This window comes from Cetorhinus maximus, chromosome 30, assembly GCF_964194155.1.
Source record: "Cetorhinus maximus chromosome 30, sCetMax3.hap1.1, whole genome shotgun sequence".
NCBI lineage: Eukaryota > Metazoa > Chordata > Chondrichthyes > Lamniformes > Cetorhinidae > Cetorhinus > Cetorhinus maximus.
In genome coordinates, this window is record NC_135908.1 from 20,642,242 (window position 1) to 20,856,027 (window position 213,786).

The 213,786-nt window shown below is 43.7% G+C and overlaps 2 protein-coding genes across 5 annotated transcripts; one reads left to right on the plus strand and one right to left on the minus strand.

Annotated features, from left to right (window-relative positions):
• Positions 1-2,035: 2,035 nt before the first annotated feature.
• Positions 2,036-194,382, minus strand: LOC144670130 (casein kinase I-like). Of its 4 annotated transcripts, XM_078532585.1 has the most exons (14): positions 194,271-194,382; positions 176,291-176,714; positions 133,094-133,134; positions 128,497-128,566; positions 92,783-92,934; positions 77,893-78,127; positions 75,896-75,981; positions 67,854-67,938; positions 63,502-63,650; positions 52,163-52,261; positions 46,821-46,931; positions 43,460-43,566; positions 16,867-16,937; positions 2,036-2,148 (listed from the first exon to the last, which is right to left on the minus strand). In XM_078532585.1, the coding sequence occupies exons 2-13, from the start codon at positions 176,484-176,486 to the stop codon at positions 16,883-16,885; spliced, it is 1,386 nt and encodes a 461-aa protein (XP_078388711.1). In that variant the 5' UTR covers positions 176,487-176,714; positions 194,271-194,382; the 3' UTR covers positions 2,036-2,148; positions 16,867-16,882. The 4 variants fall into 4 exon arrangements, with proteins under 4 accessions (XP_078388711.1, XP_078388713.1, XP_078388710.1 ...); XM_078532584.1 differs by lacking the exon at positions 2,036-2,148 and having other exon boundaries at positions 16,091-16,937; XM_078532586.1 differs by lacking the exons at positions 2,036-2,148; positions 16,867-16,937 and adding an exon at positions 40,472-40,499.
• Positions 84,045-84,434, plus strand: LOC144670133 (histone H2A-like). The gene has a single exon (XM_078532590.1). The coding sequence runs from the start codon at positions 84,045-84,047 to the stop codon at positions 84,432-84,434; it is 390 nt and encodes a 129-aa protein (XP_078388716.1).
• Positions 194,383-213,786: the final 19,404 nt, after the last annotated feature.

Below are 213,786 nucleotides of genomic sequence, written 5' to 3' on the forward strand. Positions count from 1 at the left end.
CACACCGAAGAGGTGTCAGCTGTGGCTCAGTTCATAGCACCCTCGCCTTTGAATCAGAGGGTTGTGGGTACATGTCCCACTCCCGGAAACCAAGAACTGTGAGTGTACTCGAAAGAGTTACATGTGATCTGTTGATAACTCGAAAGAGTTACACCACACACCCATGGTGTTGTCTCCAGCCTTCCCGGTTCTTCTGGCTTTCTGGGGCTATCTTGTCTCCCCATCACACTCATGGACCTTGTCGGAGAGAGCCTGATGTTCTTCTACAAATGTAAGATTCAAAAGAGTCGACCCAGTGTCTGGATAATGGGCCAGTGTCCCTAGCAGGCAGTCTTCAGCCACCTGGTCTATGTCCTTCCAGTGGTTACCGTCAGTTGGTTATGGAGCTCCCCAACCCCTCTACTGTCTAGGGCACCGAGATTTGCCCAGATCCTCCCTGGTGTGGTTAGCTGTCTGCTGGGGTTTGATTTCCAGTATTACTGCTGGCTCTACAAGATGGTTCAAGCCATCCACTATGGTTCTGTGGCTCCTTTCTCTTGGGCCACCCAGTATCTTGAGGGTTGGAAGCTCCTGACTGTTGGGATTTGGAGCAGCACCGAGCCGCTCTTGTTAAAGTGTCACCCGCTAAGCAACTGGGCCTTCATGCTGCTCCGTGTCCGGGTGTGTGTGGGGAAAACCACATCGGATGTGACCTGCCCTGCAGCCTCCATAATGTCACCTCTCGGGGACTGTGTGGAGGGGGTCCCGGCCTGTGACCTACACCATTGGAAGCCAACTTTGCCCCTTTCTTTACTCACCTGGATATCCAATGGAGTGATATCCTATTCCGTTAGGACGTTTGGTACTGCCAGCATCCTGGAGGGGAACCAGACGGGGACGGGATCCTCCTAAGAGCAAATAGAGGCCCGGGCAGATTGAAGAGGGTAAAACAGCAGCAATGGAAAGGCAAAGCTGTTATAGTGTCTGAACACTGAGCTCACGTCTGTTCAATGCCACCTGTAGATCGCAATCCCTAACAGGCCTTTTAGTCTCATCATGTGTCCAGTCCATGGGGCCGCTGGAATTTACAACTGAAAGACCAGGATCCAGTTCCATATCATTTTCCCACCAGTTTCTCCAGCTTACAGGAAAGGAGCTGTCTCCCACAAGGGGACATGCAAGGTGGGGCTGTGAGAGGCGCCAATCCTTGTCTCCAATCCTTCTGTGAAATCAACACTCAGACGTTCAGAGTCCAGTAGCCAGTAGAAAATAGAAGCTGGGATATTTTATTTCATTGCAATTGGTATTCTGCCAGTGTGGGAATGCTTTTAGTTTTTTTTTGGCAGTTACTAAATATAGAAGAACATAATCCCATTGCCTGAGGGATAGAGAGGGGCGGAGGGGGGAGGGGGATGGGGGTTGAATCCCACTCTCCAGACTAGAAACAATCCTTTCTCCCCACTTCTTGGGAGGTGCTTGTCTGTCCACACTAGGACCTTCCAAAGCAGGTCACAGCCAATGAAATATTTTAGTGCAATCACTGTTGTAATGCAGGGAAAGGCAGAAGTAGATTTACACACAGCAAGATCCCACAAGCAGCAATGCGACATACAACCGGGTAATCTATTTTAGTGATGCCAGCTGAAGCTTCGCCAGGACGCCAAGGGGCATACCCTTGCCATTGTTGCAGTGGGATCCTCTACGTACACCCAAGTGGGCAGAAGGGATGAGGTTTTAATGTCTCTCATCTATATGACGACACTGCCGACAGTGCAGCACTCCCTCAGTGGGGTGTCAGCTTAGGCTGTGAGATCACGCCTCTGCAGTAGGATTTGAAGCCAAGACTCAAGGTGAGGTGGCTACTCCGGAAGAAACCTAAAGATGGACAAAGAGGAGCCAAAGGAAGTTTTATCTAACGCATTGAATTGGAGCATTGACACAAGTACCAGTGTTTAGTTCCAAAAGGAATTTTATTTACATACTTACTGCATTTGGGACACAGATGGGGGGCTGACAATTACTGAAGAGTCCAGACTTCAGCAGAATAGTGCAAAGAGGGCACCGGACTGGGAGATCACTGCGAGGTCAAGGAGTAGGTAAAGATTGTAGAGGGTGTGCCCTGTGTTTGTTGCACAAGGAACTGCAGCACAATCGAAAGCAAAAACAACAGTGAAACCTGACGATCAAATACAAAACAAGGAAGGTTAGAATAGAGAGAAAATAGAAAATGTAGTGCAGATTGAAACAGGTTCAATTAAAGAGAGGAGGTTAAAATGGGAAGGATGTAAAAACATAAACAGTGAAACAGCCAAGAGAGGGTGAAAAGTAAACTAGAGGAAGGATTCAGTCCTCAAACAAAGGAGGAAAATAGAACAAGAGAGCAAAGTGTGAAAAGGGAACAGAAATTAAAATGGTAAAGATGTTGTTTGTCTAACTGGTTGTAAATACAGTCATATCAGAGGAAGCATTATCTGTATTTAACAGTGGGGAGTTTTAGCGATGAGGAGACTGGACAGACTGAGGTTGCTGTCTTTGGAGAAGAGTAGGCTGAGGGGAGATTTAATTGAGGTGTATCAAATTGAGGGGTCTGGTTGGAGGGGATAGGAAGGACCTATTTCCCTTAGCAGATAGTCAATAGCCAGTAGATTTAAAGTATTTGTTGGAAGAATTAGAGTGGAGTTTTTTCACCCAGAGGATGGTGGGAGTCTGGAACTCTCAAGCTGAAAGAGTGAGAGGTAGAAACCCTCACTGCATTTAAAAAAAACACAAATATTCACTTGAGGTTTAGGGATAGGGACAAAGAATTGGAAGGTGGGATTAGGGAGATAGCTCTTTTTCACCCAGCACAGCTGATGGGCTGAATGGCCTCCTTTGGGTCAAAGCCACATGGACTGCAGTGGTTCAAGAAGGTGGCTCACCACCCAAGGACAATTCGGGATGGCCAATAAAAACACCGGACCAGCCAGCGACACCCACGTCCCGTGAAATAATAAAAAAAATCATTTCTATATTGCTACGGAAGTGAAGTTGAGTTAAATTCATTATAAAGTGAACAGATAACGCGGGAAAGGAAAGGGAAGTAAGAGACAAAATTAATTCTTGTTAGAGAGACGGAATCCAAAAAATAATTGCACTACACCCTGGATGGATAGTAAAACATACTGTACGATGAAATAAAATGCAAGCAAAGAGATCACAGTCTGACAGATACAAAAGGCAGTGACAAGTCTGGAGTTATAATTCCACAATTATAATCAGGTCTGAAGGGGACAGCAGGCATCAGAGAGACTAAACTGTACCAGGATTTCCAGTTCTACTGCTGTAACCCAATGAAATGATTTCATCCCAAAGCTTTGCGTTTAAAAAACTCAATTTTGTAAAATTTAAACCCAATTTTCCTCGAAGCCATTGATTAGTTTAAGAATTCTATCCACACATTCAAACAATACAGGGAAATAATCAGGTAAAATCATTTCAATAATGTGTCTTAAGCAAGCCTTTGGCTCGATAGCATTCCTGTCTCTATATCAAAACGTGTTGGTCTATCTTCCACCCCCGATCGTCCCGTGGAGATGAGTGGTCAGCCTCTAAACCCTGGGTTGACTATCCAGTCAGATACTCACACCTCAGAAAATCCTCCCATCATATAAACATCCTTTCAGCAGGTAATCAGCTTAAAAATCCATCCGCCAGTTCATCATGTTCTCCACCCGAGAGGGCAGGCAGAGCCTTGGTTTAACTCATTTGGACTTACCCCCTCCCTAACTGCACTGTGGGTGTACCTACACCATATGGGCTGCAGCGGTTCAAGAAGGCAGCTCACCACCACCTTCTCAAGGGCAATTAGGGATGGGCAATAAATGCTGGCCCAGCCAGCGACGCCCACACCCCATGGATGAATAAAAAGAAATGTAGCCCCACTGACAGTGCAGCATGTGTTACAGCTCACTCAGGGAGTCAAAGTTGCCGTGGCAACAAGCACTTTCCCATGTCTCAGAAGGTGGTGGAGGGGTTGGGGGGTGGTCATTGAATATTTTTAAGTCAGAGGTAGATAGATTCTTGTTAGGCAAGGGAATCAAAGGTTATTGGGGTTCGTTGGGAATGTGGAAATCGAAACACAGGATCATCAGCCAAGATCTCATTGAATGGCAGAGCAGGCTCGAGGGGCCGAATGGTCTACTCCTGCTCCTATTTCTTGGGCACATTGTAATCTGGAGCTATGGATAGTGATGGTAGAGGCTCCAATTTCTTTCCATTACATGCCTGACCAGGAATCTCTCCCGCTCTTACTACCTGCCATTGGCGTGTGTTGGAAGGATTCGCAGGTTGGTAACCAACCAGTTTGGCCACATTACAAATGCACCTTCGTTAGTCATCAAGTCGTGGGGTGGGACTTGAACCTGGAACTTCTGGCTCAGAGGCAAGAGTGCTGCTCACTGGAACATAAACAGTTCAGCACAGACAATAAATCATAGATTATGTTTAGGTTACAAACTCAATACAGAGATTCAAGAGCTGCTGACTTAGAGGCTATCACCATTAACAAAAAACAGGGTGATGGTGGAGGAGCTGCTTAATGCCTTTGACAACGTATACCTTGGAAACATCAGTTCAATAAAATCCATTTTAAGGAATGGGATAGCTGGATCAGCTTTGGCACCTTAGCTCTCCCTATGGCACAGCAAGTTTCGCCAGTGAATTGCTAACCCCCCCACTAAAGACCATAATAAACTCACACTCCAATCTGTGCTGAGTTAGTTCATGTTACCCATGGCTATGTTCAGTCTGCTACAATAGAACCCAGTGTCTCTGGTGTCATGAAGGAGAAATTGATCATTGGTTCTGATGCTGATCTTTACCCGAGGAGTCCGGCTGAAAATACACATGTATTTTCAAGTGACACAATCTGCTTCAGCTTTGATGTCTCTCTAGATGAACAATGAGAAGATGCTCAGCTGAGCAAGGTTCCCAAGACCATCCATGGAATTGGCCTGGGGACAACGTCTAAAAGAGGAGATAAAGCTAGAAAGAATATTTATTGCAAGTCTTGGCACTCTAATCCTCCAGGGTGAAGGAGCTCCAATAATTTTAGTTAAATTTTGCAGAAGATCTAATAGCCTGACTGGAGTCCTACAAACTGTGGTAAAGCCATTACAAGAACTTAGATGATGACAGTCAGCAGACACAATTCTGACCAGATTGTCAACGTGCATAGATGGAAATAAAGGCACGGTCAATCGTCTGTACAAAGGGTAGCTAAAGGAGCTTGATTTTAAGATAATAATTTTCAGGTTCCTTCCTCTTGCTGAGGGTTTGGTGCAATGTTGTGCCGTGCCAGTCCCGTCTACTTTAAACTGCAGCGTTTTTGTGACTAGCTTTCATTGCTAACTTTGGGATGATACTTGGGAAGGTCCCATTTTTCCCCCACCCCGAGATGACTGACCACAAGTCCATTTTCTCAGGGCAGTGCCCTGGATGTGTCACACATCTTGCCGGTGTCTGTCTTCAGAGCCCTATCCAGATGTTTACCATTCTTCAAGTAAAAACAAGTTTAAAATTCGTTTTAAATGCACTTTGTGGCTACTTAAATTTAGATGACATGGTCTTGACTTACTTTGAAATAATCTTCTGGGTTCACTTCATTTACATCATTGAGTAGTTCTCTTTCACAATAACCATTTCATTTGTGTGTTAAATTTTATTTCCCAGTTGTTATCCTCAATGCATAATTGATTTAATTCTTTCTCTAGACTAACTGCATCATCTATTCCTACTGCTCACCCTCTTTCAGTAACATTTCCAAATTGAAGGCATTTACAATCATGTATCATCCACCATACTGGGCCTTACCCAAGACCCATTAGCCTTGTTGGAACCGCAGGTCTTCTACAGGGACTACCAAAGCCCTGAGTCAGATGAGAGGGTGTCTTCTAACCAAGGAACAACCTCTGAAACCAAAGGAACAGTTGAGGTTTCGGTACGATGGGGAGATGGTGGTGTAGTGGTAATGCTGCTGAACTGGTAATCCAGGAGACATGAGTTCAAATCTCACTATGGCAGCTGGTGGATTTAAACTCAATTAATCAAATCTGGAAAATAAAGATGTTAATGACCATGAAGCAATTGTTGTTAAAAAAACCCATCTGATTCACTAATGCCCTTTAGGGCAGGAAATCTACCATCCTTACCTGGTCTGAGCCTACATGAGACTCCAGACCCACAGCAATGTGGTTAACCCAAGCAAGCCACTCAGTTCAAGGGCAATTAGGGATGGGCAACAAATTCTGGCCTTGCCAGTGACCCCCACATCCCAAGAAACAATTTTAAAAAATCTTCAGTGCCAAAGTAGTGTTAATGGTCGCTCATATTATTGTCTTAAAGAAAGAGTTGAGAAATGGCTGACAAGCAGAAAAAACAAATCCTCCTAATTTATCCCTAACCATTGACTAGTATTCTTCCAATAATCACAAGGCCCATTGGAATATGCTGTGCTAGCCAATTCCCTCTCTGAACTGTACCTCCTTTGTGATTATATTGGGACTGCAGGTCCAATGACCTTTGCCTCAGTCAGAAGGTTGAGAGTTCATGACCCACCTGAGCACAAAATCCCGTATAAAACTTCAGTGTAACACTGAGGGAGTGTGGAGCCTTTCGGATGAGACATCAAACCGAGACCCTTGTCTGCCTCACAGGTAGATGTGAAAGATCCCGTGACTCTATTGGAAGCAGAGCCAGGGAGTCCTGGTCAACCTGGATCCTGCAACCAACATCACTGAAACAGATTAAGTGGTCATTATCTTATTGCTGTTTGTGGGATCTTGCTGTACACAAATTTCTTAGCTCTTGCAAGTTATTTTCCAGTTGGAGCAACACAAAATCAGTGGACGATCAGTGCCAGGAACAGCCCATAACAGACCATAAAGAGCTTTAAACACAAGAGAATACTCCAGTGTTGAAGAAATCGCACCACAGAAATTCTGAATAAAGTTGTGAAAAATCATGCAGAAGCAAAGGCTGTGACAATTGTCATTTCTGATGCCTAGGTCATTAGACATCAGTGAACCAGGTGGGTTTTTATGACAATTGTTTCAGGTTCATTATTAGACTATTAATTCCAGATTTTTACCAAATCCAAATTTCACCATCTACTGTGATGGGATTTGAACCCAAGACCCCAGAGCATTAACCCTGGGTCTACTGGATTACTAGTCCAGTGACAATACCGCTATGCCATCACCTCCCCCAAGAAGGAACTACTGCCGGGATTTTATGGATTAAAGGCGATCACAGATTTTTTTTTGGGTCAACAGGAGATAAAATTCTTAAAAAGGATGTTGTTCCTGTGAATTCCACCAAATGATTGATGATGAAAAACACCCAAGAGTCGTTGTGCGGCAGAAGGAACACGAAGTGCTAAAGGTGAAGATTACAGTGCTTTCCGCACGCTGTACAGACTGCAGTCTGAATTCAACAGGAACACAGACTTTGGATTTATAAAGTATATGAAAGCTACTCAAGAACCAAAAAGGCCAAGCATGCCCTTTACTTCTCATACTTTGGCACTGATTGCCTGGGGGGTTTGCAAAGGGAATTGAAAACAGCAGAGAGAAAATGCAAAAATGTCATCTACTTTGGCAACACAGGAAGTGGGGGAGGCCGTTCAGTCCCTTGATTCTGTTCCACGGGTTGCATCGCAGATCCTGGCAACTGTCCAGAGAAGGCATTAACATAGTGTTGGGGAAAAGGCAGCTTTTGATTAATAGAGTGTAGCCTTCCAGGAATGTAGAACAATTTAATGAAAAATAACGATTAAAAGCTCAGCTGAGCACAAAACGCTACCAGTGATTTTTTTGCTGATCAGGTTAAGTGCAAATCCTGTACACCACCACAAAATAAAAGGTGTGCTGTAGAAATAATGTCAGTTTTAATTGGAATTTTACAATGCAACATTTCTACAGTACAATGATAAGACTGTGCAATCCTGCAGTTTCTACTTCTGAACACACAGAAGGCCCTATCCAAACTGATTAAAAAGGGGAAAAGGAAACAAGAGTAAGGATATTGGGCTGGCAAAGCTGGGCCTGGTTGAGTACCAGCCTTTGCTTTACAATCACTTTACCAGACAAAGTCAGTGTCAATTGACTGTTATAAATTAAGATCAGAGTAAATGGTTTTCTATCCACTATGGAGCAAGTACAAACTTCTGCATGTGAATCCCAGCGAAACAAACATCTCCATCAAAAATACAAGTAGTCCTTCACCGCTCCTTTGCTGAAATCTAGAACTGGACGCAAAGGAGATTTACCAATGAAGGTGTTCTTCTGAAAAGCTGAATCCCAAAATCCAGGGACACGTGCCAAACACAAGACTGTGGATCCACGGAAGGCGGGTCATGGAGGTGGGGTGGCGATGGGTGCTGGCAATATCGAACAAGAAGTCACATGCAGGATGCACTGCAGTCTCATATGTCACCAGACAGAATGATCACAAAAGCAAAATACTCTGGATGCTGGAAATCTGACATTAAAACAGGAAGTGCTAGAAACTCTCAGCAGGCCAGGCAACTTCTTGTGAGGAAAGAAGCAGAGTTCATGTTTGATCTTGTCACCAGAAAGGTTTTAACTCTGTTTCTCCCTCCACAGATGCTTCCTGAACTGCTTGAGTGTTTCTACCATTTTCTGTTCCTTTAGGCAGAATTATCAATTTTCAACTACAGCTCATTAATATTAATAAAACTTTCTAAATAGGTGCACCCTTCAACTTTTAGTAAGTATTGCAGATGCAAAAAAAATAAATATTGATTTGAAGATGTCTTTAGCTGTCACACTTCATTCAGCATCCAGATTTTCTTATTTTGGTGGGAAGTCCTATCAGACCAATTTAGGTTGGGGGGGTGGATTGAAGAGAGAGTGGGGGGGTAGGGAGGGATTTTAAAAGGCTGCACTCTTCCCCCCACAAAAAGGAAAAGTGCTAATCTGCGAAGCTGCCTCTGCTGAGTTTGTATGGAGTATCACCTGCCCACGTCTCTAATTCTGCTCTGGGATAGAGGGGACTTGGGGGTAGCACTGGAAGTATGCGATTCTATCGGAAAGATCCTGATTCTTCTGGGAATGTCACTACGTCCCCTCCCAACCCCACGGAGGCCAGGACAGGGGCTCCAAGTCAGGTGAGCAAAGTGCATCCCCCCACAACCAGCTGTACAAATGAATCCTGTATTTGATGCGAGTGACTTCGTTTTTGCCATAGAATTGGAGAAGGTAAGAGTTTTACTGAACAGTCATATCATCCCTGAACGCTGTGAAGAGAAATACATATCACACACAGGATTCATTCGATTACCATGGCGTTCACAGGCAACAGGAGAGGCACAAAGTCCTCTCACAAACCATCACCAGGCTCTGGAAGTTGCTGGGTGGGAACACTAGCAGATGGAGTGCTCCTCAAATGTTTGTTCTAAGGGGGCCATTTGAAGACATAAAGCATTGCAATTAAAAAGTGGCAAGAGTCCAGTACAGCCGCCTACCCACATAACCATAAAAACGATTAGAATGATGATGCACTTCCATCGATTGGGGTTACTGGAGGTGGGGGAAAAGGTCACAAGGGCTCTTCAACATTTCTTTGCAGGAGCAAGCTTTGGAGGGTGAGTGAATGGCCTGGCTTCACTTCATCAGTTACCCCTTCTCCTGTCCACCAAACAAAGCTTGCACATGATGGACGTTTCTGGCTGGTGTGGTTAGTGGAACCACATCGCTGGTTGGTGGCAATTGGCATTTCATTGAAATCGGTTTGTTTGTTGGGGAATTCTCACTTAATTGCAAGTAGGATGAGCGTGCTGTATAACCAGCAGACTGGAGACTGGTCCGAACCCACAGGGATTAGATACTTCTAACCTGTGACCCGTTCCAGACCTCCGCCACTCGTCCCTCTAAAGGCCACTTGAACACAATCAGTTACACACAAACCAAGAGGGTCAAAACAGAATCAACATTTACACATATATGTTCATCGATCTCACTGTGAGACCTCCAGGACTCCTAACCTGGTCTCTGGCTGCAACATTAATCAGCCATCAACCCATCTGGAAACAGTGAACACTCACTCCATCCTGTAAGGCCTCAAGTCAAAATATATATTGCATCCCCACAGGCAGTTCAGCAAGCACTGAGTGAATCATCAGAACTTCAAGTGCCCCTGCCCCCACAGAATAAAGTGACCCAGTAACCAGAAAGCTGACTGAATATTTTGGCCCCCAGCTATGTTTTTAAACCCCTCCCGTTAAAAACTGCCTACCGGCTGAACAGGTAGAGTATTCTATATGGCGCCTCGGCAGCAGTGTAGGACCAGCTATAAGCCAGGCTGTGGTGACAAGGCTCATTGTAAAGACGCAACCTCAGTAGATTTATGGTTCCAAGTCCTAATAAATAAATTCTTCGCCTTCCCCTTTGTACAACAGGGACCAGCTGGGCCGAGATAGTTCTACCTGATACGTGAACATTTTGGTGGAAATTGCACCTGAATTAAGGCTGTGGTTACTTCCCAGATAGCAATAGGCATTAGAACTTTGCCTCCATAAAAATTCACTTGCAGTTTAAGATCGATTGTTGGATCAACTGTATTTTGTCAGGGGCAGGTACAATGTGCCTGATACTCAACACTGGAGCAGCTAGTGACCACCTGAAGTGTATCTCTTTTGATCAGCAACTTCAGGTGGCCGACTTAATAAGCTTTTGCTATAGTCCGGTGGGTCCGTAATAATTTACGATGAGGCTTTTGATTGGATTGATTGCTAATATGTCTCACTACCTTCTGGCGATTTGGAGAAATTTATTGCAGTTAAATTTTGAGTGAATCCTAAGCGGAGGGGCATGTGTTGAGTACAGGTGGCCTCAGTGAACTGCAGTTGGAGGATGTTGCTCAGACAGTCAACCCACCCCCCCTTCCCGGGGCAGTTGGGGTTGGGGATGCACCGGATCAGCTATTTTTGTACTGAAGATCAGTATCCCTGCTCTCTCAACTGTCGAAGTTGAGTTTGAATCCAATCGAGACCGATGGCCTGAAAGACTTTAGGCCAGTTTGAAGGGTCAATACAGTTGCTGGCGGGAACCCACTCCTGTTTAGCACAAACTGCCATTCCTATTGAGAATAGTCACTGGGGTGGGGGATAAGGAATTCATTCTATAGCGAGCAAGAGTTCTCTGAGGTTAGGGTTAAGGCACATAAGTGGGGCGGGAGAGGCAGCATTATTCAATTGGTCCCATGTGGTAGCCAACTGAGACGACTCGGGGGAGGTGAATGTTCCATTGTTCCCCAGTGGTGACATCCAGCACCTTAATGACCACAAAATATATTTAAAGAGACACTGCCCTCAAAAGGGATCGGGGTAAATAAATCACACTCATGTTAAAATATTAAAGCAGAGCAATTTTACACCTCCCCCCAGTAGCATGTTGGATTTCAGTTAACCCACTAAATAAGACAGTCTGTAGAGATAGATTCCTCAGGGGGTGGGACATTTTAAACACATGGTACTGGGATTGACTGGAATACTAATACATTTGGACAGAAAAGCTTTGAGGAGCACAGACTTCCGCCCAGTTGGTTAAAATAGCCCAACACTGGGTAAACCCATGCGGCTGGGCCTTGGCAGGAGGCAACGTTATATATCTCTCATCAGAGGCAAGTTTACACCAGTGATTCCCTCTGTATTGGAGTGCCCCGAATATAAAGTTAATTAAAAAGGGGAGTCATTGCAGAATTCAGGGCTGAATTATCAAATCGCCTTTGTGAAACTTTTCAGAAGGAAATGTGAGAATGATAAACTGGTGGCAATTTCTAACAAAACTTCCCAGAGTTTGGTATATTGGCACTGACGCCAGAAAGGAACAACCAGGTCCCTCTCGACTGTCACCTGTTCTTAACTCAGGAAGAGACACTTTCCCAGCTCTTACTGTAATGCTCCAATTTTCACAGCATGTTTTTTTTTCAGGCCAGCCAGCTAGCTAGCTAGCGCACAAACTATTGTCAATTCTCAAATTTTAAAAGAAAATACTAAAATAGGAACAAAAGGTTACTTGAGCCAAGAAAAGGAGACACACATTGAACCGTTCATTTAAAAAAAAATCCTCAGTTGCATTTTATAGTTTACAAAACAAAACTGTGGCCCAACTCCTGATATCTCTTCCCCACGGATACAGAACGAGCAGCACAAGGGCAACACATTATAAAACAAGAAAACAAAAAGTAGAGTTATGGTTTTTTTTTGTTGTAATTATTAGAGTCTGGAATTTTGCGAATTTTATTTAGAAACTCGTGCTCAGTAAGCGAACGTGTGCTTATATTTACAAGACCACAGAGTAAAAACACAGCTTTTACTCACACGCTCAAGGACAGAGCAAAAGGAATAAAAGGAAGTCCCACCGATAGTGAAACCTGACCCTCCAAGTCACTTTGATTAAATAAACGCCTTCCCCCGTCTTAAGCAACCAGGTAATACCCACTGGTTTGGGTTGCTTCCGGATAAGTTAGGACAATACTTAATGGAGCCTGTTCCTGACAAAGCGGCCCATTGAGAGAGAGACAGACAAACTTGTCATGTTGTCTAATTTAAATATTATTACATCTGAAAGCTGCATTGTAAGGACATTCAGGGCAGGCTTCCTCCTGATGTGACCGGGTATTATAGGCTTCACTGTATATAGAAACGATCATGTTCAAGTATGAGTTCTTACAGCAGTGATCACAGTTCCAAACAACCAGAGTTTAAGGAATCTATGACCGGTTTTGTACTGCACCAGAAAACAGCTACCTCTACTTAAAAAAAAACAATTTTATACATTACCTCAGGTAGTTCCAAGCCACTCTCAACAGTGCAACTCAGGAACTTTTAACCGAAAAGAAAACAGTTAAGATGGAGGGAGCACCAGAGTTGAGCTGACCTGCCCCATTAAGGCATAATTGCCAGTGTTGTTTTGTTGTGTGCAGGTTTTCAATTTTATAACATTCTCCACGACTGGTATGTGACAAAAGTATTTTTTTTTAAAAAGCAAACATTCGCACTAATCTGTCTTTTTGGAAAGGTGGGTTATGAGTTGACAGGATTTTTTTTTTTAAAGCATTATTTACTTTTATCATTTCATCAGGAGACATTACAACTCCCTCCCAAATCTATTTTCCAATTACTTGTAGGCGCTTATCTCCCTTGTACCTGGGGACAACACAGAAGCGCCTTCTGAGATTTTGGGAAGAACACAATCATTCTCAAGGAACTTGTTTTAAAACTTATTTTAAAAGGAAGTTTGGAATTGACGAGACTGGAAGGAGGAGTGTTATTAAATAACAAAAGGAAGTGTAAGATTAAGTTGCAGCTTATGTTATTCTATCCTTCTCGATTCTTAGAGCTGTTTCCCGGAGAGCGTTATTCCCTGTTTGAGTTGGGGCGAGGGGGCGGACAAAGGCAGCTCATGTTCTGAATTACCAACACTCTTAACTCCAGCTCATCAAGGCTCTCAAAGCCCCGGGGTTTGAGGGGGTTAGAGACACACCCCGGGTACTGTGAACCGTTTCAAGTTCAAGCACTCGGGAGTACCTCCTTCCATTGCACACAGAAGCCCTGTGAATGCAGTGTGTGTGTGTCTGTGATATTGCACTTGTACCTGCACAGTCCCAGTGCTGTGGGGTTTGTGTTTTTTGGGTGCTGGGTGGCATCTTTCTCAGCTCCCCTCCCCATACTGTTTCACCAGTTACTTTCACGGAAAACCTTAGGTCCTTTTCAAAGTTACAGCCGCGTGGTTAAAAAGGCAGGACAGAATCAATAAGAGTGTGAGGTGCCAAAGCTCTCTCCAGTACACACTCAACTCCTGTCAACTCAAGGTGGCATTTTGCTTGCAAAGAAAGTTTCAATTTAACCGGTGGTTTGAATTAAAGCAAGTGAAATAAACTTTGCACAGCAGGCAGGCCATTTCACCCCAGTACAATTCGGGTTAACATAATTCAACTTCTGCAACTTTATAACCAGAGTGTAGGTTGCAGTTTGAGTGAACAGGTTCGCTGCAGCTTAACCACACCAACTAGTTAACCCGCCAGAGGTAACTAACTAGGTAAAAGGACTGGATAAATCAGATTGGAACTGGGTGGACCGAGAAAGCTGAGATTATGGGTCTCCACGCCTCACTTATACCGGTTTATATATAGTGCAAACTGCTACCTGCCAACAGCTCAACACCTCCTCAGCTCAAGGTGCCCCCTTTTTTTTTAAGGGACAGCAACTCTCAATGTGTTTGTTCCAGACCCGGGAAAACTGAGCGTACCCAGGAATAGTTCAGGACATTGTGACCACGGGCCTTTTCACAAGCTGTTATTTTACGTCCGCAGAAAATGTGTCAGTTTAAAATAATAATATTTTTTTTTCGACAATCAATTAAAAACAGTGTCGCTGCACAATCTGGCAATTAAAACCAGCGTCTTGTTTCATTGTTAAAAAGAGCAGAATATTGAACAGATAACAGTGTTAACATTTTTGCATGATGAGACCAAAAAAAAAAGGACATTCAGATCAGCTCTTAAAAAGATAAGGCTGCTGCAGATTGCTACCACCCAGCCCCCTGTGCTTCCATGTACCACATCTAAGCCTCGGGACAGATCGAGGGAGTGCGTGTGGTAACTCCAAATGGCCAAAGTCAAGTCTTTTTTCTTCCTCATGCAGTGGAATGTTTGGCATCTTGTATTCCAACAACAGCAGGCTGCTGGATACACGGAGCTGCAGCTGGCACCCAGGATCTACTGGGTCAGGAGTGCTCTCTTTGTCACTCCAGTTACTGACTGTTCTCAGTGAAGATTTTCTAGTACCTGGTGCCCAGGTCAACACAGACAATTAGTCTTAATGTGGAATTGCAATAAAGGACTTGGAGGGGGGGGAGGGAGGGAGGGTGCCCTCCCACCTACAGGTGTCTCTTTAGGATCAGTCCGGGCCTTGCTGCACTCGGTTTGGGATTTGTTAAGTCAGCAGGCAAGTTGAAGTCCTTGGATCGGAGTGATGCAGAGGGAGAAACCGAAGTTATAGCCAATGGTACGGTCCAATGAATCATAGAGGACAATCCAAACTCAATGAGATCACTGCACTTTGGAAGTACTTTGGTTGATTTCACATCGCTAATGGAAACGTTACTGAGTTGTACTCGGCTTGGGCCACCAGTTGACACGATGAATCATGCCAAGGCCCACTGATGTCATGTCCAGACGTTTGGCTTGGATGTGCTGGTATCATCACAACGGTCAGTTTGCCTCAGCCCAGCTTTCCAACCCTTGTAGTAAAATTAAGGGGGCCACTTCTGGCAAAATAGTCCGTTCCCATGAGCTCGCCTTCAGTGTGTACTGCTTGACCAGCCTTCAGAGCACAGTAGCACAAGGATGGTGAGGAGAGCCACAGGCACTTTGCAGCTTCCTGAGGATACAGCTGCCTTAAGCAGGAATCTCCGCAGTCACTGGCCAGCAGGTACGGAGTTGCCTAAGGGTCTAATTTCTGAATACGTCACAGAGGACAAATCCTCTGCGCTCCCACCCACCCGCCACCGCCCCCCCCCCACCCCCACACACTCTTCCTGTCAAAACACTAGAAACATCCCAAAGAATTTAATCCTTTCACGTTGGTGCTTGCATGTTCTGAACAGAACACCAATTGTTGGGACCCTAGAAAGATGAACAGTCCTACAGTAACCGCAAAGAGGGAGATAGATTATAGAAAAGCTTAGAGCCCAGCAGGCCGGAGTCAGAAGAGTGTATCCTTCGGGAAGATACCACCACATGCAGTGTTAATACCTACTTTCTATTGTGTCCAGTGAAACAACCTAAAACGTAAGTAATAAGCTGTCCATTAGTTTTGGCAACCGATTTGCAGTTGTTCTTAAACCAGAAGCTGGTGACATTTGTAGGCACCCACTTGTCATTGGGAGCAAGGGCAGGAGGGGAGGAATTAATGCTGTTTTCACTTTGTAATGTTTCATTAGAAACAGTGCTCTTTGGATATAACCGTCAAACATCTCAACTAAAAACACATTTAAAAGTGGCAGTACTGGCTTGGAAATGACTGTCACAGCCAGTGCATGTTCACAATCCACATTGCGTTTGATCGATTCTCAATGTCAGTGACATAAACACACATACACACCCGCCCCAACATTAAGTGCACCTTAAGAAAGCAAAAGAGCCCACTCCTTATCTTTAAAAAATTGCTTCAGCCGGCATACACACAATACATCTGCCGATACCTGAAAGTTGCAAACCAGGTCAAGGAATAATGAGGGGAGGGAGGGGGAGAAAAACAGTAATTGTAAATTTCTCACAGCTTATATGCTACATCACAAAATAGAACAACCACTTTTTTTTTTGCAACAAATGCACCTGTAGTCTGCCCTTGTCAGTTTGGCTGACCCTTCAATCCTCTGGGTGGGCATCTCCACGCTGAGTCTATTTGTGCCCAGAACGAGTCTCTCACCCCACAGTTCACCTCGGTTTGTGGTCTTGGGGTGGGGGTTGGGGGTTATTCACCTGTGTTCTGGCCCCCCCCTCCCCCCCCGCCTTCCCCCACCCCCACGACCACCCAACGCCCCCTCAACCGCAGCCAGGAAAAAGAGAAAAGCCCAGGACTTGTGTCTGTGTCTGTCCGGCCATCTTTCTCGCAGGATGTTGGTTGTCGTGTTAAGAAGTGCAATTGAGCCTGAGTGTTTGAAGGGAAAAAAAAAAAAGAATCCTTTCCCAGCGGAGGACACGCAGGCACAGGCAAAAAAAAAAATTATACAAAACAAATATCAAGTCTGAAGCTTCTCAACCAGTCATGTGGCATTTTCATCCAAATCAAAAGAAGTTGAACATGCAAGCAGAACCTCGCAGTCCTTGAGAGCTGCAGTCATTTATGCCTATTTGTATTCTTCTTCCTTTTCCTCTTGAAGAAACAGCAACACCTGGAGATGATGGAAGACAGAAGGAGAGAAAAAAAAAAGCCATTAACAAAACTCCCAGAAGTTCTGCTCGTGAATGATTCACTGATCAAAGGTCAACGATCATAATCTTCTGACAGGGGCTCAGGGTTCATGTGCCTTAGACTGGATATTCTCACTTCCTTCAAACTCCCTCAGGATCAAAATACACAAGCTGATCGAGTCACTCACTGAGAAATAAACCTATCTGAACACTGAAAGTGCCAGATATAAATTTATGTTTTATACCTGATACACAAATCAAGAGAAAGCTGGATAACTGCATGAAGGAGAAAGGAGCAGGTTATGCTAATAGGATTTGATAAAGTGGGGTGGGAGAAAGCTCGTGTGAAGCAAAAAACACTGCTATTGGCCAGTTTAGCTGACTGGCCTGTTTTTGTGAAGTACATTCTATGTAAAGTTTTAGCTTATATATTAAAAATGGTATACTGTAGTTCCATATGCGAGATAAACATTGATGTACAAATCCACACAAGACCTAATAAGCTCAGGACTGCATTACAGGCCTAGTATAGAGGCTTGGCCATGGACAGAGGTATAATTCACGGATTGCCTTTCCAGATGTCATCATCATCAAAATTAATTGACTTCTTGTAAATTTTTGACTGCAATTAACAAACAATTGGTTCCTCAAGAACCTGAGTGGCAAAATATAATGGTTACAGCGGTGTAGTGGTTATGCAACTGGACTAGACGACCAGAAGTCTGAACAATCAAAAGAAAAAGATCAAATCCCACCACAGCGGCCTGAGGTTATGAATTAAATTTTAAAAATATAGAAATAAAAAGCTGGTGCCAGTAAAAGTGACCATGAATCTGTTCAGTTGTCTCAGGACACAGAACTGGTTCACTAATGCCTTCTTTAAAAATTCATTCAGGGGGTGTGTGTGTTGCTGGCTAGGGCAGCATTTATTGCCCATCCCTAATTGCCCTCGAGAGGGTGGTGGTGAGCTGCCTTCTTGAACCGCTGCAGTCCATGTGGTGTAGATACACCCACAGTGCTGTTAGGGAGGGAGTTCCACGATTTTGACCCAGCAACAGAGATGAAATGGCAATATAGTTCCAAGTTAGGATGGTGTGTGATTTGGAAGGGAACTTGCAGGTGGTGCTCCCATGTGTCTGCTGTCCTTGTCCTTTTAGGTTGTCATGTGTTTGCAAGGTGCTGTCAAAGGAGCCTTGGTGAGTTGCTGCAGTGCATCATATAGATGGTGCACACTTCTGCCACTGTATACTAGTGGCGGTGGGAGTGGATGTTTAAGGTGGTGGATGGGGTGCCAATCAAATGGGCTGCTTTGTCCTGGATGGTGTCAGTAGAGTTCATTTCATCACACACCTGGGGGATACATTTGACTAGAAACTTAACTGGACCAGCCATTTAAACACTGTGGCCATAAGAGCACATTTAGAACCCCACAATTCTGTAGTGAGTAACTCACCACTGCACTCCCCAATGCTTGTATGCCATCTACAACGCTCAAGTCAGACTGATGGGCAGTAATTGGCCGGATTGGATTCGTCCTACTTGTTTTGGACGGGATATACTTGGGAAATTTTCCACATTGTCGTGTAAATGCCAGGATTGTAGTTGTATTGGACCAGCTTGGTTAGGGGTGTGGCTAGTTCTGGAGCATGAGTCTTCACAATTACAGCCAGGCTGTTGTCAGGTCCAAAGCCTTTGCTGGATCTAGTGCGTAGAGCCATTTGAGCTCCTGTAGAGGGATGTAAAACTGAGACCTGGCCTTCATGCAATTCCAGTCACACAGTGGTTGACATTCAATAAATGCGAGCCTAGTCAGTGATGCACACAGCCTGAGATGAATTTTTTAAAAGGTAGTTGAGGTGATAAGTAACTATTGTGGTCTTGGTGGGTGAAGGAAGGTCAATGAGGCTCTCTGGTTGATTGCTGCTCATTAGTTTCTGATGGAAGGTATGCGTATATATCAGGTGAGGACAGGATTCATCTCGGTTGAACAGTTCATTTACACTTGGGCGAGATTCCAGAGATTGGTTGGTATTGGTGGAACCGATCTCTGGGACAATCAGGGTCAGAGTTGAAGGATTTGGAAGGGGGCAATAACCAGTCAATGACTTCACTGAAAATTCTCAGAGACAACAAAAACAGACTAAATAACATAGCATGCTTTGCATCAGTTCAACGGCCCAAACATGTTCAAAATGTAAATTTTCTGTCAGAGGTGGGCGGTAGGGTAATACTAGTAGCAACATATATAAGAAAGATGATGCACAGAAGCAGCTGGGTGCGCTTAAGAAATGAAACCTCTCTTATGCTGGCAGTTGGGGAAAAAGTAGCTCCTGCCAAAAGCTTTGTACTGGCATAAACTGAGCATGAAACATAGGCGCAAACCAAACAGGGATTAAAAAAATATCAACACGCAAAACAGAAAGATTCAAGCTGTAATGTCTAATCAACTAGTTAAGAACTTAGTTGGCCAGCAGAGGAAGTTAGTTCTGAAGCATCAGGTTTGCTCACAATGGCCTCTACAAGACTGGGACAGTTGATCAGTTAACCAACTGCCTCCAAGTCATCTGCTTGGGTGGGGGGTAGTCACAAGGATTTGACATTTGGACTACAGATACTTCACTGTGTGAATTAGCTGCATTCTAGAACCAAACGACTGCCAATCTCAGCTGATTTACACTGGGGCTTATCCCATATTGACTCAAGCTGTTGGACTCAGTTCTGACAGACAAGTGCTTCGTCAACAATGAATTAGGCATGGAGTGTGGCTGGGAGGCGAGGTGATGCTGATATGGTGGGTGGGAGGGGGAGGGTGGAGCAGGATTTCACAACACTCCCCTTCAACTCGCTGGAAACAGCTTCAACAGGGTGTATGTACCTGAACCCAAGGAGTGCAGCCCAACAGGTAGCTATAAAAGTGGTTATCACATAGTTAATGTGAGCTCTTCCGCAGGCATATTTCCACTGAGACCCTGTGAACATCATCTATTCATGAATATGGATGGCAGTGTATGTAAACATCTGTCCTTACTTTGTTCTCAGATGTTGATCTGAATTCTGGTACATTAACATAATTATCAGACTGCCTTGAGTCTATTACCGCTGTAATAGTACACAATACACGGACAATAATTGCTTTCATCTTTGCTCGTCAAGTAATTCAATGTTTGAAGGAAGTTCTCAGTCAGTAAAGCTTCTGATCAAAATCCTGGGCAGTCTTTCTTGGCAAAACAGGTCAACGCAACACGAAAAACACCACCATATGAGAGGTGTAAGTTTTCCCTTCTGTCTGCATTTGTTGCAATGATGATTCATTACCACTGATCCTCCCCATCATTCTCTTGTACACTGTCTTAACAGAGCAGGGCAGTTGCTGCCTTTTCAGTAGTTGTAAAGTTGTAACATCCAAGGGTACATTTTTGTCTTTGGCCTATATCTACCACACACGCAGGTTCTCCAGCACCTAGACACATTGAACATGACACAGAGCAACTTCCCTGAGGCACTGAAATCAAACAGCAGCACCGTTTACACTGCATGTAACTAAATATTCTTGAATACAATTAGGACTTCTGAGGATTGTGCCACAACGCGATGGCTAAAATGAGCCATTTACAAATGCATGCTGCTCAAAAGACTTATTAAACATATTATTGATTTTAAATCTCTTTGCATTATAGGCTGTTGGTCTACTGATGGTTACAATGCAGCTATCCTAGTTTCCTACTCTGGTGTAAAATGCCACACAGGATGTTGTCATTACTGCTGTTTCTGGATTGTATGCATAGTCATCTTCACTTCTGTGCGTAACACCACGCAAGACAGTTCATTTCCTCTACTGCTTTACCCCAAGCAGATTCTGCTCTGGGTTTCCATAAAGTTTCCATTTAGGTCAGCCTGCCTCACATCTCCCTACCAGGAGAACTGACTATATTTAAATGGGGTGGGGTGGTAGGGGGGGTGGAAATCGCCACACCACTTCCACTGGACTTGGGTGCTCGCGAGAGATACCAACCCAATATCCCCGTACACATTACTGAACCTGTAAAAAAAATACTAGAGTAAACAAAAAAATATTTATATCAAGTTTGAAACAAAAAGTGAAATAATGCAGCTGCTGTAAATCTGAAACAAGAAACTGAAAATGCTGGAAACACTTAGCAGATCGGACAGCATCTGTGGAGAGAACAACTGTTGAGATTTTGGTTATAAATCCTGTCTTTGAACTGGGAAAGGGTTTATACCAGGAACAGGTTTTTGCACACTCTGTCTACAGATGCTAGCTGGCCTGCCAAGTGCCTTCAGTCTTTTCTGTTCTGGCTCCTGAGTGAAACACAAAGACTTGGAGAAGTTGCACTGTTGCAGCCGGCAAGTCGCAGGGCATGTTATAGGCAATGCACTTCCAGTAACCCTGGCCTGTAAGTGACAGTTAATGACAATCTTGAATTTACTAATTTTTAACACTGGTGCTCAATGCAGGCTTCAAGCATTTGCTGAATGTTCAAGTACTGAATTGTCTGCAGCAGTTTCTCCGTTTCCTGCATCAACAATTTGAAGGGTGGCAATTTTTGTGGTGCGGAGGGTGGACAATACAGTCTCATCTCTCCAGCTCTGCAGAAGAATGATGTCGCAGGCAGCAGTGTCATTTCCAGGCAATATGCCACAGGGTAGAGTCCAGAGATTGCTGTGGACCTGGTAAACAGGGTGACAATGCTTCAAGCTGCTTGTCATTTGGGATTGCACCCTTGCTCAGAAAACCAGACTGGGAGAAAGGCTGTGCCCTTTTGTAGGCCTGATTTTGCTTATCTTCAGCTTTAGACCCCATCTTGTTTTATTTCCTCCTGTTTCGGTTTCAGATCCAAATACTTGCCACCGCCTCAGCTATTCAGGTCCTTTGTTTCTTTTTGCTCTCAATCATCTTCACTTATTCTTTGAAGCAGATTACACACATAGCTCCACTGATGATGTTTTTCTCCTTACTACGTGGTTCCTATCGTTTAGATGCTTTGCATTTTTATGGTTCTGAATGAAGTGTTACACCTGAAATACTCATGTATTTCTTTGTTTCCCAGAAGCCAAGTACATTTCTCTAGCATTTTCTGGTTCGGTTTCGGATTGTCAGCATGTGTTTCTTTCTACAATATTCTGATACGCATTCTGAGACAGCGGCTGTGTGGAGAACTAGTGTCTGGCAAAAGAAACCAAGTGCGGCCGCGCAAGCACTACAAAGGTATGCTTAAGGGAAATCTGAAGTGGTGCGGCATCAAGCCTGATGAGCTGGAAGAATCAGCTTGGGAAGCAAATTGCTGGGGAGCCTTGACCCGTAGATCTTCTGCCACTTTTGGAAAGGATCAATGGCGACGTCTTATTGCTGCCCATAAACAACATCATAGAGCAGCATCTGTCCATGTCACAACATATGAGTTCCGATGCCCCAACTGTTTCCAACTCTGTGCCTCCAGACTGGGACTGCAAAGCCATCTCCTCGTTCGTCATTGATGAATCTGCACATCCACTGTCGTCTTCAAACTCGAAGGACAACCCTCATCATCATCATCATCTATGTTCCCTCCAGCATAGATTCGATGCGATTACCAAGTCTGAACTGAGTTCATGGATGATATAGTGGGAGGCTGCTGGGAGCTGAGTGTGTCAAGGCCAGAGTATGGCGAGGTACAAGTACTAACTTGGCAATCTGGTGCAGGCGGGGATCACTCTGCTAAGTTTTTTTCAAGCTATAACTTGGATTAGTAGTCAGACTCTGACTTAGAACTTTAAAGCTACAAGCTAGTTAAGCAGTCTAGTTAACAGGAAACTGCCTGGCAGTAGCTGTTCATTACCTGTCAATCAACTGAAGGTGATTGGTGTTATCACTGTAGTTGGAAGCTGACTTAGCAAGTGCAACTTTTGTGTGAGTCATCAGCCCTCGATAAAAGTAGACAGGTTTTGCTATTGTACAGAGTGCGATAAGGTATGAGTGCTAACTTAGGAATTTGGTGCAGGGGGGGAAGTAGGTGCTGCTTTTTGTATTTTTTTCAGCCTCCAGAAGCTAGTGGGTGTTCTACAGGATCTTTATTGTGGAGTCCATTCGGCCCATTGAGTCTGCAATGGCTCTCTGAAAGAGCATTCCACCTAGTCCCACTCCCCTGCCTTATCCCTGTAACCTTGTATATTATTTCTTTTCAGGTAGCAATCCAATTCCTTTTGATTGAATACCTCAATCGAACCTGCCTCCACACCCTTTCAGGAAGTTTGTTCCAGGCTCCAGCCACCCTCTGGATGAAAACATTTTTCCTCACATCATATTTACTCCTTTTGCCAATTATTTTGAATCTGTGCCCTCTAGTTCTTGATGCTCTCTTGAGTGGGAACAGTTTCTCACCATTTACTCTGTCCACACCCCTCAAGATCTTGAATACCTCTATCAAGTCTCCTCTCAGCCTTCTTTTCTCCAAGGAAAAGAGTCCCAACCTCTCCAATCTTTCCTCTTAGATACAGTTGTTTATCTCTGGAATCATTCTTGTGAATCTCCTCTGTACCTTCTCCAATGCCTTCACATCCTTCCTCAAGTATGGCGCCCAGAACTGGACGCGGTATTCCAGATGAGGCCTAACTAGTGTCATATACAAGTTCAACATGACCTCCTTACTCTTGTACTCAATGTCCCTATTAATAAAGCCTAAGAAACTATATGCTTTATTTGCTGCTCTCTCAACATGCCCTGCCATCTTCAATGACCTATATACATATACACCGAGGTCTGTTCCTTTGTTTATCCTTATACCCTTTGTTCCTGCACCTCCTTCAGAGTCTCTCCCTTTGTTTTATACTGTCTCACAATATTCTTCCTGCCAAAATGGGTCACTTCACACTTCTCTGCATTGATTTTCATCTGCCACTTGTCTGCCCAATCCACCAACATGTCTATGACCTTTTGAAGTTCAAGACTATCCCCATCACAAGTTGACAATGTTTCCAATCTTCATATCATCTGCAAATTTTGAAATCATGCCCTGCACACCACAGTCTAGGTCATTAATATATATCAGAAAGAGCAAGGGTCCCAACACCGACTGTTCCCTGGGCAATTCCACTACAAACCTTCCTCCAATCTGAATAACAACCATTTATTACTACTGTTTCCTTTCACTCAGTCAATTTCTTATCCAAGTGCCTACTTTCCCTTTTATTCCATGACCTAGAATTTTGCTCAAGTCTATTGTGTGGCACTATATCAAATGCCCTTTGAACATCCATATACACATCAACAGCATTTTCCTTATCAACCTTCTCTGTTATCTCCTCAAAAAACTCCAGCAATTTAGTTAAACATGATTTTCCCTTAATGAATCCATTCTGGCTTTCCTTAATTATCTTGCACTTGTCTAAGTGATTATTGATTTTATCCCATACTATAGTTTCCAGAAGTTTCCCTCCCACGGAGGTCTAACTGACTGGTCTGTAGTTGCCAGCTTTATCCTGGTTCAAAAAGGGGCACAAGGGTGTAACATTCACAGTTCCCCAGCTCTCAGGGCACCTTCCCTGTGTCTAAGGAAGACTGGAAGATTATCACCAGAGCCTCTGCCACTCACTTCCCTCAGTGCCCTTGGATGCATCTCATCCAGTCCTGGTACCCTATCTATTTTAAGTATCGAGACCCTTTCTAACACCTCCTCCTTCTCAACTGTAAATTCCTCGAGTGTACCAGTTACCTCCTCTCTCACCTCAGCCTGGGTAGCATCCTCTTCCTTTGTAAAGACAGATGCAATGTACTCATTCAATACCTCCGCTATTTCCCTATCCTCTTCATGCAAATCCCCCAATTGGCCCTAATCTTTCCGTTACCACCCTTTTATTACTTACATGCTTATAGAAGACTTGGCATTCCCTTTCATGTTAGCTGCCAGCCTCTTTTCATGCTCTCTCCCTGCTTTTATTAGTTTCTTCACATCCCCTCTGGTCCTCCTTTATTCAGCCTGATTCTCCAGTGTATTTTCTATTTGACATCTGTTGTATGTGCACTTCTTTCTTTCATCTTCACCTCTATCTCTTTCGTCATCCGGGGCGCTCTGGATTTATTTGTCCTACCTTTCCCCTTCAAGGGAATATACGTTGACATTTCCTGCAATACCTTTGCTTTGAAGGTGGCCCATTGTTCAGCCACCGTCCAATATTTGAGTCCAACTCACTTGACTCAGGTGCATTCTCCTCATCCCATCAAAGTCGGCTTTCCCCCAGTTAATTCTCCCGGCTCTGGATTGTGCCCTGTCCTTCTCCGTGGCCAACCTGAACCTTATGAGACAATGAACACTGTCCCCTAGAGGCTCTCCCACTGATATTTGATTCAATTGGGCCAACTCATTCCCCAGAATCAGGTCCAAAAGTGCATGTCCTCTCGTTGTACCGGAAATATACTGCTGCATGAAATTATCTTGAATACATTCCAGGAAGTCTCGCCCCTCCTGTCCCTTTGTACAATTTCTATCCCAGTCTACATTTGGATAATTGAAGGCCCCATTCTGATTACTCTATAATTCTTGCACCACTCTGTAATTTCTTTGCAAACCTTCCACTAGTTGGTGGTCTATATACTACACCAAGCAATTTTATTGCACCTTTTTCATTCCTGACCTCTAGCTAAACAAATTCTGTCCTTGAACCCTCTGGAACATCCTCTCTCTCCAGTACTGTAATGCCATCTTTAATCAATATTGCCACCACCTCCCCCCACCCCACTTTTCTTCCCTTCCTGTCACTCCTAACCACCTTGTACCCAGGAATATTTAACGCCCAGTCCTGCCCTTCTTTGAGCCAGGTCTCCGTTATAGCAATATCATCATAATTCCAATTGTCAACCTGTGACTGCAGTTCACCAATATTATTAACCACACTCCATGCATTCACATACATGCACATTAACCCCGATTTAGCATTTTTTCCTTTCCCCTTATTCTGACAAACACTCCAAGCATTCTATCTACCTTGATACTACTCTCTGATATATCCTTGCTATCGGTTGATACTTCTCTACTTCCCACTGCCAGATTTTCTCCTATGAATATCCCCTCAGGTTCCCAATCCCCTGCCAATCTAGTTTAAATCCTCCCCAACAGCACTAGCAAGCCTCCTCATGAGGACATTAGTTCTATTCTGGTTAAGATGTAACCCGTTCCTCATGTACAGCTCCTACCTGCCCCAGAACCGGTCCCAATGCCTCAGAAATATAAAGCCCTCTGTCCCACCCACTCCATTTCTCCAGACACATGTTGAGCTGTTCAATCTTCCTATTCTTATGTTCACTAGCACATGACACTGGGCGTAATCCTGAGATTACTGCTCTTGAGGTCCTGCTTTTTAATTCCCTTCCTAACTCCCTAAAATCTGCTTTTGGGACTTCATCCCTTTTCCTATCTCTGTCGTTGGTCCCAATGTGGATCATGACCTCTCATTGCTCACCCTCCCCCAAAAGAAGGCCTTGCAGCCGCTCTGTGACATCCTTGACCCTGGCACCAGGGAGGCAATATATCATCCTGGGGTCATGTCTATGACCACAGAAAAGCTTGTCAGCTCCCCTAATTATGGAATCCCCTATTACAGCTACTATCCCTGACTTCTAGACTTTAATTAAGTGAGCAGGTAGGTGATTGTTTGGTGAGTTTTTAACATTTTGTCCCTTTAAAATGTGAACAGTAGTTCCAACCAGTACTGGGGAGATATAACCCATTGCATTAAATTTATAGCTTAACTACTTCAACACTTGGTATAACTACAGACAGCAGTTGAGTGATATTTCTAAACTTGAAACTTAATTAGTTAATTTGAACACAAGATAGATGGCATGGCATGCGATATGTTGCAGTTGTACCATGTGGGAGCTGGTGGACACCAGCGTGAGTCACGGCAACTACATCTACGTCTATGGCTCTGGCTCCAGGAACTTTGTCTCAGAGTTGGTGAGCTGGAGTCTGAGCTTCAGACACTGTGATACATCATTTAGTTCCAGGAGGGAGTTGTACCCCTTAGGCTAGGTATCTCAGATTTGGTCCATGGTCAGGGACAGGAAGGTGTTTTTTATATTATTCATTCATGGGATGTGGGCTTTGCTGATTGGGTCAGCATTTTATTGCCCATCCCTAGTTGCCCCTGAGAAGGTGGTGGTGAGCTGCCTTCTTGAACCACTAATAGTCCATGCGGTGTAGGTGCACCCACAGTGCTGTTAGGAAGGGAGTTCCAGGATTTTGACCCAGCGACAGTGAAGGAACGACGATATATTTCCAAGTCAGGATGGTGAGTGGCATGGAGGGGAACTTCCAGGTGGTGGTGTTCCCATTTATTTGCTGTCCTTGTCCTTCTAGATAGTAGTGGTCGTGGGTTTGGAAGGTGTTGTCGAAGGAGCCTTGGTGAATTCCTGCAGTGCATCTTGTAGAGAGTACATACTGTTGCTACTGTGCATCGGAAATGGAGAGAGTGAATGTTTGTGGATGTGGTGTCAATCAAGTGGGTTGCTTTGTCCTGGATGGTGTCAAGCTTCTTCAGTGTTGTGGGAGCTGCACTCATCCAGGGAAATGGGGAGTACTCCATCACATTCCTGACTTGTGTCTTGTAGATGGTGGACAGGTTTTGGGGAGTCAAGAGGCAAGTTACTCATTGCACAGTTCCTAGCCTCTGACCTGTTCTTGTAGCCACAGTATTTATGTGGCTACTCCAGTTCAGTTTCTGGTCAATGGTAGCCCCCAGGATGTTGATAGTGGGGGATTCAGTGATGGTAATGCCACTGAATGTCAAGGGGCAATGGTTGGATTCTCTCTTGTTGGAGATGGTCTTTGCCTGACACTAGTGTGGCGCAAATGTTACTTGCCACTTGTCAGCCCAAGTCTGGATATTGTCCAGGTCTTGCTGCAATTGGACATGGACTGCTTCAGTATCTGAGGAGTTGCGAATGGTGAACATTGTGCAATCATCAGTGAACATCCCCACTTCTGACCTTATGATTGAAGGTCATTGATGAAGCGGCTGAAGATGGTTGGGCCTAGGAAACTACACTGAGGGACTCCTGTAGTAATGTCCTGGAGCTGAGATGACTGACCTCCAACAATCACAACCATCTTCCTTTGTGCTAGGTATCACTCCAAATGGTAGAGAGTTTTCCCCCTGATTCCCATTGACTCCAGTTTTGCTAGGTTTCCTTAATGCCACACTCAGTCAAATGCTGCCTTGATATCAAGGGCAGTCAGTCTCACCTCAGGAGTTCAGCTCTTTTGTCCATGTTTGATCCAAGGCTGTAATGAGGTCAGGAGCGGAGTTGCCCTGGCGGAACCCAAACTGGGCATCAGTGAGCAGGTTATTGCTAAGCAAGTGCCGCTTGATAACACTGTTGATGACCCCTTCCATTACATTACTGATGACCGAGGGGATACTGTTGGGACGGTAATTGGCCAGGTTGGATTGTGCTGCTTTTTGTGTACAGGACATACCTGGGCAATATGCCACATAACCAGGTAGATGCCAGTGTTGTAGCTGTGCTGGAACAGCTTGGCTAGGGGCGCGGCAAGTTCTGGAGCACAAGTCTTCAGTACTATTGCTGGAATCTTGTCAGGGCACATAGCCTTTGCAGTATCCAGTGCCTTCAGCCGTTTCTTGATATCACGTGGAGTGAATTGAATTAGCTGAAGACTGGCATCTATAACTCTGGGGATCTCCGGAGGAGGCAGAGATGGATCTCCACTTGAAACTTAGGGCTGAAGATTGTAGCAAATGCTTCAGCCTCATCTTTTGCACTGATGTGCTGGGCTCACCCATCATTGAGGATAGGGATATTTGTGACGCCTCCTCCTCCAGTGAGTTGTTCAATTGTCCACCACCATTCACGACCGGATGTGGCAGGACTGCAGAACTTATTGCAGAGGTTTACAGATTGTGTTTGAGTACAATTCTGCTGCTGCTGATGGCCCATAGCACCCCATGGATGTCCAGCCTTGAGTTGTTAGATCTGTTCAAAATCTATCCCATTTAGCAAGGTGTTTGTGCCACACAACACGATGGAGGGTAACCTCAATGTGAAGGCAGGACTTCATCTCCACAATGACTGTGTGGTGGTCACTCCTACCGATACTGTCATGGACAGATGCATCTGCGATAGGCAGGTTGGTGAGGATGAGGTCAAGTATGTTTTCCCCTCTTGTTGGTTCCCTCACCACTTGCCGCAGTCCCAGTCTAGCAGCTGTGTCATTTAGGACTCGGCCAGTCAGTAATGGTGACACACTGAAGTCCCCCACCCAGAGTACATTCTGCGCCCATACCACCCTAAGTGCTTCCTTCCTGGAGGAGCACTGATTCATCACCTGAGGGAGGGCAGTAATCAGCAAGAGGTTTCCTTGCCCATGTTTGACCTGTTGCCAAGAGATTTCGTGGGGTCCGGAGTCGATGTTGAGGACTCCCAGAGCAACTCCAACTGTATACCACTGTGTCGCTACCACTGCTGGGTCAATCCTGCTGGTGGGACAGGACATATGCAGGGATGGTGATGGTGGTGTCTGGGACATTATCTGTAAGATATGATTCCGTGAGGATGACAATGTCAGGCTGTGAGACAGCTCTCCCAATTTTGGCACCAGCCCCATGATGTTACTAAGGAGGGCTATGCAGGGCTGAGACTGCCGTCGTGTTTCTGGTGCCTAGGTCGATGCCGGTTTCCATTCCTTTTTTGTGACCTTGTAGCGGTTTGATACAACTGAGTGACTAGCAAGGCCATTTCAGAGGGCATTTAAAAGTCAACCACACTGCTGTGGATCTGGAGTCACATGTAGGCCAGACCAGGTAAGGATGACAGATTTCCTTTCCTAAAGGGCGTTAGTGAACCAGATGGGTTTTTACAACAATCGGCAATGGCTTCATGGTCACCATTAGACTTTTAATTCCAGATTTTTATTGAATTCAAATTCCACCATCTGCCGTGGCGGGATTCGAACCCGGGTCCCCAGAACATTACCCTGGGTCTCTGGATTACTAGTCCAGCGCCAATACCACCATGCCCTTGCCTCCCCCTACTATACCACTACACCATCACCTCCCCCTGTGACTAAGAGTGAGGCAACTAAGGGGATCCAGAAGGAATAAATCAAAGAGCTTTAGCACTTGCCCAATAGGTTTGAGGTTCTTGTAACTTGTGTGGACAAGAGGGAGGATGAGCAAAGTGACTACAGAATCATGGTACAGGAGACCATTGAAGTGGAGAGAGTAAATAGCAATGTAGCTCTAATAGTGGACAGTAGAGGGGAAGGATCCAGTTGACATGATCCATGTCGGTACCAACAACAAAGACTAAGAAAGAGGATCTGTTTAAGGAATATGAGCAGCCAGGGACTAAATTAAATAGCAGAACCACAAAAGGTAATAATCTCTGGATTACTACCTGTGCCAAGAGCAAATTGGTATATGGTAAATAGTGTGATAAATGGGAGGACTGATTAACTAACAGGAAACAGAGTTGGGATAAATGGGTCATTTTCAGGTTGGCAAGCTAAGTAGTGTAGTGTAGTGCCTCAGGGATCATTGCTGGGGCTTCAACTACTTGCGATTTGTATTAATGACTTGAACGAAGGAACAGAGTGTATCATAGCCAAAGTTTCTGATGATACAAAGATAAGGAGGAAAGCACGTTGTGAGGTGGATACAAAAGGTCTGCAAAGGAATATAAATAGATTAAGTAAGTAGGTGAAAAATTGGCAGATGGGAGTGTAATGTGGGAAAATGTGAGGTTGACCACTTTAGTGGGAAGAATAGAAAAGCAGAATATTATTTAAAGAGAGAGAGATGCAGAATGCTGCAGAACAGAGGGATATGGGTGTCCTTGTACATGAATCACAAAAAGTTAGCATGCAGGTACAGTAAGTAATTTAGGAAGGGAAATGGAATGTTGGCCTTTATTGCAAGGGGGGGAATGGAGTATAAAAGTAGGGAAGTCTTGCTACAACTGTACAGGGTATTGATGAGACCGCACCTGGAGTACTGTGTACAGTTTTTGTCTCCTTACTTAAGGAGTGATATACTTGCATTAAAAGCAGTTCACTAGGTTGATTCCTGGGATAAAGGGGTAGCCTTATGAGAAAAGGATGAGCAGGTTGGGCCTACACTCATAAGCGCTTAGAAGAGATGATCTTATTGAAACACAACAGATTCCGAGGGGATTTGACAGGGTAATTATTGGGGGCTGGTGGTGGCGGGGGGGGGGGGTGTTTGGGTGTGGTGTTTCCTCTCATGGAAGAAGCTAGAGCTAGGGGGCACAGTTAAAAAAATATGGGATTGCCCATTTAAGATGTAGATGAGGATCAATTTCTTTTGTCAGAGGGTGGTTAGTCTTTCCACAGAGAGAAGTGGAGGCTAGATCATTGCATATATTCAAGACTGAGTTAGACAAATTTTTGATCGACAAGGGAGTTAAGGGTTAAAGGGGGCAGGCAAGAAAATGGAGTTAAGTCACGATTTTTATCAAATGGCAGAGTGGGCTCAAAAGGCCTACCTCCTTTTTGTTATAATCTTATGATTAATACCCTGAGCAATCCTTCCTGACAATATTAATGTCTTGGTCCACTCAACACTAAAGATAATACATAATTTATGCGTAGGCTATAAAAATCTAGTTCATTTCTGTTGTACCGAGTTAACTTATTCAGTACCCAGTGACAGTGTCTCCTGTACACTGCATCTTAGTGCGGTGCTGTTTCTGTCATATCAGTATTTATAAAGTTATAACATCTAGTTATTCTTCTTAGATCCAATCAACTGCATGTAAATGGAGTGCAGCCGGCAGCAAAATCTAATCTAAAATTTGGGAGGCATTGCACCTTCGATGTCAGAAGTCAATATTTCCCTGACCTGCAGTTTCTGATTGTTATTCTTTCACAAAGTATTGAAGCTCCATAATTACAGTGCACGTTATAGATGATGACCTTTCTCCCAAGTGGAATGGGGAAAACATCTGGAAAGTATCTCATTACCAGTGGTTTAGGCTTTACTGAGTGCATGCATCCTTTAGGGAATCTTTGCCTTCTTATTTTCCCTGGGTTCTGAGCATCAGAGAAGCATTCCATGCCCATTCACGATTAGATGGCTGGTTTTATTTTCCATCTGAGAAATTTGCTTGTCAACAGTTTACTAAAAAGAACTGACGTCAACTCAAGGTAAACCTTGATGCATGACTAGGGACAGCCGCTATTAAAGGCATATACTGTTGAAGCGGAGATGAAATGGCATCAGACTAGTGATGGCTAATTCTTAGAAATTCAATATCCTCTCTCTGCTCTTGGATGTAAAATCTGCAGAGCCCCGTCTCCAGTAGTGACAAGTTCAAAATAAATAAACTGGGCGCTAGTTTACATAGGTAATGATATGGCCATCAAGTGAACTTAATGTGAAATGATGAGTTGGTCCTGGTTACACAGAATCCCAGTCAGGGTCCTTTAGATTAAAAATTTCAATCAGCCACAATAATAATATTGCAAGTTTCAGCTGTTCTGTAGATAAATAGAAATACAGATCTGGCCGATTTTATGCTATGCATTAGATTTCTTTCTCAAATGATGATCCCCTTTTGAGGTTTGTATCTACTGCTGTTTAAAATTAGCATTTACTGTGTCAGAAATTCCACCAAATTCTGTGTAAATTCTTTGATTAAACTGGGACATTGGTATAATTCAACTAATACACTTCGCAAAAAATGTTCAGAAGTCAATGAAATTTCATCTGAGGCTTTTAAAGAAGATTACAGCCTCCAAGGATGAATGAAAAGTACTGCATGTGTGCATTAAGAAAAGTTGTCACAAGTCCCACTGAAACCTGTTTGATGTGCTAGCAGTAGCAATGATAATTTGCATTCAAATAGCGCTTTTAAAGTAGCAAACTGTCCCAAGGTGCTGTTTAGAAGCTTAATCAAACAAAATGTGACATTGATCCACGTAAAGTTGATATTAAGGTAAGATAACAGAAAACTTGGTCAAAGAGGTGGGTTTTAAGGAGCATCTTAAAGGAGAAAGAGGTGGAGAGGTTTAGGGAGGGAATTCCAGAACTTAGCACTTCCGCAACTCAAGCCACACCCTCCAGTTTTTGCATCTATTATTCATTCACGGGATGTGGGCTTCGCTGGCTGGGCCAGCATTTATTGTCCATCCCTAGTTGCCCTTGAGGTGGTGGTGGTGCGCTGCCTTCTTGAACCCATGCAGTCCATGTGGTGTATTACACAGTGCTATTAGGAAGGGAGTTGCAGGATTGTGACCCAGCGACAGTGAACGAACGGCGGTACATTTCCAAGTCAGGATGGTGAGTGGTTTGGAGAGGATCTTCCAGGTGGTGACGTTCCCACCCATCTGCTGCCCTTGTCCTTCTAGACGGTCGTGGGTTTGGAAGATGCTGTCATAGGAGGCTTGGTGAATTCCTGCAGTGCATCTTGCAGATGGTACACACTGCTGCTACTACACGTTGGTGGTGGAGGGAGTGAATGTTCGTGGAAGCGGTGTCAATCAAGCGGGCTGTTTGTCCTGGATGGTGTCAAGCTCCGAGTGCTGAGAGCTGCACTCATCCAGGCAAGTGGGGAGTATTCCATCACACTCCTGACTTATGCCTTGTAGATGGTGGACAGGCTTTGGGGAGTCAGGGGGTGAGTTACTCGATGCATGACTCCAAGCCTCTGGCCTGCTCTTGTAGCCACAGTATTTATGTGGCTAGTCCAGTTCAGTTTCTGGTCAGTGGTAACCCCCAGGATGTTGATAGTGGGGGATTCAGTGATGGTAACGCCATTAAACATCAAGGGGTGATGGTTGGATTCTCTCTTGTTGGAGATGTTCATTGCCTGACACTGTGTGGTGCAAATGTTACTTGCCACTTGTCAGCCCAAGCCTGGATATGGTCCAGGTCTTGCTGCATTTGCACATGGACTGCTTCAGTATCTGAGGAGTCACAAATGGTGCTGAACACTGTGCAATCATCAGTAAACTTCCCCACTTCTGACCTTACGATGGAAGGGCATTGATGAAGCAGCTGAAGATAGTTGGACTGAGGACACTACCCTGAGGAATTCCTGCAGTGATGTCCTGGAGCTGAGATGACTGACCTCCAACACCCACAACCATCTTCCTTTGTGCTAGGTATGACTCCAACCAGTGGAGAGTTTCCTCCCCGATCTCCATTGACTCCAGTTTTGCTAGGGCTCCTTGATGCCACACTGGATCAAATTTGGACTTGATGTCAAGGGCAGTCACTCTCACCTCACCTTGGGAGTTCAGCTCTTTTGTCCATGTTTGATCCAAGGCTGTAATGAGATCAGGAGCTGAGTGGCCCTGGCAGAACCCAAACTGGGCGTCAGTGAGTAGGTTATTGTTAAGCAAGTGTTGCTTGATAGCACTGTTTGTGACCCCTTCCATTACTTTACTGATGACTGAGAGTAGACTGATGGGGTGGTAATGGGTTAGATTTGTCCTTTTTGTGAACAGGACATACCTGGGCAATTTTCCACATAGCTGGGTAGATGCCAGTGTTGTAGCTGTACTAGAGTAGCTTGGCTAGGGGTGCAGTAAGTTCTGGTGCACAAGTCTTCAGTACTATTGCTGGGATATTGTCAGGGCCCATGGCCTTTGCAGTAACCAGTGCCTTCAGCCGTTTCTTGATATCACATGGAGTGAATTGAATTGGCTGAAGACTGGCATCTGTGATGCTGGGGACCTCCGGAGGAGGCCGAGATGGATCATCCACTCGGCACTTCTGGCTGAAGATTGTAACAAATGCTTCAGCCTCATCTTTTGCACTGATATGCTGGGCTCCCCCATCATTGAGGATGGGGATATTTGTGGCGCCTCCTCCTCCAGTGAGTTGTTTAATTGTCCATCACCATTCACGACCGGGTGTGGCAGGATTGCAGGGCTTAGATCTGATCTGTTGGGACGCTTAGCTCTGTCTATCACTTGTGGCTTATGCTGTTTGACATGCAAGTAGTTCTGTTTTATAGGTCCTCCAGCTTGACACCTCAATTTTAGGTATGCCTGGTGCTGCTTCTGGCATGCCCGCCTGCACTCTTCGTTGAACCAGGGTTGATCCCCTGGCTTGATGGTAACAGTCAAGTGGGGGGATATGCTGGGCCATGAGGTTACAGATTGTGTTTGAGTTGAGCTGATGGCCCACAGCGCCTCATGGATGCCCAGTCTTGAGTTGCTAGATCTGTTTGAAATCAGTGGTAGTGCCACACAACATGATGGATCCTCACTGTGAAGGCAGAACTTCGTCTCCACAACTGTGCGGTGGTCACTCCAGATGCATTGTCCATGACTGTATCGGCAGGTGAGGATGAGGTCAAATATGTTTATCCCTTTTGTTGGTTCCCTCACCACCTGCTGCAGACCCAGTCTAGCAGCTATGTCACTTAGAACTCGGCCAGCTTGGTCGGACATTGAAGTCCTCACCCAGAGTACACTCTGAGCCCTTGTCCCCCAAGTGGTGTTCAACATGGGAGGGTGGCACATGGTAATCAGCAGGAGGTTTCCTTGCCTATGTTTGACCTGATGCCATGAGACTTCATGGGGCCTGGAGTCGATGTTGAGACTTCATGGGGCCCGGAGTCGATGTTGAGACTCCCAGGGCAACTCCCTCCGTATACCATTGTGCCACCGGTGGGACAGGACATACCCAGGGATGGTGATGGTGGAGTCTGGGACATTATCTATTAGATATGATTCCGTGGGGATGACTATGACAGGCTGTTGCTTGACTAGTCTGTGAGACAGCTCTCCCAATTTTGGGACTAGCCTCCAGAAGTTAGTACGGAGGACTTTGCAGGACGTTTCCGGTGCCTCCGGTCCTTTTCTGTGACTTTCGTGAACCAGATGGGTTTTTACAATGGTTTCATAGTCATCATTAGACTATTGAATTCAAATTCCACCATCTGCCATCTGGGATTCGAACCCGGGTCCCCAGAGCATTATACGGAGTCTCTGGATTACTAGTCCAGCGACAATACCACTACGCCATCACCTCCCCCTTATTAAAATCATACATTTACAAGAGGTCAGGATTCGAGTAGCACAGATATTTTGCAGAGTTGTAATCTGGAGGAGGTTACAGGGATAGGAGGGCTGAAACTATGGAAGGACATGAAAACAAGGATGAGAATTTTAAAATGAAGATTTCGCCTCATCGGGTGCCAATTTAGGTTAGTGAGCACAAGGGTGAATGCATGAACAAAACTTGGTGTAAGTTAGGGTAAGGCCAGGGTTTTGGATGACTTAAAAGTTTATGGAGGTAGAATGTGGAAGTCCAGCCAGGAGTGTGTTGGGATATTAAATCTGGAGGTAACAAGAGCAGAGATGTGTGTGTGTCAGCAGATGAGCTGAGAAAGGGGTAGAGTCCCTTTGCCAGAGCACTGAAGTGGAGAAAATTACCAGCAAGTTATACAATCAACATGCAAATGTTGGGTTTGCTTTAATCAAACTAATCTTAAACAGTGTCAGTGAGCAGAACGGAGTACTTATTAACCAAGAATAGCTCTTGCCTGATTAAAAGTAGAGCACTGGCAAAGGTCAGAAACATTAGCAGAGCAGAAAGCACTTAACTTCAAGCTAAAACTCATTTTCTCAGGACTAGCTGTGTGGTCAAATATCACAAAAAAAAATGAATCAACTCCATGCTGTCTCACTGGATTGGAAAGTAGCTAAATGTTAGAATGTCACTATATGAAATGGTTGGAGGCAGTAATTAGTGAAACTCCACAGGAGATTATTCTGGGTCTATGTGGTTTTAACTATTAATACACAATATGGAAAAGGAATCTTCTATGAAATCTGATGACAAGCCAAATGGGCCTTGTGAGTATAAGTGGGGCTGAGGGGGGTGGGGTGGTATATGGAATTCACATGTAGCTGGACTATTAAACTGCATGGGTTAGAACACAGATGGGTTTTATTCTGGATAAGAGCAACAATCTTGTCTATTAGAAAACAAATGAAAAATATGGGAATATGTCAATAAGGGATATCCTTTAGCAAAGATCACGGAGCACAGCTGAAGGAAGCCTTTTTGAGAGAGCCATAACAGTACCGTAGGAGGCCATTCAGCCCACTGAGTCCACTCCGGCTCTCTGTAGAGTAATCCAGTCAGCCCTGTTCCCTTGTTCTATCCCCAAAGTCTTTGCAAGTTTATTTCCCTTTGATGCATCTTTCTTTGAAAAATCTATGATTCTACAGTGGTTAAGGAAAGCACTTGCTACATTTGTTAGCTATTCCCTTTGGTAATTATACGTGAATCTAGCAAGGTTGATTCACAGTTAGTTGTCAAAATAAAAAATTCCAAGTGTGTGAGTAATTGATTTAAATATCCCACTGTGGTATGTGCAAAAATGAATCCAATTACATCTGACCCAGAAAAGATAAATATAAAAAGCTACTGGATTGCCATAAAATCCAACTGGTTCTCTAAGGTCCTTCAGGGAAGAGAACCTTTCATCTCTACCCAGTCCCACACAACATGACTGACCTCTGAAGTAGTCTGGCAAGCCACTGAGTTATAAAAACAATCACTCGTTACCTCACCACCAACTTCTCAGGATAGCTTAGGGATGGGTTGCAAATGCAGCTTTGCACATTCTAAGAACAAAGTGCAGATTGAGGCAACACACTGACTATTGAGGGTAATTTTGGGTGTATAGTGATAAACTGGAGGGGGCAAGAATAATTCTGGGATTCGGAGCTCCATGTCACAAATTAAAACTCAGTCCTGGCTGTGTCGCCAAGAAGAATGGAGAATATAGAATACTCTGGGCAGGTGAATTAGAGTATGTCAGCAAGGATGGGAGTTATGGGCAAGTAGAACTTGACATGGAGTGGAAATGTGTGGCAGAGGTTTGAGCCAATGAAGCTTATGGGGGTTGGGAGGCCAGCATGGGGGATATCAGACCAGCTAACAATGGTATGCATTGAAGGGTTTCATCAGGAAAGGGGCTGAGGTAGATGCAGAGGCAGGTGGTAGACTGAAGTGGTTATGGTGGTGGGTGCAAGTTTAATAGTAAAAAGAGACAAGATGATTATGAAAAGTCTGGTTCGGCTTTACTGTGGCCAGGAGGGATTTGAGTCAGCTGGAAAGAAGCAGAGTTTGTGATGGATTCAGAATAGATTTGAGCCAGAGGAAGTTTTGACCCATTGGTGGGACAATACAGAAACAGCCCCAAGGGATGAAGAAATATGGTGGAGAAAGACAGTTGGGTGTCACCAGTACACATGTGCAAGTTGATGCCATGTCTATGAATGTTGACCAGCAGATGATAAGATACTCACAGGATCTTGAAGGTAATGATGTGGGGGAGGGAAGAGAAGGTATTGCTGGAGATGTGCTGGTTGCCGTTGCATCAGTAGGAGCAGAATCATTGAGTAGTCCCTTAGAACTGGTACAGATCTAGAGGACCAAACACTCAATGGTCCCTGAGCTGAGGAGCCACACAAAATGTTATATCAAGGGACGGTACCAGAGAAATAAATTTGGGCAGATATTCAAGAAATTTCATTTGATTCGCATTTTTGGTGTCATGTAAGGAAACACTTTGCAAAATATTTCCCAGGAGGCTAGTTATAGTACGAGATAACCCAGAAAGTATATGAACTTTGGAAGGAATAAAATTGCTTTTTGCATTTAATAACTTGTGTTTCATATTTCATGTCAGCACTGTGATTTGATTTTCTTCTTTGTACAACTTTGTTTCCTTTCCAAATTATATCTCGCCTTCAGTCCCACCTGACTTCTCTGCTGCTGAGGGTTTAAATGACTTGCTCCGAGATCATTGCTAATAACCTCTCCGGCTGGCTACCAGGAAGCACTATGGATTACCCAAGACACACACTATCCTCTCCAATTTCCTTCTATCTAGCAAACACCATCTTGACATGATTCAGGTCAGGAACTTAGTCAACAGATTGAATTTAAGGCCATCACTGTTCCACAATGCTGAGCACAGCAGTACTCTAACACTTGGTGGCACCTAGCTTGAAGCTGCCTTTTAAAAAACAGAACACATTTATTGTCCCATCTACTGCTCTTTATCTTCTAAGAACATCATTGTGCTTCCACAAGCCTGGAAATGGATCAGACAGCCCACAAATACACTCATATTGCTTGTGCACATACATAAAAGATATCTATACACACAGCTCACCCACTGTACAAAAATGGGTGAAATATTTGCTTCTAGGAAAATGCTTCTGGTTATTATTTCATGGTTGTTGGACTAACGATCAAAAAATTGTCTCACAATTAAAGAATGAAAACATAAAATCTATATCCTGACAAGGGAGGAGAGGAAAACTTTCTATTCCAACACTAAATTATAACGTTGATAATATTAAACTGTTATATTCCATGTGCCAAAGTCAAGCCTAATTTCCAAAATTATAGTCATAGGCTTCTCTGCTTAGTGATTAGAGATTTTAATCCCAAGTTTGTAGGAACAGCTTATGTCTACAACAACAAAATGTTAATATTGCAAGGAGATGTGGGTCAGGATCCCCATGCACTTGCACCCATATTCAGTAAACGTTGACTAAATGAAGCCTGTAGACCATTGCTACGGTCTTTCCCATGCTTAGCCTTCAATTGTCATTTGACTGCTATGTTAACTAAAAGCACAATAGGGCAGCTTTGTGGCCATGAGATCCAACAGAACAATTTTAAGTGTCTTTTGCAGGAGAGATGGACTGTCCTCGTTTAAAAGAGGCAATTTAGCAACAAGCAGATGGGAAGGAAGCAAAATCAATACTCGACTATCTTACGGTTTGTTAAATTCAATTTACTTTGAATATCACATTAATCTGGTACTTAAAGGGAGGGGTTCTCATATTTCTTAGAGAACATTTCACCTTCTGCAGACTGACCCATGGACTGGGACTGCTGAAGGTGACTGCTGAGAACCCAAGTAAAAAGATTCAAGCAGGCATCTCTGCAGACTCTCTGACTGACTCCAAGGGGGTATTATTCATGGAAGTAATAATGGTATCAGGCACTGAATGGAATAACTTTCATCAGAGCTTGTACAGTATTGGGAGCTGAGCCTGGGGGCAGTTTCTGCAACATTTGACTGTTATGTTGTCTCAAAGCACAAAAGGGTATCTTTATGGCTATGAGAGTCAACAGAACATGCTCCATACAAGTGTCTATAACAGGAGCTAAATTTGCAGCTATCTCCAATTGTATGATCAGAAGCTGAATTAGGGGAATCTGCAAAGACTCGTTTGCAGACACACATTTAGCTCAAAAGTCAAGACTCTAAACTGCCTAGATTTTCAATATAGTATTAAAGACCAAAGGGAAGACTTGCCTTCTGTTGCTAATACCATTTGTACCGCGAATTTAAATTTAAGTTCCTGTTCACATTTACATGGTGGTTGGCTCTAAAAGCCAATCACTGGTTCACACAACCGCCATCCAAGACAGATTTGTCACTTTTTTGTCATTCTAGCTTGGTCCACTCCCTCTTTCCCTGACCAAAGAGAGGGACTCACCACATGTTGAGCACTTTGATGCAGCTACAAAGAGTTTAGAGAGAAAAGACAACAGATTAATCAAAGGAGAAAGCGCCGCTGTCAAGCTCATCATGCACACAGCTGACATGGGTGGGGTAGAGAGAGGGGGGGAGGGAGAGAGAGGGGGGAAGTAGTAGCTGTACGAGGGGGGCTTCAGAGAAGAGTGAGGGTGAATTTGCCAGGGTGGAATGAGAGAAGCAAAGAATGAGACAAGTAAAGGGAGCAGAGGAAAAGCAAACCAAAAAAAAAGGTTTAACTAAACAAAATCCCATGACATGGAAAATCAGCCAATTAAAATACAAAAGCTGTTCAAGTGACAAGCTGCTTGTAAACTTGGAAACGTGAAAGAGAAAAAAAAAATCACACTGACATTCATGGCAGAGGCCATTTTGATGAGACAGCTGCACCTGTCTCACCCTCCATATGTTTGGCTCAAATGCTTTAACCACTGTAGCAATTTGAGTGAAGGCCTAAAGCAAAATTAGGCTTTGATTTTTTTCAATGTCTTCATTATACTATGGTGATTATTCTCTACAGGATGATAAATGAAACATTTCCTGTTAACTGGTAATTATATTTTTCATGGACGAATGGAAAAAAAATTCAAAAAAGGCTTTTAGCAGCAAACTTTATACGGTCTTCAAAGGAGCTTTATTGCATCAAATGATTTGATGTTCAAAGGCCCTCTATCTGCATTGTGCTCACCAACTTCCTCTTCCCTCAGTATTGCCAAGGCTGCTGGCTTAAAGGAGAAAGAGAAGCAACTTGGCCATCCCAGCATGCATTTGATCCAACCTGTACAGAGTCATGCTTAAAAAAAGATCTTCCTGCCTGACATTGTGACAGGCAATATGCAGCAATTCAATCACAAAGGCATTTTTAAGAGTCGTTTTAATGGTTTACAGTTCCTTTAAACAGAGATTACCAAGCACTAATCATAAACCTGATAGACACCCACTGAACCTATGGATGTTTTAGAACTGCATAGTTTTAGAAAAGCATAAAATGGCATTGCCATGGTAACCCTCTCATGTACTTTGCCGCTGTCTCTCTCACTTCCTTTATAGCTTACTGCATTTCACATGCAGTTAAGTATGCACTGTTCTGAACCAATGCAACATTTATTGATCGAACTCTGAACACGTATTCTGACAGCAAGGTGCACGTGGGGTCAGGGAGGGGTGGTGGGGAGTGGGAAAGAAGGTATTGGGGTGGCCTGGAACAAGCCGGCTTAAAAGGCAGATAGTAAAGAGAAAACATGGTCTGACAGGGTTAGCGGTTAATGGTCAACTGCAGTAGAAAAAGTCAATTGCAGTGTTGCCAATGTAATCTTCTTCAAGGTAGAGGTCGTCAAGGTTGTTCCAATTACGCTGGCATGAAAGCATATCAGGAGAAAATGATGGAAATGCAGGAATCATTAACCCTTTCACTGGCACACACCAATATTTACATGTCAACAAAGTTACCTCTTCTGTGCCTATACACAATCATAGGCATTAATGGAATAAACAGGTGAAAATGAATCTTTTCACTGTGTGCATGGAACACCAACAAACTCAATCCAGTAGCTCACTGCAGATACCAACTTGATTTAGCCACCTTCATTTTTGAATTTACATTTAGTTTATGTTGGTAAAGCACATGGTTTCCTAAAGCTATATATTTTTTTGCTTTCACCCACAGTAGCTACATTCAGCCAACTGTAAAATGAGGGATCCAATCAACATCGAGATGTTTTACCATGCACCCACTTTGTCAAAGAGACATTCTCAGGTGTTAAGCCTTCAGCTGCCTTTGATTCCCTGAACTACAGTTGGCATTTACAAGCCATAAATTCTTGATGAAAATTAGCCTTAAGAGACAAAAGCCCGAGATGAATGACTCTTTCCTCTGTAATGATGAACAATACTGCAGATTCTGTGTTAAGGTGGTAGAACCTTTAGTCATTGGAAGCCATGCTCAGTCTGTTATTGGGTTATCCAGATCCTTTTTCATCAATGCTGCTCCAAACAGAACAAGCATCTAACGCTAATTTGAAAACATTCAACTAAGAACTCACAATAGGGAAAAGCCTCAATGTTAACCGAATGAGACAGTGAAAGGGTTAAATGGATTATGGGAAACTGCTGCTCCATCCACGTGAGTTACAGTACAGTCTGCCGTGCATGCAGTAATCAGCCAGATACATTTCAATGACGGTTAATGCTCCACACTTTCAGAATCCATCATTAAAAAAAGCATCACTGATAAATGCCCACAGTTGTTAGCATAATGGAAGTGACTAGCTTTAAGTCGTGGAATATATAACAAACTTGGGAAATATGTGGAAAAGAATCCTGCCATTTCAGACAACTTCGTGGGGCTGGGGTATTTGGCACAATGCCCAGAGATATTGGGTGACTTAAGGAGTACAATGATTGCTTGGACATGCTAACTTTCACCTTGGAGTTGTAGGTTACACATGCAAGCATGGCAGAGCAATGCAGAAATTCAGGGTGTATTCCCATTGCTCTGTTGAATTGTCAAGTGGAAGATCACACCATTGGTTTGCTGATCAGTAAGTCATAGCGATGCACTTCTACCAGGAAGCAAGTGAAAAGTTGCCCTTTTAGTCAAAGTGCTGCTTCGTTAGTTTCTTTCATAACCAAGTGTTGTTGCACGGGTAGGAGTTGGGAAGTAGGGGGAAGGTGAATCAGAAACCTTGCCTTTAGGAAAATGACCAATTAAAATTTCCATTCTCAACTTCAAACTTCATAAGCTGAACTGAACAGAAAACTTAAACCGGCTTAAAAAATCCACTTGCCGCTGAACCTCTGAGCTCCGCTGGAGCCTTTAGTCAAATATTCTACCGTTGAATATGTCTACACCGATACTGCAACAGCCAACAAAATGGCTGTAATGAATAGTGCAAGGTGGAGCATTCACCAGGCATGAGAGTGCACAATGTATCATAGGGCACATACTTGGTATCTTCCGAAAGTTCCACCTCTGGCTGGGCTGCGATTGGTGCACTGGAGTGTGCCGCTGTTGGGTCATCGACGTTGAGCTCGCCATTCGTGGAGCTGACCACCTTTTAAGATAGATGAGGATAAGAAATTTACACAGGTAAAGATCACATTGCCAACCATGAGAGTGTTAACACTGCTGTGATTTACTTGATGGACGTTGTTACGTCATCTTTCTCCCCGTCTTTCTCAGGTAATGTGCACTATTTTAGAGTCATAAAAATATAAACAGTTAACGTGGGCCCCGTTCACAGCAGGATTGCCAATAGACAGACCTGGGAGCAGCAGAAAATATTTGCCTGAAGAAAACGTGTCTAAACTAAGCAGAATGGCAGCAAGACTCCAGTTACAGTATGAATTGTCTTCTGAATGCAGGACTCGCGCACCCGGAGTTTGCCGCTGTGGCGACATAGCTCGCCTTTGCTGTGTGTGTGTGTGTATCGGTCACCATTGGGAGGGAGAAATCTTGCTAAAGCACATGGCCCCTGTCAAACATGCAACTCAACCTCTCGCACCCCTTCTATACTGATAGAAAACTGAGGAAATAGTTATTTTTTTTAATTCGGTTTTAGAGAAACCGCATGCGTGTCAGCCACTGTGCACATTAGTAGTTTTTTAAAAAAGCATTAAAATCCTGAATTGGAGTGATGCTGCCTTTACATACTCCAAAATCTGCTTCAATTCCTCCATGGGCACAATTGGTAGGGCTTGAGGCAATTTTTATTTTTGGCTGCCACTGAGTTTTATTTCATCGCTACAACCTAATGGAGGCAGAAAGGCAATGGCAAAATTGATTCTACTGCGAACTTTTGGAAAGCCGCTACCTGCTTTGTTTATAGCGTCAAAAAGAAAGCCGATTTGCTGATTTGGTGTTCGATTACTAGTAGCTGCTCATTTATGTACAGGGATGAACTTTATTGTGCCAAGCTAGCATTATATCCTAATATATACCATATACATCCTTCTGGTGTCAGCAGTGACTTGGTGTTCATATTCTAGCCGAGGACTGGTGCAAATAGTACATTGGAATGCCAGCATGTATTATCAGAACAAAGAAAAGTACAGATAAAAGCAAAAAACTGTGGATGCTGGAAATCCAAAACAAAAATAAAAATACCTGGAAAAACTCAGCAGGTCTGGCAGCATCTGCGGAGAGGGACACAGTTAACGTTTCGAGTCCGTATGAAGAAAAGTACAGCACAGGAACAGGCCCTTCGGCCCTCCAAGCCTGCGCCGATCATATTGCCTGTCAAACTAAAACATTTTGCACTTCCGGGGTCCGTATCCCTCTATTCCCATCCTATTCATGTATTTGTCAAGCTGCCTCTTAAACACCACTATTGTACCTGCTTCCACCACCTCCTCTGGCAGCGAATTCCAGACACTCACTACTCTCTGTGTAAAAAACTTGCCCCGCACATCTCCTCTAAAGTTTTCTCCTCTCACCTTAAATCTATGTCCCTTAGTAATTGACTCTTCCACCCTGGGAAAAAGCTTCTGACTATCTACTTTGTCCATGCCACTCATAATTTTGTAAACTTCTATCAAGTCGCCCCTCAATCTCCGTCGCTCTAGTGAGAACAATCCGAGTTTCTCCAACCTCTCCTCATAGCCAATAACCTCCAGACCAGGCAGCATCCTGGTAAACCTCCTCAGGTACCTCTCCAACGCCTCCATATCCTTCTGGTAATGTGGCGACCAGAATTGCACGCAATATTCCAAGTGTGGCCTAACCAAGGTTCTATACAGCTGCAGCATGACTTCCCAGCTTTTATACTCAATACCCCTGCTGATGAAGGCAAGCATGCCATATGCCTTCCTGACTACCTTATCCACCTGCGTTGCCACTTTCAGTCACCTGTGGACCTGTACACCCAGACCCCTCCACCCGTCGATGCACTTAAGGGTTCTGCCATTTGCTGTATAATTCCTACCTGTATTAGACCTTCCAAAATGCATTACCTCGCATTTGTCCGGATTAAACTCCATCTGCCATTTCTCCGCCCAAGTCTCCAACCGATCGATATCCCGTTGTATCCTTTGACAATCTTCTTCACTATCTGCAACTCATCCAACTTTAGTGTCGTCTGCAAACTTACTAATTAGCCCTGTTACATTTTCCTCCAAATCACTTACGTATGCTACAAACAGCAAAGGTCCCAGCACTGATCCCTGCGGAACTCCACTAGTCACAGCTCTCCATTCAGAAAAGAAGTACTGTCTGCTTTCTGAGGTGGGCATAATCAACCCATTTTTACATTGAATTGCTTGTCAGAAAGCTGCTTAAAAGGTATTTCTATTTTGTATTCACTTTATTAAGAGGACAGAGCAGTGGTTTGCTGCATGAACAGAACACAGTAGGCTGACACCAAGAGGATTTATGTCAAGTGAAGAGTAAAGGATTGTTGTTGTTAGTATATTAGAAAAATATAACAAAAGAAATATTCCAGGATAATCTTACCTTGAAGCAGTTTCATAGAGTGCTTTCTGTACTATTCATTTTCTTTTTTTAGGCCTTCATAAGCATGTGCTATCAGCTCCCCATGCTCTCCCTTTTCCCCCTTTAGCTAACCCTCCCATTGTGTCCATCTCTATTGCTGACAGTTATACTGTTTAGCCATCAACTGAGTCAGAAGGTTATGGGTGAGTCCCATTTCAGAGAACTGAGCACTGAGAATTGAACACAAAATCTAGGGTGACACCTCAGTGTAGTATCGAGGGACTGCAACCCTGTTGGAGGTGCTGTCTTTTGGATGAGATGTTATACCAAAGCCCCGTCGGCCCACTCAGATGGATATAAAAAATCCAAAGGCACCATTTTGGAAAAGAGCAGCAGGGATCTCCCTGGTCTTGGCCAATATTTATCTCTCAACCAACATTATTAAAACATATTATCTGATCATTATCACACTGCTTTTTCTGGGAGCTTGCTGTGTGCAAATTGGCTGCTGTATTTCCTCCATTACAACAGTGACGACACTTCCAAGTACTTTACTGCCTGTAGAGCCACTATTGGATGTTCTGAGGCTGTGAAAGGCACTACAAAAATGTATCTTTCCTACTTTTCTTTGTTCACTTGCCACTCCTGTAAGGCACTTGACACTTAGTAGAATCAACTTGGCTGCCCTAGAACTGTAATTTACAATTTACTGGGAGGTCTGTCCTCACCCCCATCACTTTAGAAATCTAAAGCAAATCTGGTTCACAAAGGCAGAAGCTTGGGACAACCCTGCAGGGAGGCACAGAGCATCATGTATTGGCTTTAACCCTGAACAGTAAATCCCCATCCGGTAATGAATCACACAAGATGATGTTATACCTGGACTGAGCCTCCGTGTCTGTCAGATGCCAGCTGGGAGGTCAGGTATGAAGGGTTTTGCTGCCGATTTGGCTGAATTTCCCATGCTCCTCTGCGGTCAGCTCCTCCTGTCTACTCATTGATTACAACACAAGGGGAAGGGTGACAATTGTGGGATCCATGCAGCACAGCAGGCCCAAGCAAAGCAGTGAAACAAAAAGTTAGTCATCAGGGATTAGTAAACTGATAAGCAAAGCACAAATGATGCAGTTCTTAGGTATGTCATGAGGCACAGTTTGGCCATTGCAAATTTTGAAGAAAATCAAAAATCTGCTACGATGAATTATTTTTTTTTTAAAAGAAGATTGCAACAGGGATGGCAGAAAGCAAGATGGTTTCCTGACCCCAGCAGAGATTCAGGGCTGAACTTCCTTGGGGCTCTGCTGATGTAACTTCCGCAAGAACTCCAGTTGCAAATGTATACCGTGATTCTGAACTTACGGTGGTGGTGGAGGTGGGGAATTCACCCTCTCCATCACAATTCAAGTTCAACAAGAGGACATACCACATTATATTTCCCATCAATAGGTGTACAGATAGATCATAAGACATAGGAGGAGTAGGCCATTCAGCCTCACGAGCCCGCTCCGCCATTTGATAAGAACACGGCTGAGCTGATTGTGTCCTTTCCTGCCTGTCCCCCATTATCCTCAACTCCCTTGGCAATCAAAAATCTGTCTAACTCATCCTTGAATATATCCAATGACTCATTCTCCACTGCTCTCTGTGGAAGAGAATCCCAGAGACTAGTTAGCCTCAGAGAAGAAATTCCTCCTCATTTCCATTTAAGTGGGAGACCCCTTATCTTTAAACGGTGCCCCCTAGTTCTAGATTTCTCCACGAGAGGAAACATCCTCTCAGTCTTTTAAATTCCAATGAGTATGGGCCCAACCTTTCCCCCTAAGGAAATCCCCTTCATCCTTGGGATTAGCCTCATGAATCTTTTCTGAATTGCCTCCAATTCAAGTATATCTCTCCTTAATTAAGGAGAGCAAAACTGCACACAGTGCTCTATGTGGGGTCTCACCAATGCTCTGAACATTGTATCAAAACTTCCCCACTTTTATACTCCATTCCCTCTTGCAATAAAGGCCAACACTCCATTTGCCTTTCTAATTACTTGCTTTACCTGCATGCTAACATTTTGTGATTCATGTACAAGGACACCCAGATCCCTCTATACTACGGCATTCTGCCGTCTGTCCATTTAAATAATATTCTGCGTTTCTATTCTTCCCATTAAAGTGGACAACCTCATACTTTCCTACATTAGACTCCATCTGCCAAATTTTTGCTCACTCACTTAACCTATATCCCTTTGCAGACTCTCTGTTCTCCTCACAACTTGCTTTCCTTCTTATCTTTGTATCATCAGCCAATTTGGCTACAAGAGGCAGTTCTTTCATCCAAATCATTAATATGTATCATAAATAGTTGAGGCCCCAACACTGGTTACTGTGGCAGCCCACTAGTTATAGTTTGCCAACCTGAAAATTACCTATTTATTTAGGCTCCACATTTCCCCATAACCCACGACTCCCTCAGCAATCAAAAATTCTTCTAACTCAGCCTTGAATATATTGAATGATCCAGCTTCCACTGCTCTCTGTGGAAGAGAATCCCAGAGACTAATGACCCTCAGAGGAGAAATTGCTCCACGTTTCTGTTTCCTGTTCGCAGCCAACTAACAGGCTACTATTAGCCTGTTAATAGCTAATTTAACTATTTAAATCCTCTATTCATGCTGATATATTATCCCCAACACGATGAGCTCTTATCTTGTGTATTAACCTTTCATTCGGCACCTTGTCCAATGCCTTTTGGAACTCCAAATACATCACATCTACTGGTTCCTCTTTATCCATCCTGCTTGTTATACTTCAAAGAACTCTAATAAATTTGTCAAATGAGATTTCCCTTTCACAAAACCATGTTGACAATAACTGGTTGTATTATGATTTTCTAAAAATCCTGCTACTATTTGCTTAATAATGGATTCTAGCATTTTCCCAATGACAGACGTTGGGTTAACTGGGCTATGGTTTCCTGTTTTGTCTCCCTCCTTTCTTGAATAGAGGTGTCACATTCGTGGTTTTGAATCCGCTGGGACCTTTCCAGGATCATGCGAATTTTAGAAGATTACAAAGCATGCATCCACTATCTCTACAGCCAGCTCTTTTAAGTCCCTAGTATGCAGGCCATCAGGTCCAGGGGACTTTAGTCCCATTAGTTTTCCTACCACTTTTTCTCTAGTGATTGTGATTGTTTTAAGTTCCTTCCTATCTTTTGCCTCTTGATTTTCCACTATTCTTGGAGTAGTTTTTGTGCCTTCTACTGTGAAGACAGGTACAAAATACCTGTTCAAAGTCTCTGCCATTTCCTTGTTTCCCATTATTAACTTCCCAGTTTCACCCTCTAACCAATGCTAATTCTTTTCCTTTCTGTATATTTTCAGAAGTGTTTACTGGCTGTTTTTATATTTCTTGCTAGTTTAAACTCGTACTCTAACTTCTCCCTCTATTATGTTTTAATTTATCTTTTGCTGTTTCTAAATTTTTTCCAATCTTCTGGTCTATGACTAATCTTTGCAATACTGTACATCTTTTCTTTCAATTTAATACCATCCTTATCTTACTTAGTTAGCCTCGGATGGGGCATCTTTCTCATAGGGTACTTCTTCCTCAGTAGAGTATTTCTCGGTTGAGAGCATGAAATATCTCCTTAAATGTCTGCCACTGCATCTCAACCCTCTTACCTTTTAACCTATTTTCCCATCCCACTTTAGCCAACTCTGTCTTACCACCCTTGTTATTGCCTTTATTTAAGTTTAAAGCAAGTAGTTTCAACCCAAATTTCTCACCTTCAAACTGAATGAGGCATTCTGTCATATTATTTCACTCTTACCTAGAAGATCCTTTACTATGAGGCTATTAAGTAATCCTGTCTCATTACATATAATGAGGTCCAAAATAGCCTATTCTGTTTGGTTCCAGAACATGTTTTTTAAAAATTCTTTTACGGGATGTGGGCGTCGCTGGCTAGGCCAGCATTTATTGCTCATCTCTCATTGCCTTTGAGAAGGTGGTAGTGAGCTGCCTTCTTGAACCGCTGCAGTCCCTGTGGTGTAGCTACACCAAAAGTGCAGTTAGGGAGGGAGTTCCAGGATTTTGACCCAATGACAGTGAAGGAACGGTGATTTTTTTCAAGTTGGAATGTTGAGTGGCTTGGAGGGAAACTTCTCTGGTGTTCCCATGTATCTGCTTATTCTAAGAAACTGTCCAGAATAGACTCTATGCACTCATCCTCCAGGCTACCTTAGTCAATTTATTTCGTCCAAGATACATGAAGATTAAAATCACCTATGATTATTGCAAAACATTTCTTACAAACTCCCATTATTTCTTGACTTATATTCTTCGCCTTCAATGTAGCTACTTCAAGGAGTCTATAAACCACTCCTACTAATGACTTGTTTCCTTTGCTATTTTCCATCTCCACCCAAACTGATTCTACATGTTGATCTTCCAAGCGAAGATCATTTCTCACCACTGTACTGATCTCATCCGTTATTAACAGTGCTACCCCACCTCCTTTTCCTTTCATCCTCTCTTTCCGAAATGGCAAATATCTTTGAATATTCAGTTCCCAGCCTTGGTCACCTTGCAACCGTGTCCCTGTAATGGCTATCATACTCATTTACTCCTATTTGTGCGATCAATTCATTCATCGTGTTACAAAAACTGTGCGCATTCCAATAAACAGCCTTCAATTCTGTCTTTTTACCATTTCTCCCTACTCTGACCTTATTTACTGGTGCACCCTGGTTATTAGCACCTGTATCATTGTACCGGTCTATTGCCTTGTCCTTTCTCTAACTTTCCAAATCTCCCCTCATGTGAATCCTCCCCCCAACTATTCAGTTTAAAGCCCAGTCTCCAGCCCCAGTTGCATGATTCGCCAGGACACTGGCCCCAGTGCGTTCAGGTGAAGACTACCCCAACAGAACAGCTCCCTCTTTCTCCCACACTGATGCCAGTGCCCCATGAATTGAAACCCATTCCTCTCACACCTAACTTTTGGGCCACGCATTCAATTCTATCTTATTTACCCTATGCCAATTTGCTTGTGGCTCAGGTAGTAATCCAGAGATTATTACTTTTGTGGTTCTGTTTTTTAATTGAATCCCTAGCTGCTTATACTCCCTCAGCAGAGCCTCTTTCTTAGCCTGTTGTTGGTACCCACGTGGACCACGACAACTGGATCCTTTCCCTCCCATTCCAAGTTCCTCTCCAGCCCCGAGGAGATGTCCTAACTCTGGCACCAGGCAGGCAACACAACCATCAGGACTCACGCTCTTGGCTATGGAAGAAACTTTGACTTCCCAGCAGAACAACCTACCTTAGGAAAAGATTAGACAGCAAAGAGGATGAGGAAAGAAAAATGCTAAAGAATTTAAATGCCTGGTGGAATCCAGATAAAATACATAGCGGGTTTTTGTGAAAAGGTCAGAAATTGAGATGGCTGGTATGTACTCTTGAAACTTTGAGCCTAAAATTGAAATGCAAATTAACCTTTTTGAAAGCACACATGATTACTGACATACCTAATAATGCACCACAGCAACTTAAGTGATTAATTGTTCATAAATAGCAGCGTTCACCCGTGAAACTTTGCAGTGGTTCAAATAGCAAGTGATGTTCTATTCAGGATAAATCGGCAAAGCAATGGTTTGCTTATTGCGGGTTTCACCTGCATCAGAGCACCAAAGATCTGCCATTCCAACTATCTGGAGGAGACACTCTACTCATGACCAGTTAACAGGACATCAACAAATGGCTGGATAAGGAAACGGTTGAACTAGGATAGGGTCCAGTTCTTGCTGGTGGAGTGGGAAATCAGTGCCAGTTGCATACCAAGCCAAGACCAACGTCTGCAGTTCAATGCCACCCTACTGATGTTGAGGGCCTGAAATGATACAGTTCCCATCCCTGTAACTGTCATTGGCTGAGTGAACGCATTATAGAAAGAGATCAGAAATGGCAGAGCTCCATCAAATTAGAACAAAAAATTAGATAAGTTTTTTTGTTATTACTTATATGTGGGGAATTCTTAATAAAAGTGGATTTAAGCACTATTTCATTCATATATTTGAGTAATGTGTTTAACCTTTTACACTATATTTTCAGTAGATTAGGTAAATTCAGCTTCTGAATGGTCACTGTTTCGCAACAGGAAGGGGCCAAAGAGTCAATGGAAAACCAGTAGGCTTGACAAAGATTGAAACAAACCAGACTTGTACAGACCTGGTTTCGGAGAGGCTGCTGATGCGTGGCTTTTTCTCGGTGTGCGTGGCCTTCTCTTCCGACTCCATGATCCCCGTGACTGGGTCCAACCGGCGTGGGCTGTGGGACATAAACAAAGGTGGGTTAGGTCCAGATCAAAATAACCTGTAACTTCCTTTCCCACAACTTGCTTCACCCACAGACCAGTCTCTGCCTTAAGCGGGAAACATTATTCAACAGAAGCTTTGTTAATTTATATATTGAAGCTGCTCATATCGGCTGTCTTACTCTTGGTCTCTTCTCCCTGTAGCTTGCCACATCGTTTCAAAAGGACGCAGCAGCAGTGAGCCACAGCATTCTCAAGAGTTTCCTAGTTTGACATTGCTTTGTGTACTGGGGACAGGAGGCATATCAACTGCACAGTAAATCTATCTGAGAAAATACAGTCTCCTGTAAGTTTTTCCACTTAGTGGTTTAATGTAGAACAGGTCCAGGTTCTATGGTTTTAATGACAGTGAAACTGCTTCAGACATCTGTAAATGCGCAGTTAAAAGCAGACATCCAGAAATTGCTGTCAGAGATTCCACACAGGTTATGTAGCTGAAGTAGAGATCATTGAACTGACAAAACTTGTTGTAAGAACCCTTAAGTTATATCCCATTAGATAAGGTGTAATTGGGCTTTTAATGGCATATTAAGCTCATAATTAATGAATAGCTTCACTGTACCTGAAAAACTATTAAATTGGTGGAATATCAAATTTCTCAATTTTGATTTAAAAAATCAGTTATAAATCCATTTTCAAAAAAATTGTGATATTTAGTTTCTACCTTAATCCCACATGCAGAGACCAAGCATTTATTTTGCTCTCAAATTTTAAATTAAAAGTTAAAAATTGAATGGTTTTTACTTCCTGGTTTGCTGTCTGTGAGAATACTTCAATGGGACTGGCTGCTTACCCTGTTTGATGACATCACTGTTGCCGACACCTTGGCTTGGTGCCAGATTCAAACTGACATTGGTAAAGGGGAAGTCCAGACCACAGAGATTGCTAGATCTTTATGGGCAGCTTTCAGATTCAGGAGCAATCATCATCACTTTGTCACTGATTGTGAAATTCAGGCCATTAAACTGATTACATCACTAGGAAAATACTGGGCCATCTACACCTTCTGCAACACCGGTGATGCAAAGCAACTTTCTTAACTACTTGAGCTTTCCACAATAGCTTTTTTTTGGGGGGGGCGGGGAGGGTTGCGGGTGGATGAGAGAGGGCATGGGAAGTGAAGGGAACTGAAATCATTCAATTCTCCATTAAACTTAATCAAGAATTTCTTCCTAGGTTAATGTCAGCCAATCCAATTGCGAGGATTATTTTATTTTTTGGGTATTCTGTACTCTCTTTATTTCGGATTTTTCAGTAGTTACACCTAAGATCCCAACTTCCCAAAGGCCTAATTAAGAGTGTTTTACTACTTGGGCAAATGCTCAGTATCCAACAGGGACGATGAACAGAAAACATTGGTCACGCAATATTTATTTCTCCACAAGATCTATCTTTGATCGTCAAGGCAACACGAGTCCTCATTCCAGTTTTAAACTTTTGTGCAATTTTTTTTATTAATAATGAACATTATATAACATTTGATAGTAAAAATAGATTTACAGTAGAAATTCTCTCTCTTTCCCCCCCAAAGGGAAAAAGGTCACAAATTTAAATACTAACCTGAGTGTTTATATACACAGCTTCGTCCTGCATGTCTCCTTGTGAGCTGGGCAGGGTGGGGGCAACCAACTAAAATCTATCTTCCTATGAAGGTTAGAGCTTGTTTAGTTCAAATACACCTGGAAAACTGTGCTCTGTTTGCTTTAGTTGAAAGCCCTCAACCTGTTGCCAAAACTTGTTAGAAATTCTTAACAGTCCAGACTCAATTCAAAAAGCAACATGATGCCATGTTTACAAAGTCTATGTGCTTGAAAAACCACAGGGGTTCAGCTCCCTCACAAACCTATTATGGGAAAAGAAAATGAACCACAAATTTTGCAGCGCGTGCAACATAGGCAGAGGCTAGAACAAGAACAAAAATACCTGGAAAAACTCAGCAGGCCTGACAGCATCTGCGGAAAGGGACACAGTTGATGTTTCGAGTCCGTATGACCCTTCATCAGAACTAAGAAATATAGAAATGAGCTGAAATATAAACTGGTAGAGGGGGTGGGACAGGTAGAGCTCGACAGGGGGACAGTGATAGGTGGAGGCCAAGAAGAGACTGCCAAAGATGTCATAGACAAAAGGACAAAGGGGTGTTGACGGTGGTGATATTATCTAAAGGATGTGCTAATGGGGACATTAAGGGTAGTGAGCAGGACAAGCTAGTGGCAGATGGCCCTAGTGGGGGTGGGGTGGGGGGAAGGGATCGAAATGGGCTAAAAGTTGGTGATGATGACCCCCCCCGCCCCCACTAGGGCCATCTGCCACTAGCTTGTCCTGCTTGCTACCCTTAATGTCCCCATTAGCACATCCTTTAGATAATATCACCACCGTCAACACCCCTTTGTCCTTTTGTCTATGGCATCTTTGGCAATCTCTTCTTGGCCTCCACCTATCACTGGCCCCCTATTGAGCTCTACCTGTCCCACCCCCCTCTACCAGCTTATATTTCATCTCATTTCTATATTTCTTAGTTCTGATGAAGGGTTATACGGACTCAAAACATCAACTGTATCCCTCGCCACAGATGCTGTCAGACCTGCTGAGTTTTTCCAGGTATTTTTGTTTTTGTTCTAGATTTCCAGCATCTGCAGCATTTTGCTTTCATATAGGCGGAGGCTACGCAGGTTGTTTTTTAAGGTCTTTAGTGTGACACTTGATTTAAGGGGATAGCTACCAGACTAACAGATAATATGCTTCATATTTGTCACATGGACATTCTGCCAAAGACTCATTTAAAACTGGTGTTGCGACAAAAGTTATTGGGGAGGTCCTTGATATTTATGAAAGTCAAAGCTAATATAAAATCCCACTGTGCATGTGGCATCATCTACCTGCAGATGCAACTTATGGAGTTCAAGATTCACACATCTTGAAAAATTCATCTCTTACTGGAGACTGCCTCCAAAGACCAATTTTTCAGTCAACACTGCATTTTAACCGATGTCAGTTTGGAGTAACCAATTCAAACTCTTTGCTGGTTGCTTTCAGGCAATCTAAGCCCATGTCAAATTATCTTAACAAGAAAGAAACAAAGACGCAATTGAAACAATTTCTCTCACTAGCAGTGTTGCAAGAGTTAAGGCATTGAAATAATTTTAAAAATGTATTTGGAAAAAGGTTACGTATAATTAAACATTGGAGCTAGATCTACAGTTTGGCTTCAGAATGCTTTCAAAGTAAATTCTAAATATTTGGCAGTCATAAACGTAAGTTAGTCACTAAAATATCCAATCAAAAAACTTCACCTAAAGTGTGAAATTTGCCACCACATGGGGTAGTTGAGGCCAGTAGCAAAAATGCCTTTGAGAATAAACTAGATGAGTACATGAGAGAGAAAGGAATAGAAGGAAATGTGATAGGTTTAGATGATATAGGGTGAGAGGAGGCTCATGTGGAACATTAACACCAGCATGGATTGGGTTAAGTGGCCTGCTTCTGTGCTGTAAATTCTATGCAATTTACCTAAAATAAACTATTTTCTTCTTTACACTGCAGACCATTGGGTTAGCCTATCTGATCCAAGGCTCCCATTAGCCACCCAAACTAAGGCAGCTGCGACGAGATGGGATAGTATAGCATAATGATTAAACCTGTGGTATTTTTCCCACCCCCAGCCTCCTGTCAGCCCCTCTCAATTTGAGAGACCCCTGGGACCCCTGAGAGACTCTTGAGTGAAATCGGATTCCTTAATGCCTCTCCTCAGTTAGTGTGTTAAGATTGGGAAGTTACTACATTCAGAATCACGGAGGCTTAAAATACATTTCCAAGCATTCTGAGCATAATTGGAGCACCAACCCTCTCCATCATATGCCTCTGACTGTTTTTACTTAAGTATCTATTTACAGATCTGACAGGAGTTGCAGAGCCTGAATTAATCATATACAAAATAGGATTGCTGACTGAGCAACTGTGCACATATAAAATGAACCTATGATTTAAATCGGGATCCCTGGGGCATGTTTGTGAAATTTAAGTTCTTACGTCCCCAAAACAAACTGCCTTCTCCCCACCCCTTCCAAAACAGCAAACAAGTTAAATATACGCAGCCATTTATTTTTCTGATGTTAGCAATAGAAGATTAATATCAAAGGCACAACATCAAACACTGTGCTAATTTCAAACATCCGGTCACAATCAGATTTCACTCATTAAACAACATTTATGCCGTCTGCAACCCAACCTTAATTTGTAGTCTGTAGTTGCTAATTCTATACCTATTCACATTTTGTTTAATTAAATAAGATATGTGATGTTGATGGTTTCAGCGCCAGTGCAAACTTTACTGAGAGGCTTTTGCACCCAATAATAAATTTTCACAATGTTCTAGAGCTTTAATCTGGATTAAGAGCAAAACCAAATTGCCAGTTTGAGCAGTAGCCCTGAACAGGGCAGCTCTATGGGGGTATCTTTTTTTTTTGCAAAAATATACTTTATTCATAAAATATCTTCAATCACATTCCAAACCATTTCAAAAACACCATTACAAGGGTACAATCCGGTTCAACTTTTACAAAATGTATCACCAGGTGCATCAGTACAAACAATATTACAATCATTTACAGCCTTTCATTTTGAGCTGTACAGCCCGAGGGGCTCTAAACAGTTCCCAGTCCCTCGGTGCGCTGTGGCAGAAAGGTCTTAGACTGCGACCCTTCCCCATTGCGCCTTTGTGGCAGCTGCCCCAAGCTTTAGTGCGTCCCTCAGCACGTAGTCCTGGACTTTGGATTGTGCCAGTCCGCAACAATCGGTCGGGGACAACTCTTTGCACTGGAAGACCAACAAGTTTCGGGCAGACCAAAGCGCGTCTTTCACCGAGTTGATGATCCTCCAGCTGCAGTTGATGTTTGTTTCGGTGTGTGTCCCTGGGAACAGCCCGTAGAGCACAGAGTCCTGTGTCACAGAACTGCTCGGGATGAACCTCGACAGCAACCACTGCATCTCTCTCCAGACTTTCTTTGCAAAGGCACAATCCACAAGGAGGTGAACAACGGTCTCTTCCCCACCACAGCCACCTCGAGGGCAACGTGCAGAGGGGGTGAGACTCCTGGCGTGTAGGAAGGATCTGACGGGGAGGGCCTTTCTCACCACCAGCCAAGCCACGTCTTGGTGCTTGTTGGAAAGTTCTGGCGATGAGGCATTCTGCCAAATGACTTTGACAGTCTGTTCGGGGAACCATCCCACAGGGTCCACCCTCTCCTTTTCCCTCAGGGCCTCTAGGACGTTACGTGCTGACCACTGCCTGATGGACTTGTGGTCAAAGGTGTTTTTCTGCATAAATTTTTCCACGAGGGACAGGTGGTACGGCACGGTCCAACTACTTGGAGCGTTCCGCGGCAGCGTGGCCAGACCCATCCTTCGCAACACCGGGGACAGGTAGAACCTCAGCACGTAGTGACACTTCGTGTTTGCGTACTGAGGGTCTACGCACCGCTTGATGCAGCCACACACAAAGGTGGCCATCAGTATGAGGGCGATGTTGGGCACGTTTTTTCCCCCTTTATCTAGAGGCTTGTACATCGCGTCCCTGCGGACACGATCCATTTTCGACCTCCAGATAAAGCGGAAGATGGCTCGAGTGATCGCCATCGCGCAGGAGTCTGGAATGGGCCAGACCTGCGCCACGTACAGCAACAACCAGAGTGCCTCACACCTGATGACCAACTATGGGGGTATCCTATTAGCAAACCTCAAGTGTGTTTGTGCACTCACTTACATGCATGTTTCTCTCTGCAAACCCAGCAGCAGCAGTATCTCATCTGGTTCAAAGTCTTCTCCATCAGGAACCCTTCCCTGTGCCGGAAACTTGAGAGAAGTGGGCCCCATACTTTCCACTTTTTGCGCAGGTGAATTGGTACCTACTCATTCCAAGACATAACCTAGCCCTACTTCCTAGACCTGCTTCCACAATTTATGCATCAACTTTAGACAGATAGAAACACCAACATCTTTCCTTTACCACTGCTGAACAATGTTAGCTTTCTCGTCATAATCAACTTCATTTCTTCTCTATTCTAGCTTCAGGGCACTCCCATCATTCATTCTAGCAATCTGACTAGTTACTGTAGCACCCAACTGAATGCCATAAATAGCTGCTTAATAATTGCTCAAACAGAATTAAGCCATTATGGGAACAGATGCGTTGATATTTGACAGCATCTGTGGGGAGAGAAAAACAAAGTTAACGTTTCGAGTCCGTGTGACCCTTCCACAGATGCTGTCAGACCTGCTGAGTTTTTCCGCATTTTCTGTTTTTGTTTCAGATTTCCAGCATCGGCAGTATTTGGCTTTTACATTGATATTTGCAACTGCATTAACACGAAAATTAATTGTCCAAGCACGGAACGCCTGCAGAGTCAGTGTTTACCTTTCTGGGCCCAAGCAGGAATTCAAAAGAATTAACTGGGAGCTGGATTTGGGCAGACATTAAGTCCACCTCAAATGCAGTGTAAGCCAGGGGTTGCGACCTCTGCTAGGGTCACAGGCCGAGCAATTAGGGTCGTGAGCTTCGAAGCAATGCTGATGGCTCTGGAGTGGACACTCTGTCTGGCCAGCCCCAGGGTTTGGCTCCGAGAGACAGGATATACACGTGCACGATTTTATTTGGTACCATGGTTCAGTGGGTGTCATAGGGAAACATTCTCTGAGGTCTGATTACTACATCCATCAGTTAGTGAAAAATAAATTGCCTCCCCAACCCCATTGCACCCCACCCAACCCGCTTCATGGCTCTAACCTCCCCCACACTCACAACGGCGGCAGCCCCTCCCCCACACTCACAACGGCGGCAGCCCCCCTCCCCCACACTCACAACAGCGGCAGCCCCTCCCCCACACTCACAACGGCGGCAGCCCCCCTCCCCCACACTCACAACAGCGGCAGCCCCCCTCCCCCACACTCACAACGACGGCAGCCCCCCTCCCCCACACTCACAACGGCGGCAGCCCCCCTCCCCCACACTCACAACGGCGGCAGCCCCCCTCCCCCACACTCACAACGGCGGCAGCCCCCCTCCCCCACACTCACAACGACGGCAGCCCCCCTCCCCCACACTCACAACGGCAGCCCCCCTCCCCCACACTCACAACGGCAGCAGCCCCCCTCCCCCACACTCACAACGGCAGCCCCCCTCCCCCACACTCACAACGGCAGCAGCCCCCCTCCCCCACACTCACAACGGCGGCAGCCCCTCCCCCACACTCACAACGGCAGCCCCCCTCCCCCACACTCACAACGGCAGCCCCCCTCCCCCACACTCACAACGGCGGCAGCCCCCCTCCCCCACACTCACAACGGCGGCAGCCCCTCCCCCACACTCACAACGGCGGCAGCCCCCCTCCCCCACACTCACAACGGCGGCAGCCCCCCTCCCCCACTCTCAAGTATGTCAACCCCCCACCACTTTCATTATGACTGCCTCCACCCCCCCCCCAAACTCTCACCCCCCACCCCCCCTCACGCTGGACTCATGGCAGCTTTCACACATTGAAATAGGGTCACAGTGGGAAAAGGTTGGTAAGCACTGGCGTAGACAAAGAAACACTAATATAGTAACATTCCCAGAAGTGAATGATTGCAGCTCCTATAGGACATAAGCTTCAAATTTGCCAAGTGTACAACATTGATAGCAAAGATAAGATGGGAAATGAAGCACGTTACAACTCATTGCCATGCGACCATTTGGTCTCTTCCTCGTTCCTCTGGCACCTTCTTTCCTTTTAAAGTCCACATTCTCTACCCACTCCCCCACCCCCACAATACCCCACCCCTAGTTTCTCCCCTGGATTTCCTTACTCCTGCAAGCTCTACACTGAATGATTTCTTTACTCTTACCTCTTGTATCCGCCAGTGTGAACCCCTCACACTGCCACCTTCCCCCCCACCCCGGCCATTTTCGCTTCCTCAAGTCCAAGCAGCTCAAAAATAAGCATCTCCGGCACACAACTGTCCTAGCCGCCCATTACTCAATCCGGTTGCAGCATATTAAGCTCCCCTCGGGTTCCTGTGCCACTCCAAGAACTGTGATTGTACTCGAAAGAGTTGCAACCTGTGACTGTTGATAACTCGAAAGAGTTTCAAAAATCATCCACTACCCCACAATCATCCTGGAAAGCAAAATTAACCCCTGCCGTTACCAAATACAGAAAACGTGGTGTGATACATCACTCTACCAATCAGAATTCCCCAATAACCCAGAGTTTCTGATGGCTCAATTGTTTTTAAAAGCCGATCATTTTCACTGTTAGGATAATGCATTCTTTAAAAAAAAAAACTAATAATGAAAGATTGCAAATCTGCAAACTTGTTCTTAGGTATTACATTAAAATTATTAAGTTATTGGGTCAGTGTTGGTTATTGAGCCTGAATAAAGATATGCCGCACCTTGTCTTGTGTCAGGAGTAATGTAACTCCCCATTAACATTTATTTTTGATTAACTGGCACTATCCATTCCCTGAGCATGCTGATAAGGATTTTACCATACCTCTTTAAACCAAACCCCCCTTCCCATTTCTAACAGAGGTTCAAGAAGCTCATGGAATTTTAGTCATCAAGGTTGAGAACATCCATTCAGCTACCTTTGTAGCTTCCCCATTTGTTAATGCTGTTAGTTAAGGGATAGAGAGTTATTTTTTTATTCGTTCATGGGATGTGGGTGTCGCTGACTCAGCCAGCATTTATTGCCCATCCCCAATTGCCCTTGCTCAGAGGACATTTAAGAGTCAACCACATTGCCATGGGGACTGGAGTTACATGTAGGCCAGACCAGGGATGGCAAATTTCCTTCCCTACTGGGCATTAATGAACCAGGTGGGTTTTTTATGACAATTGGCAATGGTTTCACGGTCATCATTAGACTTTTTAATTCCAGGTTTTTACTGGATTCAAATTCCACCATCTGCCATGCTGGGATTCGAACCCAAGACCGTAGAGCATTAACCCTGGTTTTCCAGATTACCAGTCCAGTGACAATACCGCTACGCCATTACCTCCCCAGAGAGTTGTCATCACCATGCTCCTGTACTGCAGGGAGACCTATACTGTGTATCAGCAACACGTAAGAGTGCGAGAGAAATTCCATCAGTAATGCCAGGCCAAACCACACCCCAGGCACCCATCTGCACTACTCCATTACAAAGATTCCCAACTTCCTCTGGTATAACTGTCCAAACATGCCTCTGCTCATCAGCTGCTGAAGCCATTATCCTTCTCACTGTCGCCTTCAGGCCTGATTATTCCAAAGTCGCATGCCTTTGCTATCTCTAAACTTGACTGTCCAAATGCTTTCCTGGCCGGCCTCCCATCTTCAACCCTCCATGAACTTCAGCTCATATCAAAATGCTGCTGCTCTTAACTTGCCAATGACTGCTTGCCACTGGCTCATCACCCAACATATCAAATTGGAAACCAGCTTCTTTCTTTTGAAGCCCCTCTACAAGATGAGGAGGTTTCTCTGCAAGCTCCAAGAGCCCAATGTCTCATTCTGTGCAGCACCCCACAGCAGGCACCCCCACTCTGCAGTTATAGTTCCATTCACTTCATAAATGCCTCTGCCCAATGATACCCCCTCATTTTTAAATGTTTTGGTTCTCTCTGTGCCCGTTATACCTTGGCAAAGTTTTAGCCTGCTATTTAAGTTGATTTGTCAGTTTGTGTCAGTGGGCAATTCACTCTAGTTGTCACAGTTCCAAAACAATCTTATATTGCTTTAATTCCTAACAAAGGCAGAACCCAAAACTCATCTGAGATAACAACCCCTCAGTTAACACAAGGATAGGCCTGACCAGTTCTGTAGATCAGTCAATATTCCCCAGGAACAATGGCATAAAAAGTGTTAGCCATGTCTCAGTGGTGGCGCTCTTGCCTCTGAGGCAGAGGTTCGAGAGCTAAATCCCATTTCCAAAGATTTAAGCACAACACATAATCTAAGCTGACATTGCAGTGCAGTACCGAAGGGGTGCAGGCAGTGTCAGAGGTGCCATATTTCAATTGGGATGTTAAAGTGAGACGCCATTTTTCCTCTCGTATTGTTGAAATATCCCATGGCACTGTTTAAAGATGAGCAGGGAAATTTTCCTGGCGTTCTAGTCATTATTTATTCCTCAACCAACATCACCGAAACAGATTACCTAGTCACGAATCTTATTGCTGTTTGTGGAATCAGGTTGTGAACAAATTGGCTATGACGTTTCCATACATTACAACAGTGACGGCAGTTCAAAAATCTTTCCTGACTGCCAAGCATTTCGGGACATCATTAAAGGTGCTATGTAAATGCATATCCTTTTTCAGTCTTTTCCTTAAAATTCAAAAATTGTTGGGCCTGAACTTCCGCGGAGTGGCAGAGTTAGATTGCCACTCCGCTCCTAGTTTCTTATCTCAAAATCCAGTCGACCCTTTCTCGCCCGACATTCCAACTCAGGCGGGGCGAAAACTGTGTAGGGTGCTCCTGAGGCCTTCAGTCGAGGGCTGCAGGGTCAGAGGTAAGGAAGCGCCACTCTCTTTTTTATAGCACTAGCTGTCTAAAGCAAGTAAAGTTTAAAGGTCCAACCAGTTTGAGAAGCCAGAGAGAAGGTAGGTTTGTGAGGTTTAAGTGGGTAGGACTGGGGGGGTGGGGGGAGGCGGGAGGGCGGGGTGGTCAGTCGGCAGAGGGTGTGATGAGTTCCATGGTTTGGTGGGGGTCAGGGGTGGAGTTAGTACAATAGTTACCCAGGAGTTAGAAGTTGCTTTTATTCTTCTAACTTTTCCTGGGTAACTCTTACAGTAAGACAGTCAGAACCATCCGAAGTTTGTCATTTAAATTATACCTTCGGGTGGTTCCACTCGTAGGGCAATTGCCTAAAGGAAGTTTGAACTTCACAGGCAGTTGTCGTGCAGTCCTCACCTGGGGACTTCCAGGTTCCCCAGCACAGCTTTGGGGTACCCCCCTCCCCAGTTACAATGCCCTGGAGCCCGGAAGCTACGGGCCGGTAACTTTACAAGACGTTTAACAACTGAAATTGAGAATTTTATTCTTTTTGTTAGAAGCTTTCCCTTTGGTTAATAAATGTAATGTTGTCCACTCCGTGCCTTATGGAATGGGCATCTTAAACCACAATAGAGTAATTTGTTCCATGATTATAGAGTCATAACAGCAGCTTTGTTACTTACTATTTGCCTGCCAACCCAGTCGTATGCATAATCAAAAGCGTAGCCCTTGCTTTCAAAAAGATCTGTCAACAGTGTGCGTAAATACTGGTAGTCTGGTTTTTCAAAGAAATCTAACCGCCTCACATAGCGGAGATATGTCGCCATCTCCTCTGCAAAGGAAAAGACAAGGCAGTCAAAATTAAAACCAGAAAGTGCTGGAACGTACTTAGCAGGTCAGGCAGCAACTGTGGATGAAGACAGTTAACATTTCAGATCAATCACCTCTCACATGACTGGAAGAAGTTAGGAATTTAACAGTTTATAAATAAATAAATACAGAGACACGGAACACTGGAAGGGGTGAGGAGCACAAAGAACATATGGGAAGGTCTATGATAGAGTGGAGATCAGGAGTGATTGACAGACAAGGAATGATAATGCGAGGCAAAAGGGGGTGTTAATGGAACACTAAGACAACAAAAGGTATGTCCAGAGGTGGTGTAGCCACGGGAAGATGGTGGCATAGCGGTAATGTCGCTGGACTAGTAATTCAGGCTAGGCTAATGCTCTGGGGACATGGGTTCAAATCTCACCAGAGCAGCTGGTAGAATTGGAATTCAGTTAATAAATCTAGAATATAAAGCTAGTCTCAGTGATGGTGACCATAAAACTAGCATCAACTCGTAAAAACCCACCTGGTTCACTAATGTCCTTTAGAGAAGGAAATCTGCCGTCCTTACCTGGTCTGGCCTACTTGTGACCCCAGACCCACAGCAATGTAGTTGACTCTTAGCTGCCCTCTGAAATGGCCGAGCAAGTGTTGGCCAGGGGCTGCAGTCGAACTGCTGACACATAGGTAAAAGCAACTTTTGACCTGAAGTAACCCGAGTCCAGTCACTGGCCTGAGCTGACTGGAACCGGTTTGAAGTAGCTATAGTTTCTTGGAAAACAAAGGGAATGTGATAAGACACAAGTCCTTATTTAGGAAAGGAGTAATGAGGTAATGCTACCTAAGTTCTTGGGACAGAGCCAATGAGAAGATGCCACAGGCTAGGCAAGCAAGCCTAAACCAACGGGAGAGAGACAGCACAGCTTGAAGAGATAAGATTCAGTATAAGAATGGAGAATTTCGGGCATGGAGGCAGCGAGAACTCTGGAGACTAACCATCACAGAAGCGGAAGAACCTACATCAGCAACGTAGAGACGCAAGGGAGAGAGAGAATGGAACGCCTGGCCAGCGTCAGCTCTTCTTTTCGGGTATTAGCTTTTATATTCTGTGACCACTCGGAGTGTCAGAGAAACCTAGTGGGTGTGCGTTTAGGTCCTAGTTTTGGATATAAAACTGTATAACCTGCTGTAAACTGCATGTCTATATTTAACCAGACGTAAAAGCTATATGTAAATGATCTAACGACGTGAATAAAGCAAATTTAGAGTTACGAGAGAATTGACTCTTCTCCTCTTTGTACTAAGCCAACAACCGTTACCGGTGACCTCCGGCAACACAAGCTACTCAGTTCAAGAGCAATTCAGGATGGGCAACAAATGCTGGTCTTGCTGGCGACGCCCACGTCCCATGAAAGAATTAAAAAACCCTGCAGTCTAAGAAAAGGGGAGCACTGGTTATGATCGGAAATTGAACTCAAAAGAAGCCAGAAGGTTATAAAGTGCCTATTCGCAAGGTGAGCTGCTGTTGCTCCAGTTTGCTCGAGCGGGGAGGGGCAGGAGATGGTGAAGAAAAGGGAGAAATGAGGTTAGTTATTGGCTTATTTGAACAGAAATGCTCAAATACTTTTATCATGAACAGAATGTACTATATTCAATGGAGGCTCTCTCAAGACCACGCTATCTGGTCAGCCAAACAAATCGATCTTTACACAAAAGAAGCAGGCAGCCAACATAGATTACAAAGGGGGCAATGACCTAAAGGATTGGATGGCAATTATGGCATCTTTTCGCTTCTGAGAATTCAGTCCAGAAAGATGAATACACACATGGTACAAAGACTGAGGGCACAGTCCTGCCTACAGATACTGAGTTGATTAAAAGTTGGGTCACAAATTACATAGTAATTCCTGCAAGACAACTCAACAACTATCCTAATAGCTCTCCGAGCTGCAAATCACAGGGATGTTACAAGTAGTGCAAAAGGGACTAATGAATTTGAGGAGGAAAATTGAATTTTCAACTTCTGCAGTGAATATTGTTCCCTAATATATTCTACACAATCTAATTATTTCAAACCAATCAATGATAATGAATAGCAAATCTAACAGCACTAAGTACTTCTCTCATTCTGGCCTTTATTACTTTAAGTTTCAGTTTTACAGTTATCTCTTAAATTGGCTTGCCCATGGAGGCACAAAATTAGCCACTTTGGAAAGGACACACTGAAGTGATGAAGGGGTCACGGAAGAAGGGGATTACAGTTCTCTTTGAATGGATCCACTGCACAGAATGAGGATCTGTCTGTTTTACTCAGCTCACAGAGAAATCTTTCTGGGCTGACATTTTCCGAACAGCTGCTGAGCAATAGTTTTCTTCAAATTCTTTGGGGAAGAATGCCATTCTCCTTTGTATTATGGTTTCACAGTTCTCTTAGGCACCAGCCCAATGGCGCAGTGCGGTATAAAACTGCACAAACATTTAACAGCTTATAAGTATGGAGCCAAGGCAAATTGGCAGGGGGCAGGTATGCAAAGAACATGTGAGAAGGTCTGTGATGGGGTGGAGATTATGGTACAAGTGATAATGGTACAAGATCAAAGGCAGTGGCAACGTGACTCTAATGTAACAAAAGGTGTGTCCAGAGGAGGTATAAACAGAGGTGATGCTGCAAAGGTAGTGGCACCTTCAGCAGCTGTGCTTAATAGTACAGCCTGTGCAAATATGTACAAAATATGCTTTCACATTTTTATGATGGAACAATTTTTCCAATGGTCCAAACAAATGAACAGACTTATCCCCTTTGGAAGACTCCTACGCTGATTCTCAGTGGAATGATGTAATGGCAATGGCATGCTCCTGTTATCCAAAAGCAACAAGCTGGCTATCCCCACCAAGTAGATACAAACAAAATCTCCTACAGACACCCTCACTCAAAGCACTTGACACTACTATTGTAGACAACATAACATCCCCTGTACACCACGCTCACATCGTTCAGCTGAATACCGGACCAGTCAACACCTGACCGGGTCTAAGTCGTCTCAACAGCAAAGAGTTCCCAAGACTGAAAAGACTATCACCCAAAATCCTCTGCTTCATATCATGAATTCACTGAGGTAGTTACAGTACGTAATCACCTCATTAATGAAAAATGAGCAAACAAAGAAAATTGAAGGCCACTTGCAAAATCTAAGTGTAGGCCATTGTTTTCATATAACAGAACAGGTTCAAGAACTTTCAGGAGTAGGCCAATTAGCCCCTCGAGCCAGTTTCGCCATTCAATGAGACCATGGCTAATCTGCAACCTAAGTCCACACGAGAAAGGTCTCACTGTGGTTAGCTGTACAAATGACACAAACTTCTCCAGAGAGAAGTAATGCTAAAGAAACATCTAAAACAGAGCACAGGCTAAACTGACAAAAAAAGAACTCTAGGTAGGGGAAGTGGAGATCTAGTCATACAAAGAATAGCAAGATTTAAACAGTTTTCACATTGCATCGAAGGAACAGATTCCTGAAGGCCCAAGTTATGCCCTGATCAAGATTTCAACTATTCCACTGGATTACTATTAGCAAAATGCGCATCAATCCAGAACAATTATTGTAATTTAGGACAGTTAATTTGTAAAAACCCATCGGCAGTGGGTCTTAACGGCGGAATTACTTCCGAAATCTCGCAAATCAATTTTCCTATGCTCTATCCTGAGGCAAAAATAATCTATGATCCTGTACTTGTACATTCTGCAAATTCATTGTTTGGTTGATCCCGATCCAGATCAAGATTGATATAACATTCTGGCACAAAAGGCGCTGGTTTGAAACTGGTGCAATGATCGTCAGCAGCCTAGTAAAGTGTTGTTCGCTCCTCAGCAATAAACATAGCTTCATGTGTGAAGAGCTCCATAATTACACAGTGGGATGCCTTGCAGAGGAAAACTGAATTCGATTAACTGAGTAACAGCAGCAACACCTGTCAGCAGAGTTTAATATCAAGGACAGAACACAAAAAGTTTTTGAGGAGGTTGAGGGGTGGTTAACTGAAGGGATGTAACCACTCTGCAGACATGCTTTCTTCACTATAATACCTTGCAGTTTGTCTCTGAAGTCCTTTCATATCAAGAATCCCAGGAAACACACCAATTCTTGGCAAACAGCAAACAAAGCTCGCCGGTATCCATCTACGATGCGACTCTTGCAAAACATACCTGGAAAGCTCTCACAGAGAACTTCAATCGGAGTGTTTCGTTTCGTATCCCCAATTTTCTGGTAGCGTTCTTTTAACGTTTCTGCCTGCAAGCAAAAATAGTCAATTTAACCAGGAGTAACACGCATATAACTGGCTGACAGCAAGGCTGGAAAACCGCGTTAGTCAACATCGGAGAATAAATCAATCCTGTAATTTTAGCAGATTTTAGGGAAAATCCATCAGACCAAAGATTCCACACGTAGGTAAGTACTCATCAGGGCAATTACCGTGCGGTAAACCATCAGTAATGCGAGCGTACATATTGCACATGTTGGATTTGAGGGATGGGTGTGGTGGTGGGCGGGGGCAGGGAAAAGGAGTGGTGGTGTGCAGGCAGACATACAACGACGTGCACATACACTCTTCAGCTCACAGCTACATTCTGGTAGATGCAGTTCTGCAGCAAAACTGAACAGAAATGCATTGCTTTTGAAAGCTATGGGACATGAGAGACACAGTGCTGTGCTCATATCCCTCTTAATAGTGAAGGTACGTTGGAATAAATTGTGTTTTGGCAAGCAAAGCTTACAACCTTCACATACCCAAGCTGCAACAACCCTGGCAGCCAGTAAAACATCTGACTCAACTTAAGGTCTGAAAATGGCAAGGTGAAATCATGCGTAGAATCTATCAATCCATTGAATTCAACAATTTTGACTTGGAAGGTTTGACAAATCTTCCAAGTGCCTCCAACACAGGGACAAGGCAAGGTGAAATCTAGACCATTTTGTTATGAACTATTAAAAATAATGTGGGCCGAGAATCAGCTGGTTTTGTCACATGAAGACCCATGGCAGAAACTCGCGACCCTGAGTTATGCCACCCTCGAATCAAGGGGCAGCTGACTATGATTAAAAATAATTATTACAATCCCTATCTTGTGACTGTATTAACTTTCAGGCCAAACTTCAACACTAGAACTTTCTCCAATGCTCTATTACATTAGCCAGGGAACCCTGCCCAACAGCTACACAGCAATACAAAGGTGATCCTGGGACTGAAGCCTATATGAGCAATCTCAACAATCTCATTTAATATCTAAAGGATCTTCTCACCCCGACACCACCTCCCGCTCCCCACCCAGCCTCAATCTTCATGCTTCCCAGTGGGATTTCCCATTTCCTGAAGCCAGTGGAGGGACAAACAGAAGGAATACACACGCCAGTGGATGAGTTCAGCCCTCAGATTTCCGACCAGCCTTTCTGATTTGAACCTTGTTCAAATGGGTCATCAGCTCAAGCAAATCCCATTTTCTACCGTCATACTTGGGTAAGACACAGCAGTCTGGCACGACTAGTCTTAAACCACTCAGGGATCACAAATTGGGGTTTCTACAGCAACAGAATTCAGGAATTAAACTGCTTCTAGCCACAGGAACAAAGCTCAATCCAGAAGGAACCCAAATGCATACATATTTCAAACAAACACAAAACTTCTTCCAACACCCAATTCCAAGAAATGTCTTTGCCCACAAACTAATGAGTGATTAAAAAAATTTCTTTTTACACAAAACATCAAATATATGAGAGGCTGTAGTTCAGTTGACCAAGTTTTACTTTGCTTCAGGCACACACATACATTCCTCATCGCCTCCCACTATCACCCTACCATGACTGTATAACAGCTATGTTAAAGCTAAATTGGTTATCTCACGTTCATTTCCTTCATACCAACATCTGGGCTCAATTCACTACATGTGTGCTGGTTCAGGAATGAATCACTCAGCATTGGATTTGCCATAATTCCTGCAGCGTGTGAAACTATCCGGTACAGATATGATGGGCCAGATGGTCTGCTTCCACGACACAATATCCTATGATTTATACTTCATGGGTCAGCAGATACAGACCAAATTATCTCTACTGCCTTCAACCTCTTGTATTCTCCTATGTCTGGCTTGCACTCCTTTGTGGTGTGCCTCTCCTACTTACCCTGTCATGTGGAGTACAGCTAAAGAAATCTTGCATAAAATGTAAGAAAATGATCATGCGGGCACATGCATCATACATTTGAATGTTCATTCTTAAATAAAATGTTCATTTGTTTCAGCAGATCTTCACGTTGCAACCAAGCATAGAAAACGCCTGCATGGTACTATGTCCCAGCTTATGGCAGGTGAAACATGGATGCAAAATTAGCATTGTAAATCAGGCAACCATTTTAAATAATAAAACAAAGTGTTACATGCCCACGCTCAAACTCTCAGCAGCTGGTGTTTATCAGTCATATATAACCCTCACAACAGGTCGGTGAGCAAGCTTCTGTGCATGTGTTCGTCTATAAAATTCACCTTTGATAAACAGAGACTACCATAAGGAACAATGTCTATTTATTTTACCTTCAGATAGCTTTGGTAAACTAACATCGAAACTGAGAAAGGTGGCTCAATGTCCAAGTGTTGAAAGAGTTTTGAAATTTTGTTTTGGATATTTAAGCTTTAGGTTAGAAACCAGCAGGAATGAAGACCGACAGTGTAATGGCAAAGATTAAGACAAAGTTCAAGTGAGAAGAGCTCTCCTAACATCCAGATCTGACCAGCTGACTCTGAACAAATCCTTTCTTAATAAAAAATGAAAGTATTTTTGGAACTGAAGCATCAGGCGTTATCTTAAATAGTCACACCCCTCTCCTTCAAAAATTAACCGAGACCAAATTATTAACATCCCTTTGACTTATTCCATCCAATTCTTCATGGTACTTGTGATAAACTGTGAGCAGTAACAAGTTAGTGAGGGTGGTTTAGGGAGCTGGGTTAGTGCTAGTGCAGGTACATAAACCCAGGGATGATTCAACCCATTAGCTCCACACTCCGTGTCTGCCTCCTGCTCAGAAGTCCTTCTGCTGCTTCTCACAGCACAATTGCCATCATGCCTAATGATCAACCAGTCATCATCATCTTGAGGAAAGAGGGAAGGGGTTGAGAAAATAAGCAGCATCCGAGGTTGGGATGGCTCCATGCTAAAACATCAGACGATGGAAATTTGGTACTGAGTCAAGCCTCTGCATCAGTGCTCAGTAATCCAATTAGTCAGTCACACACAGTTCCACGGTGCGCTAGCGCTGTGCTGATAATTGACCAACCCAACTCATCAACGGGACCTGAAGAGATACAACTATTACCAGAGGCTAGGGCTCTTCATACTTTGCACCAAATAACAGGAAATAAAAGTTATTGCTCTAATAACTGGTGGTACTGACTGTAAGTGCAACAGGAAGCCAGCTGGTGCTATGTCCTTGCAGTCCCCAAGTATTTTGCCAACCTGCATCTCTTTGGGCTTCAGTTGAGTGAGACGTGGCCCTGTGAGGTACAGAACATGTACTCCACATCTGGCCAAGAGAAATTCTACCTCTGTGAACTTCTCAGTAGCTAACTTCCCAGGTACAGTATACTGATGGAATCCCTGTGTTCATATAACCTGCTGCTGAGAACAAAATAACTTAAATGCTTCCAAGAACACTTATGATCACTGTGCCCTTGCAAAGAATTTAAAATTATGGCCCACATGCCCTCTTTCTGCAATGTAACAATTCTGTGATTCTGAAACTGGTAGAAATCTCTTTAAAAAGCAAGTACATTCTGCACAAATGCTGGCACTGCTCACACAACTTTCAATGCTGTTTTCTTGTCCTAGTTATAAAACAGAAGGCCAAGTGCAAGCACTGCTCCTGAAGTGAGATCGACTGTACTAATTGATCTCCCACAGAGTTGTACATGGGGAGTCAAGTAGTCGGTGAGTCTTCAGATGAAGCAGAGTTAAAGGGCTGGGGATAATTGGGCCAGATGCAGGGATGTAGTTCAGCCCCTGTTGTACAATCAGCCCTTATTTCTTTAGAATACATTATAATGTGAGTTAAGTAGCAAAACATTATGGCTATCTGGGATTCAGTGTTGTTCATTTACACCAAGGCATTTCTCCCTACCACAGGCTGAGAAGCTGGACCAGGCAAAACTAAGGCATGGCAATGTCACCTCCAATGGGACACCAATGTGATAAGTTTATGTCGGTCATTCACATTATAAATGTGAACTCAGAAACTTAGAAAAAGCTGACAAATATGAGGTTAAAATGTGACAATGTTAAAGTTTTGTACACAAGAAGCTTATTGAGATGCAAGAGATTTATTATATATTCTGGGAAGTTACAGAAAAGTTGGAAGCAGCTGTGTTATTTGCTCACAACTTCCTTCCTCCCTTTGATATTAACACTTCAGCCTACAAAAAGGACAGCTCTACCATCAGACAGATACAACTCCAAACATGTAAAACTTCTTTTGACGCTATGAACATGTTATCAATGGTGGTCTGGATCAGCTGCCAGCATCTATTAACACTAATTTCTTGACAGAACTTAAGGCTCAAACTGGATGCAAACCTCAGCATCTTTGTCTCCAGAAACATCACATGCTTTTTCTCATCTCACTGAGACCCTGTGAAGAGCTAATACAGACACATCCTCATTATCTCATTTACACTATTCAAACCACTTACAGCTACTGAGGACAACCCCAAGCAAAATAATTCAGGCTTTGTACAAAATAGCAAGTTGCAATATCTACTTTTCTGGGCAGATATTTTTCTGTAATGAACAAACTTGGCTTACATACTTCACTGGAATTGTAAAGCGAGGATGCTAGGTTTAAGATAAAACACACGAGCAAATGGAAATCAAGTTTTAGAAATGCCAGTGAGGCTGGACACAGGTGCCATATTATACAACCAAGGCGTGTTAGTAAGCAGGACCAATGCCAGTAAGGCTGGACACAGGTGCAATAGCATATGGTCAGACACCCTAGTAGGTTCTATTATTACCAACATGGTTAGGTGTTTTGTTGCATTGGTATCCAGACAGTTCATTTGTGTGCTCTATCAGCAGTAATAATGGAGGCAGTACAATGGAATCCAGGTGGACTGATTACGTTTCCTATTGTCAATGCATTTAGCAACTTGTAACATTGTCCATTCTCACTCTAATCAACATTGGGAAAAATAATAAGATTTAGAAAAATCTCCAGGACCTGATGTACGCCCTGTGAAAAGAAATGTGATGAGAGCAGCCACATTAAAGTTATGATTCTTCAAAGCTCTCTGCATTCAGGAATTGTGTCAATGGATTGAAAAATTGGAAATGTCACTCCATTATTACAGACCTGTCAGTAACTTGAACGGAGGTTACTGGAAACTTTCATCAGGGACCAGGTGACTGAGCAACTTGGGCAAGAGTCAGCCTGGAATTGTGATGGCTAGATCATGTTGGATGAATTTAGTTGAATTTTGAGGAGTTGCCAGCGTAGGGAGTGTGAATGGATGTTATCGATATGGACTCCCATAGACATTTAATAAGATTCTGCACAAGATATTAGTTAAAAGGAAAGTACACAGGATTGGGGGCAACCTTATGACAGCGGTTGGTAATGAGGAGACAGGGCATGGATAAAAATAATGTTCTCTGATTGGCAGAGATCACAAGTGGCATCCTGGCGATCTGTACTGGGGCCTCAACTTTTTATCATAATGCTTCCATGAAGGTGGATAGAGCTATATATCCTAGTTTGCAGATGAGGCTAAGTTAGGAAGCACAATAAGTTGTGTATATGAGAATAGGAAATTACAAAGAGACATAAAAGCATTAAGCGAATGGGTTAAAATATGCCAGATGGAGTTCAATATGTGGAAGTGCAAGGCCAGCTCATTTCAATCAGAGAAAATATCAGAAAACATTAATGGTCAAAAAGCCGTGCTGGAATAAAGCAATTTTGGTACACAAATCACTAAAACCTAATGCATAGATACAAAAAGCACTTTACCCCAAAAGAATTGGAATACAAAAGCGAGGAAGAGATACTTTGGGTGTACTGAGCCTTGATCAGATCTAATCTGGAGTATTGCATTCAGTTTTGGGCATGTACCTCAGGAAGGATATAATGGTCTCAGAGCGGGTACAATGCAGATAATGACACGGGGCTTAAAAGGTTAAATTATGGAGACAGGTTGTTGAACTTGGTTTACGTTCCTTTGAGTTTAGAAGGTTGAGACAATCTTAAGGTGTTTAAAACAATGCAGGGATGCGATAGCATTGACGGGGCAAAACTATTTCTGTTGGTGAGAGAATTTAGAATAAGGGTGCAAGATATAAATGAAATTAGAACCTACTTTTGCCACACCATGAGTAATGGAAATCTGAAAGTTTCTCCTCCAAATAGCTGTTGATTCTACATCAATTGAAGTGTTTGAGATCAAGGTCAGTAGATTTTTGATAAGGTTATCAAGGGAGAAGGTGAAAAGGCAGGTAAAAAATGGAGTTGAAGTGCAGATCAGCCATGATAAGAGAATGTCGGAACATAGGAACAGGAGCAAGCCATTCAGCCTCTTGAGCATGTTTTGCCATTCAATGAGATCATGTCTGATCGTATCTTAACTCCATCTACCTGCCTTGGCTCCATTTCCTTTCATACCTTTGGCTAGAAAAATCTCAGATTTAAAATTAATTGAGTTAGCATCCATGGTTTTTATGGCAGGGTATTTCATAATTCTACCACCCTCTGCGTGGAATGGTGCTTCCTAACTTTTCTCCTGAATGGCCTGGCTCTGACTTTAAGGTCAAATCCCATTGCCCTACACTTCCCACCAGCGGAAAAGGTTTATCTCTACCTATGGCAACATTCTGGTGAATCTGTGTTGCACTCCTTCCACGGTCAATATTATCCTAAGGTGCAGTGAGAGAACTATACTCCAGATGTGGTCAAACCAGAGCATTTTATAGCTGTAGTAAAACATCCTCCCTTCATATTCTTGACCCTTTAATTATAAAAACTAACATTCCATTAGCTTCTTTGATTTTTTTTATATATACCTGACCACTACATTTTACTTGTGTGTAAATGGACCCTAAATTTCTTGGATCTCCATTGCTCCTAGCTTAACACCATTGAGTAATACTCAAATCTGTGCTCTCGTGGTCCAAGATGGATGACTTTCTATTTGCCTATGTTGAAATCCATCTGCTACATCAGGGCAAAGGCGGCTGCCAGGACACTTAAAGGAGGTTTTTAAACTTATGAAGAGCTCCGATAGAGTGAAATGAGAAAGGCTATTTTCTCTGGTTGGAGAATTGGTGATGAATATGGTCATCAATTGAATATAATCAACCAGGAGTGAGAAGAGATCAAAATAAGTTTTGTAACACAGAGTTACTGAGTGTGAAATGCTTCACCACAGGGAATGATTGCAGAGAACATTACATCTAAGAGAAAATTAAATATGCATTCGCACCAAAGAATGCAGAATTCTGGGGCGAGTAGAACAGTGGGATTATTTCTGGGTTGCCATAATGGGACAAATGGCCCTTTTCTGTGTTGGCTCTATTTCCTCACAGACGGTGAGCAGGGCTTGTCAGAAAGAGTTTGGACCCAACTTAGAGCCAAAACTGTAATTATGCTATCCTGTTATCAGAAGTTTACAACAGCTGAGTCAGGAAGCACTTTGGAATCACACATCTTCAATAATTTCAGCAATTAATAGCAGAATATTTATGACATCCTTCAGAAACCCCATCACATCATTAAGCCGACTGCATGAATGTTTTCGTACAAACACTGTCAAAGAGTATAAACCCCAAGAAAAATGCCAATCATATTGTACTGCAAATTATATTGGACAGGACATGGTTTAAATGCCTCAAAGTACTTTCTCATGCTTATTCCCAGATACGGTCATTATCTACAGAATTGTGGGAAGCCTCGGGGGTGGTTTTGACCAGCTGCACTTTGTTACACACACTAAAAAAAGCTAACTTCTGCTGAGATTACCCATCAAGGATATATTAATTATAGGCTGCAAGATACTTCTTTGCCGGAAATGGCCTTAAAATAAAAAGTCCCTCTTCGATTACCAATTACTACAGTTCATTAATTGCTTACACATATGGTTATTGCTGATTAAGTGGACTGTTAAATATAGTGTCAGTACAATCCCAAAATCAGGGAAGTGCACATAACTCTCACCTTTAATCCCTGCCAGGGGAGACTGCCTCGTAGAAAATACATAAACATGTGTCCTAAAGCCTCCAAGTCATCTCTGCGGCTTTGCTCTAGGGGAAAAGAAGAATGCATTTAGCTGATGAGTTGGCACATTCTGACAAGGGAGAATTACTGTGGAAATGTACACACTCTATTAGGTATCTTAAGCCACTTTACATCAGACTCGTAAATTTTAATACATGGCTTGGAAACAGAGATGGTTTTTATCCCGAGTACATGCAGCATCTAACAGCCTGAAAATAATAGTGTGCAGAGGCCATCAGATTTCTGCATTCAATGAATTACAAACAGTTTTATCCGACTGTAGGTTAATAAAATGCACTCAGTTACAACATTGCTTCTCTTTGGCTAGCTTACAGTTAATTGGCTAATTAGAACATTAGTTTGTGGGGGCACAATAATTTTCGGGGTTCCCCCTCCACCCCCCGAATGTATGACATGACATGACAGAATGATCAATAGTTCCAGAGGGATCTGCATTCACCGTCAGGCGGTGAGTGCAGGTGATTCCTGCCCCATTACCTCCCAAGTATCAATAAATGCAGGGCACCCTAGAAAGAATCAATAATCATAGTGGGAACCCCCCACACGGAACAATTTAAAAATCACTGAATTAGATGTCAGTGCTTAGAAGCTCAGTTATCAAGGAACAGGGGGAATTTTAGCTGAAAGAAATTCTCCAACACTCTGGATACTAGATTATCAGCAAGACCAGGGCGGTGACAAGGCAAACCCTATTTTAAATACATAGGCTTCCAGGATGTTTACCAGTGTCATGGAAGACTGCAAATTCTGGCCTGTTTATAATCAGGCATCAGCTGACATCCCTTAGAATCACTTCAGCACTTCCAACAACCTTTTCCCAAGGAGTTTTCCCTCCATTAAAAATTCGCTGAATCTCCAGGTTACCCCGACTTTTAAAACCATCTTTCATATTTCCTGAAAATCCAGGGACCGCCACAGAGAAAATGTAAACCCAGGTCGAGTACAAGGGCTGAGCGAAATACGGTCTGCCAAAAATGAGCATCCAGACCAGAACAAAGGAAAGAGGCGACAAAGGTCAGTGTCAGAGGTGGCTGGGTTGATTCAGAAGGTTGTGAGTTCAAGTCCCACGCCAGGGTTTTGAACATGTAACCAGGCTGACAGTCCAATGCTGTACTTACAGAGTGCTGCTCTGTCAGAGGTGCCATCTTTCCAATAAGACATTAAACTGAGGCCCCTTCCATACGCTCGAGTGGACATTAAATATTCCATGGCACTAAACTGGGAAAGCCCGGAAATCCAGCAGCTTCTCAGCCAGGCAACAGCACACGGTGTTTCTATTTTTTCTGGTATTTGGGAGTGGTTTTGGAGGGGTGGTGGGGGTGGGGGGAAGAAGGGGTGAAGTTAATGTGAGAAATGAAGAGAGAATCACCCAGGGCACCACTGTCATCCCAGAGCAGTGAATGGCAGCAGCAAACCTACTTCCATCCATGCCAGTCAATGGTGTAGAGTGTTTGCTAAATGGGCAAGGGTGGATAAGGGGAGAAGTGAAAAAAAAAGTCAACAAATAATGAAAAGTGATTACACTGTTTTCTGAAGCAGAGCTTAGCAACAAAGGTGACTTGCATAAACTACCAACTTTTCATCTCCTGGCTTGTTAGGGACACTTTTGTGACTTGATGTAAACATGTTCAGCATCCCAGCACTGAAAATCCATCGCTGTGTCTCTGTAACTTGAATGAATGTAAAATCTAAAACATCTCGAGCCAGGCACAAAACTGCATTTCTCATGGCAAAGTACCAAAATATCATAATTGAATTAAATAGGTTAGGCTACATATTAAGTGCTCTTCACCTTTCTTTAAACAACACCACCGTCGAAGTGCTTTAGCTCTCAAGTGATCAAGCTGAATACAAGCTTTCCCGCATAGTACACCAGCAAGCCCCACCCAAAAAATGTTCCCGCTAAGGCAACAGACCTTTGCCCAGGTGAGTGTTGATGGACATGTATCTTGCAGTGCCCGTTAAGCTCTTGTGTTCCCTGTACGGGATGTGCTTTTTGGTATCAGGATCAACATACTCCTTGGCTAAACCAAAGTCTATTATATGGATTGTGTGTTCCTTTTTATTGCCTTGCCTTCCAATTAGAAAGTTTTCTGGCTTGACGTCTCTGTAGATTAAGCTCTTTGAGTGGACGTACTCCATTCGGTTCAGCTGCAGAAACAGATCAGACATGTTAGAAAAAGGAAAATTCTTCTGTTATCCCCTTCCTCCTCTGTTCCGTACTCAAACAGGAAATCTTCTGGTATGAGGCAACCATTTGACAACTTGTGCCCAAGAGAAATCTTCCCTTTTCCATGCAACCCATTAATCAGGATTTGAGAAAGCTACATTTTGGAACTGAAATGCAGCTGAATCCAGGGTTCTAACCATATTCAAGTATTGAAATCTTAACTACAATCAGTTAGCCTGTACTCTAGTTAAGGTATTACAGAATGCCATTAATACCTAAGAGGTAAAACTGTCATACCTGAGTACCAGGGTCTTTGAACTTTAATCAACAATTAGAGGACGATAAAGGGAGCATTTAAACTGCCACACAGTCTAGTTACCACAGACTTAATATTCATCGGCATATGGGCATTTAAATAATGTTCCTTTATTTTGTATAGTCCAATTTACAATTCAGCCTAGACACTCGTCAGAGAACAACAGATATGAAAGACTTACTGCTTCCCATTATTGAACAAATCAATTCAATCCAATAATAGAATTTCACAAAATGCAGCCAGGCCCTTTCTGCCTGCGCTGGCTCTCTCTGAAGGAATTGTCCACTTGAATCCTCAAAGTTTTCTTTTTCCAATATTTGTCTGCTTCACTTTTTAAAAGGGATTATAGATTCTGCTCCCGTCGCTGCTATTGGTAGGGAGCATACTGGATCCAATAAATGTTAGTTTGACCATAAGGTTGAAGGGCTGGACAAAACTTCCCCGCAGCTAAATGAAAATAGCTAACATCCACAACTCACCTTGATCCACTAACTCTGTTCCACTCAGCTTTATGCAATAAAGCCACTTACAGGTGCAGGTATACTGACTTAGGTGTCAGCCATGGCTCACAGGGTAGCTCTCTCACCTCCGAGTCAGGAGGCCGTGGGTTCTAGTCCCAGTAACCTGAGCACAAATCTAGGCTGATATTGCAGTGCAGGACTGAGGGAGTGCTGCACTGTCAGAGATGCTACCTTTTGGCCGAGATATTTTCTGTCCTCTCGAATTCAAAAGATCCCATGGCTGCATTTCGCAGAACAGTTCTCCCTGGTGTCCTGCCAATATTTATCCCTCAATCAACATCAATAAAACATTTTATTTTTCTTAGCTAATATCACCACCATCAACACCCCTTTGTCCTTTTGTCTTTGGCAATCTCTTCTTTGCCTCCACCTATCACTGGCCCCCTGTCCAGCTCCACCTGTCTCACCCCCCCTTAAACAGCTTATATTTCACCTCATTTCTATATTTCTTAGTTCTGATGAAGAGTCATACGGACTGGAAACGTTAACTGTGTTCCTCTCCGCAAATGCTGTCAGACCTGCTGAGTTTTTCCAGCTATTTTTATTTCAGATTTCCAGCATCCGCAGTATTTTGCTTTTATCAAAAAAAAATTTGGTCATTATCATATTGCTGTTTATAACTTGTTCACCATGTTTCATGCATTATAACTGTGACTTTTCTTGATAAATACTTCATTGACTGTAGTTGTGAAAGGCGCAGCACTGGTAATACTTTCTCAGTTTTCAACATGAATGAGCCCATGATTTTGAGGATTTCCTCCCTCGTGATTGAGGGAGGAAGAGATAATGATCCACGGGATGCTTGGCTGACCTGTCCAGCCTGGGTTAACACTCATGGGAAGAAAAAGCAGACTCTGAACATATAGGATGCACAGTAGACAATTACAAACCTCAAGAAATCTAGTTGAATAAGTCAAGTAATCCATCAATGTGTAAGAATCACATTCCAAAAGATAACAAGCTTCTTATTCCTTCCCATCTCTTGATGAAAGACAGTATTAAGATTATTCCTGGTGTCAGCCTTGGTTTAGTGAGCAGCACTCTTGTCTCTGAATCAAATGGTTGTGGGTTCAAGCCCCACTCCGGAGATTTGAGCACGAACTTGCACTTCTATGCTGAATTGAGTGAATGCTGCACTATCAGAAGTGCAATCAGAAAATGAGATGTTAAACACCATCCTCCCTTTAAGGTGGATGTAAAGATCCCACAGCAATATTCAAGGAATGGCTGCCATGTTATAGAACTGGCTATACTTAAATAGTGCTTCAATGGGTTCATACTGCTTTGGGAATGTTTTGAGGTCATAAACTGCAGGATATAAATTCAAATCTGTCTTATACTTCTTTTTAAAAAATTCCTTCACAGGGTGTGGATGTCTTTGGCAAGGGCAGTATTTATTGCCCATCCCTAACTGCCCTCGAGAAGGTGGTGGTGAGCTGCCTTCTTGAACCGCTGCAGTCCACGTGGTGTTAGGAAGGGAGTTCAAAGATTTTGACCCAGTGACAGCGAAGAACGATGATAAAGTTCCAAGTCAGGATGGTGTGTGGCTTGAAGGGGAACTTGCAGGTGATGCAATTGTGTCCTTGTCCTTCTAGCTGGTCGAGGTCGTGGGTTTGGAAGGTGCTGTCAAAGGAACTTTGGTGAGTTCTTGCAGTACATCTTGTAAATGGCACACACTGCTGTCACTGTGCGTTGGTGGTGGAGTGCGTTAATATTTAATGTGGTGATGGGGTGCCAATCAAGCGGGCTGCTTTGCTCTGCAAGATGTTAAGCTTTTTGAGTGTTGTTAGAGCTGCACTCATCCAGGCAAGTGAAGAGTATTCCATCACACTCCTGACTTGTACCCTGTAGATGGTGGACAGGCTTTGGGGTGTTAGGAGGTGAGAATTCCCAGCCTCTGACCTACTCCTGTAGTCACAGTATTTATAGTGGCTGGTCTTGTTAAGTTTCTGGTCAATGGCAATCCCCATGATGTTGACAGTGGGAGATTCAGCGATGGTAATGGAATGTTATGGGGAGAGGGTTAGGTTCGCTCTTGTTGGAGATGGTCATTGTCTGGCATTTGTGTGGCATGACTGTTACTTGCCCAAGCAGCCCAAGCCTGAATGTTGTCCAGGTCTTGCTGCCTGTGGTCATGGGCTGCTTCAATACCTGAGGAGTCACAAATGGTGCTGAGCATTGAGCAATCTTCAGTGAACATCCCCACTTATGACCTTATGATGGAAGGTCATTGATGAAGCAGCTGAAAGATGGTTGGGCCAAGGACCCTACCCTGAGGAACTCCTGCAGTGATGTCCTGGAGCTGAGATGATTGACCTCCAGCAACCACAACCATTTTCCTTTAGGTATGACGCGAAACAGAGGAGAGTTTTCACCCTGATTTCCATTGACTCCAGTTTTGCTAGGGCTCCTTGAACACCACATTCAGTCAAATGTTGTCTTGATGTCAAGGGCAGTCATTCTCACCTCACCTCTAGAGTTCAGCTCTTTTGCCCATGTTTGGACCAAGGCTGTAATGCCAAGTGTCCCTGGCAGAACCCAATCAGAGTCAGTAAGCAGGTTATTGCTGAATAAGTGCGGCTTGTTAGCACTGTTGGCTTTGCTTCATCACTTTGCTGATGATCAAGAGTAGACTGATGAGGCGGTAATTGGCTGGGTTGGGTTTGTCCTTTTTGTCAACAGGACATACCTGGGCAATTTTCCAAGTTCCAGGTATATGTCAGTGTTACAGCTATACTGGAACAGCTTGGCTAGGGGCACAGCTAGTCCTGAAGCACAATCTTCAGTACTATGGCCAGAATGCTGTCAGGGCCCACAGCATTTGAAGTATCCAGTGCCTTCAGCTCACAGAATCACAGAGTGCACAAGAGGCCCTTCAGCCCATCGAGTCTGTACCGACACGTGAAAAACACCTGACCTACCTACCTAATCCCATTTACCAGCACTTGGCCCATAGCTTTGAATGTTATGACGTGCTAAGTGCTCATCCAGGTACTTTTTAAAGGATGTGAGGCAACCCACCTCCACCACCCTCCCAGGCAGCGCATTCCAGACCGTCACCACCCTCTGGGTAAAAAAGTTTTTCCTCACATCCCCCCTAAACCTCCTGCCCCTCACCTTGAACATATATCAGCTGTTTCCTGATATCACATACAGTGAATCGAATTGGCTGAAGACTGGCATCTGTGATGCTGGAGACCTCAGAAGGACAACGAGTTGAATCATCCACCCAGCACTTCTGGCTGAAGATGGTCGCAAATGCTTCAGCCTTGTCTGATGTGCTGGGTCCCCGCTTCATTGAGGATGGGGATATTTGTGGAGCCTCTTCCCCCAGTTAGTTTTTAATTATCCACCACCATTCCCGACTGGATGTGGCAGGACTGCTGTGCTTGGACCTGATCCGTTGGTTGTGGGATCGCTTAGCTCTGTTCATCGCATGCTGCTTCCGCTATGTGGCATGCAAGTAGTCCTGGGTTGTAGCTTCACCAGGTTGACACCACATTTTTAGGTACACATGATGCCATTCCAGGCATGCCCTCCTGCACTCTTCATTGAACTAAGGTAAAGATAAAAACCCGGGGGACTACCATGACAGAACAGGGAGATGAAAGGGCAACATGCTCTTTTATAGGAAAGTTGCAATGTTGAAGTGCTTATGCCAGTCTAAAAAAAAAATTCACTCCCTCCACCTCTAACACACAGTGGCAGCAGTGTGCACCATATTCAAGATGCACTGCAGCAACTTCTACAGCACTTTCCAAACGTGTGACCTCTACCATCAAGAAGTACAAGGACAGCAAGACACATGGGAACTCCACCACCTACAAGTGCCCCTCTAAATCACACACCATCCTGACTTGGAACTATATCGCCATTCCTTCGTTGTCGCTGGGTCAAAATCCTACACCACAGGGATTGCCGTGGTTCAGGAAGGCAGCTCACCACCACCTTCTCAAGGGCAATTAGGAATGGGAAACAGATTCTGGCCTTTCCAACAACACTCATCCTATGAAATAACAACCAAAACAAGCGTTTAGGCAATGATGGCTTTCAAATCAGTTGCGCAGGGTGCTGCCTATTTAATGAAAGCAACGCAGTACATCACAAACTCTGCAGCTGGTCAACAGTCGGTTCTTTTTGTATTTTCAATTCAGGAATAGCACTCTTCAATGTGTGGAAGAGTCTGGGAACATTGGTGGTGAACCAAAACCAAAGAACACTTTACTGTTGTTGGGTCAAAATCCTCGAACTCCCTTCTTAACAACACTGTGGGTGTACCTACACCACATGGACTGCAGCTCAAGAAGACATCTCACCACCACTTTCTCAAGAGCAATTAGGGATGGGCAATAAATGCTAGTCTAGCCAGCGATGCCTGCTTCCAATGAATAAATGAAATAAAAATCCCCATAATCTGAAACAAGATCACATAAACATGAAGGATACTAAAGAGAATGGGAGGCAGTAAAGCTGCAACTGAGGGTGGCATAAATCACATTGTTTATGTCATGTAATACTGCTCTACTGAATGTGTGTCACATAGTTGAGTATCAGAGAGCCCCAAGCAATGATTCTGCTGATGCAATGCAGTTAACCGAACTAACAGTTTGACTCCTGGTCCTCGCCTTTCACAGAAATGGGACAGAAGGGAAACAATGCTAACATCTGCTAGCAAACCCAGACCTCACAGGACCTTGAATCGCTATCGCCATCTCTTCCAAATAGCAGTGCAGTTACACACGGAGGATCTAGAAAACAAGCTTGTGGAATATAGGACACAGAGGAAGCATAGGTTGAGTCACAGGTGAGGTGAAGCAAGTGATGTCAAATGCGCAAGGACAGGCACCTGCTGGCATGAGTCGCAAATGCAGTGCATAACGGAAGATCAGTGGATGCTGTCCATATGACCCTCCAGACGGCAAACAAACACAAGATTAGATAAGACACAGGGAAGCTGGGGTAAAGTGACCATTCCCTAATTGGCAGCAGGTGACAAATGGTGCTCCCCAGCAATATGTAGATCCAACATTGGTCAAGACTTTGAGCAGGGGTGAGAACAGAATGTCCGGTCGCAGTAAAACTGGAGGCAAAGGGCGCGCCAAGGCCAAGACTCGCTCCTCCAGAGCCGGGCTCCAGTTCCCCGTCGGCCGTATCCATCAGCTGCTGCGCAAGGGTCACTATGCCGAGCGTGTCGGGGCCGGAGCCCCCGTCTACCTGGCCGCCGTCCTCGAGTACCTGATGGCCGAGATCCTCGAACTGGCCGGCAACACGGCCCGGGACAACAAGAAGACCCGCATCATCCCCCGCCACTTGCAGCTCGCCATCCGCAACGATGAGGAGCTCAACAAGCTGCTGGGAGGGGTCACCATCGCCCAGGGTGGGGTCCTGCCCAACATCCAGGCTGTGCTGCTGCCCAAGAAAAACGGACACCCCAACAAGGTTTACGCCTGAAGAGGCGACACCGGAAAAACATCAAATCCAGCAATATGTACTGGGGCCTCAGTTTTACACCATATATATCAATAATTTGGCTGAAGGAACAGAGTGTTGCATATTCAAGTTTGCAAATAACTAGAAGTCATAGTAAGTATTGCAGATGCGAACAGGAAGTTTCAAAAGGACATACAGAGTGGCAAAAAACTATGACAGATTCAGTATAATGTGGGGAAGTGCTTCTGGAAAGACAAATCAGGAATTTTTTTGAATGGTGAGACTAGGAGCTGTGGAGAAACAGTTAGGAATCTGCCCGTGGTATCGAAATGGTTCTTTCCACGCCTTTTTAGACTCTCAATGTCTGTAATAGCCTTGAATGTTCACAGGGGTTTCCCTGATCTTCCACCATAACTTCAGTGGGACCTCAAGGAAAAAGTCTAAACAGCTGAAAACACCCACGTTGGATCCCCAGACAAAATTATGGTTGATGACTGGCAGTACCCCGCTGGTTATTCAGGACTATTACATTTTATTATTTGTTCATAAGATGTGAGCACTGCCGGCAAGGGCAGCGTTTGTTGCCCATCCCTAATTGGGCTCAAGAACGTGGTGGTGAGCTACAGTCTGTGCAGTGTAGGTACACCCCACAGTGCTGTAAGGAAGGGAGTTCCAGGGTTTTGACCTAGCAACTCAAAGAACTTTGATATAGTTCCAACTCAGGATGGTATGAGACTTGGAGGAAAGCTTGGAAGTGGTGGTGCGCCCATGCGTCTGCTGCACTTGGTTTTCCAGGTGGTAGAGGTCACGGGTTTGGAAGGTGCCGTTGAAGTTGCCCTGCTAAGTTGCTGCACTACATCTTATAGATGATGCACACTGCTACCACTGCGCGCCGGTGATGGTGGGAGTGAACGTTTAAGGCGGTGGATGGGGTGCCGATCAGGCAGGCTGCTTTGCCCTGGATGCTGCTGAGCCTTTGATTGCTGTGGCTGGTCCAGTTATGTTCCTGGCCCACGGTGACCCCCCGGGATATTGATGCTGGGAGGTCTGAAAGAGACTGTCACAGTGTCACAGATGCTGCTGAGTGTTTCAAGCATTTTCTGTTTTTAATTCAAATTTATAGCATCGTATTATTTTGCTTTTGTATAATTGATGGGCACAATTAGCTTTCAGGCAGAGCCTTCACAAAACAAATCTCACTCCTGCTCACAGCACTGAGAATTTGCAAGTACATCCGTCCATTCATCTGTACTTGAAATGGATACCAAGGAAGGATTTGCACAAACGCTTAATTAAATGGTTCTGAACTGGAACAAAATAATCATTGTGCTGTCAGGGACATCAGCTCAGATTATCTCACTGTAATTCAATTTGTGAGATTTTCATTACCATCTAAATGTGAAGAAGAAATTCATCTGCTTTCCGCAGAAGATATTGCTTGAAATAAATTCAGGCATTGCGTTCAAACACAAACTGTGAAGAAAGGAAACATCAGAGCAAACAGATCAATATTAAATGGTTGCAGATGCAAGTTTATAAGAGTCATAATTGAATCTCACACCAAGAATTTTGGTTGTGTATTCCAAAATGGCATTTTATACAATAAGAGTCCATGCATTTCAGAAAGATAGTAACTATCTTCTTGGTGAAAACTAGAAATGCTCTTGAGTATTTAATACTGAAGTAAATATCAAGTAACCATAGCCTTCTCCCTCCTTTAGGAACAGGGGGCCCTTGAGCCTGTTCCACTATTCAATGAGATCATTGCCGATGTGGAACCAATCCATATTTCTACCCCCTCAGGCCAGATGAGAAAAAAGGCCACGCATTTATATATCACCTTTTACAACCGCCAGAGGTCTCAAAGCACTCTACGGCCGAAGGAATGCTTTTAGTGTAGTCGCTGTTGTAATGTAGGAAACTTGACAGCCAATTTGCACACAGGAAACTCCCGCAAACAGCGATGGTCTGATAATCTGTTTTTGTGATGTTGATTGAGGGATAAATATTGGCCAGGACACTGGGGATAACTCTTCAAACTAGTGCCATGGAATCTTTTACATCCACCAGAGCAGGCAAACGGGACCTTGGTTTAATGTCCCATGCAAAGGACAGCAGCTCCAGTGTCCAGCATTCCCTCTGTAATGCAGAGTGCCAGCCTTGATTTTTGTAGTCAAACCTTGGAGAGGGACTTGAACCCAGGACCTACGATTCAGAGGTGAGTGTGTTACCAACTGGGCCATGGCTAACACTAAAGTCAAACTACAGCAACATGGCAAGCCAGTTTACTCTACATATTATTTTAGAGGAGTGCGTAACCCAGTAATGTTTTCAAATAATTAAATTTGGGAATCTAAGAATCTTCTTGCAAACACCAACTGACATGTTGTACAACCTGGCAATTACCTAATTTGGTTTGGGGTCCTCTTCAATCTTCCATTTAAGCCTTTTCCCCCTCAAACAATGAACTTAGCCCAATAAGAGAAGTAGATTTGGCTGCTAGGAGGGTCTTTGTTTCCTAGAGGATCGTGGAGGAGGCTGTTGGCTTGTGTGGCAAATGCTGGCTCGTTGAATTTCTTCAAGTGAGAACTGAACCATTTCTGGCTGAGGGGACCATTACAAGCAATTGGTGCCTTGCAACTATAATCAGGCTCATCCCCAAGCCACACGCCATCCTGACACGGAACTATATTGCTGTTTCTTCACAGTTGCTGGATCAAAATTTTGGAACTCCATTCCTAACAGCATTGTGCTTGTTCCTACAGCACATGGACTGCAGCGGTTCATGGTGACAGCTCACCAACACCTTCTAAAGGGCAATTAGGGATGGACAATAAACGCTGGCCCAGCCAATGATGCCCACATCACTTGAACAAAAAAAGGGCAAAGCCAGGGTAGCGTCCTGGACTAGTTTCGATCGCCGAAGGGGGTTGCAGAGAAATTTCTCCAGTTTTCTTCTCTCAACTGCTGTGAGATATTAATCTAGTTGCTCACATCCTCTAGATGGGACGTGGAATCTATGTATAGGCAATACAACTCTATCGAACAGGTTAACTGGACAAATGGGCCTCTTCCCGTACAAAAAAAAAAGACAGGCTTTCACATTCAATGGATGAAACCACAAGGACACTGGCCTTGGAAGTTAACTCCAGGGTGACTTAAAAACTCCTACTGACTTCTAACCTGGCTTTAGTGTCAGTCAGACAGGGCTGACAGTTACTGCTGGGCAATTAACCACTGCTCCATCTAGTGAAAACAAGCTCCCACACCTTCAGATGGTCAAATGGAGGGGTGGAAAGAAAAGTTGTGAGTGGTTAAGGGAGGAACATTGAACAGAAACTCCCTCTTATTCTCCGAATAGTGCCATGGAATTTTTTCACAACTACCTGAAATACTGGCACCTCGAATTATCTGAAGGAATTTTCAACTCAAGAGCAAGTTTTCTCAGATACCATGGGGAAAGATTTATTGATCAATGTGGTCTCCTGGAGGTTTTCATGACTATCGCAAGAATCAAGAGAAGAATTTTCCAGGTTTTCCTAAATTTGCTTTAGTTTTTTGTGTCTCCCAGAAAATTAGTGTTACAGGGTTGGGGCAAGACTTAATTGTCTGTAACTTGTGGGTCACACAGGCTTGATAACCCATTCAGCCTTTGATCATTATTTTTGTATGCTTGAATCTAAGCAGCTCCAAAGATGCAGCACTCCTCTGGTATCATACTGTCCGCGAGTGGGACTTGATCTGTTGAGTCATGTGACATCAGTGCAAACATCAGATCCAAACTAATACATAGAACGGCCTATGTGGGTGAGTAATTTCACCCGGCATCGACCTAGGCACCGGAAACGACAACGGCAATCGCAGCCCTGTCGACCCTGCAAAGTCCTCCTCACTAACATCTGGGGGCTAGTGCCAAAATTGGGAGAGCTGTCTCACAGACTAGTCAAGCAACAGTCTGACACAGTCATCCTCACGTAATCATACCTTACAGATAATGTCCCAGAGACCACCATCACCATCCCTGGGTATGTCCTGTCCCACCGGCAGGACAGACACAGCAGAGGTGGCGGCACAGTGGTATACAGTCAGGGGGGAATTGCCCTGGCAGTCCTCAACATCGACTCCAGACCCCATGAAGTCTCATGGCCTCAGGTCAAACATGGGCAAGGAAACCTCCTGCTGATTACCATGTACCACCCTCCCTCAGCTGATGAATCAGTGCTCCTCCATGTTGAACATCACTTGGAGGAAGCACTGAGGGTGGCAAGGGCACAGAATGTTCTCTGGGTGGGGGGCTTCAATGTCCATCACCAAGAGTGGCTCGGTAGTACCACTACTGACTGAGCTGGCCGAGTCCTAAAGGACAAAGCTGCTAGACTGGATCTGCATGCAGGTGGTGAGGGAATCAACAAGAGGGAAAAACATACTTGACCTCATCCTCACCAACCTGCCTGACGCAGATGCGTCTGTCGATGACAGTATCGATAGGAATGACCACTGCACAGTTGTTGTGGAGGCAAAGTCCCGCATTCACATTGAGGATACCCTCCATCGTGTTGTGGGGCACTACCACCGTGCTAAATGGGATAGATTTCAAACAGATCTAGCAACTCAAGACTGGGCATCCATGAGGCGCTGTGGGCCATCAGCAACAGCAGAATTGTACTCGAACACAATCTGTAATCTCATGGCCCAGCATAGCCCCCACTCCACCATTACTATCAAGTCAGGGGTTCAACCCTAGCTCAATGAAGAGTGCAGGAGGGCATGCCAGGAGCAGCACCAGGCATACCTAAAAATGAGGTGTCAACCTGGTGAAGCTATAGAACAGGACTACTTACATGCCAAACAGCATAAGCAGCAATTTATAGACAGAGTTAGGTGATCCCACAACCAACGGATCAAATCTAAGCTGTGCAGTCCCGCCATACCCGGTCGTGAATGGTGGTGGACAATTAAACAACTCAGTGGAGGAGGAGGCACCACAAATATCCCCATCCTCAATGATGGAGGAGCCCAGCACAGCAGTGCAAAACATAAGGCTGAAACATTCCCAACAATCTTCAGCCAGAAGTACCAAGTGGATGATCCATCTCAGCCTCCTCCGGAGGTCCCCAGCATCACAGATGTCAGTTTTCAGCAAATTCGATTCACTCCACGTGATATCAAGAAACAGCTGAAGGCACTGGATACTGCAAAGGCTATGGGCCCTGACAGTATTCCAGCAATAGTACTGAAGACTTGTGCTGCGCCCTTAGCCAAGCTGTTCCAGTACAGCTACAACACTGGCATCTACCCAGCTATGTGGAAAATTGCCCAGATATGTCCTGTACGCAAAAAGCAGGACAAATCCAACCCGGCCAATTACCGCCCCATCAGTCAACTCTCCATCATCAGTAAAGTAATGAAAGAGGTCATCAACAGTGCTATCAAGCGGCACTTGCTTAGCAATAACCTGCTCACTGATGGGTTCTGCCAGGGCCACTCAGCTCCTGACCTCATTACAGCCTTGGTTCAAACATGGGCAAAAGAGCTGAACTCCCAAGGTGAGGAGCGAATGATTGCCCTTGACATCAAGGCAGCATTTGACCGAGTGTGGCGTCAAGGAGCCCTAGCAAAACTGGAGCCAATGGGAATCAGGGGGAAAACTCTCCACAGGTTGGAGTCATACCTAGCACAAAGGAAGATGGTTGTGATTGTTGGAGGTCAGTCATCTCAGCTCCAGGACATTACTGCAGGAGTTCCTCAGGGTAATGTCCTAGGCCCAACCATCTTCAGCTGCTTCATCAATGACCTTCCTTCCATCCTAAGGTCAGAAGTGGGGATGTTTACTGATGATTGCACAATGTTCTACACCATTCGCGACTCCTCAGATACTGAAGCAGTCCATGTCTAAATGCAGCAAGACCTGAACAATATCCAGGTGGCAAATAACATTCACACCACGCAAGTGTCAGGCAATGGCCATCTCCAACAAGAGAGAATCCAACCATCACCCCTTGATGTTCAATGGTATTACCATCACAGAATCCCCCACTATCAACATCCTGGGGGATTACCATTAACCAGAAACTGAACAGGACTAGCCATATAAATACCATGGCTACAAGAGGTCAGAGGCTAGGAATTGTGCGACGAGTAGCTCACCTCCTGTCTCCCCAAAGTCTGTCCACCATCTACAAGGCACAAGTCAGGAGTGTGATGGAATACTCCCCACTTGCCTGGATGAGTGCAACTCCCACAACACTGAAGAAGCTGGACACCATCCAGGACAAAGCAGTCCGCTTGATTGGCACCACATCCACAAAAATTCACTCCCTCCACCACCAACGCACAGTAGCAGCAGTGTGTACCATCTACAAGATGCAGGAATTCACCAAGGCTCCTTAGACAGCACCTTCCAAACCCACGGCTGCTACCACCTAGAAGGACAAGGGCAGCAGATAGATGGGAACACCACCACCTGCAAGTTCCCCTCCAAGTCACTCACCATCCTGACTTGGAAATATATCGCCGTTCCTTCACTGTCGCTGGGTCAAAATCCTGGAGCTCCCTCCCTAATAGCGCTGTGGGGGTACCTACACCACATGGACTGCAGCAGTTCAAGAAGGCAGCTCACCACCACCTTCTCAAGGGCAACTAGGGATGGGTAATAAGTGACCAGCCAGCGAAGCCCACATCCCGTGAATGAATAAAAAAAAAAAAATTTGGTTCTTACCTATTAGTGGCTAGAAAGGTGGCTGCAATTTTGAATGACTTTGCTAAAGTCCCTGTCATTGTTATTTCTAACAAAATTGTTAACTTGCTTAATATAAATGTTGAGCATCAAAGAATTATAAATTTTTATTAAAGTATAACTTAAAGGAACATACTCCAAGATGTTATTCTATAAATAAAATAGCTACTTACAGCCCAAGTAGCAGGCTATAATTAATGATATAGACTTGCAAGTTTGGTCTGAGAACCTAAATCTAATATAGACTTGCCCAAAAGTATACCATCCTCAGTAAGGTGGTCTAAACAATATTTTGAAAAATGAGATGGACATTGGCATCAAAGGCATTGTGGACATCAGCAGAGGAACGAGTTGGGAAAGTAAGGGTTTTACTGTATATGTGGTTCCATCATTAAGGTAGGTCTAAACAGCTCCCCTCAATTTCCCACCTGGCAGCGATAATAGCAGAACAAACATTCCACAGAACATCTTAACTCACTTGGTTTTGTCATAGATGCTCCATGTTGAAAGTTCATAAACATATCTCAAATGGTGGTGGCCAGCTAAGCACCTCAGTGAAACTAGGTTGAAACTTCCCCAGATAAATTAGTATGGACAACAAGTCCACTGATGCTCATGTCCCATGAAAGAATAAAATAAACTTTGAATTCAGCAAGCACCAATTGGATTCCAGCATAAGAATTAAACCTACTGTGCAACTGTATACTTACTCCAGTGACTAGTCCAGTGCCCTCCCCACACACCACTCTCCCCAACTGTTCCCAATCTCCACACCCACCGCATCACCACTCTCAACTCCTCACTTAGCTTGACAGGGACCATTTTTTTTTGTAGATCCCTGTTTGCGACCTTATCCTCTCCCATCTGCTGCCCTCCACATCACCATGCAAGCTTCCGGCTGAAGCAAGCATTGTGAAATGCCAACAACGCTGATGAGTCATATTCCCCAAGGTGCCATGCTCCCAGAGGCTGGAGGTGGAAGACGGTTAATGGGGTCCCCACACCCTGAATCCCAGCCCTGGTAAAAATAGACCTTGTGGTCTTTAGAAAAGAAGAAAACAATTCATTTGTATTTTAAACAATTTTGTTACGTGGTTTGAAAGTACAGGAACACACAGACAGACAGACACAGACAGACACACAGACACACAGACAGACACACACAGACACACACAGACACACACAGACACACACAGACACACACAGACAGACACAGACAGACACACACAGACAGACACACACAGACAGACACACACAGACAGACACACACAGACAGACACACACAGACAGACACACACAGACAGACACACACAGACAGACACACACAGACAGACACACACAGACAGACACACACAGACACACACACACAGACACACACACACAGACACACACACACAGACACACACACACAGACACACACACACAGACACACACACACAGACACACACACAGACAAGAAAGCATCAACAGGACCTTGACATTACAAGAACATTTTTTTGAGGGGGTAGAGGGGGTGTCACATAAAAACTTCATCTTAAAACATCTTAAATCACTGCGGGCACTGAAAGCGTTAAATTCGTAATTCTCTGAGAACAGGGATTTCACACAGAATTACTTCAGTCATGTCACTCACCAACTGAATGGCAATCATTAGCACAGTCTTCAGTGTGAATGTCCGGTCACATAGATCAAAGAGGTCTTCCAGACTTGGTCCCAGCAGCTCCAGCACCATGGCATTATATTTACTACATGGTCCAAAGTAATAAACCTGAGGAACTCCTTCAGCTGAAAGGGAAAGCAGAAGACTGCGTTTACCAAAAAAACAAATTGACTTTTCAAAATGGTCTAAATAACGTTTCATCAAAGAGACAATAGGGAGACTTATTCCATCGTCTAGCCAACTTTGAAAACTCTGCTTTTGTACCATGTAGTAGACACTATTGTTTTGGTATGAGAACATAAGAACTAGGAGCAGGAGCAGGCAATTCAGCCCCTCGAGCCTGCCCCGCCATTCAATACAATCATGGCTGATCTCATTTCGGCCTCAATTCCAATTTCCCGCCCTCTCCCCATAACCTTTCAACCCATTACTAATTAAAAATCTGTCTATCTCCTCCTTAAATTTATTCAGCGTCCCGGCATCCACTGCACTCTGAGGTAGTGAATTCCACAGATTCACGACCCTTTGAGAAAAGTAATTCCTCCTCATCTCAGATTTAAATCTACCACCCCTTAGCCTAAAACTATGGCCTCTCGTTCTAGAATGCCCCACAAGGGGAAACATCCGCTCCACATCTACTTTGTCTAACCCCTTTAGCATCTTATATTCCTCAATTAGATCTCCTCTCATCCTTCGAAACTCTGGCGAGTATCGGCCTAAACTGCTAAATCTCTCCTCATAGGACAAGCCCCACATCTCTGGAATCAATCTAGTGAACCTCTTCTGAACTGCCTCCAGTGCAACTACATCCTTCCTCAAGTAAGGGGACCAAAACTGTGCACAGTGCTCCAGGTGCGGTCTCACCAATGCCTTGTACAGTTGCAACAACACTTCCCTATTTTTATACTCTATTCCTTTAGCAATAAATGCCAAAATTCCATTTGCCTTCCTTATAACCTGCTGTACCTGCATACTAGCTTTCAGCGATTCATGCACGAGGACACCCAGATCCCTCTGCACTGATGCATTCTGAAGTTTCTCTCCATTTAAATAATAAGTTGCCTTTTTATTCTTCTGACCAAAATGGATAACCTCACACTTATCCATGTTAAACTCCATCTGCCAAATTTTGGCCCATTCACCTAACCTGTCCATATCCATTTGTAAATTTCTTATTTCTTCATTGCAACTTACTTTCCCACCTATTTTGGTATCATCTGCAAATTTAGCTATAGTACCTTCTATCCCTGAATCCTAGTTATAAATATAGATTGTAAATAGTTGGGGCCCAAGGACCGAACCCTGTGGCACCCCACTAGTTACAGCTTGCCATCCAGAAAAAGACCCATTTATCCCGACTCTCTGCTTTCTGTTGGGTTAGCCAATCCTCTATCCAAGCTAATATATTAACTCTAACTCCATGTGATCTTATCTTGTGTATTAATCTTTTGTGTGGCACCTTATCAAAGGCCTTCTGAAAGTCCAGATATACTACATCTACAGGATCCCCATTATCCACTTTGCTTGTCATATCTTCAAAGAACTTCAAAATTCAAAATTCAAATTAGACAAACACGATTTACTCTTTATAAAACCATGTTGACTCTGATGGATTGCATTTTGACTTTCCAAATGCCCCATTACCACGTAATCAATGAGCTTGAGCTTAATCAATGATTTCAATTTTACCCATCACCTCACTTTACTCCAAAATAAACTTGATTTCCAACCCTTCCTTTAATGATCGGTTAGTAGTGGGGAATACATGAAGACTGAATGATGCCCAATGGATATTTGGAATATTCACTGGTTGAATTGGTTTTGTTTTAATTAACTACAATGACAGAGGTAACTGTCTTAACTCAAACTTTTAAAAACAAACCTGGACATGCTAAAGCTCAAAACTTTCAAGGTAAAGACAGCTTAAGTAGCATTGCCCTGGTTATACAACAGAATGAAATAATGTAATAACTGACTGAATGAGTGCAATATGCAACACAGCTCAACTGCAAGTCATCCACATCCACCTTTAAATTAGTCCTAAAATAGAACCCAAAGATGGGTGACCTGACAAAAAACTCACATTTTCGCGTTCACAATTAACATAATAGCAGTAGAAATAAGAGAGACAGAGAGGAGGGAAATGTGCAAGAAAGACAGTGGAAGATGGGAGATGGTAGAGGACGAAGCAGCAGGCAGGGCTGAAAGTTAGTGAGGGGTCATGGAGGGGAAACATACCATGAGCACAAAGAGCACCGAATTTGATAAATTAACACTAGATATTGGATTTAGACTGTGTGTCCAGCTCACCTGAGAGTATGGACAAAGCAATACTCAAGTAATTAATTTTTCAGGAGCAGTTTAATTTCACATTTCCATTGTATGGTGCTTGTTGGAGACACACTGGTGTATTGGGGTTCTCCATTAAGCTTCGAATGAATTCAGGGAAGGAATATTTTCTCCTCTTCATGTTTCTCCTGATGGTTTTGACTCTTGAAAGGGTATAGCAGCAGGCAGCTGGCACCCAATTCAAAAGTTAATTCTTCATGTCAGAAGCTGGTCAGCAAGTGTATGAAGCCAATTTGGGGGTGTAGATATCTTTATAGCGGAGTGTCCTATCCTCACCAAATACCAGTATATACGCAAGTTTTACAGCAGGGGGTCAATGGTCAGCTGATCATTATCTGAGGAGGAGGGATTTGCAGGGCAACAGGGAAAAGATGGGGGGAGTGACACTAGCTGAGTTGCTCTTGCAGGGAGTCAGCACAGATACAATGGGCCTCCTTCCGCACTCTAACCATTCTATGGTTCTATTCCTCCCAATGGTCTTGCTTGGCTTTTCTACTCTGGATGGAACTGGGGGAAGAGGGAGGGGGTAGGAAAGATAACATGCTATTGTCTTCAGAAAAGTGGAACCTACTCTCATTGTTCCTCCAATGATCATCGATTCCAATTAACACTCATCGATACCACAAAAAAACTTGCATTTATATATCAAAATGCCCCAAGGTGCTTCATAGTGGTGTTAGCAAAAGGAAAACAGGCAGTTGGTCCATAATTGCTGTCAGAATGGCCGGCCCTTTCTGCAGATTGGAGTGAGCTGTGTGCTGCAGGAAGAAAAGCCTTGATTCTCAGGCATGGCTGGGTCTACAGGGCGTACAAGGAAGGCAGCCTGGAGCACTGGGAATCAATAATCAAGTAAAGGCTCCTCAGTTACCCTGTACAGAGTGCAAACACCATCCATCATGTGCAAGCATTACAAGGAAGTGGAGGAGATAACCTTTGCTGATGGCTTAGTAACTCTAGAGCTATGCTCAGCCTTAGCAACTGGCAATCAGCCAGAGTGACAGATGCAATTATGAGTGCTCTACATCTGTCACTATCTGGTGACTGGGGTCAAACTACACTAAGTGTCTAATAGGCTGCTCAGTACACTCACATTGAAAACTGAAACCCTTTTGGATTGAAAGGAGTGATTAATTTCAAGTGCAGCATATTTTCAAATTAGTCTCTGCTGAGCTGTTGGAGTGTGCACAGTCTTGGTGGTAGTACTACACAATGCTAAACAGGGTTTGACATGTCAGCTTTCATCCAGCACCCTTGTACATTCAGGATTCAGGAAGGCTGACTCTAACTTGTGCAGGCTCTTACATGGGTGACAAGATTTCAAGGTTATCACTGGTAGGTGGAATGTGGAGTTGAGCCCATGATCAGATCAGCTATGATCTTATTGAATGGGTGAGTGGGCTTGAGGGGCCGAATGGCCTAATCCTGCTCCTAATTCACATGATTTGACTGCCCCTCCATTGATAAATTGCTGAGGTTCTGTCACACTTATAAAAATATCCTACAAAATACATTCAATTGCTGATCCAGTGTTCACATTTAAAGAAAAATCCTTCCTGTTCCATCTCAATTGCAATTCCAGCTACAACAATGTCCATTAGACTGAGGTGATCAAGAGCCGCTTGCAGCCCACTGATTTTGCACCAATAACCTCTCAAGGTACAGGAACACTTCAGGGAAGGACAGAAATGTAAAAAGCTTTAAAACTGGTGTTGAGATGAGGTAGCTGCCAGGCAACAATGGAACATGCATGGCAAGCACAAAACCAAGTTTGTCAAATGTCCCAAAGGAACCAGACAGGGGTTCCCAAGTAGGGGATGAAGCAAGTTTCCACACAAAGCTGCAGAAGGGAGGGTTGCAAAGGGAAGCTTTGCACAGAAAGCTGAGAAGGCAGAGCACAAGGACTGGGGAGGCAACGCCCAGCACTTTACCAACGAATCTCAAACTGGAACAGGGATTGTACAAGTAAATAGGCTGCATGCTAAAGGTTAACCAAAGAAAGCAAGTCTTACTGATTGGATGCCAGAGCAGCACAGCAGCTGCAGCCTAGGCTCCTGACATACACTCAAGCTATTCAGTGATTAATTGTAGTCCATCCTCTGTACCGGACAATTGCTTATGATATGTAATCCAAGCACAGCTGCATTCAATTCCAATAAATTAATTTGTACCACTCTTGTCTCACTGGTACATATAACAGCATGTCTCCATTACCCGCCTAAATGCTGGGACCATACGATGAAGTACGCTTAAGGAACAATTATCTTTAATTAAGTAAAGATAGCAATTTTACCGTAATTTCATCTACTTCTGTAGAAGTGGCTTTCATTTCATAAAGACTATTATATAAATTTACATAAATAATTTTTGATGCTGAACACTAGAAAATTGCAACTTAATCCTGAAGCTCAACAGACTCCCATCAAATTTCACTCACAGCTTGTAGTATCTGAAGCTCTTGATAAAATTACAGCCTTAACACCACTAAATATTCTGAATTCTAGCCACTAAATTTTAGATGTTTTAAAAATGCACCAAGATTATCTGGACAAGACAAAAACAAGGATGAATGAAGTGAGTTATTGAATGATGCTCTGAATTCAGTGCTACCCACAGCTTTGTTCTGTTACACTATCATGATGCTAAATCCAACACCAGCCTGCTGCCTGGGATTACAACCTCCATTCGGTACATGCTTTGGAATGTAGCAATGATAATTTCACCTGTAACTACCTCCAGCCCCACAAGCCTCCGAGATCTCTGTGCTCCTCCAATTCTGGCCGTTTGCATATCCCTTATTTTAATCATTCCACCACCAGTGCCCATGCCTTCAGATCCCAGGCCTTAAAACTCCGGAATTCCCTACCAAAGCCTCTCAGCCTTTCTCTCCTCCTTTAAGACACTCCTTAAAACCTCTTTTGGTCAAGCTTTCGTTCATTAGATCTATTTATGCAGCTCAGTGCCAAACGCTATTTGATAGCACTCCTTTGAATTGCCTTGGGATGTCTTATTACACTGAAGGAGCTATACAAATGCAACTGTTTGTACGCAAAGTGCCAGCTTATGGTGTCCATATGAAAGGTTTGGAAAAGCAAACCAGCAATTAGAAATAGGGGACACAGTTTAAAAACAAGGCATCTCCGATTGAAGACGAAGATGAGAAGGAATTTTTTTCTCTGAAGGTCATGAACGTTTGGAACTCATTCCCAGACAGCAATGGAGGCAGCGCGATTGAATATTTTTAAGCCGTAGGTAGATAGATTCTTGACTAACAAGGGAGTCAAAGGTTCATCAGGGGTAGGGGGAGTGTGGAGTTGAGGCCACAATCAGATCAGCCATGATCTTATTGAATGGCGGAGCAGGCGCGAAGGGCCAAATGGACAACTCCTGCTCCTAATTGTTGCGTTCATTTGTTTGTAGTAATGGTTAGGTATCTGTGAAACCTAAACAACCTTTTACATTTCGGACTCCTGAATAATACAGGACTAAAATTTAACTCGCTTGGGGTCGGGGTTTTGGGGGTGGGGTGGTAGTGGAGAGGATATTGAAAATAGGCAGTCCTCTTCCCTGTCCTGCCTATAGGCCCCATGAGAAGTTGGACCAAGATGCCAACCCGCAATAGGGAAGATGGAGAAAACAATAGGAGACAGCGGTGTTTGATTTATAAATTGGCAAGATTGGGTAAGAAATAAAATACTGTAAGCTCACAGGCACCTATTTGAAATTCTGCTGCCCTGTTCTCAATCGTAGAGGCATGGGACAAAATGACTTAAGTTGGTTTGCGTTGTTTTCAGTCAGCGCGAAAAAACAAGCACACCATCTGACACTAATTTCATCAAATCTGGTAAATGGTGGAACAAAACAACAAAGGAAAGCAAGTTAAATTAACCAAGATATCCACACCTCATCTTTCAACATCCCGAATTTAGGCCACAATGAGATATGTTAGCTAACTAGCACTAACATTTGCTTGATCAATTTTCTTTCTATATTTTTGCAAGACCATCAGAAATTCTTTTAAAAACCATACAAGGGCACAGATTTCCAAAACAACTTTTAATCCTAAAACCAGTTCTTCACTGCGCTTCCCAGTCCCACAGAATAAAACTACAGGCAAGCAAAAGCCTCTAAACTAGCAGAATGATTCTACAAGTTGAGCCAGGCAGCTTCATTAGAGTTGATACTCTTTCGAGTTATCAACAGTCACAGATTGCAACTCTTTCCGAGTACAATCACAGTTCTTGGTTTCCGGGAGTGGGACATGAACCCACAACCCTCTGATTCAAAGGCGAGGGTGCTATGAACTGAGCCACAGCTGACACCTCAAAGAGAGAATTAAGAACATCATCGTGGCTTAATCAGTAACACACACACTTCTGAATCAAAAGTGGATTCAGCCCCATTCCATTACTTGAGCACATGATTCAGACTGACACTTGAGACGGAGTCCTGTATTACGAGAGGTGCCACTAAATTGAAACCTTGCCTGTCTGCTTAAGTGGATGCAATAGATCCCGCACTGCTGTGCCAAGAGCAGGGGATTTCTCTGGGTGCCCTGGCCAACATTTCACTCTCAACAAACACTGCCAAAAGAGATCATTTATTTCATTGTCGTTTATGGAACCTTGCTGTGCACAAATTGGTTGCCAAGATTCCTGACATAACAGCTCCGAATACATTTCGAAAATAATCCCTTTTCTGTGAAATTTCAGCCTGAAGACACGAAAGGCGCAATATATATGCTAATTCGTTCTGAAACAAATACAGTTCTGAGAGAAGCAAGGGTCCCAACCCATAGGGAGAACGAAATGCAGTACGCCTCAACGCTTACATACCCTCAATTTAGCACATCCTTATTGCCGTTCACGGGAGTTACACTCCCGCAAAACCTCGCAACAGTGAAATTGCGAATGACGAACATACTTTACAATGGGAGTCAATTAGATAGGTTGCAACCATTCTAAAATTTTACACGTACAAAAGATCAAAGGCAATAAAAACGATGTTCTAATAAATTGAAAGAGAATTTACTGGAGAAATTGTTTAGTAAAACAAGAAATCAAGAAAAATGTAAAATTTGTAACACTTATAGTACTTCACTTGAGAGCGGAAGTGGGCTGCGATCAGGAATTAAATCGCTGCAACAAGGAATATTCACGTGCAAACAACGTTAGACGACGCATGTGCAGTGGGCACTTTCTACTGCAGGAAATGTGTCATGGACACCTTTTTTTAAATTTTATTTAGGTGGTTTTTCCTTTTCTCGGCATTTTCTAAAGATGGTTTCTGTTTTTTTATTTTTTATAACTGCAGATAAGTGAACATTTGGACCCACAATGGGTGAACTGATGTACAAAGACTTTTGCGCGGATAAGTGAATTCGCGAAAGAGGAAGTCACGAACAGCAGGACTTTACTGTCATTTACCCGATTGGAATAGCAATCTGCTATTCTCAATATTTTTCATATTTACGTAAGGGTTTTGTAGTGGCGTAGTGGTAATGTCACTGGACTAGTAACCCAAAGATCCAGGTTAATGCTCTGGGGACATGGGGGTCAAATCCCACTACAGCAGCTAGTGGAATTTAAATGCAACTAATAAAGTTTGGAATTGAAAGCTCGTCTCAGTACTAATGACCATGAAACTATCATTGATTTTCACAAGAACTCATCTGGTTCACTTTCAGGAAACCTGCCATCCTTACCTGGTCTGACCTATGTGTGACTCCAGATCCACAGCAAAGTGGTTGACTCTTAACTACTGTCCTCTGAGTGGCTAGTAAGCCACTCAGTTCAAGGGCAATTAGGGATGGGTAACAAATGCTGGCCTCACTAGTGATGCCCACATCCCAAAGAATTAAAATTGTCCTAGACTAGTCTTTTTATGGATATCAAAACAAACAGTTTCATTCACCAGTATAGTACGTGGAATGAAAACAACTGAACTCTGATTAGTGATTGGGTAAATTTGGATTATATTTACTGGAGATGAGGAAGTTAGTTGACAGTTGATCCAGACAGTTAAAACACAAATGAGGGGAGGTCAGGAATGATTCTTAGGAAAGGGCACCAGTAAATGTGGAATCAGGGGAAAGCACCAAAACCACACCTTTGGTTTCTTCTTCTATTCCATCAATAGCTTCAAGTACCAGGCCATGATTCATCCTCGTCACCTCTGCTTTAAACCATTATCTATTGCCTCACCAAGCTCCACCTCTGTCCTCTTAATTCAGTTCTTCTGTCCTCCCTAAACATCATCTTCTGCATAAGCCCGGGTACCCTGCTTACTCTTGCGGCCTCTCTGCTCACATGGTCTCAATCATGGCCATCTCCGACTACTTCCGTGTATCCTCCATCATTCTAATCCCATCCAGCTCCTTTCTGATCTGCCCAAAGTCTCACAACTGCACCTTAATCTCCAAATAGCTGAGCTTTCAGCCCACCATTTGCTATGACACTTCTGTAGCTGTTGACTTTATCAACCACTCCCTCACCTCCATTGTTGATACTCTTGTCCCCAATAAAACCTTGACTCTCTCCTACCTAGGCTGGCCCCATCTTCACTCTCTCCAGTCAAAGTGGCCCAGAAGGCACATGATTGGTCTAGCCATGCATTGCTGGATCTGGCTAGATCACATCAAGTGCGATCATCAAAACTGCTCACCACAGAGATGAAAGACAGTCTTGGCATCTGTCTTCACTACCAAATGTCTCCTTAAACCCCTCTCGTCCTTCCACCCTCACTTCCAACAAGTGCAATGAACTCATGAATTTCTCACTCCAATTGAAGTCCTCCATGTAGCTGATTTTGCTGCTTATCTCCCTTCCCTGCCAAGCCAAACCACCATCCAAGCTCCATTTAGCCACAAACGCCCATTTCTCTCTGGTATTTCTTCCATCATTTCCTTTGCAATCCTATCTTGTCCTTGAGAATCTACCTCTTGCTCCCTTGATCCAGTTGACCATCTGTCTTTCCTGGCCCCGATACTAGCCATCAGTGCAAATGATTCCTTCTTATTAAATCCACGTTATTCCTCCTCTACCTAAAACTAACACCCTTCACCCCTGCCCTTGAAAATTACCACCCATTTCTCCAACTCCCATTTCTTCTCCAAAGGCCTCGGACAGGTTGTTACCTCCCAAACATGCGCCGATCTGCCTTTCGGCTTCGTTTTTGAATTTCTTCAATCAGATTTTTGACCCTGCCACAGTGCTTAACCAAGTCACTAATGACTCTGTGACTATGAAGGTCATGCATTATCCCTCCTTGACCTCTATGCAGCCTTTGACCAACTGCCCTCTTTCAACAATCTGGACTCTTTGCGGTCCAGATCATTGGGACTGAGCACAGTTGGTGTCAATTTTCCCTACCTGACTGGGGTCAGAGCATCTCAATTCGACACCATTACTTCTACAGTCCCCAAGGGACTATCCTTAGCTTCCTCCTCTTCCTCATCAACGTGCTGCCACTTAGCAACCTCATCTGAAAACATGTGATTGGGGTCCATGCTTCCTACATTACAACAGTGACTACACTTCAAAATGTAATCGCTCCACTGTAAAGCGCTTTGGGATATCTCGAGGTCATAAAAGCTGCTTGAGACATCTAAGTGTTTCTTCCTTTGCTGACTACCTACTTCTTCACCACCCCACTCTATGCCTTCAGACTGCTCATCTTTGATCAGCTACAATTTCGTCTAGTGAAACACTGGCAGGATCAAAACCATCATCTTCCACTCTCACCACAAACTATGTCCCCTTGCCACAGATTCAATTCCCCTCCTCGTCCCCATGCATTTGTTACCTAAAGACCCAGTTTTTCTAATGCTCTCCCCTGTCCAGCCTCCCAACCTTCACCCCCATAAGTATCAGCCCAGTCTACGCTCTGCTGTTGTATCGCATCATGTACCAACCCCACACCCATTGCCCCAGTGCTCACTGACCTACGTTAGTTCTAGCTTCTCCCAGTAGCTGAAATTTTCAATTCTCACTCTATCCCTTCATGGCCTTGCCCATCTCTATCTCCGGTCTTTCAGGCGACCATCCCTCCAACCTCCCTCAATTGGCAGTCATGCCTCCAAACTTCCCTCAGGTCATGCCGGGGAGTTTCTTCCCTAAATAACTCTAATTCACCACTTGATGATCCACTTAATACCCACCCTCTCAACCCTTTCTAACATAATTTACAATAATCAACAATCCATTTAAATGCAAGTTATCTTAGAAATTCTGTTCACGCCTTCCTGCATAATCTGTCTGTTTCTGCCTGCCCAGATCAAATTGAAGGAGCTGTCACATTAAAGTATGTCGTGTGGGAGACTTTTTGGAAGCTAGTGACTTGGGATAGGAATCAGTGTCTTGTAGATTAAATCTCGGGCAAGGAAAACAAAAGGAATACTGTCTGGTTTGAAAGGTCAGCATAAAAGCTAGTAACACCCAGTGCTTTCGATATGTTTCTGTGTAAGTAACTGTCTTTGTTGCTGATGACTTGTAGAACAGTTCATTTATTCAATATTAGGGGAACGTTGACAGAATAATGTAGAGCTTTGTAGAAGTTTTGGCGAATACAGTTGCACAGATGGACCTTTTCATTCAGCAAGTACCATTATCCTATTATTTATAACTCAACTGGGCACCAAAATTAACATCAAGTCAGCTTTAAGCAGCTTTATGCATTCTTAAGCAGAAACACAGGACCCACATCAGCAATCTAATTTGGCCAAATTAATCTCATTCACGGCATTAATTATATTATAGGGACGCGAGTAGTTTTTTGGCTTTGGTATCACAAGTTCTGAACCATAACAATTCAGCATCAGAAATAAGCAAGCGTCTGCTGTGACTCCTTCAGAGGTTACAACATAGGACTGGGAGCAGGGGAGGCCATTCAACCCTTCAGGCCTGCTCTGCCATTTGGGAAGATCATGATTGATCTGATTGGGGCCTCCCAACTCCACTTTCCTGTTTGCGCCCCATAACCCTCAACTCCCTCGTCTATCAAGAATCTGTAATTCAGCCTCGAATAAATTCAATGACGGCCTCTACTGCTTTCTGTGGAAGAGAATTCCACCACTTTGAGAGAAAAACGTACTCATCTCTGTCTTAAATGGCAGACCTTTTATTTTCTCCTATGATAGCAGGATCAAGTGATAAAGTTCCAGTGTCCTGCACCAACAGTGAATGCAAGGCACAGGGTCACATTTAAAATTCTTCAGAGATCCTCACCAGTCTCACCAAAGTAGTCATATGTCATGATATTGATTGGAAACAAGATACTTAGAGATCTGAACTTGTTCTCCTGTCTGTGGTGGACTCTATCTCCTGGTGTTGCAGCCCTGTGGTGGTAATATATTTTTTTAACAGTTACCATGAAATGAGATCCCAAGATAGGAGAGTAGGAAATGAGTGCTAAGAGGGATTCTAGACCAGGAGCAGGTGGTCTGTTCAGATTGTTGTAACTGGTATCTCCAACTGAGGTTTGCTGTGCTCAGTGCTTGAAAGGGAATGTATGTTCACCTTACTCCTTGCAGATGGCATTGCAATGAAGACTACCTCAAATGTCAGGACACTGGGCACAGATACTTGGCCAAGGTACTGATAACAGGTGTCCATCACTTCAGTCTGAGGAATTTCCTGTGGCTTTCCCTGATGGCTTTCAGAATAGAAGCATCTGTTGATATTCACAACACATTCAACCCCTCAGGCACACAGCTTGAATGATGTCAAGCAGAACGACCTTTTGAAATTTTCCCTTTAATTAACTTACTTACATTTAGTCATGACACAAAATGCTTTGAGCACAGAAAAGGGCCACACCAATTTCAGAAAATTCCCCTAAATTTTGATGTTTAATTAAGTAGAAAAACAATATTTTCTTCCCTCCTATTCTGGTCTCTTGCACATTCCTAATTTTAATCGATCCTCTGTTGACAGCCTTCAGCTGTTTAGTCCTAAACTTGAATAACTCCCTAAACCTCTCCATGCCTCTCTCCTCCTTCAAGCACTCTTTAAAACCCAGCTCCACCTGACTGTTACGATCTGGTTAGGAACCTTGAACTTTTTGTTCAAGGTGGACGACATTTTAAATCCCAGTTTTCCATTAGGACAATAAAGTCACAAGATTCCACAGTTTGAAACAAACAAAATAAATTTTACTATACGTACTCAACAATTTATACTCTAACATTCAGAATTAACGAGGTAAATATGAATTAACAGGCAAACTGTGGTCGAACACACCACACCGCACGTTAAATGGCAGAGGCGACCAAGACGGATTTCTCCGATTTCTCAGCAATCCACCCAGATATCAGCAACCGCTGAGAGTTTCAATGTCTCATTAAAACTCTGTCTCCCTCTCGAGGGGGTTTAATCCCTTCACTTTCGAAGATCTAGTCTCTGAATTCCTTCAAAAACTGCTCCAATTCGGACTGCCTCTCGACTGTTCACCTCCCAGTGGTTCAATCCTTCTTCCTGAGGCTACATTCCATGGGATTCAAAGCCGCATTCCCGCCTCCAATCGCGGGCTCACTTCCAACTCTTCTGCAGACTGCTAGCTTCACCAAGCTGGCACTGCCCCAAGCTTCTTCGAATTCCAGCCTCCCAGCTGAACTGAGCTACAAGTGGCTCGGAAGTTCCTCTGAGCCCTAAATGCCTGGAACAGAACCAGTGAACTTCTTCCCCCTTCTCAGCTCCTCGGGATTTCTCTGAGCCCTTGCCTGCTAACAGCTCCCAGCAAGCAAGGTCCAAACTACAACCAACTTCCTCTCCCAGCAAACACAGATAAATTGAAACCCCAGAGAACCTTCTTAAACTTCACCCATCTCCACGATGACGTAGAACTTTCCGGGTTCAATGAATGCTTCTAAACTAATTTAGCTCTAGCTCCCAAAACAAAACATCTCTCTGCACTTCTTTGCAAGCAGTGTAGACATTAGCTCTCCTGCTAAATAAGCCCACTAGGCTGTTTTATGGGTCCATCGCTTCTATTCTGACTCTATTAAACAAACCTGGGTAACCTTTGGAACTGCCATTTTCTTTTAGATGTTCCAGCAACCTCTAAAACCCAGCATTTTAGTTACCTTACCTTTACAACTTTAATCTTCCCAGAACTAAACATTACATCTCAAATATTAACATGAACCATGAACTAGGCATTAGTCTTAATATCACCTTATGCAGCTCACTGTCCAAATTATGTAGCTGTGTCAAATTTTGTTTGATAATACTCCTATGAAGCACCATAGGATTTTTTTTGCATTAAAGGCGCTACGTAAATGTAAATTGGTGTTGTTCCTCTGAGTCTAACGAAATGCTTTCGCCTAAGAAATGGGCAATCAGCGATGGGAGAACTGATGGCATTACCTTGGACAGGCACTCTTGAAACTTTCACAGTGATCTGCTCCATTTGGCTTGCTTGTGTTCCAGCTGAGAACAGCCAGACATTCACTCAAGTCACTGTAAAATTGAACTGCAGAGAAGGGCATTTCTAGGCTGAGGATTTTTCTCACCCTCATGCTGCCCTCCATTGGCGTAATGGTGTTGCTTTGCACAAACAATCCTGTGCTTTTGGCTTCTAAGCGTATAACCTTTTCCCCATCTGTCGCTAACTAAGGAAGTTAAGGATGGTATCAAATTGAAAGGCGTACAATGCTGTGAAGATTAGTGGTAAACTAGAAGATTGGGAAAATTTTAGAAACAAGCAAAGGATGACTAAAAAGAGGGAGAAATGAGAACAAGAGAGTGAATATCAAGAGATATAAAAACAATGTTACAATCTGGTTTGGGACTGTTAACATTTAAAGAGAAGTCCGTAAACCTAGTTTTAATCAATAGAACTATGCCACAATATTACATGACTTTTTTTAAAACAAGACACTAACTTTGTGTATAAAAAAATTAAAAACAACCACGATTAACAATATGGTTTACAACTACATGTGTTAAGCGCTCAGCTTTACTTCTTGCTTCCAAGGAATTCTCTTGTAAGATACATCAATCTTAAAGTTATTCACTTATATAGGGACCACCTGTAAGTATGCCACAGTGCCTTGGAGAATTCTCCTTAGCACCAGCTATTCTCATGGGTAAAACTTTCATTTACCATCTCTTGACTGAGGATGCCTCAGTCCACTGTTCTGGTTCATTTTCCAATACTTGCAAGCTAATCTGCTTGTTGCTTCCTTTGCCACAAGACTCCATGGAGACCACTGTAGATTCTTCCACTAGTTTCACAACTAGACAATCTTCCAGCTTCTGCTCCGTCACAAAATTCAAACTGATATTAAACCTCACCCACATTACACATGGATAATGAAGAAGTTTGGTTTTTAACTTTGCCTACAGTGTAGGTCTAGCGAACTGTCATTCACTTTGGCTATCTTCTCTCAGTGAGCTGCAAACAATGAGGCCCAAACTGCAACTAACTCTCTCAGCAAATGCACAGCTAACTGAAACCAGAGAACCCCTCCCTAACCTCCACCCATCTTCATCAGAAGAAAAGGAGCCGTACTGGACTCGAGACATTAACTCTGTTTCTCTCTCCACAGATGCTGCCAGGCCTGCTGAGTTTTTTCAGCATTTTCTGTTTCTATTCCATTCAATGTAGCCTGCTCTGGGCTGTCCTCAAACTGACCTTTAGGTTAATTATCCTTCATTTGTAATGTCTTCTTTAATCTGAGGAATTAAATAAGATTTACAATCTTTTAGGGTTCACTAAATGCTACAACATTAATTTAGTTCTACCTCCCAAAACAAAAACATCTCTCTGGGTTGCCCTTGTTATGGCAAGCATCGCAGACATCACTCTTAGCTCTTTAGCTAAGAAAGCCCACCTGCTGTTTTATAGTTCTCTCTTCTATTTTGACTTTATTAAACAAACATGGTTCACCTTTTGAACTGCCAATTTTTTTTTTAGATATTCCAGCAATCTCTAATGCCCAGTATTTTAATGACTTGAACTTTACAACTTTAATCTTCCCATAACTAAGAATTACCTGAAAAACGGTATGAATCATGAACCAGATATTCGGAACAATGGATAGAGAGAGCTTCTACAAGTATATAAGGAAGAAAGAGAGTAGCTATAGTGAGCATTGGGCTTTTAAAGGATGAGACTGGGGAATTAATAATGGGAAATAAGGAAATGGAAGAACAAGAATTTTGTCACTATTTTCACAGTAGAAGACTTATGACAATTGCAGTTGGTAAAGCTGACTTATTTAAAACTCCCAGAGGGAAACTTTAAACAACTGTCAGAACCTATATTTTAAGTGGTATGTTTGAGATGCAGCTCTAAAGTCAGGAATCAGACTATCAGCTCTTGAGAGGTTTTTATATCAAACTACATGAGACATTTATTAATTTACACAAGTTAAATATATACACATGGCTACAAATTACTATCATAACTTTTAACAAATTCCCAAACTAATCTTTACTAAGGCAACAGCAACCCATAGACTTTAAGCAGACACCAGGCAAAGTAATTTCACCGTACAAATTCAAAATGAGGTTCCTTTCACTTTGGTTCCTGTGCAGACACAGTGGTATGTTACAGGCTTTGATGTTACATTGCCTCTGCACTGCCCACTCCAAACTGCTATCAGTTATAGCCAGCACATCTCAATGAATGTAAATTCTCATTGTATCACCAGCCCCTTTGAACTCCACCTCTTCTAACAATGAAACCTCTTTCCAGAGTACCAATTTTATTAGTAATACAAACATTGCTTGGTCTCTGGTGGCTAGGTGCCAGATTTCACTCCCCTTCTTGAATGCTCTATTCAACAAAATGCAAATGCACTCTACCTCTCTTACATCACAAAACTAGTATACAAAGCACCCAGACTAGCTGGCTCTATTCCAATTAAGACACACCCACAGGCTAACCCTCCATTTAAAAAAAATCTAATTTCCAATAAAATTATATACATCAATAGCTTCATGACGAAGACACATAAGGCACCTCAGGAATAGCAGAAAATCAAGAGGCAAAAGGGAGGGAGGAACTTAAAACAATCACAATTACTAGAGAAAAAGTACGAGGAAAACTAATGGGACTAAAGGCTGACAAGTCCCCTGGAACTGATGGCCTGCATCCTAGGGTCTTAAAAGAAATGGCTATAGAGATAGTGCATGCATTGGTTGTAATCTTCTAAAATTCCTGAGATTCTGGAGAGGTCCCAGCAGATTGGCAAGCTGCAAATGTAACACATCTATTCAAGAAAAGCAGGAAACTATAGGCCAGGTCACCTAACATCTGTCATTGGGAATTTTTAAAAAATTAATTCTTGGGACATGGGTGTCGCTGGCTAGGCCAGCATTTATTGCCCATTCCTAATTGCCCTTGAGAAGGTGGTGTTGAGCTGTCTTCTTGAATCGCTGCAGTCCATGTGGTGTAGATACACCCACAATACTGTTAGGGACTGAGCTCCAGGATTTTGACCCAGCAACAGTGAAGGAACGGCCGATATATTTCCAAGTCATGATGGTGAGTGGCTTGGGGGGGATCTTCCAGGTGGTGGTGTTCCCATGTGTCTGCTGCCCTTGTCCTTTTAGATGGTATTGGTTGTGGGTTTGGAAGGTGCTGTCTAAGGAGCCTTGGTGAATTCCTGCAGTGCGTCTTGTAGATGGTGTACACTGCTGCCACTGTGCGTCAGCGGTGGAGGGAGTGAATGTTTGTGGATGAGGTGCCAATCAAGCGGGCTGCTTTGTCCTGGATGGTGTTGAGCTTCTTGAGTGTTATTGGAGCTGCACTCATCCAGACAAGTAGAGAGTGTTCCATCACACTCCTGACTTGTGCCTTGTAGATGGTGGACAGGCTTTGGGGAGGCAGGAGGTGAGTTATTCGCCACAGAATCTGCCTCTGACCTGCTCTCATAGCCACAATATTTATACAGCTAGTCCAGTTCAGTTTCTGGTCAATGGTAAATCCCAGGGTGTTAATAGTTGGGATTTCAGCGATGATAATGCCATTGAATGTCAAGGACCAATGGTTAGATTCTCTCTTGTTGGAGATGGTCATTGCCTGACACTTGTGTGGCGCGAATGTTACTTGCCACTTGCCTGGATATTGTCCAGGTCTTCTGCATTTGGACATGGACTGCTTCAGTATGAGGTGTCGCGAATGGTGAACATTGTGCAATCATCAGCGAACACCCCCACTTCTGACCTTATGATGGAAGGAAGGTCATTGATGAAGCAGCTGAAGATGGTTGGGCCTAGGACACCACCCTGAGGAGCTCCTGCAGCGATGTCCTGGAGCTGAGATGATTGACCTCCAACAACCACAATCATCTTCCTTTGTGCTAGGTATGACTCCAACAAGCAGAGGGTTTTCCCTGATTCCCATTGATTCCAATTTTACTAGGGCTCCCTGATGCCAAACTCGGTCAAATGCGACCTTGATGTAATGGGCAGTCACTCTCACATCACCTCTGGAGTTCAGCTCTTTTGTTCATGTTTGAACCAAGGCTGTAATGAGTTCAGGAGCTGAGTGGCCCTGGCAGAGTCCAAATTGAGCATCAGTGGGCAGGTTATTGCTAAGTAAGTGCCGCTTGATAGCACTATTGATGACTCCTTCCATCAGTTTATTGATGGAGTGTAGACTGATGGGGTGGTAATTGGCCAGGTTGGATTTTTCCTGCTTTTAGTGTACAGAACATACCTGGGCAATTTTCCACATTGCCAGTGTTGTAACTGTACTGGAACAGCTTGGCTAGGGGCGCAGCAAGTTCTGGAGCACAAGTCTATAGTACTACTGCTGGAATATTGTCAGGGGCCATAACCTTTGCAGTATCCAGTGTCTTCAGCTGTTTCTTGATATCACGTGGTGAATCAAATTGGCTGAAGACAGGATTCTGTGATGATGGGGACCTGTTCAAAAATGCTCGAATCCATTATTAAAGTAGTAGTAGCACGGCATTTAGAAAACCATAATACAATCAGGCAGAGATAAAATGGTTTTACGAAGTGCTTGACAAATTTATTAGAGTTGTTACGGACAGTGGAGAGAGGCAGACCTGAACTCCTTTATTTTCTCGCTGCCTGTCCATATGCAGAAGTGTTTTAATTTTTGATAGGGTGTGGCATGTTTCTCCAAACCTTCCGCTCATGAGGTCAATTTTTTAAGTGACTTGCAGCAACCTCTCTTTAGGGTTAAATCAGAAGTATAATTTATTCATACATTCAAACCCGGGGATGGTCGCAACTTCATACATACACACACACACACACACACACACACACACACACACACACACACACACAAACACACACAATAAGAAGGTAGGAAAGTGGAAGGTTTTTTTTTAAGCAAATATGAATAACTTGAAAGAAAAATAACCACAGATATGGATATCAGTTCACGTGATTGCCAGAGTCCAGTGAGGGTACCTTCATGGCTGAATGGCAGTTCAGGCCGGTTCATCTAGCAGAAGCAAGAGTTGCAGAATTCCTTTTACATTTGACAGTGACGCAGCGAGATGAGGTTAGTATAGAGAGACTTGGTCTGTATGGCAGACGATGGCAGGAATCTTCCAAAGAAACAGGTTTTGAGGAAGCTTAGACTTGATGGAGGCTGCTGGTTAGCCTGGAGTCCTGCTGTTTTCAGGCTGGAGGTTAAACAGCAGGCCGAATTGCAAGTCTAGAAATGTAATACTAAAACTTTCCAAGGGCCAGAAGCTTAGGTCATGTGATGTTGCTCATTAATGAGACAGTTGCAGGCTAACAAGCAGTTTCTATGCTTTGGTCAAAATCCATTGTTCACCTTAGGGGATAGATGGCGACTATTTGCATCTCTGCAGGTATAACGAGTTTTAATGGCTCTCCCTTTGGGAGACAGATCGTTTGCTGGGCCCTGGTTTCGTTGATTGTAATGTGTCCTCACATTGAGAGGTAAGATTCCACAAGGATGAGAATTGAGCTTTTGTCCTGTAACTGCTGTGGACATTTCCAGAAACTGTAGCCAACTTGTGAATCATGTGACCTGTAGCAGCCATCTTTTGGTTCAGCAGAGCCCACTTTTGAAATAAGCAAAAAAGTAAGGTTTGATTTAAACATGTAGTGTATTTAGATTTCCAAAAGGCATTCAGTAAGGTACAACATAAAAAGGTTAATACACAAGATAAGGGCTGATGATGTTGGGGGTAACATAGGGGCATGGATAGAGGATTGGTGAATTACAGGAACAGGAAACAGAACTGGGATAAATAGGTCATTTTCAGGTTGCCAAAGTGTAACTAGTGACCTGGCACATAGATCAGTGCTGGGCATCACCCATTAACAAGATATGAGTGTATTGTAGGCGCAGAGCAGGGTGGGGGGTGGGGGGGGGCGCGTGAAGGAGGCGGAGAAGGGGGCAGCGTGCGCGGAATTAGGGGGGGGGGGGGCGGAGGGGGGGGGGGGGACAGTGCGGAGAGAGAAGGCTCGAGAGACACAGAAATAAAGAAACAAAGACTGAAATAGGGTTAAAGTTTCAGGTCGATGGTCAGGACTTCATTGTGGGTGACGAGTTCTGATCCAAGGTCATTGACCTGAAATGTGAACTAACCGCATTCCTCTCCCCACAGATGCTGCCAGACGTGCTGAGTGCACCCAGCATTTTCTGTTTTTATTTAATTTACTTTTGGTTGCTGTATATCAGTGTTACAACCACTCCCAGCAGTGTCCAGCTGCTGACGAAAACTGAACATTTCCATCTCAACACCTCACATACACACAGTGGCTGTCCTTGAATCATGAACATTAGCCTAAGGTGGAAGCTACAATTACCGAAAAGCGAACTCTGCCATATGATAATCTAAGTGTTACCCAACAGGAAGCTTCGAATTACAATAATTTTGACAGAGTGGGTACCACCTGATACAAATTTGGGAGGTACTATCTATATAAGCCATTTAAACTTCAATAATACAAAGCAAAATAGCTTGTACACCACACATCACTAGTATGCTCACTCAGTAAGGAAATTCACTAAGTATTTATTAAATTATTACAATAAACTGGTTCCCAATTTCTTTAAATAACGGACCAAGAGATTCGATGAATAATTCAGTAAGGGTTCCCCTAGCTCCGAGCGCACATCTCTTTCTCAGAGAGACTTGTAGTGCAATGGTTTTCAAATTGAAAAACTCCTAAGGTTGTATAAAATCTGAAATCGGGCTATTCTGGCAAATTATCATCATACATTTAAACCACTTAATTCTGGAAGAAAACCAGGAGGAGCTATATGCCATTTACATGGGGCTGCTTCTTTATTGCTAAAATTGTTCTCTTGTTGAGGATCAGGTCATCAACTCGGTTGTATCACAGCACTCTTGCTTTACACTCAGGCGGGCAGTTTTATTCATTCACGGGATGTGGGCTTCGCATCCGGGAAGGAGCTGAACACCTAGAGCCTCATCGCCAAGGGCCACCTGAAGCCAAGCGTCGACAGCGTGTGGTAACCCGGGCACCACACCCGCCCTTTCTTTCTTTCCTCTTACCACCGTCTGCCCCACCCACCTGTGACAGAGACTGTAGGTTGCGCAATGGGCTCTTCAGTCACCTGAGAGCTAATTTTTAGTGTGGAAGCAAGTCATCCTCAACCTCGAGGGGCTGCCTGAGGAGGCTGTAACACAGAAAAGGAGCAGCGAGGTAGTGGCTTGAAAACAAGGATGTGAATTTTAAAACTGAGGCACTGGCAGCCCAGGAGCCAACATAGCTCAAAGAGCACAGAGGCTTGAGGGGAAACAGCAAAGATATCGAAATTGGTTAAGCATTTCAACAGTCCATTATCTGTAGTTTGTGCCTACTTAAGCTGACACCAGTGCATCATTAGCAAGCCATGTTATCTTGTTATATTAATTAAAAGATACTTGCTACAATTAGAGCACTATTTTTGATCTTTTGGGAACCCATGTAATCTGTATTTCCAGATAAATTTGAAAACTATTGTCTAGTATCTATCCCTGATCAGGACTCTGCAAATGAAAGCACTAATGGGGTAATTATGGTAAAACAGGTGTCAATCTTACTTATTCACATCTGAGTCAGGATTTTGCACACTTTAAAATCATTTGCTAAAGGACAAAGAAAAGCTCAAAGAAATCCACGCCCTCAAAGGACACAAAAGCCGCCCCCAGAATTTCTTTATATAGTTCAAATGCAAAATTAGTGCCAGAAACACAAGGATAAGAACTGAAGAGAATGCACACAATAGGCTCTTGCGTAAGGCACAGAAAGAGAGGAAGAGGATGAGGAGATGCAATATCCTCTGAAAGGGAGAAACACCTTCTTTTGAAAGTAAAGTGTGAATTACGCATTTCACAATTGTTTCCAGCATGGCTACTTTACAGTAACCCAAAAATGAATGGAACAGCTCTTTCAATACTGCACCCACCAGTTAATTTTGTTCCACTTTCTACTTTGATAGGAGACTATCACAATGATCACAAGTTTTAATGCGGGAACACAACATTACCACGAGTATTTTTTTTCTTGAAATCATCAACTGGTGCAGATGATTTTGGGGACAGAAAGAAATACTCAAGTGACAGATGTTAGCACTGGAGTATGGGATATTTTCTGTCAACCAGGCTCTCCTTTGAGCAACCCTTGATCATTCAAACCAGGTTTCCGACATACATATTACTCTGTATAACTGAATCTGCTAATATGCCATGGCTTGACTTCAAAATCTTCCCCCCTCCTCACCGTCCAAGGGCCCAGACACTCCCTTCAAGTGAAGCAGCACTTCACTTGCACTTGCCTCAATTTAGTCTATTGCATTCGCTGCTCCCAATGCGGTTTCCTCTACATTGGAGAGACAAAACGTAGACTGGGTGACTGCTATGCGGAACACCTTCGGTCTGTCTGCAAGCATTACCCAGACCTCCCTGTCACTTGCCATTTCAACACTCCACCCTGCTCTCATGCCCACCTGACCAACCTTGGCCTGCTGCATTGTTCCAGTGAAGCTCAAAGCAAACTGGAGGAACAGCACCTCATCTTCCGACTAGGCACTTTACAGTCTTCCGGACTTAATATCGAGTTCAACAATTTCAGATCATGAACTCTCTCCTCCATCCCCACCCCCTTTCCGATCCTCCCTTTTCCAATAATTTATAATTTTTTTTACAAATATATTTTTCTTTTCCCACCTATTTTTAAATTTATTTCGATCTATTGTTTCATCTCCACCTTTTAGCCCATTTCGATCCCTTCCTCCCACCCCACCCCCACTAGAGCCATCTGCCACTAGCTTGTCCTGCTTGTTACCCTTAATGTCCCCATTTAGATGATATCACCACCGTCAACACCCCTTTGTCCTTTTGTCTATGACATCTTTGGCAGTCTCTTCTTGGCCTCCAGCTATCACTGGCCCCCTATCGAGCTCCTCCTGTCCCACCCCCTCTACCAGCTTATATTTCATCTCATTTCTATATTTTTTAGTTCTGATGAAGGGTCATACGGAATCGAAACGTCAACTGTATCTCTCTCCGCAGATGCTGTCAGACCTGCTGAGTTTTTCCAGGTATTTTTGTTGTTGTTCAAAATCTAAATACTGAAGCCCCTTTTACATAGTTGCAAAGGCATCCACTGGCTTCAAGTTTAAGGATAGTGCTCCAGTGGTATGAGCCAAGAGAACTGGCAAGGGGAGGCATTCTGTATTTCAACACTGTTGAGACAATTTAAATGTCAGGGTGGACAGGGCCAATTTCCAATTGATTTAAAAATAAATCAAACTGGAATTACATCATCTGGTGGTGCATACGCCCTTAAAGATCCCTTAGCTGACTGACATGACAATCTGGCAGTTAAAACCTTTCAGTGAAGTAGATTGGCATCATCAGACTCTGTGCCAAAGTTCAGAATTACCTTTGGGCTTTTGTAACACATTTTCCCACCACAAGTTATTTGTCATGCAAATGTTTTCCCAGTGTCAGCTATGACTCAGTTGGTAGCACTCTTGGACCTGATGGGTTGCATCCTAGGATATTCAAGAAGTAGCTACAGGGATAGTGGATGCACTGGGAGTAATCTTCCAAGAATCTTTAGATCCATAAGTTTCTGGGTTCAAGTCTCACTCTAGGGCTTGAGTACAAAAATTAAAGCTGATATTCCAGTGCAGTACTGATGAAGCATGAATAAAGAGGAGGAAAATAAACTCTGAGGGTAAACTAGCAAGTAATATAAAGACGTAGAGTAAGAGCTTCTTTAAATATATAAAAAGGAAGAGAGAGGCCAAAGTGAGCATAGGCCCCGTACAGAATGAGGCTGTGGAAATAATAATGGGGAATCAGGAAATGACAGAGAAGTTGAATAAAATATTTTGCTTCAGTCTTCACAGTAGAAGACACTAATAGCATTCCAGTACTAATTAATCAAGGGGCAAAAGAAGGGGAGGAAATAAATACAATAACTGTCAATAGAGAAAAAGTACTAGGGAAACTAATAGGGCTAAAGACTAATAAGTCCCTTGGACCTGATGGGTTGCATCCTAGGATATTAAAGGAAGTAGCTGCAGGGATAGGGATGCACTGGTAGTAATCTTCCAAGAATCTTTAGATTCTGGAAAAGTCCCAGAGGATTGGAAAACTGCCAATGTAACACCCTTATTCAAAAAGGGAGGGAGGCAAAAAAACAGGTAACTATAGGCCAGTTAGCTTAACATCTGTCATTGGGAAAATGTGAAGAGTCTATTATAAAGGATGGAGTAGCAGAGCATTTAGAATTACATAATCTAATCAAGCACAGTCAGCATAGCTTCATGAAGGGGAATTCATGCCTGACAAATTTATTAGAATTCTTTGAGGTGGTAACTAGAAGGATAGATAAAGGGGAACCAGTAGGTGTAATATATTTGGGTTTCCAAAAGGCATTCGATAAGGTACCGCATGTAAGGCTACTTAATAAGATAAGAGCCCATGGTTTTGGGTTAGTATATCAGCATGGATAGAGGATTGGCTAACTAATAAAGACAGACTCGGGGATAAGGAGGGCATTTTCAGGATGGCAACCTGTAACTAGTGGAATGCCACAGGGATCAGTGCTGGGGCCTCAACTATTTACAATATATATTAATGACTTAGATGAGGGAAGTGAATGTACTCTTGCCAAATTTGCAGATGATACAAAATTAGGTGGGAAGGCAAGTGGTGAGAATGACAGAAGAGTCTACAGAGGGATATAGACAGGTTAAGTGAGTGGGCAAAAAAGGTGGCAGATGGGATATAATGTGGGAAGATGTGAGTTTCTGCACTTTGGCAGGAAGAATAGAGGAGTTGAATATTATTTAAATGCAGAAGGCTGCAGTACAGAGGGACTTGGGAGTCCTTGTGCATGAATCCCAAAAAGCTAACATAAAAGTTCAACAGGTAATAGGGAAGGCAAATGGAATGTTGGCTTTATTTCAAAGGGAATGGAGTGTAACAATAGGGAAGTCTTGCTAAAACTATACAAGGCACTCGTTAGACCACACCTAGAATACTGTGAACAATTTTGGTCCCCTTATCTAAGGAAAGATATACTGGCATTGGAGGCAGTTCAGAGAAGGTTCACTAGACTGATTCTAGGTATGGAAAGATTTTCATATGAGGAAAGGTTGAGTAGGTTGGGCCTGTACTCACTGGAGTTTAGAAGAATGAGAGGTGACCTTATTGAAACGTATAAGATTCTTAGGGGGCTTCACAGGGTAGATGCTAAGAGTCATCTCAATTTCTCTGCTCCTCTCACCCACTCTAACCTGTCTCTTTCTGAACTTGCTACACTCCGTTCTCTCAGGTCCAACCCTGACTTTGTCATCAAACCTGCTGACAAGGGTGGTGGCGTTGTCTGGTGTACTGACCTCTACCTCGCAGAGGCTGAGCGCCAACTCGCAGACACTTCCTCCTACCTCCCCCTGAACCATGACCCCACCACTGAACATCAAGCGATTGTTTCCAGGACTGTCACTGACTTCATTTCCTCTGGAGATCTTCCCTCCACAGCTTCCAACCTCAGTCTCCCAAGCTCGGACGGCCCGCTTCTACCTCCTACCCAAAATCCACAAACAGGACTGTCCTGGCAGACCGATCATGTCAGCCTGTCCCTGCCCCACAGAACTCATTTCTTGCTATCTTGACTCCATTCTCTCTCCCCTTGTTCAGTCTCTTCCCACCTACATCTGCGATTCCCCTGACACCCTACATCATATCAGCAATTTCCTGTTCCCTGGCCCCAACCATCTCCTCTTCACCAGGGACATCCAATCCCTCTACACCTCCATCCCCCACCGGGATGGTCTGAGGGCTCTCCGCTTCTTCCTTTAAGAGGTCCGAACAATCGCCATCCACCACCACTCTCCTCTGTCTGGCTGAATTTGTTCTCTCACTGAACAATTTCTCCTTAAACTTGTCTCACTTCCTCCAAATAAAAGGTGTGGCCATGGGTACCCGCATGGGCCCCAGTTATGCCTGTCTCTTTATGGGGTATGTGGAACATTCCTTGTTCCAGTCCTACTCAGGCCTCCTTCCACAACTCTTTCTCCAGTACATTTGTGACTGCTTCGGTGCTGCTTCATGCTCTTGTCTGGACCTGGAAAAGCGTATTAATTTGCTTCCAATTTCCACCCCTCCATCCTTTTCACTTGATCCATCACTGACACTTCCCTTCCTTGACCTCTGTGTCTCAATTTCTGGTGATAGACTGTCCACCAATATTCATTACAAGCCCACCGACTCCCACAGCTACCTTGACTACAGCTCCTCACACCCCGCTTCCTGTAAGGACTCCATCCCCTTCTCTCAGTTCCTTCACCTCCGTCGCATCTGCTCTGATGATGCCACTTTCAAAAACAGTTCTTCTGACATGTCTTCCTTCTTTCTTAACCGAGGTTTTCCACCCACGGTGGTTGACAGGGCCCTCAACCGTGTCCGGCCCATCTCCCGCACATCCGCCCTCACACCTTCCTTTCCTTCCCAGAACCATGATAGGGTCCCCCTTTTCCTCACTTATCACCCCACCAGCCTCCGCATTCAAAGGATCATCCTTCGCCATTTCTGCCAACTCCAGCATGATGCCACCACCAAACACATCTTCCCTTCACCCTTCTGTCAACATTCCGTAGGGACAGTTCCCTCCAGGACACCCTGGTCCACTCCTCCATCACCCCCTACACCTCAACCCCTCCCCACGGTACCTTCCCATGCAACCGCAGAAGGTGCAACACCTGCCCCATTACTTCCCTCCCCCCACCTCACCATCCAAGGGCCCAGACACTCCTTTCAAGTGAAGCAGCACTTCACTTGCACTTCTCTCAATTTAGTCTACTGCATTCGCTGCTCCCAATGCGGTTTCCTCTACATTGGAGAGACCAAACGCAGACTGGATGACCGCTTTGCAGAACACCTTCAGACTGTCCGCAAGCATGACCCAGACTTTCCTGTCGCTTGCCATTTCAACACACCACCCTGCTCTCATGCCCACATGTCCATCCTTGGCCTGCTGCAATGTTCCAGTGAAACTCAAAGCAAATTGGAGGAACAGCACCTCATCTTCCGATTAGGCACTTGACAGCCTTCCAGACTTAACACTGAGTTCAACAACTTCAGATCATGAACTCTCTCCTCCATCCTCAGCCCCTTTTTGATCCTCTTTTTTCTAATAATTATTATATATTTTTCTTTTCCCACCTATTTCTAATATTATTTTTAAAATTTATTTCCATCCATTGTTTTATCTCTACCTTTTAGTCTATTTCGATCCCTTCCCCCCACCGCACCCCAACCCCGCTAGGGCCATCTGTCACTTGCTCATCCTGCTTTCTACCCTTAATGTCACCATTAGCACATCCTTTAGCTAATATCACCACCGTTAACACTTTGACCTTTTGTTTATGACATCTTTGGCAATCTCGCCTTTGCCTCCACCTATCACTGGCCCTCTATCCAGCTCCACCTGTCCCCCCCACTTAAACAGCTTATATTTCACCACATTTCTATTTGTCTTTAGTTCTGATGAAGAATCATACAGATATAGATGCTGTCAGACCTGCTGCGTTTTTCCAACAATTTTTGTTTTAGATGCTAAGAGGTTGTTTCCTCTTGTGGGAGAGTCTAGGACCAGAGGGCTTAATCTCAGAGTAAGCCGTTGCCCATTTAAAACAGAGATGAGGAGGAATTTCTTCTCTGGGGGTAGTTAATCTGTGGAATTCGTTACTGCAGAGGGTCATTAAGTACATTCAAGGCAGAAGTAGACAGGTTTTTAATCACTAAGGGAATCAAGGGTTATGGGGAAAAGGCAGGAAAGTGGAGTTGAGGATTATCAGATCAGCCATGATCTCACTGAATGGCGGAGCAGACTCGATGGGCCGAATGGCCTACTTCTGCTCCTACGCCTTATGGTGCTAAACTGAGGTTCCATCTACCTGCTTGGGTGGATGCAAAAGATCCTATGGCATATCAAAGAAGAACTGGAGAATTCTCCCTGGTATTCTGGTCAATGGCCTCAATCAACATCACAAAAAACACATTGTTTCATCATTATCACATTTTGCTGTTTGAGAGAGCTTGTTTTGTGTATATAACGTTTCCTACATTACAACAGTGACTAAACTTCAGAAGTACTTCATTGGCTGTAAAACGCTTTGAGAGATCCGGTAGTTTTGAAAGATGCTATATAAATGCAAGTCTGTCTTTACAGCACGGGCTATTTATAGGGGGCCAGCAGAGGATCAGTTGGATTCAAAGGTGATTTCTTTTCACTCTGGTATCATGTTCATCCTTTTAAAAGCTCAAAACAGAGTAAACGCTATGATCTTGGGAAGCATTTACTGCTTTGCTGAAATGCCCCATTTTAATCTGGGCTTTTTCTGATGCGTAGTAAGGCCTACAACACAGCTGTCAGTGTTTCACAACTTAATTCCATCAATAAAGTAATTTAGAATACCAAAGCCTCTTAGCTCATTCATTAGTCATTGTCCTAAAAAATAAAGGATAAAGCTACATTAATGGTTCCCCTGTATGAATGTCATTTGGATCAAATATATCGATTGCCATGGCAGCTCCATTCATACTAGCAGTTGCTGCCAGCACAAAAGCAGGATAGTTAACAAGATAACAAAAAATTTGCATTTAAAAAGCATCCTTAATGTAATCAAATATCCTAGGCGTTTCACAGGAGCACAACCAGCCATAATTTGACAATGAGCCACACAAGCCAACATTAAGGACAGGTGACAAAAAGATAGGTTTAAAAAAACATCATAAAGGGGGTGAGGGGAGAAGAAATGCGGAGTGCTCTGGGGAGACAACTCCAGAGCTTCGTACCCAGACAGCTGAAGGCATGCCCTCCAGTGGTGGAGTGATAAAAACTTGGGATGGACAAGAGGCCAAAATTTGGAGGAGCGCAGAGATTTCTAGGGGGAGTTATAGGAGGTTACAGGGATATGAAGCAATGAGGCCATGGAGAGATTTGAAAACAGAGATGGGAATTTTAAAATTAAGGTGTTGCAGGACAGGGGGCAAATGTAGGTCCGCACGCACAGGGGTCATGGTGAACTGAACCTGGTGTGAGGTAGGATATGTGCAGCACTCAGTGTCAGTGGAAGAAAGGACTTTATGATATTTCTAAGAGTACACTTCAATTCAACCCACGGCTGGGCCGTTCGACACCTCACACACATATCCATGTCCAAAACCTATCGTCCTCAGTGCCTTTCTGGAAGAGAACATCCATTCAGTTCCAATTTGTGCCAAGCTTTGAGCATTTTTTTGTTGTACGCTGTGGCTCCAGAAAATGAGTTGGACCCATCCATTTTGCATAGGAACATTACAGCTGCGTAGACATTAATTTTATTACCATAGGCTGGATTTGGACTCTGGTCCTAAAAAGTGAAAGACAGATTGCCAACTCACCATATTAATAGGTATCTTTTCTTTTCGTCACTACACACACAAACGCACACAAAGAACTTGAAAGCGCACATCTTTCAAACCGCATTTTAAAAAAAAACATAGAACAAGGTTCTTTTCCAATTTACTTGATCAGTAATGTCAGTCTTAGCTCAATGATAGCACTAATCAGTTATGACTACCTTGGCTCAAGGTAGCACTTGTCATTGTATTTGGTTCATGATAGGACACGTCAGTAGCACCAGCCTTAGCTCAGTAGCAGCACTATTATCACAGACAAAAGGCTGTGGGTTGAAGCCCTACCCCAGCACTTGAACATATAACCGAGGCTGTTACTCCACAGCAGTGTTAAGTGACTGCAGCACTGTCGTGGGTGCCATCTTTTGGGTGAGACATTAAACGGAGGCCCCACTTGTCTGGTCAGGTGGACACAAAAGATCAAAAGGGAGCAGGGAAGTCTTCCAAGTGTTCTAGCCAATATTTAACTCTCAGCCAACACCCTCAAACAAATCAGTCAGTCATTCATTCATCTCATTGCTGTTCGTTGCATTATGCACAAACTGGTTGTCATGTTTGCCTACAAAACAACTGTACCTTTGGCCTTTCATGACTTACATAGAGGCACTGGAAAAGGCATTTTTCTACAGGTATACCTTAATACAGCCTGCGATCATAGCGAACGCAAGTTTGCACAGAATTATTGGCTTGCTAAGGTTATTTATGGCTACTATTTTAGGGAATTTCAACAAATCCAAAATCAAATTCATGAAACACTATCCTTAGAAGTCTTATTTACATGTTCAATGTATTCTGCACACCTGGAACGCAATATTGTCTGCAATATCTCAAGTCTTGGGGCAACTATGAGTACCAGCTTACACCAAAACCAAAGATCACAAACGATATTTTGAGTCCATACAATTTCATCCGAATTACATCCCCTCTTGTGAATTCAGGTAACCAAAGATTCACCTGTCTGTAAACAACGCCACAGGGTGTGGCTGTGCACATCCCCAGTTTTTATCACTCCACCACTGGAGGCCATGCCTTCATGAAATCTAAAGAACTCCTTCACGTCCCTATAACCTTGCACAACCCTCCGAAATCTCTGCGCTCCTCCAATTCTGGCCTCAGACAAGACCGAACAAACTGTTTAGAAAAGAGAAAACTGAGTGATGCCCTAACCTCAAAATTATGAAGGGGTTCAACAAGGTAGACACAGGGAAGGTGTTTCCCACTTGTAGGAAAGGCCATAGATAGAAGATGGTTACAATACTAATAAATCCAAACAAAGAGGCCAGTTGGCCCGAATGGCCTTTTGCCAGGTTGTAAAATTCTATGCAAGCAGACACTGAAATAGAATTCCTCTGTATACTCATTTAAAGGTTGACCAAATTTTCAGAGAAACATTTAAGGGTCGGCTTTGACACAAATAATATTTGAGGGCTTGGCATGCGTGCCCACACAGCACAACACAAAGACCATAACAAAATATTGAGAAAAATGCAAAAACAAAACGCCTCCCAATCAACTAAAAGGTTATGGGGCTTGCTTTCAACTGTTGGCATTCGTTAATTTCCTTGTCCGTTGTATAAGACCCCACCATCAATTTCCACCTTTTAAAATAACTGCATTTTTTCCCCTCCCTCCATCAGACGCTGAGTTGCACTGCAACAATTTTCATGATTTTAGCATTCTAAAACATCCTAAACGGCTCCAACATATATTTTAGTTCTGAAATTTTTTGGCTTTGATTCCCCCGAAAAACTAAAGATCCATTTTTTTTACATGAGGTTTGTGAAAAATTACAACCTTGGCTTAAATCGTGGCTTAAAAATGAATGAATAAAAAAAAAAAATTAAAAGTAAGTCTGCAGAAAGTGTAAGCAGCTAGAGGGATTCTGGAGCAGGATTACTGATCTGGAAGCTGAACTGCAGACACTGCGCAACATAAGGGAGGGTGAGAAATACCTGGGCACTTTGTTCCAGAAGATGGTCACGCCTCTTAGAATTGGGTCGTCTGTTTTGGATAGCAGTGAGGGACATGAAGATGTGACCATCAGTGAGGCAAGTCAATGGGATTGAGCAGACAGTAGCGGAGGAGCCTCAGGCTTTGCAATTGTCAAATAGGTTTGAAGTGCCCACAACCCGTGTGGACGAAAGCGAGGTGGATGAGCAGGCTGGCCATGGCACATGAAGCCGTTCAAGTGGGAGTGGTGAACAGGAGTGTACTGGTAGTAGGGGACAGTATAGTGAGGGGGATTGGCACCGTTCTCTGCAGCACGAGCAAGTGTCCAGAAGGCTGTGCTGCCTGCCCGGTGCCAGGATTCAGGGCTGGAGAGGAACTTGCAGTGGGAGGGGGAGGATCCAGTCATCAGGGTCCATGTTGTTACCAACAATATAGGTAGGACCAGGAAAGAGATTCTACATAGTGAGTATGAGAAACCAGGTACCAAATTAAGCAGAACATCAAAGGTAATAATCTCTGGATTATTACTTGAGCCACATGCAAATTGCCATAGGGCAATATGATTAGGGAGATGAATGTGTGGCTCAAAGATTGGTGTGGGAGAAGTGGGTTCCAGTTCATGGGGAAAGTAGGGGCTGTACAGTCGGGATGGCCTACACCTGAACCATGCTGGGAGTGTTCTTGCAAATCCCATAACTGGGGAAGTAGAAAGGGTTTTAAACTAAATTATGGGGGGCAAGGGATCAAATGTGGAAAGATATGGTAAATTAAAGAGTAGAGACAAGAGAGGAAGATATTAATTTGGGAAATGATAAACAGGCCATGACAGGAAGGGACAAAGAGTACAAGTCAAAAAGTAAACCAACAGATAAGGCTAGAGGTTACAAAAATAATAATGGACTAAATTTAAGTTTCTGTATCTGAATGCATGTAGCATTCGAAACAAAACAGGTGAACTAATAGTGCAAATAGAGATAAGTAGGTACAATCTAATAGCCATTAGAGACATGGTTACAGGATGGGATAGATTAGGACCCAAACATTGAAAGTTATGAGACTTTTAGGAAGGATAGGAAGTTAGGGAAAGGTGGAGGGGTGACTCTGTTAATTAAAGACGACATTAACAGAATAGAGAGGGATAGCCTAAGTGCAAGAAACCAGGATATAGAAGCGGTTTGGGTACAGGTAAGGAATGATAAAGGCAAGGAGTTGCATGTAGGGGTGGTGTACAGGTCTCCTAACAGTAATCACACATTAGAACAGGTTTCAAGAAGAAATAGTGGGAGCTTGTCAGAAAGGTACGGCGATTATCATGGGAGATTTTAATCTACGTTTAGACTGAAACAACTAGATGACAAAGGTAGCATAGATGATGAATTCATAGAATGTTTTAGGGATAATTTCTTAGGTCAGCACATTCTGGAGCCAACCAGGGAGCAGGCTACATTGGGCCTGGTATTGTGCAATGAGATAAGGTTAATTAATGACCTCATAGTGAAAACGCCCCTCGGTAGCAGTGATCATAATGTGATTGAATTTTACATTCAGTTTGAAGGAGAGAAGACTGGGTCTAAAGCTAGTATCTTAAACTAAAAATAAGGGCAATTATGAGAGCATGAAAGCAGATCTAGCGAAAGTGAACTGGCAATTTAAGGGATAGGTCAATAGAGATCCAGTGGCAGACATTTGAGATGATATTTCAAAACACAGAATGGATTCAAGAAAGCAAAATTCCAAGGGGAGGGCCCACCATCCGTGGTTAACTAAAAAAGTTAAAGATAGTATCAAACTTAAAATCAAAGCATATAATTGTGCAAAGATGTGTGGCAGATCAAAGGATTGGACAGAATATGAAAAATAGCGAAGGATGACTAAAAGATTAATAAGGAGGGAAAAATTAGAGAATGAATTTGAGAGAAAGCTAGCTACAAATGTGACACAGACATCATGAGTTCTATAGATATTTAAAAAAGAAAAGAGTTAACAAAGTGAGCATTGGTCCTATAGAAAGTTAAGTCTGGGGAATAATGGAAAATAAGGAATGGCAGATGAATTGAATAGGTATTTTGCATTAGTCATCACTATAGAGGATACAAGTAACATCCCAGAAATAGCTATAAATCAAGAATTGAAAGGGAGAGAGGAACTCAAGAAAATTACAATCACCAGGGAAGCGGCACTTAGCGAATTGTTGGAACTGCAGGTTGATAAGTCCCAGGATCCTGATGGATTTCGTCCTAGGGTCTTAAAAGAAGTGGCTAGTGAGATAGTTCATGCGTTGGTTTTAATTTTCCAAAATTCACTAGATTTGAGGAAGGTTCCATTAGATTGAAAAATAGCTAATATAACTTCTTTATTCAAAAAGGGAGAGAGAAAGAAAGCGGGAAACTATAGGGCAGTCAGCTTAACATCTGTCATAGGGAAAATGTTAGAAGTTATTATTAAAGGCGTTAAAGCAGGTTACTTAGATAAATTCAAGGTAATCAGGCAGAGTCAACATGGCTTTGTGAAATGGAAATCATATTTAACCAATTTATTGGAGTTCTTTGAAGAAACAGGTGCTGTGGATAAAGGGGAACTTAGATTTTCAGAAAGCATTTGATAAGGTGCCTCACCAAAGGTTATTGCGGAAAATAAAAGCTCATGGTATAGGGGGATTGGCATGGATAGAAGATTGGCTAGCTAACAGGAAACAGTTGGCATAAATGGCTCATTTTCTGGTTGGCAAGATGTGACGGGTGGTGTGCCACAGGGATCAGTGCTGGGGACTCAACTCTTTACAATTTATATAAATGATTTTGATGAAGGGACCAATGGTGTTGTTGCTAAATTTGCTGATGACACAGAGGTAGGTAGCAAAGAGGACGCAAGGGGGCTACAATGGGATATGGATAGATTAGGTGAGTGGACAAAGATCTGGCAAATGGAGTATAATGTAGGAAAATGTGAGGTTCTCCATTTTGGCAGGATTAATTAAAAAAAGAGGCATTTTATCTAAACGGTGAGACGTTCCAGAGCTCTGAGATGCAGGGGGGATCTGGGTGCCCTCGTGCATGAATTGCAAAAGGTTAGTGTGCAGGTGCAGCAAATAATTAGCAAAGCTAATAGAATGTTATTGTTTGTTGCAAGAGGAATTGAAGAGTGGGAAGTTATGCTTCAGTTATACAGGGCACTGGTGAGACCACATCTGAATACTGTGTACCGTACTGGTCTCCTTTAAGGAAAGATGTAAATGCATTGGATGCAGTTCGGAGAAGGTTTACTAGATTAATACCTGGAATGGGCAGGTTATTTTATGAGGAAAGGCTGGAAGGGTTAGGCTTGTATCCGCTGGAGTTTAGGAGAGTAAGAGGCGACTTGATTCAACATGTAAGATCCTGAGAAGACTTGACAAGGTGAATGTGGAAAGGATGTTTCCTCCTGAGGCAGAATCTAGAACTTGGGGTCATTGTTTCAAAATGAGGGGTCGCCCATTTAGGACAGAGATGAAGAAATTTTTTTTTCTCTCAGAGGGTTATAAGACTTTGGAATTCTCTTCCTCAAAAAGGTAGCTGAGGCAGAGTCCTTGAATGTCTTTAAGGCGGAGGTAGATAGATTCTTGATAAGCAAGGGGGTGAAAGGATGTCGGGGTAGGCAGGGATTTGAGGTTAAAATCAGATCAGCCGTGTTCTTATTGAATGGCGGAGCAGGCTTGAGGGGCCGAGTGGCCTACTCCTGCGCCTAATTTGTATGTTGGTATGGGATGACTTTTACATGAAATCAACTTTACAAAGGTATATACAGTATTATGTTGCCAGCTTTAGAATTTACAATTGAAACCTGTTTCTACCTCGTAGATTAATTCAATGCCTGGGTATCTTCAGCTCATCTGCTGCCCGAGGACAGTATCACAATTCAAGCAGGAGATGGTAGCCACAGCATTATCCCCATCTGGACAGTGCCTCAGACACTGAACTAACATCAGATTTAGATTTTTGCTGTAAACGTTTCTCTCCTATTCAACCTAAATGGGATGGCTTAATAAGTCAGACAGTAAACAAACCTCTTCACAAAATGTCACCTACTACTCATCAGGCAATTGCTGAATTTTCTTTTGAGGAATTACAAACCTAAAACTTTAACTGGCTCAATGGGCTGCTTGCTATGACAATTTTCCAGCAGATATTTTTTTTTAAAGTTTTTTTATATAAGTTCAAAAGGAATGCTCTTGTAATGTGTTGCAATGCAGCAATAAACATGTAAGCTGATAGCTATCTGCTTATAGTCCTGATTCAAAATTGGCTGCAATGTTAGGAGAGATAAGGCTACCAACAAGCATTTATCTAGTGTGCTTCAGAGAGGTTTCAGGAAACAAAAAGTACTTAAAAATTTTTTTTTCCTAAAATTTATGCAGGCATGATCTGCGCATTAATTTAGCCAATTAAATTTTTTTCATTCACATTTACGGCAGAGGTAATGTTTTCCCTCCAACAGTAACCTCGAAGATCCAATCTCACATTACCTGAGCTCCCGAGTTGTTTGTAAAACCTGTATTCTAGATGAAGTTGGGGTGCTCGTGACTTGATGGGTTCCTGAAATTAAACCAATAAAACAGACATTAAGCAGAGCCACACAAATTCATTTGTATGCTATACAATTGGTCCAGTGACATATATAGAACAACATGATTTATCTAAATCTTTGAAGATTCATATTATTTGAACATACAGCGACCAACCAATCTCAGCTTAGGTCAGTGAGGGAATCAAAGAACATCTTGCAGACGAACAATCAAAAAAGTACTCATCAATCAACTACTGCATGCGGTAGGACAGACAGCTCCTTCTAAATACAATTGTAAAAGTGCCAAGCGTATTTGGCTCAATGGGCACAATCTGTTATATTGCAGACCCAATCACTCAAGAAAAGGTTCCAGAAAGCTTTTCCTAATTCAGTTTGTGGTGCATTAAACAAAACTCCTGAATGACTGCCCAATTTTACCACAAACTTTGGGTCTAGGTTCAGTGTTATTGGTTGCTCATGAGAAATGGATCACAGACCCCTTATGAACAAGAATTACCAATATAAAATCATAGAGCATTACCCAGGGGCAAGATAATGAAACCTCCTTTCATGGCTTGTCAGGGGGATCAACTTTGAATATATGAACACTCACCTGGTTACCGCGAGGTCTCCACTTTTTTTTTTAAACATTGAGTCAACTCTTTTCCTTTTAAATAGCATTCCTGAAACCTGGTATCACCCTGCCTGCCCATGCTGCATCGTCCCAAGGGCTATAATATCCTTCCTAGAGTTATTGTACAGAATACAAAGCTCGATGTAGCAATAATATTACCTTTGGTTTGTATTCTGTGCCTCTGCTAATACAAACTAGGACCTCATTTCCTTTCCAATATTAAATGACAGCCATACTCGGAGTTCAAGGTTTGATGAATGTAATTTTTTTTTTACATCTCCCACAATGACAGCCATCCCACCCACTGATCGTTTTCCTAACCAGTATGTTGCACGACTATTTCACGATTTTGGTTCATTCTCCAACACTAATTATTTAACTATATTGAACTGTTGTCAACTTTCCTAGGTTCCTAAAAGGTAGAATTGTTTCCAAATTCAAATCGCATTGTTCCTCGATACACTATGCTTTCAGTTTTATCACTTGCAACTGAACTGAATGGTCTTCAAGTTATTTATTAACAACACAGAATCTGAAGAGCAACTCCCTGTTGTAGTCACCTTTTATTCCTTTTACCGCTTGAAAACTTCCCATTCATAGCTTCTCTGTTTCCTGTACTTAAAAAATTAATTATCCAACATGTCATCCGGCCTCCGGTCCGTCGCTCTCGCTGTCCGGCAGCCTCCGGTCCGTCGCTTTCGCTGTCCGGCGGCCTCCGGTCCGTCGCTCTCGCTGTCCGGCGGCCTCCGGTCCGTCGCTCTCGCTGTCCGGCGGCCTCCGGTCCGTCGCTCTCGCTGTCCGGCGGCCTCCGGTCCGTCGCTCTCACTGTCCGGCGGCCTCCGGTCCGTCGCTCTCGCTGTCCGGCGGCCTCCGGTCCGTCGCTCTCGCTGTCCGGCGGCCTCCGGTCCGTCGCTCTCGCTGTCCGGCGGCCTCCAGTCCATCGCTCTCGCTATCTGGCCTCCATTCCGTCGCTCTCGCTACCTGGCCTCCATTCCATCACTCTCGCTACCTGGCCTCCATTCCATCACTCTCGCTACCTGGCCTCCATTCCATCACTCTCGCTACCTGGCCTCCATTCCATCACTCTCGCTACCTGGCCTCCATTCCATCACTCTCGCTACCTGGCCTCCATTCCATCACTCTCACATCTCACCTCCATTCCATCACTCTCACATCTCACCTCCATTCCATCACTCTCACATCTCACCTCCATTCCATCACTCTCACATCTCACCTCCATTCCATCACTCTCACATCTCACCTCCATTCCATCACTCTCACATCTCACCTCCATTCCATCACTCTCACATCTCACCTCCATTCCATCACTCTCACATCTCACCTCCATTCCATCACTCTCACATCTCACCTCCATTCCATCACTCTCTCACTTAACCATTAACCCACAATTTGAAATTCAGTAAAATTTCTGTTATCTGGCATGCTCTGGGAACAGATGGTACTACTTAATCAAAATTGCCGGTTAACCGGGAGTTTCCACGCGCGCTTTGATTTTTGTTTAGAAAGTTGCTGATGTATGCCTACGTCCCTATCTGCAGCTCTCTCTCCCCCACCCTTCCCATATAACACAGAGATGAGATAGTTCGGTGCACTTTGTGTAAGATACGACCTGATATGGCCACCACTGCTTCAGAGTTCCAGCATTTTCTCCAAATCTACCCCTGGCTCTGCAACACTGGCTGGGGCAGTGGCATTGAGCCCAAATTCTGAAGAAAGCAAGGCTTAGAGGGACCTTGATCTAGCTTTGGGACTGAAGTGTTTTTTTAATATACTGGCCCTATAGAGACTTCAGCAGAAGACGTTAAAGAGAGATGGGTCAAGGCAGGCCGATGGTGCAAATTCCAATTAGTAGAGAATACCAGTTAGCTGGTAGGGAATTCCAGTTAGCTGGTAGGGAATTCCAGTTAGCTGGTAGGGAATTCCAGTTAGCTGGTAGGGAATTCCAGTTAGCTGGTAGGGAATTCCAGTTGGTACAGTGCAAGGTAATAGAAATTTCACTGCGGTTCCGAAAGATGAAATTTTATAAATTAACTATCACATTTTGTTAGTTTACCAGGGTAGAAAATATCTAAAAAAAAGTCTTCAAGTTTGATAAACAAACTGTGTAGAATTTCAAACAGCTGTATGTGACTTGCATTAAGAATTTAACATGGGTGCAATAGGCTGATTAACACCCATTTTATGTCTGAGCATATGCCTCTGCAATTGGAGAGATTGAAGCGTAACTTGACACCAGCAGAATGTGCGCAACTTCTGGTGTAACTCCTGGGCTGCACCTTCACAGGAAATGTAGAGGTGTCAGCTGTGGCTCAGTTCATAGTACCCTCGCCTTTGAATCAGAGGGTTGTGGGTTCATGTCCCACTCCTGGAAACCAAGAACTGTGATTGTACTCGAAAGAGTTGCAATCTGTGACTGTTGATAACTCGAAAGAGTTTCACAGGAAATGTGTATCACTCAAGAGTTACGCAGAGTCACAGGGGCATAGCCTCAAGCTGCTGCTGCAAGACTTGAGCAGCAATCTGAACAAACGCTTCAGTGCAATACTAATGGTGCCCCTGCTTTGTTGAAGAGTGTTTTTTATGTCACAGAAGACATTAAACTGAGACCCCACCTATCTTTTTAGATGGATGTAGAAGATTTATGTCACTTTTCACATAGAGCAGGGAGTTAACTTGTCATTTATCTCATTTGCAGTTTCTGGGACCTTGCTGTGCAAAAATAAAAATCACGCTGCTACATTTGCTTATATAACAAGTGACAAGACTTCAAAAAGTGATACATTGGCTGTCAAGCATTTCAGGACACCAAGAATGTGAAATGTGCTAAGTGTTTTCTCCCTGTATGAGGAAGTTCTCTCTGAACTGTGTGTTCACCTATCTTCAGCCAAGCTTCAAGCCAATCATTTTAGAGCTCATTAATACTGAGCACCTAAGATACAGTTTACTTAATGCCTTTCAGATTTTTAAATATCTCAGTTAGGGCATCTCTAAGCTACCTTTCCCAAAGTAAATATCTCTAATACTCAGTTTCCCTCAGATCAGAGGGTGCACACTCCTATTTATTAATGTAGCTGTCTATCCCATCCAAGAGCAAGATGTGCCCCTATGTATATCATCTTAATTTACATCACTGAACGGGAAAGCAGATTATCCTCAAGAACAAAATTAGGAAAAGCACAAAGGTCTTCTCTTCAATATGACAACTTTAAAAACGTTTGGGAGCTTCCTATGCTCAAGCAGTTCACTTCCATGATGGTACCATATGCAACATTCTTAGTTGTATTGCTAGCTATCGCTCACAAATGACAGTTGTGCATTGACGTTCTGCTAGAATAAAAAATTCTTTGGTACTTCAACATCCTCTTGGGCCATCAGACTCTAGGCAAGAACTATACCAGTCAGGGTAACAAATGTGAGGAGGGAGGAGGTAAAAACTGGAACGCATTAAATACACGATGCATATAGTGCTCCTTAGCAGTCAGATCTTGCACACAAGTAGAGAAAAAACAAATGCAGTTTAATGAGTCCTGTCACCAGGCTGCTGGTTTCATTATGGATGCGTTCAGCTATCAAAGCAAAACGTTGCAGACTGTCACAAAAACAAGGCCAAACACAAGCAGCAGGTAAGCTAAACTACACAGATTTTAACCTTGGTGTACTGTTGGCAAACATCTTTAGGGCATTTCATTGCACAGAGAACACTTTAAAACGCACAAGATTGCTTTTTGACAGAATACATTAGTGAGATCACAAAACAAAAACCCCATGAGGGCTTATGCTAATTTGAATTAATTTGTCCAACAGCAACACACAAATTAATTCAAATCCACAGACTATCAATGCCTGCCTGCCACAGTAAAATGCATCCCAAAACGTTCATTAGAAAATGAAATGTACTTACCAGTTTGATTGCTACGTACTCATTCGTGTAGAGATTTTTACCTGAAAGAAAGTGAAACAAAACATTATTTAGACATACTGCCAACCACATACTTCTCTGCATACAAGTGAACCATACAAAGAGGCATATCACAGACAACTACCATATCAGGGCTAAAAGAGGAAATCATACCTAAAAATACAGAATGTAAAAACACTGCATAACTTCAGGATAAGAAAGGCTTTCATCGAGAATGCATACATATTAACTTGACTCAGCTGGAGTCAGAGCTCATGGGTTTGAGTCCCAAATCAGGACTTGATCATCTAACTTACACTCCAGTGTGGTACTGAGGAAATGCTGCACTGTCAAGATGTTAAATGGAGCCACCCATACAACTCGCTTCCTCTGGGTCTGGCTGTTTACCTCAGGTAGACTTTGAAAATCCCATGGCGTTATCAATAAAAGAGGAGGGAGCTCTTGCGGCAGCCTCAGTCAATGCTACCAAACACAGATGCACTCATCATACAACTCACTGTTCTGTGCAAAAATAGTTGCCTTATTTCCATACACAAGGCATTACACTGCCAGCTGGACATGTGTGACTGCTTTGCCATGTTTTAGGGACACAACACAAAATGACTGGATGATGTGGGAAAAGTGTCCTTTTGTCTCTCGGATCGCATCAGGCCAGGCCAGGTGATCACGCCCTGATTTAGGGCTCAAACCCATGAGTTGTGACTCTGTGCTGGCCAACTGGCTCCTGGCATTTACAAAGCTCCAAGATTAACTGAGTCTGAGTCGTCTCAACCCAGTTTCTATTGAATGCAAATTGACAACTCAGAAGTAGTTGATAATTGAGAACCGAATTGTTCCTTCAGTTTATCTCAGACGCACAGTGTTCGGGGGAGGGAGTGGGCAGTATCACATCAGTGACATATCTGGGTCTCTTCTAAGCTTGGGTGAGGTACAATGTTAAAGCAATGCAGAAGCAGCTCTATTCTGTGTCTGACCTGTATGTGCTCAATGTGATGGGAACATATGTCTAACTTAAAGCAGCAGACTACCAGAAAATTTATACCCACCACATGCACCCAGTGCAAAAAAAAAACTGACGGTCTTTATCACACAGGGAAGCGATTCCATAAAATAGTTTTAAAAATTGCACTTCATAACACATTTGGTTTGCTTTTATTACAAACAGCATGCAGTTATGTGGTTCACTGATGGAACACATTAGTGCACTAAAAGCTGTAAAATGCAAATTAGCCCCCATAATTCACAAACGACAAGTTCATAATCTAAGACTCAGCAATCACTAGTCGTTCTTTCTTCCTTTGTTCATGGGGCATGGGCATCAATGGCAAGGCCAGCATTTATTGCCCATCCCTAACTGCCTTTGAGAAGTTGGAGGTAGCTCCCTGTTCCTCTGGTGTAGGTGCTGCTTGGGGGCGGTGGGCGGGAGAGTTCCCCAGAATTTTGACCCAGTGACAGTGAAGGAGTGGTGAAATAGTTCCAAGTCAAGATGGTGTACGACTTGATGGGGCACTTGCAGGTGGAGGTGTTTCCATGCATCTACTACCCTGTTCTAAGTCACAGGTGAAGTGGGGTAACTGATTTGGACGGACATGTATTTATAGTTTTAGAATAGACAAATGTAGTTATGAGAACTCTTTCTGAGCATTAAAGAAATATAGCCAACACCTAGACATGATGGCTATGGTACTGTGAAAATCCAACTATCAATCACAAGTCATAAAACTTTTAATGGCTTTCACAGAATGGGTAAACAAATGTTAGAGTGATAAGAGCACAAACTGGGAGGCGTTAGAACCGAGGCATTTCTCAGCCTCCCAGTGAGATAACAGAGATATCTGCAGCCCGAATAATTCTGCTCATTAGGTATGTAACTAGAGGCTGTACTAGGCAGTATAGTATGATAACCAAAAGATATGAATACACTATGCAACCTTTGTATCACTATGCACTTTGTATCAGGGAGACACACCCGCAGAACCAGGCTGTGCCCTCCCATACACTTATACAACCATATACAAGTGTCCACTTGTAAATAAAAGTCCTAGGTTACTCACAGCTTACAGACTCGAGTAGTTTCTTTCACTACAACACAGGTTTGGAAGGTGCTGTTGAAGGAGCCATGACAAATTACTGTGGTGCATCTGGTAGATAGCACCCCACTATGGGATTGTCTTTATTTATTACTCGATCATGGGATGGGGGCGACGCTGGCTAGGCCAGCATTTATTGCCCATCCCTAATTGCCTTTGAGAACTGAGTGGCTTGTTAGGTAATTTCGGAGGGCATTTAAAAGTCAGCCACATTGCTTTGGCGTCACATTAGGTAAGGACATTAGTGAACCAGGTGGGTTTTTACAATCAACAATGGTTTCATTCCAGATTTTTATGGGGTTCAAATTTCACCATCTGCCATGGCGGGATTTGAACCCAAGATCCCCAGAGCATTACCCTAGTCCCTACCCTAGACTACTAGTCCAGTGAAAATACCACTACACCACCGCTTCTGCTATTTGGCATGTATGTAGTCTTGTGCTGTAGCTGTGGTCCATCACCACCTGCCACAGGTCCACTCTGGCAAATATGGCCTTCTGGACTCAATCAGCTCAGTCAGTAGTGGTGCTGCCAAGCCACTCTTGGTGATGGGCATTGAAGCCCCCAGCCCAGAGTATATTCCTTTGTCATTACCATCAATGCTTCTTCCAAGCCGTGTTCAACATGGAGGAGTACTGATTCATCTTCTGAGGGAGGGTAGTAGGTGGTAATCAGCAGGAGGTTTCCTTACCCATTTTTGACCTGATGCCATGAGACTTCATGGGGTTCACAGTCAAGGTTGAGGACTCTGAGGACCACTCTCTACTTCTTATTTAGCACTGCACCACCACCTCTGGTGGGTCTGCCCAAACCACAGGTGGTGAATAAGGTGCCTGGGACATTGGCTGCATGGTATGACTGGGCGAATATGACTCTGTCAGGCTGTTGGTTGACTAATCTGTGGGAGAGCCCTCCCAATTTTGGCACAAATCCCAGATGTTAGTCAGGAGACTCTGTAGGGGTGGATTGCCTTTGTTGTTTCTGGTGGCCAATTCCGGGTGGTCCGTCTGGTTTTATTTTTAGTTGACTTTTCTGTAGCGATTTTTAATGGCTTGCTCAGTCATTTCAGAGGGCAGTTAAAAGTCAACCACATTGCTGTGGGTCTGAAGTCACATGTAGGCCAGAATAGCTAAGGATGGCAGGTTTCCTTCCCTGAAGGACATTAGTGAACCAGATGGGTTTTTATGATAATCCAGGAGTTTCATGACCATTACTGAAACTAGCTTTTTATTCCAGATTTATGAACTCAGTTTAAATTTCCCCAACTGCTGTGGTAGGATTTGAACTCATATCTCCAGAGCATTAGCCCAGGTCTCTGGATTACCAGCCCAATAACATTACCACTATTATACTGCATCCACATGTTGTGCTGCACTCAAAACAGGGAAAAGAAAAGGAGAAATTAAGCCCAAAGCCAGGAATGGAGGATTGCAACAAAAGGCACCCAGTGCATCAAAGAATCCTTCATGGAGGTATTTTTAGACCAAACTGATTAATCATTGGAATATTTATACATAAATATTTCCTTGAACCTTATTTTCAGTGTCAGCTGTGGCTTGTCTCAGAGTCAGAAGGCTCAATTCCCCCTCTAGTACTTGAGCTCAAATGTCAAGCCCGATGCTCCAGTGCAGCACTGAGGTGGTGTTGCACTGCCGAAGGTGCTGTCTCTTGGATAAAATAATAAACCAAGACCTCATCTGCCTCCTCGGGTGGGTGTAAAAGGTCCTATGGCACTATTTCTTTTCCACTCAATAAAATCAGGTGTATTTAAATATCTATCAACCTTCAGTCACAAAAGGAACTAAAGTGCTTGGTCAAAGTACAATGCACATACCATACAAATATGAAATCACAAACCTATTGACAATACAATTGAGCAACTAATGCACTGGTTATCACTGGGATATTCAGTGTGTTCTCAATGCCTACATTGGAGCTACACATTTCCTAATTGTAGGGAAAACAATAAAACAAGATACAAATGAGTTGTCACATTTTATTTTGCAACTATTGTTCATGAAGGCCCAGTACCGCCACAGACCAATGTACAAGATCTTCTCATGACCAGCATCCGAAGTGCCTCTAAATTGTTGGTCTTAGGAAAAGATGTATAAACAGAAGCGTCAGAGTCCATTTGTCGTGTAAGATTCAACAAAGCCTGATCAGTACCGCATCTTCAGCAGTTGTTCACCTGGACCTCTGCCTCATCTTTCGTCTTTTACGCTTCAGCCTGCGCATATACTTCCTCCGCCACTTAGCTCTCACGTCGGCAAGGATCTCAAACTTTGAAGAATAGCAGGGAGCTATCCCGGTGTCCTGGCCAATAATTATCTCTCAATCAAAATCACTGAAAAAATTATTTGGTCATTTTCGCTTGCACAAAGCAAGGTCTCACAAGCAACAAGTGAGCTGCAACATTTCCTAATTTACAACAGTGACTACATTTCAAAAGCATTTAACAGTCTGTAAAGCACTTAGACATCGTGAAAGGTGCTATTTCAATGCAAGTCTTTCTTCTTTTATTGTTAAAACAACTTAAAACAAAATCTGCAATATAATGCCATAAAAATGCATTTAATAGCTTAGTGGGCTGGTTGAAGCTTTGATTCTGAAAGGGCAACATTGCTAATATTCTGGAGGGTTTGTAAGGAATAAATTGAAGGAACTATTATAAGCAAAGAGATTCCTCAAGAGCCAATTATGAAACGAATGAAGTCTCAGTGATTGAAGCTTCTCTAAGACAAGGCTTTGGGAGCAGCACAGAATTGCTGCCTGCAATTCTTTTCAGATGTAGAGGTTTATTACGTATGCATGGTGATTTTCAGCAATCATATTTAGATGGGCTGTGAAATCGTAGGAGGGGGCAAATCCTACCCCTTCACTCTATCTATATTCAATTATCAGAGTTCAAGAAGAGAAATGTAGAAGGTTATCACTGAGGCAATATTAGAAAGCCTATTAAGGTAGGTGTGGTGACGGCACTGAAACATTATTCACTGAGGCACAATAAGTGATTTTGTCACAAGGCAATATAATAGAGAAGCTACATCATTTAAGTCAATTAAGTCAAACAACTCTTCCATTACTAATATAAAATGACTTGTGTGAAGGGAACTGACCAATTGCTTCAAAACAGGCATTGGTATGACTGGATGTACGACCATTTTGACAAACATAGGCAGAATTCAAGCTAAGTAAGATGTCACAGGTAAATCAAACATATTTCAAGGTAAAACATGGGGGCATAGGCTAAAGTGGAAAAAGTCAGTTTGGGACTATTATATCATTGTCCAAGGAATGATCAACGGTCTTCCTGGAAAAGTAGTGAAGATGGAAATGTTACAATCCATTCATGATCCAGGTAGGTGAGTGATTGGGGATGTGTGAAGAGGGCCTTTCCTTTCTGTATGAGTCTAGCTGTGTCAAATAGCCTCCCTCATTTGTGCTAATCTTGTGGACATCCAGGGACAAATATATGATGACCACATAATATTCAAGTTAACAAAACACACGCCAACGTTCTCCAATTTTGATTACCTGTATGAAAACAGTGCTATTATCATAGGTAACATTTATCCGTGCACAGCAACAGAAATAATAGAACAAGTCAACAAACAATACAGAAACCCTTTGACACTGGAGCAATTCACTCAGAGTTTGAGTCTGGAACCTGAATTAGAAAGTCTGTGATGTGTAGCAGAAACACATCCTTGCACAACCTACCCAACAAAAGCAGTCATTTTGTAAAAAAAAGGCAAATGTTCTAACACAATAACCAGAGGCCAGACTTTGAAACCTTAGCAGTGATAGTCTAATCAGTTGTCAAATCACTGGCTTGGGATCATTGCCAAGCAACAAAACATGGGTGGATCTGCAGTGCCCAGTGAGCATCACATTTCCATCACTCTCCCCAACAGGATAAGTGCAGCTCCATCAACATTCAAGAAGCTCAACACCATCCAGGACAAAGCAGCCCGTTTCACTGGCACCCCATCCACTCCCTCCAACATCCACTTCCTCAACCACCGACACACAGCGGCAGCAGTGTGCAACATCTACAAGAGGCATTGCAGCAACTCACCAAGCTCCTTCGACTGCACCTTCCAAACCAACAACCTCTACTACCTAGAAGGGCAAAGGCAACAGATTCACGGGAACACCACCACGTGCAAGTCCCCCTCCAATCCACACACCTTGGAAATATATCACCATTCCTTCACTGTCGCTGGGTCAAAATCCAGGAACTCACTCCCTTACAGCACAGTGGGTGTACCTACACTACATGGACTGCAGCAGTTCAAGGCGACAGCTCACCACCACCTTCTCAAGGACAATTAGGGATGGGCAATAAACAATGCAAGCCCATGGGGATTTGAGGAACTTACCCCAGACACATTGGATGCTGCCATGAATGAACACTAGAGAGGAAAGAAATTTTAGCTGAAACAGTTGAATTCAAATCTAATTCACTTTAGCATTTTGCATATTGTATTCTCTAAAATGATGGATGCTCCCAGCTTTGCCATGGGTACTGTGTATCCTTTGGTGTATTCAGAAGTGGTATAATTCCATGAGATGGCCTGCAGAGTTTTTAAAAACATTGCCTCCCTCTGTTTCTCCCTGAATGGAAACACAGATGACGACTGAACTTTACCCCACCCACAGGCCAGAAACGCACCCTAGAGTAGGTGCAGGCAAATGGTTCAAGAAACAAGCATCTTTTTCTGAAGAAAAGGGAGAATTGAAGAATTTAGCAACAGTCAGGGATGGAGATCAACCATAAAACCACAAAGAATGTACAGCACAGAAACTTTCCGAGGTTTCCCTGTACCTTTCCCGTATACTGAAACTATTCTAGCAAATGAACGATTCTCATAAAATCATAACACAGCAAAACTCAAACAATTGTTTAAAATTTGTTTTGAGTTTCTAGCCTGCAGATAATGACATCATTATCTCTATATAGTTCAGGCATCATTCCGAGGGAACGCCGATTCACAAGTTTCAGCAGATACACAATTCCAGACAAAAACAGATATTGTGCGTAACCACAGCAACTTGCCCATCTACAATCACCACACACTGCAGCCATTAGGGTCAACTGCTAGCCAATACTGAATGTATAGTACCCAATATACATCAGGAACACTAACGTACACCATGAAGGCAACGCATGATAAACTCACTGAACAAACAATTATTATTTTAAAGTTAAAATGGTCCCTGTTTTGCTCAGTGTGGGCCCCAACACACCTTTCCGGGTTTCATTACTTTCACAAGTCTCACGATTATAACTTAAAGGCTCTTATATATCAAAATGTTTCAGATGACAAAAATTAATCAAACTCAGTGGAAGCCCATCACTAGTTCTGGACACACCATCTAGGATGGCACTTCAGTCCAGGACTGAAGGAATGCTGCATTGTTCGAGATGCCGTCTTTCAGCTGAGACATTCGGACCAAATCTCTACCTGCCCAAGATCGGCATTAAAAATCCCACATCCCTACAAAGAGGAAAAAAAACTTCCCTGGCTTTGCTGTGTACAAATTGACTTTCAGGCAAACTGCATTCAAATTCATGAATTATGAAACATTGAGACTCAATTGTATCCTGAAGACACAAGTCACTATATAAATGCAGTTTTGAAAATTAACCTTATGTACACTGCCCTCTTCTCCATTTCACTGCCAACATACTCTACCCACTAGGACCAATAGCTGGCATCACAATGCCCCCAACCAAGATATAGTGAAAAGCAGAAAAAGACTTTCATTTATATTTTCATGACCTCAGGGCATCCCACAGCCCTCTAAAAACAATTAAGTATTTTTGACATGTAGTTACTGTTGAAATGCAGGAAACATGGCAGCCAATTTACACATAGTAAGCTTCTACAAACAACAATATAATGATCAGATAATATTTTTCTGATGTTGATTGAGGGATAAATATTGGCCAGGACACAAGAAATAATTCCTCAGCTCTTCATTGAAACAGTGCAATGGTATATTTTACATCCACCTAGGTGGGGGCAGTCAGGGTCTTGGGTTAACATCTCATCCAAAAGACAGCACCTCCAACTGTGCAGCACTCTCTCAGTATTGCACCGGAGTACCAGCCTAGATTGTGTTCAAGTCTCAGGTGTGGGACTTGAACCCACAACCTTCTGATCGAGAGGTGAGAATGCTACTAACTGAGCCACATCTGACATGAATATATCTTGCATTCTATTTATCTGCACAACATCGGTTATGCAAAAGCTCCTGCAGTATATTAATTTCCATCCATCCATCCACTTGTGCACTATGATCTGAAAATAAAATTAGACCATTTTAGGAAATAAATATTTTTTCTGCTACAAGCAGCAATCACAATAGCTCCCCACCAACACAGCAGGAGGGATCTGTACACGTAGACCAAACTTTGGTGCATCAGCTCTCGTTACATCACACAAATGGTTGTGTGTCAGGCTAATGTTCAGGCTAACTCTGCCAAACACTGGATTGAGCGCACTCTAAGGCTTTTGTAGCATTCGGGGCATGGCACCATTGTGCTATGGCAATTCTGATGTTACCATAGCATCTAATTTCCTGACCCCCAGACACTCAAGGGCAAGTGAGAGGAAAACGAGACATTTTGAAAACAAACATCTCCGGTGTACTTGGCATCAGAAAATGGGAAATAGGCTGCCGTGTAGAAGTAGCAAGCATGATTTTTTTTAATATATATAACACTGGTTGACAATATGTTGTGCCTTATACAGATTAATCCTTTTGAAGGCGTTACTGTCAATCATTCACAATAACACTGCACAATGAAGATCCCAGTGAGTGCTAACAAGCAATTAAACACATTATCTTAGTTACAAACATCTAAGTATTTAAATCAATTCACACATATACTAAAGCACTTCCATCTCGATTAACTTCCAAATCAACAGCCTTTCCTGATTCATGCAGCAAAGCCTGCAATTTAGTAACAAGAGCCTCACTTTTGAACCTGAGCTATTTTAAACTATAACAAAGACTCAATTGCTATTGTTGTCAGTGGCTTTTGCATTGATTTGATTGCAAGTCAGAAGAAAGCTGCGTTATAACCTAGCAACAAAATGTTGATTTCAGGCGTTTTTTTTCCCGGAAAACTGAACAACATATACTGTTGCATCTTAAGCTGGACATAATATTTTACCTGGAAAAAGACTGAATGAAGTAAACTGGAATCTCACACCAAAGGTACGCATGCATTCATTAGCGGAGCAAGGGTTTGGCTTTTTTTTCCTCTTTATTCATTCATGGGATGTGGGTGTCGGTGGCAGGGCCAGCGTTGTTGACCATCCCTAACTGCCCTTGAACTGAGTGGCTTGATGGGCCATTTCAGAGGGTAAATTAAGAGTCAACCACATTGTAGTTGGTCTGGAGTCACATGTAGGCCAGACTAGGGAAAGAAATCTGCCATTCTTGCCTTAAGGACACTGGTGAACCAGATGGGTTTTTAAGACAATCAATGATAGTTGTCATAGTTACCATGACTTTATATTCCAGATTTATTAACTGAATTCAAATTCCATCATTTGCCATGGTGGGATTTGAACCCATGTGCCCAGCACATTAGCCTGGGCCTCAATTACCAATCCACTGACCTACGTCACCATCTTCCCCTGACTGGGGGCTTGTGGGGAGTGTAGCAGAGGAAGGCTCTGACTCAAGATTTAGTAGGATGGCTGAGAATGAAGGAAAGCTATCTTATGAAGTCTGAACGTAGAGCCAGGATTGGAATAATCGTCTGAACTTGGAGAGCTAAGACAGGTGAGAGAGATTCCTGGGAGCAAAATGGAGAAAGTCCTCCAAAGTTGCATCGATCAGTCTCAACATAATTGTGCATGGTGGTGTCAGGAGCCCAGAACCATCCTTATCCTCATCGCTGCATCATGGTCACTACATATACACAGAATAAAAGATTCTCCTCTCTGCTAGAGTCCAGAATGCAGAACAAGAGAGCACAATCTTAAATGTTAGATTTAGGTCATTCAGGTATGATATCAGGCAGCACCTTTTCACACATCAGTATCAAGGGATATGGATCCTAGGCAGGCTCAGGTCAGCCTTGATTAAACTGAATGGCGGCAAGGAGTGCAGAGGCCGAACAACCTACTCCTATTTTCATCTTTCTTTCAACATGATGTTTGGTTTAATGAATAGTTTCTTATGGCAACCCACAAGAAATTTAGAGAATATCTGGTGTGCATTCACACGGGCAGGATGCAGAGCACATTGTCGGGCCTATACTTGGCAAGAACCTTGCAAGAAAAGTCCCTCCTTTGACACCAACAGCAACCACCTAAAGCCTAAACTGTCCCCAGGTGATAAAAATACTGTCTGAGAGAGAGCAAAAGTGAGAGCAATAGCTCTAATATTGAGGTTGGAAGATGAGTGGTCTAGTGGATGAGCAGAGGGTGGCACTAGGCTTTAGTAAGGCTGGTCTAGGTGAAACCTGCAGGTGTGCCATCTGGGAAGCTCAATGAGCAGGGCACAAGCCTGGCCACAAAGTAAGTCTGGTTTGAGGCAGAGAATAGGAAAAATAGTCATGGGGAGACTGGCTAGAATGGAGCTGCAGGGATTGGCTCAGGGCAATCACGTGACTAATGGTCAGATGATTCACATGGCAAAATCAAGTCAGAACTGGGATCTAAGCCTGCCTGAGGATCCATATTCCTCATTTTGGATTCTGCACTCTAGCAGAGGGGAGAATTTTTTACTCTGTGTATATGTAGTGACCATTTTGCAGTGATGAAGCTAGGGAGGATTCTGGGCTCCTGACACCACCATGCACAATCAAATTGAGACTGATCAATACAACTTTGGAAGACTACCTCCATTTCGCTCCCAGGAATCTCTGTCACCTGTCTTAGCTCTCCAAGTTCATACGATTATTCCAGTCCTGGCTGTACATTCAGACTTTGTAAGATAGCATTCCTTCATTCTCAGCCATCCTGTTAAATCTTGAGTTAGAGCCTTCCTCAGTTCCACTCCCAAGTCCGGAAGGCTGTAAAGTGCCTAGTCGGAAGATGAGGTGCTGTTCCTCTAGTTTGCGTTGGGCTTCACTGGAACATTGCAGCAGGCCAAGGGCAGACATGTGGGCATGAGAGCACGATGGGGTATTGAAAAGGCTAGCGACAGGAAGGTCTGGGTCATGCTTGCGGACAGACTGGAAGATGTTCCACAAAGCGGTCACCCAGTCTGCATTTGGTCTCTCCAATGTAGAGGCGACCGCACTGGGAGCAGCAAATGCAGTCGTCCAAATTGAAGGAGGTGCAAGTGAAGCGCTGTTTCACCTGAAAGGAGTGTTTGGGCCCTTGGGTGGTGAGGAGGGATTAAGTAAAGGGGCAGGTGTTGCACCTTCTGCAATTGCGTGGGAAGGTGCTGTGGGAGGGGCATGAGGTGTTGGGGTGATGGTGGAGTGGACCAGGCTGTCCCGGAGGGAATAGTCCATATGGAATGCCGACAGGGAAGATGAAGGGAAGGCATCTTTGGTGGTGGCATCATGCTGGAGTTGGTAGAAATGGTGGAGGATGATCCTTTGAATGCAGAGGCTGGTGAGGTGAAAAATGAGGACAAGGGGTACCCTACCATTGTTCTGGGAGGGAAGGTGTGAGGGCAGAGGCACGGGAGATGGGTCGGACACAGTTGAGGGCCCTGTCAACCACAGTGGGTGAGAAACCTCAGCTAAGGAAGGAGGACGACAACATGTCAGAAATGCAGTTTTGGAATGGGGCATCACCAGAACAGATGCGACGGAGGCGAAGGAACTGAGAGAATGGGATGGAGTCCTTCCAGGAAGCGGGGTGTGAGGAGCTGTAGTCAAGGTAGCTGTGGGAGTCGGTGGGCTTGTAATGAATATTGGTGGACAGACTATCACCAGAAATTGAGTCAGAGACGTCAAGGAAGGGAAGGGAAGCGTCGGAGATGGACCACGTGAAGGTGATGGAGGGGTGGAAACTGAAAGCAAAATTGATCAATTTTTCCAGGTTCAGACGAGAGCACGAAGCGGCACTGAAACAGTCATCGATGTACCGAAGAAAAGAGTTGTGGGAGGGGGCCTGAGTAGGACTGGAGCAAGGAATGTTCCATATACCCCATAAAAAAACAGGGATAACTGGGGCCCATGCAGGTACCCATTGCCACGCCTTTTATTTGGAGGAACTGAGACAAGTTTAAGGAGAAATTGTTCAGTGAGAGAACAAATTCAGCCAGACGGAGGAGAGTGGTGGTGGATGGGGACCCTCATCCCCCTCCCACTGCACCTTCCCATGCAATCACAGAAGGTGCAACACCTGCCCCTTTACCTCACCGTCCAAGGGCCCAAACACTCCTTTCAGGTGAAGCAGTGCTTCACGCACCTCCTTCAATTTGGTCTACGGCATTCACTGCTCCCAATGCGCTCTCCTCTACATTGGAGACCAAACGCAGACTGGGTGACTGCTTTATGTAACACCTTCGGTCTGTCGGTAAGCATGACCCAGACCTCCCTGTCACTTGCCATTTCAACACATCATCCTGCTCTCATGTCCATCCTTGCAATGTTCTAGTGAAGCCCAATGCAAACTGGAGGAGCAGCACCTCATCTTCTGACTAGGCACTTTACAGCCTTCCGGACTTAACATTGAGTTCAACAACTTCAGACCATGAACTCTCTCCTCCATCCTCACTCCTTTTTTATTCCCTTTTTCCAATATTCATTTTTATTTTATTTTTTTTTTATCCAGTTATTTTTATATATTTTTATTTTTTATTCATTTTTCTTATTCATTGTTTTATCCCCACCTTTTATCCTGTTTTCAATCTTTTATCCCACCACTGTCCCCTCCCCTCCCCCCGCCAGGGCCATCTGTTATTTGTTCATGTTGTTCTTTCCAGAGTGCTTACCCTTGTCCTATTAGCACATTCTGCTTTCTGACCTTAATGCCACCATCAGCATCTCCTCTAGCCAGTACCACTACCATTAACAGCCCTTTGATCATGACATCTTTGCCAATCTCCTTTACCTCCACCTATCGCTGGCCTTCTATCCAGCTTCACCTGCACTACCTCCCCCCCACCTTAGACAGTATAAACTTTGTCACATTTTTACTTTTCCTTAGCTCCGAAGAGTCATATGGACTTAAAACATTAACTCTCTCTTTCTCTCCAGAGATGCTGTTAGACCTTCTGAGTTTTTCCTGCAATTTCTGTTTTTACTTCAAACAACCTTATGCATTAGAATTGTAGCTAGAGCACAGCAGGAGGTCATCTAGCTTATTGTGCTGTCTCTTTGAAGGAGCTATCCAATTAGTTCCACTTCCCTGCTCTCTCGGAGGTGTCAGCTGTGGCTCAGTTCATAGCACCCTCGCCTTTGAATCAGAGGGTTGTGGGTTCATGTCCCACTCCCGGAAACCAAGAACTGTGATTGTACTCGAACGAGTTACAATCTGTGACTGTTGATAACTCGAAAGAGTTTCCCTGCTCTCTCCCCACAGACCTGCAAAATGTTCCACTTCAAGTATCCGTCCAATTCTCTTTTCAAAGTTATTTTGTTAGCTTACCAGTCGGACAGGGAGTGCCAAACTGTGGGTTGCAATCCCCACTGGGGGGCCATAAGTTCCCTCTCCTCCATGGTAGCAATGGTGACTGTGGAGTGGAGGCTCAGATGGACCAGTCCTGGCACCAGCTCCAAGGCCCAATTGACACCGCCAACGGAGTGTGCAAAAGGGTAGGCAAAAAAGGAGAGTCACCGGCCGTTCCAAGGCCTCCCTGCCTCTCCCCTGCTCCAGCAGCTCTACCTTAGCCACCCGCTCTCACAGTTGTACGTCGCCTCCCTGCTCTCTCACTTCGGAGTCACGGGAATTTTCAAGCTTCAAAATGGGGTCACAGTGGTAAGCGTTGCAGGAGCGATTGGGTAAATGGAATTTTAGAGGCTTTCCCCCATTAAACACTTCTTATTGACTGCAAGTTACAACAGTATAGTACCTGGCTCTCTCTCAGACCATCATTAGTGATTCCTCTTTTAAAGTTCCTTCCCTATTAGTAAGAAATGTAAACGTATTCCCAGTTATCTTCTTTCCCCTTTCAGATTACAAAGGACTTGACAGCAATAACGTAGACAAATTGCATTTAGTGTAGGGGACCAAGATAAACATAATGAACTAAATATCAAGGTGAGAAAGGAAATTCAGAATGGGAAAGATGCGTAGAGACAGGCTGCATAATTATTTTCAGACAAATGAATCCAGAGACGCGTGGAAATGTATGCATAAAATGTCAGGCTTCACATCGTAAAAGAGAAATGATTCCATTTTGTCTGCAGACATCCTCCTGATGTGGCAAATGAACTGAACAGATTTTTCAGCTGGTTTGAAAGTGATGAATTTGAGGAACATGCTCTGCAGCAGCCTTCACCGTGTGAATTAGGAGGGCTTTGTGCTGCTATCAACAAATGAGAGGTGGAGAGGCAATTCAAGTGAGGGAATCCACAGAAAGCACGCGCCCCAGATCAGTGGAAAAATTCTTAAGGAATGTGCTCATCAATTGGCAGGTCCTTTCTCTCTGGTCTTTCAGAAACCGTCTGACAAACACACTGTTCCTTGCTATTGGAAATCAGCTGAGAAGTCGTGACCTGCTGAACTAAATGATTACTGACCAAAGATAAAAGCGAAAAACTGCGGATGCTGGAAATCCAAAACAAAAACAAAAATACCTGGAAATACTCAGCAGGTCTGGCAGCATCTGCGGAGAGGAACACAGTTAACGTTTCGAGTCCGAATGACCCTTCAACAGAAAGGGTCATTCGGACTCGAAACGTTAACTGATTACTGACCAGTTGCTCCTACATTGACAGTCAGGAACTGTTTCCAGCGAATTGTGACAAAGTGTCCTTTAGATCCGCTCGTTCCACATATTGATCAGTTACAGTTTGCCTATCAACCTCAAGTCAGCGGATGATGCTGTTCTGATCTTGGGTCCATTTGATCCAACAGCACACGGATAGATTAGGCAACAAAGCTCACGCTACCTTTACTGATTTCTCTTCAGCTTCTAATATCACGCAACCATTTAAGCTTATTGAAAAGCCTTGATGACAATCCTACTCTCCTACTTTGGATCAGTGATTTCCTTCACAACAGGACCCAACAGGTGTTAGTCTCTGGGATTTACTTGGAGCCCATATTAATGATTACTAGACCGCCTCAGGGCTGTGTAATGTCACCTTTATTTTTCATCCTTTACACTAACAATCAGAGCACAATAACATAACGATGTTGAAGTATGCAGATGATACGGTACTTCTGGGTCTCATAAGGAATAACAAAGGTAACTTTAGGAACTCGGTGGAGAAATTCATAAAATAGTTGTCACTTAATTTTCTTAAACTGAACAAAACCAAGATGAAATAACTAGCTATGGACTATAGGAAAAGGCCTGTTAATGATATTGTTCTTATGAAGATTCATGATGTGGACACTGAAATTGTTACTAACTACAGGTATCTAGGTATCAAAAGTAGGTGATAAGTCGAACTGGAGGGAACATTGTACAGATGTGCTGGCCAAGGGACATACACATTATACTACCTCAAAATTAAAATTCTTTCAAGTAGACCCCACAACCATGAAACTCTATACGGCTATAGTTGAGAGTGCTATTCTTTTTGGGTGTCTTAGAACTGGTACTATTGTCTTAGGAAAGCAGATTCCGAAAGGGTGCAGAGGATATCTACTCATGGTGGGACTCACTGGCTAATTATTTTAAAGCATTGGAATCATTTTTAATACATCTTTTTAATTAAAGCTGTGATATAATAATTTTCTTTTTTTATTATTCAGTTATATGTAATCTTTTAATGAACAGGCAATATACCTGAAATGAATTTTCGTACGTACAATAAAGTGGAATTGAATTGAATTGAGATACCCACATCCCACACACCATCCTCTGGACGAGAGAACAGGGGGGTGGCATTCTCCAGGGTCTTGGTCAATACCACCCTGAAACCGAACAATACAAATTGTGTTAGTGGCTTGCAATGATCAGGTTCAACCTCTCTTACGGAAATAGAAAATAGCTGGCAGCCACACCTCCTCTTGGCAGCTAATGCTGGAAGCTCATGACACGAGAAACCACAAACACAAGGCCATGTCATGGAGCAGCACTAACATGCTGCGTCCCAAAGCTACAAATTACTCTCCCAACATCCTAAAATTTCTATAGCAACACTGTTAATCAGCAAACTTCAAGATTGCCTGTACTCAATTCACAAAGCAGACCGAAAGTGATTCAGCCTTTTTCTCTCCCTCCCCTTCTCCAAATAAGCTTCAACTTGCTATACGCCCTTGCTAACACGGAGTGGTTCCAGGATGTTGGACAATACTGCTCCAAAACTTGATGTGTAAGAGCAACTAAGGGAGGAGTTATCTTCCATACAACTTTCAGTCTCCCGCCCTGAGAGAAGTGCCTTTCTTCCACTCAAACTGTATGAGGCATATCTGTTGCAAACTCACTTATCGCAACAGCTCCTGCAAGTGGATGCACCACTGCTACCTCCAAGTCATGAGCTCTTTATACTTCAATGCAACACGGCTTGTATCTATTGCTCGGTCAACCCTTGTGATGTGCACCCACACCGCCCTGACATACTACTGCAACGAGCCTGCCACTCTCACCAACAGCACAGATACAAAGCGATGTTGTTACAGACTCTAGTGTTGTGCATTAATAAAGAAGGTGCTCTTATAAATGATACAGTCCACGAGGGGGCTGACAGCTACAATACAATTAAACATTTGTCGAGCTGTCACAGTTGGTCTATTAAAATTCATGTCTTGTATTTATAGAAACAGAATCTCATTCAGGTTTTATGCAGACAGCGACATTTAAACTCAAACAGTGCTACACACACAAGAGCTTTACGCCAACTGATTAAAGTACAGACTTCTGATGTGCCATCAACACCAGTTGATGCCACCCAGGGCCAAACACCTAATGATCTTCAAATCAGACCCTGCAAATGCATTTCTGGATGCACTTGCACGACAAGTTTACTACTGACGCGAGTTTTTGGTTGATCAACTCCAAACTGGTCTGGGCAATAAACCGTTAACACTTTCAATGACTTCAAAGCAAATTGGTGAGAGTTGCTTTCTGGTGTCAGGTTGGGTCCTGGCTCTGGCTTCAAACTGCATTTATACTTGAACAGCAATGTGGATGCAAAATAAAACTGCTTCACAATGACTTGACATCTGTATATTCACCTCAATAGACTAGACCAAATCCACCTAATTCAGTGGTTGCACAGGGAGCATTAGAACAAAACCTGCTGGGTATTTGCTGCCTAGGAATTCCAATACCCTTGATTTGGCAGAAGCTTACAGTAGAAATGTAGTACAACAGCCCTCCAACATCCATAGGTGGTTTCTGGGTGCATTTTTAGATGCATATATGATCGATCAGTGCTAATGATGGGGAGAGTTTAAATTACCAGAGTGTCTATTACCACCCTGTCAACCATTGAGCTGGAGACAGGTCGGTTCTTACAGCAGGATTCACATGAAAGTCTATTTTACAGCAAACAAATTCTACTAAAAACAGCACACTACTGTACCATAAACAGTTTGCAGAGTCTATTTAAAAAGAATCTCTACAAACTGCAGCACTCTTGATCGATGTTGAGTGCTTATGTCTCCCAATAAAAGCAGGGTTTCTCCAACAAAATGGAGTAAGGGGGTGGATAAGTTACAGAATACAAATTCTGTGCATAACATCAATCCCAGTGATTTACAGCAGCACGGTCTCCAGGCGTGACTGGCTAGGTAAATACACCAATCATCTCACCATCACCTTCTCAACGGCAATTAGGGATGGGCAACAAATGCTGACCTAACCAGCGACGCCCACATGAACGAATAAAAAAATCTCCACGCTGGCTGGGAATAGTGGTGCCACTATATGCAGCCTGCAGTTTAGCGACAATCCACAAAAGAAGTCAAATTTTGGTTATCCAGCATGCTCTGGAATGGGAGGTGTCAGTCAGTCAAAAATGACGATTAACTAAAATGTAAGACGAGCTCCGCGTTTTCATCCAATCAGAATCCTGCGGCCATGTGGGCTTTGAGGTCTCACGAGAGGTACGGAGTGCGCGATTCGAGTGGGCGGCGGTGAGGAAAAACGGTGATGCAGAATAGTGGGAGGTTGGTACCACAGCGAGGGCAGGCCAGAGGTAATAACTACCGCGTGTATCTGGTTGATGCGATGTGTCAAGTGTGTTAACGGAGTGGGTGGTGTGTAGTGGTCAGTCTTTCAGCTCTCACCGCTGGCTAGCAGTATAACGCTTGCAAAAAGAGACCGGAGTGCGTAAGCCTCTCCTAGTAGTGATGAATCTCTTCATCAGCAAGCCCTATGTAGTGCCTCCACATGGCAACATAAGTAAACTGGGTAACCTGTGGACCAAGGTTAAACTAAAGCAGACTCCGAGGAGGCCTGGCCCCCAGGCGTGTGGCATACAAGCCCATTGGCACATGGTAATACCCTGATGCCATTGTGCCAGCCCCCCAACAATGGGTAAATAGCCCCACTGTCTTGTGGGTGCCTCATGACAGAGGACGACTAAGGGAGTCCCATAGGCAGTAATCCACCATCTATCAGGCAGCTTTCCAGCAACTCCTGCAGCAGAGCTGGTACCAAACAGTACTGGTTTCATCTTTTTCTTTGGACAATACTAGCAATGCCAAGAGGGGGCCCTGATGGCTTAGGCAACTCAGGGTCTCTATACTAGTTCCCCAGGCCTGCATCCTGGTGTGGATACTCTCTGCATGGTTTACGTTGGCAGAACATGGGAACAAACAGTTATAAGCTCTCACTCGACTGCCATAGAGCACAAGCGCCAGGGGTTATTTCCAACGGTGGGAAAGTTCATCGCATCTCATTGGATAGCTACTGACCGTCTCAAGCTGGGCAGCCTCCAGTCAGTATCGTGCCACTACCCGATTGTTCAATGGGTGCTTGGAGCTTACAGGGTCATCTCTAGACAGATGGGTTGCTAATCTATGCACCAGGCATGACAAACTCAAAAAAGACGACACCGGTGCCTCGCATCGCAAGCTGGAACGGAGGGACCGTGTTTGCTGACCTTACTGATGACCTACTGCAGGTTGGTGATACACACAAGACAGCTGTGATCGACAAAGAACTTACAAGGTTCAATGTGGATATTGCTGCACTCCAAGAAACTAGGCTCGCTCAAAGCAGATCCCTTAAAGAGAAACGTGATACATTCTTCTGGCAGGGAAAAACTCAAGAGGCAACATGTGAGCATAGAATGGGTTTCGCAGTTTAAAAAAACGCACTTCATGCAATGCCTGAATGTCCCACAGAAAGCACAGAGGGGCTCCTTACTCTTCACTTGTCAACGAGTACGGGCTCAGTTAACCTCATATCCATCTATGCACCGACACTTACCACCGCCATAAACGTGAGGTGATTTTATTGAAACATACAAGATCCTGAGGGGACTTGGTAGGGTGGATACGAACTAGGGGACAGTTTAAAGAGATCTCCCTTTTAAGAAGGCAATAAGGGGAAATTTCTTCTCTTTGAGCATTGTCAGTCTGTAGAATTTTCTCCCCCAGAAAGCAGTGGAGGCTGGGTCATTGAATTTATTCAGCACTGAGTTGGATGGATTTTTGAGAGACAAGGGGGTCAAGGGTTATGGGGGGCAGACAGGAGAGTGGAGTTGAGGCCACAATAGATCAGCCATGATTTTATCGAATGTCAGAACAAGCTCGAAGGGCTGAATGCCTGCTCCTAAGTCCTATATTCCTATCTCAAAGGTCAATTCTATGAGGCACTTGACACTGCCGTCAGCAGAATTCCCAGCACTGAGTGAATGTACCTACTAGGGAACTTCAATGCAAGGATGGGTACTGACTACACAGCTTGGCGAACATATATAAAGAATCAGCAAGATGAATGAAAGTGACTGAGGTGCTGGAGCAATGCTGTTACCATGGATTCTGTGTGATGAACAGATACTGCCAAACCAAGTCATGCCAGAAGGTGTCCTGGTGACATCCAAGATCACATGGCTGGTAACAGCTAGATCTAATCATCACCAGATGTACCATCCTCAACAGCTCTTCATCAAGGCTTCAGCCAAGAAAACCCTACTGCGCCAGGAAGAAAGGTCATCCTCAGGTCAACACCTACCATACTACCGATACAGAAAGCAGAAAGGACCCAGTAGTTCCTCAACATCCTCAATCAAGCTCTTTCAGACAACAACGCCTAAGGTCAGAGTACGGTATCAAAGTGGGATCATCTGTGCAATACCATCTATAACTCTACGCTCACCGCGTACAGGAATAGTAATCAGAGGAATGCTGACTGGTTTAGAGGTTTATTGGACTGAAATGGAGCCAGTTACTATAACCAAGACTGCTTGCAGCCATCGTGACCTAAACTGAGCTTCCAATCCCACACTTCTTGCATCAATAAGGTCACAGGCTTCCACTCGCTAACACTGCACAACTCCATCCATACCTCAGCTCATTTATTTATATATTCGCTCATGGGATGTGGGCATCACTGGCTAGGCCAGCATTTATTGCTCATCCCTAACTGCCCTTGTTCAGAGGGCATTTTTAAGAGTCAACCACATTGCTGTGGGTCTGGAATCACATGTAGGCCAGACCAGGTAAGGACAGTTTTTCTTCCCTAATGGACATTAGTGAACCTAATGGTTGCTAAAATCCTCATTCGTGGCCTTTGTTACTTCTAAATTTGAGTAATTAAACGCTCTCTTGACTGGCCTCCAACTCTACACGCCAATGTAAACTTGAATTGATCCAAAACTCTGCTGCCTGTATCCTACTCGCACCAGGTCTTGCTCGCTGGCCTACACTGGCACCCCCAGTTAAGTAACATCTAGATTTTAAAATTTGCATTCTTATGCTCAAATCCCCCCATGGCCTCACCCCTCCCTAGCCCTGTAACCTCCTACAGCCCTACAACCCTTAGATATCTGGGCTCCTCCAATTCTGGCCTTTTGCATATCTCCAATTTCCATCACTTCACCAATGACAGCTGCGTCTTTAGCTGTGAGGACCCTTAGCTCTGGAATTCCCTCCCTAAACATCTCCACCTCTCTCTCTACCTTTCTTTTAATTCTCACCCCTACTTTAAGAGGCGTTTAAAACTAATCTCTTTGATCAAACTTTTGGTCATCTGTTCTTATACCTCGCGTGGATCAGTCAAATTTTGTTTGATAACACACTTGTGAACATTATATTATGCTAAAAGCTCCATATAGATGCAGGTTATTATAAATATAGCAATGTGAAAAGTTGATTCATTGCACTGGCAAAATCTTTTTGTCAAGTTAGGCATCTGCTCATCTCAGGAGGCAATGGACTGAGCCCAGGGTATTTGTCACTTCTGTATTGAAGATTGCTGTGGCAAGAGGCCGATTCACGAGTGACAGCTGGCAAAGATGAACAGTGGTGGCCCGAGGTTGACTGATGCTTTTTCCTTCTGGTGGGCTCTTTTTTCTGACATCAGGTCTGGTATATCCTTCTCCTCCTTCAGATACCATGTCCTAAGAGGGCACTGTTGACCATGGACTTCCAGTGGATTGGTCCATGATTATGTTTGGCAAAGTACTGCGGTTTGCCGCTGCCTTCTGCAGTATGGCTGACCAGGAAACTCTCCCACTCTTACCACCTGCCATCAGGCATTTAGAAAGATTTACAGGCTGATAACTGACCTGTTTCGCCACATTATGAACTCACCTTCTGTGGCCATCAAGTCCTGAAGTGGCACTTGAACCCAGACCTTCTGGAATACCATTCTGACTTCCAAGTCAGAAAGCTATGGGTTCACGCCCCACTCCAGAGAAGGAGAACAGAAGCAAGGCTGAAAGTTTGATACAATAGGATCCTGCATTGTCAACAGTGTCAACTTTCAGTTGAAAAGTTCAACTATGGCTGAATCCATGTGCTCAGCTGAACATTTAAGATCCCAGTACCATAGCGAACATTAATGCTTCATCCAAAATTATTTTCATAACTAAGATTAACTGGTCATTCATCTGTTATTTGTGGGACCTTGCTGTGCACAAATTGGCTCCTGCATCTACCATGTACCAGTGACTGTACTTCAAAAAGTACTTCAGTAGTTATGAAGAATTTTGAAATGTCGAGGTGTTATAAAAAAATCTCAGCTTTCAAACACATCATGAAGGGGTAAGGATTATATCAAATTACAGGGCGGAAGCATAAATCTCAAGCACTTTATCAGTCATCTGAATCCTGAAAAGTGCTTCAGCTGCCTTGGAAATCCAAATAAAGTACTTGTTGCTTTGTGTAATATGAAAGCAGACATAAAATACCCAATATGGATACTGAAGATATCAGGTAGCGCCACAGAAATCAAACTGAAGCGCATTAAATTAGATTAATGCTGGAAAAGAACACATTTATATTCTCACATTGAACCAGCAAAATAACTAAGAAAGATGGTGGGACATAAATGATTGACACTTAGTGACCACTCAATATTGGCATCCTGCGATTTTCAACATCAGACTGCAGTGGTGCCATTGAATGTGTGCACTAGAACTAGACTTACCAAGTGCATCATTTTCAAGGTAGAAGAGGCTACTTGCCAACAATGCTTATATGGAACTAAAGTCTCCTCCCCCTTCCCCACTCCCATCATTCACTTGTACTCACAAATCCAGTGAACAGCAATACCCAACATCCGATCCCATAAACTCACCAGACAGCAACACCCTCAGGTATTCCATTTCATAAACTCACCACATGGCAACACCCCAGAAATTCAGTACCACAAACCCCTCAACAATGCAACACCATTGAGGCACTGTTACCCACAAACTCACCACAAGGTAAGACCCTCAGCAATTCTGTACCATAAGTCTACCATACTACACCTTCATGTACCATGCCCCTCACTGTAGCCCAACTGCTTTCTCAGCCACCTGCTGATATAACCTAAATTTTGTGCAGCCAGAGACCACAAGCTACAGTGCAAGCAAACACGTGACAATGGTTCCCATTTGTCAATCCATTAAATGTGGTTAGCCAAAAACATCAACTGCAGTCCTTTGCTTGCAAGACTGATTCTCAGGTTACCAATGCAACAGAGTAAGCCTTGCCATCCTACAGCACCATCATATTCAGGTCAGTTGCTTAATAGTCTTCAATGGCAGTATTTCGCAACCTTTGCAAAGCAGAGATATCCAGCAATAGCTGTGGCATCAGCCATGGTTCAATGGCAGCATTCCCGCCTCAATGTCAGGAGGTTGAGTTCCAGACAGTCGACCACAAAAATCTGAGCTGATTAAATGGGGGGAACCTAGACCTAAAGGGCGTATAGTTTCAGAATAAGAGGTCACCCACTAAGATGGCGATGAAAAGGAATTTCTTCTCTGAGGATTGCGAATCTTTGGAATTTACTCCAGGTAGCTGTGGGGGCCGAGTCATTGAATATATTCAAGGCTGAGGCGAACAGATTTTTTGAACTATAGGGGAGTCATGTGGAACAGGCAGGAAAATGGAGTTGAGGCCAAGATCAGATTAGCCATGACTGTATTAAATGGCAGAGCAGGCTCGATGGACTTTAAGGCCATTTCTTATGTTTTTATGAGTACCAAGAAAATGTCACCTTTCAATTGAGATATTAAGCCAAAGCCCCCTAAGCCAAAGCCCCTTAGTTGGGCACAGAAACTAACCCACATCACTAAAACAGATCATCCGGTCATCACCTTGTTATTTGTGGGAGCTCGCTGTGTGCAATTTGGCTGCCTCGTTTCCCACATTATGTCAGTGACTACATTCAAATGCACTTCCTTGATGCTTTTTGATGTGCTGAGGTTGTGAAAGACACTAAATAAATCCAAGTTTTTTCTTTCTCTAAGTGGTTATCTTCTTACTGAATGCTCATGAATTCCAGCTTTGGGGTTGCACCAACCAGCTCCCTCACCTTCTGTCTAACGGAGTTGCAGAGGAAACTGAAGTGTCATTCTACACGTAGGAAGGGATTGGGAAAAGGAGCTCCTTGCTGACCGATCATGAAACAGCATTAACGGAACTCAGAAAGGGCATGTGCCCAAGCCAGTCAGGTGCAGGAAAATGAATGGCAGTAAAGAGGAGGGAAGGTGGTGGCGTAGTGAAAATATCACTGGACTAGCAATCCAGAGTTCCAGGCTAATGCTCTGGGGACATGGGTGCAAATCCCACCATAACAGCTAGTGGAATTTAAATTGAATCGATAAATCTGGAATTGAAAGCTAGTCTCAGTAATGGTGACCATGAAAGTATCATTGATTGTTGTAAAAACACATCTGGTTCACTAATGTGCTTTAGGGAAGGAAATCTGCTGTCCTTACCCAGTCTGGCCTAACTGGATCCATGCCGGTTGGTGAAGTCAAAACTAAGACACACAGCCTGTGCTGAGTGTTTATTGACTTTGTTCAGAGTCAACATTTTCCCCTCAGTCCATGTGCCAGCCTTCCCCTATTTGTGTTCAAATACCCATCACCTGTTTCCCTTAACTATGTAATTGCTAAGACATTGACAGATTCCCCTCTTTTCTTTAAAACTTTTGAAAGCACAAGAACAATCTTTCAAACTAATCAAAAACAAAAAATATAATTTTTTTATCTTTTATGTCAACAGGTGATGGGCATTTGAACATATATAAATAGGGGATAGCTGGGACACTGGTGGGGGGAGGTAAGGATGTTGATACTGAACAAACCTTAACAGTGTAACTTACATTAACAAACCTTGAAGTAATTGATAAGACATTGAGACATGTGACTCCAATTCCACAGCATTATAGTTGACTCTTAACTAAATAAGTTAAATAAATTTAACTTTCCACTGAAAGAAAAATTAACAAAGACGTACTGAATGAGGCCGGAAGAACAAAAGATCTCAAATAATATCAAAAGACAAATGAAGCTCTTCGGACATGGTATCGATGGAGAAGGGTTGAAGTGCCCAACACCACTGGAAGGATTAACAGAAGAGGAGCAAGAGGCCAACCGTGGTGGAAGCAGTTAGACATTATTGCAGACTGGCTTAATAAAAGCAAAAAACTGCCAACGCTGGAGATCTGGAATAAAAACAGAAAGTGCTGGAAAAGCTCATCAGGTCTGGCAGCATCTGTGGAGAGAGAGAGAGAGAGAGAGAGAGAGAGGGAGAGAGAGAAAGAGAGTTAACGTTACCTCCGGAACCGAAGAAGAGTCATATTGGACTCAAAACAGATGCTGCTGGACCTTCTGAGTTTTTCCAGCACTTTGTTTTTATTAAAGGCTGGTTTAACAAGGACTCCAACAACACATTTGCTATAAGCAGAAAGTTTGGCAAACCAGGGTCGCCCACACCACTCGGCATGTTACTTAAACGATGATGACTCAGTTTATTTTTCTAATACCAAGAACAAATTCACAGCATTATACCTGAAACCTTCCAAAACTGAAGAAAAAAATATTGATCGTGTGATTTCAGGCTGTTTGCTGCTACTGTTTAGCAACATGGCCCATTATGCAATGTTTCCAGATGGCCTATTCTTTCTCCTTTTGCCTGTTCTGTCAATATTCTTCCTGCCTATTTTTGTCACCCTTCAGTTGTAATGAATCCCAAACAACAGGCAGCCGACAGGAACGTTTTACACTCTATTCTGGGCCTCCCAGTATATGCCTCTTTGGCCAAGTTGAGTTTTCACGTGGTCTGAATGCCCCAATTAAACAAAAAACTTGCATAAAAGGCTTCAAGAAATTCCACACGTCAGTTGAGAATAGGGGGACAGGACGTCGAGAACTGAGCCTGCACTTGCAAACTTACCATTAATGCGCAACAAAACAGACACAAATTATACTTGTTTCCCAAGTCAGCTATTGAACAATCACAAACAAATTCTGTCACTGATAATGACACCAACACTTCTGTGGCAGTTCACCACACACTGTGGAAATGCCCTTTATCAATCAGGCACAGCATAGCCGAAGCTGTCAACTGAATGGTAAACAATGCACCTTAAAGTGCCATTTTCTTTCTTTTCGCATTTTAAAGCACATTTCGTCCCTTCCCTCCCTCTCTCCCTGTGACATAATCAACCTTGGCTCCAAAGAACAGCAGTTGCCACAATTACACAAGTGGTTAAACTTCAAAATAATCCAAGTGGTTGCAAAGTGTTTTAGGATGTTGTGGACATGAGGTGCTAGGAAGTTCTCTTTCTTTCTTCAAGGATTAGTGACAGGAGCTCATGTCCTACTCACTGCTCCGCTACAAACTGGGCCAGAAGGTCAACGCTCAGGGTCTTCACAATACACAATGGAACATCCTGCCCAGCTGAGCTTCTCATTTTACTGTTGTAAGATTTACAGGAATGAAGAAATTCACAAAGATAAATGGATGGAACCATTGGCCCATCTTGCATGTTGCTATACAACCTATAAAATTAGAACCTCTAATTCTGTATACAAGACACTCGGCCTAACCTTGAATGTTGCCAAAACAAAACTCCTATTAACCCATACCTGGTCAGCCAAATATTACGCCTTGCATATATATTGAAGGAGACAATCTGGGATATGTTGAGCAATTCCCACCTCATGGCAGCCACCTCTCTCAAAAGGTCATCACTGACAAGGAGATCAGCTGCACCAGCTCAGCCTTCCTTAAACTATGGCAGCGAGTGTTTGACAACAAAAGCGTCCGCAAGTCAACACAAGTCTTAGTGCACAGAGCGGTTGTCATCATCACAGGTACATCACTCAAACACATTGCAACACACTCAGACACTCCTCCCTCTCTCTTGCAGAACAAGGTGGCACACAACAGGACAGCAGCAAAGGACTGGCAGGGGGCAGATGGGACTCCATGTTCTCATTCCCTTGGAGTCGATGGCTCTCAGCATTAACAGTGCGGCTGTCACGAGAATGCAGGGTGTCACAGCAGCCTGTCCTCCAACACATTGCTGCGATTGGTGAGACACGGCCTAGGGAGAGTAGCGGTGGCACAGGGAGCACGTAACTCCTGTCCTTACTCAGAGAAACAGCATTCACCATCCCACCACTGCCATTCCACGGGTACCCTTGTTGTTGCTCGTCAGCCAGCCTCAGTCCAGACGGCTGCAGCCCACGCTGACACGGTGCATTCAAAAACCAGGCCTTTTAGGGCCATAGCTCCTCGAAGTTGTCTCTCAAGGCCATCTGCAGGTTCCCGCAGTGAAAATGAGCAGCCTTCCAACAGCCCTGCAGCAGCCACTGAGGTAGCACTACGTAGGAGCACTAGGACAGGTAAAAGCACACCAAAGACAGACACCAGGAGCACGCACATGAGTGATGAGTTGACCTTATGGAATATTGGATTTATTGTTGGATAAAGTTGGTTTGGAATGTTTGTTTTGCACTGACACTTATCTCAGCATTGTTGCCAATAGAACACTGGAATGGTCAGTGATAGACAGACGACAAGATTTAGTCTTTCTCCTAGGCAAAGAAGCAGCTGTGCAAAAACTTTTCTGCCTGTCGGTTTGAGAGAGATGATGGGCTGAATGGCCTCTTTCTGTGCTGGAACAATTCTGTGGGTTCCCACTGTGGTTAGGGTTAGTTGATGAGGCAGTTTAGAGTCTTGTCATATATCAGGTTCACATTTCTAATCAAATGGCTCCAATTTCAAGATCAGTGCATCCAGAAGGGATATAAACATTTCACTCTGTAGCAATGCTCCCAATAATCACAAGAGCAAAAGCACATTTAAAATAATGCATTTGACCCTTTAAAGGTTTGGTGGATTTTTTTTTCCATGAAACCAAACCAAAGCCAGTTCTCGAACCTGCTAGTTTTATTTTTTTTTAAATCTCCAGCTTTAGCATGAAATAGCCAAAACTTTAAAGACAAGATACTGCAGGTGTTGGGAATCCCCCCAACAGAAAATGTTGGAAATACTCAGCTGGCCAGACAGCATCTGTAGGAAGAGAGAGAGAGTGAAAATTTCAGGTCTGTGGCCTTTCATCAGTTTCTGCCTGACCTGCAGAATGTTCCCAGCATTTTCTGATTGTGAATCAAAATTTTATTCTATTTTATGTTCTCTCATACGTAAAGATGTTCAAAGATAAATTTAAAAAGTGCAGAGAAATACGAGCAGGATTAAAATAAATTTATGTTTCCCTGGATGCATTGAGCAGCGCAACAAAAATGAACAAATGCAGCAATTCATTCTTTTCCACAGATAAAGTGGAATATAATAACAGTTAGCAACACTTTGCAGGTATTTTGTGTCACAGCTAAGCCTTCATTTTAGTTGACAACATGAGAGAAATAAAGGAGGTTCCTCAGTTCCCAACAAATTCCAACTGTCCATTTAAAGCTGGATCTTCTTTCAATCTTACACACATCTATTCGGGCGACACATTCCTCATTATCCTAGGCGCAAGACCGAGCACACATTTTTGTCAATCTCTGTCTTCCCTTCACTGCTGCTACTTCTTTCCATTTACGGCCTGCTTCAATTTCGCTCACTTCTGTGGTCTTCACTAAGCCCCTGAAACAGACATCTGCGATGTACATACATTCCTATGCATCTAATGGTCCCTGACTCCATCTGCTTTGTCTCCAGTGCCCTCAATTCCACTGCTCTCAAGGATATCCACTGTAAGTAGTATTGCAGAAGCTGTTTTGGAAGCCGCATTTTACAAACATGTTTTATATCCTAAAGTACAGCAACATACAAAAACCATTGTCATTTAGAAGGCTTTTGCTGAAAAGATTCACACTGATTTTATATTTAAAAACATTTACGCATCAACCTTATCCTTTTGTTTTACACACATCAGCCAGATTATATTTCTGTCAATGACTTTGGAGCTACAGGTTTCATTTTTACCCTGATATCGGACATCGTAACGCTATTTCTGGAATGACAAGGAATCCCTTGTTCCTGGACTTGAATGAGGCGATACCCAACAATACAGCAGCTTCCAAGGGAGCAGTAGTACTAATGGCTCCCCTCCAGGCACGAGGACCATTGAATACAGGTATGTGAGGGGATTCAGAACCTACACACAAACCTAAATAGCCAAGACAATCACAACATAGGGTTTTAATGGACCCAGCCTTGGTTTTATAACCCTTAATACCCTAAATCTCCCTCGGTTTTGAAATGTCCAATTAACCCTCAGCCTCAACAGCTTTTTGAAGGGGAGTTTCAAATTTCCACGAGCCTTTGCATGGGGGACTTGAACACAACCATGGAACTACTTGCTTCATAACTATCACACTATTGTATACTGCTTAATTCCCCAACTTATCATTTTAACTGGCTCTAGTACAGTACATTGCTTCCCCCCCCCCACCACGCCCATGATAATGTAGGCTTGAACACACACACACGCACGCACATGTAAATCTGAAACACTCTCCCTCAAAGAGTCATTGAGGCTGGAGGGTCAACTGAAAATTTTAAAACTGAGATTGATCGGTTTTTGTTAGGCAGGGATAGTAAAGGTTACAGGACCAAGCTGGGTAGGTGGAGTTAAGATACAGATCAGCTGCAATCTAATTGAATGGTGGTACAGACTCAATGGGCTGAATGGTCTACATCCTGTTCCTTGGTCCTAAAACCTATCTGAAAAGGAATAGAATTCTCATTGAAGGGTAAAATATTGTGCATTTCTCGTTACAGATGTGATGAGCCTGTTGCGCATTTCCAGCATTTATCATTCATTCACGGGATATGAGCATCACTGGCAAGGCCAGCATTTATTGCCTATCCCAACTTTCCTTTGAACAGTTGGCTTCTGAATCACTACAGCCCCTGTACGTGCACCCACAGTGCTGCAAGGGAGAGAGTTCCAGGATTTTGATCTGTTGACAGTGAAGTCAGGGTTGGTGTATAAATTGGAAGGGAACTTCTAGGTGGTGGTGTTCCCAGATGCTTGCCGCCCTTGGTTCTTCTCGGTGGTAGAGGTCACAGGTTTGGAAAAGGCTGTCAAAAGAGTCTTGGCAAGTTTCTGTGGTGCAACATGTAGATGGTACACACTTGCTGCCACTGTGCATCAGTGTGGAGGGAGTGAATGCTTCAGGTAGTGAATGGGGTGCTAATCAAGTGGGCTGCTTTCTTCTGGATGGTGTCGAGCTGTGTTTTAATATCAGATTCCTCACATTTACATTTTTTCATTTAGCTAAAAAGGGAACGTGTTTGCATAATGCATCTTTAGACACGCTGGGTTTCAAAATATTTCTCCCCCATGTTTGCAGGAAGTTATGGGTCAGGGCTTGTTTTCAGTCACATTGATCACTGTTGTTAATGACAGTTGGTGACTGGAGTATTGCAGTGTGCTAATAGCACCTGTAAACAGCATCAGCAAACTACTGAAGAGGTTTCAGTGCTGAGGAAATGTCTTCTCAACTGTTGGGGTATATTGGTCCAACTAGCTAAGAGGGGAGGTCTGCAATCAACAACAGTCAGAGCAAAACTCTAGTGGTCAGCTATAAACAAGCATAACAGACCCTGGGATGCAATGTGAGTGGGGAACGGCTTTAATGTTGTTGTAAAGTTGTCACCGAGATGGGGAGGTGGTGGCATAGTGGCAATGTCCATGGATTAGTCATCAAGAGGCCCAGGCTAATGCTCTGGGTTCAAATCCCACCTCGGCAGCTGGCGGAACTTAAATTCAATTAATAAATCTAGAATATAAAGCTAGTCTCAGCAATGGTGACCATAAAACCCATTTGATTCGCTAATGTCCTTTGGGGGAGGAAATCTGCCATCCTTACCCGGTCTGGCCTACATGTGACTCCAGACCCACAGCAATGTCGTTGACTCTTAACTTTCTCTGAAATGGTCTAGCAAGCCACCCAGTTCAAGGGAACGACGCAACAAATGCTGGCCTTGCCAGCGACACCCACATCCCATGAAAGAAAGAAAAAAGGATTCAACCAGTACATGGCACTTCCAGAAATGTCAAACGGGGCAGTAAAAGCTCTCCTTGCAGAGTTTGTAGTAAGAATATGAAGTTTACTACTACAGTGAGCGAGTTGAGGCAAATAGCATAGAGGCATTTAAAGAGGAAGTTAGATAAGCACACGGGAAAAAGGAACCAAAGACAGACAGAGGATCAGAGGAGGCTTGTGAAGTCTAACCACCAGAAAGACCTGGTGGGCCAAATGGCCAGTTCCTGCACTGTAAATTCCAGGTAAATAGACATTCTATGAAAAGAAACTATTACCCTTAATTCAAGATTCAGGCTGAAACTGCTTGTGGCAGGCGAGGAACAGACATTAGAGAGCAGCTCGCTGCTTCAGATTGGTTCAGAAAATGCCTCAGGCAAATGAACTTTCATAGACGCTCAGGGTGATGGGAAGGCAGAGGAACCTTGCCAGGTGGAAAACAGAAACAACTCCACATTACCCTTTTTGGAAGGGCTGATCAATTCAACAGTTGCAACAGAAGTCCAGGATATAGCATTTGGCAGAATACCAAAACAACAAAGATCTAGTTATATAACAGTCATGCAGGATAGGCAAAGAGCTGGGCACAGGCAAGTTTGAGGCCTGAAAAGCTGATTCACAAGTTAATGCGACGCACTAGTAGTAACATTGGACACAATTAGAAAGCCATGTTTCTTGCAGCTATTCAACGAGTCACTGAGCATTAAGACAGCCAGCCGACTAAAGGAAGGTTTCCAAACAGGGGTGTGTGCGCGCGCGCACGCGCGTAGGGGTGTGTGTGTGTACATGAGTGAGAGTGAGAGATGTGGAGCACAGTAGTTTCTGAAGCAATGTATAAAACAAAGAACCATACACTCTGTCGTAAAGCCTGATGAGCAACAGTCAATATATCACTAATTATAGTGTTGCTTTCTTGGGTACACTGTGTTAATCAAGGAACAGACATTTTCTAATTTCTTACATCAACATTCCCAAATCAGGCACAGCACAGGGTAAATCATGACTAAAACCCTTGCATCTCCCAAAGAACAGTACATCTCATTACATCCTGTGATAACTTTTAACATGTACCGATGGATGAAGCTAGAGTATTGGGGAAGGGACCCCAGACTAAAACCACAACTAACTCTCTCAGCAACTCCTCCAAACTAATTGTCACGACATCAGTGACTAATTAGAGATATTATTTTTGGATCAACTAAAAGGCATGTAGAAGTCACCAATGATTTATACAAAAGAGTTCCTGTGGGGCCTGAACCTATCCTTTCACATTCGTGCTGCCAAAAAGCTTTGAAGACAGTCAGAAGGTCTTCTGCCACTGGAAGTTTAGTAAATATTCTGAACTTTTGTTATACTCCCGACTCTAGCTGGTTCATGCAACCGAATATAAGGTAAAACACAGCAGCATGTGCACAAGTGGAAAACTGGGACTTATTCACATCACCCTATGAGTGACATGTATTTCAACAATAATATTATAACCCAAAAAAAACTCAAACATGCATATTTGATCCATTGCTTCTGTGCAACAAATTACAAGCTGCTCCCAGCAATGCTAGGGGTGTTTGTTTTGTCAGTATCACTCCTGGAACCTGCTGGGCCCATGACATGCTTTCTGAAAGTACCAGATGGGGAAACCAAGGGAGTGTAACACAATTAGAAAAATGTTCCATTAACTTGTACCGAGAGTGTAAACAGGAGGGGCACAGATATATAGTTACAGGCCTTTTGGGTAACCCCTCCCCATCCCTTCTTTTTTGGCTCTGTTTTCCTCGCACCTCTGTGAAGCGCTTTGGGGCGTTTTCTCTGTGTTAGAGATGCTGCATAATTACAAGTTATTGTTCTGTCATGCACAGACACCCCCGCTCATGAGTCAATGGATAAATACACAGTCCATTAAAAGATCAGCTGCTACATATTTATTGACTTTTAAATTTTCACCCGGATTGTCTTTGTGTGAAAGCTCTGCTGAATCCAAAGGACTTCCCGCAGGCCTTCGGAAAAATCCCAACAGAAACTTTACTGCCTCTCCGAGTGCGGAGAGTTTTCATGGTGCAGCTAGAAAGCTCTCTTAAAATTAAAGGCTACAACCACTGAACAAAGGCGTCCTACTGCCTGTGTCAGATGCTGCCCTCTATAAACGCAGCCTGTGTGAAGGTTATGGTACTTCAAAGATGCCAAACATTCGCAGCTGCATTGTACTTTACTGATCAAAGTACTGACAGTGGCCCGCCCAGGCAGCACTACACACTTGCCCAGCAGAGAGGTGGTGGCCATGGTTAATGGTGGTCAACAGCTAATTCACATGAATGTTCATGGGGGCGGTGGGGGGGGGAAGTAAAACTACAGAAGATGTAAGTAAATATAGCACACTGTCAGTTTTCTGAAATCAATATAAACCCCATGTGGTGACTGGCACACCATTTAACTGTAATTCAACTACGTATGCATAAATAAACCTTACAGCTCATCACACCCCCACAGCCCACATAACATTACATCTGCTACCACATGACAATTAGTGGGGCACAACTAGGGGAAGAGATCAGGAAGGAAGCTTATTTGAGGCTTCAGTAATTTCTGTGGGCTACATAAAGTGGAAGATTCAGTATCAGCTGCTTCTCTTGCCTCCTCCTTCTACTTTATTTCTAAGTGACTGGCAAAAGAACTAAAGACAACATAATTTTTTTTTTTTACAAAACAAGTGACTACAATCTGGAACGCACTGCCCGAGTCTGTTGTGGAGGCAGATACAGTAATGGCTTTCAAAAGGTAAAAGAAGCACCTGAAGAGAAAAGGATTGCAAAGCTATTGGGAATGGAATTAGCTAAACTGCTCTTGCAGAAAGCTAGTACAGACTCAATGGGCTGAATGGCCTCCTTGTGTGCTGTAACCATTCTATAATTAATTCTGAAAAAGAAGCATGCTGTTGAAGCTTTTCATCTTGCACTCATCATGACAGATGCAAGAATACTAAATTTGAAAGGAAGCAACAATTTATACTGCATGAGAAAAGGGTGCTGATTGGTTGGAAAGCTGGCTCTGATTGGTTGAGATATTGCCATAGATAATGCACCCAGGAACTATATTCCATAGCAATGCCTCCAGAACTGCATTGATTTATGGCATAGAAACAGGCCATTCAGCCCCACATGTTTATGCTGGTGTTGATGTTCCAAGAGCCTTGTCCTAAAACATTTTGTCGATGGGCCGAATGGCCTAATTTCTGCTCCTATGTCTTATGGTCTTATAGATAGGTTCTTGATTGGTAAGGGGATCAAAGGTTACGGGGAGAAGGCAAGAGAATGGGGTTGAGAAACTTATCAGCCATAATTGAATGGTGGAGCAGACTCGATGGGCCGAATGGCCTAATTTCTGCTTCTATGTTTTATGGTCTAATCCCATCATATCCTCCTATTCCTTTCTCCTTGATGTGCTTATCTAGCTTCCTCATAAATGTGTCTATGCAACTACTTCATGTGGTAGCGAGTTCCACATTCTCACCAGTCCTTGGATAAAGAAGTTCCTCCTAAAATCCTTATTGGATTTATTAGTGACCACCTTATATTTGTGAACCTTTAGTTTTGGACTGCCCCACCCACAACAGAAACATCTCTCTATACATCTACCTTATCTTACTTTCTCATATTTGAAAAGACATCAATTTGGTCAACCTCAGAATTCTCTTTTCTAGTATATTTCCAACATCTACAGGACTGAAGCAACTCACCATGCTTACTTCAACAGCACCTGTCAAACCCATTGCTATAAAGTACAAGGTAGTAGTAACACCATTGGCTCCAGCTTTACCTCCAAATACATAGCATCCTGGCTTGGCCACTTACCTCCGTTGCTGTATCACCACTAGACCAAATACCTGAATACCCTATTCAACACCATCCGGGAGCACCTTCACCAGAAGACCTGCAGGGCTCCAAGGAGAAGGCCTGATACCTTTTCTTCAGGACAACCAGGGATGGATAATAGCAACCTGGCCAAATGGTTTCCTTCTAAGCCATAATTTTTTTCATGTTTTTAACATTATCTACATCTCAAGGGCAAAGAAAAGGAGCAAGACTGTTCCTTTGAAGTTTTAAATTGACTGTACTTAACACGCAAAGAGAATTCAAACACAGAATACTTAATGTGTATAACAGAGAGCAAGCGGTTTCACAAATAGGCTTTGGTCATTCCAAATTCAACGAAAATCTAGAATTTATATTTCTCCATGTTCTGTGGACATCAAAATATTCTCAACCATCTGGATGCTGGAAAGGCTCACTCATAGCCAGGGAGGGTCTAACCCTTCACTGCCCGCCAGAGCAGGGCAAAGGCCACAGAGCCAGTAACAAATTAAACAGAATACAACTCGGATTTCCCTACAAGTAAATAATTAATTGAATATTCAGCATCAAGATGAAACTCAAGTCAACATTGTTTTGCCTCTACAACAGAGGCTATCCCCTCGACAGGACTGAACTACTTTAGACACAAGCAAAGCAATAATTTGCATTTATATAGCACCTTTAATATAGTAAAATGTTCCAAGATGCTTCACAGTGTGTTATCAAGTATAATTTGCCACCATAGGGATATTAGGGCGCTGACTAAGAGTTTGGTCAAAGAGGTAGGTTACAATGAGAAACACTCCACTAGGCTTCACATTGATTAATGCTATTGCTTTCCAAGAACACAGATAATAAGTGGCAACTACTGTGCAATATTTAACAGGAAGTTTTTAGCAGGAGCTAAGTGGGAAGTAGAATAAAGTGACCTGAAACCGGGCATGTCACCTACCTGTCTTCGACTTCAAAGTTGAGGAAGATTGCAAAATAAGAATCCTTACAGAACTAAATTCCCGAGCTCCAATTCATATGGCATCTGAGATAAGCAATCTTGTCTAAGGTGACTCTTTAAACTCATTGAGGTTTACAGTATACTGCTACATAATCACTGTGAGTGAAATGTTCCACCCTTCCTGCACTTGCTGATGATAGTATGGGTTGATATGTATGAACTCGTCTAGAGAAGTTATCAGGAATGAAATGATGAAAGGAGAAGGGGTGTTAAGGCCAGCGGAAGGTAGGAAGTAAATGTTTCCCGGCTGAGTTAAGGAAAAGGACTTGCATTTTTACAGCACCTTTCACGAGCATAGGAAGTCCCAAAGCATTTTACAACATTGAGCACATTTGAGGTTTCGTTATGGAGGATACAGAGCAGCCAATCCATACACAGCAAGATCCCACAAACACCACTATGATAATGGCTAGATAATCTACTTTTGTGATGTTGATTGAGGGATAAATATTGACCAGGGTACCATGGAAAACTCCCCAGTTCTTCTTTGAAATAGTGCTATGGGTTCTTCTATGTCCACCTGAGGGGTCAGGCACGGCCTCAGATTAGCAAATCTAAAAGTCGCACCTCTGACAGTACAGCAGTCCTTCAATGCTGCACTTGAGTGTCAGCCTTGAATTTTGTGCTCAATTCCTGGAGTGGGACTTGAACCCACAACCTTCTGACTCAGAGGCAAGAGTGCCATCCAATGAATCATGGCTGACGCCACTGTTCTATTGGGATTGGCCAAATATATTGTAGTTGCTCGGTAGTACAAAACTTTGAGTAGTGCTGGAAAAAAGAGACGTGCTGTCGAAGCTTTTCATTTTGCAGAGTCAGGACAGGTGCAAAAATGTCAAATTTTAAAGGAAACAACAATTTATACTGCATGAGAAAATGGGGTACTTGGTTGTCCAGTAGGCTCTGATTGGTCAAGCATGACAAGTGCACCAGGGAGCTATTTTCCCTCCATAAATTTGTTCATTCAAAAAAGGTGCCATGTGTGGACATATTCCTTTTGCCTACAGAGGAAAGGTCATGAATATATGCACATGAATATATATATATATATATATATAGCTTCTAATAAGTGTAAGTGAGCCATTTTGCAAGCCCCAATGATAATCCTAAATTGGTTGTTGGTGACATTTTTAGCACACACTGGATCGCTTAGCAAGTACTGTCCAATCACAGAATCACATCTAATGTTAGGCATCATGTTGAGTTTTGCAAGCACCGGCTGGTTGAGTATGGTCAGTATTTTGCCTATTACGAACAGTCAAAGGGGCATGCTGTTTGATATGATCCACCAATCGTTGGGAAGTACGGCCTATGTACTTGGCATTGCACCGGAACTGAAATTCACATACCACATTATGTGTGTGGTGGGCAGAATGTCTTTTTGGTTTGACGGCAGCATCAACCGGCAGATGGTATCAAACAGCACGCCCCTTTTGTTACTCACAATAAGTGCTTGTCATGGAAGAATGAATCCAAAGCTGTTTCTTTTTTAACTTCAAGCTGGCTATTCTCAAAACATCTCCTGTGCTTACAGACTTCCTAGTAGCTTCCACCCAGAGTGTTCCAGCTATATCTATATATAGTGTTTAGATGGAAGAACCAATGCCCATCAGCTGTTTTAACTAGCAATTGTCTTTAACAAGGTAATTGCCATGTAATGAGATTACTGATACACTGACACTTTGGCTGTTCGCAATAGGCAGAGTACTGACTATACTCAACCAACTGTGCTTGCAAAATTCAGAACATAATGTCTAATATTAGATGTGATTCTCCAATTGGACAGCACTTGCTGAACAATCCCATGTGTGCTAATAATTACACTGACAACCAGTTTAAGATCATCAGTCAGTTTGTAATGTGGCTCACTTACATTTGCTAGAAGCTGCATATATTCATATGCAGAGCCCTGTCCTCTGCAGGCTAAAGGAATATGACCACACATTGCATTTTTCTTTGAATAAACAAATATATGCGGGACAATAGCTCCCTGGTGCTTTCGCCATTGCAATACCTCAACCAATCAAAACCGCCTTGCCAGCAATCAGCATACTTTTTTCATGCGGTATAAATTATTGCTCCGTTTGAAATTTGGCATCCGTGCATCTGTCCTGATGAGTGCAAGATGAAAAGCTTCGACAGCATGTCTCCTTTTCAGCAATACTCAAAAGTATCAATGGTTCCTAATATCTATTCCTTTGGCTCAGTGTCAACTTTTGCCTGATTGTGCCCTTGTGAAGCACCTTGGGATATCTTCCTACATTAAAGCCTCTATATTAAAACAAGTTGTTATTTTTCCATTTGATTGGATGTGCATTTTTATAGTGCCTTTCAAGATCTCAAGATATTCCAAAGCACTCTACAGCCAACGAATCACGTTAAAGTGTAATTGCTGTTGTAATGTGGGAAAATGCAGCGCCCACTTTGCACACAAAAGGATTCCACAAAGAGCAATGTGATAATGGCTATAAAAACAAAAAACTACTGCGGATGCTGGAAATCCGAAACAAAAACAAAATTACCTGGAAAAACTCAGCAGGTCTGGCAGCATCGGCGGAGAAGAAAAGAGTTGACGTTTCGAGTCCTCACGACCCTTCAACAGAACTGAGTATAGTTAGGAGAGGGGTGAAATATAAGCTGATATTTCACCCCTCTCCTAACTATACTCAGTTATGTTGAAGGGTCGTGAGGACTCGAAACGTCAACTCTTTTCTTCTCCGCCGATGCTGCCAGACCTGCTGAGTTTTCCAGGTAATTTTGTGATAATGGCTAGATACTCTGTTCTTTCTTTTAAAAGAGGTGCTGTACTGAACAAATGAGTGGGTTAGATCAAGAGTACAAGTTCAGGAATCAAAAGGGTTGCTAAGTACAGTTAGAGAGAGGAAGACAACCAAGTACAGAGATTGGAAATAAAGACTCAACAGCCTTGTCCTGGCAACAATTGAAGGATAAATTGAGTGTAAAAACAGAAAAGGAAGAAAAAGCAGATGGGTGGATAACATGGAGGTGTGAACTGAGGGAGGCTTAAAGAAAGCCACAGAAGAAGCAAGACGATACAAATGGCCCCACTAAGGATATGGTAACAACGAATGAACAGGTTGTACTAGAACTCCCTCAGCGCTGCACTGGGAGTGTCAGCCTAGATTTCTGTGCTCAAATCTCTGCAGTGAGACTAGAACTACAACATTCTGACTCAGGGCCGAGAGAGCTGCGGCTGAGTCATGGTGTGATACTTATGGTGAGCCTTCGGTTATACACTGCTCACTTCAGTTTGCCACTCATTGTTCTGCGCTGTCAAATTGTACAGGTGTCCTTGAGACAAATGATGCAAATACTTAGAAAATTGGATCTTAAAGATTTTTTTTTTAAAATAGTATAACAAGCAAAACATATGAGCAATATGGAAAGCAGCAACCAAGGAGCAACAGCCCCCAAATCCAGAAAAGCATATTCTGAAAGGGAACTGGCATTCAGTAGAAAGACATTACAACGCAGCTGATGGTTCCGGTCCTGATACAAACATATACAAAATTATTTGTGGCTTTTAAAAATGAGGAGTGTCACCTAATTACCGTGCAGGATCCAAACCATCCTCCAACATAGACTCCGAGGCACCAATAGGAATACAAGTCTATAAAGCTGATGGTGGCCCAGTTGTTACTGACGGATGCACGATCTTCTTTTAAAGACGGATTTGGGGAAGTTAACATAAATGCTTGCATTGAATTACATATAATGTGCATCAGGGTAAAAGGCCATTCTGCTCAACGGATCTAAGCCGGTACTTATTCTTCACATGAGCCTCCTCCCACCCCTCAATCAGCATAACTGGTTCCGACTTTTGTTTTTTATTTTTATTTTTGTTTCGGATTTCCAGCAGCCGCAGTTTTTTGCTTTTAGCATAACTGGTTCCTTTGTCCCTCATGTGTTTATCCAGTTTCCCATTAAATCCATCTTTTTTTTTAAAATTCATTCTTGGGTTGTGAATCACTAGCAAGGCATTTATTACTCATCCATAGGTGCACTGTGAAGGTGGTAGTGGGCCACCTTCTTGAAATGTTGAATGCACGTGTTGCAAGGTAAAAGCACCATACAACAGAAGTCAGTGTGGCAGTGCCCCTTGCACTGAAGCTACATCAGAGTGGCTGCATGCAGTAATGCCTGAAACTACCCAAATGCAGAGTTCCCTTGCTTTCATATGGTTCCTAACCAGTATCATCAGGAAATAGAGGGTTGAGACCATGGCTAACAAAATAAATTAAGGATAGTATTAAATCCAAAGAGGAGTCATATAAAGTTGCTAGAAAAAGTAGCAAGCCTGAGGATTGGGGGCAGTTTAGAATTCAGCAAAGGAGGACCAAGAGATTGATTGAGGGGAAAAATAGAGTATGAGAGTAAACCTGCAAGGAACATATAGAAGCTTTTACAGTCCGCTTTTAAGGTATGTAAAAAGAAAAAAGGTTAGTGAAGACAAATGTAGGTCCCTTACAGTCTGAAACGGGAGAATTTACAATAGCAATCAAAGAAACGGCAAAGCAATTAAACAACTGCTTTAGTTCTGTCTTCATCGGGGAAGACGCAAATAACTTGCCAGAAATACTAGGAAACCAAGGGTCTAGCGAGGAGGAGGAATTGAAGGAAATTAGAATTACTAAAACAATAGTGCTGGAGAAATTAATGGGGCTGAAAGCCGATAAATCCCCAGGGCCCATATTCTACATCCCAGGGTACTAAAGGTGGTGGCCATGGAAATGGTGGATGCGTTGGCTGTCATCTTCCAAAGCTATGTAGATTCTGGAACAGTCCCAGTAGATTGGCAAATGTAACCCCACTGTTTAAAAAAGGGAGGGAGGGAGAAAACAGTGAATTACAGACTGGTTAGCCCAACATCAGTTTAGGGAAGATGCTGGAGTCTATTATAAAGGATACTTAGAAAATATCAACAGGATTAAACAAAGTCAACATGGATTTACGAAAGGGAAAGCATGTTTGAAAAACGTACTGGAGTTTTTTGAGGGCGTAACTAGCAGAATAGATGAGGGAGAACCGGTGGATGTGGTGTATTTGGATTTTCAGAAAGCTTTTGATAAAGTTCCAAATAGGAGGTTAGCGTGTAAAATGAAAGCTCATGGGATTGGGGGTAATATATTGGCATGGGCTGAGAACTGGTTAGCAGTCACGAAACAAAGAGCAGGAATAAATGAGTCTTTTTCGGAGTGCCAGGCAGTTACTGGTGGGGTACCACAGGGATTAGTACTTGAGCCCCAGCTAGTCACAATATACATCAATGATTTGGACGAGGGAGCCAAATGTAATCTTTCCAAGTTTGCTGAAACTTGGTGGGAATGTGAGTGGTGAGGAGGATATTAAGAGGCTTCAAGGCGATTTAGACAGGTTGAGCAAGTGGGCAAATACATGGCAGATGCAGTATAACGTGGATAAGTGTAAAGTTATCCACTTTGCTAAGAAAAACAGAATGGCAGAGTATTATTCAAATTTTGATAGATTGGGAAATGTTGATGTACAAAGGGACCTGGGTGTCCTTGTACACCAATCACTGAAAGCAAGCATGCAGATGCAGCAAGCAGTTCAGGAGGCAAATGGTATGTTGGCCTTCATTGTGAGAGGACTTGAGTACAGGAGCAAGGGTGTCTTACTGCAGCTGTACAGGGCCTTGGTGAAAACACACCTGGAGTATTGTGTGCAGTTTTGGTCTCCTTACCTAAGAAAGGATATACTTGCCATAGAGGGAGTGCAACGTAGGTTCACCAGACTGATTCCTAGGACGGAAGGACTGTCATATGAGGACAGATTGGGCCGAATAGGCCTGTACTCACTGGAGTTTAGAAGAATGAGAGGAGATCTCATTGAAACATCTAAAATTTTGACAGGGCTAGACAGACTGAGCGCAGGGATGATGTTTCCTCTGGCTGGGGGGGTCCAGGACAAGGGGTCACAATCTCAGGATACGGGGTAGACCATATAGGACTGAGATGAGGAGAAACTTCTTCACTCAGAGGGTGGTGAACCTATGGAATTCTCTACCACAGACGCCGTGGAGCCCAAGTCACTGAATATATTTAAGAAGGAAATAGATAGATTTCTGGACTCTAGAGGCATCAGGGGGTATGGGGAGAGCGCAGGAGTATGGCGTTGAGATAGAGGGTCAGCCATGATCATATTGAATAGCAGAGCGGGCTCCAAAGACTGAATGACGTACTCCTGCTCCTATTTCCTATGTTTCTATGAGACCTGGTTATCAGTTGAGCCTCTTAGTCAAAGGTGGTCAAGAGGTCAAGAATAACGAGCCACAGATATAGGATTAAATACAGGAGATTTAGAACATGGGTCATGGAATTCGCTTCCAGGGTTAAGATATAAATAATTATCAACATTCATGCTTGGATTAGATTGGCTAGGTAGAGGAAGGAAAATGAAGGATGATCCTAGAGTGAACTCATAGCCTTCTGACGCAAACAAGAGAGAGAGTCTTCCCACTGAGCCACAGTTGACACCAGAACCAAGAAACTAACAATGGCTGTGAATGTGTGTTTGAATGCTCCCTTTGGACAAAGGGTAAAAGGAACTTGACCAAAAATTGCACTCAACTGGATAGCAAGCTAGGAACAGATCAGTAAAGGTTGACCAAGAGCTTAATCTTAGAAATGGGTTTTGAAAAAAGTGCTTTACGTAGGTGGAAAGGTTGAGACAGAAGCTTCAGTGAATAGGGCCAAGGTAGCTAAAGCCTCCAATCCCCTTGTTGGGATAAAGGAGAGGTGTACAGCAGAGGACGAATGAAGCACATTAAGGGGCTGTAGGAACTTACAATGGAACATTTCAAAAGTAGTCACCTAGATCAGTCTTGCACACTTCCGAGGGGAATCATTGACACTTCCAACCCCCTCCTGCCCCTCAGTAATAGAAGTTGCGTATCACAGAAAAATTATGGAAAGGGTAAAGAAAATCAGAGTGGAAATTTTTTCTCAACAATAAATCATAATGGGACACAAAAGAAACTTCTTAGGCAAACATTGGCATTCACCAAGTGTTTGAAGTTCCTGTTAAGGGGGTTGTGTGAAACAGTCAGGCTAGCCACTGGTCCAATGACAGAGATGGCAGCATATTTGGATCCTGGATAGCACTTTTCTAATTAGCTATCAGAAAGTTGGTTGTAAAGCTGAAGTGGCCAAGAAAATAAATAAATATGCTTGAGGGGGCTGCACTTACCTAATCGAAGTTCCCCAAAGTTTCCACATCCAATCTTCTTGCCAACCCTGAAGTTTGGTCCAACCATGAGAACCCCAGACGACTGGTTCGAGCCGGGGCGAGTGCCATGGGGACTCCGCGTCGTCTGCTTGTTAGTTCGCCGCGTATCTTCCCCTTTCTCCTTCTCTCGGTCTCTGCTTGTCCGACCAGATTCCATAGCAGGCAGCTGCTCACTGCTGGTCGAAGGAAGTCCAGAGCTCTCGCGTTAAATGCGCCAACCTGGTGGGCAATACTGAGTCCGTAAGTATGATCAAAGATGGTCATTGAAAAGCATTGCTGTCTTCAGATCTGATAGCCATCCACCTCCCTATCGCCATGAAAACAAATGAACTGCCTCCGTCCTCATGGGTGCTTCCCATTCACATTGGCTGTGTAAAAATGAACTCTGAAAAACAAAAATGAAACTAATTTACAATTCCTTATTGTAGTGAAGCATTTAATTGAAACCATATTTAAAACATTCTATTTGGGTCATCCACTTCGTACAGACATTTGCAGATTAATTAATTTGCCAAGCATCAATTCACATTAAACATGCTTGTAGTGATTACATCAGAACCTCAAAGTCTCAATGCCCACTGCAGGTCACCTGTGGCATTGCTCAGGATGAGTGAGACGACAGGCTAAAGTTGTACCAACCAAATTGTGACTTCTGAAGTGTGACAGGAAGTAAATCCATCAGAAAAGACTGAACATGCTTGGGATCGTTTCTTCAGAAAGGAGAGGACTGAGGAGGTGACTTGACAGAGGCTTTAAAAATTATTTAAAATTTCATAGGATATATGATGCTTTCACTTGTGGAGAGTGCAAAACTAGGGCCACAAATACAAGATAGTCACCGATACTCCTAATGAGGAATTCAGCAGCAACTTCATTACTTAGTGGTTAGAACATGGAATGTGCTACCACATAGGTTGGTTGAGGTCACGGCATAAATGCATTTATCCCCTGATAAATACAAGGGGAAAGAAATAGAATATGATGACAGGATGAGATAAAGTTAGGTGAGGGGAGGCTCTGGTTGAGCATAAACACTAGTAATAGCCCCACTCAGCTGAGATGCTCACAGGGAATGCGGGTTATAAGCAAGACTTCAGATATGAAGGTTGCCAAATATCTTTGAGGTACAGTGGTCAGTGACATTCCCCATAATATCTACAACCAGGAGGAGATGGCTTTTAAACCAGAACAGTCATTCTGTGTCTCAAGAAACTATTTTTATCACAAGAAACGGTATGGAATATTGTCTTGACTCTATGCGTCATAAGTTAAAGTTTGTTTTAAAGAGGACTTTACTGACAAAATTAGGGAAAACAAAAATCCAGTTATCACAAGATCTGTTATAAAAAGTCAGGGGTCTGTAACATTTTTACCTGAAGAGCCTGTTTTGAAAAAGTTGCCCAAAATCAAAATTACTGGGAGCCGATAAAAAATTTGGCATTTCTAAACCAATACATGACAAGTTGTCAAGTGTCTCTAGTAGAATAATAATTTGCATATAAAGGTCAGACATTGAGTTTTTGTATCATAGGAAAAAAAATCTAAATTAAAGAGACCCAACTCTGAAGTTGCATTTGACCTTTTATTGCATATTGGGTTTTTTGTCTTCATATCTCCGGTATATGCACATTCACATTTTATGCGTCAATTCGCATGAATTATGTATAAGCATGTTAAAAAAAAATGTAAAAATGATGAACCAGAGTAACTTAATCCCGTGTGTTCTAAGGATTACGCTGACAACCAATTTAAGATCATCAGTTGGGCCCGCAATGTCGCACATTTGCGTGCACCGGAAGCTACATATATTAATACACAGGGTCTGTTCTTTGCAGACAGAAAGAACATGTGTACACATTGCACCTGTTTCAACTGTACAAAATAGCCATGCTCTGATTCATTCCCCGGGGCAATGCCTTAACCAGAGTCAACCTGCCTGGTTTGAATTTAACAAAGCTCGACAGTTAACTATCAGTCATCAGTTAACTGGTGCATTCTCCATGGCAACGCCTCTACCAGAGTGCACTTGCCAACCAATCAGCACTCTCTTCTCATGAAGTATAAACTGTTGTTCCCTTTACATTTGGTATTCTTGTGAATGTCCTGATGAGTGCAAGATGAAAAGCTTCAACATCTCTTTTTTTCCAGTGATACTCAAGTTCTTTACTATCAAACGACTATTAATAATGCAAAGCTGCATGTTTCCACTTTGAAAAAAAATTAATTTACATATAAAACTGAAAGTCTGCTTTTAATAACAGATCTTGTGATAAATGGGATTTTAGTTTTACTATAATTTTGTCAAAATCATCTCTAAAACACACTAATTTAAGGAGCGTAGAGTGAAGACAATTTTCTATACTGATTGTCATGATTAAAAAAAAACTAATAGTACAATCGGAATACATCGTCTCAGTTACATTAGAAATAATAATGGTTGCAACCGTAAAACCTGGTTCTCAAATCAAGGCATTGTCTATAACCATGGTGTAGCTATACCATACAGGTTTATTTAGAGTGCGGTGATGTTTTTCATTAAAATAATCTTTTGAAATCAATGTGTAGTATAATATGAACATATGAATTAGGAGTAGGCCACTCAGCCCTTCGAGCCTGCTCCACCCTTCATTAAGATCACGCTGATGTGATTGTAGCCTCCACTGCACATTCCTGTCTTCCCTGGTAACCTTTCACCCCCTTGCTTATCAAGAATCTATCTAGCTCTGCCTTAAAAATATTCAAAGACCCTGCTTCCACTGCCTTTTGAGGAAGAGTGTTCCAAAATTAATATTTTCTCCGTACAATAAAAACATGACTCTTATTTTTCTTGACTCTTGTTTTTGGGTTTTATGCATAACGCAATCCAACTGGAAAAGGTTGGGAGCCGCAAATGGCTCCAGAGTTGAAGGTTGCCTGTGATAAGCATTTCATGCTACAAAGGGAGTATTTATATACTGTATGATAGGAGTATTTTACAATGGCAGCGTTTGACTTAGTGCTAACATTGCCCCGCCAAACCCAACCTATCAGTTGGTATAAAGATGACTCTCAGCAATAGAAAGAGCATTCACGTCACATCCTAATGATCAGCTGCAAATCCTTCCACTTACTTCACATTATTCTGAGATAAGAGCTCGAAGATACAAAAACAACTTACGATCTCATACCAGACAGTTAAGACATTGCTCAAACTCTGTATTTTTTTTTAATCAGATCTTCAATATCCTCTCTGCATCATACAAAACTCCTCAATATTTCTGTGGGACTGAGTGGTCAGATCGACTTGCTGTGAGGTACTATCACTCTCAATCTTTCAATCTGGTCCATGATGATGCCATCCAAATATACTTTAGATATCAACTGTGGAGCAGTCATGTATCCCCTTACTGTGATAACCATAGCCCATAACAAGAGAGAGTCAGTGACCAAACACAATAAGAGTTAAGATTATAAATGAACACAGTAAAGAGAGATTCTATTTCTAGGGTAAAGTATTGGGTACAAGCTCTGTATCTGCAACGTTGCAATTACTGACATAATGGCTTGTATTCTCAATGCTCTCCATATAAATCAAGATGAACCTTAGCCAGCTAATTGCCACTGAAAAATAAAGGGCCATTCTTCACAGCAGAAAGGTCAAATGCTACCACAAATCAGGCAGCGACAGCCCCGGCTATCTGAGAGGCAGCCTCCCCTGAAGTAATGTGGAACTACACTGGCCACAATCTGCCAACGCTATCAGTAAAACAGAGGCTGTTACTGCGATAACGTAATGGCTCACCTTGGGTGGTCTGCCTTGGCAAGGAAAGGATCTGTCAGTTAACAAATGAGTGGTTGCACTGCAAATCTCTCGGTACGGGAAAGAAAGCTGCAGAAAGCTCAGCTTCTACTCGCATTTCCAAAATGACACCAGGCTTATCTTAAACAGAAACCTGCTCCACATCTGTAATGTTTAATTATGAAGTAGGAGGGAGAAACGAAAGGTTTCTTCATTGAACAAAACAGGCAGGTCTCCCTTGGACCCTCCCACACCCAGAGTCATCCTTACCCAACTTGTAGCAAAATATTTGCATTTATATAGCACCTTTCACAACCTCAGGGAGTCCCAAAGTACTTCAAAGCCAATGAAGTACTTTTTAGATATAGTCACCGTTGTAAGACAGGAGACGTGACAACCAATCTGTGCACAGTAAATTCCCAAAAGACATGGTTAGTTAGCTCAGCTGGCTAGACAGCTAGTACGTGGATCAGATAACACCAACACATAGGGTTCAATCTCCATTCCAGCTGAGGCAGACTGGGGGGCGTGCCTCCTCACCCTGGCTGCAGTTAAAAATAAAATCGCAACGCTTTTCCATGGTTCGCGAACAATCATCAAGAACCTGTCTTTGGACCGAGAGCTCAAGTAGTTGCTGTTGTTCCCACAAACTGAAATGTGTTTAAGGCCAGGTAAATTATTTTTGGTATTGGTTGAGGGATAAACGTTGGCCAGGACACTGGGGGAACTCCCCTGCTCTTCCTTCACAATGCCTCCATCTGACAGGGCAAAGGCAGCACATTCAACCAGTGCAACACTCCTTCACCACTGCACTCACTGAATTGCCAGCCTAGATTTTGTGCTCAAATCTCTGGTGTGGGACTTGAACCCTCAACCTTCTGACTCAGAGGTGCGAATGGTACCAGCTGAGCCACATCTGACACCCAAAAGATAAAGCAACAGAGATATCAGTAGTTCAGCTGTTTAAAACTGGAGAGAAAAACTTATTTAAATACAGATAACCCCCAAGTAGTACCGGATTAGATAAAGGCCACTCTTAATTCAAATTATCTGATGATTCCAATTTATTTCTGTGCTGAATTCCCATGTTATTCACATTGCTGATTAAATTAGGCCATTCAAATTTCAGCACAATTACTCTGAATCAGTAGACTGTACATAAAAATACTCCAATATCCACTTTCTTTTGTGCTCCACTCCACTTTACAACAACTGCAATGCGCTGTGATTTTACATCGACTGCAACCCACCATGGATTTATCCCAATAAATTTGGAGGTTGCGACCATGTCTTTAAACAAATAAAGTGGGTCATCTCAGGCCTGCTGCTGCTTTAACCTTTTCAGCGATTTGTTAATTGTGCTCTCAAACGATTATAACCAAACCATACATAATACTGCAACCCAGTGCCATTAAGATGTGTGGTCTCCTTCCCGGAAAGCGGCTGGAGATGCCACAGCCAGATACAGAGCAATATTTTAGGATAATGAAATGCATATAGCAGAGCAAAAAAGCATTTTCTAAGTTCCAATTTTCATTGTCAGCCGAGCTGGGGTGCAGGTGCTAACAGCTCTCTGGTATCAGGCCCATCTGCGCAATTGCCAGAGTGGGGGCCTAAACATTGCAGTCAACTATTCAACCTGGGGAGGAAGCATTTTTTGGAGCCACATTCACTTTACAGCAGTAGTCATGTAGCAGTCAGTGATCTAGAGTGGAGCCCCCCCACCTCCTTCACCCAAATTAAATGGTAACATCCCTCTGCCCTCTCAGCTGCAAGAGCTTCACGGCAAACATCACCTGTCCCACGTACGGATGGATTCTCAAACTGATCAGGTTACAAATCTTAGAATTGGATGGGACCCAAAGTAACAGACTGGGAGTCATTTCCTAAAGCAGTCTTCAGAAATTGAAAATTGCTGATCCAAACTGAGTTTTAGCAACACAGGACTTAGGAGAAGGAGAAGCTCATTTAGCCCTTCGAGCCTGCTCTGCCATTCAATAAGATCATGGCTGATCTGGTTGTGGTCTCAATTCCATTTTGCTGTCTGTCCCCCAGAACCCTCAACTCCCTTGTCTATCAAACATCTATCTAACGCTGCCTTGAATAAATTCAATGGCCCAGCCTCCACGACTTTCTGGGGCAGAGAATTCCACAGACTAACGACTCAGGGAAAAAAATTCTCATCTCCATCTTAAAGGGAGACCTCTTATTCTTAAACTGTGCCCCCTGGTTCTACTCTCTCCCACAAATGGAAACATCCTCCCAGTATCCATCCTATCAAATCCCCTCAGGATTTTATATGCTTCAATACGATCACAATAAGAGTTTTAACTCTTTGAATGCCACGTGCTGAGGTTTGGCCAGACAACTGTTCAGTGTTTGCCTAGCATACAAAAGCAGCTTAACTACAATTCAACAGAGTTCAGAGGGCATCATAAGCCAGTGGAACAAAGAAAACACAATTTGGGGACTTCATATGAACCAGAGATGTAATGACCTTATTAGGGAATTACAGGAACAGGTAAAACGCATGGGTATATAAAGCAAAGCTTACTACAAGTAAAATTAATCCTGAAATTACTTGGAAACCACAGAGAGGAATCTATGAATTAATCACCACTACAGGATAGTGTAACAAGAGCCTTTGTGGCTCCGAGTTACAGTAATTACATCAGTGCCTGGTTTCCCAGCTTCAAAAAAGGACAGAAGCAGCCAAGCATTGTTTTCATTGCAATGACACTTTCACACATCCAAATACAAAAAGGTCAGGGGCTGGTTTACAGGTGACATTAGCAAACTGACAAAGAACGAAAGAATGAAACGACTCGCATTCACACAGTGCATTCCATGACTCGGGATGTCCCAAAGTGCTTCACAGCCACTGAAACACTGAAAGACATCTGAGGTGCAATCATTAGTTCTAATGTAGGAAAACCAGTTTAAGCTCTCACAACAGCAATTAAATAAATGACCTGATGATCTGTTTTGGTGATGTTGGTCAAGGGAAAAATATTAGCCAGAACACCAGGGAGAATTCCCCTGCTCTTTTTCAAGTAGTGGATGGGATCTTTTATGACTACGTGAGGGAGAAAACAGGATCTTGGTTTAGAGTTTCAGCCATAAGGAGGTGCCTCCAACAGTGCAGCACTCCCTCAGTACTGCACTGAAGTGTCAACCTTGGAATGTGGTCAAATCTTTGGAGTGGGACTTGAACCCACAATCTGCTGACTCAACAGGTAAGAGCACAAAGGCTAACACCGGAAACGCACATTATGATTATGACAACTAACATGCTTTTCTTTCTCATCCTTAACATGCAAAGACATCTCAGAGCACATTGCAGAAGTGTTGGGGAGAAACAGGTGCCAAGTTAAAAGATCGATTCAGGAGAGATCACCAAATATTTGGTCAAAGAGCAAAATAAAAGTAAAATACTACAGATGCTGGAAATCTGAAATAAAAACAGAAAGCGCTGGAAAAACTCAGCAAGTCTGGTAGCATCTGTGGAGAGCGAAACAGAACTGTTCTGATGAAGAATCATATTAGACTTGAAAAGTTAACTTGGTTTCTCTCTCCACAGATGCTGCCAGACCTGCCGAGTTTTTCCAGCATTTTCCACTTTTATTTGGTCAACGGGATTGGCTTTAAGAAGGGAGAGAAATGGAGAAGGATTTGAGAAGGGAATTGCAGAGGCACACACTCAGGCAACTGATGGTACATTCAGAAACATGCTCAGTATACCTAACAGACATCGGGTGGATACAGCAGCCAGCTTAATACTTTGGTGGGAGGCCAATCATTAGTCTGCCACTTAGCCAATGAATTTGTTCCTTACAACAGTTCAGCTGTTTTAACATCCGAATGAGCGACAGCATCAGTAACAGACTTGGCCATGACTCAAAAGTTACCAAGTGCCTTCACAATTAATTCATGATTCCCACACGGCCTCTCAGTCTGGTGTGGGTAGAAGCTGCATGGGCCATCTCACTGAAAAGACTGCAAATTAGCTCAAATACCATAACTCGGACTTAAAGACCATAAGGCACGGGAGCAGAAATAGGCCATTCGGCCCATCGAGTCTGCTCCACCATTCAATGAGATCATGGCTGATCTGATAATCCTTAACTCCACTTTCCTGTCTTTTCCCCATAACCCTTGATTCCCTTACTGATTAAAAAGCTGTCTATCTCCACTTGGAAAATACTTAACGACCCAGCCTCTACAACCCTGTATGGTAAAGAATTCCACAGATTCACTACCCTCAGAGAAGAAATTCCTCCTCATCTGAGATTATGCCCTCTGGTCCAAGACTCCCCAACAAGGGGCAACAACCTCTCATCATCTACCCTGTCAAGCCCCCTAAGAATCTTATATGTTTCAATAAGATTGCCTCTCATTCTTCGAAACTCCAATGAGTACAGGCCCAGCCTTCTCAACCTCTCCTCATAAAATCCCTCCATACCCGGGGTCAACCTAGTGAACCTTCTCTGGACTGCCTCCAATGCCAGTACATCTTTCCTTAGATAAGGGGACCAAAACTGTTCACAGTATTCTAGGTGTGGTCTAACGAGTGCTTTGCATAGTTTTAGCAAGACTTCCCTATTTTTATGCTCCATTCCCTTTGAAATAAAGGTCAACATTCCATTTGCCTTCCCTATTACCTGTTGAACTTGTATGTTAGCTTTTTAGGATTCATGCACGAGGACTCCCAAATCCCTCTGTGCTACAGCTTTCTGCAGTCTTTCTCCATTTAAATAATATTCAGCTCCTCTATTCTTCCTGCCAAAGTGCAGAAACTCACGTTTTCCTACATTATATCCTATCTGCCACTTTTTTTGCCCACTCACTTAACCTGTCTATATCCCTCTGTAGACTCCTTGTGTCATCCTCAACACTTGCCTTCCCACCTATTTTTGTATCATCTGCAAATTTGGTGATACATTCACTTCCCTCATCTAAGTCATTAATATATATTGTAAATAACTGTGACACCAGCACTGATCCCTGTGGCGCTCCACTAGTTACAGGTTGCCATCCTGAAAATGTCCTCCTTATCCCAACTCTGTTTTCTATTAGTTAGCCAATCCTCTATCCATGCTAACATACTACCCACAACACCATAGGCTCTTATCTTATTAAGTAGCCTCACATGCGGTACCTTATCGAACGCCTTTTGGAAATCCAAATATATTACATCTACTGGTTCCCCTTTATCTATCCTGCTTGTTACCTCCTCAAAAAAATCTAATAGATTTGTCAGGCACGATTTCCCCTTCATGAAGCCATGCTGACTGCTTGATTAGATTATTAGATTAATTCTAAATGCTCTGTTATTACATCCTTTATAATAGCCTCTAACATTTTCCCAATTACAGATTAAGCTAACTGGCCAATAGTTACCTGTTTTTTTGTCTGTCTCCCTTTTTGAATAAGGGTGTTACATTGGCAGCTTTCCAATCCTCTGGGACTTTTCCCCAGAATCTAAGAATTCTTGGAAGATTACTACCAGTGCATCCACTATCTCTGTAGCTACTTCCTTGAATATCCTAGGATGCAACCCATCAGGTCCAGGGGACTTATCAGCCTTTAGCTCCATTAGTTTCCCAAGTACTTTTTCTCTAGTGATAGTTATTGTATTTATTTCCTCCCCCTCTTTTGTCCCTTGATTATTTAGTACTGGAATGCTATTAGTGTCTTCTACCGTGAAGACGGAAGCAAAGTATTTATTCAACTCCTCTGCCATTTCCTGATTCCCCATTATTATTTCCCCAGCCTCATTCTCTAAGGGGCCTATGTTCACTTGGGGGTCTCTCTTCCTTTTTATATATTTAAAGAAGCTCTTATTGTCCGTTTTTATATTACTTGCTAGTTTACCCTCAAAGTTTATTTTCTCCCTCTATTATTTTTCAGTCATCTTTTGTTGGTTTTTAAAACTTTCCCAATCCTCTGGCTTACCGCTAATCCTTGTCACATTGCATGTCTTTTCTTTTAACTTGATACTATCTTTAACTTCCTTGGTTAACCATGGTTGGTTTATCCCCTTCCTAGAATCTTTCTTCCTCACTGGGATGTATCTTTGTTGAGAGTCATGAACTATTTTCTTAAACATCTGCCATTGTTCATCAACCGTTTTTTCTGCTAAAATCCTATCCCAGTCCACTCCAGCCAACTCTGCCCTCATTCCTTTGTAATTACCCTTATTTCTGTTTAGCACAGTTGCTTCCAACCCAAGCTTCTCGCACTCAAACTGAATGCTAAATTCTACCATATTGTGGTCACTGCTTCCTAGGGGATCTTTTACACTGAGATCATTTATTAAACCTGCCTCCTTACACATTACCAGATCCAAAATAGCCAGATCCCTGATTGGATCAACAACATATTGTTCTAGGAAACTATCCCAAATACACTATGAATTCTTACTCGTGGCTGCCTCTGCCAATTTGACTTTTCCAATCTATAAGAAGATTAAAGTCACCCATGATTAATGTACTGCCTCCTTCACATGCCCTCATTACCTCCTGATTTATTCTCTGTCCTACAGTATAGCTACTGTTCGGAGGCCTATAGACAACTCCCACCAAAGTCTTCTTCCCCTTGTTATTTCTTACCTCCACCCATATGGATTCTACACCTTCCGATCCAAGATCCTTTCTTACTATCGTACTTATTCCATCTCGTACTAACAAAGCTATCCCACCACCCTTTCCCTCCTGCCTGTCCTTTTGAAAAGTCACATACCCCTGAATATTTAGTTCCCAGCTTTGATCTCCCTGTAACCACGTCTCCGTAATGGCTATAAGATCATACCTTCTATTTGTGCCATTAATTCATTTATTTTGTTCCAAATACTATGTGCATTTAAGAGCCATTAATTTAGCCTTTTTACCATTTTTCACCCCCTTTGCCTATTTGCTGCTTTCTTTAATGTTTGTACACTCTGTCCCTTCCTGTCACTCTGGGTATCATTATCTAAATAGCTACCCGGCAAGGCTGCCATAGCTTTTTGCTTTGTAAGCCTTCGTACCCCCTTTCCAGAATGTATCCAAGCATCTCTCTGGTAAAGCATACTGCGATACATGGATTATATTGATAAACTGGAAAATTACCACATAATAAAAACCCGAGGCATTATAAAGGAGGGATTTAAGGGTAGAATGGTTGCTCAGGCACAAGAGAGCAGGGACCTGAAGCAGATGGTTGGGCATGCAGATCCCAGACTTGGTTGTCATCGCAATGCCATTTTCCTCACAAGCTGGCAAGCTTCAGGACCATCACAGCTGGATAGGTGACAGAAGGAACGCTGCGGAAACCCTACACACCCTACAGGCTACCTGCCAATCAACGTGAACTGCGACCTTGGGAAAAAAAGACACAGGTCAGAACAACTCAGAAATGAAGGTGAGATGGTATCAACCAGGAATGGACATAGATTCTTTCTCTAAACCTTTCCTAAGTGACCCAAAAATAGTCTGTTGTACTTCATTTCAACTTCGGCTCTATCCAGAAACAGTCACACTCTCTAACCGCCATGTAACAGAACTCAAAACGGCTATTCAACGTGTTGAGGGGAAGTCCACATTGTCTGGTTTTGACAGCCAGGATTAAAGGTTCAATACAAACAGACCGACTAAGACTCGCTGAACGTTAATGATTTCAACTTTTGCCCTATGATGATTCTATGAGACAATGGAATGCATCGACAGTTCTATGGTATTAACATATCTCAAGACAATTAAAACATTTATGTGCAGAGAAAGAAAGTCAGCAGCCAAACTGAAGCCCTGTTTCAGAACCTCTTTCTTCAGCAGCATTGATATTCACAAGACGTCACAAAATAACTTTAGATTTCGAGGCCATTCTGCCCAGCTTAGCTCATCCTTCCAGAGGAATAACAACTTTTTAAAATAAGTTCTAGTTAGAACAAAACTAAAAGGGCAAGAACTATGGAACCAAATGCTACTTTTATATCATAATTTGGAGAAACTTGAGGGAGTGCAAAATTTGGGGACGGAATCACAGGAGCTGGGATTTTCCGGCCCTGTCACAGGCGGGACCCACCACGGGCGAGGTAGCGCCCCAGCCAGAAGTCCATTGACTTGCGGCGGGACCAGAAGATCGTGGTGGCGGGCGGGTGTGGAAAATCCCGCCAGAATCTTACAGCACGGGAGGCCATTCAACCCACTGTGCCCATGTCAGCTCTTTGAAAGAGCTATCCAAGTAGTCCTACTCTTTCCTCAATAGCTCTGCAATTCTTTTTCCCCTTTTCAAGCATATGCCCACTCAATTTGCTTTTGAAAGCTATTAAATCTGCTTCCACCACTCAGGCAGTGCATTCCAAATCACAACTCACTGAGAGGAACAATTCTCATCTTCCTACTGTTTCTTTTGCCAATTATTTTAAATGTCTCCTCTGGCTACTGACCCCTCTGCCAGTGGAAACAGTTTCTCTCTATCTAGTCTATCAAACCCATTCATAATTTTGAACGCCTCTATCAAACCTCCCCTTAACCTTTTCTGTTCAAAGGAAATCAATACCAGCTTCTGTACTCTCACCACGTAACTGAAGTCCCTCATTCCTGGTACCATTCTGGCAAATCTCCTCTGCACCCTCTCCTAATGTATTAACATCCTTCCTTAAGCATGGTGTCAGGAACTGGACATTTTACTCCAGTTGAGGCCTAACCACTGATTTATAAATACCTATTCTTTGCTTTTCTACTCTATTACACAGAATCTTTGCAGTGCAGGAGGCCATTCGGCCCATCGAGTGCACTGGCTTTCTGAAAGAGCATTCTATCTAATCCCACTCCCCTGCCTTATCTCCGTAACCTTGCACATTCTCTCTTTTCAGATAACAATCCAATTCTCTTTCGAATATCTCAATCGAACCTGCCTCCACCACCCTTTCAGGAAGTTTGTTCCAGATTCCAACCACCCTCTGGATGAAAACATTTTTCCTCACATCACATTTATGCCTTTTGCCCATTATCTCGAATCTGTGCCCTCTAGTTCTTGATGCTCTCTTGAGTGGGAACAGTTCCTCACTACTTACCCTGTCACTATCCCTCAGGATCTTGAATACCTCTATCAAGTCTCCTCGCTGCCTTTTCTCCAAGGAAAACAGACCCAGCCTCTCCAATCTATCCTCATGGCTAGAGTTGTTTATCCCTGGAATTATTCTTGTGAATCTCCTCTGTACTCTCTCCAATGCCTTGACATCCTTCCTCAGGTATGGCGCCCAGAACTTGACGCAGTACTCCAGATGAGGCCTAACTAGTGTCCTATACAAGTTTAACATGACCTCCTTACTCTTGGACTCAATGCCCTATTAATAAAAAAACCTTATGTTTTATTAAATGCGTTAATATGCTTTATTAACTGCTCTCTCAACATGCCCTGCCACCTTCAATGACTTATGTACATATACATCGAAGTCCCTTTGTTCCTGCATCTCCTTTAGGGTTTCTCCCTTTATTTTGTACTGTCTCTCCATATTCCTCCTGCCAAAATGAATTACTTCACACTTCTCTGCATTGAACTTCAACTGCCATTTGTCTGCCCAATCCACCAATATGTCTATGTCTTTTTGAAATTCAAGATTATCCTCAAGGGTTGACCATGCTTCCAATCTTCATATCATCCGCAAATTTTAAAATCATGCCCTGCAGTCTAGGTGATTAATATATATCAAGAAGAGCAAGGTCCCAACACTGATCCCTGGGGAACTCCACTTCCTCCAATCTGAAAAACAACCATTTATTACTACTCTCTGTTTCTTGTCACTCAGCCAATTTCTTTTCTAAGTGCCTACTTTCCCTTTTATTCCATGACCTAGAATTTAGCTCAAGTCTATTGTGTGGCACTGTATCAAATCCCTTTTGAAAATCCACATACACATCAAAAACACTGCCCTTAACAACCTTCTCTGTTACCTCTTGCAAGTTAGTTAAACATGATTTTCCTTTAATGACTCCATGCTGGCTTTCCTTAATTATCCCACACCTGTCTAAGTAAATATTGATTTTGTCCCAATCTATAGTTTCCAGAAGTTTCCCTACCACTGAAATCAAATTAATTGGTTTGCAGTTGCCAGTTTTATCCTTGCACCCCTTTTTGAACAAGGGTGTAACATTTGCAGTTCTCCAGTCCTCCAGCATCACCCTTGTGTCTAAGGAAGACTGGAAGATTATCACCAGTGCCTTTGAAATTTCCACTCTCTCCTCCTTCAGTATCCTCGGATGTATCTCATCCAGTCCTGGTGCCTTATCAATTTTAAGTAAAGTTAGTCTAACACCTCCTCCTTCTCAATTGTAAATTCCTTGAGTGTACCAGTTACCTCCTCTTCACCTCGGCCTGGGTAGCATCCTCTTCCTTTGTAAAGACAGATGCAAAGTACTCGTTTAATACCTCTGCTCCTTCTCCATCCTCCACATGCAAGCCTCCTTTTATCCCTGGAAAAACTCAGCAGGTCTGGCAGCATCTGCGGAGAGGAACACAGTTAACGTTTCGAGTCCGTATGACTCTTCAACAGAACTAAGAGTCATGAGTCATACGGACTCAAAATGTTAACTGTGTTCCTCTCTGCAGATGCTGCCAGACCTGCTGAGTTTTTCCAGTTATTTTTATTTTTGTTTTGGATTTCCAGCATCTGCAGTTTTTTGCTTTTATCCTTTTATCCCTAATTGGTCCTACCCTTTTTTTTAAAAAAAACAACTTTTTATTATTTACATGCTTATAAAAAACCTTGGGATTGCCTTTTATGTTAGCAGCTAGTCTCTTTGCTTGCTTGTCTGATTAGTTTTTTTCACTTCCCTCCTGGTCCTTCTATATTCAGCCTGATTGCTCATTGTTTTTTCCGACCTGACATCTGTCGTAGGCGCATGTCTTCCTTTTCATCTTCACCTCTATCTCCCTCGTCATCCAGGGTGTCCTAGGTTTTTTTTGTCCAACCTTTCCCATTCAAAGGAATATACCTTTTCATTGCTTGCAATACTAACTCTTTGAAGGTGGCCCATCATTCAGCCGCTGTCTTTTCCACCAACATTTGATTCCAACTCACTTGACTCAAATGCATCCTCGTTCCATCGAAGTTGGCTTTCCCCCAGTTAACTATCCCTGCTCTGGATTGCTCCTTGTCCTTCTCCATGACCAATCTAAAAAAGCCTTCAAGAGAAAAAAACAGCCTAACTTCTCCAGCCACTTTCAAGGATTTAATAAGTGAACCCCCAATCCTTGCTTGTCCAGCATTTTCTTTAAAAGGCCAAGGCGAAGAATCAGTTTCTAACTAAAGACAAGATTATGCCACCAACCCCACAGACATGAGAAACTAAAATTAAATATCTCAGAGTAAAGTGCTGGATCTCAATTCCTGTACACACATCATACCCAATGCATCAATCGAGTGTCACAATAAATTCTGAACTTTGATGCAGACAAAATTTGATTTTCACAAACTGTATTGAAAAGCCCTTTTTTTTAAACCTCTTAACCAATTAGAATAGGCCCAAGACTAATGCCGATCGCACAGCTACATACCATCATTCAAATCTTTGCCAACAGATACACAGTCAACCCCCAAAAAATGTCAGAAAGATGGCCAACAATGCTTCAAAACCTAAGTTCTGAATTCCTACCTTGTCGTCACTTAACATTTCTTGTTGATTTACTTCAATTTTTCATAACATTATCTTGGGGTTTGGAGAAGAGGTTGGCAAGTTTCTGGTCTCCTGTTGGGATACAGTTTCATGGGAATTCCTTCACCATCACTACACACCCCCACCCTCGCCATCCCACCTAAGTGCCCATTCCCCAGTGAAAGTTGTCAGGCTATTCTGGGACTCTCATAGAATAGTTACAGCCCAGAGCAGGTTAATGAAATGCAATGATGGTGTTGCTCTCAACATTTTTCTTGATCTTTATTGCCAGACAAATCCACATCAGATGTTCCTCTGGAATATGTTGAGCACTTCCCATACTTTGGCAGCCACGAGTCCCAAAAGGTCACCGTTGACGAGGAGATCCAACACCGGATCAGCTGCACCAGCTTAGTCTTCTACGGCATCAAATGTTTGACACGAAGACCTCCGCAAGTCAACAAAAGTTCTAGCGGTTATCATCAGCACACTCCTGTGCTGCAGTGACACCTCGACTGTACATTAGCGACACACAAGAGGGCTAGAGAAATTCCATCAGCAATGCCTTCACCACATCCTTCGAATTCAACGGGAGGACCATTGAACAAACTCTAGTGCCCTTCATGAAGCCAGCTCCACAAGCAGTCAGGCAAAGCCCCTGCAAAGTCAACCTCAATGGACTGGACACCGTGTCTGGATGGCCAAAAACTGTCTTTCCCGCCAAGTCCTGTTCTCTCAACTGGGGAATGTTCTAGGGGAGGACAAAGAAAACGCTTCAAAAGACACTTTGAAGCTCTCCTTGAATGGCAGCATTGACCTTAATGACTGGGGGCAGCTTGCTGTCAATCACGCAGAATGGCAACAACTTCTCCATCAAGCAGCACCACACTTGGAGTCACAACATCTTAACGATGAGGCAGAGCAGTGGCAGAGAAGGAAAGAAAGCAAATCCTGCACTCCGGACCCCATTACCTCGTGGGACATCCTGCCCCTTATGCCCAAAGTTCTGCGAGTCAAGGATCGGCCTGTTCAGTCACATAAAGACCCATGGCAGAAACTTGCGACCCGAAGTAAAGGCCATCCTCAAATCAAGGGGCAGCTGATGGCAACAACATAGATGGAGGCCATTCGACCTGTTGTGTCCATGCTGGCTCTCTGCGAGAGCAACTCTGCTGGCTCCACTCCCCACCTTTTTCCCGTAACCCTGCAACTTTTTGCTTTTCAGAAAATTATCCTATTCCCTTTTGAAGGGCATGCTGAATCTGCCTCCACCACCACACACTCGGGCAGTGTATTCCAGATCCAAACAATTCACTGTGTAAACCAGTTTTGCTTCTTGTTGTTGCTTTTGATTCTTTTGCTAATCACTTTAAATCTGTCTCCTTTGGTCCTTCCACCAATGAGAACAGTTTCTCCCTCTCTACTGTGTCCAGACCCATGATTTTGGACACCTCTATCAAATCTCTCAACCTTCTCTTCTCCAAGAAGAACAGTCCCAGCATCCAACGCCTTAGGTATGTGCAACTCTTGCAAGTCGCTGAATAGTGTGTCACACAGCATTTACACCTTTAAAGCAAGCAACAAACCATTAGTAGAACTCATCAAGACTGTTGTCCACCATTCCTGAAAGTGAACTGACTAAACCCTTGCGAGAATGGGTGATCCTACCAAACACTTTACAATGTAAAACTTTCACCATCACACAAGGATGCAGAGTACAACTACCCCAACCCACCTACACCAATTAGTAGAATCAACACCTTAAATTGTCTCTCATCTAGTATCTTGAAGTAATTACACATTTCAGATATACATCATACTGAACAATAAAATCCGATACTTAAAAACGGAACTGGCAAAGTTTCCAAGCCAAAATGGCTTCAAAGCCAAACACCTACGTTTTTAGGATGTGAGCAAAACTGGCACAATTTATTGCCCATTCCTGAGAGAGGCAACCAAGTCTCTGGTGAGGCCACTTCAGAGGGCACTAAGAGTTGAGCACTTCGTGGAGGGTTGGGGTCAAGCAAAGGCCAGACTGGGTAAGGATGGACGGTAGAGACTATATTTCATTTAAATAGTGCCTTTCACAACCTCAGGGTGTCCCAGAGCATTTCACAGCCAATGAAATACTTTGTCATTTACTGTTATAAAAGCTGGAGATGAGGCAACCAATCTGTGCACAGCAAGCTCCCACAAGCAGCAATGTGACAATTAGCTGACAATCTGTTTTAGGGAAATTGCTTGAGGGATAAATAGTGACCATTTTTATGACAATTCGGCATCTTTGATTCTCTGATGACAACTCACAAATTAACAGGTTTATTGGATTCAGTATCTCAAGTTTTCCATAGTGGGATTTGAACTCTAAACATCTGCATTGCTAGCTCAGTATGCTACTGCACCATTTTAGCTCATGCTGAATTAAAAATAGTCAAAAAATTGCCATCAACTGCAAATGCATAAAACAGTGAGCAAAATAGTACCAAAATAATGGAAACTAGCAAAGAAGTCATAGAGTTGCAGTTACCTGGGGTTGCTGGTGTTAGAGGTGACAGAGAGATCTCTTGGAGGGACAGTCAGCCACATGGTTTGGGGTCATCATTCACAGGCAGGGGAAAATCCTCAACCTCCAGAGTTTACTGAAAACAGAAAAATGAAAGAAATATTGTGCTGGGAGGGACTGGATATTTTTGGAGCCCTTCAGAGTTGCCACACATGCAAATGGAGTTTAGTATTCAGCACCACAGCTAGCCGCAATGTGTGCCATACACCTCTCCTCTCACCATCTCAATTTATGCTCACCCACCACTGGCACAGTCCTGCCTGCAGAGGTTCCAATGTTGCAGGACAGATTACAATCTGATCTCGTGTCTCCCGCTGGACCATTTGCGAGGACAGACTTTCTTTTATTCTATTCTTTCACGGGACACGGGCATCGCTGGCAAGGCCAGCATTTGTTGCCCATCCCCAACAGCTCAGCCAATTCAGAGAGCAGTCAAGAGTCAACCATGTTGTTGTGGGTCTGGAGTCACATGTAGGCCAGACCAGGTAAGGATGGCAGGTTTCCTTCCCTAAGGAACTTTAGTGAACCAGATGGGTTCTGAGACTAGCTTTATATATCAGGTTTATTAATTGAATTTAAATTTCACCAGCTGCTGTAGTGGGATTTAAACCCATGTCCCCAGGGTATTAGCCTCCGATTATTATCCCAATGACATTAACACTACCACATCATATCCCCACATTTAAAAATCCAAATAGTACTGAACCAGCTGTGTGTGTGGGTGGGTGGGTGGGTGTGGGTGAGAAATCAGTGGATCAGGGAGAGGGGACAACAAAGAGGGAGAGGGGATGGGAGGGAGGGCAAGAGAGGGGGCAGAGGTGAGAGGGAGGGAGTTAGGAAGGGTAGGGTCAGGGAGAAAGAGAGAGATGGGGAAAGGGAGAAAGAAAGGAGAGAAAACAACATCACCCTCTGTTGTTCCCGTGCACATCTCAACAAGCAGTTTCAAAGCTCAGCAGAGCATGGCAACAGCTAACAGACACATTGCTTATGGCAGGGATCATGCTTGACACTAGAAAGGGAGCTTTGGTAACAATGAAGAGAAATGGTAGAGGTCGGCTGCTGCGAGCAGAGGCCCTTGGCTGCTGTTTGCCCAAGAGTGCAGTTGTGCTACTCTCAATTCTAAAGCCCGCGCTGTGCTCCCCCAGGAGCAGGGCCAGATTTTAGCAAATCCAAAAGCTGCTTACAAGCAAATGATGCCCTCGTCTGTCATGACACCACCGCCGAACGGCTGTCAGACAACAGCGAGCGGATTGCGTTAGGCGGATGTCCGGCTACAGCTTTTCAATTTTTATCACTTTGCCAACTGCTCAGTATTAGAATGAATTAAAAGATATTTCAATCTGAACATTTCAGAGTATAAGTGCAGGTTTAGAGAGGGTGCTGCGTGGCCAGGCTGTGTGTGTAAGCTGATGGAGTTATCACAAATTGGCACAGGCTGATTTATGCAATCGTTTACACTTCCTATGAGGCAGCCCTGCCATTTTTTTTTGGGAATGACGCACAGACACAGAGACAATCACTTCTCAACTTGAACAAAAACAGAATTACCTGGAAAAACTCAGCAGGTCTGGCAGCATCGGTGGAGAAGAAATCAGTTAACGTTTCGAGTCCTCACGACCCTTCGGCAGAACTGAGTATAGTTAGGAGAGAGGTGAAATATAAGCTGGTCTAAGGTAGGGGGGCGGGGGGAGAGAGAAGTTGAGGGTGTGGTGATTGTGGGGATAAGCAAGCAGTGATAGGAGCAGATAATCAAAAGATGTCACAGACAAAAGGATCAAAGAGGTGTTGAAGGTGGTGATATTATCTAAGAAAAGTGCTAATTAAGAATGGAAGGCAGGATACTCAAGGTACAGCTCTAGTGGGGGTGGGGTGGAAAGACTAACAAAGTTTTAGTTTTAGATTTAAAAATAATGGAAATAGGTGGGAAAAGAAGAATCTATATAAATTATTGAAAAAAAAGGGGGAGGGGGGAGAAACGGGGTGGGGATGGGGGGAGGGGGAGTTTAAGATCTAAAGTTGTTGAATTTCCTAACCACAATCACCCCACCCTCAACTTCTCTCTCCCCCCGCCCCCCCACCTTAGACCAGCTTATATTTCACCCCCTTCCTAACTATACTCAGTTCTGCCGAAGGGTCGTGAAGACTCGAAACGTTAACTGATTTCTTCTCCACCGATGCTGCCAGACCTGCTGAGTTTTTCCAGGTAATTCTGTTTTTGTTTTGGATTTCCAGCATCCACAGTAGCTTTTAGCTTTTTGTTTTTACTTCTCAACTTGACCTCATCGCAAACATTACTCTGCATCTCAGTGAGCCAGAGATCAAGTTTTTTAAAAAAAAACTTTTAAGCCTTAAAGCCCTTTTATTAAATTTACTATTTTGTTAAATATTCATTGATAATTGCACCTCCTTCACACACGAATTCACAGGGACAGCCAGTATCAGTTGATTACAGTTTTCAGTAATGCATATTGGCGAACATGAGTGCTTTTTTAAAATATTGGTTAGGAAGTGGATGGTTCTGGTAAGCAATATTTACTGCCTCGCTCTAGACGATTACCTGGTCATTACCACACTGCTGCTTGTGGGAGTCAGTACACAAATTGGATACCCTGCGCCCCACATTGCAGCAGTGACTATGCTCAAACAACTTCAATGGCTATAAAGCACTTTGGAACGTCCTGAAGGTGTGAAAAGCACCACATAAATGCTAGTCTTTCTTTTCTTTTTGTTCAGAGTATAGAGCATTGGAGAAACTTGGAATTTTGCAGCCTGACCCAAAAAGGTGATGCCAGGCAAGTGATCGTATCGAGAAAGAGTAAAGCTAGAATATTGTTTAAAATTAAACAGGAGTAAAACTAGGGAATGCGAGTTCAAAATTACCAGGTAATTTTAGGTCTGACATTAGGAAATTCTTAAACCCAGACAAAGAGAGAGAGAGACACAGACCGAGACAGCCAGACCAGACAGAGAGACAGACAGACCGGGACAGCCAGACCAGCCAGAGAGAGAGAGAGAGAGAGAGAGAGAGAGAGAGAGAGAGACAGGCCGAGATAGCCAGACCAGCCAGAGAGAGAGCGAGAGAGAGAGAGAGAGAGAGAGCGAGACAGCCAGAAAGAGCGCGAGACAGCGCGAGAGAGCGCGAGAAGTGGGGTCAGTGGGGAGACAGCTAGACCCACAGGCAGTGCGAGAGGGGGAGAGGGAGATAGTCAGGCCCACAGGCAGAGCGAGATGGGGTGGGGAGAGAGGGAGACAGCCAGACCCACAGTCAGAGCGAGAGGGGGTGGGGAGAGAGGGAGACAGCCAGACCCACAGACAAACCCACAAAGAGAGACACGAGAAACTTTAAGATGTGCTTGGACATATGAATTAAGATGGCTCAAATAGCCTTCTGATCTGTAATTGTGACAAGGTCATGTCAGGGATGGTAGGATGAGATTGAGTAGAATCGGCCTATATTCTCTGGAGTTTAGAAGAATGAGGTGTAATCTTATTGAAACATATAAAATTCTTAGAGGACTTGACAGGTAGATACTGAGAGGCTATTTTTCCCTGGCTGGAGAGTCCAGAATTAGTGGTCAGTCATTTAGGACTGGAAAGGGAGAGCAATTTCTTCACTCAGAAGGTTGCAAATCTTTGAAATTCTCTACCCCAGAGGACACTCAGCCATCAAGTATATTCAAAACTGAGATCAGTGGATGTCTGGACAATAAGGGAACCAAGGAGTATGGGGATAGGGTGGGAGAGTGGAGTTGAGTAGAAGGTCAGCAATAGTCTTGTGTGGTGGAAGAGTCTCAAGGAGCCATACGGTCTCCTCCTGCTCCTATTTTTTATGTTACCTCTCATGAAGGGGTCATTAGTGGAAAAAAAAAGTTGCAACTCAGCAGATCAACTGAACCTAATTCCACGATTAAATTTAAATGCTCAACTTCTGGGTTGTTAACCCTGAGCCAAAACCACTCTGTCCTGATGGAAGGTTGAAACGTAACCTGAAAGGTTAACTCTTGTTTCTCTCTCCACAGATGCTGCCAGACCTGCTGAGTATTTCCAGCATTTTCTGTTTTTATCTCCAATTCTGGCCTCTGAAGCAACTCGATTTTAATCGCCCACACCATGGGTGGCCGTGCCTGCAGCTGCCTGAGCTGCAAGCTCTGGAATTCCCTCCCCAAATCTTTCCTCCTCTCTGCTTTTAAAACACTCCTTAAACCTACTCTTTGACCAAGCTTTCAGTCACCAGTGCTAATGAGTGGATCAGTGACAAGTTTAGGTTATAACGTTTGCAAAGTGTCTTAAAATATCTTACCACATTAAAGGCACAGGGATACGGCAGCGTGGTAGTAATGTCATTGGACAAGCAATCCAGAGCCCAGGCTAATGCTCTGGGTACATGGGTTCAAATCTCATCACAGCAGCTGGTGGAATTTAAGTGCAACAAAATCTGGACTATAAAGCTAGTCTCAGTAATGGTGACCAAGGAACTATCATCAATTGTCACAAAAGTCCATCTGGTTTACTAATGCCCTTTAGGGGAGGAAATCTGCCATCCTTACCTGGTCTGGCCTACATGTGACTCCAGACCCACAGCAATGTGGTTGACTCTTAACTGCCCTCTGAAAAGACCTAGCAAGGCACTCGGTTCAAGGGCAACAAATTGCTGGCCTTGCCAGTAATGCCCACATCTTGTCAAAGAATTTTTTTAAAATGCAAGTTGTTGTGAAGCTGAGGGGCTGGTTAGAGCAGCAGAGAACTGGTCACAAAACAGCAGATACGGGGGTGGGGGGTGGGAGGGAGAGCGAGAGAGGGAGACACACACACACACACACACACACACACAAAGCTCAGGTGTTACTTACGATAAAATGAGCTCCTTCTTCATTCAAACATGTTGTTTACCACAATTATATTAAGATAAATTTTCACCAGAGCTCCTGAAACAACGCCTGTACGTGTAAAGAAATGTAGCACGAGGCTAGAGTCAGCTGCACAATCTGCTTTTTAAACTGATGAGCCACCAAAATCGAGGTTGCTTGATCTCCTGGACCCTACGAAGATCTGAGAAACATGCAAGAGAATCTGCAGCCTTTTTACTTCAGTAATATTGTAGGCACGCATCCCACCTCCATCGTTTGAACCAGCTCAGTGTGAAACAGCTTCAGTTTCACAGCACCTCTTGGTATCAGAATATCAGAGAACTGCTGAAGCCCTATTCCTAATGTACGAATATTTCTTCCACTATGCAGGGTGAGCCAGAGAAGGTTCCTGCTACCCCCTTGCCAACCACCGTCCCTCTTTCATCATCATACCGTCAAAAAATCTGAGCATCTTTCCACAAGAGAAAGTCTGCTGTGCCAGCTTTGAGATGAAGACAGAAGCAAGCGTCACATCAATCAGCTTCGAAACACGTGTCTTAATCACTGAGCACATCAAAGGAATTTCTTCTGCCTGCCAAATTAAACGAGCATGAATCTCACGCATGTAGAACTAGTTCGAAATAGAGATGGAAGCACAAGAAAGTCAAGTACCAACAGCTCCTGTATGGTATAGGGTGGGCGGGCGATGAAAAAACAAAATGTACTTGACAAAAAAAACACCATCTTCAACCCCTGAAGAAAATTACTGCAAAGTTTCTTGTCACCATGTATTCCAGAATCAAACTGAAACCCAGAACTAAGCCACCTCTCCACGTACCTCCCCCATCCAAATTGGTACAACACAACCAAACTTCACAGGCTAAATCTTCCCCCCCCCACCACTCCATCTCCCCGCTTTCTTGGCAAGGCTTCAAAAGCAGCCCTGCTTCAGTGGCCCACAACTACAAAGCCCATGGGGCAGCAACTGGCTCAATAGGAAAACACGAACTGTACAGCCATTTCTGTTCCTGCACTGATTATTTTAAAGCTGAATTCTGAATATTTGTGGCAACTGTACTGCCAACTCCATTCCCTCCCACCCCAACCTCACAAAGAACTGGGGAAAGTTTGTACAGGGCAGATAGTACAAAACTGCTTTCCTGTCCTGTCCTGTAATGGTAGGAGTCAGACACCCGAGACAGCTGAAGACATGGCTCCCAATTGTGGAGCGATTAAAATCAGGGATGCGGCCAGAATTAGAAGGGTGCAGATATCTCAGAGGATTGTAGGGCTTGAGGGAAGTACAGTTAGGGAGGGACAAGCCATGAAGGACTTTGAAAACAAGGGTGAGAATTTTAAAATTGAAGTCATCGATGTATAGGGAGCCGACGTAGGTCATTGAGTACAGGGGTGATATCTAAAAGGTTAACTTGACCTAAGTTATGATACAGACAGCAGAGTTTTGGATGTCCTCAGCTTCATCGAGGGCTGAAGGTAGGAGGCCAGCCTAAGGTATCACTGGAATAGATGAGTCAGGAGGTAACAAAGGCTGAGCAAGGGTCTCAGCAGCAACTGAAGGTTGGGAGGCCTCCTGCTAACGGTTCACATTTTGGCCCAGAACCCACCAATCAGCAACATCGTTCAGAAAAGGGCAGACAAACAGCTGGAGCGGGAAGTGGAAAAATTCACACATGCGCCTGAAATTGTGGCTGACAAGATGTTGCCTGGGGACGGAGTAGCCCGTCCTCAACCCTAACGCCATGATCAACGTGAGAGAAAACAACCTGTGCACCAACATTCCTCAGCTCAATAAATGCAGAGATTGAGGCATAACAAAACTCCAAAGTTAAAAGGTGTTGCTGAATCCGCAACTTTCATCCGATGCCAGTTTTTCCTTAACTACCTTTCAATGAATGAAATCTCTGCAGTGATGAGCTGAGTGTTTATGGAAACAGTTTCTATTTATGAAACTAGGGACCAGCCTTTGAAGCAATTTTATTTTAGCACAACATTTTTTTTTTAAAAAACGTGTGGCTCTTCATTGCCCTTTGCAGCTTCAGTGGCAAAGGAAGAGGCAACAACAGCTTAAACTGCCAGAGGGAAAGAGCCTGCCACATTTTGGCTGCCCGTTTAGATGAAAATCACAGGGAACCCACATCCAAAGCATTATAACAAGGAAGATGGGGAAATGCACAACTCGTGACAAGCGGAGGCACATATATATCTGCAGTACACACCTATTGCTGGAGCAGGCAAAGATATCCTATTGTGGGCATGAAGCTCGAACGCACTAGCATCTGCCCATTCCACCAATACCGGATAAATGCCCACACTCGGATTTCAATGCTTCTAAAGATATTAAAGAAGTGGTTTAAGATGTGAAAGCATCTCATCAAGGCTTCTTCACCCATAAGGGCAGAGCAGCCAATGCTAACCCTCCGTCAGCCATCACTCAGTTTGGGCAGAGATTCACTATGAAATGGAGGGCATTAGGCTTAGATGTACGATACAGAAAAAGTCAGAAACATTCCAGGATTCTGCCTGATTCACTGTTACAAGATAATTATGAATGAGGAAGGTCAAAATGATCCCCTTCCCCAAAAAATTCCTAGTTTTCCCCCTTCACTACTCCACGAGCGAATTTATTGCAAACATTGTCCATTCTTTTACACAGAAGAATGATCTGGCATTAGTCCTAAATTTGCCTTTTACCGGTGTGAACCTCAGACCTTCTCTAGCAATTTAGTTCTGTGTTTTTCTGGATTTATTTTTCCATTGCATTTACAATCTGGTGCAGCTCAATAAATCAGCTCACAAACGCACCCATTCAAGGCAGTCTCTCCAAGTCCTGTCCTCAAAGCTCAGATCTGTGAAAGAGATCCATCTTGTGACAGAAGGAAAGTGATGAGGTGAACGGAATTGGCACAATACAAAGTCCTCAGATGGGGTGAATGCAAAGTAATGGGCTGAGTGGCCTTTACTCATTCTAGGCCTGGGACATCCTCTAGGAGTTGTGCTCAATTACCTTTACAACTCCATTCCACACTCAAAGTTGCCTCTCCATCAATGGCACCTACCCTAAACGAACACCAGAAGTATCAAGCTCTAGGTTTTTGTGGGAAAGCAGACAGACACCCCCAATGTAATTCCAAAAATAAATCAGTACAAATCCCAGGGTCCCATGCAAACCACAGAAATGGACGTACTCAGTCGCCCAATACCGATGGATTCTGAAGTAGTTTGTTATCTTTGCTCATGTGTACAGCCTTCAAACCTATTCCTCACTCAGTATTTATCCAACTTTCCCTTCCAGGAGATTACTGAGTGTTCTTCCTAAGAGTTGTGATTCCAAATATCCACTACCAATGAATTGGGAGGGGCGGGGGCTGTGGAAACAGGATAGTTCTACAAGGCTAACCTTGCCTGAAGTTTGTTTATGGTTACTTGCTTCAAGTTCTTCATTTATAGTACATGTAGCTTAACTCCCATTCATATCATCCGGCCTCTCTCTCCAGTCTAAAACTCCAGAGCGTGCCCATCCAAATCCAGTCCAACCAAAAATCAAAGTTCAACTTTATGAGTTAATCTTCATAACCTAAAGGCTGATGTCCCAGAACATAACTTTTTTTGATCTCTCTTTTTTTTATTTATTCACGGGATGTGGGCTTCACTGCCTGGGCCAGTATTTATTGTCCATCCCTAATTGCCCTTCAGAAGGTGGTGGTGAGCTGCCTTCTTGAACCGCTGCAGTCCATGTGGTGTAGATACACCCACGGTGCTGTTAGGGAGAGAGTTCCAGGATTTTGACCCAGCGACAGTGAAGGAACGGTGATATATTTCCAAGTCAGGATGGTAAGTGACTTGGAAGGGAACTTCCAGCTGGTGGTGCTCCCATCAATCTGCCACCCTTGTCCTTCTAGGTGGTAGTGGTCGTGGGTTTGGAAGGTGCTGTCTAAGGAGGCTTGGTGAATTCCTGCAGTGCATCTTGTAGGTGGTACACAGTGCCACTACTGTGCGTCAGTGGTGAAGAGAGTGAATGTTTGTGGATGTGGTGCCAATCAAGTGGACTGCTTTGTCCTGGACGATGTCCAGCTTCTTCAGTGTTGTAGGAGCTGCACTCATCCAGGGAAGTATTCCATCACACTCCTGGCTTGTGCCGTGTAGATGGTAGACAGGCTCTGGGGAGTCAGGTGGTGAGTTACTCGTCACATGATTCCTAGCCTCTGACCTGCTCTTGTAGCCACGGTATTCATATGGCTAGTCAGTTCAGTTTCTGGTCAATGGTAACCCACAGGGTGTTGATAGTGGGGAATTCAGTGATGGTAATGCCATTGAACATCAAGGGGCGATAGTTGGATTCTGACTTGTTGGAGATGGTCATTACCTGATACTTGTGTGGCACGAATGTTACTTGCCACTGTCAGCCCAAGCCTGGATATTGTCCAGGTCTTGCTGCATTTGAACATGGACTGCGTCAGTATGAGGGGTCGCGAATGGTGCTGAACATTGTGCAATCATCAGCAAACATCCCTACTTCTGACCTTAGATCACTGATGAAGCAGCTGAAGATGGTTGGGCCTAGGACACTACCCTGAGGAACTCCTGCAGTGATGTCCTGGAGCTAAGATGACTGACCTCTAACAACTACAACCATCTTCCTTTGTACTAGGTATGACTCCAACCAGCAGACAGTTTCCCCCCTGATTCCCATTAACTCCAGTTTTGCTAGGGCTCCTTGATGCCACACTCGGTCAAATGCTGCCTTGATGTCAAGGGCAGTCACTCTCACCTCACCTTGGGAGTTCAGCTCTTTTGTCCATGTTTAAACCAAGACTGTAATGAGGTCAGGAGCCGAGTGGCCTTAGCAGAGCCCTAACTGGGCAGTGAGCAGGTTATTGCTAAGCATGTGCCACTTGATGGCACTGTTGGTGACCCCTTCCATCACTTTACTGATAACCGAGAATAGACTGATGGGGTGATAATTGGCCGGGTTGGATTTGTCCTGCTTTGTGTGTACAGGACATATCTGGGCAATTTTCCACATAGCCAGGTAGATGCCAGTGTTGTAGCTGTACTGGAACAGCTTGGCTAGGGGTGCAGCAAGTTCTGGAAGACAAGTCTTCAGTGCTATTGCTAGAATATTGTCAGGGCCCATAGCCTTTGCAGTATCCAGTGCCTTCAGTCCTTTCTTGATATCACGTGGACTGAAATTAATTGGCTGAAGACTGGCATCTGTGATGCTGGGGAACTCTGTAGACGGCCGAGATGGAGCATCTACTCGGCACTTCTGGCTGAAGGCTGTTGCGAATGCTTCAGTCTTATCTTTTGCACTGTTGTGCTGGGCTGGGCTCCTCCATCATTGAGGATGGGGATATTTGTAGAGCCTCCTCCTCCAGCGAGTTGTTTATTTGTCTACCACCATTCACGGCTGGATGTAGCAGGACTGCAGAGCTTAGATCTGATCCGTTGGTTGTGGGATCGCTTAGCTGTGCCTATCACTTGCTGTTTACGCTGTTTGGCATGTAAGTAGTCCTGTTTTATAGCTTCACCAAGTTGACACCTCATTTTTAGGTATGCCTGGTGCTGCTCCTGGCATGCCCTCCTGCACTCTTCATTGAATCCCCTGGCTTGGTGGTAATGGTAGAGTGGGGGATATGCCAGGCCATGAGGTTACAGGTTGTGTTCGAGTGCAATTCTGCTGCCGCTGATGGCCCACAGCGCCTCATGGATGCCCAGTCTTGAGTTGCTAGATCTGTTCAAAATCTATCCCATTTAGCACGGTGGTAGTGCCCCACAACACGATGGAGGGCATCCTCAATGTGAAGGCGGGACTCTGCCTCCACAATGACTGTATGGTGGTCACTCCTACCGATACTGTCATGGACAGATGCATCTGCAGCAGGCAGGTTGGTGAGGATGAGGTCAAGTATGTTCTTCCCTCTCGTTGGTTCCCTCACCACTTGCCGCAGACCCAGTCTAGCAGCTGTGTCATTTAGGACTCGGCCAGCTCAGTCAGTAGTGGTGCTACCGAGCCACTCTTGGTGATAGACATTGAATTCCCCCACCCAGAGTACATTCTGTGCCCTTGCCACCCTCAGTGCTTCCTCCCAAGTGGTGTTCAACATGGAGGAGCACTGATTCATCAGCTGAGGGAGGGTGGTACATGGTAATCAGCAGGAGGTTTCCTTGCCCATGTTTGACCTGATGCCATGAGATTTCATGGGGTCTGGAGTAGATGTTGAGGATTCCCAGGGCAACTCCCTCCTGACTGTACACCACTGTGCAGCCCCTCTCGGATGGCGATGATGGTGTCTGGGACATTATCTGTAAGGTATGATTCTGTGAGGATGACTATGTCAGACTGTTGCTTGACTAGTCTGTGAGACAGCTCTCCCAAATTTGGCACTAGCCCCCAGATGTTAGTAAGGAGGACTTCGCAGGGTCGACAGGGCTGCGATTGCCGTTGTCGTTTCTGGTGCCTAGGTCGATGCCGGGTGGTCAGTCCGGTTTCATTCCTTTTTTGTGTCTTTGTAGCGGTTTGCTCAGCCATTTCAGAGTCAACCACATTGCTGAGAGTCTGGAGTCACATGTAGGCCAGATCAGGTAAAGATGGCAAATTTCCTTTCCTAAAGGGCATTAGTGAACCAGATGGGTTTTTACAACAATCAACAATGGTTTCATGGTCATCATTAGACTTATAAGTCCAGATTTTTATTGAATTCAAATTCTACCATTTGCCATGGTGGGATTCGAACCAGGGTCCCCAGAGCATTACTCTGGGTCTCTGGATTACTAGTCCAGCGACAATACCACTACACCATCGCCTCTAAATCTCTTAAGACATTTAAGTGTAGATAAAATACCACAAACTGCACATATCCGTATTGTGGGGATATTTCATTCCAGGGTAGAAATTCACAGCATTTTCATTCAATACCACAGGGTTGGGTGGTTTCTTAAATCAATACTAAAACCACACTGGCTTTTCTAGTCCGATCCTTGGAAAATGATGTGAGTCGAGGGAACCTTCAAGAAATTCAACTAGAGGTCCTGCCTTAGGTCAACTCGGTTGGCCCTACAGGCATGTATGCATGAAAGGGTCTGTGCTGCAAGCAGGTCATGGTTGAACCCAAAACGACTGGCTCATATTGTGGGAGCACCATCACCCACAAGCTACCACCGACATTCCTCTTGGATTATCCAGCAGTCTCCAGGAACGGAAGATGAATTTCCAGAGAAACTCCTGCTAACAACCCGAGAGAAAAGTAAAGCTTTGCATGCATGTACTCTCGACCCCTCTACTCCGACTTGCGCTCCCCCCCCCAGCAGGACCCTCGGTCCCCACTGAGTTCAAACACAGTAGGTTGCAGCATGCCACCTTGCTCCACCAAGTTAGGAAAGGACACCAACACTCCCAGTGTAGTAAAAAGCTTGCTGCAGAGACTCAGAGTTGCATTTCTATTGCACCTTTCACAGCCTCAAAACATCATAATGCACTTTAAAACCAATGAAGTATCTCGAAGTGCAGTCATTGTTGCAATGTAGTGAACTTGGCAACTTACACACAGCAAAGACCCAGTGACAGCAATATAATAAAGACATTTGGAAGGCTGGCTGAGGGGTAAATATTGGCCAGGACGCTGGGAGAATTTACATGCTCTTACTCAAAATAGTACCATGAGACCTTTTACATCCACCTGATAAGCATATAAGGCCTCAGTTTAACACCTCATCAAACAGAAGGCACCTCAGGCAGTGCAGCATTCCCTTAATGCTGCGCTGGAGTGTCAGCCAAGAATTTTGTGCTCAAGTGGGACTTGATGCCACACCTTCTGACTCAGAGGTGAGGCTGCTACCCACTGAGCCACAGCTGACACTAATAAAGAAGTTGTGACACGTGGGGATGATCACTCAGCACATCCATTGCTTTACTTTGGGCTCAGAACCGTGCAATAGTTTAATCTGCGGCACTAGCATATCAGCTGGTTTCACTGATTAACCACTATTACATTTACCATATTTCAGAAAGTGGCAACAGGAATATATACCGATCATAAATTTATTTTAATGCCGGTTTTTATGTTATCAGCACTTTCTCCCTACATTTGTCTTCTGATGGATCGATATAGCTTGTAATGAACACTGGCATTCTGAATAGATTGTTCTCCTTGCTGTAGCTCCCACCAGGACTCTGCAACCTGATTCTCACAATGTTGAAGCTCTTAAAGACAAGATGTTGGACCCAGGAGAGACTCAAATCAGTCACAAAAGCTCCATCTGCTCCACCAACATTGCATACAAAAAAGATCCAGAGTTCACATCCAAGGAAAATGGTTATGGAAATCTCCCCCCAGCCTTCCCCACCTTTCCGATGCACCTTTCTTTAGCCTAGGAAACGTATTGGTCCCACTGCACTGCCAGAGTCTGTTCAGAGTCGCTCATCAAACTTGTGTAAGAGCAACTGCCTTTTACTTTTCTCTCTCTCAGGGGTGAATTCCTTAGCTTTGACTAACAGCCTGGCATAAACCCACCATGCGGTGGCACTCCACATTACCCCACCAGCAGCACGGCGGGCTTGCACAATCACTGTTAACTTTCCAGTAAAGGCTGCAACGTGTACCTATTCAATCAATAGCAAGTTGTAGCAAGAAATCGTGGACGCGCATCAGGCAGGCAATTAAGAGGCTGGCCACACAAAATGATGGAGGTAGGTCCAGGGTCTGTTGGAGAGGAGGAAAGACTCACTGGCCAGTGTGCAGAAATGCCCACCACGTAGACTGGAGTGAAGCCCAGGGTCACAAAATTAAAGTTAACAGTAGTGACTTCACTTGACTGGAGTTACCGCTACACTGCCTCCTGTTTATACATCAACAGTAAACTTGGGAGATATTGTTTCCAATACCAGAGTGCCTGTCACTGGCCTATATTAAACAGAGGAGGATCCTGAAACTGATCTCCAGGATGCCCAACTTATAATCTGTTTCTGCTGCTTTTAAACCAAAGTTTGATCCAGCACCACGTTTTAATCCCTCCTCTGAGACATCTTATCTTTGCCATTGACCGTCAATATGGAACCTTGCCATAAGCTTTCAAAATTTCATACTGCATTTCCTCGTCCTGTGTGCCCAATCTCTTCAAAGAAACATGTTCATTTTGAGTTAATTGTGATCTTCTTGGCAGTCCCTGGTACAGCAGGTACCAGTTTACGAGAGAGCCACACACCAAAAGCCTGGGAGCCTGAGCCACAGCCCTCAACTAGGGATCATTTTTTTTTATTCATTCATGGGATGTGGGCATCGCTGGCTAGGGCAGCATTTATTGCCCATCTCTAATTGCCCTTGAGAAGGTGGTGGTGAGCTGCCTTCTTGAACCGCTGCAGTCCCTGTGGCGTGGGTACACCCACAGTGCTGTTAGGAAGGGAGCTCCAGGATTTTCACCCAGCGACAGTGAAGGAACGGCGATATATTTACAAGTCAGGATGGTGTGCGGCTTGGAGCGGAACTTCCCATCTATCTGCTATCCTTGTCTTTCCAGATGGTAGTGGTCGTGGGTTTGGAAGGTGCTAAAGAAGCTTGGTAACTTCTTGCAGTGTATCTTGTAGATGGTACACACTGCTGCCGCTGAGCGTCAGTGGTGGCGGGAGTGAATGCTTGTGGATAGGATGCCATCAAGCGTGTTGCTTTCTCCTGGATGGTGTCAAGCTTCTTGAGCGTTCTTGGAGCTGCATTCATCCAGGCAAGTGCAGAGTATTCCATCACACTCCTGACTTGTGCCTTGTAGACAGTGGACAGGCTTTGGGGAGTTAGGAGGTGAGTTACTCACCGCAGGATTCCTAGCCTCTGACCTGCTCTTGTAATCACAGTATTTATATGGCTAGTCCAGTTCAGTTTCTGGTCAATGATAACCCCCAGGATGTTGATAATGGGGATTCAGTGATGGTAACGGAGTTGAATGTCAAGGGGCAATGGTTAGATTCTCTCTTGTTGATTCCCTCATTGCCCGGCACTTGGGTGGCGCAAATGATACTTGCCACCTGTCAGCCCCAGCCTGGATATTGTCCAGATCTTGCTGCATTTTGACATAGGCTGCTCCAGTATCTGAGGAGTCGCGAATGGTGCTGAACATTGTGCAGTCATCAGCAAACATCCCCACTTCTGACCTTACGATGGAAGGAAGGTCACTAATGAAGCAGCTGAAGCTGGTTGGGCCCTCCTCACCAGAAGCTATCACTCAGTGTCTGCAACCTTGTCAGGTTGTCCAGGAGTCTCCCAGAATAGTCAGCAACACCGGGAAAAGTAGAATTTGCAGCTCACACATTACAGTGAGCACCTTCATCTTCTCGTGGGCAGCCTCGGAACTCCTCACCTGACAACTGGAGGCGAGCAACCACAAGCAAAGAAACTCCGGTATACTGGGCCCAATGGTTGTAATGTAAATCCAGTTACACTTTAAAACTGCAAGGGTGTCACACAAACTGGTTTCACGCCTCTACCAGCATGGTGGCATAGTGGCAAATTTACTGGACCGGTCATGCAGAGGCTTAGACTAATGATTCAGAGACATGAGCTCAAATCCCACCAAGGCAGCTGGGGAGTTTAAATTCAGTTAGGATTGTTATTAAAACCCATCTGGGTCACTAATGTCCTTTAGGGAATAAAATCTGCTGTCCTTACCCAGTCTGGCCTACATGTGACTCCAAATGCTCAGCAATATGGTTGACCCATAACTGTCCTCTGAAATGGCCCAGCAAGTCAGTCAGTTTCATTCAAGAAATCAGTTCACCACCATCTTCTCAAGGGCAATTAGAGATGGACAATAAATGCTGGCCTTGCATCAACCAACTCCTAAAATCCATCACCTTCATTATCAACAGAATGAACAAATTTAAAACACACATAACACACCAGGAACCTTCCAGAAATACCTTCAGCCAGTTCCAACAAACCTACTACAAGCCCAGAAAACTGGAGTCTTGGTATTGGCACAATTACTTAGCCAGAATCAATCCACAAGTAAATTCTACGATGGAAATGCCGTGTAAATAAAACTCCTTCACATACAAAATAAAACGATGTCACTGATATACTTGAGGGACTTGGGAGAAATCCTGATGCTGGACCTTGTTCAACATTGCTTCCTTAGTGAATTTGGGAGACATCCTGTAAAATACATTGCAGGGGCATTTCTCTAAATGATAGCAGAGGCATACTGCTTGCTTTGGCTTGCCTGACACTCACAAAATCAAGACTAAGATTCCACACCCCTGCTATTTCTTAGGAGATATGATGCCTAATTGACAACAGTGAGAACACTTCAAAAATACTTCACTGGCTATAAAGCGCATTCCTTGGTCATGAAAAACGCTATATCAATGCAATTCTTTCTCTTTTCTTTTAGATCCAATTATTTCCAAGAACTATGAAAAATACCAGAAACTATAGCAATGGTATCACGATTATAGTAAAGTGGACATAAATCAGCTTTGGAGCTGCTTAAAGCAGAACACATGTCAGTAACAATCTAGCCTCTGGAATCTCCACATCGCCATTCGCACTGATACATGACCAGTGCTGTGGAGAGTAAACACTGGGAACCTATGGAAAAATCAACAGATTCTTGCTGAGCTGTAACACCAGGGCATTACAAAGGCCTCCTGAATTTATGTGAGGTGGTCCTGTATGCAACACACAAGCATGCACACAGCAACAAACTTCAGTGATATCTCAACAGCGTCTAATAAGCGGTGTATACAATACACCCTTAACGCAGCAAGACTTCCCAAAGCACTTCACTGGAGCATTATCAAACAAAAATTTGACATTAAAATAAAAGCAGAATATTGCGGATGCTGGGAGATCCGAGATAAAATCAGAAAGTGCTGGGGAAACTCAGGTCTGGCAGCATCTGTGGACAGAGAAACAGAGTTAACGTTTCGAATCTAACTTTATATAGTGCCCTTATTAACCTCACTCCTCTCATCTTTCCTGCTTTGGTTTATCAGGCATTTGCCTTACACTCCTGAAGCATCTCAGGGTATTGTTCTTCCTTAAAAAGGGCACTATATAAATGAAAGTTGTTATGCCCAGGTTCCTGAGAGTAGCAGAAGGCAGCCATTCAGGCCCTCAAACTTGTGGTGCCATTTAATTAGGTCATGCCTGATCTCTACCTCAACTCCATTTATCCTCCTTGGTTTTACATTCAATTACACACTGGACATTCTAACATGAAGCTGCAAGGGGAAATATAGGAACTCACTCTGGTTAAGACAGGCAAGTGGAATGATAGACAGGCCTACAATTCCAAGTTATGAACTAGGTATTCACAAGTATCCACCAGATTACTAAATCAATGTTGTGGCTGCTATTACTGCCACTAATCCCTGGTTAAACCCCACATGATGATCAAGGGACAAGTCCAGGACACGCAAAGGGCCCAAAAGTTGGGAGAGGGCCAAATTATCTGTAATTAGTCATAACCTGTTACAATTCCAGCAGTCTGCATTAACTGCCTTCCAGTCAGGTACAGTAAACCCTCAGCTGGGTTCAAAGTAACAGGTTTTAAAAATCGTACATAAGAAGCAACATAAGGAACAATAACATAGTTGAGGTTCCTCCTTTAACCACCATTCACACCTAATGTGTACCTCCCTTTCCATATGCTGACCCTTTTAGCAACACAAGAAACAGACCATTTGGCCCAACTCGTCCATGCCAGTCCTCATGCTCCACCAGACCCTCCTCCCACCCCTCTTCATCTCACCCGATCAGCGAAACCTTCAATTGATTTCTCCCTTGTGTACTTATCTAGCTTCCCCACAAACAAATCTACGGTTGTTTAATAAACCGGACATTTCAAATGCTTTAAGCATTTGTCTTTCCATCAGGGAAAGTTTCTCCCTGGGAGAGAGCTAAAGGATGGGCCATAACGTAGGAAAACCTATCCTCAGCCCTGCCAGTTACAAAATGCCATTGCTTCTGGTGCTAAGGACATGCGGGCGCACACACGCGCACATGCATGCATCCAATAATCAAAATATTAACAACACAAACATGTATTTCACATTCATTCACAAATCAATACTGTGCTCAATTTGTAAACATGCAAGAGTTTTAAAAATGGGCTTTTAAAAAACTGATTAAACTTCTGATGAAGCCTTTTTGATGGAAGCATTGAGCCGAATCACAATTGCCATGCTCACCCCATTTATTTCCTCTGAATGTAACGCTACCCTGACTCAGTCATTTAACTCATTTTTAACCTCTTTCCATTCCTATTCCCACCACCCACCTCTCCCAATCATCATCCCACTCTTGTCAGCTGACTCTCAGTTCCGATCTGAGTCAACCTCTCCTACGTCAACACTGCTGGTCTTCACACTGCTCCACCCCATTACCACTTTCACCTTCCAAAGGAGCCGATTGACAAAAGCTCCATTGCAAGATTTTCAGACCAAGCCTACACCACCACCTTGCCCAATACAGCTTCCAACCCCTTATCTCTCTCTGCCCCTGGCTCCCAGCAACATTGCTCCTATTTCCCCCTTCTCCCCATCTCCCATCCCGCACATATACTCCACTTTCACCTATTTTCCTATTCTACCCCCCTCCCTCTCTCCTACCTTCCCCCCCCACCCTCCCAGGCTCTCCCATTACCCCCTCCCCTCCATTTCTCCGTTCTCCCTCTCCCCGCCACTTCCCCCTTCTCCCCCGCCAATTTGCCCCCCACTCCCCCACACCCGCCAATTCCCCCCACTCTCCCCCAATTCCCCCCTCTCCCCCCTCTCCCTCGCCATTTCCCACCCTCCCCCTCCCCCACCATTTCCCCGCTCCCCCATTTCCTCTCCTCCCGTCTGCCCTCTGCCTCCCCCATTTCCCCCCTCTCCCCACCCTCATTTCGACCCCCTACCCCTATTCCCCCCTCACCCCCATTTTCCCCCCTCTCCTCACTCTCGCCATTCCCCCCCTCTTCCCAATTTCCACCCCCCCACCATCAATTCCCCCCGCTCTCCCTCGCCAATTCCCCCCCGCTCTCCCCCGCCAATTCCCCCTGCTCTCCCCCGCCAATTCCCCCCGCTCTCCCCCGCCAATTCCCCCCGCTCTCCCCCGCCAATTCCCCCCGCTCTCCCCCGCCAATTCCCCCCGCTCTCCCCCGCCAATTCCCCCCCGCTCTCCCCCGCCATTCCCCCCGCTCTCCCCCGCCAATTCCCCCCGCTCTCCCCCGCCATTCCCCCCGCTCTCCCCCGCCAATTCCCCCCGCTCTCCCCCGCCAATTCCCCCCGCTCTCCCCCGCCAATTCCCCCCGCTCTCCCCCGCCAATTCCCCCCGCTCTCCCCCGCCATTCCCCCCGCTCTCCCCCGCCAATTCCCCCCGCTCTCCCCCGCCATTCCCCCCGCTCTCCCCCGCCAATTCCCCCCGCTCTCCCCCGCCAATTCCCCCCGCTCTCCCCCGCCAATTCCCCCCGCTCTCCCCCGCCAATTCCCCCCGCTCTCCCCCGTCAATTCCCGCCAATTCCCCTCGCTCTCCCCCGCCAATTCCCCCCGCTCTCCCCCGCCATTCCCCCCGCTCTCCCCCGCCAATTCCCCCCGCTCTCCCCCGCCAATTCCCCCCGCTCTCCTCCGCCAAATCCCCCCGCTC

Bases quoted from the DNA above. Each gene is read 5' to 3' on its own strand.
- LOC144670133 (XM_078532590.1), top strand. From the start codon at position 84,045: ATGTCCGGTCGCAGTAAAACTGGAGGCAAAGGGCGCGCCAAGGCCAAG.
- LOC144670130 (XM_078532585.1), bottom strand. From the start codon at position 176,486: ATGGAATCTGGTCGGACAAGCAGAGACCGAGAGAAGGAGAAAGGGGAA. The intron at 133,135-176,290 runs GTAAGTGCAGCC...ACTTTCTTTCAG, and splicing joins CTTTGGGGAACTTCGATTAG to GTAAAAATCTCTACACGAAT. The intron at 128,567-133,093 runs GTAAGTACATTT...GTTTAATTTCAG, and splicing joins AGTACGTAGCAATCAAACTG to GAACCCATCAAGTCACGAGC.